Source organism: Phoxinus phoxinus, assembly GCF_949152265.1.
Source record: "Phoxinus phoxinus genome assembly, chromosome: 22".
Classification (NCBI taxonomy): Eukaryota; Metazoa; Chordata; class Actinopteri; order Cypriniformes; family Leuciscidae; genus Phoxinus; species Phoxinus phoxinus.
In genome coordinates, this window is record NC_136897.1 from 21695872 (window position 1) to 21984229 (window position 288358).

General features: G+C 38.2%; 11 protein-coding genes and 2 long non-coding RNA genes across 34 annotated transcripts in view; 9 read left to right on the forward strand and 4 right to left on the reverse strand.

The window, feature by feature from the left end:
• Window positions 1–3549: 3549 nt before the first annotated feature.
• Window positions 3550–4693, reverse strand: ier2b (immediate early response 2b). The gene has a single exon (XM_079597353.1). It carries the CDS (start codon window positions 4588–4590, stop codon window positions 4087–4089), a length of 504 nt encoding a protein of 167 aa, XP_079453479.1. The 5' UTR covers window positions 4591–4693; the 3' UTR covers window positions 3550–4086.
• Window positions 4694–8778: 4085 nt separating this feature from the next.
• On the forward strand, window positions 8779–13672 carry stx10 (syntaxin 10). Of its 2 annotated transcripts, XR_013796023.1 has the most exons (9): window positions 8797–8928; window positions 9430–9599; window positions 9830–9924; window positions 10027–10089; window positions 10183–10284; window positions 10966–11072; window positions 11166–11260; window positions 11853–12019; window positions 12104–13672. XR_013796023.1 is itself a non-coding variant. In XM_079598525.1 (8 exons), the coding sequence occupies exons 1-8, from the start codon at window positions 8894–8896 to the stop codon at window positions 11927–11929; spliced, it is 744 nt and encodes a 247-aa protein (XP_079454651.1). In that variant the 5' UTR covers window positions 8779–8893; the 3' UTR covers window positions 11930–13672. The 2 variants fall into 2 exon arrangements, 1 of the variants encoding a protein (XP_079454651.1); XM_079598525.1 differs by having other exon boundaries at window positions 8779–8928; window positions 11853–13672.
• A 6933-nt stretch (window positions 13673–20605) lies between these two features.
• On the reverse strand, window positions 20606–29755 carry nacc1b (nucleus accumbens associated 1, BEN and BTB (POZ) domain containing b). 3 transcript variants are annotated; one of them, XM_079597749.1, is made up of 6 exons: window positions 29353–29755; window positions 24703–25721; window positions 23833–24118; window positions 23269–23366; window positions 22087–22390; window positions 20606–21870 (listed from the first exon to the last, which is right to left on the reverse strand). In XM_079597749.1, coding segments are annotated over exons 2-6 (1683 nt in total). In that variant the 5' UTR covers window positions 25697–25721; window positions 29353–29755; the 3' UTR covers window positions 20606–21869. The 3 variants fall into 3 exon arrangements, with proteins under 3 accessions (XP_079453875.1, XP_079453876.1, XP_079453874.1); XM_079597750.1 differs by lacking the exon at window positions 29353–29755 and adding an exon at window positions 28322–28436; XM_079597748.1 differs by lacking the exons at window positions 20606–21870; window positions 29353–29755 and having other exon boundaries at window positions 21956–22390.
• Window positions 29756–30633: 878 nt separating this feature from the next.
• Window positions 30634–39074, forward strand: trmt1 (tRNA methyltransferase 1). Of its 2 annotated transcripts, none has more exons than XM_079597747.1 (16): window positions 30634–30768; window positions 31191–31593; window positions 31679–31898; window positions 32509–32696; window positions 33669–33784; window positions 33875–33987; window positions 34078–34226; window positions 34660–34743; window positions 34855–34924; window positions 36042–36176; window positions 36303–36388; window positions 37438–37546; window positions 37657–37733; window positions 37880–37999; window positions 38093–38207; window positions 38936–39074. In XM_079597747.1, exons 2-16 carry the CDS (start codon window positions 31214–31216, stop codon window positions 39011–39013), a joined length of 2040 nt encoding a protein of 679 aa, XP_079453873.1. In that variant the 5' UTR covers window positions 30634–30768; window positions 31191–31213; the 3' UTR covers window positions 39014–39074. The 2 variants fall into 2 exon arrangements, with proteins under 2 accessions (XP_079453873.1, XP_079453872.1); XM_079597746.1 differs by having other exon boundaries at window positions 30734–30853.
• Window positions 38533–50952, reverse strand: man2b1 (mannosidase, alpha, class 2B, member 1). The gene is made up of 22 exons (XM_079597745.1): window positions 50837–50952; window positions 50258–50360; window positions 49821–49994; window positions 48457–48650; window positions 48231–48363; window positions 46343–46488; window positions 46038–46237; window positions 45827–45947; window positions 45667–45745; window positions 45485–45594; window positions 45116–45223; window positions 44901–45017; window positions 44626–44808; window positions 43570–43667; window positions 43032–43274; window positions 42823–42924; window positions 42499–42586; window positions 42194–42274; window positions 41245–41466; window positions 40983–41132; window positions 39952–40048; window positions 38533–39857 (listed from the first exon to the last, which is right to left on the reverse strand). The coding sequence occupies exons 1-22, from the start codon at window positions 50927–50929 to the stop codon at window positions 39748–39750; spliced, it is 2952 nt and encodes a 983-aa protein (XP_079453871.1). The 5' UTR covers window positions 50930–50952; the 3' UTR covers window positions 38533–39747.
• Window positions 50953–53950: 2998 nt separating this feature from the next.
• On the forward strand, window positions 53951–71202 carry LOC306990839 (uncharacterized protein). Its single transcript, XM_079598130.1, has 18 exons — window positions 53951–54607; window positions 56378–56545; window positions 56640–56740; window positions 56823–56937; window positions 57035–57106; window positions 57361–57476; window positions 62086–62242; window positions 63482–63609; window positions 63753–63849; window positions 63944–64222; window positions 64379–64510; window positions 64878–65030; window positions 65520–65737; window positions 65883–66051; window positions 66184–66315; window positions 66981–67733; window positions 68159–69437; window positions 70506–71202. Exons 1-18 carry the CDS (start codon window positions 54179–54181, stop codon window positions 70556–70558), a joined length of 4551 nt encoding a protein of 1516 aa, XP_079454256.1. The 5' UTR covers window positions 53951–54178; the 3' UTR covers window positions 70559–71202.
• A 1220-nt stretch (window positions 71203–72422) lies between these two features.
• On the forward strand, window positions 72423–138729 carry sipa1l2 (signal-induced proliferation-associated 1 like 2). The gene is given in 22 exon segments (XM_079598017.1): window positions 72423–72573; window positions 103121–104845; window positions 105009–105136; window positions 106012–106200; window positions 109433–109607; window positions 109924–110027; window positions 111523–111680; window positions 112558–112619; window positions 112622–113142; window positions 114898–115172; window positions 118146–118370; window positions 119685–119822; window positions 120505–120587; window positions 120811–120917; window positions 122294–122715; window positions 123066–123290; window positions 124930–125059; window positions 126812–127031; window positions 132297–132428; window positions 136139–136259; window positions 137061–137142; window positions 137278–138729. Coding segments are annotated over 21 exon segments (5016 nt in total). The 5' UTR covers window positions 72423–72573; window positions 103121–103473; the 3' UTR covers window positions 137425–138729.
• LOC306990769 lies at window positions 124949–167191 on the reverse strand. Of its 4 annotated transcripts, none has more exons than XR_013795927.1 (3): window positions 135845–136117; window positions 134402–134851; window positions 124949–125078 (listed from the first exon to the last, which is right to left on the reverse strand). It is a non-coding gene; the product is annotated as an uncharacterized lncRNA (long non-coding RNA). The 4 variants fall into 4 exon arrangements; XR_013795928.1 differs by lacking the exon at window positions 124949–125078 and adding an exon at window positions 167150–167191 and having other exon boundaries at window positions 133911–134851; window positions 135872–135966; XR_013795929.1 differs by lacking the exon at window positions 124949–125078 and adding an exon at window positions 167150–167191 and having other exon boundaries at window positions 133911–134851; window positions 135845–135966.
• On the forward strand, window positions 148143–151134 carry LOC306990770. The gene is made up of 3 exons (XR_013795931.1): window positions 148143–148242; window positions 150769–150925; window positions 151011–151134. It is a non-coding gene; the product is annotated as an uncharacterized lncRNA (long non-coding RNA).
• A 13171-nt stretch (window positions 167192–180362) lies between the features above and the next one.
• Window positions 180363–200166, forward strand: egln1b (egl-9 family hypoxia-inducible factor 1b). 2 transcript variants are annotated; one of them, XM_079597031.1, is made up of 5 exons: window positions 180383–181393; window positions 193036–193155; window positions 197632–197768; window positions 197850–197917; window positions 198969–200166. In XM_079597031.1, the coding sequence occupies exons 1-5, from the start codon at window positions 180671–180673 to the stop codon at window positions 199022–199024; spliced, it is 1104 nt and encodes a 367-aa protein (XP_079453157.1). In that variant the 5' UTR covers window positions 180383–180670; the 3' UTR covers window positions 199025–200166. The 2 variants fall into 2 exon arrangements, with proteins under 2 accessions (XP_079453158.1, XP_079453157.1); XM_079597032.1 differs by lacking the exon at window positions 197850–197917 and having other exon boundaries at window positions 180363–181393; window positions 198969–199744.
• Window positions 200167–200896: 730 nt separating this feature from the next.
• LOC306990317 (D-serine dehydratase) lies at window positions 200897–207490 on the forward strand. Its single transcript, XM_079597030.1, has 8 exons — window positions 200897–201287; window positions 201556–201714; window positions 202896–203176; window positions 203270–203450; window positions 204457–204578; window positions 204658–204847; window positions 205826–205931; window positions 206680–207490. Exons 2-8 carry the CDS (start codon window positions 201566–201568, stop codon window positions 206767–206769), a joined length of 1119 nt encoding a protein of 372 aa, XP_079453156.1. The 5' UTR covers window positions 200897–201287; window positions 201556–201565; the 3' UTR covers window positions 206770–207490.
• A 765-nt stretch (window positions 207491–208255) lies between these two features.
• LOC306990353 (hyccin 2) lies at window positions 208256–224379 on the forward strand. 12 transcript variants are annotated; one of them, XM_079597110.1, is made up of 14 exons: window positions 208256–208354; window positions 208538–208638; window positions 212398–212539; window positions 215863–215917; window positions 216140–216244; window positions 217019–217198; window positions 217293–217373; window positions 217808–217923; window positions 218301–218396; window positions 218657–218773; window positions 219158–219245; window positions 220254–220404; window positions 220636–220770; window positions 222965–224288. In XM_079597110.1, exons 4-14 carry the CDS (start codon window positions 215870–215872, stop codon window positions 223555–223557), a joined length of 1710 nt encoding a protein of 569 aa, XP_079453236.1. In that variant the 5' UTR covers window positions 208256–208354; window positions 208538–208638; window positions 212398–212539; window positions 215863–215869; the 3' UTR covers window positions 223558–224288. The 12 variants fall into 12 exon arrangements, with proteins under 12 accessions (XP_079453236.1, XP_079453242.1, XP_079453241.1 ...); XM_079597109.1 differs by lacking the exon at window positions 208256–208354 and adding an exon at window positions 208373–208436; XM_079597116.1 differs by lacking the exon at window positions 220636–220770 and having other exon boundaries at window positions 208314–208354; window positions 222965–224368.
• A 2298-nt stretch (window positions 224380–226677) lies between these two features.
• Window positions 226678–288358, forward strand: part of diaph3 (diaphanous-related formin 3) — a 284319-nt gene continuing 222638 nt past the window's right edge. For all 3 annotated transcript variants that reach the window (XM_079598020.1, XM_079598019.1, XM_079598018.1), the window contains exons 1-3: window positions 226678–227315; window positions 253854–254027; window positions 259089–259193. In XM_079598020.1, the coding sequence (XP_079454146.1) occupies window positions 227175–227315; window positions 253854–254027; window positions 259089–259193 (420 nt within the window). In that variant the 5' untranslated portion in view covers window positions 226678–227174. The remainder of the gene's footprint in view (window positions 227316–253853; window positions 254028–259088; window positions 259194–288358) is intronic.

A 288358-nucleotide genomic window follows, 5' to 3' on the forward strand; every position in this document is an offset into this window, starting at 1 on the left:
CTTATTACACGTTTAAAAGGACAGCACCCAAAAGTGAAAAATGTCAACATTTACTTATTAAATTTAGTTCCAAATCTGTATGATTTTGTTTCTTCTGCGGAGCACAAAAGAAGATAATGAAAGTCAACGGGGTCCAATGTTATTTTGTGTTTCTTCGAAATGTCGTCTTTTGTGTTCCACAGAAGAAACATTGTATTGGTAAAATATGACAGAATTTTCATTTTTGGCTGAACGATCCCTTTAAGTGCACTAGTTGTTCTGCCTAAGACAGAATAGATGCTAAAAAACATGTAGCAGATAAACGAACAGATTTCACTTAAAAGAGAAACGAATGTGGAGGTTCTCTAAAAGGAAGCGGCTCACAAGACAGGAAGTGTGTTTTAACCACCGTCAGCCGGAGTGTGCTTCTTCACAGCGCTCGTGTGTGTGTGTGTGTCGAAAAGGGAAATAACCGTGTGGTGTGAATGTGCGAGTGTGTGAGGAGTTCCTGCGAGCGCGCAGCCACTGTCACCGTGACACCCGCAAACCCGTCCCATCTCTCCTTAATCACCCATATCCCACCCGCCATCCATATTACTATTGACCTGAACCATTTAAAAGCAAAAGAGAAAAAAAGGCCATGATAAAGAGAGGTATTTAATTACTGATTTGCATGTGCAATGTGCATGCCACTATGTGGGTTAAAAAGTCAACTTCAGGAATTCTAAAATATAAAAAGAAATATAAAGAAAAAGAGTATATATATGTATAAATATATAAATATAGTTAGATGTTTTTATGAGCAATGTGTTCCTTTTTTCTTCTATTTTTAAAAATGAAAAAGACAAAAAAGAGCACCAAGAGGGGAAAAAAATATTACAAGAGACGATAAATGATAAATACTCATAGAATGTTTGTTTGTTTCTATTGCCAACTGTTCTCTGAGAATCGTGGGTGAGGTGAGCACACTACATGCTGTGGAAATGTATTACAGAATAAAAAAATAAAAATAAATAAAAAAAGGTTAAAAGATATCCAGTAACTCTCAGTGTGAGGGACTGCACACCACTCTGATTTAAGAAGAACTCCAAAACCCTTTTTGCTGATGTTGAGCTGTGAAAGAGGCTGCCTGAACCTGGTGATGTTACACATTTATTCTGGCTATGAAAAATCACCCTTTTTTTCTCTCTCTTCCTCTGTCTCTGTATCTCTCTGCTATTTCTACCAGTGCATTTTGTAATTCCGAACAGACCTCTTCCTAAAGAACCTGAATAAAAACCAGAGAGAATGCATTCTAAACCCATCTCTTGTCTTCAGATGCACGACTGTAGTTTGTGTGTGAACGTGTGTCTAATTTCTGTCTTTGTACACAGCAATTGATGAATGTTTGTGGAAGGCAAAAGCCTCTCTTTGACACGTGCGTTCACACCTACACGACAATCTGAAGAGGATTCAATCAGGTTTCTGGTGGGGGAAATGATGCCACACACTGACAGCTGTTCAGGAAGTGTTGATAGCCGGATTATTAAGGATCTGGGCTGTTAACCCAATGACTCTACGTTAAATACCAAATACGAGTGTGTCCCAGGAAGCGAAGAATTAGTGACTGTGCATCGAAACACCCTCATACTTCCTCTTTAATTTAACTGTTAGTCACCATGAAGCAGAGAAGGGCAAATATTTTTCCTATATAAATATGAACACATACATATGTATATTTAAAAAAAAGATTTGTCCTTCTCTGCTTCAATTAGTAATACTTTACAATAATGTCTATTTTTTTACCATTAGTTAATACATAAACTAACAATGAGCATTACAGCATTTATAACTTTGTTAATGTTAGTTATTAAAATGTTCATGTTAGTTCACAGTTCATTAACAGATACAACTCTTGATTGTTATATATATATGCACAGTATAGTGTTATAAGTAATAAATGTGCAAGTCTTGTAAAAAAAAAATAATGTTAGAAATATGTATAATAAAATAGAGTATTTATAATTTCTTAATCAGGGTTAAACGTTTGATCTTGAGAAAAGCTCGAGTAATTGTTTCTCTTTCTACAATGCTCTATTTTTTAATGTTTATTGAAAAAGTTAACAGTATCAGTTCATCATTGTGACACTGCTTTATGATTTTTAATATAATTTCGACAGACCAAAATCACCATTTCCATAATTTCCCCCTCCCCTCATTTGTCCGGTCAGAGACCCACATCAAGACCACCCTGGCGGAAACTACATCAGAAACCAGTTTGAGGTATCCACATGACCACATCAAACATTCATTTAGGTTTCACACAATCCGAGTTGAACTAGGTTTCAGTGATTAATCTTCAAATGACTTTCAGTTATTAATCATCCTGAGCAATCATCTCACTGGCAGTTTCCCAGAAGAGGATTCAGCCATTTAAAATGATCTCCACCTGAAAATGTCACTTCCTGTCTGCTCATCACGCTCCTGGTGCCAAAACTTCCTTCCTACCTGAAATGACATGCACACCTATTCAGATCCACCCCCACAACCCACGTATACATCCAGAATGATTCATACTTACTCATTTGAATTTAGAGCCTTATCACATGCTTTTGTGTCACGCTAAATCTGAGAAAATCCCCTTTAAAAAATTACGTTTGAAACATTTTATTTTAGGTAGCCTATGAAACCACCCAGAGCTTAAGACACAACAGTGTGAACACATAACAAAGTGATTAAAATTCATGCTCTGAGGCCTGTGGACTCTAGTTTCACTCTCTTGCATTAATTATTTCTCATTGTGCTGCTCTACTGATGTCAGTTTCGGATGTTGTAATGCCAGTTGAACTGGGACTTCAAGCTCAACAATTATATAATCTGACACTGGCCACTAGCCCAAAATGTTTATCTGTGTGTTCAAGGGAAAAGTGAATTTAATGACTCATGGACATGTTCGGACAGATCTTGCTGACTAATGAAGGGAAATTACACTTTACCGTAGTGTTTCCAGCTGTTGCCTTTTATATCGCCCACACAAGAGTGACAGATGATGAGCTGTATGTTTTATCAAAAGATTGGATTCAGGATCGGTGAGATGAGCATTACACCTCACGATGAATGGCTGAGTGAGTTATAGTCACATATTTCAGAGATGATCTGCTTGAAAAACCTTAACTAATTCTTAACCGTAGGACTTGGAAAATATCAAGAAAATTGTGTTTAAAAGTTGTGATTTCCAAGCCTGGAAAAGTCTAATTAATCTATAAATATAGATCAAATAAATTCATAAAAATATATTTTAAAATAATTCTTTAATCAGTTTTTTTCTAGTTATGGTCAACTCTGAGATATTTCATTGGCTTGCTTTTTTTGTGGGTGTAATCTCAAATATTTGTGTGTGTGTGTGTGTGTGTGTGTTAATCCTTAAGTAAAAAGCTGGAGAATCATGGTTCTTCATTGGTTAAAAGGTGTGGGGGAAAATATAACTTCTCAATTTAATCCACAAATATTAGCCCAAACTTTAGCCATCAAGACATTTTGCATGTTCAGATGTTTCTGTGAGCTCCTCATAATGAAATCTGTACAACGTGATGATTTTTAAACATTTGCATGTTTATTGCAAACAGTAAACACTGAAATCAACATCATATGCAATCAGTCCATCATGCCCTTCTTATATTAGTATAATCACATATTCTTCTGTGCAATTGATCAGTGCAACAGTGACATTTAACACGTTTTGGCATTTTCAAGACATTTTCAAGTATCAAACTCGGATAAACATCAGGTGTTATGTGTCAAACACCGTCAGAGTTCTTCTTATTTGAGGTTGTAAAGTTCATAGGCTGGATCGAAGACATCAGAGCCCAGTTCATACGTGATTCAACAGAGTCATCTGACTCCTCTCACTGAACAATGAAGCAGCTCGGGTGATTCCAATGCGATTGGGATCATATCCACCACCTGTCCTGTATTCTGGCGGATCCTGGCCTCTCTCGGCGCTCTTATGGCGAGCTGAGCCGACTGCACAGGTGTCAGGCTGTATAACCAGTCCGTTCTGAACCAGTTTGTCCAGGAAATTCCCATCAAGGGAGATCGATCCTCGGAATGAACCAAAGTGCGTCTTGCTCAACACGCCCCGATGGCTCGATTTGTTGTGAACGCTGTCAGGGTTTCAGCCTGGCGACAGCTGTTTCCATTATTAGTCCTCAAAACCTCGCTTTGGAGATGTTGCTTCTCCTCATCCGTGTCCATTCTCGCCTTCTTCAGAGGTAGAAAGTCAGGCTCGAGCGCCGTCTTACCGCGGCGCTTCCTGGAGTGCCGTTCAGTAGCGCACAGGTTCTCTTTGTCCTCTACCAGAGTGTCTTTAGGTTCCTGAGGCTTCATTTCGACCTCATTAGGAGTCTGAGGAGAGTCTTTGGTAATCTCCATGGGTTCCTCCGGGGCGCACGGGACGACCTGCTCCTCCTCCGCGTCTCTGAGCTGCTGCGCGGTGTGGTAGATGTCCCGTGCGGCTCTCATGGTCATGGAGAGCAGGAGACTCCGGTGAAGTCTCAATCCCCCGCGCTGGGTTCTCAATGAATACAGTTTGCTGATAGAAAGAGCCATGATCCTCTTTGCCTCGACGTCCATTGTGTTTACAGTGTATCAGGATCTTTCAGTTGTTTTCTATTTTTAAACGTCTGCGCTTTAAGGTCTTCGCGGTGGATTGTAAAACTAAAAGTTTTCTCTTCTCAGGGCGGTGTTTTATGTGCGCTCAGGTGACGTAAAGAGTTTCCATTCCCCTGGGTGTATACACACGCCCCTCCCGTCTTGTCAACTTACGTCATATTGGCACAGCACTGAGGTATCAAGTCAACATATGCTTTGTGTTGCCATGTCCACTTATTATATGCAATTTTAAGCTTGGAAGAGTGAGGTAGGCTAATACATGCATTAAATTGTGGCATCATTGTTTTTTTAGTATTTTTAATATATTTAATTTTTATGTAATAATTAAACAAATGTAGGGTTTTTTTACATGTTTTTTTTTATATTTATCTTAGTTTTTTATTTATTTCCCCCTTCAATTTAAACTTATTACAATTATTTGCCAATGCAACATTTAGAACTGTCATTTAATATACACATTTGTATTTTATTTCAGGTTCATTTCAATTAATAATAATTCATAAAATGTTTTAGTTTTTAATATAATAACCCTGGTGTGGGTGTGAGGGAAAAATACATTTGTTAAGTATTTTAATTATTTTGCAAATATATTGTCTTTGCAGCAAAATGTAATTGTGCAGCAATAAATCAGAATGATACGTTTTCATTGATAAACACAGCCTGCACCAGAAGCACAAAACAAACTTGTTTTATTGAATGAACATTAACATTATAATACATTTACTTTCATTCAAATGCAAATATTGAACAATATAGAATTTTACTAGCAACCATAAAACAGAAAAAAAGAACATAAAAATAAAGTAAAGAAAATCCTTAGGGGGGTGGGTTGTTGTGTAATATTAAAATCATAATAAGGGTGTTTGTGTTTAGAAATATAAAATATATATATATTTGTAAAGTCTTTAGCTTTCTTAAAGAGTTTGTAATAGCTACTGTCTACATTACAGCCTTACTGTAATAAACGTAAAGTAAACGTTTTTCATTAGTAAAAAAACAAAAACAAAAAAAACATTTATGAATGTGATTCATGATTTTTGAAAGTTTTGTCTTGTAGCCAAAAGCTGGAAACAATATGGTTGCTTATTTTGGGCTTGTTTTGTAAAAAGAAATTGATGGGTTATTATTTTATTTTTTTCTGATGAAATCTGGCAACATGGGTCTTAATAGCACTGCTCTAAAAAAAATTAATAACAAACAGCATATGTCATTATTGCACTGTATCAGATGTCTGCCAGTACAGTAAAAATAAAAAAATTAAAACTGCTTCATGACCTCAGGTGATCTGTTTCTCAAATAATCATTACTTATTGATCTCATGTAATTATACTAATGACATGTGAATGAATACATAAAATATTTATTAAGTGTAGGGGAAATGATAACTAAGTGCATAATTTCCCTGATTAACTGGCTTTTGTTTTGTTTTTGATTATTCTTTTTATAGTGTATTATCTAGGCTATTTGTAGCCTATCTGGTATTTTCAATTTGAAATTGCCTAACTTTCTCGTTGAAACATTCATGTTGAGAGTTTTATCAATCTGCCCCTAGTGTTTACAGTTCACTTTTTATCCTGTTTGCTCGACGTCACGTTCTATCGCCATATTTGGCGGATCCGTCGTGTCTCCGGGGAGCGCGCGCTCGCAGTGGAAAAGCCGTGACGTGCCGCAGCTTCCCGCGGGCTCAGCAGAGGCAGCGATGATGTCACCGCGCACCATATTTGGACTTGTCACCGGTCCAACAGCCCCTCCCCTTCGGCTCACATGAGCGTAACTAGGAAGCAAAGCGATTGAGGTCAGAATGCAGCTGTTATCCACAGCAAATGCGTGTTCTATTTATAGAAAATGGGCTACCTGCTGGGCCTGGCTGTGTCGAAAATTAAATCAAAAGATTTTGTTGGTGTGCAGCTTTTTTGTACAGAGAATTGCTGTTAAATTATGAGCGTGAAAAAACATTTGTCAAGTTGAATGTTGTAGCTACTGTAGCTATATTCCTTGTGCGTGTAAGCATTTTTGGCAATAAATCTCATTCAGATTATTTTTATTTATTGCTCAGCATGAGTAGAGTAGTCTTATTTGTGAATGTGTTTACAGAAACAGAAGAGGGAGGAAATACTATTTTTATTAAACCTCTAGGGTATCACATTACAAACCAGTTTTGTAAACAGTGACTAATCATGAGGACCTTCAAGCTACCGCTTGTAAAAATAGCTCCCTTATTACAGTTCTCTGACAAACTGCATTCCATGTGATCCAGCCTCCATTTAGGTCCACCCTTGCTTTCTTTGCACCTGAGATCACACTGTTTTCATTACATGAATGAGGCCACCACAATCTTGTCAACAGGTTTATTTGAGGGTTAGGGTTGAGGTTTAGCAAATATCATAATTTCCACATGAAAACCATTGGGTCTATGTGAACCACATTGACCCAATGGTTTTAATATAATGATATTTGCTAAACCCCAACCCTGAAATAAACAGGTTGACATTTAAGGCAAAACATCTTTTTAACCTAATCTGTCTTTCAAATAGTCAAAACAATTTTAGATGTCCTCTAAAGTCAGTTTTCACCTTGTCTCACTGCTCACAAATGTGTCCCTGACAAATACAACCAACCTTTATGCTTTTCACAGGAGGTGGAGTGTGTGTGTGAAACAGGAAACAGTGTGTGGAGAGAGAGGAAGGCAGGATACAGGAAGGAAAGGGTGACTGTTTATAAGAGGTGGGGGAGGAATTGAAGGTGAATAGTGTTGCTAAAAGGAAAGGGAGGGGAGGAGAGGGGACTAGACGCCAGGGATTTAACCCTATAGCTGGCATTAAAAACCATATGTGAATGCTTCAACACACCTCTTGCAAAAATGTATGTCACCCACCACCCGTCTTTAGCCTAGCATATTTACTGCCTTGAGCGTCAAGCACATCCAGGACAGTTACATAACCAAATGAATTATGAATCAGCTCAGGACTGCAACATAGGTGTGCTAACAGCCCTGTTTTGGAAATGAGTGACAAACAATGCTAAAAATATGCCGTTTCTGCTTAGCCACAGATGAGGTAATGCATCATGCAACTGATCCAAAGAGGAAATGTATTGTTTTCTCAATCAAGTAGGCTATTCAAAGACATTAGTGCATTCATTATCTGCAAAATCACAGATTGTTATTACTTATTATTATTGTTAGAATGGACTGATAACATACTCAAAACAATTGCATTCATTTTATTACATACAAATGAGGAAAATGTGTATTTTGGTAACTTGTGCTTATGCATTAATGACTTGAGCTTTTGATGTTTTCTTTAACATACAAATAGGACCATTGGAGTTTAACTAATGAATATTTTTGGTCAGAACCAGTGTGTGCTTTAGTCTAAATTTATCATATATCATGAAATATAAAGCATCATTATTTGCTGGTTAATGAATGACTACTTACAATGAATGCAATTTAATTATTTTGCATGATTAGATAACTGTAATTTGTGCATAATTACAAGCAACTAACCCTAAATCAAACCCAATGTATAGGCTACATGTTAATTCATATTATATAATCAGTACTTTTTACACTAACAATGACAACTTAAAATAAAGAGTAATCACATTTTTGTGTGCTTAAAATTTTGTATCAAATAAAGAGAATATCAAATGAAATTGTATATTTTTAATAAGGACATCTGAATAATGGACCTTTTTCACATTCCCCGGTTTCTCGGAAGTGGAAGTCATCATAATTTGGTAAACTTCTATAGCGGTGAATGAGAGACTACATTAAATATTTACATTGCAGATTTTTTGTGTTCCCATTTGCTCAAATAACAAAAGAAAAACTCCACCATGTTTTCACATCTTTCAAAAAGAGGGAAAAATAGATAGAGATTGATAACGCTGTCAGAGATGTCAATTTAAGATCACAGCAGCGTTAACTAAGTTATTGTAATGTGATGTAAAGGTAATATAATAGCCTATAAAGTTTAGTGTAATAAATGTACCATTTTTTAGAATGGAAATATTAAAAACTTTGCATGATTTATTTTACGATGCTGATGAACGTTAAAACGCGTCATCACAGTCTGTGAAAAAGGTCAAAGTGCTAATATTGGAACATGTTTGCATAGATATACATAATAAAGGCCTTTATTATATGATATCTATGCATGTTTGTTTAGAGTTTAGGAGCTTTTATTTTGAAAACTCGTGCGTGCGTATACAATCCATCTTGCAGTTGACTTCACGCAGCTCCTAAACCAGAGGGGCTAATATGTCGATGGAGGATCCTTTTTTCGTGGTTAAAGGGTAAGAAAAGTTATCTTCCTCTTCCCTGCCTTAATGTCTGTCTTCCGTCTTTGTCTAAATGACACGAGTTTGATATTGACAGGTTAATTTAAGTGTTAATGAAGCATCTTCATCACTACCTGGAGCTCCAGTTATTGTCACATTATTAATGTTTCCATGTGATTTTAACGTTACTTATAAACGTCCCTAAGAAACAAAATATAGGTGTGTTTTTAGTTGAGATTTAAAGAAGTCTAAAGAAGCCAGAGACATTTTATAGTAATGGCTTGTGTTGACTGGAGTGTAAACACACACTGATTTATGTTGCATGTGTTTGTGTGGCTCTGTCATTCATTTAATGTACAGATACAAACCACAAATTAATCTTATACATCACCCCAACATGACAGTAGCCTAACTACCACTGGCGTAGTGCTTATGTAAAAGTTGTTTGCTTCTGATAAACACCTTTCATTCATTTGAAGTAGAAAGGATTTGACAGTTTGCTCCTCTATCTGGCAGGGAGGTGCAGAAGGCCCTGTCTAAAGCACAGGGGCTGTTTGAGCGCTGGGAGGAACTGCTGCAGGAAGAAACACCCGTCAGTCGCGATGAGCTGGACTGGAGCACCAATGAACTCCGAAACTGCCTGAGGGCCATCGACTGGGACCTAGAGGACCTGCATGAAACCATCAGTATCCTGCCATGAACCAAAGCCCAATGATGCCTTTAAATATCAGAATGACGACACCTTAGTAGACGGAATGTTACACAAATACTGTGAGCCTTGATACCTCGTTTAGCAAAAGAGAGATTAAGGTGTTAAAAGACTATAGTTTTCAAAAAGAAAATACTTTTCTACTGATCTTAAACTTTTGAACGGTAATGTATATGCAGAACTTGTTATAATCCTTGACAGTATCAGGTATTGTGGAGGCAAACCCTGGAAAGTTCCGTTTAGGGGAACATGAACTCCAGGAGAGGCAGGACTTTGTGGAGCGAACACGGAATTCTGTGCAGGTGTCAATCACTCTCCTATTCTATATATATTTTTTTATATATATTAATTATATGGTGTAGTCTTAGTTTTTGTCATGTACATGAGTGTGTTTCTGTGTGTAGCTTATGAAGGAGCAGCTCTCTAGTCCTTCAGCTGTGGCCCAAGCAGAGAAGAAAAACAGACAGGTGAGTGATTCATTCAGGAGTGATTCATTCACTAGTTCACTAAAATGACTCTGAATGGATTTATATGGTCATGTTTGCGTCCGTGTCTGACAGGCTCTGCTGGGGGCCACAGCAAAGGATCGTTACGCCGGTCTGGAGCCTCACCTGGTGTCTGCAAACTCCAGATACATTCAGGAGCAACAGGAACAGCAGCAGGTAAAATACATGAGGTCAAAAAAATAGTTTGTTATCGCTGAAAATATTATTTTCTTATCCAGCATTACTTGACAATATTCCAAAGAGCATCTTATAAGCTTCACAGAAAACAAGGAAATGTGACCTTTTATTGCCAAGTAGTTCAGATACTTAAAGGAATAGTTCACCCAAAAATTAAAATGATCCCATAGATTACTCAGCCTCAAGCCATCCTAGATGTATATGACTTTCTTCTTTCAGAGTTATTAAAAAAAAATAAAAAATCTTTTCAGCTTTGTAATGGCATAAATTGGAAGTTGTGATAGTATGTTCTTCTCTTTTGTGATGTATTATCAGAGTGAAACGGCTTGATTTTGTCAATCGGGAATTGATTGGATAGTTGGATCGTTGTGGTTTGCTATTGGTTGATCTCATGTGAGTGACAGGTTGCCCCGCCCTCGCACCAGTAAACATGTCATCAGAGAAGAGATGTCGCTGCAAGAGTTATTTTTTATTAAAGTTCACTAGGGCACATGAATAAAAAGATTTAGAAAACTGCAGTTTTCCATTAAAAAAACAAGAATTGTCCATTTTGATTTCATGGCAACTTTAATAGCACACTTTTCAATTGGCATAAAATGGTAAATATTTCTTCTTTGTTCGTTTTACGTCATAACTTTCCCAACTTGTCTTTCTGTGCAGCTGATCATGCAGGACCAGGATGAGCACTTGGAGCTGGTCACGGGCAGTATCCGTGTCCTAAAGGACATGTCCAGCAGGATAGGAGACGAGCTGGATGAACAGGCAGTGTAGGATATTGAAGAATAAACAGAAACACTGGCATGTGGATTTTTCTTACACTCGATGTCTATTTTTATTGCCATGTGTGCTTTTTGTCCTAGTATGCTCGGGGAGTTTACTGAGGAGATGGACCAGACCGGTTCTAGAATGGACTCAGTGTTGAAGAAAGTGGAGAAGGTTTCACACATGACCAGCAGTGAGTGCTTTTACTCATTATTGTGTGTTCTTCTACTTTGTTCACGTTTTTACATCACAGCAAATGTTTGTAATTTCAGCCTAAAATGTTATGTTATTATATTTATCATTCAAAAGTTTTTCTGAAATGTTTTTGAAAGATGTTGCGCTCACCAAGATTGTTATTTGTTCAAAAATACAGTAAAAACAGGAATATTGTTAATTTATTCCTGTTGAGCATCATTACTCCAGTGTTCAGTGTAATGTTTCTAATTATTATCAATGTTGAAAATATTTGTGCTGCTTAATATTTTTGTGAAAACTGACATTTTTTTTTATGAATAAAAATGTTCAAAAGAGCAGCATTTATTTAAAATAGATTTTTTTGTAACAGTGCAAAAGTGTTGTCATTTTTTTTATACTATATATATCTTTTCTGAACGAAAAAATCTTATTGACCTAAAAGGAAGCATTTAATTTTTTCTCAAAACAGGTTCTCATTCTTTGTTTTCACAAGCTTTATATCTTTAATTATCTTCATTTTGCTTGGCTTAAGAAACGAGCATGAGATTGGTATGAGATTTTGACTTGGTCATATGTTTTGTGTGTTGCAGGTCGGAGACAGTGGTGTGTTATCGGTGTTCTTGTAATCATACTGATCGTGGTGCTCATTTTGTTCTTCGCCATTTAAACCAGACTCTTCTTCGGTTTGGCCCTCCATCATGCCAAAATACAGAAGAATTTTACCATGATTCTTCCACCTCAGCTTCCATGATCCTTTGTGAGAAAGAGATCCCAGTTATTTTTTTATAGTCCTTTCTCGTCTTTTTGCCTTCATCTAATCCATATGTCTTCTGACTCTCAGCATTTCACTCTCTCCCGCTGCTTTTGGATTGGACTCATTGTCGACTGGAAGGTCTATTTCAGAATTTCACTAGAGCTGAGATGGAAGTTAACAGTTATTATATTTCTTATGTTTTATTGTGGTACAGAGTATAAAGTGGGGGATGAGGAATTTGATATTGCCTTATTATATTTTTATATGTTTGATTCTTACAGCAGCATAGTAATTGTGTACATTATAAATGCCCGTGAAAGAGGTTGACCATAAATATGTTCACCAATTATGTAACAATTTAAATGTTGTTGTTATTGGTTTGATTGAGATTTCAAGCACAATGAGTAATGCAGGCTCATAGCGCCCTCTAGATCTGTAACGTCATGATAGAAACAAATAACCTATGATGGTGTGCATTGGAAATTGTTTGTAAATTGGAAAAGGAAATTATAGCGAGAAATGTGGGGTTATTTAAATAGTTTTAAAGCAAAGCCACACCTTTAACGTTTGTATTTTACATATTTGCTTTTCCTTTATGGATAAATCTGACACTTTATTGCATTATTTGAGTGAGCTTATCTAATTTGCCTGCACTTTTCATGACTCTTCATGGATGTGCTGCTTTTATGGGTTTTCCCATGTTTTAGACTATGATTTGGTTATTCTTGTAATTGTTTCCCCATATTTTAAAATATAATTGTATGCATTGTTTTTGAGATTACTGTACATTGGACAGTGACGTCTCATATTACTGTGGAGATGTGTATAGAATCATTTGGACATATACATTCTTTGTCTCGGTTGATGGTGTGGGTTAAGCCTTCACTGCATGCCAAAGTGATATTCCAGACCTATTACTCTAATAATAATAATATAAATATTTGTCATTTGACTATTTTTCAAAGGAAAATGCTATTAACTGCTCTTTTAATTGCAGCGAGATGCATGTACTGAAAGTCAGCTATATTAACTGACAACATCCCATAAAGAGCTGATCGGACCCCACAGTTAGGATCATCACTTGATATTTCTATTCCTGAACTTGAGCTCAGAGTGTGCCCATCTGTGGGTGTGTTAATGAACATTTTGTACCTCCGTGCCAATGAGTTGTTTCCAGTGTGCCCTCTGATCTGAGACACTACGTGCCTGCCTGTGGGTGAATGTATTATGTTCAGTGTAAATGCTTTCCTCTCTGAATATGACACATTTCAGTATTCTCTTGTTTCTTGTAATATGATTAAGTAAATAAACCCTTAACTGAAAATCAGATCCAACTTCACACGTAAGATTTTTTTGAAAATTCTTAGCCTTAACATATTTTAGTATTCACTGCTATTAAAAATGTGGAACAATGAACTAAAACTTATTACCTCTTACATGCCCTTTTAGGGAGATTTGGTACGCATTTGATTGTCTTTTATTTGCAAAGTAATGTCTTTCAGTGCTGCCTGCATATAAATAATTGCATTTCAAAAGTCTAATGCCCTTGTCACTTGTTTTTGTAAGCATTTGTATTGTATACAAATTTTGGCTTTATTTTGGCATCTTGATAAATTCAAATGGTCCCTGAATAAAGTTTATGACTTTGACATGCCATTCATTTTTCTGGGTCATTTTTCAAATTACATGCACTACATTATGGAATATCTTTATAGCAGGGAAATATACCACGGCATGTTATTTTCTTTCACAATAAAGATACACATCAAACAGTATGAAATCCAATGGACCCCTTTCACAAGACTGTGATGATGACGCGTTTGCACTTTTATCAATGTCGTAAATTCAAAAGTTTTTAATATTTTCATTAAAAAAAAGATTATACACATTTATAACGCTATACGTTTTGGGTTTTTTACCTTTGTAGTAAATGAAAAAAATAATGAATGCAGCTACAGGGTTTCTTACAGAACGGCTGAGAGAGTGACACAAATTGACACCTTTCTCTCTTCTGACTGCTGGTAATAATCTATTTTTCCTCTCTTTTGGAAGGTCAGGCTGTTGTCTGCGTTTACACGACAACGATGCTTAAAAGCAGAAAAGTTTTTCCTTTGCCTTTTTTTGCGTACAATGTTAAAAACGTCAAAACTTCCACGGTTCACACGGATTCGCGAAAATTATTAAAAACTCTGTAGTATGAAGTTGGCCATGTTATGAAAAATTATGCGCCTGCTTATGCATGACGTCACAGTTTTCACAAATTCGCATATTTTTTAGTTTACATGGAGACAGACAATAACGGTATATATATATATATATATATAAAAAAACTTTGAAACCCGATTTTTAAAGTTTACTTTTCAGGCGCCCAAAACGCCGTTGTCGTGTAAATGAACGGCCAAAAACGTACAAGTAGAAAACGGTGTCGTGAAAACCAAAACGGGCCCTCATACGACTTCCGCTTCTGAGAACCGGAAATGTGAATGTCCATCTGTAACTGCTTTAAAATGAAGTCACACATTAAAACAAAAGCCAAACACAATTTTCTTTGTTACAAACCTTTTTAATTAAGATGTATTTTCTTGTTTATCTTTTTTTTACAGTAGTTAATGTGCAATTTTCTTTCTCATTGGGTCACAGTTAAGGAATACACAAATTGATTGGCACTTGGAACACAGAGGAAACACTGGCATGTACTCAGGGTGGGGTGAAGGGTATTTTGACATCAGTAGACGCTACTGCATTTGTTTCCAAAAAGGTTTCTGGGGAATAACATCTCATGCTGTGAGTGCACAACTAACAATCAAACTTCATTAGTGTTTCTATGTATAATGTACAGTATATATAGATTTGTATTTATATATGTATATTCATATATCTACTGGAAAATAAAAAAAGCTGCAGGATCCCTGCGGCCACACCAGAGACATGCTCTCCAGAGCCATGCTGACGGTCGGCGCTCCCGGCCCCTGGTGAGGTATGAATCTACCATTTACATCTAGTTCCTGTAACACCGTTCAGACAAATCTGAACAGCAGCGCGTCGAGGGGTCTCCTGCATCACATGACCTGTTTTAGGGCACAGGGGCCAGGGAGGTATGGCTGAAGGTGTCGGGAGGTAGATCCACGCACATGTATTGGTCTCTGGTGGGCAGGGACATACAAAGAGCAATATATGTTTGAAATCTGTAAAAAGTCTTTGAGGTTGCCGGCAGCGCAGAAGCGCACAGAAGGGTGAATGTACATGGAGCAGAGGGACAGAGGCATGTTTATACTGGGGGAGAGAACACTGGAAATGTGAAACGAGATTAACAGTTTGATAGACATCTAAGGATAAAATGTATAAGAAAAGTTTAGGAGAGGTATGTCTTCATCTGAGGCTTTTGATTGCATCTTTCATTGTTTTTCCTGTGTACATGCCTCTACTTTTTCCACATAACTGAGGTGGAGTGTGTGTACTAATATATATATATATATACACACACACACACACTGTATAGGTTAAGTCATTCACACAGAACGCGTTCTTGCACCTAAAAACACATTGAGACGTGTTTTTAAGTTAAGATACTACAGGGTACTAAATCCGTTGTTTTTTTCATGCACTGGTCAATTTTGACATGTTGGGCTTCCATAACATCTTTTGGACTAGTAAAAAAGAAAACATCCAAAATACACATTTTATTACTCTTTATCTAGCCGTGTTTGTAGATTTCTATTACAGTACATAACCTGTAAGGGCTATTTTCTTAAAATGATTTCCCCCCTTTCTTAACTTGGCTTTATCCAATGTTCAGATTTCTAAGCTGGAAATTTAAGCAAATTAGTGCATATTTAATTAGATAATGCCTCATTTGCATATATACACAACATTTCAGAAAATGTGTAATACAAAATATTTGTCTTAATGTATTATGATTAATCATCTGGAAAAGTATGATAATATCCATATATATATTATATATATATATATATATAGGCCTATATGCACACTTTTTTTACCATATAAACCTGTGGTGTCTTGCCTTAAAAGTCTAAATGTTACTTTTTTTTCCAACCACAATAAACAGACATCCACCTAGCACAAGGTTTACATATAAAAACAATAAAAAAACAGCAAAGTTAAACGCAAAAATGTGTTCTGTGTGAAACAGCCCTAAGACTCAGAATTTAAAAAAAAAATTGATTCAAAACGTAAAAAGTTGAACTCCCCATTGCTCAGTCAAATCAGAGTCAGAGAGAGGGAACTGAAGGTGCGAAAGTAGGGGTCTTCAACTTATTTTCAGGCCAAGAACCCCTTGCTGTTCATAAAGACGGAGAATGGATACTCTTCAACATATTGTATAAAACCGAGTGTTGCACTTTAAGCCTGGCCATGCATATATATTACCATATTAATGTATTTACATACAACGCTTATATTGCAACGACATTAAAATAAGAAATAACTATTAATTATTGTATTAAAAATAAAAGATAAATTTTATTTAAATTTAATGTGGGAGGACAAATACAATTTTAGCTGAACATCTTTAGCTTTTTATTTTGTAGTCAATCAACACTACAAAATAAAAATAGGGTTGCAGACCCTCCATTGAAGACCCCTAAGACAAACTATGAACACTCCCTCTCTCTTGGAAAATAAATACAACTGAACTTAATATCTTCAGAAAATTATCAATTTGTAGCGCTCTAAGCTCCATTTAAACATTTTACAATGCTTAATTTCATTCTGCAGAGTCCCACAGGGGAAAAAAAACTGGATTTTAACAGGAATTTAATAATAAAGTAAAGTTTCACATAAAATTTGCAGTGTCAAATACTTATTTTGTGATAGCTGTTCGCAATTCCCCATTTGTTAATAAAGTGTCATATTAAGTATTGATTGTTTTGATCGTCACATTGGTAAAAATTCAGCTGAAACTATTTATTTTAGTTTGGAATAAACGCAATAACATTTCCTTGTATTTGGCAGTTCAGAAACATTTGAAACACAGCTGTGTACATGTTCTCCTGTTCATGGGTTATTAAATAAAACATCAAACATGAGAAATAAAAATCAAGTCAAATGACAAGTTTCTTTCTAAATCCTTTGCTGTCCCTTATTGGCCAGGAGAAGTAACTGCATTGCAGTTCTCTTTTCTACCTGCAGCATTTCTGAAGTCTGACACCAGGTGGCGCTCATTCAACATCCTTCAAAGATCCTCTTTACCAGCAAACTAATTCAGTAACGAATGATTTCTTTCAGCCAGAAAAAAAATACATATATAAAGCTTGCAGTGCATGAAGACCCTAACTCCTTGCATCTACGCTCCTTCAAACTCATCCATCCTTAAAAATGACATTTCAATAACAGTAAAAACGCTTTCAGCTTTTTTCAGCTGCCCTCATCCTCTCCCAGCACTTCTCTTGCTATTGTACATTTCACAATGTTGCTTTACAACTCTACGGTCTATGTTAAAAATTAGTAGCAACTCAATGGCCAAGCACTATTCTAAAGCAGAACAAAACATAAAAACAAAGATACATTGTTCGCCTCACATTTTATCCCTAATTTTTTTTTTTTTTTTTTTTTTTTTTTTTTTACAAGTCTCAATTCGAAGCTTGACCTCAGTTGTTCTGACTGACCTGCATGATTCTTACTCAGAATACATGTGGTTTAATTGAAGAACTAAAAGGATCGTGGACAAAAGACCGTGAACCCAGGGTGCGGGTCAGGGGTTAAACTTCTACACTGGGTAATTCCACTCAAGTTCATCGGGTTCAGAGTTCAGCGCACGCGGTGTACCCAATCTCACCAATGCACCACTGACCAGAACATGTTAAGAAGGGAGTCGAAAACATCACAAAATCCAGCCCCCCCGTGGACACACATGCTGTCTGCTTCCTAAAAAAAACTCCTGGTCCTGTCCAACATTATATAAAAAAAATATATATTTAAAAAAAAAAAAGAGGATTCACCTTCTTATATGTACATTCCAAAAGAATATGGAAATGTCGACAGCTGTTATCTTTTTCTCTCTCGTTGTGTTTCAAAAGGTGCAATAAGGAACAGTCCAACACAAAGCCATATTTTTGCAGTCACCTATCTATCATCTATCAAATATTTTTCACTTTTTTGGACAGTGGAATAGTACTTGTGCACAAACGCACACGCACACACACACACAAAATGGTGTTCACATGTTGCTGTGTTTACTTGACATTTAAAGGGATATTTCACCAAAATCTCATTTACTTCCCTTTACGTGTTCCTAAATTTAATTTTTTCTGCTAAACACAGAAGACAATATTTTGAAGAATGTGGGTAACTGTACCCATTGACTTCCATAGTATTTTTTCCCCATACCATGGAAGCCAATGGCTACAGTCAACTGTCTGGTTACCGGCATTCTTCAATACATCTTGTGTGTTTAGCAGAAGAAAGAAATTCATATAGGTTTGGAACAACTTGAGGATGAGTCAATGATGAAAGAATTTATTTTGGTTGGTCTTAAAGTCAACATAAAAATGGCATTCGCAATCCCTTTTAATGCCACAATATGTTTGAATTGGAATATTTAATAAGAAACTAAAATGTTGGGCAGGATTTGATTTGAACAACTTGAATATGGTTGGATCAAAAGTGGTTGTTCTACACCCAAATTTGAGCCAAATGTCCAATTCAAACCTGAAGTCGACTGTAGAGAGCTGCATTAGCATTAAATGACTGGTTTTACAAACAAAGCAAGTTATTTCAAAGCAATTTTTTTCATTCTATTGAAAAAATCATTTGTCATTTTGGAATAACATGCACAGAAATTATTCACAATAACAGCAGGGGCCTCATGAATAAATGTTTCATAAGCACAAAATAGGCATTGAAATATGATATGCATGATATGTTTTCCATGCTAACATGTATGAATCATTCACAAAAAGATCCATTATATGCATTTAGAAAATAGGGTAAATTGTCATTTTATGGCGACTTTAAATGCAGTAGGAAGATATTATCTGTATAATGCATGTGTAAATTGCATGCAAATTAGGCTATGCATAATAAAAAGCTTTGTGCATTCCATACATGGTTATTTCAAGGAGAAGATGAGGTGGAAAAGTTCTGGCAAACGTATGGTTTTATAAATCTGACACCTTTTGATTAAACTCAAAAACTGGCATGTGTGGGTATGGATTTTTTGTGTGTGCGTGTATAAAGTTTAATACATGAGACCCCAGAAATGTGCATTAAAAAGAATCAATTTAGATTTCATTTTAACAAAACAAAACCAATGGAGCCAAACCAGATTGGATTCAATGCGAGCTGATGTTTGTTTAAATCAAAGCGTACCCGTTTGATGCCTCCATTTGGGAAATGGCTCACTGCACCAGTTGTGTATTTAAGTGTGTGTGTGTGTGTGTGTGTGCGTGCGCGCATCCATCTCCTCACCATACCCTCCCCTCTCTGCTTGCGTCTGCACTGTATGTCTCCCTCTCCGAGTCAGACAAAAACAAACAGAGCTCTCTGATCTCTGCATACACACATACCAACCACCCACCCATCCATCAACCCACACACACAATGCACATATTCCACAGTCAAACACCAACACCACCCACGCACACTCTCTCAGACATGCATTTGGCACACAAAAACCAGACGTACACACATTTGAGCACGTTCACATAAACAAATGAGCGCGCATAAAGAGCATGCCTTTGGCTCACGCTCTCGCTTTCCTGTCAGCCTCCTCGCATGAATGCAGACATTAGCACGTGTGCCTCCAAAAATGGAAATTAAAAAAAAAGAAGCTCAAACTCAGAAATAAGTAGCGGAGCACACCAACACGCATGCATACAGACTCATCCAGGCATTCTGTGCTCTCTCTTCCTAGAATTTCTTTCTGTGTCACTAGTTGTGTAAGACTCTCAGGCACCAACTTCCACTCTTTAAGGCAGTGCTGACCAATCCAGCTCAGATTTCTGTGCAAATATCTCATTCGTATCCTATCGTACTGTGATTAAGACTTGGTGCAGTCTCTTAGGATCGTACCACGTGGCCGAGAGGTAAAATTCTTCTGTGCCCTGGACCAGCGCTAAAAAACAACAACAACTTGCCTTTGTCCTTTTCTTCCATGAAATGTCTAAGTAAACGGCTTTAAAAATGTCATTTAAAGAGATGGCTCACCCAAAATTATGATGATTATATTTTGAGCAATATCCAAGTCAATGGTCACTAAAAACCATTTGGAGCAATATCAGCATTCTTTAAAATATCTTCTTTTGGATTTCACAGAATAAAGGTGCGGTCACAAATTTCAGCAAAACAAATAAAAATAGTAATAGCGTAGAGAAGTATGAAACTCCCAATAGCGCTTATTCCTATTGGAATGACATCATTCAGCCCTATTTTGTTTAACAACGGTAAATCTGACTGCATCTTAAAGAAAATCATACAGGTTTAGAACGACATAATTGGGCGAATAGATGACAGAATTTTTGGGTGAACTATCTTTTTAAAAGAAAAGGTAAAAATGAAAAAAAAAAATGTAAACATTAAAAACCCACAAATAACAGGGGTAAATGTGCGAATGTTTTTTTTTTTTTTTTTAGTTAAAACTTTTTATCAGAATTTTGGACTGGGATGATCTTGACCAATCACAGCCTTTCTTAAGCCATAATCAAAAATTCAAACAATATAGCCAACCATTACAAGAAATAAGTGTGCTTTAAACACCTGAAGATGCAGGTCATACTTTGGGAATCTAATTTTAACATAGTGGTGCAACTACACTTTTAAATCACATTTCTTTCATCTCCGAACCGGGGGTTACAACGGTTTCTTTATTGTGATTACAGACTTCAAGAACTTCTCTTTCTGAATCCCGAAACGCTTAAAAACTGACTTTTCAAATCCACATAATAAGACTACAAAAGAGCTTTCGATCTCAGAGCGGTCTTTACTGATTTGGAGCCACCATAGCCGTGGCACTGATGCCCGTCTCTAATACTGCACTCGGCCCACTTCATCAGAGCGTTTAGTGCATCTCTGTCAGAGGCGCTGAGGCGTAGCATGTCAGAATGCGCCATGCGGCAACATGCACCGCACTTGTGTGATAGGTGCATGAAGCAGTCAGCTGTGAGACATGGTCTGCGGCCGCCATACACACTCATTTACGCACCACACAGACGCCACGTGCCATCTATACAAAACTACATAAAGAGAAATGTTAAATGATTTTTAAGCTTGTGGGAGTGTTTTGGGATTTGCTTTGCGGATATTTGACAGTAAAAACTTGTCGATTTGATTAAACATACCAAAGTAACAATATTAAGCCTTGGTAATATACCAAAAATAAAATGATTCAAATAGATTTTGGATTTCGCTAATGCAAAAACATGTGGACAACAATTCACCATTCATTGATTCAAAAGGTGAGAATCTTGCACAGACCCTCTCTATCGACAATCAAACCGACACAGTAGTTTCACACATAGCAAAACAGATTCATCTGCCTCTTACAAATTCATATCACAAATCATGACAAAATGCTTCTCTTGGAATACTTGGCAAGACAAATAGTGGAAAAGTTGGCAAAAAAAAAAGACAAATGTTGTTCAAATAAGAATATTTAAAAGAAAAAAGGTGCCTAAGGGTGTTGGTGCAAGAAGAGGAAATGGGGTCCAACAAGCAGATATACAGCTACTAAATATTAACAGATGAATACAATCTTACGTCCAGCGAAATTAACTTTCTGGATTCTCCAAAAAGATACATTCAGAATCATGCCAGTGTTCTCAGACTGGATAGGAGCTTCCAGACACCATTTCCCCTTCAGATCACCCCAAATGTCCCTCCTCTTCAGGAATGTGTTTCTGCAGAATGGAGAGGAGGGATAACAATGTACAATCCAAAAAAAAAAAAAAAAAAAAACTATAGGGAAATAAAAATAACCAGATTTTGAAGTGGGATTTAACAACAGTCTTCATAAAGATACACTTCTCGACTCCGTGATGACGCCCAAGGTGAGACTGAGATACGATGGAGGAGTGGAAGGGAAAGAAGAACTGAACCATGGTATTGTTACTCACTAAAACAGGCTGCTACCATCCCCGCTCACACCTTGCAGGGCATCAGTAGATGAATGGCCTGAATCAGAGGCTGTGCCACCTTCCAGGGATCCCGTTTCAAAAGCATGCTCCACCCCCAAGCCGTCAGACTCCATTTTGGCAGCGTCCGGAAGGAAGTTGGCATAAGCGTCGCTTTCTGCCATCAGAAGCTTCAGTTTCGGAATCCAGCTCTTGCGTACCACGCGCCGCGCGTTAGTGCACATGTCTGCAGCGATCGCGTTCATTTCGCTCTCTTTGAAACTAGGAGCAAAGTTCTGGCAGTAAACTGGAGATAAAAAATAAATAAAAAATACTATAGTTAGTTTTTCATGCACTTTTTACACAAAAGAGATTTAATGCTTCAAGTCACAATAGCAACAGATATTTCCTTCCAATATCTTCGTCCAATAAGTTGGGCGTACATCACCAGTCTGTTGTTTTCACTGGAAGATCGAATTATGACATTTTGAGGCAAAAATATATGAATACGCAGATTAATCATTCACAATAGCATCTATAAAATGCATTTACAAAATAGATGGGGTGAATTTCCATTTCATGCCGACTTTAAAAATTCAACTGTACTGGTTTAAAGGAACACTCCACTTTTTTTGGAAATAGGCTCTTTTTCCAACTACCTTAGAGTTAAACAGTTGAGTTTTACCATTTTCGAATCCATTCAGCCGATCTCCGGATCTGGCGGTAGCACTTTTAGCATAGCTTAGCATAGATCATTGAATCTGATTAGACCAGTAGCATCTCTCTCAAAAAAATGACCAAAGAGTTTCGATATTTTTCCTAATTAAAACTTGACTCTTCTGTAGTTACATCGTGTACTAAGACCGACAGAAAATGAAAAGTTGCGATTTTCTAGGCCAATATGACTAGGAACTATACTATTCCTGCGTAATAATCAAGAAACTGTGCTGCCGTACCAGCAGCGCAATGATATTACGCAGCGCCTGAAAATATTCCCCAGCTAGGTAACTTCCAACGTGACCGGCACTAAGTTTGTAATATCATTGCGCTGCTGGTATGGCAGCACAGTGGAAATTCCAAAAAGTGGAGTGTTCCTTTAATATAGATAAAGCTGCTGGGTTCATATTAGAATAAGCAATAACAAAATATTAAACCACAACATATCAGCATCAATACAGCACTTACACTTAACAGCATGGAGAACCCGACTGTCGAGTGGCTTGCGGTTGGGGTCATTTGTGGAGGACCGGATGCCTGTTCCACAGCTGTTTGCAAGAGTGCTTCTACGGGAAAAAAAGAAAAGGACACTTTTAAAGTAACACACAGAATCTGACCTGTAGATTGCAAGGGCAAATGGGATCAACAAAGTACTGTTCACACAAACTCTTTGTGGACCGTTTTCTTCTACCAACTGAAACTGTATTAAAAAGTCACTTTCTAAATCCCTAAAACAATTGGTTAAATTTCCATTAATAACATGTTAATCTATTATTTACTATTAAAGAGCTGGTTCACTCAAAAATAAAAATCTTGGCATCATTTTCTCACCCTTGTGTAATTCCAAACCCATATGACCATCAACTTTCATTACTACAAATAGGACATTATGCTAAAACATCTCTTTTTTTGTGAAAGAAATTCATACGGGTGAGTAAATGATGACAGAATTTTTATATTTGGGTGACCAATTCCTTTAAATACTAAATTTATTTAAGTTTATTTTCTGCAGAATACATTAAAATCACTCACCGGTCAAAAAAGGCAGCGAGTAGCCGCCTGAGCAACACTTTGTGGCGTGTGCCCGCACTAACGTGGCAGTTCATCAGCTGAGCACGTGAAATAAAAACACTGGTGCCGGTTACTAGCTCCAGTTTCTCAGCAGGGTCACCTTCTTCATAGAGTTTAGGATGACAGCGGTTTCCGATCTGTGCAATGAGCTCAGTGGGAAGAGAGGCCAGATCTTGCCTCACTCGAACTCCTCTTCCCCTTGATTCAACTGTGAGGTGGTCGGGTAGTGATTCCACTCGTTCATTGGCTGAACCAAGATTGCAAAGCGGAAAAGACGTAAAAAAAAAAAAACATTACAAAAGCTTACATTGACTACCAAACTGAAGACAAATTAATTTTACTGGAACTGGTAAAGATGTTGAATATATCTCTCCCCACTGATTTACATTCTCTGTCTGTTTAATAAAAAATATAATTCATGTACATGTAAAATAATAGACACATAAAATTAATTTCTCCCCATTTTGTTTCTTTTTTTTCTTTTTAGTAAACGTTTTCTTGCTTTTTATATGTTGCTTAGATTCTTTTTGGGGGAACCGTGAATCGAAAAACAGGACAGTTTCCTCTACTGTTTATTGTTTATCTGTAATTTTGAGTTTTCTGAAAACAACAAAAAAAATGTTTTACTTTTTAAAAATATAATTTTAATTAATTGTCTACATTACAATAATCCTATTGATGGAGTTCCTCAGGGCTGGATGCGTGGCCCAATTCATTTCCCACAACTACACTACATAGTGAAGTCTACTATCACAATGCAGGGTTCAGCAGTGTCAGTCAATAAATTCAACTGATAAGTATTAGAATTAAATTCTAGTCAACTTTTCTTACCTGTTGCCCCTACATTTAGCATGCTGTACATAGTGTACATATTACAGATCTGTCTGTACTGTTCTTCTGTCGTTTCGTCTGTGATTTCCTCTTCTTCTTCATCATCGTGGTAAGAGATTGGTGAGTCACTGGTGTACATGCTGGGGGTGCCTGGGCTGGTGCCGTCCGGCGTGCTACTGCTGTTGTTGTTGTTATTGTTGTTGCTGTTGCTATTAGTAGTACCGCTTCCACCCAATAAAGCTGCACTTTGAGGTGGGGCACCGCCCATGCCCCGTGCTGCCTCCTGCGAATAACGGGCTGCTTTTCTCATACCTCCTCCTCCACCTGCCCCTGATCCTCCACCTCCTTCACGGCTACCTCCTTCCCAAAGACGCTTTGCAACTGGAGTGCAAACCACTGAATATGATGATGCTTCTTGTTGGGGCTGATGGGCCTGCGGTTGCTGCTCTGTCTTCACCCTTGACATCAATGGAAGAGGTGTGAGACAAGAAGCAGGTCGAGCCGTTGCCGTGGTGACCGCACCCCCTCCAATATTGCTACTCCCAGTTTGAGTAACGGGGCTCTGGGGTTCTGAGGGCGTTTCTTCTGTGTGAAGACCCTGTGAGTCACAACTTGGTGAGCTGACCTTTAGGAAGAATTCTGTACCTTTTTCCATAATCTGCTGAATCTGCAGGAATCCTGCTGTGTACATTAAGAGAAACTGATCACCCAAGTTCATGCTAAGTCGACCGGTGTAACAGAAGGAAAGGATCTGCTGGAAGCTCTGAGGCTGAACCGCTGGTGGTAACTCCACTACAGAGCTCTTACTTCCAGAGTTGAACAAATCACGAAAGTAGGAGCTGCTGGCAGCCAGCACTGCCCGGTGGGCTTTAAATGTGTGACCCTTCACCACCACTGACAAATCACAGTACAGACCCTGAAGCCTCTGCTCATTAAGGCACTCCAGGACATTGTTGCCAAAGTTGGGAATCGCCATCTGCAGCATCTGAGCCATATCGTAAAGCCCAGCACCACAGGGTCTGTGAAAACAGAAAACACTTGGTATTTTATTTTTCACCTCAATTATAAAATTATCATATAATAATAATGACCAGTGGGTAGGCCTGTACAGAATCCACATCAACGCAAGTATTATATCAGCAGCTTCCCAAAATATATTTAGCCTGTCATTCAAATTTATACACATTCCCACCCCTTGCGTGTTCGTTTTTTGTTCGCGTTTCATTTAATGTTAACAGTTATCAGTGTTGTTTAATACATTTTACCATATCAATTACACAGAATTCCAGACATTTTCTCACCAAATCAGGGTGGAAAATGAGAAAAGGTGGGATTACCAATGGGATATGATGACAGGTACAGTTATATTCATAAAATAATCATAAATAATTTTAAATTGTTTGTAAGAAAGTTTGAATATCACCCAATTTCAAATTGTCAAATTTAAAATCTTGTTCTGTGTTTTAAAGACTCAACAGCTGTAAAAATGTTTAGGCAATATGACACAATAGGTGTTATAGAAACATGTTCAAAGGTTGAGTCAGTAAGATTTTCTAAATGTTTTTTGAAAGAAATATCTTTTGCTCATCAAGTCTGCATTTATTTGATAAAATATACAGTAAAAACAATAACATTGTGAAATAGTATTACAATTTAAAATAACAGTTTTCTATTTTAATATTTTTTTTAAATGTCACTTATTCCTGTGAAGGCAAAGCTCAATTTTTGGAGCTGAATCACTCCAGTGTCACATGAGCTTTCAAAACTCATAATATGCTGATTTGGTGTTCAAGTAACATTTCTTATTATCATCATCAATGCTGAAAAAGGTTGCTTAATATTTTTGTGTGAAAGAAACAGTGATACATTTTTTTCCAGGAAGAATTGGATGACTAAAATTCAAAAGAAAAATCTCTTGTAACATTAAAGAGATTTTTGCTGTCACTTTTGATCAACTTAAAAGCATCCTTGCTAAATAAATTAACCTTACTGACCCACAAACTTTAAATGATAGTGTAGATAGCCTAACTTCTGATTTTAAAAAAAGTCACAAAAGTAGTCTCACACATATAATTTAAACTGTGTCCCTTAAATAAAGCTTCAAAGATCTTTTGAATCTCGCCACACACACACACAAACATACTAATATATCATCTATTCTTATGAAACCATGGAGACAGTGCTACTCTCTGTTCTAACTCCAAGGTCAGGGCATGCAGTCCCACAAACAACATCCCATGACTAAGTCTATAACATAGAAATGATACACATTCTTAATATAACTGAAGATTAGAGCTCATGCCTAGGGTTATTCAGAGGTTTTCTGTGGGTCATAAACAATTTATCCTACGGTCTATTCTTTTTAGGATCATACATATTTTAGAATCTGCTCTAACTAACCCAAAGGTCAGCAGTTACTTAAACAAAATCCTTTTAGGAACAGAAGATGAATGCATGATAAACAAGAAGTGGTTCAGTGAATATTCTTTAACATAATTAGAGCACATGCCTAATGCAATGACACTCTATCCATCCTGTAATATGAAATCCAACATGCTTCAGAGGAAGAACTTGTATTTATTTGAGGTTTCTATTTGCACATTGAAATCATACCGGTGTACTAAATGACCAACAACTCTTCAAAATTAAGTGCAGTTATTGTTATGAGCATACATTTTTTACTTATGTTTATTCAGTCTGCTCAACACTTTCTTGTATCTCAAGAGTCTGTTAACAAAATAAAAAATGATATTGTTCATCATCACAGGATCTTTTGGAGTAGCAAAAAACACAACTACTGAAAAGTACCTTACAGTTTGATCAAAAATCCCCCAGTAAGGTTGTACTGAGTAATCTCACACCAACTTATAGCTTTGTGTCTCTGTGCAAAGGTTGATCAGATCGTATGCAAATATAAAGCAGATCAAAGAGTCGTCTGGCTGATCAGTGGGGTCATGCAAAGTTACAAACCCAAATTTTGCTGCTAAAAGAAACTTCCGTTTGCACTCTTTAACATATGTATGTGTGTGTGTATTATATTTTATATACATATATATATATATATATATATATATATATATATATATATATATATTATAAACACATACACACACACACACACAATCATACATTAAATGATCAAATAGTGTATATTTTCTATTTCCCAGTTACTGCAGTTATTCTTACTACTGTATAAACGCTGATAGTAGCCACCCCTCCACAAAAAAAAATTACAGATAGAATCTTATGCCCGTTATTGATAATAATAAGCAAAATATTATGACCAGCATATAGTAATTATGGTATTTTGAAAAAAAGTAAAGTAGCCATAGTTCATTTTTCGGATTATGCCATCCTACTTTAAATGGATGAAGCTAGTCCTTTAGCTACTAGCAATAACATTTTAAGAAATTCTCATAAACTTAGTCTGAGTTAACGTTAACTAGTTTAGATGGTCGATTAATGTCTGCCAGTAGTTCAGGAGCTATTTTCGAAATGCGGTTTAGATCCACACACTATTTGTTCACTCGCACAACACTATTTCCCAAAGGAGTAATAATAACAACAGTTTTAATTACAAGCATAAATGTAATAAATTAGCGATAGTTTGTAATCTCACTGTGAGAGTCAGGCGCCGGTGTTTCTGTGATGTGTGCGGCCGCGGAAGGGCTGCGGTTCCCGGTGAGAGTGTGTGCCCGCACCGCTGCCCAGCTGGACACGAGCTCCGGGTTGGCACGGGCCCAGGGGGGGCTAAAAATACAAGAAACAATGCCCCAATTTCCTGGTTTCCTCACTTGATGCTGTGAGCAAAGAGCTAAAATCTGCTCAGCCCTCAAAAATCCTGTCACCAAAATAGTCTGATAGATGAATTATTGAGAAGCCCACATCCGTTTCTCTCGCCCCCTCGGTGCCAGTGCAATGCTATGCAATGTCGGGCTGAATTACAGTCCTGTGCACACCAGAATATCAATACCCAAAACGCTTTGATTCGACCAGCATCCATATGCATGCATTTTTATTATTGTCCTACCGCTAACGTTACTTGCAATTTGGCTTTCTTAAGAAGTAGGCTAGTCCTAATTGTATGCACGCCGCGCGATCATTGTATTTCACATAAAATATTCTGTGGTTAAATTCTACTCCATTTTGGAGGAAAGGGAAGGGGGCTCGGCTTCATCTTTTCCCGACATCAACAGGTCATCCCGGGACAAATGCAGCAACTGGGGGGCGAGTCACACTGATCCGCGAGACAAGACACCATTAACCACTTGAAGTCTGAAAGCGATGCACATAATGCCCTCATCCACCATAAATCCTCAAATCCTCCAGAAACAAGCGTTAACATTGCAAGCGATGTTGTGTGGGCTCAAAAAAGTTGAAAAATATAAATTGATGTATTGATGCACCATAAATCAAGCTCTCGGCAGCAAGTCATTGAAGTGGTTAAAGTTTTGCAAGCCCATCCCCCATCTAAAGCAATCGCACACCTTCACAAAACAATACCCCTATCCTAAAAAAAAACCTCAACATTTTCTGTTACCCCGTGCCACAACAATAACTAATGCGACCCCTTTTTCAACCCACGTGATTGCCCCTTGACCCCACTAAAAGTGGCATGACCCTCTCTCGTGCATGCATTAAAATACTCACCCCCTCGATTGCAATCTGCTGAAAAGTGGTTCAGTGGTGGAGGAGTCAAGACTCTTTCTCTCTACGGGCAGCCATTCATCGTGAATGCACAGGCAAGACACCCGAGCGCAGAATAATCGAGGGGTGCATCATTTTGTCACCCCGGTTAGAGCACAGAGTTACCGATCAATCATGCACAGACCACCAAGAAAAAGAACGCTAGCCATGCAACCGTGCCGCGCGCTCTCCGCTGGATCCGTCTGTGCGCAGAAAGCGAGCCGTATGGTATGGAGCGTCTAGACTCAGGTGAAGCCCTGGGGTCTGGGGTCTGGAGTCTGGGTGCTACGCGCTCTGCATGCCAACGGAGCTCTGCATGGCGCACTGGAGAAGAGCTTGTACTAAACGCCTCCCAAATATGTCCATCACGTCGCTCTAATGGGGTCACATTATATGGCGTATAGACAATTAGTGTTTATAGAGCGTGACTGGATTAGATTATTAGTTCGAATGTGACATTTGCACAGAAGGAGCTACTGTAGTGGCATATAAATATCAAGAATGTTTAATGCTGCACAGAGAAGACATACTTTACGCAGAAAATGTATTTATGGAATTTATGTTCAATATAAAATTATGAATATAGAAATTTGAACTATAAAATAGCTAAATACGTACTGTCATGACAGCTGCTAATTTTAAAGGGTTTTACGTTTTAAAATGAAAATGATCGCATAATTTACTCACCCTCAAACCATCCTAGGTGAATATGACTTTCATAATTATAACTTTATAAACTAATCACACTGGCTATTGTTTATAAAGCTTACAAATATGTTGTGGTCTACCCCCACCCAAAAAAAACTTAGACATTTTTTGTTTATAAACATTTTTCACATCACACTATATGCATAACACTACTATTGGTAAAAATAATGGTAATTCATTAAAATATAAAGGAGCAGATAAAATACCCAGTACTGTTAGAGAAATTTAACACTTTTTTTTTCTTAATTGTGAATTTACTGCTCATTTACTGGCGTTCAGTTTTAAAGATTTTTTGCATGCAATATTGCCAAATCATAGACAAGCACAAACTAAAAAAGTGTCAGGAATGTCAATAAAAAAGCAATATAATATAAAATAAAATATTATATTCAGCTGCTATGTGTATATATAAAAGGTAGTAGTATATTATATTAAAAAGACATTATAAAAAAAACTAAATGCGTTTAAACTAGTTCCTAAATGACCCTTCTTTGTCCTCGGTCTCCTTATTTTACAATGTAGCACTTTCTATAGGTTGCTGTGCGCGTGCGCAGTGTCTGTCGTCTCAGTCAGGCGTTTAGTACTACAAGGCTTCCGTAGTTCACATACAGCGGTGAGCTGCACGTGAATTCTCCCTGAAAACACACGAGCTAACAGTTGACAGTGTCTATGGTAGTGTACATTTAGCTATCTGGTTTGTTTTTGTTCGTGACTGATTTTCTATGACATTACTAAAGTTTTGGAAGGATAATTAGCGGTTAGTAGGAAGGCTAGATAAATTGTAATGCTAGCTTGGCTAGTTACATTGTGAATGTAAAGATGCCCAGGTTTAGAAACATTTGTCTAGTCTATATATAATCTTAGGAGGTTGAAATTGTATGTGAGTTGTATATGTATATAAATGTATATGAAATGGTTTTAAAACATTTGACTGAAAAAATTGTAAACTTATGGAAATCCATCAGTCAAATGGTGTGGAAAGTTGGGAGCTGTTGTATTTATATATATGTTTTTTGTTTTTTTTTAAAGTAAGTTGACATATCATGTGGGAGTTTGTAAGCACTTATTAACTCAAATCTATTTTGTATTGACAGGTCACAGGGTTTTTCTTTTGTAGATGTTCGCAAGGAGTACACTTCAGGTATCCTACAAGTGTCTTGGTTTGTCATTTGCATTTCCTAAGAAGAGAGCATCCTTCCTTCAGATCCTCCCAACAAGGCAACGTTGTGTCTTGAAATTTTTCAAAACAATGGACAGCCGGAAAGGACCCGAAGAATCCCAGGACACCATCAGTGCATGTGCAGACAGTACTACCAAAGCAGTACCAAAGGAAGACACCACTCCCTCCAGCTCTACAGAAATAAATCAGACCTCATCTACAGAACCTGGGCTTTTGCCTGGGGAGACAGTTGTCAGGGAAGGAAAGGCTGCCATTTTATTCCCAAGTGCTAATGAGGTGTTCTACAACCCCGTGCAGGAGTTCAACCGAGATTTAACGTGAGTATGCCATCTAGTGTGACATCTCGTGATATTTTGTTTTCTAACCTCGCTTTTAAACTTCCCATATACCTTCTTTAATCAGGTGTGCGGTGATCACAGAGTTTGCCAGGGATCAGCTGGCTCAAAGGGGCGTCCGGATCCTGGTCCCGGGGGAGAAAGACAGAGTCGTGGTCCGACTCTCAGAGGAGGAGAATGGGACAGTGGATCAGGAAGCATCAGAACAGCCTGAAAATGAGCAACTAAAGGAAGAAGAGGCTGATGGGAAGGAATACATCACTGCATCTGTAGGGGAAAGATGTGAGGTCTGTGTGTGCTACAGTGACATTTTAGTATTATTTAGATACTATTATAGGATTTATTAATATTTAGAGTTAGCTTTTGTTTTCTTTTTAATTTTACTTTAAGTTTTTGTTATTTTCAAATGGGATTTTGACATTTTTATTAGGTTTTTGCTTTATTTCTATTTCTTTCTAGTACAGTTTTAGTAATTGTATTACTTTAACTTAAACTCATTTCTTTTCGGTTAGATGCCAAGGCAACTTTTTTTCTTTTCTTTTTTTAAATAAAGGTTTTCATCTAATATTTTATTTAATTTTATTTCAGCTTTATTTTAATTGATGAAAATGATTTTTAATTAAAAAAAAAAATGTTAACAATAACAACACTTCTTTAAATAAATTATTTTGCTAAAAGTAATGATTAAAATGTATGTAAAATGTCTTTTAGAATTAAAAAAAATGTAGATGTAAAAATGTAGATGTAGATTGCACTCCGTCTTGTTTTTTCCAGTAGTTTCCTTATGACTCACATAAGTTCTTATGAGGGTTTTTTTCCTCATTTGTGAATCACTTTGGCTAAGAGTGTCTGCCAATAAGTAAATGTATTGTGATTTATCTCTCTCTTTTGCTCTAGCAAGGTCTGTGTGTGCTGGAGGGTCTGGCAGCGTCAGGCCTGCGTTCAGTACGTTTTGCTCTGGAGGTTCCTGGCCTGAAGAGCATCACTGCTAATGATTACTCTGCTAAAGCTGCAGCCCTGATCGCCCGCAATGCACAACACAACAACGTGTCCCACATACTGCAAGCCAGCCAAAAAGATGCCAGGTCCTCTTTATATATTCAAGTATTTGCTTATACACTCACAAACATCTATTGACAGCTGAAGTATGTTTTGGCTTAGTCTGTTAATGTAATTGTAGTGTTATTAAAATACTGTTATAGTATTTATCAATATTTATCAATAAACTTATTTTTTTAAGTTTCAGTTTTAGACACATTTCTTTTGTACACATTTTTGTATATATATATATATATATATATATATATTATATACTGTATATATATATATCTTTAATTCATTTTAGTAGTATATTTTATATGTTTTTTTAACACTTTACAAAAAGGTTTCATTTATTGACTTTAGTTAATGCAGTTATTAACATAAACTTAAAATGAACAATATATTCTTATATCATTTATCAACTTTTGTTAATTTTAGTTCATGGTGCATACAACTTTTTTATCTTAAAGTTATTACTATTTGTTGAGATTAACATTAACTAAGATTAATAAATGCTGTAGAAATTGTGTTCATTGTTAGTTCTTAAATAAATAAAACCTTATTGTAAAGGTTTACCATTTTTTAAAAATGCATTTCTATATAGCTTTAATACATTTTTATTTTAGTTTGATATTTTAGCACTTCAACAATTTGTTTTGAATGTAATATTAATAATAATATTAAATAATATTTAACTTAATACAGGTGAAACTCAAAAAATTAGAAAATCGTGCAAAAGTCCATTTATTTCAGTAATTCAACTTAAAATGTGAAACTAATATATTATATAGACTCATTACATGCAAAGTGAGATATTTCAAGCCTTTATTTGTTATAATTTTGATGATTATGGCTTACAGCTTATGAAAACCCCAAATATTGTGAAAAGGTTTTCATAAGCTTTAAGTAAATATATGTGAAATATATTATATTTTATATTTGCAGCTTTATTTCACTAACCAGATTTTTTTCTATAGTTTTAGTTAATAGCACTGATTCTGTGTATATCTTTCCAGTATGGTGATGTATGAGGCAAGAGGGAGGAAGGAACGCTACGATGTCATTGATCTTGACCCCTACGGCAGCCCATCACTGTTTCTGGATGCGGCTGTGCAGGCTGTGAGTGAGGGAGGTGAGTCAGTCGCTGTAGCTTTTCTCTCACATGCATATTTTGAATTTATCAAGCACATATTCATGAGTAATCTCGCTCTCTTGTTGTCAGGGTTGCTTTGCGTCACGTGTACGGACATGGCTGTAATGGCTGGAAACAGCGGGGAGACCTGCTACAGCAAGTATGGCTCTATGTCCATCAAGTCCAAATACTGTCATGAGATGGTAAGATGGACTCACTGGCGTTGTGATGAATGGATGGAATGAAGGCAACACTTCATCATGGCTGTCTTTCTCACGCTCTCTGTATTCTAGGCCCTGCGTATAATCCTGCACAGTTTAGATCAGAGAGCAGCCGTGCATCAGCGCTACATTGAACCTCTCTTGAGCGTGAGTGTGGATTTCTACATCCGTGTGTTCGTCAGAGTCAAAACCGGCCAGGCTGTAGTCAAAAACTCTGCAAGGTAAACATACACGGTTTACTCTGACTGTCTATATAGAGAGAAAATAGCCGAATAATAATAATCATACATGGAAAAATGCTATATGCATACATGAAAAATGCTATATGCATACATGAAAAATGCTATATGCATTATGATTATTATTATTCGACTATTACCGTTTACCGGCACTACCGTTCAAAAGTTTGGGGTAAATTTTAAAGTTAATACTTTTATTCAGCAAGGATGCATTAAATTGATCCAAAATGACAGTACTAACGACATTTATAGTTTTGCAGAAGATTTCTATTTCAAATGCTGTTCTTTTGAACTTTCTATACATCAGAAAATCCTGAAAATGAAATATATTTTTCCACATAAATATAAAGCAGCACAACTGTTTTTAACATGTTTGTAATGTGTGTGTGTGTGTGTGTGTGTGTGTGTGTTGCAGTAAGCAGGCGCTGCTGTATAACTGTGTCGGCTGTGGTGCGTTCCATCTGCAGAGGATGGGGAAAAGGATAAGCCAAGGCAAACAGTGAGTATTTCTACCTCCAGGGTTGATCTTTTATCTCCCGTTTCACATTTTTCTCAATGCTTTTGTTTTTGTACTGGAAGTATCTTGTGTAAATGTATGTGTTTGTTACAGTATGAAGTATTCAGCAGCCACTGGACCACCTGTAGGGCCTAACTGTGAACACTGTGGGCAGAGACACCAGGTCTGGACCAGCAGTATCTCCTCTTATGTTTATTACAACAAATAAAATATCACTTGGTTTAAATTAGTTTGTACTTATATATCATGCATTCCTACTTATAAACCATGTTGGTTATCTGCCGAAATTAGAGATGTTTTAATGTCAGTATCAGTCGATATTGGATGTATATCAGCAAATATTAGATATTTAATTGTTCCATTTAATTTCCCCTATTTTTATGTTTAATATGTCTCAAAAATACAAATAATTGAATAACGCTGTTATGTGTCATCTTTATAAAATCAAAATGAACTAATATTAATTTCCATTAATATTAATCTAAATGAACATACATTTTTCATACTGTACATCAGGGATTCCCAAAATGTTTTTATCAGCTGTAACGCTTTGACCTAAAATATTTACTTGAAGCACCACCTCAGATTTTAAGTTTCATGTTTTAACGAAGCATTAAAGCAAATGCACTCTTTATGTAGGTGCAAGTTAGGGGGAAAATGTAACTGCACACTCACAATTTGATTTTTGGCAATCAGTCTTTATCAAGGACAGGTGATGAAGGCTTGTTGCTGAAACATTGGAAAAAAATACTTTGTGTAGTTTGTGTGCAGTTATATTTTTCAATAATTTAACAACACATGGTTCTCTGAGGTTGGTTCATCCTCACATGACATGCAGGTAAACAAATACAATGTTATCTTTTTAGTAAGTGTTTTATTTGGATTGCTTTTATTTCAAAATTATTTGTTTATTTATTTTACAGTTTTATGATTTAATTAATTTGTTTTCATCTGCTCACAAACCCCCTGCAGTTCCCTCACGAAGCCAGCTTGGGAAATACTCCTGTAAAATATAATGTTGTAGTGTTTAAAATGATTGGTTTTAGTTTTTAGTATTCTCTCTTTTATATATTATATTTAGACAAGATAGTATATCATTTTAATACAGCCATTTATCAGTTATCTTCCATAACATAAAAAAAAAAAAGATCAACTTGTCGTATTGGCCAGAATTGTGATATCGGTGCATCAAAAAACCAACTGACATGCTATAGTATATTTCAACCATGAAGTTTTGAGTTCTTCCTTGTTTTGATTTCTTTGTTCCTCTGTGTTTGTAGTTGGGTGGGCCGGTCTGGGCGGAGCCTCTTCATGACATTACATTTGTTCAGAAGATTCTGGGTGCCGTTTCAGGGAACCCCACTCGCTTCAGAACGTCCAAGCGGATCGAAGGGGTGCTTAGCATGGTGACTGAGGTCAGTCATTACTAAACTTAGTATTAATAATCAACAACAATTCTAACATCTTTAACGTCTCCAGGCAGTAACAGATTTGGTTCACTGAATAGAGAATGAGTGCTGAGAGAAAGATGTGTGTTTCAGGAGCTGCAGGATGTTCCTCTGTACTATGCTTTAGATCATCTGAGCAGCACAGTTCACTGCAACACGCCGCCCATGCTGCAATTCAGGTAAACGCAATACAACATTTTCAACCTGCGTATAATATACTACTGTTCAGAAGTTTAAATATTGACTTCTATTCAGCAAATACACATTTAATTGATCAAAAGTTATGGTAAACATTTTTATAATGTTACAATTCTGTTCTTTAAAGAATCCTGAAAAAAGTATCACAATTTCCACCAAAATATTAAGCAGCAGAACTGTTTTTTGAGCAGCAAGTCAGCATATTAGAATGATTTCTGAAGGATCATGTGACTGAACCCTGGAGTAATGATGCTGAAAATTCAATTAGATAACTGTTATTTTCAATGATAATAATATTACACAATATTACTGTTTTTACACACAAAAAAAATGTATATATATATATATACACACATATACCCTACTGCACTGTAACAGATATGTAGACAGGACTTGACAATGACATTAACACCCACCAACCTGCCAAATGGAGGTGGATTTCATCAGTGCATGTAACGCAGACACTCCTACAAGCCACTTTGGTTAAATTGTCATTCGCAATTGTAGTCTTTTAAAACGGCATCTGAATTAAAAAACTAAGTGCAATGTAGTGTTGTCAAAAATATAGATTTTTCGATACATACTGTATCAATACTGAAATATCTGAAACGCTTCCAATACTCATTTTCCTTAGATACACGATACCAGCTGCACTTTCTCGCTCTCTCATCTCTACGACAGCAATTTGACACAAACCCGCCTCCCCTCACTCGCTCGTTTCATTTCCTCCAGATGAATATTTTTGGTGTTACAGGGCTAGAATTTTGGCATGGGATTGCGGGTATTGCGCATAATTTTACTAATTTCTGCAGATTTTGTGCTCACAGACACCCAAAGTGTGGCACATAAATAATTATGTAATCATTAATGGCACTATTTTCCCCATAGTATTGATGTCAAAATTGTGGCCAGGGAAAATGCTGAGTGGCTTGTAACTTTGGAGAACCACTTGCCATAGTGGCTGCTGAGCAAAAAAGTGTCAAGCCCTGTATGTAGATAGCAGTGTCCTCACTTTTGATCTATTGTGTAGGTCAGCTCTCCTGTACGCTGGGTACAGAGTATCTTTTTCTCATGCCTGTAAGAATGCTGTGAAGACCGACGCTCCCGCTGGGGTGTTATGGGATATCATGCGCTGCTGGGTGAGTGATCCCCATTCACTCATAAGATCCTCCCCAACAGTTCTTAAGACAATGCCTTGTTTTTTAATATAGTTGTTTCTAATGTAGTTGCATTATCCCTTATCCCTCAGGAAAAGTCAAACCCTGTGAAGAGAGAGCGGTTATCAGAAACCAGTCCTGCCCACCGCATTCTCTCCACAGAGCCAACGTAAGGATCAAACGCCTTACATTTATTCATCTAGCGGCTATTTTACATTTAATATTAAAATCCCTGTCATATCTCTTGCTGTGCCTTTTAGTTTAGTTTAAAAAACACAACTTTATTACCCTTAATCTTCGCATTCACTCATTTAGTCTTCAGGCCTGCTTTGAGATCAGAGAGGACGCAAACCCTCAGTCACGGAAACGTCACCTCACCCGTTTCCAGGAGAACCCAGAGGCCAACTGGGGACCCAAAGCACGTGCCAGGGCTGGGTTGGTCATGCTACTACTGTTCTTTAGTCAATCAGTCAAAATCTTTCAGTTGATCTTAAGTTTTAATCATCTCTTTTTCCCTCTTGTATTTAGTGGAGGAATCTCATCTGAGCTGGAGGACAAAAGAAAACACTTTCAGGGTAAAAGAAAGAAACCGATCACAGACTCTTCTCAACTCAAGAGCCTCCCATGTAAAAAGTTTCGAAAGGTACGTTCACCTGAATTCAGTGTATGATAGGGATTTTAGAGACATTGATTTTAAAATGTAAAGAGGACCTATTATGCTTTTTTTACATTTTCAACTTTCTTTAGTGCGTAACGTTGCTGTTTGAGCATGAAAAAGATCTGCAAAGTTACAAAGTCCACTCCAAAGGGAGTTGTTCTCTATATCAGTAAACACTGTTTCTGAACTCCCTGAAACATCTCGATTGTAGTTTTAAGTTTTCTTCTTGGAACGTACACGTCACAATATTCCTCATTTAAATAATTCCCACCCAAAGCATACGCAAAAAAAAAAAGCAGACGAGGCCTGGTTGAGTTGCGTTAGTTTTGTTGAAACTTGCGTTTATGGTATGGGATGTGACATTTCCGAAACACGCGCAAAGCAGTTGACCAATCACAACACACTAATCCAGCTGACCAATCAGAGCACATTGCATTTTCAGAGGGAGGTGCTGCAACAATGTAAAAATGTGTTTTTTGAACATTCAATCATGAAAACCTATTTTAGTAGACCCCAAAAACAAAATCAAGACATTGTAAAAGGGGCCTGTTTGTGTGATAAATTATTTAACGTATAAGAGAGATTTTTTTAGATTAAGTAATTAAGATTTAGTAGTCAAGAGTTAAAAATAAACCACTCGTATAACCAATAATTCATACATATTAAATCACAGAGGCTCTCTTTACCTAAAAATGCTATTCTTTCTTTTTTAGGGAACATGTACACATGGAGACAAATGCTGCTATTCACATGAGCTTGAGCAAGAAACCAACGAGGACAAGATGGACTAATTGGTTTTCTCACTACGGGATGTACATCAGGTGTGACAGCTGGTTAAAGACTGAGACTTTGACTTGTAAATTAATTTTCCCTTAGCTGTCTGAATGTCTGCACTTCTGTTCACAAGGTCGGTACAGATTTGGACCTAAAGCTTGTTTTATGTTAATTGGATGTGTGCAAGACAAGTTTAATTTACCTGGCAGCCCACGAATAAGGGAGTAAGTGGGACACATTTTATTATTGGAAATAGTTTTATTTTCACCTGGCAAATAAATATTAAGTGAATGTGTGTTTTTGTATTCAGCATGAGCAGTACGCATCATGTATCAATTAAAAACATTTTTACTTTTATTTCTGGTCATTACATTTATGCCACAGTTCATTCATTAAAAATGTAATTTTTGTATGAAAGGCACAGTAGAAAAATACAATCACAATTATTGCACAAATTAATTTAAGGAGATGTCAACAACACAGGAGAAATACAAGATGCCGATTTGGCCAGTTGCTCACTAAAACAGCTCATGAGAATAATGCAGAAAAACTTGAATTTCAAGCTTAAAACTTCAATACTTAAAGTTCTTATAGATCATATACATCTTTATGAACATGGCATTCTTTGAACAATCACAGTAAAATTTTGTTTCCTGGATTATGCAACTGAAGTACACGTGTAGTTCAGCTCTGAATCAGTGGCAGGCAGAGTTTAGATACTCTGATTGGCTCTTACAGTGATCTGTCAGTTCTACAGCAGTCGTACCCGTAACAGGAAGGTGCGGATCTCCATTGGGTTTAGTGTCACTTCCCATGGTGAGGGGTCTCTGACACTCAGAGGAAGGGGCTTCGATTTCTTTTCTGAAAGATAAACACATCAACCATTTATGTTTTTAACAATTGAGCATTCAGATATAATTAGAGTAAATAACAATTGTTCCCAGAAAATTGTAACCTGTGTTCCACTGCAGGCGGTTCATGTCATCTTTCCATTGATTTGCCCCTAGACTCATCTCAGACGCTCCGAGCACCTCGAGAGTAGAAAACAGCTTCTGCAGCACAGACGAAAAGAGAAACATTATCAGTATTAAAATGATTACTTTTTATTTTTATTATGGCCCTCAAGATTGAACTGACTATACTTACAATAGGTATAGCACCTCTTCAAGTGCCTTACTGCTAATTATAAAATGATTAATAAATATAAAAATATTAACACCAGAAATTTTCATTAAATCTATTACCGTAATTCCATGAACCCTTTTCATCGACTAATGGCACATACAGTTATGAACATCATACATCTAGCAAAGATGTATATATATTTATTTATTTTTAAAGAAAAAAATTGTGTGTATATACACACACCCTTTTTTCCTTTTTTTAATGTACATTTATAAGACAATACTTTGTGTTTTATTACCTTGGCATTAAATAACAGAAAACGTGTTAATGCTGCTTGAGTGTTTATGAAACAGTGATGGCAAATATGACATCTTTCTCTCTTCTGACCAACTGGGCAAATGGGAATGCAAAATTATTTGTTGTTGTTTCTGTTCACCACTATAGATTCCATTGGATAATTATTTTTTTCTTTTTAAATTTAAATGCCAATTCTTAATAATGAAAATTATGTTTTCTGTGAAACACAATCAGTGTTTGACTACAGTGGGATTTACTGGAAGTGTGTAGGTAAGGGAACAAAATGTCTCATTCCCAGCGCTTGCATTATGTCTTTTAAAGCACTTGCATTGCATTACTGAAGATAAAAGCTTTCAGTTCTTTGAAGAGCCCAAGATAAAAGATTAGTCAACCAGTTTAGTGCAGTGCTAAATGCATAAGAAAGATCATTTAAATAGTTAGAACATCTTGCATGGCACCAGAACTATTTTGGATGTTTGTTGTCTATAAAAATCACAATCAGTGTTTAACTACAGCGGGATTAACTGGAAATGGGTTGCTGTAAATTAAAAATTAGATTGTTACCTGTAAGTTGACCGTAACGGGCTGTGAGTGTGTTTTACTCTCTTTGGCCTGGTACTGATGTTCCAGCCTAATCAGAACTGAGTCTTTATCCCACTGAGACAGTGTCAGCAGGTGAACAGCAGGGGGCAGAGCAGCCTGAAGCCCAGAGAACTATGGGACAGAGAATGATAAGTCATTGCAAAGAGTTCAAGCTTCATTGCAAAGAGTTCAAGCTCATAATAAGGAACCAGTTCAGTTCATCCATCCACGATCCTCTACAAACCTCCAGTTTAGTGTTGGCGGGAGGTGTGCCGTCCTGGAAGGAGAGCAGGGGTTGGAGCACCATGCCCTGTGCGAGGGGTCTGTGGACATCTGCGGCCGTGTCTGGGGGAGTGAGGGTCAGCAGAAGACGCCCTCGGGCAACTAAACCATGAGAAAACTCTCCTGGTTCAGAGAGAGGCTCTCCCACCCCCCTAAAATCATCATACAGCAGTCTTCTGTGCAGCTGAGAGAGAGTTTGATTAGCTGTTAGCATATAGAGACTATGGAAGCTTGTTTCCGTAAAGGAAAAGTGCGATTTTATCTCAAAATTCTGACTTTACTTTCTAACTTTATAAATGGGATTCTGAGAAAAAAATCTGAATTGTGGGATAAAGTGTCACAGTTAGCTTTTTTTTATGTTCTATTCAGTGTCGGAAACTAGCAATAAGAGACCATCTCATAAATAATAATAATAAACTATTTGTATATAGTGCCATAAAGGAAGATTTGAGGCACTTTACATACAAAGAGAATAATTTATTATATAAATGCATATTCTTATATATATTAGGAATATGCAGTTATATTATAAATAATATTTAATTCATATAATTTATATGAATATAATAAAAAAGCATGTATATCAAACCAAAAATAATAAAAGAGAATGCAAAAACTAAACCTTTCCTAAAATAAAATACATTTGTAAAGTCTTGTTTATAAACATTTACTTGAAAGTATGTGATAGGTGAAGAGAGAAATATTGAAGGGGGGGGAAAAGTAATACTAATTTTAAATTACACTAATTTATGTTTATTCATTTTTAATTTATTTTAGATTTTGTTCTCCTCGTTCAAGTTTTATTTTCTAAAAATACACTGTACCTTCTGTATTAAAGCCAGAAAGCATTTTTTAAATAGAAGTGAACAGAGAGATTTTGACAGAGAGAAGGAAAGATCATTCCATTTTACCATGATTTCCAGCGAGCCGTTATAGATGCTGCTGGCCCCTTGAGAGCGATCAGTCACAACTGTTAGCTGACGCTTGTCATCCTAAATACACACACACACACACATACATATTAAATTTCTTGACATATCAGGGCAGCTCAAGGCTGTTTATGAGAATCTGAGTGACAACAAAGCTAGGATGAAGACAGGGAAATATGTTAATGAGATTGAAATTGAAAAAAGCCTACATTATACAAACAATAAAATTATACAAAGGATTCAAAAGAAGACTAGGAAGCTGACATGATTGGCTGCACGACACTTGCCTTGATGTAAGCGCGCGAGTTGATTGGATAGTAGTTTCCGGCAACTGGCTCTGTCTGCTTCAAATCCCAAGTGGGCCGATAATCTTTCCTACAATGACAAATCAACTCCTAAGATTATTTTAAAAACCAACACTACTGTTCAAAAGTTGGTGGTCAGAATGTTTTTAAAAAATAAGTCTCTTGTGCTCAACAAGGATGCATTAATTTGCAAAAATAAACTTTCTACAGCAATTTAAGCAAATTGTGATATTCTACTAGTGCCATTTATCTTTTCTTTCTTCAGTTTTCCATTTCAATCCTTTCTTTAAACTTTAACCTCCTCACCGTCGCTCTAAAACCTCTCTGCCATTAGAATCAGTGTAGAAATATCCAGAGGACTCGATATCGGTGTCCAAACGAGTGATCACTTCTTTCCCTAAACCATCCCTGTAAAGAGAAAGAGAGCTGATATTCAGAGAAAATGCCTTAACTTTCATTTCGCAGCAAATCCTTGATCTCGAGAACTGTGCGTATGCGCGTGTATGTTGACTCACGCGACAGGCACGGGTCCCACGGTCCACTCCAGCTCCAGTTCCCTGCGGTCCTTGTACAAACGGACAACCTGAGACACCCACGGGCTGAACCACTGCGTCACCTCTTGAACTGCGCTGGACACCGTAACTATCTGTATGTCAGCAGTCTTGTTAATGATGAAGGGGTCTGATGAATTTGGTCTGAAGATGTAAGCCCCCGACGGCTGACTGCTCTCCTTGTTATTCCCAGCGCTTGCATTATACCTGTAAGTGCCGAGAAGCACCAAAATGTGGCGATTCACTTTTTTATACTATCAAACATGACAAGGAAAGGGACAATTCAATGCAGATTCACAAGCAAAATGTACAGTGCTGAATCCTTATTCCTTACCATACTCACTTTTCATTGTATTTGCTTGTACTCCCAAGGTAATTAAAAAAATAATATAGTATTAGAATGGTACATATCCAAAAATCATATAAACAAATCCAAAGGTAATACTAAATTGTAGATTGAAACTGGAAGGGAGAGACTGATTCGGAATCAGCCTAAACTGACCAGTAGAAGTTCTGAGTGAGTCGAATGGTTTGCTGCGTTTCCAGGTTTGTCAGGCTGCTTAACAGACCTGTGGTGTCGTCAAAGGTCACCTTTAAGAACTAAAACACATACAGAAGAATAGATTTATTACTTATGCTAACTGAAACATGAACTAGTACATATATGCAGTTTTAGTGTAATTTAACACTGGTCAGCCCCACAAGTTTTCTGCGATTCTGCCAGTGAAAAACAACAAAAAAGCTTCCTGCATGTGTAAAAGTTGTGTCAGAATTTAGTACTCCAAAACAAAAGATTTCTGCATATTTTTTTTTTTGCAGGGAAATGTGGAATCCTAATGATAAAAAACAATAAATGCATCACCACAAGTCATTTTGATTGCGATAAAAAAAAATTTGTGAAATCCTGGTGGGACTGACTAGTAGATTTTAAGTTGTTTGTTGCATCAGAAACAGTCATTACTATTTACACCCTCTCTTTCACCCTAAAAAGTTAAATATATTTTGCTACTGTACCTTTAAGTCGTGTAAAAATCTTTTTACTGTACTTTCGAATCTATGAAAACATCCAAATTACATTTGCTTTCATTTAGCTAACCTTTGCATGTGAAAACCACCAGTCAAGTTCATGTAAGGTCATTTATCATGGCGTAGAAGTTTATAAATAAAAAACATATGTTCTAGATAAAGATACAGTATTTAGATGATACATACAGTTTCGTATACTATTGTTCAAAAGTTTTGGGTCAGTAAATCTTTTTTGAAAGAAATTAATACAAATGAACTAAATGTATCAAAAGTGACACAAAAAAGACAAAAAAAATCCACCAAAATATTAAGCAGCACAACTGTTTTCCACATTGGTATAATAATAAATGTTTCTTGAGCAGCAAATAATCATATTAGAATGATTTCTGAAGGATCATGTGACACTGAAGACTGGAGTAATGATGCTGAAAATGCAGCTTTGCTGTCACATTTAAATATATATTCAAATAGGAAAGTTATTTTAAATTGATATAATAGTAAAGATTTTAAATGGATGGTTTCAACTTTTTACCTTGTTCTGAATGGAGCGAGGGGCTGTCGGTTTGGAACTGGATGCTGGAGGCTCACCCTGAACCATGGAAATTATGTACGTAGTGTAGCCAAGAGGAGGAGCTTCAACCTGGAAAACCAGCTCACCTTTAGCATAACCCCTGTTCCGTCTCACTTCCTGTGTGGACTTGGACAGTGGAACCACCTGACCGATAGCAAGAGAAGTGGAAATATTATTGGTTTCATTTCATAAATATAACACATACAGAAGTAATTCATGCAAACACAGTTTCCAACCTGACTGTCCACTGCTTTCCCGTTTGCATCAGTAACACTGTACGTTGAACCATTGACAGGCAACCGAACAGGCCAGCTTACAGTCCTGCCCAGAGGATTGTACACATTCATAGAGAACTGAGAGAGATTAAGAAAAAAGAATGATCAGAATTCAAGAGAATGTGCTTTTTATTGTATGAATTTATGTACTGAAATCTGTGTGATGTGTATCGTACCTTATGGCTGCTTTCTGTGAGGGGACACACACTTATGTTGAGATTCTCACAGAACACACGCGGAGCTTCAGAGCCACTGAGAACAGCCAGAGAATTAAAAACCAGCACCTACAACAAGAACGGACATTCGTTCTGCAATATCGTTGTTTTATTTGTATGCAAATATAAAATATGTCATGTGTCAGGCACACTAAAAAATGGACATTAAGAAAAATAGACAGAGGGGAAACAGATGTAGAAATTTGAATGGTAACAGCACACCTCTCCATAATAAGCCGTATTATATATAAGCACCACTAATAATGGATGATGCTTAGTTAGGTTGAGCCTGAAACAATCTGACAGAAAGACACAGAATTAAAATTGTACCTCACAATGTGCCCAGCCTGTAGCCAGTCTCCTGGCGTAGTCGTTTGCCACATGCTGTTTCTCTGTCCCGGACACAGCATCATGATGTTGGGCCACACCCATCGCCCTCTCTGATCAAACAGAGAACATTTCAAACAGACCAAGTGACAAAAGTGATTCATTTACAACAGATGTAGACTTACTCATAGTATCACTGTCCCCTTCACCAAAAGGACCCGATGTGGACTTGGGCCCGCCGAGCACCTCCAACTGGTTGCATGTCTAGAAGGGCAAAACCAGACATTACATTACAGACATAAAAAAAAAAAAATGTATTTCAGAGAGGAAGGTTGTGGGTATCACCTGTAGTCTGCTGTTGCTCTGTCTCTCATATAACTTCAGTGCTGGGCGGCTGGTGAAATAACCGGTCCAGAAATCATGAGCATCATCAGCATAGGGGAAAAAGTCATCGGTCTTCAGGGGCCTATGATAAACAGCCAAGACAGGAAAATGTCACAGGGAACATTTGAGAGATATCCTCTTCTGAATGTATTATCTGTATATGCACACTAACCAGGTGAGGTTGGCTAGGTTGAGTTCCTGCAGGTAGCAGGACGGTGTAGAATAAAGCACATTCACCATGCTCCCTTTAGCTTGCAGGGCATTTACATACTTGATCAGCTTATCCATGTTCTTGTACCAAAGATTGGCGTTCTCGTACTGGAAGTCTGAACCCATGGTCATGATGATGTGGTTTGTCTTATAAAAGGCAGCCTGGGAAATGAAAAAAGCTTGATGGCACATCCACGCTAACCACAGACACGTGAGCCTTACATATGATTGACTGGATTGAGCATTGCTGCAATGCTGTTTACTTACCTGCTTATAGGATGCATTGAGAAACTTCTGTACGATCTCATCCACATTGTAGTCCTCAAGGTCTGGGTCGTCTCTTATGGGAGCATCATCACAAGACTGGTCCCAGCAGAAGCCCTCAGGAGGGTTATAGCCATTGGGGAGAACGCCTTTAGAGATGAAACTTGTCTAGTCATTTGAGAGAACTAATCTTCACACTTCCACATACTGAACACTGTGAAGTTATTTAGGATATATATATATATATATAATGTATACAGGGCTTGACTAACTTTTTTGGTCACCAGCCACTGTGGCTAGTGGTTTTTCATAGTTACAAGCCACTCAGCATTTCCACTGGCCACAATTTTGACATCAATACCATGGGGAAAAACTGCCATATGGGTGTCGGAAGCAAAAAAAATGTGGGTGGGTCCTCCCCCAGAAAAATGTTACTGGAGTAAATGTCATTTCATGTATTCTGGTGCTTTTTAATTAAACAAGTAAACTAAACTCCGCTCACGTGCATTAAATGCACATCTATCCGTTGGATTATCCCGCTGATACCATGGTCATTTGCCAGCATTGACAACTTAAAGGGTTAGTTCGCCCAAAAATGAAAATAATGTCATTAATGACTCACCCTCGTGTCGTTCTAAGCCCGTAAGACCTCCGTTCATCTTCGGAACACAGTTTAAGATATTTTAGATTTAGTCCGAGAGCTTTCTGTCCCTCCATTGAAACTGTATATACGGTATACTGTCCATGTCCAGAAAGGTAATAAAAACATCATCAAAGTAGTCCATGTGACATCAGTGGGTTAGTTAGAAGTTTTTGAAGCATCGAAAATACTTTTTGGTCCAAAAATAACACAAAATAAGACTTTATTCAGCATTGTATTCTCTCCCGGGTCTGTTGTCAATCTGCGTTCAGGACTCCGCAGTGACGCTGCTGACGTAAGACGCTGATGACGTGTTATCTGGTGCGCCCGAGCTTCGTTTACAGTCTGAGGGAGACGCACGCTATATTCAAGCTATTCTACATTGTTTGCGTGGATATCATTTTTTTTAATGGTGCGTAAATGTGCATGTCGCGGATGAGACACTTTTACAGCGTGCGTTTCCCTCAGTCTATAAATGAAGCTCGGGCGCACCAGATAACACGTCATCAGCGTAACTGTGAAGGATTGACAACAGACCCGGGAGAGAATACAATGCTGAATAAAGTCTTATTTTGTGTTATTTTTGGACCAAAAAGTATTTTCGATGCTTCAAAAACTTCTAACTAACCCACTGATGTCACATGGACTACTTTGATGATGTTTGTATTACCTTTATGGACATGGACAGTATACTGTATACAGTTTCAATGGAGGGACAGAAAGCTCTCGGACTAAATCTAAAATATCTTAAACTGTGTTCCGAAGATGAACGGAGGTCTTACGGGCTTAGAACGACATGAGGGTGAGTCATTAATGACATTATTTTCATTTTTGGGTGAACTAACCCTTTAAAGCTGTTATTGATGTTTGCAACGCAATATTTGACTAAAAGGGTACAACGGTCGGTTATTTGCGTAAGTTGCGGCTCGTTGAGAAATATAATGTAGCAATTCAGCGGAAATGGAGTTTAATTTATTAGGGCATTCCTCAAGTGGAATGGATTTGACTGACAGCGCTCTGAAAAGCGAATAGACATATGCGCTGAATTAGAGATGGTAAAAGTGAGTGGGTCCAATATCATTGGTCTTAAAAAGTGGGTGGGCCCATATATAATGCGCCCATGGCATCACATATAGATATTTTTAATATATATATATAATATAAAGATCTATATCATGCACTATGGGAGCATTTAAAAAACTGAATTTGGATTATTAGACAGTATAAAACAGCATGTTCACAGATTAGTACCTGTGAAGAGATCAGCGAGCGGTGGCGTCAGGCTTTCACTGGCCCTCCAGAGCATTTCCATCTCTTTGGTCTTCATCCTGCGAGCCTTGTCCTGGTAGTCCAAACGGCCAAAGAAGAAACCGTCATAGCCCATCTGTTAAAAAAAAAAAAGACAAGGGAAGAGCCATCAGCACCACCATGCCACACCGACCATTCATAGTCTCATATAATGTGCTAATATGATTACCTGAGCAAAGATGGAGGCGTGTTCTCTGGCGTGTCCGAACGGGTCGATGTGCCAGGCCACCCGGGGACGCCCGCACTCGCCGAAGGTGTCATTCAGGAAACGCAACCCCAAAGTCATCTGATCTATGACAGCGCTGTAGTGTGTGGTGGCCTCATCGCTCATGCACCAGCCGCCGTTTATGAACTCAAGACGACCTATGAAAGAAAGAAAAAAATGTATATAATTCATGACATTTGTGAAAAATATTTTTTGCTTTGAATCAAATATTTTTTGGTATAAGATTCAGGGTGTGAGGAAAGTATTTTAGTGCTTTATACATAATTTTACATTTTAGCATCTTTATATGCAATGTTTTTGTAAAAATGTGTTTTATTAATCTTTTTTTAATTATTTGTATATTTTTTATCATCTCAGACATCCTAAAATATGGAAAATAATTATAAAGATTCAGGGTGTAATGAAACTGTTTTAGTACTTTTAATACCATTAACTTCACATTTTTAGCATAATAAAAAAATATATATTGTAACGTAAATGACTCGGACTCTGGGTCCATGCGAATTAGCTCAATAGGGAATTTTGGAAATATTAATAATCATAACTGATGGTCATAATTAATAAATCGCACATACATTTACTTTATCAATTTTCGGTATTTACCCATTAACTGATCTGGTCTCGTTTTTAAAATCAGTCACTTGTCCACCAAGTGTAGGCCTACCTATGTAAGATAGCTTATCACAGATCAGCAAAAATTTCAGTTTTCAGAGTCCATGAGTGTGTGTGTGTGTGTGTGTGTGTGTAATATAGTCAATGTCTTTAAGGCATCACGTGATCTTGGTGTTGAGTCATTCAAAGTTCGGACCCCGTGACGATAATCATATCAGTAGACAATGTCAGTTTGTGTCCTGAATAGCGCTTTTGTGGGTCACTTTTGACGTAAAACAGGGTACTCTTTGAAACTTAAAGAACAGGGCTGTGTTCTGGGTGTTATTCATTAACTTAATCAAGTGGTCAATATCCTGTGCTTAAAGTCCCAGGGGTCTTCTTAGTCTCTGGCAAGAATGTGTACATTGTTCAGATAAACGAATCATGCATTCGGCTCCCATACGCTACAATATATATATATATATATATATATATATTTTATCAGACATCGTTTGTGCAAAAATTATGGAAAATAACTATAAAGATGTGGTGAAAAAAGTACTTTGGTACTTTTTACATCACTTCAGATTTTTTGTTATTCTTTTTCTTTTTATATATATATATATATATATATATATATAATTAATTCTTATCCTTTTTACGGTATTCTCAGGAATATCCACAGTCACTGACACCAAAACAAATACCCTCCTCACCGTCATTGACAAGCTGAGTTACAATTCGGCGTGTGTCCTGGCTCTGTTGCCTCCACCAGCGGTAAAAGAAGGCCGTCTCTACATAAATGAAACGTCGGGCTGGGTCCTTCTGTAGCTGGTCTATCACAGAGTCCAGAATGTACTGAACGCCTGCATGCTGGATGTTGTTTCGGTCTGAAGAATTACAATGATTAGAATAAAAACACAGAGGTTTGTGGTTTATTTGCATGCACTGAATAAGCCTGGCACCAACAAAACTTTATTGTGTTTTATGGTGTGAGGTTAAACATTACCACTCCAATGCGTTGCCATATCATATGACAAGCAGCACACAAGTCATATGCAGACACATATGGACAGTCACATGAAGAATGTTATCTACCATTTCAATGTTATCTACCATATCAATGTTTGCGAACAACAAAACAACACTTCACCTCCATAGTAGTATTGATCCACAGTCTTTAGCCAACCAACATCATCATGTGTGTGAGGAACCAGGTGGACGTTCAGCATGGAAGGCTTTGTGGCAAGACATGACTGAAAAGATCCAAAAAGGTCATCAACAGTGGAAAGATACAACAACAGTTCACATAAAAAGATTAACTTCCTCATTCTACAACCGTTTCCTTTTTACTTTACTGGGAAATAAAGCTCCTATATTCATAATTGATCTGCCAAAATTGCAACAAACTGGGTCAACTCATATTTTAAACTAGAAATTTAAAATTAAATTTAAAAATTAGTCCAAAAAACAGGTATTGTGGTGGTACCATGCCTGGTACATGTTCCACAACATGGTATATTCAACATGACCCAAACACCATGCATTATCGTATTCATGTGAAAAAAAAAGAAAAAGAAAAAAAAAAACTCTAATGTCCAAATTAATTACTATAGGTAGCCTACTTTTTGTTCTTTTTGTATATTTCCCTCAGTGGCAACTTAAGTTTTTAGATTTACTCGAATCTCTTTAAGGATCATACAAGGAAAAACTTACTTTAGAAAAAACTTACCTTATAACCGCAGATGGAGTTTCGCCCCGTGGGTAAAGAAAACACAAGACAGAAAAACAGCTGGAGCAAAAAACTGATGTGCAGCGCAGCCATGTTGAAAATGAAACTACTATCATATGACCACAGCCGAATTTGTGTTGTTATGTCACGTGACTTCTGCTTCCATTGCTGACAAATAAACAAAATAAAAGTCATTAAATAGAAGTCTTTGGTCAGATCATCTACAAAAATACAGTACTACCGAAATTATTGGAATTAAAATAATAATATAATATAATATAATATAATATATGAATTATTATGAAATAGAGTATATGACAATCCAACATAAAAAAAATAAAACTTGATGAATTAAAAAAAAAACATAAACCATTTGAGTAGTTATTGTGTGAAAACAATTCATACATATTTCAAAATATATTACTATCCATATATATATATATATATATATATATATATATATATATATATATTACTATATATATGATATATTACTATATATATGATAGTAATATATTAAAAATGTTTATACATTTGAAATTTTTAAAAGTACTTAAGTATCAGAAGTAAAAAGTAAATGTCAATGCATTGTTTTATTATTGTTGCATTGTTTTATGTAATACTTACAGTACCTTAAGCATCTGAATCTATGCCTACCTACCCTCATATCAATATCAAATGTATTTCTAGAACACAGTTCCAGTAGTGGGATTGAATGTGAGATTGAATAAGTGCACTCAATAACGTTTCGGACACCCAAATGGCTGTTCCCTCAAATAGTGCCTTATTTAAAGTTTTTGGGCTTTTAGTATGAATATGTTAGCTTTACTGTTATCTATAAGCTAATGTGCTCCAAAACTGACAAAATCCGCTTTTAGAAGACCAAACCCAACGTTGAAAATGAAAATCAGGTTGATGTCAGAATCCAACATCAGATTGACGTTAATATCCAACGTTGGACAGACGTTGTATTGCAGTTAAAAGTTAAAATCGTGTTCAATTTCAATTTCAATTTCAATTTCAATTTCAATTTATTTATAAAGCACAGATAAACACAACTTCCGTTGACCAAAATGCTGTACAGGGAATAAAATAGAGTAAAAATAAAACAGCAACAGGACAATTGTTTCAACATTTCAATGTACATATGACAGATCAAATAAAAATGTATTTAACCTCACTTTAAAGATGCACAGGGTTGGTGCAGCTCTGATATAGTAATATGTTGATGTCAGAAACCAACATCAGTCAGGTTCTGACGTCAATCTTACTTTAATTTCCAACCAAAATGCAACCCCTGCAACCAAAATCATCCCCTGACTGACGTTACTACTTTCTAGTCAAGGACCTTGACAGAAAGGTAGTGGAGTAAAAAGTATGATATTTGTCTTCCAAATTAAGTGAAGTTAAAGTAAAAAAGTTTCCAGAAAAAATAATACTCAAGTAAAGTTCAGATACTCAAAAAGTGTACTTAAGTACAGTACATACTTTGTTGTCCACCTCTTACTCTTAAGGAGGAAGTTTTTACAGCTGTGGTTTACTGCCTCATCTGTCTGCGGCTGGGAGCATGATGTTGACCTCACTTTTATCTACTTACCTCTCCCTGAATCTTTATTTCCTCCCCCCTCCTTTCAAGAGTCACATACCCCTATCTATCTACTGCCTGACTCCCATTACAAATAGCTAACATTCCCCTGACCTGAAGAACTACGGTTATAATCTTACAAAATTCAGTCAATCAACAGCAGATAGGTTTTTTAAAACATTATCAAAATATTCAATTTCATATCCCCCACAGAATGACTCCCTAGCTCTGTGGTTATGCCTCCATAATTGTTCACGAAACTTTGACGTTATTGTAGGAAAACCCAAGAAAATAGTACAAGGCAGTTCAGCATGAGTCCAAGAAAAAAGATCTGCAGGGAGCCTCTGTGACTAAAGTCTTTGTTCACACTTTAGTCTCTTCATGAAAAGACAAGCTAATGGATGAGCCACATCGAAAGGAATCCGAGATCATGTTGCTGCATATATTTTCACTCAGAGTCTCAAACTGCGGCTGTCGTATCTCTGTGAGATATCTCTGTTCTTTGTACAACGATGTAGAATTGGTACAATTAATTTTTAAGTCTAGACAAGCAGTGACATTAACCAGCCCTATTATACTGTGTTTAAGTCTGGTATGTTATTATGTTTCCTTTTATCCTGAAGAAGGTAATGCAATTTTTTTGACATGTTGGTAATTTCCTTTAGTATAGTGCTTTATTTTACAGCCGTCCCCTTTGTAGCTAGCAATATACTTATTATAGTAATTACAATAACTGGGTAATAAGGTAATAACCCTCATACACCCACACCTAACCTTAACCCATGAGGTTGTTGTTATTATTAGAGAATTTTCTTACGAATACACTGTGTGCATACTGTAAAATAAAGTGCAGCATAAGTACATTTTAGTAAACATCTAAGTAATCTTCATACAAAAAAATCACACAAAATAAAGTGTCAGGACTATCAGCGTTTTGAGATAAGACTAATCCTCACAGTCAAGTGCTATACAGTAGCTTGTTCCAACACACTGCACCAAACACCTGGTTTGAATCAGAGGAGGGCCACAGCCAGAATGTGCAATGTTTTCCCCTGTTGCTGCTCTGTAAACATTTAGATAATAGTATGAGACTACCACCGTCTAAACCACTTACAGCCTCCTGCATCTGCACACCTATGTGTCTGTTTATTAGTTGCAGGAAGTATCCAAGCATATCTTTAGATGAACAAGATGGTGTGTATTTTGTAACATAAAGGAACATGGTCTTTTTTTGTGTGCTGCATTAAATCTGACAAAAGGACTGCATGAAAAAAAAGAAAGAAAGTGAAAGGGAACAGCTGAGGAAAAATAAATGACATCATTGTCGAGAAGCAAGGCCTCGGAGAGGGCTCGACTGTGTGTTTCTGACTCTTATCTTCCCACAACTTCTTATTTTGGGAGGAAGCTTTTACAGCTTGGGTTTACAGCCCTCTCTCCCTCCAAATGGGGCCGTGACTGAGTGTGATGACCTCACCCTGTTTCTACTAACTCTCTTCTCCTCCCTCAACCCCCCCTCTCGCTTTCTCATAGTCTGTGCAGAAGTGAGGCTTTGCAAGAGTCACGTTCTCCACAGTTCCTGCAGTCTGCATCTCAAAAGTCTCTCTAGTGTCTCAGAACAATTCTGGACCATTTTAGCTTAAAACTGTTAACTTGGTTGACTTCAGGCTTGTAATTTTATCAGATGTTGCAGAAGAAGGATTCGTTTAAACAATGAGAATGATGTTTTATTGTTTTATGATCATTTGCTCCTCATTCTGATGATTAAAGCAAGAAGAGCAATGAAGAGGATCCAACCTTTTACTATCGGGACTAAGTTATCTGTCCCCTCCGAGACAAAATGTTTGGATTATGTGGGAATCATCCTTCCCGTACCGGGTCTGGACTGCTGTGAACTGAGAAACGACTCAAGCGATGACAATTCTTCCTTCCATCAGGAGAGAGTGTCCGCATCTACACCAGTGGAGGGACTTTCAGACGATATTAAAGAGGAAGATGAGAGGGATTCTGTGTCCCCATCAACTTCCTCCAGATCTATCAAGAAGATTGCTATGTGTGCAAACGCTGAAAGCTGCAATGTTGCTGACTTTAACGTGACAGACTATGAGACGAACGAGCCAAGTACTTCTACTGAAAAGCTGTTTCTAGTTGAGGAAACACTGAGTGACAAGTCTGGTGAACAGCTAGAGGTGAGGAAGAATGCATTGTTTTCATGTGTTGGACATTATGTTTCTATAGCTGGAAATTATATACACATATAGCCTACATACGTGTTAAAAAAAAAATATATATATATATGTGTATATACTATTTTTTAAAATTTGTATACAATATTTTAATTGATAATAATACATATTATAATATATTATATTATATTATAATATCTATCTATCTATCTACTATCATATATTTTTATATATAATCTTTATACAATATTTTAATTTATAAAAATACATATTATAATAGGTCCTATAAATATCCCACTTTAAGATTTTCTCCTCACTGAATGCAATTTTACAATCACAAACAAAAATAAAATAAATTAAACAAACTTCTGCATTTTTTTTTTAACAGGCATCACAACATATTTTTCACAGGCGTCACAGCTCCTCATATTTGTTTTTCTCAGTTTCAGTCTCTCGCTGTTTTTTATGAGCTATTTGTTAAATTGTTACAGTTACCGCCTGCCCCATGCACTCACTCCACAGTTTCCCACTGCAAAACTAGAAATGCAGCTTCTCATAGCATGCACAAATGAGTACAACAAGAACACATTGTCTTATTGTAAGAGGAAGAAAAAACAAGAAAAGAAAAAAAACGGTGTGGATTATTACAGTTTTGCACACTGTGCTCATTGAGATGAGGTCATAGCCAGGCCTCTCATTACACAAGCCCACAGCCGAGATGAACTGGTAATTTCCACAAAAAAAAATGGGAAGTAGTTCTAAACTGGAACGCAGAGGGAAGGATCTGAGATTAAACTGATGATAAAACATGGCACAACTACACTATTGATGCCAAATAATATTTAAACTATTGGTCGTGATGCACTTTGTGGCTAAATAAATGGCAAATGATGTTACAGTATTCCTTAACTTTAACTCGATTTCTGTTTATATGTAAGTGGTAAAGCCATAAAGCCATAATATAAATGTTAGAGGGCAAAAGGTGTGGTTTTACAGAATTTTAACACCATGTGCCGATGCAGTCATCGCTGTGGTGCAGAAGACAAGTTAAGAAATGCAAGATCTGCAACATAAAGCACCACCGCTAATGGATGAGATCATTATTTGGAAGTATTGCTGCAGGCTCATGTATAGTTGGTGGGCCAACAGACTCTGATCCTGCTATTAATGTGATTTAAATCTAAAATACATCATACAAATCCCCCCAGGTGTCCCAAACACAGGTGCATATATGAGGTGTTTGCTGTGGAGATATTTGATACCTCTGAAGAAAATGTCTTGGCATATCATCTAGTAAGCAATCTTTTCGAATCAATTTGGCCTTTGATCTGTACTTCATGTACCCAAACAAACAACAGGATTTGATTTCCTAACAGCCGAGAAACTGCAGAAGAACCAGAACTCGGTGTGCAAGACGAATTAGTTGGAGCAACATAGAATGATGTAAGATATTTTGGGAGATTTACGAAATGAGAAATAGTCTGTCGGTCAATAGCGTGAGGTCACTGGTGAAGAGCATACACTGAAAAATAATTGGTCTATAAACAACTTTCACTCAGAAATTGCTATTTCACAATAATATAAATATATTTACACTGCAGATGAAACCCATAACTGGTTTGACAATATTACTATAAAAAACGTTTTGAGTATCTGTACTTTACTTGAGTAGGCTATTATAATAAAAATATTGGAAATTTTGTTTCAGATGTTTCTTTTTTTTTAAAGAATGCACGCTATATATCTTTAGACTGTGAATATATCTCATTACAGACTGATTCATGGACTAAAGGAAGGAAGATAAGGAGCCTTCATTACGATAACAGCATGCCAGCTTTCCCATGTGATCAACCAGAGGACGCGGCTCACAGCCAAAGGAGAGACCTCAAGGACATTGAGAACTCTCTCATCCAACTGACAACAAGTCTGGACTTGATGCAGGTTTAAATTCATTGTAAAGATGTCTGTGTTTTGTTTATTAACGTGTCTTGTTGAACTATTACCTCATGATTGCTTAATGCATCTCCTGTGCCAGGAGGAACAAGAAAGACCTCTTCAGAACACGTCAGATGGTGTAGATTTAGGATTGGAAATGTTTAGAACAAGACAAAGCTCGGGGGACCACGTTGACAAATCGTAAGATTTCCTGGCACTATGGAGCGTGGAGAATTATTGCACTTTTGTTAGTGATACAAACTAACAGTTAGTTTCTCTGCAGGTGGCTGAAGTTGAGGTCACTCCTTAGGGACTATCATCAAGATCTCATGTTGGCACTAGACGTTTCATCGTTTTACCAACAGGCGGACAGCATCATCGGCAGCATTAATTGGAAGGTTGAGAAAACAAGCGTTGATTTGATTTGGCATTTAGAAAAGACCTCAAACTGTCTTAAATAATACAAGTACTGATCCAGGATGAATTTCGTTGCAGAGGAACCTTGTATTGGCGGGAGAGATCCAAAAAAGCGACAAAGAGAAGAGAGAAATTGCCTGTCAGATCAACGTAAGTCTATCCATGATCTCATTAGAGGAAATAATGTCTTCTTGTGTAAACCTGAATTTGAGAACAAGAAAACATATGAACCTGACACAGTCAATTTGCTTTTTTTATGTATGATTTCTCACTGCACCAAATACTAGTCCGTTATATTAGTCTCACGCACAAGTTTTTTCTCTGGACTGTAGCATATGAACTCCAAATGAATGATGTCATTTCCTTCCACGACCCCACCCCTCTCTGGACAACTCTCTTTCCAGATGCTGAATGAGTCTGCGTCTCGCCTGTCAACTCTCCACCCAACCCTGGCCAGAAGAGTTACATGCAAACAGGCCGAGGTGAAGGAGAACTGGGCACTTCTCCAGGAGTTTCTCCGGTAAACGAGAGTCTCCTTACTGCCATTGTCCTCCTGTGAACAAAAAACAATAGTAAATAAAGTTCTCGAGAGCAGTGAAGTCATATTTAAGGCTTGGAATAGTCCATGACATTGTGCTAAATGGAATCCATAATTGTCAACAACCAGGAGTTGAGCTGACATGTGGTTTAGTGATGTAATGTTATGGTCTTTTATTTCGATATTGACCAATTGCAGAGTCTTAGATCATGAATAGTAGATGTTTTTTTGATCCAATTGCTATGTATTTAGTTTCTATCTTGATTACATGTTGGTCCTGAGTTTAAGCGTTTGGCAGTTTATGCAATCTTTTTAATGTGTGATTCTGTTATAAGTATCGAGCAGGACAAATCACTTAGAGCTTATAAAAATATTATTTCGCTTACTGAACGATTTTTAGATCATTATATCAAACCACGCATGTCTGGTTTAAAACGTTGCCAGTACCATTAAAGGAAGCTGTAATTAGTGGCTGAGCTCACGTCACTCTTATAATTTACAAAATATCCCATTGGATCATGGCTGTTATCACAGAACAGTCAACAGCTTTAGACACAGAATTCCACAAATACTCGCACCATTATGGAAACTCAGTCAGATTGGAGTGTGACCTCTGTGACCTCAATAGTATGCCTTCTGAAAGTGTTAGAGAGGAGATACAGAGGAACTCAATGACAGACAGGAAGAGAACGAAAAGGTGGTAGATGAACAAAGGCTACAATCGCAGTAGATTTAGTCTCAGTACTGGTGCAGATGTGAGGAATAGCTCATATGTATGGTATGAAGATATGATGAGAGACAGGTACTCTGTTAACCCTTCAAAGTCTAAGGGGTTTTAAGTCCGCCTGGCACTATGTTGACATTTTGGCTTCTGGAATGGTCAATATTCATAGCAGAGTGAAGAGAGACATATTTCTGGATTCTATAGATTCTCAGCTACAATGTGGATGCATTGACAACACACTTCTTGAGATACTTGTATGTGTTCTAATGTGATATATCATCACGAAATACAAAAACAGAAGTTAAATATTTTTGTTTTTATTATATAAAAATATAAAAAATAAATTAATAAAGGATTTTACAACAAATATTTATTCCTCAAAGGCTTTAGAACACCTGCAAAAAAAATTGGGTGAAAAAAAATATTGGTATAAAAATATAGGCCTAAGCGGTGCTGGGTGGAAAAGGGCGAGCGGTCGGGGTCCTGGGTTCAGCAGATGTACTCGGCTGCTCTGTGGTTTCCGGATTTAGACTAAAACACACAGATTTTGTCATTAGTTTAGATTACCACATATCAAAAGTTGTACAGCCTTTCTTATAATGAAATAAAGATTAGCTAGTCATCATCATGTGTGCATTTTTTACATCCAAGTCATAGGACTTCTAACTACAAAATTATTACTGGAGCCTTCATCATAGTATTATATGCACAGAGTAAATACAATGTCTAAACCAACCAAACCCCCTCCCATGTAGACACATAGTACAGGCCTTAGATAAGGCTTACTGCACCATTATTTCTAAAAAGCTACAATAAAATTTTACCTAAAAAACATTACAATAAAATGCACAGAGTAAATACAATGTCTAAACCAACCAAACCCCCTCCCATGTAGACAAATAGTACAGGCCTTAGATAAGGCTTACTGCACCATTATTTCTGAAAAACTACAATAAAATTTCCCTAAAAAACATTACAATAAAATAGACAAGCAAAGTAAACGAAATAGCTTATAAATGAAGATGGACTAACGTTACATGCGGCCAAAACGCACACATTATTTGATGGCACTCATTATTTGATTACTGCTCCGTTATTTCTGAAAAGCTAAAATAAAATAATTCTACTAAAAAAACGATACAATATATAGGCTATTAGACAATATATTATCAGCAATATAGCATTCATAATACTTACTCCTCAAATGGATCGATTCCGTCCAAGATTTGATCCTCTTCCTCCGAATCAAACCGATCTGGATCAGATCCATTCTCACTCTCATCGCTGTCGGCAAAAAGCATTTCAGCAACTTGCTCGGCAGAGAATCTTCGTTGTGCCATGTTTTCTTTGAAAATAATCTTGCCAAGTACAAATAAGCGTATCTGATATATCTCCAAATGTGCGCGTCCAAAGACCGTGTATAAAAAAGTTGCGTCAGCAAACAATCCGGCTATCACAGGTGGAATTGATTTCAAACCCCTCCCCTTTTTTACGTTCCTGGCCCATCTGACAACGTCATTTTTTTGTTTTTGGTCTGTGATTGGTTCACACACAGATCTGTGATTGGTTCACACACACCAACAGCATTTTATATCATTAGATAGAATAAAGTACAATTTCCTTGTTTTGCGGTAAAATGCTATAGATTTGCACTAAAATACGGAAGGCTTATCATTCGCGAAAGTCAACACTGTCTATGCAGACGAATGTCAGCTTTTTCATAAAAAAAAAAGTAAGTTAATACCTTAATCCATTCCAAAGTTATTAATAGATATGTCAGGGGTGCGCACTTTGACGCTCTAGAGCGTCAGTCGACTTTGAAGGGTTAAAACGCATCTGGAGGAATGTGCACTGAGGAAGGAACTGATAAACTGTCTGAATATTTGTCATAAATCTCACTATTAAAGCAACTAATTCAGATAAACACAGAAAGTTTAAAACAACTAAGCAGAATAAAATAAACTATACATATGAAATCAAAATTAGAGTTATGTGGAGCTTAGTTTGTGTCTGTAAGGCTTTTGAAAATTCACTTTTAGCAGATTATAACATTTCTTAAAGATTAAAGATCTTAAAAGTCTTTCTATTCAAGGAAATGGAACAAAACTATTGATTGATTATTCTAAATTTACACTAACTGAAAACACACATACACAAAAATCACATATATGGTACTTCCCGTGGCCTTAGAAACTAGTAATTTGTGAAATACAAAATTCTGTCATGAAACTCTAGATGGCGCAGGCTGATATGTCCTCAATCTGCTTGCTGTCACATCGTTCTCTATAGGGCACAGCTGATTGGTTCCTGCTGTATCAGCAGCCAATGAGCTTGCTGCTCAACTTTCAAATACCTGGTCAGCGTCTGCATAGCAGTTTGCAGCAGTCTTTCAGAAACCCATCACCTTCCCCAGCTCCACCTGTCTATCTGCCTAGGGTAATTCATGTATGGTATATTGTGCAGCCTGTCTTACTTGCTCACAGCAGTGTGTTGTCTATTGGCAGTAGCAAGTCCTGTACTTGCTCTGCAACAGCGGCAGCGTATCAGATCTATTCCGCCAAGACCAATCCATTACCATGTCAAACACTCTGAGAGTTGTCATGACAGAAATATATATGCGAAAATCCATAACTTTGGAAAAATTAGGAAATAAGGGAGGATTGGACGTTAGTCAGGTTAGACGCCATATTGAATTGATGAAAATGAAAATGAGATTTTGATGGATAGACATACAGTCTTTAAAATGGCATGCACTGTATAAAGGTCCTACACTCTACAAAATGCTGGGTTGTTTTAACCCAATTTTGTGTCAAATATGGACAAACCCAGCCATTGAGTTACATTTTTAAATTGCATTTTTGATCCAACGGTTGGGTTTGTCTATATTTGACCCAAAATTGGGTTAAAACAACCCAGCATAGATGATGTAATTTTCACAACTCACAACTTTTAAAACTGTTGGTTACTGAAAGTTTTCTTTCTGAAAGATGTTTCGTCAGCAACAAAGGTACAATCCATTGACCACACATTCTATCCCTCACAGCCTCATTGTCATTCATGTGCAAAAAATAATAATATGGTGCTATACACTCTAAAAAATGCTGGGTTGTTTCAACCCAATTTTGGGTAAAATATGGACAAACCCAGCCGTTGGGTTAAAAATGTAATGTAAAAATTTAACCCAACGGCTGGGTTTGTCCATATTTTACCCAAAATTGGGTTGAAACAACCCAGCATTTTTTAGAGTGTAGGTTACATTTGAATACATATTCTTACTTTTTTTTTGTAAGTGATAATAATAAAAGTTTTGATAATGGGAGAGTAAACCCACAGCAGCCAAGACCTCTATATACATAAATATTGACATGTTAATTGCACTAATTACTGTTGGTGGCGCTATACACCAATTGTTAGTTATTCGCCATTAAATGAATTAGCCATTTTTTAAAAATGCAGCAAACAAGCCATGTTGGCTTTGTCGACAGAGATGGTTACATTCCTTTTTGGCTCTTTCAACAAGTCCTCTATCACTAGCTCTGCAAACACACCTTTCCTGAAACTATGAGCTAACCAGACAAGAAGGAGGTGACATCATTGCTTGCATATCCTGCCAACAGTAATATCTACCCAAACCAAAACAATTGCTGCAAAATTTCATCCAGGATTACATAAGCAGCAGAGATATGATGTTAGTGATCTGTGGATATTTTTATATTTTCAATCTGCAAGTTGTTAGCATTAAAGATTTACAGTCTACTGACTTGTATGGTCTAAAATGATGATGAAATATCATATGTTTGAAATGTTTGAAGAGTAATGATGCCTCGGTGGTGCCATTAGAGGTAATGTTTTGTTCCACTTCTACAGGAACCAGAAGACAGATGTGTCTTCAAAACGTCCGTCAACTTTACCCGTTGATCCTCCAACCACATGCCCTGACTCACAGAGCTTTGCTAGAAATGAGGGTCACAGCATAATGGGAAAAGACGTCAAAGAGGAGCAAAACCGTCTCAGAGGATTTGAGGTTAGTTGCACTGCCTCCAAAAAACATATGTTAGCGTGTGATTATAAATGACCAGTCATGACCACATAGAAAAGAAGATTGGTCTGAAATTTCTGTTCGGTGAGACAATCATTTACCATGAGGCTTTAAACTTGTCTCACTTGACAGACAACCTTATATCTAGACAATGATATTACTTAAGTTTTAGGTTGCAAAGATAGACAAAAGTGAGGAGTTCAAATCATGCTTGAGAATGATGGGAAAGAGAATGTACATGACCTTCAGCAAAACCACAACTGAATCCTCAAATCCAATCATATTGGGAATGCGTTGGTGATTTCTATAGGGGCCTGTTTCTGCCTCAGATTAAAAAATAATAATAATAAAAGTAATGTGAGATTTATTGTGAAGTTTAAGATAATAAGTCATATTTTAAATTAAAAGTTAAACTGTCATATATGGAGTCACAATAATTACCTTATGTAAATATAAAAACATATTGTTTTATGTTGAAATGGGCTTCTCCAGATATCACATAACAACTAAATACCATGCAAACTTTCCACCATAATAACAGGGCATTGTGAGTAGTTGCCAGGGCGTTGCTATGCTGTTGCTAAGGTGTTTTGAGTGGTTTTAAGCATGTTGCTATGCGTTTGCTGAAGTGAAGTGTTAAAAATGATTTAAAGCATGTTGCTATGTGGTTGCTAAGGTATTTCTTACCAGTCAAAAGATGTCACCCCATGTGTCTGTGATATTATAGTGTGAATTATCCATGATTATACTATTGGGCGGTTGAATGCTTGAATCTGATTAGTTGAAGAACGTTCTCGGCTAAAGTAGTTCCAGGCAGGTCTTGACCGAATTAGCTTCATGCCCATATCACTTCGCCATTTTTTCATTTCAGTTATTTCAAAGGTCTTTACAGTCTACAACAGCAAAATAATCAAAACTTAAGTAAATAAATATAGTAAACAATAGGATTAAAACGACAAATGATTTAGATGTTTTCTCCCACTCAAACGCACACACACACACACACACAACAAACGGGGACCAAATATTAACGTTGGGAGAACGTTCTGTGTTTGCTGGGTTAAAAGCTACATGACTATTCTCTCTAGCAAGGTAATAACGCCGCTGTTCTTGAATCAGATAAAACTGATTCATAAAAGTGAATCAGATATCTTGAATCAGATAAAACGGCCCAACATCAATTATTATTAAACATATTATATGCCTAAACATGTATTTCTGCAGTGCTCTCAAGGGCTGTGGGCCCATATGTGGAGTCCAGTTGAGGAATGTTCTGTAGGGAGTCGAGGCTCACTGTCGGAGAGCAGCTGCTCCAAGCTGGACAACATCTCGGAAAAAGAGGACAGGAAGAGGTGCAATTAGTTTTTTATTTCACAATGAATATGTGGATGACTGATGAAGCAAATGATCGGTAATTGTGTGATACCATTTCATACAATGGATTTCAAGATGCAGTTGTTGAGTAAAGTTTGATTAACAGTTAATGCTTTCCCAGCTGTATCGCCCAGATGGCTCAAACATCCCCCGTGTCCGATCAAGATTGTTTCATACCCAATAAGCTGGTGAAAGAGTCGAAGACATCCACTGGAATGGTAATACGATTTCAAGATTTTTTCATAACAATGCACTAAACTGATAAATGATCTCACTTCTCTCTTTTCATCTCCTTTTGGAAATTGAATAAAGAATGAAGAGCATGACTGCTCAAAGCAAAGACAAGACCACAAAATAGAGGAGCTCCTAAACCAGGTGGAGGTCCTTTGGGATGCTCTGCAGACGAAATATGGAGAGAACAATCAGACTGAACCTGTGGGGAAAAAAAAACCTGGAGATAAAGCTGCACAGATGGTATCAGAATTCACACTTTCAAGCCATCTCCCGGAAAATGTAGAAGGCGGCAGTTCAGGAATGCTTGAAAAGTTCCTTGAACTTCTGGATCCCACCGGATATAACAAAAAGAGCCAGGTAAACCAAACATCATATACAATTTTTTATGCGGTAATTATTAGAAAACATGAACATAAAAAGAAAAATGTAGCATACTGATGTTTCTGTGTATGATTTTAGAAAATGTAATGAATACAGGTCAGGACCACTTACACCATTGTGAATCTGCTTTAGGATGTTCCTGGACCACTGCATAGGCAAGAAATGGCTGAGGATGCAGAAATGTCACTGGATCTACTGAGTCATCAAACTGATCAAGAAAGATCCCAGCAACAGGACCAGACCACTGATGAACTACAAAGCTCGGTAAAATATGAGCTTGTTTCACAAAGCGATGTCCAACATCAACCAGATATCAGATATATACATATAAATAAATGGCATGCACAATATTTCACCAATTTGTATCGCACTGCTAATATTTTTTTCCAAAACATATTTGATTAAAATACTAATATATAATGATAATAATAATGGATAAGAAAAGTAAAGTTAATTCAGTGAAAATGTCTAGCATCATTAGTTTAAAGATGCCAATTGGTTGATATTTTATGAATTGCCATTATGACATTCTGACATTAAAAGGCATAGTGTCCAGACACTTTTTGTGGCTATTGCATGTTTTTTCATCGTCAATCACATAGTAGTTAAGAGGAGACGTATCTTTCCTCAGCTATCTAATCTAACACTGCGGATAAACCAGCACCTCTGCCGCTGTGCTGAGCTCAGTATGGACCTCCTGGATATAGAAGCAGATATGGCTGTGCTTTGTGACTCTGACCTCAGTGGTCCGGAAGGGCTACAGGAGCAGCAGGATGACCTAGAGGTCAGATCATACAAAAATACATTTACTAATGTATACTAGAAGTTCATAACTATTTGAATGACCCCAGAGAAGTAATTAAAAGGATAGTCCACCCAAAAATGAAATTTCTGTCATTACTTGTTGTTCCAAACCTGTATGAGTTTCTTTGTTGCAGAACCAAAAAGAAGATATTTTGAAGAATGTTATAACAAAATAGTGGACGGTAGCCATTAACTTCCATAGTATTTTTCCTACTATGGAAGTCGATGGCTATCGTCAACTTTCTGATTACCAACATTCATCAAAATGTCTTCTTGCTGCAGTTTTTTAAGTATTAAAAGGTTGCTAAGATTAAACAGTAAATTCATTATAGGTTAGGTTACATAAGGGATTTGTTGGTTTGCATTTTTCCCACTGCACCCTGAAATGGATTGAATGAGCTTTAAGTCCTAAATGTCACACTTTTAATCAGGTTGTCATTCTAATGAATACAATTTTTGTTTCACAAAGGCTCATTCAAATATCATTGAGTCAGAGGTGAGAGAGATGGAGAGACTAGCCAGAGAGCTACAGGTTCCTTCCCCAGAGGAGAGAGACCCTCTCAGGGAAGAAGTTCAGGCGATCCTGCAGGCTTGGGAGGAAGTAGGCCGCAACATGACTGAGAACAGAGGCCGGCTGGAGAAGTTTCACCAGATTCAGGACTACTTTGAAAACTATCTTGCCATGATGTAAGAGAGAACGTCTGACTAATTTTGATAATTATACAATGTGAATATTTAATGTTTAATGTCAACAACTTATGCAGGAAATACTTATATGTGGTATTGTTATATTATATTAGTTTAGCAGGGTCTCTCTTTTTGTGTCCTTTAGTACGTGGACAGAGAACACCAGATCCTGTATCCTTGCTGGCAGCTCTGCTTGCAGAGAGAGTGAAATTGCAGAGATTGATCACTGCATTGAAACAAAGATGGATGAGTTTAGAAAACTGGCTGCAGCTGGTCAAATGCTCATGCAAGATGAGAGTCCGTTTAAAGACATTGTGAGTGTGTGATTGATTTACTCACTGTTACCATATGGTCATCTAAAAGCGATGTCAACATGTCTTGCGGCGTCCATCTGCAGAATGTTCGTTATGATGATGTTTTCTTGATTAACATCTTCCTGTTTCTAGATCAAGGAGAGAACAGATGAGTTGCAAAGCATGCTGGGATGGATCCAGGTGAACTGGCACGCTCAAAGAGAGCAGCTTAAAGGAAACAAGGATGGGAGATCAGTATCAACAAATGATCCTGCTCAACAGCAGGTTTCTATCATTTTTTCCCGACATCTTTCACAAATTATGTAATTTAAAACATGTAAGGGATAATATACAGTCATGTGATCATTATGGCTAAATTAACCCCATCAGGATATTGTATCACCCTGAAGGAGTCTATTTTGCAATAATGGCCATCTGACTGCACATTATCCTGCTTAATACACAGATGTTTATTAAATAATCAAAAAAAGCTTGAATTACTATATTATTTGAGAGGGAAAAGTGATACAAGATATATAAAACACAATGTTGAAATCCTTATAACATTCTCTTAATTAGTTTAGTTATTATTTTAAAGAATCACAGCAGAATTCTGCGACTGACATATCAGAATCATGCATGTTAGATAATCTCATAGTTTTAAATAATGCAGTGTGCGTTAATCCCTCATTCATAAATTATTTATCTTACTCTAAAAAATGCTGGGTTGTTTCAACCCAATTTTGGTCAAATATGGACAACCCCAAACGTTGGGTTAAAAATGTAATTGAAAAATTTAACGCAATGGCTGGGTTTGTCCATATTTTACCCAAAATTGTGTTGAAACAACCCAGTATTTTTTAGAGTGAAATACACATTTATTTTATTTTTAAATAAATACAAATAAAGACTTATAATACATGCTATTTTTGTACTTCTTTTTTTTTTAGGCTATGCCTTTCAAAAATCTTTCTGATAGTCTGTGCAGTACAAATGGAAAGGTCAAAGAAGGTGCTACTGAAACACAGTCATCTCAAAACAACTTCGAGCAACAGAGTGGGAGACATGATGTGTCCAGTGTTGTCAGTCAGGAGTCCTGCCTTTCAAAGACATCGCTAGGCTCTAGCATCTGTCTCATTTTGACCTTTGATGAACAGTCTTCAGGCATCAACCAAGTGACAAAGCAATGGTCACCCAACAATAATGACATACACGAAGAGTCCACAAGCAGCATTCAGGCGGACAGACATCAATCACAAGACAAAAACTCAATGCAAATCCAACAGCCACAAGAAATGCTTCTGGTGAAATGGCCGAATGAATCCGTTATGAGTAAAGAGACCCAACAAAGTTCATCTTTTTGGAATCTTGGACAATTGCAAAACAAAAACCATGGAGATCCCGTCCAGTCACTAAGCAAACCGGAAATATCCAGCCTTTTGTCCCTATGTGACACTGAATCATCTTTTTGCAACCACTTAACGGAGAATCTGCAGTCCATCAACAACCAACCTAATCTGCGATTATCACCAGACACTGATCAGGTGCAAAAACTATCAGTCATGCATCAAGCGCAAAACCCTCAGTCACCAAACTACAAACCAGACTTGATGCGAAATGCAACACACACCAATCTAGAAACAAACCAAAACCAAAGCGACGACCACCTGCGGCATGAAGTGGCAGCTGAAGTCACTCATAGAGTAAGTAAGACTTCAAAAACTGCGTTAACTTCAGACACATTCCAAACTGAGCTCAAAGCTCGCACACAAACCAGACATGCATGTGCTTATTATTCTCCCGGCTCTGTACATCCTGTCCCATGTGGTAAAACAATGACCTCATGATTGAGTTTCCATGGCATGGCTGTGAAAAGCCTCCTGGTGGTGTGTATTGTAATAATGCGCTGTGAAGCCGCCGTATAGGATTTATTAACTTGGCATGCAATCATATTAGTCATGCATCAGCCATCGCCATCACAGCTGTGTGTGTATGCATTCAAGAGCCATATAATTTTCAGTTTACAGAACGCCTTTGGGCCATTACAACTGACCGTGGGTTTGTTTTTATGAGATTGTAAGTTGCATCTCAGCTTATCTAAAGTGTTGCATTCATTTTTCCATGGCAGGTGTTCACGTATTTACACGTCTCGGATAGTTACAGATCTGCAGGACGAGTCTTGGAGGTCCTATCCCCACCACATGCAGAAGGGCAGGACATGACAACCTCTGAGTTGGGTTCCTCCTCAGTTCAATCGCCCTCCTCTTTCTCGCAAAAGGTCACAGCTGAAGAAGGGATGGTCTACAATCACAACAGATTCAAGGCAAGCTCTTTGTTCAAGATTAAAGAGCCAATCAGAAGTAAGGAGGATGAGCAGAGAAGAAACTCTACGCTTGGCGATGTAAGATTGGAAAGGTCTGGCAAATCCTTAAGCATTTTCAGGCGGAGGTGTAATACTTGGCCAGAAGGAGAACGGAAAGCAAAAGAAAGTAATTCAAACTCCAATCTTCAGGTTTTCATTAAAAAAAACATGTTACCGATGGATTCTGTCATTGATAACAAATCCAACCCTTTTCCAGAAGACAGTTTGCCCAATGCTGTCAAGACAAGTGGAGCAGTTAAAAACATCTGCTCTTATTTGTCTCTAGGATCCACTCTTAGCTTCAGTCTTCCCAAGAGCATTCAATACAGTGTCTCGGACATGGAAAATAAAGAGGAGATTGAACCTGTACAGATTAATGATGACTCAAACAACCAAACATTACCATCAACTCGAACTCCACAATCAGAACTAGAGGTGGAACCAATGATTCATATGACACAAACAGAAATAAACCCAATAGATATGGAAGATTCTGAAGATACAGAAGAACCTGAGGTCAAGACCCAACAATTGAACCAAGTTTATGAAAGCAAAGAACCTGCCTTGAGGGTTGAATATGAAGGACCTGATAATGATTCCTCGAGCTGTCACAAAGCCTCTCCTCCAGTGGTCAATAATTCCCCATCAGTCAGTCAATGCACGCCTCTATGTCCTTCATTCTGTGGTCACAATTGCTTTAGTGTTAATACCAAAATAAAAGACCTGAATGGCCACGTATACAACACGTCCGAACATGGGAAGATAAACGCCTCAGAAAACGTATTCCCTAATGGCCAGGGCTCCCGTAAGAGAGGCCGTATCATAAACTGTGGTGTGAGAGACTGTGCAGTGTGTTTCAGTGATACAGTGAAAGATACCAGAGTAGACTGTGCAGAGAAATCAGACATCAGCACGGAGGAGCTTCTTCAGCCAGGGCACTGGCTGTTTCAGCAGGAGGAAGAGGAACTGGAAGATATCTGGAGAGGAAGAGTGGGTAATCTCACTTCAAACTGTGCTGTGGAAAAAAATACAGATGAAGAAACAGGTAGGAGAGTATTCTTACAATAAAGGTTAATGACTGATATTGAATTTGTCATATTTTGTTGTTTTCTTATTATTTTTCAACTGAAATTTGCACCAATATAATCCCTATAGCCTATACACTATAGTTCAAACGTTTTTTACAGAAATTAATACTTTTATTTAGCAACGGCTTAATAAATTGACCAAAAAATGACATCTACAATGTAGGCTACAGTTTTCACTAAAATATAAGCAGCACAACTGTTTTCAACATCGATAATATCTTGACGCCAATTTCTGAAGGATCATGTGACACTGAAGACTGGAGTAATGGCTGCTGAAAATTCAGGTTTGCGTCCAATCGTCCAATTAATTGGTCATCACTAAAAATTATTTGATAGAATATTAGACAATAGAGTAGTGCCGTTCTTTGGAGACACTGACATGTCGTCATATGGTTAACTCGTGCCATATTCATATTAGTGGCCAGACTATGTGAACTGCCAAAGTGTGATGCGATTAGCAAATAGCTCCATCTGTTGGGCATGTGCACAGTTCAGATGATTCTTCAATACGCCATTGAGCAACATTTTATGTTTTACTTTTAATTGAGCAATTGTTAAGAATGATAACACATCTAATATAATGTGAATGTTGCATTGGAGAAGTACAGGCTATGAATAAAGAGCTACAGGAATTGTATACATTTTATTGGTGGGACACCTGCAATTCTGGACGAAGAGAATGAAAAAGACAGTGTCTGTATAATTGAATTAGATATTTTTATGCTCCAGTTATTAATCATGAAATGATATAGCCTTTATTACACTGACAAATACTCCAGGCTGCAATAATGACAATATCTCATGGGGATAACAGGGAAATTGATCGCCATGTTTGACAGCTGTGTTGGGCCCTAAACACAGCTTTCAGAATTAGGCCAGTATTTCCCTTTAGACTTAAAATTTGCTTAAAATTGAGAACATAAATGAGTATATGATATGACACATGCAGATTAATAATGAAAAACAAATCAACAATTACATTTCCTCTTTTAATGGCAGGTTAATTGCTTTTTTATTTATTTCAGGGTTATCAATCAAGACCAGCAGGGGACAGCTAGCACACCCACTCCATGGATGAGATGGTTATTTTGCCCATGTAACCCCGTCTCATCATGGGCAAGATGGGTTATTTCATGGATGGGATCTCATCATTTATCTGCTGTGCATTTACTATGCTGTACATGTATTATTGTATTTCAGTTGTATTCTTCTCTATATCAACATGGTAAATTTAATGCAAAACTGTCATTCTGAAGGTTGATCCAAGACCCACTGTATAGACTACAGTGCAGATACACAATAGAAGTTTGAAATTACCATTGCCCAACTCCAGATGGAGCCCTTGTCCTGCCTATAGCATTGGGTAAGCACAGCGGAAGGTTTAACCCATGTACAATAAAAAGGCACCTCTGTACACACCCATTTTGAGCTAACAACAGAATCATATGACCCATGAGACATCATCCTGCTGATTCGCGGAGGAAATAATAACAAGACTGTCATGAGAAAAAACTTGCAAATATGGCAGTCCCCTTTATAACCTCTATTGTACTCTAACGTAATACATCTCAGAAAACAGTTTGTAAATCACTATCATGGAGCATATATGCCATTGAAGGGATTATTAATGTGTTTGTGTGGCCATAAAGTGCTGTCTTGTTATTCTCACACTTACATCGTTCACTATTTTGCACAAAATAAAACTGAAACCACACGAGTGTCAGTGTGACTTGTATGCTTCAAGCCAATGTAAAGAAAACATGTAATACATTTAGGTCACTGTGAAAGCACTTTACAGTCCTGGAAACACAACCCTACATGTATAAGATGACACACATATCACAGGGTAGCTCCCATCAGATCTAAAAATAACTTGACATTTTACTAGAGCGTGTAAGATTATTCATACCAATAATATGAGGCTTACATGATCAAAATTCAATTTATGACAAATTAACCCTGTATTAGCCTACAAAAGCTGTTAATGTTTGATTCAGTTAAATTTGGAAAAATTTGGGAGTATCTTTTTAGGAATGCTGCCAATTAAATGCAAGGAAATTCATCATAGACAGGTTTTTGTGTATTGTGAAATTGAGTTACACAATCTGTTGATGTCATAATAGAAAAAAAAATCTAACAATTTCATTATACGAAACACCAGGCTTTACACTAATTGTTACATGACTACTTTTTTTTTTTTTTTTTTACTTTTCTTTATTACTTCACTGGCTATTTACTTTAACTTAGATGTCAATAAGTAAACTGTTTAATAATGAATAGCACAAAATTAATTAATTCTGTCCATATCCACTGTGTTCACATACATTCCACTGTTGCAAAATGTTGCTTCAAGGCAAAAAATAAAACACATTAAGCAAATCCTCATTAAAACTATTTATAACACTCGCTGTGATTTTGAAGGGTGAAAAAAAGCTTGAAGGGGAAAAAATGTCTCCCCCACAACAGAAAAGTTTTTAAAATGACCACCAGGATGTAGTGTGACCAAGTCAAAGCATTGTGCTTGTTTATTCAACGTCATCCCATCACTATTATTAATTGCCATTTAGAATGCACAGTGTGCTTGTAAATAGGTTGGGTTTGTTACCCTGAGGCAATTTTATGAATTAAATGATTGTTTGTTTACAAATGCATACATTAAAATGTAATCTAAAAAGTGGACGTTTATAGAACTTTATTTATCATCCCTATAAAACATTATTTAATAGGCTTATTTACATGGTAGATATAATTTACTCACGAGAGACTACATAAATGAGTCTCTCACAACATCGTTCCAAACAGCCCCTTTAAAGTCAAAGGGCGAGATTGACAGGTCAGATAGCAAATTATAATCCTCTATCAAAGAAGGAGGAGTTCTGTGTACGCCACGGCGAATCAGCGCGTAGTGGAGGCGGGCTTTGTGCTGGTGGGACTGTCAGTCAGCCGCTCGCTGTGTCCTGAGATCTGTTGAGTTGTTGCGCTTCTATTGTGGAAGGCGCGTCTCTTTGGGAAATAACGCGTGTATTGACACAAGGAATCGTTCGTTGTATAATTTTCCACATACAATGGGATTGTCTTCTCGTTCTTGGCGAGGTAAGATGACTAACAATTGAATATAACTCTTGTATTTAAACTTGTTCCGAAAGAAACTTTTTCTAATAGGCGAACTCCACGGAGTGGGTTTTGTCCATCCACCCGACTCCACAGCGCGTGTGTGTTTTTGGTTTTAACAATAGGCTAGATGCTTTTTAGGAAAGCAGCGGGACATATTTTGCTTTGGTATAGATAAGGACAATTCAATTGGGTTCATATGTGCCGTTGCTGATGCCAGCGGGCAGTTTCGTAGCATTATTCAGTGTTTGGGATAGCCTATAGGGGGAATAATAACAAAACATCCTACAATACATTGACAACACATTTGTTTGCACTCCAGCTATATCTGCGATTTGCTTATAAAAGTTTAATATTTATTCGCTTTGTCGTTGTCTTTGCACTTTTAAACTTATTAGGCTGTAGCCTATCGTTAGTTCACTCAAAATTAAAATTGTCATAATTTACTCAATTAATTTCCTTTCAAACCCTTTTGACATTCTTCCGTGAAACATAATAGCCTAATCTACACGAGTCGTTATATATTCCAAGTCTTGTGACGCCATGTGATAGCTTTGTGTGAGGAACAGGCCGAAATTTAAATCGCTATCCACTCTCCATTCACTTCAGTTAAACGCTGCTACGGAATTGTTCAGAATCGGATTTGTCTGATTCGTGAACATCATTCCGCGCGTCCGAATATGCGTAGCCTACTTCCCTACTATAAAGTAAGAAAGCTGTACGTCACATCAGTAGGATGGCAGAATACTCAGTTTCATGAAACAGTAAGCGAACTGTATTTGGTTCAAAGTGTGGAACCAGCCATATCCTTGTTATTCCATAAGGCGAGCCTTTAGATTCAAAAAGTTGAAAAATAAAAAAATCCAACATGAGGAACGTTAGTAGGCCTATGGCTGGGATTGGATTTATAACCTATTGAGCACTTGCTCAAATTCTGCAAATTCAAAATATTTAAACGAATCGGTCATTCACAAATTGGACATGGCTTCACCCACAAACTCGCCAAGAAGTGCTAGGGCAGATGTCCCAAATCTTCAGTGAATAATGACTTTTAGAATAATTCTTTAGCTTTTTGCTTGCACAAAGGTACCGTAGGGCTTCTAACGGCTTGGAAAATAGTGCACAACTAATGCAGACTATTTTTATGCTAATTTTATGGTGATTTTGAACTCTTTATAAAGGCTGTCATTGATTGTCATTATAAAAAAGACATTCTTCAAAATATCTCCTTTTGCTGCCCATAGAAGAAAGTAGCCTAAGTCAAGTTTGGAATGGGATGAGGCTTGATCTTTTTTTTTTTTAGAACTATTCTTTCAAAGCCTCACAGTCTCAAAGATCTTTTATAATTTTTGCAAAATGACTACAACTGATCATATACATTTTCATTTTGAAACAAATGAGTTTTGTGTTTGTCAATAGTAAATCAGTCTGTTCCATTTTGATTATCTCCAATCTAATAGCATTAATGCTCATTCTGTCATTGGTCTTCATCCTATAAGAGAGATCATCCGAAAGTACTCATTATTCAATGGTGTTGAAAGCCCTGCAACGGTCTGAAATGGATTAGTCTCGCTTAATTTGTAACGCTTTAAAGAGAAATAGTTTTTTTTGTTGTTCCTTCAGCAGTAACCTTGGCAGCCAGCTGTTGCTCCGAACATCTTGGCAGTCTACCCAGTAAATCTGCGGTTTTATTCTCTCTCCTGGGTTTGGAGTTTTTGATGCCCAAATTGGAGGGGTTTGTGTGCTTTGCAGGCTGAAACCCTTTGTAGCTCCGCTGTCTTTGTTTTAGGTGCATCCATTATTCAAATTCAGGCAAATACTTTGTTCTCATCTGTTAGAAACTGAGTGGCATGTAAATGAAATGTCTTCATCAAATGGAGACTACAGATATCCGCCCAAATGTCTTGTTGCATGTCAAATGAGGTGCAGATGGCTGTGAATGCTCATCTCATGAGCTGCCATATATTTTATTGTTAAATTAATTATCAAAACTCCAATGTAATTATGTTCAGCCTAGCTAATTTTAGTCAGAAACACTTCTCTTGAGAGCAGGGCTTGGAGCCAACCAAGAAACACATCTGTGTCCTGTTGGTTTCAGCTATAAGAATGTTGTGCTGTTTCTGTGAAATGTTCATATTCTCACTTAAATGGTGATATACTGCTGAATGAATAGTCATGCTGCTTTGTGTGGTTATTTGAAACCCCCTCAGGGTGGATTAGAAGTCAAACACCCCGAATGTCTGACAGCAGGGAACCCGTCAAAAACACTTTCTGCGTGCTCAGAGAGTTCAAATCAATGGTCTTTGTGTCGCTACCCTTGACAGAAAACAGGCCTTAGGGCGATTTGTTTGTGTTAGCGGATTAATTTCCCCGCTCTCGGTGTCATGGTGGGCACCTGTCAGCACTGAGGGACTCTTCATGCGAACCCTGTGGGACTTTTTTGGCTATCTCGACATAGTGCGGTCAGGCTAATTAAGTGTGCAGTCTTTTCTTCAACTCTCTGGTCTCGTCCCTCGGGCCTTTGACCAACCTCACGATCTTAGAGAAGGATCAGCAGATGTTTTTCCAATGGTTTTGTGCAATGCGATTTAGGGAAATTATAGCTATTAGATGCAGCTGAGTTTGAGCTAGCCCTTGATTGATTGTTGATTGAGTTATCTAATTCTTGTGAGACCCATTTGACCCTAGCAAGCAAATCAAGACTCCTCCCCTTTTTCATTGTTCATAGGCGACTGTCCAGTGTGGGTGGTTGTGTATGTTTGTGTGTCTGGCTCCATGGGAAGACTCCTCAGTATTAGTTGTTTCCTCCGTGCATTTCTGGTTCCCTAGGGATGGTAAACAATCAGAGCATATTTGAGCGCCCAGATCCTGCACGGTGGGGCAGATTATGTGCATAGTTTGCATAATTCACAGATAATGGAAAGGAAATAAGTACGGATGTGTTTCAAGTTTACCAAATCAAGGTCAGGAGTTGAGAACACCTCAGGGAACAAGATCCAAATGGCTTAATTCGAAGACTAAACAGCCCCTGCCCTAAGTGTGACCTCTTTCTGAAAGAGTTTGTCTTTTGCCTCTCTCAGAAAGGAAGTATTTTATTATCTCGAGACTCAGATCGGATGCTCTAGTTCCTAATCTGTTTGCCTGTCTGTAAACTCCCAAAATAGTTACTCGCATCTATGCAAGACTATTTGTCTAGACTATGGCATCTATGCAAGTCAAATCTATTTGTTGATTGGTTGTTTTTGTAAGATTATGTTCTACGAAGGAAAAAAATGATTGGGTACATGTACATCAGCTGAAGACCATGAAAAGCATTTGAAATGTCGGCTGGCAGTGAAATCTATTCTCTTGAAGTGGCATCTCAGAAGATGATTACAAAGGATACATTGTTAATTTGCTGCTAGTAATGTACTGAGTGAATTATTATTATTATTATTATTTAACCGATGGATAGCATCAGGAGAATGCATGGACACAGACAGGGATTAGCTATGGCCATCTGTTGCCCGAGGAATCAATAGCCAGACCTTTCTCAGCTTCCCTGCATGGGTACAGGAAAGGATCACTGCACCACTCCATCAACGGTACTTCAGTTTGGCCGAAAGTGACCTTGGATACTCCATTTTTAATGTGCACCTTTGTGAAGCAAGAGAATTACGTCTTAAATGGGACCACCAACTCCCACCTTCCATCCACTCCTCCAGTACCCTACATAGCCCGCAATCCTCTTGTTAAGATGAACAATATAATTGGTTTAATATAGCGGGCTGTATTCAGCAGCTGTTTCCAACTGCTAATGTCAATTTTAACACTTTCCAAATGTGCTTTCTACCAAAGCTACCATATCATGAGGACATTTAGGGCGACATTTGTTAGTGTTTTACTGATTTTTTTTTTGTTTGTTTTGTTTGTAGGTAAAGCTTTGTCAATTCTTTCTGACGTATATAGTTTTACTTTTCTTGTCCCAATGGAAGCTTTTGTTACAAGAAAAGGTTTCCTTTTAGTCGGCCATTGAGTTCACAGCTATTTTCTTCCTCCTCCCATTCTCTTTCATGGCTCTTTTTGAAGGTGGAGACACAATGGAGTGTCTTCCTATGACGCTTCCGCAGCCTGGAGGTTTGGGGATTCGGTTTTCAGGTCGATATAGAGTAAACCATTTCATCCTTATTGTGCTAGACAACCCTAAAGAGCTGATGCCAACTTAGACTTCCCTTCTCACTTCTGCTTGAGTGACTTTCCTGACATTCCTGGCAGAATCACCTGGCCTTAGCACCCTGGAAGTCTGAATCCAAGACATTGTATGGCTAATAGACTAGAAAAACAAGCTCATGATCATTGGTTGGTTTTGCTTCTGTTGTTTCATTTCAGGGTTTGCTATGAAGCATGTGTTATCTCAGAACTTAAAGGTCAGGCTATAGGTGTTGTATTGCAGTCATGTGACTTTAGCAGAACTGTTTAAAATCACTGACATAGAGACAGAGGGAACGGCCTGCAATACGAGTGCTGGCAATTTGAAGGAAGGCCAAGGCTTGTACTGGAAACCTTAATGGTTCTGTAATTATATTACCAAATTACTTCTGCTTCGTTTTACATCTATATATTGCTATTCATTGTTCTATCTGCCTAATCTAACAGTCTCTCCATCTTAAAGGGATAGGTTGAGTAAAAAATAAATCTTAAACTCATGTCATTATAAACCTCAATGACTTTCTTTCTTCTGTGGAACACAGAACAACACATGTTGTTTTGGACCAGGTATAACTCTCATTGTGTAGACCAAACATTCTTCAAAATATCTTCTTTTGTGTTTCATAAAATAAAGAAAATAATGCAGGTTTGTTATGACAGAAGGGTGAGTAAATGATTTATATTCATGCAAGCCAAGTGTTCCTTTATATTTTATCGGCTGCTTTATATTTAACATATTTATATCATATTTAATAACTTGCAGCCCCAGCCTCATAATAACCCATCCATCTTGGAACGTTCCCTCTTTTCTGCCTAATGCAAAGGCCCATGGGAAAGAGAGCAAGGCTGTTGGCAGACCCTATCAGATGCACAGAGCCATCTGCCTCTACACCTGACACTGTAACACTCACTTCCATTCATCCAGTTGGGTCTCAACCCCACCAAATGCCTTTTCCTGATTTACAATAGTTTAATTTCAAACCCTTTCACTCAGGCTCGTACGTTTCTGCCATCCTTTGGGATCTTCCCTCTTCCTTTCCACCTTCTTCATGAGCTTAACCTTGGATGACAAGCTGCTCAATATTTAAAATGGCAAATGCTATGAAAAACTAGAGCACTGGAGCGCTGGAATCTGCATTGGGTTCTACGTTGTTTGTTTCTGTGCGGGGCTTTGTTTCGAGTTGGAGACGAGGATTGAAATATCAGAAGATAGATTTCCACAGTTCTCCTTTGGCTGAACCAAATCTCATTCAAGCATCTACGCTCATTGTGAGAGGGGGGAGATTTTAGAAGGCTGGCTGATGCACACAGGGCCGTCTCCTTTTGGCTTCGCTCTCTCTCTGTCTTTGAACCAGATCTCTGTTCTCAGCGGGACTAATATGACTCTCTCGCGCTTGCTAAGTGGACTCTTTGGAGGTTTCTACCACAAAGAGGGACTTCAAATTGGGACAGGGAATCTACGTGAAGTGTTCAAAGACATAAATTTCCCCATCTCTCTGTCTGTTGGATGAGTGGAAATGCCAAACCTTGAGCATTTCATTAACACAAGCAGATTGAGCAAAACACTTTCACAATTAGATATTTTTAATTTCATAAAGTAGAGGGAATTGCCACACAAGCCTTCAGGGTGAAAATTTGAGGAATGTCACCTCTTAACAAGCCTATAATTGGTTCTCTGCTTTCTTCGCTTCCACCTGGAGAAACATGGTATGACTAATCAGGTGACTGACGGGGAGCTGAAAAAATGAATTATGTGCACAATAAGGCCTTGCATAAGGTTAACAGCTCCTGCCAAGTGTTGAGAGAACAGTGGCTGTGTTGTACCTGTGTCGGTTTTCGTGGAGGTGTGTCCCTAAGCGAAGAAAGCGATAAAGACTGATCAGTATCTGTGAAGTCTTTGTTTTGCAATGTTTACCCTTCAACAGCCGTGAATCACCACGTCACTAGCTTGTCTTGACTGCTCCATGCAGTTGCGTTCATTTGGATTCCGCTCAATGTTATAGTTGTCTTTTTGACTGACAGTAGTTCATTTGTGAGGCAAAGGATGGCGCATAACCGTCGTCTTTATTTTGCATCATTGTTTTTGCTCACTAGCCCATTAGCTTCTTAAAGCATATTTGCGCAATGATTAAGTGCATTGTATGCTAGACAGCGCCACCTCCGCAATGCAAGTCGAGTGGAAAGCTTATTATTTTTGCCCTACATTTGCTCCTTGCCTGGGCTGGATGTGTAATTCCCATGTTAGTGGGGTTGTTTGTTAGTCAAGCGTGTACAAGGACGATTAAATGCATGTAATCCTCAGGACTCCTCATGTTAGAGTCCATTTTGCTCTAATTGCTCTCAAATATACATATTTTAGGTCTTTGTCTGTGGCTGCATTGTTGTGGCTGATATCCTTTAGTTCACTGTTACTGTTTCAGGCAGTCCTATGCTATGGCTACAGTCTGCCCCTGCTATGTCTCGCATCTGACTACTAAATATATACCATAGAGATTTAGTAGGACATTGCTAGATGTAATTTACATATGTTGGTCATAATCAGCAAGGCTATTTGTAGCAGAAACAGCTGTTGTTTGTTGCGGCGGAGGTGGTGGTGCTGCCATTCTGCATGCACAGCAAACCCTCACGACCCTTTAATAAATCATAACCATTTAGTCTAAGAAGGTAATAACTCAATTCAATCCAGTCTATTCACATTTATCCATGGTTTTTCAGACTTAAAGGCAAAGTCTGTTTTTTACTATGTATACTTTTATATGGCAGTTTAATGTGGGACACATTTTTGCAGGATTTGTTGACTTAAACGGGCCTGAAAACCAATGGCATGAGTTTAGTGTGGGACTACTTGTAGAAAGCTGTTTTTGCAGTTTTGTTTGGTGCTACTTGTAGTTCATAATTTACATATTTCATCTTTTAAAGTAACAATCGAAGCAATCCCTCATTTAATGAAGGTAAGATTGGTCCAATATGTCCTTTGACCTCCTATCGGCTGCTTCAGGAGAGACAGATGGGCAGGTTTATACTTAAGGTCAAGGTGCCCCGGCTCCCAGGGTTTCCTATTGTTCTGTCTTATTGATCTCATCCCATCAACGGACAGTTCCACATTGGTTTGGAATGTGGACTGTTGCATATGCTTTAGTCAACAAGCTGAATGTCAGCAAGGTCACCTTTAAATCCTTCTTGTTTGTTTGGGTGGCACAAAGGTTTAACCTTTAAAGGTCTCAGAAGAGACCTCTTAGTATTATATGTATAGCAAATGTATCAATATATTAGTTCTGTAACTATATTAGTATTCTGACAGTTTGATTGAATGAGCTATGTTTTAGTCATTCTTTTTAAAACATTCAACAACAAACAGCTTAAGATAGTGGATTTACCTTGTTATAGATTGTCAAACTGGTCTCTGTCTGACCAAGCTGATCTTAAGTTCATCTAGCTGGCATTCCACTTAATGAGTGCCCAAAACCATTCTAAATCCAGCATGTTAGGACCAGCAAATCATAGGCTATTTTGTTATTATTAAAAATACATTTTTATTTTTTTTGTCCGAAATAGTAGTAGTATTATAAAATAGTAAATCATTGGTTTAATTATATAGGGTCTTTTAATAATTGTTTTAATATTGGGTTCTTTTATCAGGCTGCTTTTTGTTAAAGCAATAAACCATTTGAGGCTGTAGTTTGTAGTGGATTACCAAGGTTAAGGGTGTTTAGGCACATCATATCTCACATGCTTCTCGGGGCTTATTGCTTTATTGTACATGCTCCATTATGCACACACCATTGACCCATGTAGCATAAGGCAATGGCAGATTATTCATCCGATTGTGTGAATTAATCTGTAGCACCATTTAGATGAACATGGAGAGACAAGGATTAACTTTGGCTTGATGGTTCACAATCTGATGACCTGTGCTTGCTTTTGGGAAGACCCCAGAGCCATAGGCCAGACCCCAGACAATGTGTTGTTTCCATGCAGTGTTTTGGTTTTTGGTGGGGGTCAGATGGTTGACCTGTTGTCCTCTAGAGCCGAAGGCCAGATAAGAGGAGCGGATTAGTGTCTCTCCCAGCATTCCTTCTTCCCACTGTAGCGAAAATGATGTCTCAATAGGTAGCCTAGGGGAATTTCGACTGGTGACACTGTAGACTGTTTCTTTTCCACTGGTTCTCTCTCTTCTTTTTTTTAATCTCACCCAATCTTCACCACTGAAATAAGATGTTTGGCTTTATCATTTTCTGTAAGCCCCTATGACCTGGAAAATTAGAGACATTTGTGCAGGAAATTATGGGTGTGATTATGGTGGCAGGAAATGGCTGTCGGCAATTAAAAAAGATGAGACACGTGTTGCCTTGAGACGCAGGTGCAGCCTCCAGACTTTTCCATCAGCTCTCCTCACGTTAAATAAACATAACAGCTCTGTGTTTGTCGGAAAGGGTTGCGGGTGATCAAAGACCTCACCGGATCCATTTTTGGACACCTAAATGGTGTCATAATGCACTAGATTAGTAGTTTCAGTTTGTGGAGCGTTCTGGCTGAGCGGTGTAAACGGGGACAGATGTTCAATAAAGTGTTGATTTGCCATGCTTTGTCTGCCTAAAAACAAGAGAAGCAATCTTTATAATCTGTAAACAAAATCCACATATATTTCCGAGAGATTTACTGTTGTTATTTTCTCATTTTAGGATGTAATAAATGCAGATCTGGTCATGTTGTCCTGGAATTGCGGGATTAAGTTCGTGGAATTTGAGGCCTTTTCTCTGTTACTGACAACATATTCTATTAATCGAAAATCTAGTATGGTACATGACTCTGATCTTAAAACATGAGCTCATGGCCAACTCAAGTGAAGCAAGCTGTATTTCTAGAAAATATTTCAGTAGATGTGATTTTTAATGCTTTTTAATCAACTTTCCTCTTGGATGTCTTTGTTTTGTGTCACATCGCAGGACCAATCTCACATTGGCGTGAAAGGGCAGCTGTTGTCTTTGACCTTTTACGTGTTTGACATTCTTCACAGTCTTATTGACTTCTATTAGTTAAATTGACTGTTTCAATAACGTAATTATCACTATAAAATCTTTCGTCACGGCCTTGATGAGATTTTTATGAGCCAGACGTGGCGCATGTGTACAGATGAGTGTGTATTTGCCTGTGTGTGTCCTATCTTTGGGATTGATTAGCTGGTAAGTGACCTGCTCAGTTCAAGGTTAATTGGTTTATTGTAGCAGATCATGTTGTGAGATGGAGATTGAGAGGAGAAGAGTTCGATACGGCTATAATGTGCAGCTTTCAGGCTCTAATGAGCTGCTGAGCTTGCAGCCAATCAGGCGCTGCTGTTCAGCCAGTTCGGCCTGTTTTATGTAGTTAATGAGTTTTTTTAGGGATGTTTAAGACAAGCATGTATTGTTTCTTGTATTTGGAAGGAGGAGGTTATTGTTAGATTAAGAACACGGTTAGACGTTTCGCTTCAGGGCGCTGCTGTGTTGTGAGTTTTGGTGTGAATGTGTGTTTACTTGAGTTTAATGCCTTTCCCTGACTCAGCTTGAAGAGTGCTGCTTCAGCTCACTGGAGCCTATAGATGTGCATGCACACAGTCTTAGCATTCTTCCCGGTCTGACTTCATACATCCCATTCTAGCACCAGACATTACTTTATCAGTGATTCCCAGCCAGAGTAATCTAATTTTGCTTTAAGCTTGTTAGAAAATAACATTGTTTTATAATTTACCTTGTTTTTAATAACAAATATAAATGATATAATTTAATTTTTTGTTTTATTTTATTATAAAATAAAATAATGCTGTGCCGTTCAGTTAAAGGTAGGGTAGGCAATTTTCAGAGAGGCTATAGCAATAGCGAGCTAGCTTTGAATGCGTAAGTTGCCATTTTTGCCTAACATTTTTTTTGTTATGGAGGAACTGTAAAAGGTAGCTAGTCTAACTCCGAATAGCATGAAACGGAGGTGTGCCAAATACATTGTAAGGCAGGTAGGACATCGTATCACTGGACCGAATGCAATGATTGGGCGAACATTTTATGGTCCCTACACCTTCCACAGATGATATACATACGTTTAGACCACTTAACTTAGTGATTGCTATCAGGATGTTAAGAGACTTTCCACCTGCATAAAAAAAAATTCTGGGACAAATCACCCTGCCTTTAAGTATTGAAGTTGCTTCTTCCTTCTGGAGCATTTGTCTTCCCATGCGGTTTATAACTAAATGCAAATGTGAGGGGCTTTTCTAAAATAAATAGTAAAATATTCATCGCTCACACTTCCTGCATGATTTACTCATAGGAATTCCTGTGGACTCCAGTGCAAGTGATGATTTCAGACAAGACCTTGTCTTCAATTATGATAAATCTTGAATCAAATATAGGTTTTAGATATAGGTTACATGACGGAATATCAGATCATATTTAAAATGGCATTCAAAATGTGCATACAGCTGCTATTTAATTGCCTCTCACCGTGTCTGTTGCATTTTTAAGATGATGTGGCAAGTTAAAAGTGGTTCAGCTTTTAAAAATGTGTCTCAGGACCCCTGTGATCTATCCTGTTACATTTCATCAATTGCGCTTCATCTAACTGTTTTTAAATGCAAGAATGCGGACTAAACCATGTACAGTGCCTGTATAATTTCTTTCCTGAGTCTAACCAATCAGAACTCAATGTATTAGCCAATATGCCACTATAACCAAAACTTGTATTGAGAATGAAATGTTTTCATATTGAAAATAATCAGTCACACTTCTAGTCATTCAAGTAGTTCACACTTTATCCAAGCTGCGTGTGATGCTTTCAACTTCAGACAACCCTTTAAATTGCATAACATTAATGCCCAATTCCAGTATTAAAATATGAATTGAATTTACACTACCATTCAAAAGTTTAGGGTCTGGTAAGATTTTTAAAATGATTTTCTTTTGCACACCAACGCTGCATTTATAGAACAGATGAAATTGGATGCAGAAAAGTCTGATATTGTATGTTTTTGTTTACATGCAACAACATCCGACCTGATATTAGTGAACAAACTGGCTGGCAAAATAAATGCAGGCACTCAGTAAGATTCAATTCCTGCCTCTCCTCCTCCTCTTCTTCTTCTTCTCCGTTCTGCCTTTCATCTGTACCGGGGCTCATGAGATCGTTAGCGGATCCCAGTCTCAGTGGATTTCAGCAGTCAGAGGTCAGCTGTCTTCAGAGACGTCACTCACTGGGCCTGGAGGTTTTGTTCCCATATGGAAGGAAAGACCTTATTCAGGCTGTCTTTATTCCCTGAATACCAAGGAGCACCAGGAGTGAGGAATGGATGGAGGGAGAGAAGGAGAGAGAAAATGGGACAGGCAAGCACAGCTGGGCAGCCAAGATGGGACAGTTTTATTTCAGAGAGTCAGTGTGCTTTGTAATGTGAAGAACAGAGCCTAGGGAATACTTCACAACACCCTCTCTTTTTTTATCCTCTCTTCATCTCTTCTGTTTTCATCTCCCTCTCATTTTTGTCTTTTAAAGGGATAGTTCACCCCAAAAATGTCATTTACTCACTCTCATGTAGATCCAAACCTTCATGACTGACTTTCTTTTCTTTTCTGTGGAACATTGAAGATATTTTGATAAATGTATGTTGTTTTTGGCAATAAAAGACAATTAGGTCCAATGTTGTTTGGACCCCATTGCATTTACATTTAAATTAATTTATTTAGCAGATGTCATTCTTCCTCAAAAGTTTTTTTGTGCGTGTTCTTTGTCATCAAGCTCCAAAATGACAAAATCACTATAAAAGTGGTCTATATGATTATTGCACTGTATAGCATGTGTGTAGAGGGGAAGATTTTTAATGAATAACAAAAATATATTTTTCACTTTATTTAACGTATTACTTCAAAATGGACTTTTACTATTTTTTTATGGTGTTTTTTTTTTTTAGCTTGACAGCCCCAGTACTCATTCCCTTTCTTTCGTTTATTTTTTAAAATTCACCTTGTATTTAAAGGAAGTAAAAGGAGTAAAACCAGTTTAGAACAATGAGGGTGAATAAATATTGACAGAATATTGATTTTGGGTGAACTTGGGTGTACCTTTGTAATTTCTCTTACGTGATACTAAAAATGCAGTTTTTTTTAAATTAATTTCCATTTAACAGTGGACGGATTACACTTAAGTTGCTTACCTAAGTAAAAATAGCAGGACTTCTTTATTCAGTCTTTCTATTTTTCTCAAACACTTAATTTCTTAGTCGGCAGCGCAACGGAATAAAGAGGGAATGTGTTTGAGTCTGACTGACGTGCAGTGGTGGAATGTAACGAAGTATTTGTACTTCGTTACTGTACTTAAGTAAATTTTTACGTATCTATACTTTACTTAAGTAAAAAAAATAATGCATACTTTTACTTTTACTCAAGTAGATTTTTCAGCAATTATCTGTACTTTGTACTCCACTACATTATTAAAATGCGTGTCGTTACATCCTTCCGAATCTCTTGCATAAAATGTTTTTGGTCGACTGACGTTTTGGCGTTGCTGGCCAATGCACGTTGAAACAGATCGGAGATCTGATTGGTCAAAGAACTCACGCGCTCAGCGCGCGTTTTGAAACAACACAACACATTGCTTGCATGTTTTAAGAGAAGCACTCACCTCACCCTTGTCAAATTTAGTTTGGTGCTTATTTTTGTCTCATTCTAATGTGTTATACATTAGGGGTGTAACGGTATGTATTCGTACCGGACCGTTTCGGTACAGGACTTTCGGTGCGGTGCACATGAATGCAATCTTTCACGTGAATTAGGCTAGTTGTGTGCGGAACATATTCCGAGTTTCCACACGAACATTAAGTGTCGGAAGTCTCCGCGTTGCACTTGAGCGCGCACTGTACAACTGTACGGGCCGGGTTCGGACAGATATTTAGATATGTTCAGCTTCGGCTCGTGCTCGGTCACATCAGCGCGATAAGGCATTGAACATTTTACACTTAAAACAGCTTATTATGTAGGTAGCCAATGTGCCTGATGCTTTCACTTGATGCAAACGTTCGTTTTTGTGATTAAAATACATGCAAAATATGACCATAACATCTGTCTTCCTGTGTGCGGAAATTTGTTTATGTTGCTGTGACAACGAAACGCGCCTGTGTTTAAAGCGCTTGTTGCTCCGTGCGCGCTGATGCGATCATCTGTTGACATTTCCAAATGCCTTTCAGTTGCTTAATAAAAGCAGGCTTTCCACACAAACAAACGTACGCGTGTCATTAGTATGAGGAACAAAAATGGGATTTTAACTCTCGGTTTCGGGTCGGGCTCGGACATAAATATCTTTATGCCTGTCGGGCATTTTTTTCTCTCTCTCCTCTCGCTAGCTAGTGTCATGGCCAATATTGGTTTGAGAGTATTTTATTTAGTGGAGAACTTTGCAGCAGTATTTTATTTATTATTATTTTTTATTTATTATATTTAATTAAAAAGTGTGTTTAAAAAAATTTAAACAAATTGTTAAAAAAAAAAGTTTATAGTAAACAACCAGCAGTTTAATGTTTTGCATTTCTTTCCCTTACTGTACCGAAAATGAACCGAACCGTGACTTTAAAACCGAGGTACGTACCGAACCGTGATTTTTGCGTACCGTTACACCCCTATTATACATTATTAGCCTAATGCTTTTGGATTTTCTGTAATCAATGGAGTATAAGCCTCAAATGCAGTTTTAGCTACATTTTCCCCATGCAGGCCAAGGTAAAGGACTAAAGCAACTGTTGTTGAGCAGAATAAACTGGTCATACAAATTTGATTAAAGTGTTCAGAATAACACTCACCTGTGTGCTTTTGAGTTTTTTTTTTTACTGCTCTTAATAGTATAGTAAAAATAAAATAAATTGTATGTCATAATTGGCTTAGCTTAATTAATATTTAATGAGTAATAAGTAAATAACCAGATTTTTACAGTGTTTCAGTATTGCAGAGAGCTTGCACAACAACCCTTTCCAGTACACAATAGAAATTGTTTGTGATTATTACAATTGAACAGCCCAGACATCGAGACAACTGATTGTACTTTTACTTAAAAAAAATACTTTAAAGTAAATTTAAAAGTATGTACTTATGACTTTTACTTAAGTAAGATGTTGATGTAGTAATTGTACTTTTACTTAAGTATATATTTTGCAGGGTAATTGTACTTTTACTTAAGTACTAAACTTGAGTACTTCCTCCACCACTGCTGACGTGTGATTGCGAATGAGAAACAGCTGTTTCCATCCCCCTCCGTGTCTCTCGGAGTGCTCGTCCCACAGCAGGAGCGAGCCAAGTGGAAAGCAGCACCCAACAGCTGCACACAGGCTCAGCAAGGAGTCAAGACAGGTTTTTTTATGTCTTTGTTTGGGAGGAAGGAACAACAGGAAGGAAACCAAGTGTCAGAAGGTTTCTGGCCTAGCTGGGCAGCGTAAACAGGGCAAAGCGATAGAGCCGTAAACGACGGATGGGCCTACGTCAGTACAAACGACACAAGTGTTTCAAGATCTGAATGTGACCCAGAGTGCCGGGGCAAAGGGGCGGTCTGCCATTAAGAATTCGCACCTCTACCTCAGGAGCAGCTGTTGCCCATCTCTCTCCTCCTCAATGAGGGGGAAGGGAGGAATGCTAGGAATATTCCGGGTTTATTGCGACCTGACGTCTGCGTGCCGCATTTGTGGCGTGCTGACGATTACCTCAGATAATAATTGTGTGCTTACTGTAAACGCGTGTCTTGTGTGTTTATAAACAGAGAGGGATGTGTTGAAATTATTGGCTGAGGTAGTCGACAGCATGCTAACAGGATCTAGAAAAAACCGGAATATTCCTTTAAAGGTGAACTGTCATTTTTCTAATGCCAGTTTAGTGCACATAGACATCAATAAGTAAGCAATTTGTCGGTTGACTTCCTGAAATGTTCTCAAGATGTTAGCTGCATCCCTCATGATGTATTATACAGTGCATTGTGCACTCTGCTATGTAGTTTATGAATTTTTGAAGAGTTGTCATCTCAAATGTAATACCGTTTAATGTTGTTGTTTTTTACTACACTTAAGCAGTCGACGTGTTCCATTTGAAGTGTTAGCTTTAGCATGTTTAGCCCAGTGTAATTTTAGTATTATTTATATAATATTAGTATTTTTACTGTTATTTTTATTTTTATATTTTCATTTCAATTTAATTTTAAGTTTGTAGTTTTGTTGTGTGCTTTTTTTCATTTTTTTCATTTTTATTAGTTTTTGTTTTTCCTCAATATTTTTATTTAGTCTCTTTTTATTTTAGTTTTAGTAACTGTAGTACTTAACTTATTTATATATGACTTACCGTATTGCTCCGAATATGGGTTTTCTTTTCTCGGAAATGGATCTGAAAAAATGGGGTTGTCTTATATTCAGGGTGTAGACTTTTACATGTCAATAATACACCCACAATTAGGGAGCACCAAATACGTGTAAAACGAGTGAAGCGACCCGCACCTGTAAACTACTAGTTTTTTACAGTGCCGGGTGACCTCATGATAGTCAGTGAATGACCGTCCAGAACAGAACTGTCGTACAAGTGAACTAGCAACTGAGGAGATGTTATGATGCAAACTTTAAGCTCATGGTGATAAACGCAGCAGAGTCATCAAACCAAGAAATGAGTCATCATGTAATGTTAGAAGATTGCGAGGCCTAAATGACAGTCTTAAAAATGCAAACTGTCAAAGAAAAGCTTACCGCGGTCCTAAAAATGTCCACTTCGAAGAAATTGAAAGGCCAGCACGCAGCCAAAAAAAGAAATGAGGGGCGTCCAATTATAACCAGAGCCATCATCCAGTTGAAGGCACTGGATATCACCAAAAGAGCTGAACATACCCACCAGTGAGACCCCTCATTTATTACTTCGGCTACGTACTGACACACTTGCCTGTCAATTTCTTCGAAGCGGTTGCTTTGATGCCGCTAAGAATGATGAGGAGTAATGGATTAGCATTACGCTGCAGATTCCCAGAACAAGTCTTGCCTAGCACTTGCCCTCCGACTTCAGGGAGAAACTGCTGTCCTTTCAGCGCTATGTGGTCGGCCTAAGGAAAAACATTTACCGGTATATCCCCTGGATCAGATCGGTAGTGTGGATCAAACACCTGTGTTTTTTTTGTGTGTCTGTCACTACATAAAAAGGTGAGAGTCGTGGAATCTGCTGGAAATGAGATTTCCTAAAGATTCTACATTGATCTGAAATGGCATGTAGAAACCTTTTATGGAAATGGTTATTATTTTTCTGATTGGTACTGCTAGTGTTGGAGAAATTTCACATGAAAGTTATAGCTGGTCTCCGTTGTTTATTCGTCTATGTGGAGCAAGGGAGATTTCTTACCCTTCCAAGGCTTAAATGTGTTACCTGATACAGAATGGTACAATTCCAAACTAAATTTAAACAGTGCTTCCTAATAAACTTGACAGCAAAGATAAAGAAACAAAGGCCCATTAGAGCGAGCGAGCGAGAGAGAGAGAGAGAAGGAATGAGAATAATTCACTGCCTCTCCCTCCTGCGCTCCATCACTGGGGCTTTATGAGGCCACAGGCAGCTATAAACTTTTCCTTTTTAATAAAAGCAGCTATTCGCACATTTCTCATTCTCATTATCTGTGTACGAGAGAGAAAAAGAGATTCGCCTTCCCACACCGTTTCCCCACTCACATTTAAACACGTATGCAATGTATACAGTTCACACTATATAAACACGCAATCACTTCAGCGGTTTTTCCTCAGGGTGAATGAGTTTTATCCTGTCTGCTGCCGATCCAGAAGGCCTTTGGGCTCCTATCAACACAGTTAATAACTCGCAATAGTTCAAAACACGCACAAACACACCTCAGAGAGTTATAGAGAGTCCCAGTGTTTGTGTACATACTCTTGTCAAGAGCAGGTCAAGTAAAAGATGCATCCGTTGACTGTCATTGAGGATCTGAATTGTGTGTTGAACGGCTGGACAGTTAAAGTCAACATGAAATTATGCATTTATTTGAAATGCACATCTTTTTAATGTCTTTATTGTCAATTTAAAATGTCCTTGCTGAATAAAATTATAAATTTCTTTTTTTAAAAGTAATATTGACCCCAAACTTTTGAACAGTAGTGTGAGATTAAAGTTAACTTGCATGTTATAAAAGCACTGTACATTGTTATTTCATGTTAGCTAATGTATTCATTAATCTTAACATAGCACATTGTACAGTATTCCCATTATTCCTTATGGATGAAATTATTTATTTTTTCTCCTTACAAATCCTGTTTTGCTCTGAAATATGTTACACAGTCAAATAGACTTTGAATGCCATTTCATGCTGAATATAAGATCCATACACATACTGTGGCCATATGCTTTGTGGTTGTGCCACATCCTGGTATGCATCATTGGAAAGTGATAGCCCAGAAAATCAGACCCAGAGAAATTGATAGTAGGAAGTAGTCCATCAATATGTGGTGCTGTCTTTACATGCTCTCTCTCTCTCTCTCTCTCCCTCTCTCTCTCTCTCTCCCATCTCTAGCTATCTCTGTCTTTTATCTTTTCTCTTTGGTTTGACATATGGAAAACCTGCTTTCTCTAACATAGTAACCCAGCTGAGTGGAAATATGCTGTCAATCAAAGAGGCATGAGATCAGAGGTTGCTTGGTAACTGGGTAAAACAGACCCTCAAACCACCAACTAACAACAACAAACTGTGCAAGTGCACATTTGAGAAAACAGCTAATAACATGTTCGGGAAGCCGTTGCGCTTGGCACCTCGCTGGCGTGCGTCCACAGTATCCCACAGCAGCTGAGTTTTAACACTAAACACTGATACTTCCAAGCCTTGACTCGTACCGACTGACCTTTACCCTTATGGGGAGTGTTGTTTGTTTTTTCATTGGAAGATTTTTTTCACTGGCAGATTTTTTTCACTTGTTTTTAAAAAGATAGTTTACCTAAAAATTAAAATTTGACATTTTGTCACCCTCATGTTGCTCCAAACCTGTATGATTTTCCTACTTCTGGTGAACACAAAAGAAGATATTTGTAAGAATATGGGTGACCAAACAGGCCCCACTGAATTTCATAGTATTTTTTCCCATACTATGGAAGTCAATGGGGTCCATCAACTGTTTGGTCACCCATATTCTTAAACATATCTTCTTTTGTGTTCAGCAGAAGAAAGACAGGTTTGGAGAATGAGGGTGAGTAAACTATGTATTTGGTTAACTATGTATTTATTTATTTAGTTTTTTCCCCACGAAAAATACATTCTCTGAAAACTTCTTAATATAATTATTGTAGATAAATATAAGTATGTTTTAGATATTTTAACTAGGAACTTAAAAATACTTGTTAAGAATAGAATTTCTGGCAGTGTTCATTCATTTGGATCCTTGCCAAATTATATTTAAGGGTTTCAGTGCTATTGGAGTCTTGAAACGCCTCTTGTTCAATCAAATTAGAGCGCCGGAACTAAGAATAAGTTTTGAAGCGCACTCACATATCCAGTAGCTCCAGTTCACTTAGTCTAACTTGCTCTGGGCTTGTCTGTTGGAAACTTTGCATTGGAGCATGCACACAGGCGGTTGCAGTGATCCATGAGCACATTAGCCAGACTGCAGGGAGAATGAAGATGGGTGAGTTAGGGAGAGAGAAAGAAAGAGCCTTGACAGAACAGTGCATCCTGGAAGAGAGAGAGAGAGAGAGAGAGAGAGAGAGAGAGAAAGACATGGACCCTAACAAGCAGTAAGGCCCTGGAGACCTACAGACCACCACAGTGCACAGAAGCAGCTTCAAATGTGCCATTGATTCAGTTGACAGCAGTGAGAGAAGGAGAGGGAGAAGGACGCTCGGACTGTGTCCTTTCCTTACATTTAGACTTGTATAAACAGATTGGGTTAGTCCGACAGAGCGATGTGTAAATATTCCCCTGGAGACTTGGCACAGCTGTAGGCAGAGCAAGGCAAGGCATCATGGGTATTTGTTGCAGTGGTTCGATCACTGCATTACTGTCCAGCTCTGTGTGCTTAGGGTTTCAGTCCAACTTGCCCCAGAGGTTTGTTCCCATCGTTGCTGTCTGTTTAGATGCATTTTTAATGACGCACAATCCGGACTGACTGGAAGTTTGAGCTGTTCAGTGTTTTACTGTGTTTTTGTGTGTGTGTGTGTGTGTACAGAGCTGACACTGCAATTTGTGTGTATGGGCCCATCGATCAAACTTTGTATAGCACATTTCCTGTAAACAGAGGAAAACAGATGCAGCATATAAATATTATTACTTAGACATTTGGCTTATGGACAACAGATCACTAAGCCGTAGCAGTCATAAGACAGGATATAATGTAATATATTTAATAATTATATACATCTATGGTTTATGTTTATAAACGGCTCTCTAAAATTTTTCCGTTTTTCCTGTATAATTCTCTTATCTTTTTTTCTTGTTGTAAATAAATGTTATTAAAAATAAATTAATAAATATTCTTATTGAAAATAAATATTTATTTATTTAGTAAGTAGGCATGTAATAAATGAGAAAGGTCAAGTGAAAGGTGTAAAGTGTGTAATTTCTTCAGTATTAATTCGAATTTGAAAACTTAAGACCGTTTCCATAGAGTTTGCAGAAACACTCCTCCCATCTGCTATTGGTTGATAAAACGGATATCCCCTCCCCCAAAATTGCACCATTGGTTGAGCCAGTGTTGCTGTGCTGAGCAGTGATGCTCAAACAAACAGTGTTATGATGTCACCACTGAGACCCATTGTTTACAATGTTTGCTGAATTCAACCTACTTAGTTTACTCCTAGTTGTCTCTGAATGTTAGTATTAAAAATACACACATCAGCTTTAAATCAGAGTGTGTGAGGTGAGCATTTCTGTTGTGTTCTGTTAGTATCAGGTCTCGTCTCACTGCCGTTGCCCTCCATTCGCCCTCGGCGCCACAGGAAGTCTGAGTTTACAGCGCCACAGCATATGGCTTGTACATGGGAATATTCCACCTCTGTCCTCTCTGTCACTCTCAAAACTTCTCTCTTTCACCCCTCTATAACCTCAAAAACTGAATTGAGGAGTAAAAAAGCATGTAGAACCCCTCAGATGTGGTCTCTCTATGCCCCTTTGAGGGTCTTTTGCATCAATGCAGGTGGACTGAATAGGTTTGGGGGGTGGGTTGAGTTCAAGAGAAGCGGGGGTGGGGGGTGCTTTATCTGTCGGTCCGATAACTGGAGTTCCATGGTACCGCCTCTTTTTATAGAAATGCTAATCTGAGCCAGCAGCACCAGTCGTTAGGGGCTTTTGTTCGGGGGGCAAAGGGGTCTGGAGAGATGTTGGGGGTTGAGGAAATGAGGTTTGGCTTTCTTTTAATTGTTCTCTCGCTCTCTATATACACAAGTACTTTTTTATCTTCTCGGTTTTCTCTTTATCTTAACAGTGTTTTCACCGCACACATCTGTCTTAATCGGTAACCAGCATCAGTCCTCCATATCAGCGAGGCTTGTGGCCTACACAGGGAATGTATTGATTGGTTGAGGTAAAGTAAATGTTGTTTGTGAGAAAAGAAGACACATCGCCAGGTACACTTTGGGTGTGGTTTCCAGGTGTTGGCAGGGTTCTGAATATCGGTTTGTTAAGCCAAGGCCTTGGGGACTTTTCTGCCGACATGGGTGAATTTACAGCTGTTTTTCTGGGGTGAGGATGTGGCGGAGGGCAACCGGTTTAAACCCACTGATTGAGCTGATCGGTCCTGACACGACTGCCAAAGTGCGCTTGATTCGTATCTGAGGGCTGGGAAGAGAATGTGGGTTTGTTTGGTGAGTTGCTCTTGTTTGTTTTTGACATTTGTAACATGCTGGATCGCTCTCAGCAGGCTTTTCTGAGGGTAGATGAAGAGCTCTGTAATGCTGAGAATGTCTGCAGTATAATTACATTTAACTGTCAGTGGGATAGATGTCCTTCAGCAGTGAGAGTGATTTTACACTCTCTTTTTCTCTCGTTCTCTGCCTTTTTATTGTGCTTTTAGTTTTACTGAAAGCATCGAGTGATGGTAGGGATGGTGGGGAGTTTGACACTTGCTTAGAAATGCCTCACAATGGTCGATGAATCGTCCAACAACTAACTAGTCCATTGTTATCTAGTTTATGCATCAAATAAAAATTTGTTCTAAGATAATTGATTTAAAACGCATTCAAAAATACAGTCTCTAAAGTAAATAAATGTCAGGGTGGTACAACTGTTCCGATATCATAAATAAGAAAAAAGTAGTAGTAATTTAACAATCTTTTTTTTTTTTTTTTTTTTTTTTTTTTGACAACTTCTTCACTGCTTATTAATAGTACTTGATTAAAGAGAAATCATGTGGCCTTTTATTCATCATGGACACCAGTCTAGTTTTTTTTTCAATCTGTTTAATTTTAGTGACAGTGCTTTTGTTAGCATGATGATAGCTATTGTGTTTTAGCTTGTTGCCAGTTTGCATGTTAAAAGTCTTTAGAAAAGTGTCTTTAAATCCCTTTGTATGTTTTAGGGCAAAGTATGGTCTAAAGCAAAGGTTCTGGTGGGTTGTGACTCAGAAATTGATCGCTCTAGACTAAAATAGAAATTGCTTGTAAATGTTTTCCAATAATCTTTGTTTTATTTACAACTTCAAGAAATCTTTTTTAAATTTTTTGACGGTGTTTAATTACTATAAAATATTACCGGTATAATGAATAAATTGTTACATTTCACTTTGAAAAAAAGAAATTTTTTGTTATTATTACTTGATGTCAAAAGTAACAAAAGTAAATCTGGGTCTGTAAAACCTGTTGAGAAGCACAGTTCTATGGGATGCTAGTTAAAGGTCATATTTTTACTAAGTCTGAGGAGTCCAGGTCTTTTTATTCAGCCGTGAGTGTGTGTGTGCTGGTTTAAGATATTTGGCGGGGATGTTGCAGCAGGGTGTCGGGGTGTGTGTGTGTGTGTGTGTTCGGCTGCTGTGAGGAGCTCAGAATGCCAGATGGTGCTTGTTAAACTCAAAAAGCTCTCCCACTCTCGACTGGAGCTCCGCGGTGTGGACCACATGCTGTCTGGAATGACCAGCCTCAATTCAGACAGGCGGAATTCTCCAACACCCAAAGCTACCTGCTGCTTCGGTTTTCTCACAGGCCCTTTCAGCCTCTCTTTCAAGTGCAGCATGTCGTCAGAAACTCGCGGTGAATGAAGGTTACCGCTCGAGCGCGAGAAGAAATTAGTTCAGCTCAGGGGCACAATGCAGTGCTGCTTCCACAAAGATGCCTGCTGCTGTCCAAACCCATAAAGGAACGACTTGAATGAGAGAAACAAGGAGGCAGTGTGTTTCCACCACGTAGACAGGTTTGTGAAAGACCCTCGGTCTGTTTGCTCCCACTGAACTTAAAGAAACAGAGACAGATATAGAGTCATGTCATCGATTGCTGTCGAAACTTGCCGTCGAGCTCCATACGTGTGCGAAACAACCAGTCCCCACATGTTTATCTGTGTCTGGTCCTGTCCTGTAAATGTGTTTTTGTGTTTCTACCCATTAGTGTTGTCAGCAGGTGATCCACAGAAATCGAAACTCCTGTCAAACTTTGTCAAACATGTTTGTCATTCGCCCTGCAGCTGTACGCAGATCCGAACAACTTTATTTTATTCCGATTTTAATTAAACAAGGCACTAGGCCGAATCGCCCTTTATGCTCTTCCTAAAACCTCATTCATGTGCATGAAAAGGAGGATTTGTGTCTGTACAAAAGGCTTACATAAACTCTTAACCCTTTTTTTTAGCTGCTAGCTGATGAGCATTGTTCATATAAGCCCTTTTGGGCCCTGGCCAAGACTTATGGTGTTTAAAGGACTGAAGGGTTGGAGGTTAATTTACCTCATGGCCTTGTTTAAGACGCCTCCGTATAAGGTTCCATTACGCATAAGATTGGTGGTGTTTGTGGTTGATGTGTCATATGGAAGACATTAAATGGGTTGAAATTAGGATAACTTACCCTTAACACAGCTCATTAGCCAAAATAGTTGGGTTCCTTGTAAAACAGTGAATGTGTGTGCCAGAAGCTTACTTACTACGCATGTGTGCAAATGCTTGAGCAATACATTGCAAGTGGGCGGCCTATTGTATATAATGAAATGAGACAATTTTTGTTGTTGTTTTGAGATAATTGGCAGTGGTAATCATGTCCACTTGGTTGATAAAGCCCAAAGTATACTTCAGTTTTTGCGCAAATGCTTACCATTCAGTCAAATGTGTAGCTTTTCAGTGTATTCTCCATTTGATAGCACCACTAGTGGTGCCAAACAGGTTGCAATTCCATTTGGTGCCACTAGTGCAATACACACTTAATTTGATTACGTCTAGTCGACCACTACTTAAAGTGGAAACTGCGTCTTTTCTTCCTACTGTGACGAATATTCGAATGAAACGGCTTCTCGGATGAGCAAAAAAATGCAGAGCGGGACTTGATTTTGTTAATGTTAATGTTTTTTTATTAAAATTTCCAAGAAAAAAATGTATATGCATGGATAAATCATTTATAATTAACACTGCAATATTACATAAAAGCATGCATTTTATTATTCAGGTTATTCATGATAGTTTAATTAACTTTTACCGACGCAGCAAGATTTTCTTCAACTGTTGCTGTAAGAAAACGCTTTATGCAAGCGGCCCTGTAGCATAGTTGAGAAAGTGTATTTGGTTGCGTTATGAATTGCTGACACAATTTAGCTAGAAGCGTTTGTGTTTGCTTGTTTCATAGAGTATGTTTATGAACTAGACTGAGTGAGAAAAATGAGATTTGGAGGAGGGGGTGGGCGTCCCTCATGTTTAACTCCAACTGGCTGCGAGGCGAAATATCTCAATGATAATGCCTGCCTGTCTCCTCCACTTCAGTCCCAGTTGAGAATGAGGGAATATCTGTCAAAGGCGATTCCAGCTGTTATTGATAAGATCGACAGTGTGTACATGAAATGGTGCTCACAGATTGTCATTAACGGGACTTTATCTCTCATTGGGCCGGATGCCATAAACTCCATCACGGACAGTCATGTCTAGTCTAGCAGATGCTGACTGGCTGTCTGCGTTTGCGCATGTCTGACTCATTTTAACAGCTGATACACGTTATCCAGGTCAGTCAAAGCCAAAAGCTGAGTCTGAAGTCATAAAAGCGAGTGGGGGGAAAAAAGAGCTTCCTCACACTTTGACTTATCAAGGGCCTTTTCCCAAATTGGTGAAGAAGCAGTCAAGCTGTGAGCTTTTAGCATGAAATTACGGGTCTTCCTCCTTGGTAAAGTTCCGGCAGTGAAAATGACAAGATCTTGACATGTTCTGGCACACAAGCCTGCATTCCTGCATAAAACTTGCCAACTAGAGGTCATTTTGCTTTGGAAAATACTTAGGAAGTAGTCATATCTGGGTTGTATCATACTGTAAATGAAGGAAATGTGGGTTATTGTGTTTAAGACAGAACACTGACCTAGTTCTAAACCACAGCCCTTTCTCACGGGCCGTTCCCTGTCTGTTTGCTCTTTGTTGGAGGGCCATGTTTGTTTGGTAAACACCTGGAAATTATATTAACCCAAATGGTAAAGGTCAGTGGCTGTATTCCCTTCAGAAAGCCCCCTCAGTGCACCCCCTGCGGTCCAACCTTTCAACTCGTGCCCAGACTGCCTATGAGGGTGTGAGACCTGCCTTTTGTTTGTTTATTGTTCTCTCGTTGGATCTGTTCCTTTTCCTCTCTTTCCCAACATTCACATCCTCATAGTTTGCAGTAGAGTTAACCTTTAGTTTTTTTATTAGCTATGTTTCCATCCAAAGTTGCGAATATAACTTATGCGCAAAATGGGAGTAGGCTATCGCATGAAACATTTGTGAATACCGTTTCCATCCAGTGAGCCGAAGAAAACCAAATCATCACTTCCTGATAAACTGGCGCTACATATCATTAAGAAAAGTGGAAGTTGCTTTACCGAACCACTTTGACGACAGACTTTGTTCAGGCTTTTCGCAATGACCAAAACAGCATTTCTGATGCTTTGCAACAAGATTGGTCCGCTGGTTAGTCCAGTTATGCCGTCCAATCGTGCAAAGTCACATTACTTTTTTGATGCATTTGATACATTTATTCAGTACATCTGTTTCCATTGTAGTTTATGAGCATGTTTTCTTATCGGATAAAATTTTTTATCCGACTCAATTGAGCTCATACGTTTTTTTTATGCAGACTTATAGAATTTATGCGCATCTTGGCATTTCCATCCAGCGTATTTTTTTTTAATGCGATATCCCAAAATGTGCATAAAAATAGGTGGATGGAAACAAAGGGGACATTTTGGTTTTGGTTAAATGAGAAATGACTATCAATGTCTGGATATACAGTAAAATGGCACTAAATGTACTTGGGATCTACTTTCTTTTTATATTTTATTTTATTTGTAATAAAATAATATGCATTTATTTGTAATAAAATACTATGCATTTATTTGTAATAAAATACTATGCATTTATTTGTAATAAAATACTATGCATTTATTTATAATCAAAACAATTTTTTTTTTAATTTAATTATTTTATTTTGATTGATAGATATTAGCCTACTAATGTAGCCATCTTTCTGTTTGCCAATGAGCATATTTTATTTTTTAGCAATGTACATTTGCTGGACAGAAATATATGCATGTGTATGTGAAGTTAATAGAATTTTAAATTTATATTAATAATAATATTTTTTTCTCTCAATCATTTTTTCTTTTAAAAAAGAAACTTGGCAACAATATGTAAATATGTCATGTAACTCATAAACGCTTTTATCAATCGATCTATGTTTGTCTTATGGATTTTAGATGCTAGTGAACTGCTGAAATGTCCGTGAGAAACAGTCTTGTGGGTTTCCTGCATGCCGTCGCTTGGAATAAATCCAGAAGTGTTCATGGCATGCGAGGCATTAGGGCACACCGCCTCCTGGCTCTTGTTATAGTGCCTGTAGCACTGGAATGCATAAGCGCCAAAGAGACTCCATCCTTACTCCTAACAAGGAAAGGGAAACGAGAACACCAGACCTCCCAGCAGCATCTCAGGAATTAGAAATGTAGGTGAGCTCAGGGCCGAAGCGGAAAGAGCCTTGAACGCTTTGACAGCATCTGACAGGGTGTGCCCATGTAGGGTGTTCACTGGGGCTGATGTCAAACCTTTCTGGTTCTACTAGGTGTCTGCTCACCCCAGTTACCTTGTCGAAACTGCAGGGCTCAATTTACTCAATCCTTCTGTCAAAGTCATCCTTTTGTTTTTTCAATAAAACCCAGGAGCAAACAAAAGTGGACAGGACAGGAAGCAATAATCAATTCGGTGTAACCTTGTAGCATCGATTTGGACTGAGTTAACAGCATGGAGATAAATTATTCAGTATTTTTAGTGGGGACCAAAAGTAATTAAACGTATGTCTATTTTAAATGTATTATTCAAATAGATTTGATTTTTTTTTTTAAATTAAAGTGAATGAGACTTTCTGATTATTTAATATATTTACCTCATTTGATTTAATGACCGCAGTCCTCAAGCTGCATGAACTCCACAAGTTTGTGCACAATTTAATGTTCCTGTTATCTTGCATGATTTGAGATCCATCCATTTTTTTCTTTTTCTTTTTACTTCTGGTCCGTTTCACAGATTTAGTGCAGAAACTAAAACATTTCTTTATCCGTGTAAAATCCTTCAACTTTATTTGGAGGTTTAAATTAGATTTTGAATTCCAGATTTTCAGGCATGGGCTTTTTGACCTTTCTCTATGTGGGTTGGACAGACGGGGACTGTCTGTGAGTGAGCTGACCTCCTTTCCGGCATTGTTTTGATCTGTTTCGCAGCACATTTCAAAGACCATGTCTCAAAAAAGACTGCTGTGCTGTGCCCGTCAATCATCCAGGAAAGAGTGACGTAGTTTAACTTTAAGTAACATCCGACTAACTAAATTTGTTTTCCGAGAAAACAATCAAAATGTTGTGGATTTATCAAACAATGTATATGTAAGCTGCTTATTCTGATTGTGGGGGAAAACATCCTCTTCTTGATTCATGCCTGTCAGGAAGTGGACATTTCCACACAAAAAAAAAACTTTAGTTCAAATATTCTATCATATCTTCTGCCCTATCAAACCCTGGGCAGACAGGGACTCCTTTTAACTTCTGTGGCTGTTGGAAATGATAGACAGGCCAATGTGGTCACAGTCCCCGCTATAGATCCAGCTGTCTAAATAGATTGGGTCAGGGTGTCTTTGCGGTGGGCGATGATAGTGATGATGAGCTCTGTTGTTTGGGCGGCACGGTGCATGTGAGCAAGCGTTTGAAAGCAGGGGACCGGCTCATAATGGTAATCAATGACCTGTACAGGGCCTGCAGCTGGACGGAGGGCGTCGGAGAGGACAGGGTTGGCCATTTGCCTGACTCTGAAGCCCAGCGGGAGGTGGTGGGAGGGAGCCTTTCAGATGTGCAATTTGTTGTCCTCTCAAGCCTTTGCTATTGTGCTTGATGTGCTATATCTCTTTCTTTTCTTGTTTTGGATAAGGCTGATTAATTGGGATCAAATGTGGTAATGCTTTTAAAGACAGTGAACAAATTTTTCCATTCATTTTTAACGTAAATGGTCCCAAAACAGATATTTGTTGTATCCCGGGGATCACAGTGATGTTGTTTGTCTTGGAGGACAAACAGACCTCCTTCTGACATATGAATTTTTAAAATCACTGAGGATTGACAGTCAGAAAATGAATAATTAATTTTAGTTACTTTTGATGTTCTTTCAATGATTAAGATGTGAGTTTAGACATACCAGACTTAAGTGTTACTGAATACAGCTATAAGTTGGTGGTGTAGATATTAGATGATGACACTCCTGAAGTTCTAAACATTTGTTTTTCTTGTGAACCTCATGAAGAAACATCCTGATCATATTTTACCCCAAAATCAAAATAAGATCGTATTTTGCATAGTGGAAACTAGGCAAATTTTGGGACCATTTAAAATTACGTTATTTTCTTGACTATTATTAATAAAAATGAATCACATTTTCCTCTCACATTTTGTAAAGTAGAAAACAATTCTCATTTCAGTTATGTATTTGTTGTATTATTATTATTAAATAATAACAAATAATATCATGGAAAAACTATCAAAAAACATGATATTATCATGGATAATATCATGAACTGACGTGGTACATGGCTGAACATGGTATGTCAGTTATGTCACTATGCAAAAAAATTGTGTTCTCTGAAATGCTACTAAAAATAGTCTTTATGCGTCTAAAAAAATTAGCAAAATATAATTTCTTAGTTTTTACTTAGTTTTTTTTGAGTGGAGAAAGAATTCTAGATCTGCATTCTTGGCAGTTTTCGAGAGATTCACCCTATCAATTGCCAGGTTATCAAGGCTTTTTGTTGTTTTGTGAAAGAGAGCCTCCTTACATGTTGCTTCTTCCTCCTTTTTAATATTTAACAGCATTCTTTAATAATGAAACAGCTTGTCATTTGTGCACTTTTTTTCTTCTTCTGAAGCCTATATGCTAAGTTTAGCCTGACCAGCCCTCTCTGTTCACCCCATGTTCAATTTAACCCGATGTTCATTGCTGCAGGGAATGTTTCTGATCATGGAACTTTTGCATTTTAAATGTTTGATTACACCCACATTTTAAAAGCAATAATACCCTGCATCTCCTCTGGGGATGAACATCGCTTTGTGCCTTTGTCTAAATGTCAATAGCGTATCTTTTGATGAATTTTTTACAGAGATTTCCCCCTTTGCTAGACGAAAAGGAAAGTAATTTCAGAGGAGGAGCAGGCTAATATGTTATGATTAAAGATTTCTAAAACAATTTTCTTTGGAATAACTTTGCACCCATGACTTGTGCACAATAGGACATGTGTATAAAGTATATAAAGTCAATTTTGTTTTCATGTTGACATTAAAACACAGCTCTGAATTTCCAGACTCTAGACGGATGCCGTTTGAAAAAGAAAAACATCAATATGGTACACAGCTGGTGTCGACGCTGACACAAAGATGTGTTTATTTCAAAAGGAGGGTTAAAAGTATTGGGGTCAGTTTGTATGTAAGAGACAGACAGGACTGTGCTTCCTAAACACATTATTAATAAACGGTAGTTTAATCAGCTTGCCTTTCGAAGGATTATTTTTAGGTTGGCGAATTTCACAGCATGTCTGTGGCGGCGGCTGTCAGTAATGTAATTTTATACTCTTTTCCGCTCTCACTAGTATTTATTTTTGGATGATATGATATTGGAAAGCTCTTTCACTGAAAGGCAGTCTCCGTCAGTTCACTGCACTAAGCCAGTAATTCTCAACGTTTTATTTATTTCTTTTTGCTGCAAGACCTAGATTTTACATTGGATATCGAGTGATGACCCAACATAATACTAAAATCAAACGGAAATGTTCTTAAAATAAAATATTAAAATGTATTGAAATTAACATGAAGTTCTTAAGCCAAGTGCAATTGACCGATTTAAGTGACAAAGTTTAATTTAATTTCTGGATGGAGTTGTACGACGTTTAATGTCGTCAACAACAAGAGAAGTTGGAGTGTTTTCTCCCTCTCTTTCAAAGGTTCATTTTTCAAAGGTATTGTTCAGTCCTAGCAAAATATGATTTGATGAATTGCATTTTACTAATTACAATTAGCATAGTTTCTTTTCCGTTTGAGAACCACTGAACCCAATGATTTGAAAAATAATTAGGATAACATATTGATAAATAATTGTAATAATTTGTCATTTTAATTGTAAGTTTTTAGGCAATTAATTCTGAATACACCAGCTTGCATCTTGTTTTGTATTTGTGAAAAAGGACATAAAAAGATGGCCATCTGTCAAGTACTTTCAAATGCAAAATAGGTAAATGAAACAACAAATGCGTTATTCTTTTTTCAAAGTTTTGTTAACACCTTGAAATAATAACGTTGAATATCATAACGACTTAATGCTGTGAGAAAGTGGTTTGAATCTGTTCTGCAATTTATTACAGGTAGTAGCGTGCATAGATCAGTAATGCTTTTTTATTTAGATGTTTATCTCCAATTAGTCTCTAAGGTCAAAAGTGGTACATTTGTTATATAGATGAATGGCATGCATTCAGGTGAAAAAGAAATGCGCTTTCTGAATAGACATTCAAACCCTTATTAAATTAATTGGCCTTTTTGCTGATGCTTTGTTCATTTGAGGATTTTGAGTGCTTTGCATTCTTTCAAGGTCACATTGGTATCTCTACCTCCCAAATGGATTCTCTAATGATCTCTTTCTCTCTCTCCCTCTCTTTCTCGTTCCTTTCCAGAGCATCAGAGAGATCCCACCTGGCTTTGTTAAGCTTACATGCCTGTGAAATGACCGTATCTTCTGCTTGCCCTCCTGTGGAGTGAGCAGTTGTCCTTGACAGTGAAACTGAGATAAAGAGACTCATTCTCCTCCTATGGATTACAGACCCATAGGTCTGAACACCCTGACGTGGGTCAGTCATCATTCACAGACTTCTCCCAGTGCCGTCAAGCTCCTTCGCTATTGCATAAAATGCTGGAGTTGGAATTTATGTTCTGGACAATTTAACGTCAGGTATGAATATCCCTAACTTTAGGACCAGAGATACAGCAGACGAGGTCGTAGAAGCTTGAGAAGCGCCTCACCTCAGAGATGCAGACTGATGATCTTTTTGCCAAAAAGCTTCAAGCCTTGAATGGGAATATGGGACCTCCTGGCCCGAATACACAAGGAACACCAGCAGTGCCCAAGATGGGCATACGCGCAAGAGTGTCAGATTGGCCACAGAAGAAGGATGGCCACGGTCCACCACCCAGGTATGAGAGCCTAATGACATCCTTCCAGAATGGACAACCCAGTCAATCGGCAGAAGATGTGGTCAAACAAAGCCCGGGTTCTCCTCCCAATCCTAGCTTTCTGGAGACAAAATATGGTCTTGGTAACCTTCTGAGCCACTCTCCTGGTAAAGTTCAACACGCTCTCCAGAAGAGGAGCAACAGTGACGTCACCATCAGTGATATAGGGGCGGAGGACATGGATCAGACAACAATCAACCCCAATACAGGTGCCACTTTGCACAGAGAATATGGAAGCACATCCTCCATCAATCGCCAGGGTTTGCCCAATGAAGGGTTTTTGGGCAATTTGAAGGGTTTCCAGTCGGAACACTCAGAGCAACCGAGCGCACCACCTCCACATGGCTTTCCGGAGTTTCGTCGGTTTCCGGAGACCGCCGTTTCTCCAAGTCTCCAGACTGCTGCGCAGATTGCACGGGGGGACATTCTCTGCATTCCGAACTACTCAGACTATGTGGATAGTTCGCTCTTCTACAGTCGGGAAAGGGAGAAGTCCTTCCTACAGCGGCAGAAATCTGAAAAGGGCGAGACATCCATATTCCGCAGGCTGAAGACCATGAAAAGCGAGCAGCGGCAACTTGGCGAACACGACGATTGCAGCAGACATGGTCGTCCATTGAGTTTCCAGAGATGCTTCGCCCACTATGATGTCCAGAGCGTGCTTTTTAATATTAGCGAGGCTGTTACTAATCGTGCAAACTTAGCACGTCGGAAGAATATTACAACGGGGGCTTCTGCAGCGTCCCAACACCAAATTGGTGGGGGATTGGACAGTTCTGACCCCTTACCTATTTGTGAGTCCCCTTTGGACAGCTGTGAGGAACTTGGGCAAAAAGCTTGCACCGATCCTGACGAAGGGGATGGGAAGAGCAATGGTTTGGTGCTGACATGCCCGTACTTCCGTAACGAGATTGGTGGTGAAGGGGAAAGGAAATTGAGTGCCACCAAACCAAACAGTGGATCCCACAACAATGTGGGTGACAATTATACTATTGAGTCATCTTTAAGCTCACACTGCACCAACGCGGGGGTTTCTGTCTTGGAAATGTCCCGTGAGAATTATGCCTCTCGTGAAAATTATGCTGTTCCACGGGATTGCATCAAACGCTACATCATTGAGCACATTGACATGGGTGCTTACTACTATCACAAATTCTTCTTCAATAAAGGTATGTTTTTTTTTTTTACAAACTAAACCTTGAATTCATGGGTCTACAGAATAGCAATAGTGCTCTATAGTGATTGATGATCTCACTTAGTAACCAATATAACTGTAATGTGTATCTCTCACTTGTATAATGTTGACACCTTCTTATTCTCTTTTCTTGAAAGAGCACCAGAACTATTTTGGTGTTGATGAGAACTTGGGTCCGGTGGCAGTTAGCATTCGGAGAGAAAAGCTGGAGGAGGGGAAGGAGGGCCCACAGTATAATTATAGGGTCATCTTCAGGACCAGTGAGGTAGGACGGCACCTATTAAACACTGTTTTACCACATTATTTAACAGACCTCTGTATATCCATTGGTCTTTGAGCTAGTCAAGTTCAGGGGTTTAAGTTACGGGAAGGGCATGTCCAAACTTAATATTATTATTGTTATTATTTTTTAAATTTATTCAATTAGTTTTGCATAAGTGCAATAAAATCTTAAATAAGCTGAGAACGTTTACTGCATGTTTTTAACAGATTATGAGTGGACTTCTCATTCATTTATAATTTATTTCCACCTTCCCATTAAGTACATTTCCCAATGCTTTTACATCATCTCCTCTGAATACAAATCCGAGCTACCTCAATAATAGCATTGATTGTTTTGGAAATCAGCTCAAGATGGATGATGTCTGTGGTGTACTATTGATTTTTCCATGTATGGTGATATAAATTACCTCACTGTACTACATGAGTCTCACCACTGATGCTATAACAGTCCCAACCAGTAAGGCTTTCAAATGGCAAGAGATCTTTCATATGCGGCCTGCCAGGGGTTTTCCTAAGGGTGACTGGATAGTTTGCTGAATTGGCGGTTGAGCGTACAATGGCCCTCTTGCTAAAAGCCAAAGCGTTACTTCAGCATTCGCCACAGTTAGTTGAACTCAATTATTCATCGAAAAGGTTGGCAGGGCATGTCGCTGGATTCAGCACCATAGACGAGGCACTCTTAAAGAGTGCTTTGCCATTTGAGAGACCAGAATGGTTTATCCATCTGTTCAGTAATAGGATTCGTGCGTGCCGTGTATTTCATTTAATGGATACATTTGCTCAGTTCCACCAACAATATGAACTATTTCCTTCTTTTCTATGAATATAAACTTCTGTCTTCACTCTGTCCATTTTCAGCTCACCACTTTGAGAGGCTCAATCATGGAGGATGCCGTCCCCTCCACGGTAAAGCATGGGACGTCACGTGGTCTCCCTCTTAAAGAGGTGCTGGAGTACGTAGTTCCCGAGGTCAACATTCAGTGCCTCAGACTGGCCACCAGCTCACCTAAAGTCCCAGAACAACTGCTGAAGCTAGATCAGCAGGGGGTACGTACAGTACTAAAATGTCTACAGATAGTTTTACACATAGAAAGTGTGTTGCTCATTTATTTGATTTTACCTTTTTAAATACCATATTTATATATTTTTTTTTTTAGTTATCATGCTAGAAGAACGTACTTGAGCTAACATAGCATGTAATTACGAGCACAATGCTTTTTACAAGTTTAAATCACGTAATTGCAGTAATTATGTCATGGCGTGAACGCACCTACACTTACTTAAACCAAAAAAACTGATTTGCCACATAGCTTGTCATCAATTAGTTAAGATATGCTGTGATTTGAAAATTCAACATGGATTTTTATTCTTATTTTACATGTAGGCCTATACACAGATGTTTCATGGAACTTTAGGTCATGAATATTTGCCTCAAAAGTCATGGAAATGTATTGGTAGAAATGTGTATGAACCCTGCTGTATTGTTCAGTCAACATACAAGACCAGAACTATTATTATTAACTATTATTTTATGATGTGCTCATATTAAAAGAGAGACTGCATAGAATATTTCTTTCTTAATTTATTTGTTTTATGTTTGTTATGCCATATGACCATTTAAAAAAAAAAAAAAAAAATGTTTAAGTCGACAGTTTATTAATTAATTTAATTTAATCTTGTAAACTAAATGTAGCAGTTACAGGACCTAAGGTATACTGTTTCCCTTATGCAGATATGACTATTTTAATGACAAATGTTGATGTTAAATATAATACTTCCATTAACTTTTTTTGTTAACTACCCAAATATATGCTTCTTTTGTAAGTGCAACCATAAGCATTTCCCACAATACAGACAGGCTGTAAAGTAATCGTACCACCGTTTGGACAGTAAGAGACAGTTTGGCTAACACAAAGTGACAGGAGGGAAGAAACCTTCATTCTCCGTGATGATTCATTGCAAACAATGTACAATGTTGTGAACCGTACATGTCCGCAAGGCCTGTAATTACTAAGACATAATCAAGTGGGGGTTTAAGAAACCATCAGTTATATCCTTCATGTCCCATTCGCTTAGTTTTATTGCATACTGATAAAACCAGAAACAGATGTTTTAACCTCTGCTGATGATGTGACATCCTTAAAAGCTGTTGTTCATTTGATAACTTAAGCAAGATTGAGCTTGTAAAGTAGTTCCTTTGGGCAAGGCGCCTATCAGGTGCTGCTGATGGCCTTACAACATTTCCGTTTGAGGGTTCAAATTACAGGTGTGTCTGGATAAGACAGTGTTTTACTAAAGGAACCTTTTATAGAAAACAAAGATCCAATTACTTATTGACGGACTTCTTAGACTGAGAGTTGAACAGAGAGATGAGCAGTTTTGTCAGTAAATTGACTGAATGGAATCTGAGAAGCAGTAAAAGTCTTGATCGATATTGCAGCCACACGACGGGCCAGAGTGGAAACCCTGAACAGTAACCCTGTAGATTCAGAACAATGAATGCATTGAGTGCAGATAGTTGTTAAATTAATGATGGTAATTATTTCAAATGGTATTTAGTCATCTCAAATCAATCAAGTTCAACGAATACCTTATTGAGGACCTCATTGTAAAATGATGATTCAACTATTGTCCGCCCTTCCAGCATTCAGACAGGAGGTAACTAGTTTTCAAGGCAAATTATTCAGCAAAACCACAGAAAACATCACCATGGCAACCACCTAGCTACACATAACGGGCCACTTGACCCATCTGAGACGCTACCAACTGTGACCAGCAACACTTAGGGTGAAAATGAAAGAAAATCATTGCTTGTCTTATGCTTTCTTGAGTCCCCGTCTTTGTCGGGGTTTTTTTTTTTTTTTCTTCATCGCGCCTTCATACTCTCTCCCTGTTCTACCCCCTCTTTGATAATGGCTTTTTTGGGTGGTTTTGCTATTCCCCTCTAGACTGTTGGTGGCATTTTTATGGGACAAAAGCCAAAGCAATTGTAAGAATAGCACTAAAATTGCTTTTACCATTTTTAAAAAATTGGTACGGGGTGGGAATTATGGGTGATTTTGGACAATTATTGTAGACCTCTTCAAAATTCCTATGTCATTGTAAACCAGCTTTCTTCAGATTGTCCCCCTTTCAGCATTTCATATTATTTTTGTTAAGTATCATATCTTTTAAATTATCTTTTAATAATTGTCCAAATAAATGCTTGTTTGGCTGTCTGGTTCCATAGCCTCTTCCTTTAGTTTCTGGCTGGTATGTGTCTCTCATACATTATGCAAAAGTGGCATCTGAGACCAGTCTGCATGTCATTATGTGTCAGGCTTTTGCATTGATTGATAGCACTTAACATGACTATATCACCACTTGTGGTAGACAATGTATATTACCAGAACATAATGTGCTTTAAAAGTGTGTTAAATGTTTTCCTGTAGACTATGTTGAAGATTGGATAAATGTATATCTTTTATTTTTATTTTTAACTGTGCTCTCTTGTGAGGTCGTTATTTTTTTTTTAGAAGTGCTTCTAAATTGATTCTGTTATGTAATAAATCCTGCCATGTAATATGTAAGGGACAGTGTTGTTATTTTTAACTGAAATATATTTTTCGCTAATTGAAATAGCAGAAAAGCAGAAATAAAATAAAGATATACATATAAAATGTGTATTAAATAATAAAAACGTTCACAAATATTAGAGATATTGGCAACTAATTGAAATATATAAGTGACTAAAGCACATAACAAAATGACTACAACCTAAACTAAAATTAAAAAGAAAACATAAAATTAAAGCTAATTCAAAATATTAATACTATATTATTAAAATACTATAATGGTATATAGATAATACTAAAATAGCACTGGTAACACAGGTAAAGGGTTAATATACAGTCAGGGTGGTCATTATTGCAGAATAAACGCAGAAAGGATGATCAAGACCCTGAGCCAAGTGTTTTTTTATTAAACAGTATGAGTTTAAATCATTTTATTATATGTAAATAAAGAGACCACAGAATGATACAATACATGAAAGGACTACAGTCTAGAAGATCAGTGTCCCGGAACGAGTAAAATGTACTGTACAGTGTAAAAAATACATAAAAAAATGACCACAGAATGCAGTGATTGGCCAGTAGGCTATTTCAGAGAGCCATGTAATTAGGGTTGAGGGAAGGATGTAATAGCTGGCGCAAACTTGTAGGGAGATGTACAGAAAAACTTGTCAAATATCATTACGATGATTGAAACTGATTGTGTTTTTACTCTTTGAAATTTGTAGCTGAGTTACCAGCACAAAGTGGGCATCCTGCACTGCCAGGCCGGGCAGAGCACAGAGGAGGAGATGTACAATAACGAGAGTGGTAGTCCCGCACTGGATGAGTTCCTGGATTTACTTGGTCAGAGAGTCCGACTGAAGGGGTTCAGCAAGTACAGGGCACAGCTGGACAACAAAAGTGAGTGCTCTTCTCACGATGATATCTTCAAAATATTTGAATGTTTGATCCGCGTTCACCGCTGTGATTCTTTGACAAGCTGCTTGGCAGCTTCGGGTTCATTTCTGAAATGGGTTTTGTTAATACCATATTTGTTCTCAGTCAGTGCAAATAGGGCAATGGACAGTTTCTCATAATCTCTTAGTCTGTGCAGATGAGCCATTTGCAAATTAATATTGAACTGCAAGAGACTAATTTTGTATTTCATCATGTGTATGTGTCTTTAATATACTGCTTTTATACTCGTATGTGTGATATAATCACATGTTCTCTGCAGCGGACTCCACTGGCACTCACTCTCTCTACACCACCTATAAAGACTTTGAGCTGATGTTTCACGTCTCTACAATGCTGCCCTACACGCCCAACAACAGGCAACAAGTGAGTCAGACTTTCAGTGATCACATGACCTCAAAAATATTAAGCAGCACTATTGTTTTCAACATTGATAATAAGAAATGTTTCCTGAGCCGCAAATCAGCATTTTATAATGATTTCTGAAGGATCATGTGACACTGAAGACTGGAGTAATGATGCTGAATATTCAGCTTTACCATCACAGGAATAAACTACTTTTTACTTTCAAATGGTAGTAAATGATCACGTTTTCATATAAAATGTAGATATTTAACACATGTGCTTTGGTCCCATTATTATTTTAGTATTACAAACAAAAAAGCAGATAGTCCAAGATAGAGCAGCCTTCCTGCTGATTTATGCACACTTGAATAAGCACCTGGTCAAATGAGATTCAGGTCTGATCACTTACTCGGTCGTGTCTACACAAAACTCTTTCAGCCGTCGTCAGCTCTCTCTTCAAGTGCCGGGTCTTGATCTGTGATCTGTGCATCTACAGACCTCACAGAGCCCAGACCAATTGTCCTGCATCCTGCTAATTGTAAACACTTCAGCGGGCAGGCCACGTTGTCATGGCAACCGTCTGAATGCCCCCGTCTTAAAAAAAAATACAAAATGAAAAAAAAGAGCTCCCTTTTCAGTTGCACAGTGAAAAGCAAGACGTATCAAGGATGATTATTAAGAATGTCATTTTTTTGATGCATTTATTTGGTGGAACAAATTTTAAAAGATTTATTTCCTTCATCCGCTGTACTTTTTAATGGGCGGAACAATCCTAATAGAGTCGTAGATTAATTTAACACCATAACAGCTTTCCGTCAATGACTTCCTGAAATCCCCATGGATAGACTGAGCTCAGTCGGATAATGAAATTGTGATTTGTGCTTTTAAAAGAAAGCTGTTTTTACAGAATGATTAGAAAGAGAAGTAAAGGAGCCCTTGAAAGTGTCTTTATTTGGCTGATTTGTGGGATTTGTGGTTTTCTGTCCATAGGATCATGGACCAATAGGGATAATCTTAGAATATAAGCTGGTGAAGATCTCCACAGCTTTGAGTTTTAGTTCACTACACCTCTGATCTCTCTCTCTCTCTCTCTCTCTCTCTCTCTCTCTCTCTCTCTCTCTCTCTCTCTCTCTCTCTCTCTCTCTCTCTCTCTCTCTCTCTCTCTCTCTCTCTCTCTCTCTCTCTCTCTCTCTCTCTCTCTCTCTCTCTCTCTCTCTCTCTCTCTCTCTCTCTCTCTCTCTCTCTCACTCTCACTCTCACTCTCTCACTCTCTCTCTGCTGACAAAGAGATTAGTCCAAGGGATCTACAGTAGACTACAGCTAAACCTTTATATTTACACGTTACCTAAGCTTTATTACAAACAGTTATTTGTCCAGTGTGCAGTACATGTTACAATTATGTTTCGTCAAGTACAATGTCCATGAGCTTGATGCGTTCACTTTATTTTGTGTTTTTATGTTTTTATTTTATGTGCTCTGTGTTGACTTTCTTCCTATGATCTGTTCCCCTATTCAGCTACTGAGGAAGAGGCACATTGGAAATGACATCGTTACCATAATTTTCCAGGAACCAGGAGCTTTTCCATTCACACCCCAAAACATACGCTCTCACTTTCAACATGTCTTCATCATCGTCAAAGTCCACAATCCTTGTACAGAGCATGTGTGTTACAGGTAAGATGTACAATGTCAATTAATTATCATTTTCAGCCTAGCCTGTTCAATACATGCTTCTGTTTTCCAATACGGATGGTGGTTTGGTTTATACATGTGTCTTTGCTGAACTAAATACTGTTTTTAAAGTCATGCCTAACCCATCCTGAATAAATCCAATTTTGTAAATTAGAGATTTCATCTTAGTGGGACAGGGGGTGGAGGCAGATGAAGATGCTTTCCAAACAGCTTGGTGACAGTCAGATTTGACCTCTCAGAACGATAGGGAGGATTAAAGGATAAGATCGAAGGGAATTCAATTTCCAGTCTTATTTACTCAGTGTGTACCTCTTAAGCTTGTTCAGCGTAACATTGCAGAGAGCTGAAGGAGGCTGGAACCTGTCTCAAAGCAAAATTGCCTGTCTCATCTTCTGAACAGATCTGTGAGAGACTTCTGCGGCATGATTTCAGAATTGATGTCAATGATGAAGTCAAACGGAAAAACCTCTCTATGCATTTTTTTCTCACAGGAACAATGTGCTTCCCGCCTTTGTGCATATGACATATTAATGTTGAATGTGGAAATGATATCTCCTATCCTATCTTAATATTATATATGCAAGTATTTAAATAAATGATATATATGTATATATATATATATATATATATATATATATATATACATGCATACATACATGCATACATGCATACATGATCTAACATTCTAATCTATATTATGTTATATTATATTACATTATTAGATGTTGTTCAAAAGTTTGGGGTCGCAAGGGTCTTTTATGTTTTGAAAGAAGTCTCTTGTGATAGATTTTTTAGGATTCTTTGATGCTTATAACAGCATTTATTTGAAGTGACTAAACTCTTTTCATCATATTTCTAGTGTTGCGGTTGCCAGATCCAAAGATGTGCCTCCGTTTGGACCTCCCATACCCAAGGGAGTGATGTCCCAAAGTCTGCCGTTTTCCGGGACTTCCTTCTAGCCAAGGTGATCAACAGCGAAAACGCAGCCCACAAGTCTGAGAAGTTCCGCGCCATGGCGTCGCGTACCCGCCAGGAATACCTTAAAGACCTAGTGTTAAACTTCACCGGTGCAACGCCTGTGGACGCATCAGGTGCAAAATTCAGCTTCATCACCCTAGGCGCCAAAAGGAAGGAACGCAGCCGCCCAAGGAACAATGCTCATCTGCAAAGTACGGGAGCCATCACATGGTCGGTGGTAGCCCGGGACAGCTGCCAGTCCACCGATATCGGTTGTTTGCTGTCCATCTCCCGCGAGTTTGTGGCGCTCATTGAGGAAGCAACTCGGGAAGTGGTTTTCAACTGTTACTGCAAGGACGTCATTGGTTGGAGCTCGTCCTCCACGGTTGGCAGGGTGAAGCTCTTTTACGAGCGTGGCGACTGTGTGGTGTTTTCCGTGCAGGACGGATGCCCAGAGGAAGTTCGAGAGGTCGTACAGCGATTAGAGGTATGAGTAGCCAATCCAAGAGGAAAGATCAATTTTAATCTAAGCTGAAGCTCAGACCAAGCTTGCCCTTTTACTGTGAATAAGCGAGCAGTGTTGGTCTACAGGATCAAGTTTCTCTCGCAATCAGGGGCCAAGGGTTAATGAATTAGCATTATAAAGGTAGAAAGACCATGTTAGAGCAGATCACAGTACCTTAGTTTACCTTAAGCTTACCAGAACCATTCACTTTATTCACTTTGGGATAAGTACATACATCAACACACGCCTTAATAAAACAATATTAGTTCCACTTCTTTCTTTATTGCCACCCATTCATGCTCAGTTGGGCCAGACCTGCAGGCTACAGTGCAATGGAGGCTTAAATGGGTATACATGCTGTTTATTGTGATCGACCCAGGCAGCATGTGTGGTCCATTCTCTTTGTGAGATTTGACAGCTTGTAAAATTCTGTGCTTTAACTTTTCACAAGCTCTTAAATGTGTTTTTTACATTGGGTGGTTTGCTGTCATTATCATAGCATTTGTGCAGCAGACCATCAGCACTAAATTAAAACTCAGTCATCATTTACTCACCCTCGTGTCATTCTGTATTGCTGACTTTTCTTACGTGGAACACAAGACGTATTTTAGTTAAAAGTATTGTAGTTTATTTGTTTTGGTCCATAAAATAAAAGTCAGTGACTTTTTTTGTACCCCATTGGCTTGCATTGATTAAGAACATCCTTTTCTCTTGTGCAGAAGAAAGTGAGTGAATACAGGTTAAGAACGACTTGAGGGTTTACACTTTTGGGTGAATTGTCCCTTTAATTTATGATTTATGATTATATTGTATGTTTTAAGCATTTCAATTAAAATCTAGGTGTTGGGGGGGGGGGGGGGGGGGGGTGTAAAAGCCAATCTAGGTGTAAAAGCCAATCTGCGTCTAATTAAACCCTTTCAGTAACACTTTAGGGTCCAATTCTAGGGTTTAGGGTCCAATGCTCACTAACTAGCTCACTAACTAGTAACTAGTTGCTTATTAGCATACATATTACTTGGATATTGGCTGTTTATTAGTACTTGTAAAGCACATATTAATGCCTTATTCTGCATGACCATATTCTACATTTCTTAATCCTACCCAATACCTAAACATAACTACCTTACTAACTCTTAACAAGCAGTAATTAAGAGTTTATTGAGGCCAAAGTCGTAGTTAATAGTGAGGTAATAGTGAGAATTGGACCCTAATCTAAACTGTGACCATCCTTTCTAACTTAAAAAAGGAAAGCTTATACAGTATTGTTTTAAGCACCATAATCTCATCAAAGTGCTTTTGTTGTTTTTGTGGGTGCTTATAAAGATGCCTTTGGGCTCTTAGTAGCTTTGCAGAGTCTGAGTAAGATCAGAAACGGTTTGCTTAAAACTGTGTTTTTGGATAAAGTGCATTCAAAAGGTTTAAGCTGCTATATCACACATACGTTTGTTTTAGGTGTCAGATTCTCAGTTCGGGTTGTAGGAATGTGTTATTCATGAGACAATCAGCATGTTGTGCTCTCCCATGTTGGTTTGACATCGGTTAATTTCATCCTTCAGAGATCTGGCTTCAGTCATCATCTATATCTCTGCATACCTGCCAACCCATCTGCATGCTTACCTGTGCAGGACCTTCTGCCCATGATCACAGCACAGATTTTATCTTTAAAAGTCGCTGAGGTGACAAAAAGCCTCGTTTCAGATGGCTAAAGTAATTACGTCTGCTCTGTCTTCTCCGCAGATGGTCACCAGGGGTTGTGAGACGCTAGAGATGACCCTGCGCAGAAATGCCCTGGGACAGCTGGGCTTCCACGTCAACTTTGAGGGTGTGGTAGCCGATGTGGAGCCGTTCGGGTTCGCCTGGCAGGCAGGACTTCGCCCCGGATGCCGTTTGGTGGAGATCTGCAAGGTCGCTGTTGGGACTCTAACTCACGAGCAGATGATTGACTATCTGCGGACATCCACACCGGTTACTGTGGTGGTCATACACCCACACGAGGACGGCACCCCCAGAAGGTACAGTTGGTCCTCCATCTTCCATTGGTGGCTTTTCGTTTCCTCCTTACTTATTAAAATGTAAAAAAAAAATCTTTAAATTGTTCAAAATGCTGAAAATGTGTGTATTACTCAAAGATGCAGCATTTGTTATAAACCTGGTATTTTCTTTGTCATGGCCACATTTTCAAAAACAACCATTAAAACTGAACCTTTAATGCGGACAGATGGGCACACATGGGTAAACAGAGGTCATCTCCTAAAGAGAAGATTAATCCTCTTGGGATAATCTGTGAATGATATGATTATAGTCTGCTTTTTTTTTTTTTTGAGCCTTTACATGAAAGAAACCAACTGTCCTGAAATAGAAAGCGACCCAGAACCCTGTTGAACTTTGTTGAACACGTGCCTCATGTTCTGTTTGCTCATTTCAGAAGAGCTGAGGGCTTACCAAGAACATCTGAAGGCTGAGATTAAAGTGACCCTCTAGACTGTCAATAACTGGATTGACTTTTATCGCCCCCCCCTGCAAGGCATGAAAGCCACAGATATCAAGCGCTCTGTGCTCTTTGTAAACACGAATTTATAGAAGATTGCTTGCATTTCTGGTTGACTTTAACTGCTCTAAATAGCTGTATCTTGGGCAAGTCGTTTCCAGAGAACTATAGTTAAAGCATGCCAGGACAAGTCAGGGTTATATTTGGCTACAGATCAGAGAGATGAGCAATAATATTGTGATTGGATGTCATTGGATTTTCAATTGGATCTAAAAAATACTTTAGTTCTGCAGTCTGTAGAGATGTCTCGAACTTTATAGTTAATGAACGTGCATGTTTTTTATTCGCAAGCCTTTGTTTGTAAGACATTTCTCAATTCCAAGAATTTGTGTGCGAGAGTCTAAGAGTGCATTGTTCTTCATAGAAGTACTTTTTGAAGTACTGTGTTTCATTGTAGAGGCTGTGAGAATCTGTCTTGAGAGCCCTCGCCTGTTCCAGCTCTTGGCTCAAGAAGATCACCAGAGATTCTTGTTTCGGAAGTATTTCAGTGCGTGTGGTTGGAACAGAGTGGATTAGTTCGGAAACGTATCATGAACCATCAATGAATCCCGCTGATGTGGGGTGGACTTGTGTTAATTTTCTGTTTGTTCTTTTGGTTTCTCCCTCTCTAATAACACCCGCCACAGATAATCACAGCAAAATACAGTACATCATTTATCTGATACCATTTGTCATCTCATTTGCGGATGTGTCTTTTCTCTTGCCAAACAGCCCTGCAGTGATTATCTTTTAATATTTTCTGCCAATTTCCCTAACAAAATCATCCCTTGATGCTGAATTTTGCATTTCACTTGCAATGACGGACTAGAAAAATACAATAGATTGATAAATTGGAATGGATTCATAGAAATAGCCTGGCTCTAAACACGGCTAACAATTATTTACAGTGGTGGGGTCCAAAAACCTGAGACCACTAGTAAAAAAATGCCTCTATTTTGCTTTTTTTCTCATTTAATTCACGTTTTTTGTTTTTAATTACAAATTATATTTTAGAATAACAATTGAGTGATAATTTGAAATGGAAAAATGAATTCTGAATGTGTTTGGTTAGATCTGTTGAAAGGAGTCACATGTCACTTTATATTATTCCAAATCGTGTGTGTGTGTGTGAGAGAGAGTGAGAGAACGTCAACAGCCGGAAGTTATCCAGTCAGCTCAGGGGCGTGAAGGAGGTTCTCCTGCTTTTGCGGGGCTCTGACCTGTAACTCAACTGCCATGATAATCCTCATTCCTTTGGAAGGATAGGTCTGCCCCCACAATGCTAATTTCAACCTCTCAGCAATTTCAAGGCTAATTAACTTTGGGTGGGGGGGGACGTGATCTATCCAAAAAAACAGGTTAATCCATAGTATGAATGTGATTAATCCCTGCTGGCTTTTCTATAATTAAATATGTTGTCAGGTACATGTCGTGCTGTTGATATAATGCAAGTTGTTTCTAAGTGGAGATAATCACTGGGTTCGCTGATGTAGGCGCCCCATGAACATGAAACGCACAATATGCTCGCTATCACAAAGCATGTATATCCTATATATCTTAGAAATCAGGTAATGATGCAAATGATGCTAGCTGGATGGTAAGCTGCAATTGTCCCTGTTTAAAGGATCAAGAATTTCTGCTTGCTAAACTGTAGAGGAAAGTAACTCGACCTGAAAACACAAATCAGTTTACTATTGTTCACCATGCTCAAAATGAGTCACTAAATAACATAGGTGGTCATCTGAGTCATCAAAAATAAAATGTGCGGCTATTTTGAGTGATGTGCGCCGATTTTAACTTATAAGCCCCTCTAATGTATCAAATAGATACAGTGGTAAATTGTCATACTATTTTACTCAATGATTATCATATGGACGGTGTAAGGTATTTACATGCTATGTAAAGTTAAAATGTTTGAGGTATGTTTTTTTTAAATAAATTAATACTTTTATTCTGCAAGGACATTAAATTGATCACATGACAGTAAAAACATTTAGAATGTTACCAAAGATTTCTATTTAAAATAAATACTGTTCTTTTGAACTTTCTCTTCATTAAAGAATCCTGGTTTCCACAAAAGCGGCACTACTTTTTTCAACATTGATCATAAGAAATGTTTCCCTGAGCAGCAATTCAGCATATTAGAATGATTTCTGAAGGATCATGTGACACTGAAGACTGGAGTAATGATGCTGAAAATTCAGCTTTGCCATCACAGTAATAAATTACATTTTATAATATATTAAAATGGAAAATAGTTAGTATTTCACAATATTGCTGCCTTTATTGTATTTAATAAATGCAGCAATGATAAGCATATGAGACATCTTTCAAAAAAATGAAAACATTTTAACAACCGCCTTAGTGACTTTATGAATATACAATGGTATTACTATGATATTATGTTCAAAATTCAACATTGTAACGTGTAAAACCCATGGTAATTTGTGTTTTTCAGAGGTGCCTCAGAGCTGTATCGTGTCCCCGTCATGGAGTACAAGACTCTTGGTGCCGGCCCTGGTTGGCACAGGATGACTCACGTTCCCCAAGGGCTGCCGCTGTCTCGAGTTTCTCCCACTCAGGGTCCAGATCAACCCTCCCCGGGCCAACAGATGTTCCAGTACGCTCAAGCTGCCATCTCACGCAGCACTTCTTTCGATAAGAAGTACCAGGATGGATCCAGGTAAGGAAATATGTGATAATCTCCTTCCAAACACATAATCTGCTCTTTCATTCAAATATTTACCTGTAATTTCACTAGTGTATATTATCATGATCCAAATCTCATATAAATGTGAGGAAAAAAATATAGGGAAGAGATGGAGATGCAGAGTGGATTGGTTTGGTTTGTGTAATTGATCTCAGCAAATACAGCACGTGGGTCATCCAGAATTCAGCTGTTTATTTGTGCACGTGCATTGATTTCTTCATGTCAATACAGTCTCTAGGCCTTTTCTGTTCTAGGCTGTCTCCTTTCACGGTTGATATTCAGAATAGATAACACCCATTTTTTATATAATGCTGATTGATCTGAACATTAGTTTTACATGGACCGCTAAAGCAAAAACATGCCTGAAGTCAGAAACAAGGACAAACTATTTTTTGGCTCATTATACACACTGAAAATGTATTTAATCGTCTTATATTATCTCTCTAAATAGTGCACTGCTTTTGCCAACTTCTCTTATTGTCATTACTGTAATGATGTCTGAATCCTGTTTTTTTTTTTTTTAAATCAACGTAAAAATATTACACTTTTAAAAAATCATTATACTATTAATTATATAGTATATAGTTGGTCGCCACTGTGAATGTGCCAACAAAGGTAGCAAACAGCTACACCTGGTTTTCATCGGGCTCGGCAACAGGAACTTTAAGGAACAATGATTCATAACTGTGATGTCTGATCATTCAGACATATCTCTGCTGACATATCCACTGGGAAACCCCGAAAGGGAGCATATAGAGGCTATTAAGGATGATACGTGCCACCCTGTGCATTCAAGGAAGCAAAAAAGTATGCAAAAAAGTCTGATGTGGCTTTGGCATTTTTCAGGAGACGCCTTTCAGGCTGAGCTAATTGGGAACTTGATTTTCCGGTGCTGTAGACTTGGGATCCCTTCATAATGCGTGTCTTCTTGTACAATTGAGTGACTGTGTGTTGCATGCGTGTGTCTTCACCTTGTCTGAAATGCACACACCTTTGTGGCCTCTTCACCCAGGCTGTCATCCCATCCTCAGCTGGGATCTGCGTTGCACATGGCATGTCATTCCTTCCTGGAGTATGTTTCTCTTATTTCCCCCTCTGGAATGCACAGACGTTCCCAGCCCTGGAGACACGGGGTCCTGCTATTAATAGAATCTGCTCCACCACTTTTTTTGACAGTGTTTCCTCCCTCCGGTCCAGAATATGAATGAGTCTTGTTGCAGTGCTCTCATTGCTTGTGCTACCAGAGTTTTGATTAATGAGCTCCTGCCCTGTGTTTGCTCATTGCAGGGTGTTGCAGGACTTTGAGATGGTTCAGAGTCCGTCTGGAAATCCCGGCCAGCACTACTGCAGTTCTCCCAGTAACCAATCAACCTCCAGTGACCCCGGTCCCTGCGGCACATGGGCCCAGAAAGCCGGTTATGATGGGTAATGAGATTCTGTTCGCCTCAGCCTTGTAACTCGGAAATAAAAGAGCCTAGCAGGTTTAGGGGTTATCACAAAAGTCTAATCATATGAGATTTGGTGCAAATCTTTGGTGCAAACAGAATCAGAGTAGGATGTCTAGTATGAGCTAATATTTCATGACTAGCTTAGTAAATATCAGCTGTTCTTTCACAGACAGACACAAAACACCAGAGGGTCTTGAAACCTCCCTGCCCCACCAATGCTAGGATAGTTAACAATGACCTCTACATCACCTTGCTAAACCACTCAACTCACTTTAAACAAACGTTTCATGTCATACATTTCTCATTATATTTTGTCCCTTGAGGTCTGCATAAAGTGTTAGTAAGGTTGTTGTTTTTTGTCCCAAATTTTGGACAGATTCACAATCTTAATAGTGTTGGAAAAATATAATCAGGGATTTGGCAAAGACAAATCACAGGCACTTTTCTGAACATTAAAGAAGATTCTAAAATGTAGAAAGATCAAGTAACATTTTATTTTTATAATATGCCCCCCCCCCACCACCATATTTACCCTCCATATGAAATGTATTAATCAGTCTGATATAACATGCTTGGGTAGTAAAAACAAAATATCATTAATGTCTATGAATAATGCCAGTGGACCTTTACAATACAATGATATTCTGCTTATCCCATAGATCACAATCACCTGCACTTCATGATCAGCCAGAAGAAAAAGAAGGAGATAGAGAGCACAAACTGGAGAGGACGCGGTCTGCCGGTATAAAAGCATTGTTTTTCTCAAGCACCAATGCAGATTAAACTTCATTAGTTGCAAGTGACTTGTATCATTTATTTACCTACTTTAATTGACCGATTTACTTGTTTTATGAACTTAACAATCTCTATTAAATAACCTGAGACATTTTCTGTTAGTCATTTGGTTAAGAATTGATCAGATTTAAATGCACACAATGTCATGTAACTACATCCATTATTTCCAGGATCACCTTGTGTACCAGAGGCCAAGTGGCACATCCCATCCACCAAGATCCTGAACCGAGGTATACAGAGACAAGGGGCGAAAGACTCACCTGGTAAATTTCCTTGTGTAAGTAATCAATCATTTGAATATATAAAACAGTTTTTTTTATTAATAGCACAGGGACTTGTTTCCTTCTGCTAGTCTACATTTGTAGCATTCCAGCCAGCGGTTTCCTGGTTTACATATGAACTTCTGGTTATTGGAGTGTAAACATCTTTATAATACAGTAAATTGTCTTGTACTGTACAGCAACAGGACCATATGCTACGCGAATGCAGTGCGATGTCGGTGCAAGTGTTTGTGTGTTTATATGTGGGTGATGGGTGCAGTGACCTCATTAGTCAGGAACGTGTAGTTGGCAGCATTGCAAATGCACCACATTTCTCTGTGTGGGTGGGTAGTTGTGAAGGGGAGGTCATTGGTTTGGAGGAAAGGGGGGTTGACATCTATGGCAGATGGCTCATAGTGTCACATCCAGTCATGCAATCCCTGTGGGAATTGACGTAAGAAACTGGACGCCAGCGCAGTTACAGGACACCACACTGTACATTCTGACTTGCGTTGTGCGCTGGGTAGCTCCAACGTCAGGAGCCTGTGCATCAGGTTAAGTACAAATACATCGGATTTATCAAGCACGAAAAGGTCACCTTACCCTTGCTTTTTGCAGCCGATGTTGATGCTAACGGCAAGAAGTAACTTCATGGGTCATGTTTATCTCATATTACTTATGCAAAGCCCTGCATTCCTCCATTACTTGATTCACAGAACTGACAGCTTTTTGCAATAGTGTATTGACCACATTGGCTTTAGCCAAAAGGGACATTTGGAAATGGTGCACCATAGTAGATCTTCCAAAGCAAACCCATGCATTAAAGTTTAAAAACCATCCGATTTCCATTCATTTGAAAGGGCTTAAATTTAGAGGATGCAATTTAACCGAATAATCAATTATTCATTTTCCATGAGATTGGTTACAGTAGGTAGTAATGGTGTAGAGCTGGTTCTTCTGTCTGTTGCTGTTATTGCTCTGCTAAATGCACTTCAGCTGACCGGGGGTCTTCCTTCATCCATTTTTGTTGGATTGGATTGTGTCCATGAAGTAAACAAATGTTGCATTTCGATGAAATGGTTTGCCTGCCTCAATTTTCACTCAGAAATTGCTAGTAAATTTCACAAATAATTACAAAGAAATTATAAATAACATTGAATTAAACATGACATTTTTAAGTAGAAAGACTGAAATGGTATTTTCTTGTAAAACACTCCAATAGTCTTTGTTTTTCTCTTACAACTTTGACAAAACAGTTTTTACAGTGTATTTCTGTTCTGATTTTGATCATATAAATGCAGCCTTGATAAAAATAAGAGACTTCTTTCAAAATAAGAGACTTCTTTCAAAATCATTCAAAAGTCATAATAATTGGTCAACTTTAATCTTCCAGACCCGTGAGAAGAGCTGCCACAGTCATTGCTCCAGCCACTCCAGTAACAACACCCTCTCCAGCAATACTTCCAGCGGCAGCGACGAGAAACATTTCGGTTCTGGAGACCCGATGGATCCAGAGTCCCTGGGTCTCACCTACATAAAGGGGGCGTCCACCGACAGTGGCATAGATACAGCACCCTGCATGCCCCCTCCACCCCCTTCCCTGCCCCTGACTGGGGTGGGACCCTCACGGATGGTCTTGAGGGATGGGAGGGTTGAGACGGGACTTCCGTGGCCTCTGGAATACCACGAGGACTGCGAGACAGAAGAAGGAAGGGCAAAGATGTTCTTGTCTCAAGGATACGTTCCCGTTACACCTACCGGTCACACGACAGATGGCAGCACAGGAGATCTAAGCGAGATCTCCTCTCTTTCCAGGTGAGATGTTGTTAAGTTTATAGCTTTGGTTTTCAATTATGAAACTTGCCTGTAACATTAAGAGTGGTGGTTATCAGTTAAATATTAGTTCTTATTCTTGCTGATTCAACTAAGAAAGACTTAAAGTAAAAATACTAAATGATACTAAAATAACACTGAGGAAGCTCCTTCTAAGTTCTAACCCTAACACTTGCTGCTTCATTAGTCATTTTTGCTTCCTCCCATGTTCTTGCCTTGATAAGAATCCTTTTAAAACCTGATAATGAATGGTTCTGGCTAAGGCATGCATCCCTATTTCATGATAAATCAGTTATTCAAACAGCTGTTGGTTTCATTTTTTTCCCCCTCAGTGGTTCTCGTCATTCTGGAAGCCCCTCTGAACGCTGTTTGAAGAACTCCAGCTCCATTGACCCCTCAAAAATCTACATCATCTCTCCTACGGATGCGACTTCAATGGGAGGGCGGGAAAAGCACTCGCTTAGCTGCCAGTCACAAGGCGAGAAGTATTTGACTGGCTGGAAGAAAGGAGAAAATGACCACTTACTGGAGGAGCAAGGGCAAGATAGAGACTTTAGGTAAGTAGCGCCTAATGTTTTATGGATCTTATGTAACGTTGAAGCTAGAGAAGAGTTCATAGTGAGATTAAATCACTTCAATCATGTTGCTTTTTTTGTTTAACAAATGCATTAAGTCAGTGTCTGACCAGTACCTCTGCATATCAGTGACATTCGGAAAACCTTTTAGGTCAGTAACACATCACCGGCTAGCAGCATCTCAGAGATGATCGATGTCAACAGAAATATTATGTAACCTCCATCATACAGAATCCAGACAGAATCTATTTGACACCTGCCACTTCACATTATAAGACTGAAGACCTGGTAAATGTTCTCTGATTATTAAAGCAGAGGCTGGATTTGATTGACAAGCTCACTAGGGGATGCTGACGTTTTCCTGATGCAGACAATATTTGATGGAAATTCATATTTCTGTTGTATCCGGTTTAAAAGCAAAAAGGACACTGAATCGATTCAAAGCTCTGTGTAATAATTTTTTTTTCTTCTTTGTTGCTGCCTCAGTCGGTCAGAGGCTTTGTTGTCTTTACTTCTAAAGACACTTTTGAGGAAATCAAGGTAGTTGGATCATTACCTGGCCCTGAATTATTCACTGTGTTTTTCCTTCCCTCTTGTCTTGTAACAATGGCACTTCCTACACCCTTAAAGGGACAGTTCACGCACAAAATAAAAATTGTCATCATTTACTCGCCCTCATGTCACTCCGAACCCATTTGACCTTTTTCTTCGGTAAAACAAAAAAGGAGACGTTCTTAATAATGTGCTGGTTGTTCTTTTCCTTGCAATTACAAAGATTGGGACTGGAGCTTTCAAGCTTAAAATATAAGTCATGTGATGAACAATCTTCCTCTTTAGTGAGCTGCAACCACTTCATTTAGTCAGTGTTCTAAACTGTTGTTCAGTTCAGTGTTCTAAACTGTTGTTCAGTAAACAGTTGTTCAGTTCACCTGTTTGGTGAACTACAAGTGATTCATTAAAAAGATCTGAATTTATTGATGAATAAATATTCATAGCTACTCTGGCATCACTGATATCAAAATATTCAGTGACTATTGACTTAAATGTTGGTCTGTTTCTCACATAAAGCTATTTTATGGCATCAGAAGACTTGGAAAATAGTGCGTCTGAACAATTTTTATGATTCTTCATTGTGCTTTTTTGTCATTTTGGAGCTTTACAGCTCTAGTCCTCATTCACTTGTATTATTAAAAAGGGCCCGGCCAATATGTTTTTTAAAAAATGCATCAAATGGGTTTGAAACAACGCGAGTGTGAGTAAACGATGACAAATTTTAATTTTTGGGTAAACTATTCCTTTCAGATCACAGGAGTCAATAATCTGTTTTGATTTGTTCCAATGAGTCATGTCATGACTGTGTGAAGACTGTTCCTTACTCAATCGCCCATAATCCTGTGTTTTGTCACTACCGTAGCCTTGTAGTCCTTTGAATATTTTGTCTGTAGCACCTTTACAAGAAGAAACCCAAATGTACAGCACCACATACAGAGGCACTTCACAATTCACTTTAGATTGATACTACAGCAAAACTGGCTGCTAATGTCTGTTTTATTGTCTAATTTGTTTCACTTTTTTACCCTTCCTCTCCCTTTGTCTCCATGTCTCTCTCTCTCTCTCTCAGGGGGCTCTATTTGAGAGACCCATCCCAGTTGGTTAATAGTGCAGGTGAGAAGCTTCAGACGCTCACTAAGGAGGCCTTCCTCAGGATGCTTCTACCCGACAGTCCCCCGGGGCAGGCAGGTCGCGGCAAGGTGAGTGTAGAGCTGAGCCCTGGAGGATGAGTAATGCAGTGAGCAAGTGCTGCTGTAGTTAGGACATGTTAAAACAACACTGAAAAACGAAGAAATTGTTTTGAATATGTTTTGTGCTAAACACATTATTCAGTGGTGTGTGTTACACTGACAAGCAAATCAACTAACCAGTCAGCACACTGCTGTGTAACAACCATTTGGTTGACTAATGGAAGCGTCTAGAGGAAATGAGGTCACAACAATCAGTCATTCTCCTCACCTGCTTTGCTCACAGCAGTGTGGATTATAAAAGCTGCACATGCCCACACTCTCTACATGTGTGTTCGTCTCACTGTAAGCTTTACTTTGATTCATTTGCATAGCGCTTTTCACAATACATAATTTCACAATACATCCCAAAGCAGCTTTACAAAGACTAATGACTCACAAACCCCCAGTGAGAGAGGCAAAGGCACAATGCATACAGTACATATACAAGTGTTCATTTGAAATGTACAGTAATTCAGCCACATACTATATAGTGTGTATCAAAATAATAGGTAACACTTTACAATAAAGTTCAATTCTTTAGCATACGTTAATGCATTATGTATCATGAACTAAAAACGAACAGCCATTTTATACATAATGTATTTTTTTAATTCATAATACATTACTCTTAATTTATACAGCTTGAATGTATTAATATATTTATAAATCGCAAAAAAGCTTGAGAAATGCTGTACAAGTCATGTTACCTAATGCATTAACTCATGGTAACTAAAGTTATCTTATTGTAAAGTGTTACCAAATTATAATATTGACTAAATTGTTGGTTAATTAAATATTGTTATTGTTTTTTAGGAATAATAATAATCATATGTATTAATATTAATAGTGGTGGTATTGTTGTTGTGGTTAATATTATAATAATATAATAGTAATTATTGTTGTTTTTATTTCAGTTAACTGGAAAATATATTATTATTATAATTTAAAAAATGTTTTTTTATTGCTGGTAATAATAATAATAAAATGTATAATAATGTTTTTTCCAATTAACTTAGATAATAATAATGATAATGATAATAATAATTGTTATTTTATATGATTATTTTTGTTGTTCTTATTAAAGTCACTGGAGATTACTTTTTTTATTACTTCTAATTAAATATGAATTCATATTTCATTGTTTCAACTAGTCTCACTCTGCACAAACATTAATGTGGGATTTTTTTTTTGTCAGACTGCGCATTATTCACCATTCTTTTTTTTTCTAATTCCTGAAGACTATAATAAGCATCCTATCTCTGTTAGTCCTCTGTCACGTTCATGTCTCTAATTGTCAGCTTGCGCCCCTCCTCCCGCCAGTAGACCCCCCGTGAGGACCGTGTCCATCTCGCCTGCATTATTGATGAGAGCGCTATGACTCTAATAGATCTGACTCACAGACCCGCAGTCACTCACTCTGACTGCTGATTGGTCCCCAGCTGAGTCTCATGTTCCCTTAGCTCACCCTCCTCCTGCTCTCCACCCCCCACCTCTCTCCCACAATTCAATTAAGTGATATGTGCTTTATTGCCATGGCTGTTTTATTAACAATATTGCAGAGCCTTTCACATAATCATATTCTGATGAATAATATCTTTGCTTTGCTCTTTCCCTCTCTCTCTCTTTCTGCTTTCTCTTTGTCTTCCTGTTACCCGTCGTCTTCTATTTACATCCCATCCATCACTTTCCTTCTCCTCAATCTCTATTTTTGTGTTATTTCAGATACCGCTTGTCGGTCAGTCTCCACGCCGCTCCCTGTACCGGACTCTCTCAGACGAGAGCTTGTGCAGCAGCCACCGGAGGGCGCTGTCCTTAGCTAGCTCACGTAGCTCAATGCTGGACCAGGCCGTGCCCAACGACATCCTGTTCAGCAGCGCCCTGCCCTACCACAGCACCCTACCACCTCGCATGGGTCTAAACCACGCCGCCGCTCAGCTCAAAAGTGAGTTTTCGCAACATTTACCAATGTTGTTACCATATCAGTGATACTAACATTGTTGTAAGAGTCCCACGGTTACCTAGAATGCATCACAGTACCAGCTGTACATAAAATGTAAACGCTTGGATTGCCAGCACTAAGACATGGTTGATGATAATGGAATAAATTAGCTTTTTTTGGCTCATATTGGATTTTTCCATCTCCTCTGTAAGCTCACCACATTCCTTCCTGTTACAGTAATTTTATCCTCTGCAGACTTTAATGTTGTACTTAGTAATGAAGCAAGTAATGATACTATAAATCTGCTGCTAATGCATGAGAGACTTGGTGCTAATCATACTATTATACGTGTTCTGAAATATTCTAGCGGGATGAAAAGTGTGCTGTAATAGGAAAATCATTATCATGGCACAATTTTTGCGTAACTATGGTCTATGGACTGGTCCCTGGAAGCGAGATGTGTTCATGCGCTAAACAGCTGGAGCGCGATGCATTTGAACAGAACGCACGTTCTCGTGAAGTTAAGCTTCTATGTACACAATTGTACGGAGCCTCCAACATGGTGGTGGGGAAAAAAAAAGAGATATGTCAATGCGTACTTTGAAACGTTCGCTCGCAAAATGTTTGCGTTCCCCCGAGAAACTTTGTGTTCGCTCGCAAAACCTTAGCGTTCCCTCGCAAAACGAAAAGTTTGTAAAGTTGAACGTAAAGTTTCTCTGGAGAACGCAAACATTTTGCAAGCGAGCGCAAAGTTTCTCGGGGGAATGCAAAACCTTTGCGAGAGAAAGCAAAAGCATTGGCAAATTATTGTTCCTCCCATCAAATTTTTTTCTTTTTCACCACGTCCCTTTAGGGGCTCCATACAATTTCTATGTGTCCATCTTAGCGGAAAACAAATTAATATTGCAAAAACTTTGTTAATAAAGCAATGTTTCCATCCCATGTGTTTAAAATTAGAAATTGTCATTTATACGGTAAATTTTTCCATTTCCAAAACTGAAATGATAGAAAAAAAAATGTATGCGCATTTTGTACATTTTATTTTTGTAAAAATATTAATGTAAGATCATTTTAAAATAGAGGAATTATTAAATAATTCATACATTTTTGGAAATATTGTAAATTTGTAACAATATTGTAAAAAAAAAAAACATGTATGGTGTGTTCCCGAAATAGTGAAACTATTATCCTCTATTTAAATTTAGATACATAAAAAAAAAAGATTTATGTGTATTTTGGAAACTGTATTTTTTTTTTTTTTTTTTTTTTTTTTTTTTTTTGGTAAGAATATTCCCAAATCAACAGTTCTAACTTCACTTGTTTATCCAAAAAAAAAAAAAAAAAAAATTAGCAAGACACATCATAACAGCCAAATACGCCCATGTAATGCATGTTTATGTAGAACTACAAGTAAAACAGCAAAAAATAACACCAATAGAATGTAAGAACACGTCCTGTGTGAACAGCCCTAATGCCTCTTGGCGCGTTTCGCATACAGACACTTGATCTGTTCTCCAGCTGTCTGAAATGCACAGTTCCTCTCTCATTATAGAAGAACTCTAAGCCAGCCAACTTCATTAAGTTGGCTTGTGAAAGCCAATTTACTGAAATCCTATTTAAACTTATTATTAATGGTGCTTGCCTATAGGCAAAGCAACATTAGTGTTATCTTGCATACTTATTATTCTTCCACACAAAAGTTCGGCGCGTAACTCGCCCCGCACCGTTTGTCACAGACCCCTGAGTGAGGTGTCAAAACGACCGGCTCATTGAGGAGAGGTGTGCTATATCTTTTCTAAGCGATCGGGTGTACGATGTTCGCACAGCGGACGAAAAAGCGGCCCAAAAAGTCCCATTGACTTAACATTGCGGAATTTTCAGAAATTCAAATCCCAACTGTCATTTTTCACACACACAGACACAAAGGGCCTGACACCCCTGCATGTCTCCCCCTCTCTCTCCCTCAGAGGATTTATATTATCCAGCAGCCAATAAGTAATGGCCTAAAATCTTCATAGCCACACCATAGCAACCAGTTACAGCACCCTAGCAACCATAGGCTATAGGCACGAGGCCGCAGGCCTCGTGCACTCATTATAATGCACTCGTTTAATAGAGATTTTAAATACTCTATAAAAACTCACTCATAGGCACGAGGCCGCAGGCCGAGTGCCTAACCTTAGCCCTAAGCCCATAGTAACCATCTGTGGTGCCCTAGCAACCACCCAGAACACCCTAGCAACTGCCTAGCAATCTCTGGATAGAAGTGTCATAGAAACACGAGGGTGGGCTCGTTTGACTCGGGGCAGAAAACAGCCAATCCTGAATAGCCTCAACACTTCCTAGCCCCTCCCTAGCAACCATTGTTGAGCCCCTTAGCAACCAAAATTCACAGACTCATAGCTCAGAGCAAGGATGTCGCAGAAACGTGTAATTTGGCACATTTAAAGAGACTGGCAGGCTCTGTAAGAACATACCACACAATGGGGTAAAAGTTGCACCCCTGGGGGGCAGGAGGGGCCCAAAGTTGCCCCAATGAAGTACTATGGTGTAGGACAGCCCATGAAATGGGCTGTCCTACACCATAGAAACCGCATTTGTATTGAATATAACTCTGGATCACATTTGAAGAGGCTGGTAGGCTCTGTAACAAAATACCACACAATGGGGTAAAAGTTGCACCCCTGGTTGGCAGGCCTGGCCCAAAGTTGCCCCATTCACATACTATGGTGTAGGACAGCCCATGAAATGGGCTGTCCTACACCATAGAAACCGCATTTGTATTGAATATAACTCTGGATCACAGTGTCATAGAGACAAGGGGGCGGGCTCATTTTACTCAGACGACCAATCCGTCTCTCAGGATCATTGTGAAGCTTTCAAGCCACGCCCTAGCAACCATTTAGAGCAACTTAGCAACAAGCTCCATAGACTTCTATTGAAAGACATCAAAGGGATATCTCAGGAGATAAGTGTCATAGAAACATGAGGGTGGGCTCGTTTGACTCGGGGCAGCAAACAGCCAATCCTCAATCACCTCAACACATCCTAGCCCCTCCCTAGCAACCATTGTCGAGCACCTTAGCAACCAAAATCCAAAGAGGGATATCTTCCATTCTGAATGTCACAGAGACGTGGCAGTTGGTTTATATCATTCATACTGACAAGCAGCCTTTGGAGTTTCATTATTGACAGCTGCCAAGCCACTCCCTAGCAACAAAATAGAGTACCCTAGCAACCATTTTGCAAGACCTATATCTCTGCATCAAAACATCGTATAGAGATGGGGGTTGGTTTATACATTCACACTGACTTTGGAGCTTCATGATTGGCAGCTGCCAAGCCACTCCCTAGCAACCAAACAGATTACCCTAGCAACCGTTTTGCAAGGCGTATATCTCTGCATCAGAACATCGTATAGAGATGGGGGTTGGCTCTTTTGACTCATGCTAGCAAACAGGACTTGCTACATGCTACACATGCTAGCAGTGAATAGCTACATGCTAATATTGATTAGCTAAGTGCTAAATCATGCCAATAAAATGCTACAAACTCCATAGTAACCGTCTGTGACAACTACCAAACACCTAGTAACACCATAGCAACGACCCAGAATACCCTAGCAACTGCCTAGCAACGCCCTAGCAACCACCCAGAATACCCTAGCAACCGCCTAGGAACGCCCATAACACCCTAGCAACCGCCTAGCAACCACCCAGAACACCCTAGCAACTGCCTAGTAACCGCCTAGCAACCACCCAGAACACCCTAGCAACCACCTAGTAACCACACAGAACACCCTAGCAACCGCCTAGCAACCACCCAGAACACCCTAGCAACCAACCGAACAACACGAATAAGCCATATCTCAGCAGCAGAACATCGTACAGACATGGTTGTTGGCTCGTATGCAATCATGTACCACACTCTAGCAACCGAGTGTCGAGTTTTGCCACTGCAAGCACCATTCACATTTTCTTCTGGAAATGTACGTTCTAGTTATTATTCTTTTTATGAGACTAAAATTTCTATATCTAACTCCTCCTAGAGCTTTAACTCTACATACTCCAAACTCGGCCCAGACACTCAAACTGTTCTGACTCGCGTTGCTATATCTTTTTAGACTGATCGGACTTACGGTTTTCCTATAAATGACGATCAAACTCGGAAAAAATCCCATTGACTTAACATTGCGGAATGTTCAACTAATTTAAACTTTAATCTAATTTAAACTATTTTTAACTGTAAACTACTTTAAACTTTAAACTACTTTAAACTAATTTAAACTTCAAACTACTTTAAACTTCAAACTAATTTAAACTTCAAACTATTTTAAACTTTAAACTTTTTCAAACTATCTGGTCCAAACTTTCACAAGCCAACTTAAAGTTTGTTCAACGAACTTTTTAATCTAGTTCATTATTCAAATCACTCTCACCTCTCCGCTCTCAGGCGAGGCCTGTCTGTCTGCCTGCATGAGCAGACTTTGTGTGAATTAGCGAGTTTGCTCTCTAGGTCACCTAGAGCTAATTTTACTTCGCTTCTGTGAGTTGCCACGTTTGATTCTTTCTCCATAAGTACATCAAATTGTGGGTAAAGATGCCCTTTGGCCCTTGACTGTTGATCAGCAGCGGCGACTGCTTTTCTATCAAGTTGAAATCTCTGCCAGTGAATGAATGTTTAATGTAGTTTACGCCGCGGTCAGGGCTGTTCAGTTGTGTCCTCAGTGACCATCTCAGTTTCCTTTTAATCGAACTGATCATTATATCCATGATGCGTATGGATGTTCAAGTGTAATTGTAGTCTCTCTTGAGTTCATTTATTTAAAGGCACATTTAGACCGTCAGAGCATGTTCTGTTCGAATAGTGTTTTAAAATCATCATGGAATTAAAATGGAACTTTTTTTTAACTTTCCTAATGATTGTTCCTGCACTTATTGTTAATGATTCGGTGGTGCACATTATTCCAACTTAAAATGTCTTCATAAATTTGAAGACATTTGGGCGTGGGTTGTTACATGTTTACCAATATCCAAATTAGTGTTTTTTTATTATGAATATCATAATAATAAACCATTATTATTAAGGTAACTAATTATTATTACGTCAAATAGAACAATAATTGTTGCAACTAGTCTTCATCTGAGCACATTTCTCTAAATGAAAATGTCTTCATAAATTTTAATCACCATAGAGACGGCATTTTATGGGTCCCATCTAAACATGCACTCTAACTGTCCTCTAATGAACTGTGTGCTGTCTCCGCAGATGAGCTCTGGTTCTCTGACAGCTCACTGGCAGACAAGGCCAAGCTGGCGGACACTGGTATGATGCCCCTGCCAGACCCCGCTTCTGGTCTCGACTGGTCACATCTTGTGAACGCCGCACGGGCTTTTGAAGGTACAAGCTTCCGTCACACACACACACACACACACTAAATATGCTGGTTTCTCACTGAGAAACACCATATTCATCACAGCTGTGTACGGTCTTGACCCATTTAACATGCGTTGTGATCTTAAACTCGCTGCTCACTGTTATGGAATGAACAGCAAGGGCACTTGGTATTTTTTTCCACGAGGACTGCACTGACCCTTTGACTCGATGGATATTTTTGTACCAGACAAATGGAGTCAAATGTCTTTGTTTGTCAAAGACTATGGGGCAGATTCATTCAACACCATGTGGTATTAACTAATACAGCATTACCAGGCACTGGCTTAAAAAACTGTGCTGGAAAATATTTAAATGAAGTCATTGGCATTCTTTTGAGCTCAAACATGCCTTTTTTATGCAAATGAGGCTCATTATAAAATGTGCCTTATTGACAAAGGTCAGTATTGTTAGCTCAGTGCAATTAATGTTGCCTTGTTCACTTTTTTATAGAATAAATGCAAATAATGTTGCTATATATATATATAGGCAACATTAATTGCACTGAGGTCAATTAAAAAAAATCTGGGGTCTTTAAGATTATTTTAATGTTTTTGAAAGAAGTCCCTTATGCTCACCAAGGCTGCGTTTATTTGATTAAAAATATAGTAAAAACAGTAATATTGTGAAATATTATTACAAATAAGTGTTCTGATTTTAAAATGTAATTTTCCTCAGAATTTTCCGCATCATTACTCCAGTCTTCAGTGTCACATGATCTTTCAGAAATCAGTCTAATGTGCTGATTTGCTGCTCAAGAAACATTTTATTATTATTATCAATGTTCAAAACTACAGAGCCCCGCACATGACATGTGGCATAAAATATGTATATCGTGGCCACGAATGAACAATTCGTTCCCACGATTTACTAATATGTCAGCATGTTTTACTAATTCGTTCCCTCATTTTAAGTAAATCGTTCACACAATATAATAATTACTTCCCTCGTTTTACTAAATCGTGCGCGCAATATAATAATTTGTTCCTTCGTTTTACTAAATCGTGTACACCATCTAATAATTTGTTCCCTCGTTTTCTTAATTTGGGGCCATGTACAAATTAAAATTAAAATTAAAATGAGAACAGATTGTTAATTCGTGGCCACGATATGTATATAAACTTTTGTCCCCATGTCGTGCAGGACATCGTACAAAATGGTTGTGCTACTTAATGTTTTTGTGTAAACTATGATAAAAAAAATTCAGGATTCTTTTATGATTAAAAAGTTCAAAAGAACAGTAATTATTTGAATGATCTTTTGTAACTTATGATCAATGTAATGCAACCTTACTAAATAAAAGTATAAATTTAGTTTGAAAAAATAAATCATACTGGCTCCAAACTTTTGAATTGTAATGTATTTATTTCTATTTTCTGTCCCAGGAAAATAAGTCAATTTTTTGGGTGTGCATTTGTGCCTTTACCTGATTGACATAAGTGAATTTGGAGCTAAAACAACGCAGGCCGCATGTGCAAATAAAAAAATGTATTCATCCATTACATTTTTTGGAGCTCATTGTATGAGAATTGAAAAGAACAGAAAATGCCTTTTTGTCCTATTATGGGAATTGTGTTTTGACGAAGGTTTCCCCTCACCACAAAGCTTTAGCCGCTCTCACACACCGTTAACAAAGTTAACTGAAGGTTGCAGAAAACAGCACCCGTCTACTCTCCAACGCTGCTCTTGACCATGTCGAAATCACCACGTCTCTATTTTCCTCCCATTCATTTCCTGTGACTGCCTGAAGGCGCATTGTTCCGCAAGGTGCTAATTAGGAGCGGAGACCGTATTTCGAGCATTGAGAAATTAAGCCATTATCACAATGTGAGCCCAGCAAGACACCACTTAGGGAAATGACTCAAGCCATCGCTTGCTGTAATTACACATTTTGGGTTTTGGACGCTTTTACTCGTGTGCAATTACAGCTGTTCCCTCACCTTCAACCGGTCGCTGTGGAGACCATGGCCAATGCTGGCAAGGACAGCTCTTCTTGAACTGAGAATTTCCTTCGGATCTGCACGTGGAACGGGGGGAATACATGGTGGATGGCTTTAATTGGCTGGAGGGGTTCTCCCTGCTAGCGTTGTTTTTTTTTCTTCCTCCCAAGCCCTTAGAGACGTGCTCTTGGGACCTGACGGATATGAAAAATGGAATGAGTGTGCGGCTCCGTCCTGAAATGCTAACAAATATGAGGCCATCGTTTCATGGCGAGAGAAATGATTAAGTTAGCTTTTGCCTCAGGGTGGAGTGCTAACTAGAAGGGTTTGGGGAGGAGGTGAGCTTACATTGTGGATTTCCATGTGCCGCTTTGTGCGTGTTTTTGTTCGGAGTGCTGATAATTATCCGTCCATTCAACTCCAGCTCCGACGACACCCCTCACTGTGAGACTGTTAATGAAATGAAATGAGAGAGGGGGGTGGAGGAAGCGCTGAAAGGTGTTAGAAGAGGTGAGAGCTCTTAAAAGAGCCTCATGAACGCTTTTAGCTCGCCGTTTGACGAAACAATGGCCGGTCAACATCTTGTGAGATTGCTCATTGTATATTGAATATATAAAGGGTCGTGACTTGCATTCTTGTTAACAAAGAGCTTGTAGGTCTTTATAAAGAAACAAAAGAAACTCTCCACTACTAAGACCACACCCACGTTTCTACTGCTTTTCCAAGTGCAAAACACACATTTAAGTCCGTTTTGTGGCATGAATTCAAATTAAAGCTCAGTAAACACATTTATTATCTTTTGGTCCATGTTGTTCTGCAAATGAGTAGAAGTTGGCATTTTAAAAATGATCCTAGATAATAGCCTTAGATGCTGACATGGCATTAAATAAAACTATATCTATCTATCTATCTATCTACAGTAAACTAACTAACTAACAGTTACTAAACAGTAAAAACAATTTTTTTATTAACTTTTGGTCCATAATTTGCTATAAATTATTAGGAATTGGTATTTAAAAATTGACATAGACTAGATCACTTTTTAAATATGGTAAATAAAAACAATAGAACAATTATATGTATTATCTTGTGGTATCAATGATTAGAAATTGGTATTTTAAAGTGTTTCTAGATTTTGTTTTATTCCCAATGGAAAAAGCAGCACATTTGTACTGCTTTTGTACTGCCCGTTGCGCTCTCAGCTGAGGTAAAGGCACTATATCGGTGCGTTCTTGGTCTTGAATGTTTAATGATATGCTAAACTCACCTGAAAGCGTGTGAGCCCCCCTCCCGTCTCGCCATTAACCCTTCTGCCGTGTTATCTCCGTTCCCCACTTAATTAACACCTTGCTCTGCTGAAGCTGGTTAACAGTTAGATTTAACACCTTGGAAAGAGCTGAAAAGGAAGAAAGCTTTTCTCTGGGTGTTGCTTGAAGCTCCTACCTGGAACATCAGCCTACAGTAAATCACCTCAGGTGAAGCCGTGTGAAGTTCCATGTTTCACCGGTTTCCTGCGTGCCCCGGGGGATATCCTCCTCGTCTTGTTTTTTTGGTCCTGTGCAGTGCTGATGAGTGATAAACAGTTGTTTTATAGTAGATTTACAGTGTGCAGCTGCTTATATTAAATGACAAACACGTACACAGCACACCGCACAGTCCCTTGCTAATATTGCCCTGTATAGATAATGGATGTTTCAGCCTGGATTTCTAACAGAATACATCTTTCCTCTCTTTTAGATCAGACTGGAACCTCTCTGAGCTCGCTGACCGAGGAAGAGCAGGCTAAGCAGGTTCTGGAGCTCTCCGAGGAGCTGAGCAGAAGAGTGGGATGTGTGGCTGTCTCAACCCTACCGGCAGGGTAAGTGCTGAAGGAGAACATCTGAAGAACATCCATCCATCATCTGTCTGTTTTGTGATTTATCTATCCGTCATCTGTCTGCCTTTTTGTCTTTGTCTCAAACTCTATCTATCTATCCATCCATCTATCTGTCTGTCTCAGGCCATCCATCAATCTATCATCTTTACATCTATCCGTCTATCTGTCTCTGTCTATCAGTCTGTATCAGACTCTATCAGTCTGTATCAGACTCTATCTATCTATCTATCTATCTATCTATCTATCTATCTATCTATCTATCTATCTATCTATCTTCTTTATATCTATCCATCTATCTATCTTCTTTATATCTATCCATCTATCTATCTTCTTTACATCTATCCATCTATCATCTTTACATCTATCCATCTGTCTGTCTGTCTGAATCAGACTCTATCTATCTATCTATCTATCTATCTATCTATCTATCTATCTATCTATCTATCATCTTTACATCTATCCATCTATTGTCTTTACATCTACCCATCTGTCTGTCTAAGACTTTGTCTGTCTGTCTCTGTCTGTCTGTCTATCTGAATCAGACTCTATCTATCTATCTATCTATCTATCTATCTATCTATCTATCTATCTATCTATCTATCTGTCTGTCTCAGACTCTAACTGTCTGTCTATATGTCATCTTTCTGTCCATCTATCTCTGTCTGTCAATCTGTCTGTCTATTTGTCGGTGTCTGTCTGCATCTATCCATCCGTCTGTCTGTACATCTGTTTATCTGAGTGCCTTTCTGTCTAATTGATCCTGTCTGTCTCTCATCTAACCAGGGAAGGTTCTCCTGCTCTGCTAACTGGGAAGGTTAACCAGTTGGAGCTCATTCTCCGACAGCTGCAGTATGACCTAAGAAAGGTAAGAGCCTCGAACATAATAACAGGCAAACATAATGCTTAAACAAATCCGCAACATAGCCAAACAAGCACTGTTAGCAGCATTCACCTCAAGGCAGTTATTTGTAACGACATGCTTTGTTATTATCCTTCAAAGGAGCAAGAAGACAAGGCTATGCTCCAGGAACAGGTGCAACACCTTCGTCAAGACAACCTTCGACTGCACGAAGAGAGCCAGACAGCAGCCGCGCAACTGAGGAGATTTACTGAATTGTTTCTGAACACGATGGACAAGAAACCTTGAGCTGAAGTAGTCTATAATTCCCCTTCTTGTGCTTCGCAAACTACATAACCCAAGGAAAATTAGTCCAGCATACTGTAAAAAAAAAGATGTTAGAAGAGAAATTTCAGCATTTGAATGTGAATGTGTGCAGAGCTAATATGCTAACACACTAAAAACTAAGTCAAGGTTGGTGGCAGGACATGAGAATGTGAATGAGAAAAGGGAGAGTAAGAAAATAAATATGTGATAAGGGCTGGAAGGGAAAAATTAAATAGTTTATGATATGACCAGTCGAAGGGTACGAACACGTCGTGATCGTGAAAGTGAATGTAATGCAATAAGTCGTGATTTCTTTCTAAAAAATCTTTGGTTCCTTGGGCATAACATCTTCAAAGCTACTGTCGTAACTCGAGTTCAATCCTGGCTTTGTGGCTGTCCACCCCCATCGTTTGTCGAAATGTAGACCAGCCAGATGCAACGTTCCTTCGTGTCCAAAGCTCCCCAAGACTTGGTGTGCTGTATACCTGTTTTGAAATGCGTTTTTGTAAGTAACCCATTGAAACAAATGTTGTAGCAATAATTTTGCTGATGTCGTAATCACAGAATTGTTCGATAAGAGTAGCACTGAGTGTGATTTGGTTGTATTCAAAAACTTTTATGTAGAAAAAAAAAAAGTCTTTCGTGTGCCTGATGTTATTGGTGGTAAAAGGATTGTTCCTCCCAGTTGTTTTCGTTAAACCATTTAACTGTCCAAGTCCGTACAAAATCCATGCCCACTGCTCTTGATCCTTAGGCTGTCAACTGGCTTTGTTTTACCCCCCCACCACCCCCCACCACAAAAACAAAACAAAAAACAGACGTTAAACGGTTAACCTTGTGTGGATGGGCCAGTACACGCAGACTAGCACCTGTAAACCACTTCAAATAAAAGCCAAATTCTGCTTGTTGGTGTAAAGTACCTCAGAAAAAGTGTCTTGTACCTTCGCCCTCTTATTTAAGCTTATTTAACCTAAGATTATTTTAATGAGAGTATTTTCCTTTTCTGCACTAAAAAGAGTAATGGCTCCATGTGGCAGTACTTTGTATACTTGTGTACCATGTCAGCAGTACGGTGTATAGCTTGGCTGAGAGATAACTGTAATCATAAAATGGTTTATTTCTGGGAAGTTCAGATGTTTGGATGCTGCTAGAGGACAGGATGTTGTTTTTTTATGGCCTTTTAAAGATGTTTTAATTTCTTTGTAAATTTCTTTCGTTGAGGTTGGGATGAAAAGCTTACCTTTGTAAAATAAAGTTTAGGATGTCAATAAAGTACGACTTGTGTCCTTTTAATATGGTGTTTGTTCTGAATTTCTTCAACATTGCAAAATACGGCAGAAAAAGGCAAATGATAAAATGCCAATTTTATATGCGTAGTTAGAATTGCAAAATGAATAGGATCATCGTATTTAGCTTGTTTGTTTGTTGTTGATGGTTGTGTCCAATCAAACGGCAGATTATAATAGTTATTTTAAAGTTTATATGAATATTAAAACATTTTTTTGATTGTTTAAGTTCAGGAACACTATTAATTTTGGTACTGTGTTGGGCGTTGTCCAATGTAAAATCTGCAAATGTTAATTGTAAAATATTAAATCATTATTTATTTATTTTTATGAACTTGTGAACTCGGTGTACACATCTTTGCTTCTTTTAAAAGCCTGAGGATCGAGATCAATACTGGCTTGTGTTATTGATCAGACACTTTGGAAGCTGGGTGTGTGTGTTTGGGTGCGTGAGCAGCACCTCTGAATGACAAAGTGTGACCATCTCTGGAGTTCTCCACAATCTCACTGGTAAGAAACACGGCCAAGATGAAACCAACCTATCCGACGCACTTCAGGAGTTGTGACGTTTCAAATCTATGGCTGCAGTGATGTTTTTGATAGATTGAGATGGATAAAAAGCTGAGAAGATGGAGGAACACACGCACAGGGAGCTGAAATGTGCAATAGTCAATGACCCATTTCAGGAGAGTGTTATTTGTGAAAACTCAAAAAATCAATACATTTCTCCTTTCGCTGGTTGTGATTGAGGATAACGGAAATGGCAGCACTGCCCTACATCGGTGAGGAACCAGTGGAAAAAATGTCAACCTTCTTAGGTGACCTAGCTGTGATGGATGGCATGGACCAAGGTGCCTTTGCTCCTGTGGGAACTGACAAGGTGAAAGTGTAGTGTACAATTGATGGTCATTCCAAGATCCAGCTGCACTTTATTTTACAGTACGTGCACTTTCATTGTACTTACAGTGTACTTACCATGAAAGTACTGAATCATTTAAGGTAACTACATGGGTTAAGATTAGGTTTAGGGATAGGTTCAGGACTAGTACCTAGTTATTACCCACAGTTATTGTAATTACTATAAGTATATAGTAGGTACATGCAAAACTGGACTGTAAATTAAAGTGCTACCCAAGATCCTTTGAACAAGATTGGTCTCTGTATCTTTGCATGAGCAAAGAACAATAACTAAACATTAAACTGGGATTTTGGAGGTGGGGAAACTCTAAAAACTGAACGTGATTCTGATTAATTAAATCAAAGGTGCTGGAAGGCCAAACTTAACCCCTGCTGATAACAGGAAAAGAGACATGTAATAACCCAGAGGAAAATCTCCGTAAAATAGTTTTTTTATTATTAGTTATTTAAAATGTTGTTGTTTTTTAAGATTTGGTAATCCTCATTTACATAAAACACTGAAATTATGCAATACTAAGTCATAATTATGAGATCCAATTATGCAAATTACCTAATTTTAAGAAAAAGTTTCAAGATATGACAAAACATTCAGTTCTGCTGACACAAAATAAATCATAATTATTTCAATTTCGACTTATTGACATAATTATGACTTAACTCATAATTATGACGTAGTGTTATGTTTTTTACATCTGTCATAATTGTCACTCATTTTCTTTTAAATTACGACTTGTCATAAATAAATATCACTTTTTATCTCATATATATGATTTTTTACAATATGTCATGATTTTGAATTTTCATCTCATAAATTACTTGGTATGTCATAATTTCGACTTTGTCATAATCATGATTTACCAAAGCATGATTTTTTATTATTATGTGGCAGAAATACACTACCATATTAAGGAGCCACCAAGAGAGGAAAGTTATTAACTTTTTTGTGTATATTTTTCCGTGTATATTGCAGCTACCTAAAGAGGTGGAAGTTTTTATTGGAATTTGATTGGAGATACAAGTCAGAATCGTTTTCTGAAACTTTTGCATTGCATTATGTTTTCTCATGCATATGAATTACTGTTTTAACCATGCGGTTGAGCACACATACATGCATGTTACATTATTAACATCATTAAAAAGCCATGGTTCAGGTCTTGCCGCAGGGTTCAAGTGAAGGTCAGTGAATGTCAGCTGATGCACACCATTTATGTGTCATCGTTTTAATTTATTAGTGATGTCAGGCAAACCATGATGTTCTTGTTGTGAAGATCTGGGGGAAATTGGAGTCGCAATTATTTAAGCATGCCTGCAAATCATAGATTACTCCACAAATTGAAAAGATAAAAGCACAATAATCACACATTATTCTCAGACCACAAACATGTGGTTTTACTCACAATCATTTTGTTTTACACTGAGCGTTTTGTAGTGTGGAGCTTTATAGTCCAGTACTTCTGTGGTATTCTTCACATAACAGTGCCACCAAGAAGGCTCAGCAAAAATGTTCAGGTCCAACCACAACTTTGAGGAAAACTGCTGAGTGAGTCAATCGCACTGCCTTTGGGAAAGAAATCAAACACTCCTGTGATTAGAAAGCTTGACTGCTTGGCATCAAGATAAATGACGGATGTGAATTCACAGATTGCAGTTATCCGCATGTGCCATAAGAAATTTATGCTTTAGCTATAAATTTGATTCTAGTGCAAATAGCAAAGCCAAACCTTGTGTTACATATCATAGAACAACCACAACACTTGATTAGAGACTGGAAAACCACATTAAGCTGGAGAATCAGTGTCAAGCCTAATCATATACTGAATTGAATCCTTTGTTTGGTACTGTAAACGTAACTGAAGTGCCCTAAATAGGTGCATATGCTTCTTTAGCCCCCTTGATGCTTGTTATTTCTCTTTTAGGTTCAGTATGATGTACCTAGACTGTCAAATGTAACAGATATATGAATAGGCTACACAGCCACACTTTACCCGAATCTGGAGTGCCTCTGGGCTCTGCTTTAGGTCCGCCCTACATTTGTCTCTAACAAGTAGCAATAATGAACTAGGCTAGGGCATCAAAGGCTACTTGTAAGCCTTAATACATTCTTTTGATCTATCTCCATTTGCTGTTCAATAATGAATACATGCTTTTTAAGCTAATCCTAGATGGTTTTAGGGGGAGCCAGAGGGGCTGAAATTGTAAAATAGGAAATAAAGTGACACACTACATTTCCAGAAGCCTTTAGGATTGGCAATTGCAGCTACACGCATTGCTAACATACATTAATAAAATTAAGCCATGCTATCTTCTTAGACAAACTTTGTAGTAAAATGCAAGCCCAGAGTGTCAGAACCTGACAAATATCCAAAGTCATGTTCCAGCATCTAGCAGAAAGCCTGCTCATTAGAATAAAAGCTGTTATATACATTCATATTAGTCTCCATGATTTTGAAATTAAACATTTAAAAAGCACAAATGGATTGAGGTGTCCGCATAGTTTGGCATAGTATATGATTGTCTGGTTTAAATAGAAGCCAGAATGACAAAACGTTGCACTACTGAACTGCATCTTCTCTATCGGCATCTGTGGTTGAAACATAAAATTGCAAGTTACCTGCAAAATTGTTGTTTTTACATCAGTTGTACAAGGACGAATTACATACACATATACATACACACATATTTATATCATGAGTCATCAGAACTAAGAAACTAAAACTTTAGACACCTGGCTCTGACTATAATGGCAAATCTCTTTCTCTTTCTGGGGCACAGGCGCACGTAGGGAGAATTCAAATCTTGCCCAAGGCAGCTGAAGGTAACTTTGTTTGTCGTCTCCCGAGGGTGACCTGGTTGCCTTGCCAACAAAGCATGTAATTGGAAATGAAGCGGCCGCACTGCCAAGCCGTCTTTGCTGATCAACCATTGTGTGATGCCTCACACACACGCACACACATTTCGTTCAAATCACAGAGACTGATGTGCAAAAGCTGGCTGTTTGTAATGTACCAATAACCCCCCCCCCCCCCCCCCCTTTGCTTCCTCCATCTTGACATCATGAATATTTAAAATCTTCCCAAAAGCACTTTATTTTGTATGTGGCCTAAGTGCACACCTATCTGTTAGAGTGGAGGATAAAACATGTCCGACAGGAAGTACAACACTGATTTCAGTTTTCAGAGTACAAAAGTGTGTTAAGGGTTACTCTGTAAAAGAAGCTGACTTGGTGACTTTTTTCCCATGAGGCAGCGCATGAGAAGCACTGATGCTGAAGCCCACAAACTTCTAGAACTCAGAAATGGCACTAACCAGACAGTTCCAAGAACTTTTCTATAGTTTTTTCCCTTCATAGCTCAAGTTATAAATCATGAAAATCCATTCACTACAAGAAAATCCTTTTTATAGTTTTTTTCTGCTTGGTTAAAGCTTCTGAAACTCAAAAGTCCAAGTAAATATACTGCAGTTTAGCGCAGCGTCACGATATACCTGCCTCATCCTTCAAGAGTTTGTTCTGTAGCATTGTTGACTGAACTTTATATGTCAGTTTGAATATATCTGCAAATCAGAGCACACAGCAGCAAAGGTCATGGATGAACAAGATGAATCTTCCTCTAAGCTGTCTTGCTTTCTGCCATCAGTCTATCATGCACACTGAAAATTAATATTTTTGAAACAGTCTTATTGAAGTAAAAGTCCTCACTCACATATTCCTGTCTTCAATGCATGCCAAAAGGCCAACAAAAAAATGAAAGAAAAGAAAAGAAAAGGTATTTTTCATCTAAGGCATTGTTCTGAATGAGTGCGTCTTTGCTTGGGGCAAGGTGATCTTCAATATAGTTGGAAAAATTTGAATGAAAGATACATGAACGCTTTTAACCAAGGTTGCTCAAGGAAAACACCATGTCCTACAGTACCTGAGGATATTGGATTCAGTTATGTGTGTGTGTGTGTGTGTGTGTGTGTGTGTGTGTGTGTGTGTGTGTGTGTGTGTGTGTGTGTGTGTGTGTGTGTGTGTGTGTGTGTGTGTGTGTGTGTGTGTGTGTGTGTGTGTGTGTGCATGTGAGGGCCTTCAGGGAACGTAACTGCATTTATGATTTGATTTTGCATAATCCCATATTGGGAATGGACAGTATGTGGACCAAGTATACAAATCCTGCTACTTGAGTTGAAGAAAGATTGGTGAAATTACAGATTATTTGCGTATGAATGCACGCAAATATAGAACTATCGTTCATTGATTTATTTTTTATTCATAGCTAATTGCTATTCTACATTCTCTTGCTCAAAATAACTGTCATTATAATGAATTAATAATCAGTGCAATCGAGCTTAAGGATCACATTACTCCCGGTTCAGTGATTCGTTAAAGAGACACGCTCCAAGCGGATCGTTGAATCAGTGAGTTGTTAACTGCAGCAATTGCATCAGTGCAATGAACCGGTTCACTGAAAAGAATCGGCTCAAAAGAATGATAAGTTCAACTGGATGGATGTTGCTATCCGGACTCGGAGCGTGTCTAGATTTCTTCACTTGAAAATTACATTTTTGATTCAGTCTAGACATATGGGGTGCTTGTCATGTCTTATTTTGTTTGTGAATTTAGTTCACCCACGGATTTCCATTGTACATTGATAAGTCATCAACTGTTGGTTACCCATATTCTTCTAAATATCTTCTTTAGTGTTCCACATAAGAAAGAAATTCATACAGGTTTGGTACAACTTGAGGGTGAGTAAATGATAATAGAATTAAAAATTTTAGGTGAATATCCTTTTAAGAAATTGTCAACCTTTCTAGCTCGTTGTGACAACTAACGTATGCCACTTTCGCTCTATACACGTGTCAAAGAAGCCAGAGCAACTTGTATATTTATGGATATGACAAGACCTGTTAGGTCTAAAATATAAGTACTCAAAATAGGCCATTACAATGATGATGTATTGAACAAATTTTTGTAATTTTGAACAAAAAAAATGCCTTACCACATTACTGTTATGATGTTAAAATATAACAGAAGCGAGAGTACATTCCAATTGAATCTTTACAGATCTCAGTCAGACTGCCTGTCTCGGAATGCCATCCATTTAGGGAAACATTGCGTCGCTCCTGCTCGAGGTTGCCATGGCATTTACATTTAGTGGTATCTTCTCTCTTCATTCCCTGTCTCTTTATTGTAAAGGGCGACTTTCCATCCGCCCAGCGGGACACAGGATTTAATTGCTTCCTACTTGGATGCTCCAGTCCTGTATTCTGTTTTGTGTGGTTGTCACAGGCCGGTTTCGCCAGTGGTGAGAACATTTATCAAGAGCATTTATTTATATTGTTTACACAGGGCGGCCCACTGTGCACATTCTGAGGCACATTTGGACTCTCCAGCTGAGACCCATGAAAAATTTGCATTTGTGTTTTGTTAATGCCTCACACAGAGTTTTGTGAAAAGCTTTAGGCAGTTCCTCCCCCCTTCAATAGGGAGCTCTCCCTTGGCCAGCTTTGTGATAAGGCAAACGGCAGACATTTGCATAAAGGGGAATTTACATAGGCAAACTGTACTGTCTGACTCGGGGAACCTTAACCAAACGGAGGCACAATATTACTTTCTTCACGCGAATGGAGCGATGACATCACACTATAGTCTGTTTCCATTTCACAACAACAGGAAAAACAAGAGGAACGAGCCACAAAAGGAAAACCGTTGGCAGCGCGAGGGTGGCCACTGTAGCTGTGGGGCCTATCCGAGCATGACTATTCCAGATAAGAGGCAAATACAACAGTGTTAAGGTGGACAGAGACATATAGACTGATATGGATGTTCCCATTACTGATGTCATGTCGGCGCGCGGCGGCAGTCACTTGGATCCCACTGATTTACAGGTTCAGGCACAAACAGAAGCCACAGCTTTACACGAGAGCGATGAGTCTGACAGCCGCTAACACAGACACAGCGTGGTGTTGCCGGAGGGTGAATAACAGTCGCTCATTGGGTCTCAGTATGGGAACAAAATTCAGCAGAGGAGCAGCACAGATAGAGATGTTGACAGGCTTGAAGACACGTCTTATCAAAATGGCCCGTGAAGAACCATAATATGTCCCACGGGTACGGAGAAACCCTATAGCATTCAATTAGCATTGCCGGCTTCCACTATGCAGAACATTTTACCCCCGCCATCAATATAGTAGGCCTAGAATCACATTTTTTTAATATTGACTTATTTTCATTTATCACAATTAACATTGCGTGGATTTGAAATAATTTCAGAACTTTGGTTTGAGAGGTTGTTGCCATTTTTGCCACATTTCTTTACCTTTAACATGAAAAAAATATATTTTCCCCTCCTTTCTCTAAAGAAAACGTTCCAAACTTTTAAGTTGTATTTGGTAATCAGTTTATCAAATTTTTTATTCATGCAGTATTTGGCGATGAAAATAACAACAGAAACTTCAGCAAGTGTTAGTAATGAATTCGATGAATTCTGTGATATTTTGATGTTTAGTTGATTGATTTGTCACTCTTACTACATCATTTTCGATAAAATGACATTAATGAACCATGATCAAAAAAACATGATCAATAATACCTTCACTTTGATGCAAGCTAACTCTCGATACTTCACTGAGCAATGACTTTAGCTATTTGTTTCCATCCTTTTATGATCCTTGATAATTCTCTTATCATTGTGTAAATAATAAAGTTCCTTTTTGGAAATGTGTAGATAAATCATAACATGGGCATATTTATCTAAAAAAGCTACCGCATGGAATGTCCCACTTCCAATATCTGTTCCAATAATGCACAGAATCTGCATACTTTTCCCCACATTTTCCTTTCTGGTGAAGGATGAGCAAATATGCAAGAGGGATGTGTAGAACTTTGATGATTGAATTCTATTTGAAATCTGCTGAGCTTTTTGCGGGCTCTGGTTTCGTGAAGATCTGCTCATCAGTCCATGGTTTCACAGCACATAAAAATCAGGTCATGAAGTACTGTACATCTTAAGGTGGCTCAATGCGTTTCCTTCTCTAAATGCAGTGACTCATATATATATATATATATATAGGCATGCTGAATTCGGTGCAATTCTACACTTCCCCAATGAAGTGAGTCAGGAGAGGCAGGTGGTGAATCTACATAGTGACATTAATGTTTCATGAACTGGGCCTGGGGAAAGGGCAAAGATATATTTCCATAAGCTTTCCAGAAGTATCATCTCAGCGTGTTGTTCCTCTGAGACTGTTTTCGTTTTTTTCACAAGTTACTATTCATCTGCTGAGACAAACTCCTTTGAAAGTCAGTTCATTTCATTTATGTTTCATTCAGATACACAGGCATAGAATTCCATCTGCGTTATCGCCTGCATGCCATCCCATTACAGAAGAGGGACAGACATTTTTTTTGGAGATAGATACAGGCAAACATGTGGTTACCCGAAGCGAAGAATGAAGTGTTCAAAATGCAAATTGCCGTCCAGCAGGTTCCAAAGGCGCTAGCTGCCTTAAACAGCAGATTCAGGATAAAGAGAGCGAGATGGGGTAACAATTCGGCTAGTAAAGACATCTCAGAACAGGTTATTGATAGTGTCAGAGTGACCCCTTCTGGCATGGAGGCTATTAGTTGAACATGAAGTCCCCGGGGGAAACGTTCCACCTAGGGAGCTTAGCTCAGCATGAGGCTGGGCACACACACAAACATGCATTATATGTGCTTTTACTGCTCTAATCCATTTCACTGTATGTTACAGCAGCATGGGAACCGAAGGTTGCTGATCATTAGCAGATGGTGCTAATTCAGCTCTCTCGGGCATGTGGGTCATACATGGAGGAGGCGGCTGGGTGATCTTGCAACGCAGGCTGTTTTCCGGAAGATATATTCATTATCCGAGACAGGTTTATTTTTTTTATTCCACTTTTTAAACGGGATACTTGGGGCAACTAAAATAGAAAAAAAAATTGTATTTTGATATCATCGATTGTATTGTGTATATATATTGCTTTAAATGTGTTAGATATATTTATATATTAAACAATATTCTCATAAAATATATTGTGGTAACACTTTATTTTACAGTGTCCTTGTTACATGTTACTTGAACTTACAATAGTAATTACATAAAAACAATATGCATAATTACATGTAACTAACCCTCAACCAAATTCTAATCCTACCCTAACCCTATAGTAAGTACATGTAGTTAATTCATATTACTCAGTACTTACATCTATAATTACACTGTAACACAGACACCTTAAAATAAAGTGTGACCAATATTGTTTATATCAACCTAATTCATATATATTTATATTTTAATTATTTCACACATTTTAACTATATAAAAAGTATATACAGTATATTATGGGGAAAATATGTAGATACTATTCTATATATATATTATATTATTTTATATTTTATATACATCTTGCAAGTAACACATGCATTTCATGGCAAATTAATTAAGAATATGTTTTTCCTAAATAAATAACTTTTCCTAGCTCTTCTTCATAATCATCTTCCTCATCAATGCTCCATGAAGTGGACCCCAGATCTCATGTAACAAGGGAAAGAGCCGTCTCTGTGTATGTGCACACATCTCTTCCATCCTTCTCTGTAAGTAGGTCAGGAGCGTTTCTCCAGTTCTCAGACAGCCTCTGACACACTTTTCTTGGGCATTTAGTTCATATCTTTTCTTAAGTGCTTTTGTGTGGTGATGGTCTCCGGAGATTTGTTCTCCTCCTGTTTCCTTCCCAGCCACAGACGGCTATAGGTTGCCCTCGGTCTACTTGTTAAACACCCACATCTGTGTCCATTAAGGCATGTTTCATTGCCACAATGACACTATATCCTTTGACTTTTCTTTGCAGATAGCAATATCTAGCAATATCAAGCCATAATTAAGTATTTCTGAGAGCCATGTGATGAATATCCTATATTTGATCCACCTTCAAAACAAATTTATTTGACATGGTCCTGCACTGTGAAAACTGAATTTATACAAAACAAATATGCATATGCAGTCTCAATTATTATGCATAACATTTAATTATAAAATAATAATAAAAATGCTTTTACATGCAGTATCACTCTGCAGGACATATCAACTTCCCGAGAGTATTTCATGTCCCATAAACACCATATGGCAAGAAAAAAATTCTTTGCAGGTCCTTTGGGGCTGGTTTTACATGCACCGTATTATAATAAATCTATGAATCAATTTGAAACGCAATACACAGAAATCAATCCACAGTTTCCCGCTTCTAATACATAATGCAGTCAGGTCAAAAAAACATGTTTTATATTTCATATGAAGATTGCGACTAGAGCACGCGATTATAAAATTTATAAAGAGACTGAACATCCTCCGAAATTATGTTTATTTGATGTACTTATCTTTTTATATTTACATGTATAATAAACAAGCCTGCCAGCCGAATCATCCGGTCACACAGATGCCCCCCACACCTGATCTGTGGCTGTAACGACACAATCATGAGAGAGACGCTGATGCCCTTGATGATATTCACAAAGCCTTCCATGTGTGTGGCTCACTTCTAGTTTTGAAAAGTGTTTTCTGAAGTGTTGGAAAACTACTCATCTTAAATTCCTCATCCCAGCGGGCCTCGAAACCATCTGTGATTTCAGGCTCTTCCTGTCCCTCTTTCTTCTCCTCCCTCTCTCCCACTCATTTACTCTGTCCGTATCTCTGTCCCTTTGAGAGCGCGAGACATCTGGAGTTGTGCTCCTGTCTTGTTGTGTTCTAATAGAACAGGCTGTTTAGGACTCTGTTCTCCTGCCTGAGTTTCATTCTCATGAATGCGATTAATAGATCTCGCTGAAGAGCCGTGTTCAAACAGCTCTTTACATGGCTCCTTCTGTTTCAGTCTTCTTCATAATAACATCTGTGCATTTTACACAGTGTTTATAAATATTTCATATAGAGATGCACTGGTCGACGGAACGTATATCGTGTTTTTTTTTCTATTCTGGACTTGCACACAAACTGCATTGCAATAATTTCCTAAAATGTAATTTGTGTCAAGCCAGAAACAGGACATGCAAAATAATCCGGACAAAATGGACAGAAAAGAAGTGCATCATTATTTTATTTAGGTCCAAAAACTGATAAATATCCATTATAGAAAAAAGAAAGAAAAAAATAATTGTCTAAAAGAATGAAAACATTTTTTTTTTTAAAATACTACAAGTGAATTTAGGCATCACAATAATATAATGTACTATATGGAAAATATATATTATTTTTTACAGGTTATAAAGATTATATTTAACTTTTAATTATTATTACTATTATTGTTGCTAATAAATTATTAGTAATTTGCTGGCAAAGATAATCCAAATGTATAGGAAACTAAAAATGAGCGTGCGCAATTAAACATCCAATATAGTTTGATATCAATATATTTTAGAATCTCTCATCAATATGCATCCTTAGAAAACCCCTCAAATAAAGATAATTCAAAGACATTATATTTTTGTGGCGGATAAAAGCATTGAAAAAACTTAGAAGTGGCTTTAAATATCAATAGTATTGTTTGTTTTATTGTTTGAGACATTTTGCTCAGTCCCATATGAATGAATTTTTAGTGTATTATTTGTGATAACATCTTCCATATCTTAAGTGCTATACACTTAGTACACATTAATGCGTTTGAATTTCACATGAATGGCCTTCAACATTTCACAATGATGGGCTTTTAACTATCTTCTTAAATCCCTGAGTCTCGGCCATGTGCATAAACTGACATGTGAAGCCGTTTTAAATTATATTTCATCTTTGTGTATTGGCAAGTTGTTTTTCCCCCAACATCAAGTGTCATCAGCCGTCATCTGTTAGTTTGAGCCGGGGGTAAAGGCCATCTGGTAATTTCCCTCTCGGTTCAAGGGTCATCTGCATTTGTTTCCTCTGAACATTTTGTGATCTTAATGAACTCATTCTTCTCGTTTTTCACTACCTCAGCTTTCTTTGAGTTCAATAAATCCGTTGTGCAGAGAGTCAGTGAAATGCACTATGGTAATGATCTCCGTTTGAAAATCACATCTGCATGTGTATGTGTGTGTGTGTGTGTGCGTGTGTGTGTGTGTGTGTGTGTGTGCACACTTGAGCCGAGGCTGTTCCAGAAATTCATTTATCCCCATCACCATGAGAGTGCGGATAAGGTGATGGTGGCCAGTTTGAAGAAGACTCCCTTGAAAATCTTTAAGCCCCTTTTCAAAGGATTACCCACGGTGGCATCGAACACTCGACAATGCATGTGGAGGAACTGAGGGACTAGCCGTAAGTTTAATTAGGAACATAGAGGGAGGTCGCTGGGCTATCTGCCGGAAAAAATGAACACATTTTAGTCCCGGTCCTCGCACAGGCACTCTACTGTCAGGATGCAGGGACTTCAAAGCGAAGAGCTGTGCGGGTGGTTTCAGGAGAGCCGTTTACTGACAGAACATGCTGGAAGCTCGGACCGACCTTTCTGTGGGCCCTGTGCACCAAATATAAATCAATGTCACAGGGAACATAATTGGTAAGATGCACACTAAAACATTTTTTTTGGATAAAACAAACGCATTTAAACGCTGGAGTAAATCCCCCGAATCAAGGCTTCCCCTGGGGGATATACATTTTTATAAAGAAAATTACAATGTATTTCATAAAAAAGATTGTTTAGCAAAAGATTACATTCTTTAGTGTTGTTAAATTTTTCAGTGTTTTTTTTAAAAAGATTACCTGAAAAACTGCTTTGATTTGCACCTCCCCTGACAGGCGTTCCCACAGTGGGTGTAAGCCTATCATATCATATATTTTTTTCCCGAGAAACTTGAAAACGCAACGTTTCTTTGGAAAAACATCTACATAATTTTCATAAAAGTTTCTCGGGAGAAACATTGACATCATTTTCATTTAAGTTTCTCGGTAGAAACACTGACATCATTTTCATAAAATTTTCTCGGGAGAAACATTGACATCGTTTTTCATATAAGTTTCTCGGGAGAAACATTGGCATAAATTTTCCTCCCATCAAATTTTTCTTCCCCCATCATCATGTTCCTTTAGGGGCACCAAAATCAGAGAACTATGAACATGCGACTGTGTTGTTAAATGATTGAAATATTACTTACAATCTCAGGGGGTATATGAAGTAAATAATTTAGGTTAAAGGGGTTCGACAGACAAAAAAAAAGTTTGAAATTATGTGTGTGTACGGACGGGCGCACGAGTTGCGATAATTGACAGTGGCAACCATAGCAAAAAGTTCACACTTTTGGTATCCGCTAATTTTGGACAACATAAAATTAGTGACCAAAAATGCATTATGTTTGGCGGTTTTAAATAAAACACAATTGACAGGCATATTGTTTAGTTTATGCTTGCAAAGCTTTTACTTAAAGTTCATTCTCTTTGAGGGTTGCCATGTCTGTTTATTATAAGCATCTTTGGGCTTGTTCATAAAGTCGCTTATAAATAGGTTGCCATTTTTTTGTAGTCATTTACAGAGTAAAGTCACATATTTCGGTTGTTTAGACTTTTTGTTAGGCGAGTTTTATTTTGGGCTTGTTTTGTCAAACCAAGTTATGTAATATTAGGGAGCAAAAGTGCATTATGTCTTGCAATTTTAAATAAACCACAATTGACAGACAGCATTGATTTGCTTATGCTTGCAAAGCTGCTTATAAATAAATCGCGCTCTCTTTGAGGGTTGCTCTTATGTCTGTATTATAAGCGTCTTCACTTAGGCTATAAATAATTTGCTATTTTTTTTTTCTTTGTAGGTGTAACCGGTCCTACTCGACCCGCGATTTAAACCAGCTTCTCCGGCGTGGGAGGCGTGTGCGCTAACAAGGACGCCGAAATCCGCAGCTGCTGGCGCACCTCTTGAGGCCAGTGGAGTGAGGTTTACACGCACAGCTTTTACTGGCTTATGTCTGTTACACTCGCCCCCCACTAAACCTCATTCCCATCCGGGTCACGGCACCAAATGTAACTGGTCCAACTAGACCCGCTCCGTGCAGGATTTGAACCAGGGTCTCTGCTCTTACTGGCCTACATCCGTTACATAGGCACCAGGGCTGGTTAGCACAATTAAAAGGTTAAATGACAAATTTAGATAGCTAGACAAATTTAGCAGTAGTGTAATGTACACGTGACCAATAATTCTTAGCATTAGTGGGATTAATCGTATTAGCTGATAATCAGAGTAAGGTACAAGGAACAATTTGGTCATTTCAACAAACAAAATTGAAGTCCTTTGATATTTAGAATCTAGTAGGCAAGCTTTATGGCAATAACGTTTGATCAAGTTTCACAAATTTCTCCTTAAGGGGTTTATTCAAATTTTCTAGTCACTGTAATTTTGCTTCTTTTAAAACCCAAGAAGCTTGGCTTTATAGCATCATTTGCAGTGGGTTAATCTCCTGAGGTGCCAAACAGAATGTTTAATAATTACCTATGAAATCTTGTCCCTGGTGCTCTAGGAAAAATAGACTGATTGTTTTTGGATAAAAAAAAAAAACCCTGGGGCATCAATATCAACAGGAAGTAGAAATTGGTTATTACATTCTAAGCTCTCATAATTTGAATGTCAGGCAGTCTTGTATAAACAAACACACATACACACACAAACTACATCAACAACAACTTTTTATACACTTGTCACTATTGATTCCTCTTCTATGAAACCATTAATGTCAGAGAGAAAATAGACCTTGCACGCTCACATCTATTCATCTCAGTGATTACCGGTCTGAATACTGGCTTATATTTGGATTGGTTGGAAATTGACATTTATTATTTTTGATGACAAAATGCACAGGCGGCAGACTCCATCATTGTCATCTTCCTTTACCGCTGAGAGTAACAGGCATTTCAGACTCTGAGGAATCTCTGCCTCTCAAATCAGGGTTTATTATTGAGCGCTTTTCTGTGAATTGCAGTCCACCGTCTCTCAGGATGAATGTGCTGAGGTAGAGCGCTGGAGTAATTTGTAGATGTGCTGAATTCAAGGTCATGTTTTTGATTCCAGATATGCTGAACAATCACGGATTTTGCACCGCTAGTGAAACGGGAGCCTGGGGCCTTTACAGATCTACTGTAAGAAACATCATTCCTACAATAAATAATGCTAATGATGATTACGTTTGTTGGTTTACTTTCCTTTCTGGAATTCTAACAACTTATACCTTTCAGGAACACACTCAAAATCTGAATTTTATGGCCTGCTTAATTTACATAAAATAATAATGCACAACTATTGATATGTTGTGCAATCCATTTGAATTTGCAAAATCCATCTGTGTTGGTGTTAGCATAGAATTGCTAAAACTGGTCTGGGAATTTCTAATTCCCAGCATGCTTTGGCCTGGATTTAGAGAGTAAGTGTTTTTAAGCACGATGATCTTAGTGTTTAATGTTCTGTTATTTGGGGATTTACAAGACTTTTTGTGACTTTTGTGGTGAAGAGTGCTGCTTGTGCTTGGGTTGAGGATGCCTAATTTACATAAATAATAGATATTTCCATTTAAAAGGCATATGTATTACCAATGTCTTACAATTACTGGCTTCTTCCTGCTGACTTCATTTATTATATATGCATGGTAAAAAAAATGTTTAGCATGTTTTAACTAGTTAGTGTGCAACTACAAGAGATTCAGTTCAGTTGGTTATTGCAATAACCTAAGTAGTTTAGTTAAGCTTCAGCCATACATGGTTTATTGGAATACATTTTACAAAATGCATTTTATAGAATGTGCAGGTGGGTTATAATGATGGTAGGTTATCAATCATAATGCGTACACCAGCCCAAAGGACAATAGCCTCGTTCAGACTGTCAGTCCAAATCCGATTTTTCTGCATATCCGATTGGAATCTGATTAAGTGTGAACGGCACAACAACAACAAAATACATGGAATGTGATTTTTACAAATCCGTTTTGTACTACATTAACGTGTGGTTTGAAATCCTATTCAAATCGCATTTCTGGAAATCCGTTTCTAATCGGATTTCACATGGTTTAACTTGCTCATGTAAGCAAGTTTTTATTTGTAAAACGTAAACATGTCAAACGTTGTTATAGGAAACATGTTGAAAGTCACTGCAGAAAAAAGGTTGTGTTGTGTTGAGCAGAAAATTACAATATAATGGAGATTGTCATTTGTTTTTCAAACCCCTCCATGTTGCTTTTTTTTTTTTTTTTTTGGTGTGTGCCTACTTATGAAAAATAAAAAAAATGAAAATTAAATTTGTGTGTTCCAGATTCCAATTCAGATACACAAATAATCGGATTTGGACTTCACATAGCCAATAAAGCCTCAACTCCAGCAACTCCAATTAGCAAACAACAACAATACCAACCAGTTCATGATTGACAAAATCAAGTCTGTGTTTTACTCAGATATACCGTATGTCACAATATAGGGAAGAAAAATGATCACAATTTCCATTGCATGTCAACTTTAAGCACAAACCCACCTCTTTCAAAACATTCAAACGCCAACCTGCTAAAAATATCTGACCCCTTTATCAGAAATGCTGAAGAGTACTCCGCAAATGGCTCTCCATTGGACATCATAAATGATGCAGGCAGTGGATTTATAGCTTATAATCGGCAGCTCTTAGTTCATGGGAAATATTGCCCATGGAAATCTAAGACCTAAGACGGTGGGAAACCGTTTTTTCGTTAGCTTGTTTGTTTGACCAAGACTGTAAAATTTATGTTTAAAGAAAATATTTATCTTTAGTGCCTGGGAGCTTGACATATATTTTAACATTACAGATTCAGTACACCTCATCAAACACCCAAAACACCACAGCAGTGAGTTTTTAAAAGACAAGCATATTTTGTTCAGAAAATTGAAAAAAAAAATTAGTTCTTGTTATTGCAATTGCAATTATTTTACCCTGATCTCATGAGGAAAAACGTGGCTATGAATAAGTTTTCCCAAAATACTGCCCTGCAGGTACAAATCCACATTTTCTCATGAGATCAGGCAAAATTAATTATGCCAATCCATGCTGTTGCAGTCCATTTTAGATGTTAAAACAGATTTACAGATAAGGGCATATCAATGTTTTAGTCTGCAACTTCATGATATCCTCCAGATGTCACAAATTGTGACTTGTTGGTTCATATGCGTAAATTGACACTAAATGTCAAATGTTGCATTTTTAGAATATAAAGTTGACATGTAACATCTTACAATAGCGAACACTCCCTCCATAAAACTCCTAACTGACCCTGGTCCAGTCACACACTATAGACATCAGGCACTGTTAAATTAAGTAAACAAATTCATGAGCAAATATGATTCATGCAGCCCAACTGTCAGACAGAGAAGGACACAATTCCCACTGGGAGCTTAACTAACCTTAGCTGTTTGCCAGGTCATTCCTGCAGGGCTTGGGAGGCCAAACTAAAGCCAACCCAAAATACTATGTTCCACAGCCCGTTCCCATGCAGCTCATTCTAGATGTGACAGAATTAGACCTTTCGTCTCCAACACTTCAGAACGAGACCAGCCTCCATTGGAAAATTAGCCTTATAAAGAGAACATAGACTGAAAGTGTGTGCGGTTAACTTTGGGAGATGTCAGGGTTAGGAGTGCAATAACAGCTCTGGGTGAATATGTTTGGATGTCTTTGAGACATTGTTGATGATTCAGTCGGTCATCTGTTGAAAATATCCAGACCTCCCCTGCAGTGTCGTTGTTCTGGCCGCAAACCAAGAGAAGCAATTCACAAGAGCGTGAACTGACCACACATGAATTGATGCATTAAATCTGCTGATCTGTTAAAGAAATATTGAAATGAAAGATGTCAACTAAAACACATCCTAGACTATTTGTGTGAAACAGAATATTCAAATAGCACAGTAAATAAAACAAGCGCTTCCACATGCTACTACAGAAGGAGCGCTGTAGTGTTTGTGGTCTACAGATCTGACTGATCAAAGGGTCTAGAACCTCGGGATGAAACCGACACTACAGAGAGAGCCGGGAAGTTTGTGAACGAATATTATTTATTCATTCATTTAAAGTCGCCATGAGAAGTTGCGATAGTCTTTTATTCCGAATTGTGACATATATCTGAGTGAAATGGCTTCTCGAACGAGAAAAATATAGGACAGGACTTGATTTAGTCCATTGGGAACTGATTGGATCGTTGGATCACTGTCGTTTACTATTGCTGTGATCTCATGTGAGTGACGGGATCTTCAGCCCCAACATCATCAGAGACCCAAATGCACCGTCTTATGCCTGCTACAGACTGCGATTTCGGCAATCCTATAAGATAATTACAAATCACACTGTACGACATGGATCTTATAAACTTGGGTACGACATGTATGTAGACTGTACGATGATCGCATCTATTGAATCGTAGGCTACGACGCAAGTTAGTATACAGTAGAAGATAGTATACAGTAGAAGATTAAAATGTCATCAGCATGCGCTAGTGGTAAACGAATACAGCAAGATGAATCGTATTTTGGCAATTGTGGTTTTTATGTGCGCTGAAAAAAAAGAGGAAGCGAAAGAGGCGAGTATGGACACAGTCATGGCTAGGGAAAAGTTGCAAATGGAGCTTGAGGTAAATAGTTTTAAGTTTTAGCGCCATGTGTTGATTAATACGCCATTTCATGTTACATTTTTATTGGCTAGTCAGTAGACTGCTAGGTCATAGCAGCAAACACACTGTGAGATGATCATCCTAAATTTCTGACACTGTCAGTAAATTATTGCAGGCTATCTTTGGTGGCAAGACCGTGAAAACGGCCTTCTTTGAAAATCTCTTACTGTACGACAACCACCATCTAGGACGACTACAGAAATCGCCACGACTGGTCATCTGGGACAAGCCAAAATCGTTCAATGTGTACGTATTAAAAGAGCAAGTCTCCCTCCACCCATCCTCACCAGTGTGCTGACCAGCTGCATCACTGTCTGGAATGGGAACTGCAGTGCTTCAGACCACAAGATCCTACAGTGAACAGTGACCACAGCTGAAAAGGTCATCGGTGTCCCTTTCCCCTCCATCCGGACATTTTCCTTGCACGATGCTATAGCAAAGCCACCAGCATTGTAAAGGACCACACACCATCAGGAAGACGGTACCGGAGCATTAGAGCCCGCTCTGCCAGACTGCTCAACAGCTTCTTCCCCCAGTGCTGTGAAAGCCCTAAAGTCAGAACCCTGTTCAAACCCCTATCCTGAACCAGAAACATTTCAACACTCACCCTACCACACACTTTACCTCTTGCTGCTATTGCCCCCCAAGGACTGTTACAATTCTTTTGTGCAATACTATGTGAGCGAGTAGGCTACTCTTAAGTTGAGTGGGCCTTAACCATCCATTTGGTATTACTCTTGTCTCTCACTGTTGAGCACTGGACTCTTTAATTACTTTTCTCTCATCTTGCACTGACCCTGTTTGCACTGTTTTTTTTTTTGCCCTGAATGTCTCTTTTTGCAGTGTCTTCTGTACCACTGCACTACGTGATGTTTTATTAACAAAGTTCGGGAGGAGCACGTTCAGATAATTAACGTGAGTGGAGAGCACTCAGCAATCAACGATAAGAGGTGTATATATATTCAGCAGTCTCACCTCAATCCATTGACAGTTTAGCAGCATCCCTCCACCACCCCTTCTCCACACTTCTAGTCCTAACCGTTTACATACGGGGGGAGTACTCTGGGTTGGGGCCCTCCCCCCGGACAGCACACCAAATACGCATTAAACTTTACGCCCTCTAATTGCATGTCAGTGTGAAATCGTGAAGTGTTGTTTCCTGTAAATTCAAGTTTCTATAAAGTTTTATGTTATGTATAGGCAGATTACTCTTTAAGTTAGCTATGTGTAGGTTTAATATGCTTAAAGGCTATATAGGTATATTTAGATTTACAGTATATAGGTTATATGTTTATATATTTCTTTATGTTTTATATGTAGCACTGTGGTCCTGTGAGGGACTACATTTTGTTCCCTTGTATGTCTCCACATACAGTACAGCAAAATGACAATAAAGCTCACTTGAACTTGAGAAGAGATGCCATTGCAAGAGGGAGGGGATGTTATTTTGATTAAAGTTTAGGAGTGCACATTAATTTTTTTTAAATGAGGTGCACGGATAATATATAATAGATATTCCATAAAAATAAGAATTGTCAATTTTGATATCATGGTCCCTAAAAGGACTAACTCAATTTTAATAAGTTAATATTTAATAGGCTAACTTACATTTTTGACATAGTATTTAAAATTTCTTGGTATATGCCTGGTCAGCCAACAAAAATAGTTTCAAACAAAGCCACAGTAGAATTTACCATTAAGGTGTGTGGTCACATTTACCGTTGTTCGGCGAATTTTCAGACAATAGATGTACCTTTTTTGATGAAATTTCTCTAATGTAAATGTTACGCATCTCATGCAACACAAAGTAGTGCTTTTTTGTTCCTGAATGAATCAGTGTTTTTAACTAATCGAATGAATGAATGTTTCAGTGACTCACTCATAAAGTCAGGCGTTTTTTATTTCCTGAAATACGCATTGACTGAGTGAATCAGTGACTCACTTGTTTAGTTCCTGGACAAATTTTGATTCAGTGACTCACTCAAAAAGATAATCGCTTGTCACCACCTTATGGTGACAGTGAAAGATGTGCTCATTTTTGTCATTTGTCTTAAAAAGTTAGAATAGCTTTTATTGGTTAATGATTGAAATCAATGGATATGACGATTTAACACATTGATCACAATTGTCTGTTTTAGAGAATCAGGGTCCTCTGTTTTATTAGCACAGCATTTTACTGACATTTTTAGAATGAATAAGATATCTGAGAGAGTAGAAGAGAAAAAGGTTGTATTAAAAAGTTCAGCCATGTTGAAACATTACCCTTGTAACCAGTAGCTAAGGTTTCCTGCAAAGTTGACATAGAAAGTTAAGGCTAAATTTGATGAATGCCATGAGACATGATGTGATTTGTATGCATGCACAAAAATATTTTTGTTGCATAAAATAGGCCTATCAGCCTTGAAATCCTCATTAAACATGTAGTGGTCTCTAGTGGGCCGGATCTAATAGGATCGCACTTAAATGTCTCAGATTGGCCAAATTAAAAATTAATCTTTCAGATGCTAATCCATAAATGGACTCCAGTGCCACTGTAGAGATAGAATAAAACATGCTTTACCAGTAAATGTGAAGTCAGGTCAACATTTTCTGTGTCCAAAAAAGTGAAAATGCCATTATTCAGACGACATTATTGTTCAAAGATCATATCTCTGTATTATACAGTCAGAGAGAGAGCACTGAAAAAGACACGGCATGAGGTGTGGTTGTGAACATCCTTTAATTTAATGCAAAACACTCTCCGTTTCTGTCTGCCTTTTTCTCTGTTCATCTTTTTTATAAGCAGACATGTGCTAATGAAGTGAAAAAATTGCGCAATGCTTGCAATATCACACCCATGAAGTCATATTTCACCTCGGACAGACTTTTCAGACATGAAAGTTATTTCATGTCTGAATGAATATGTACTCAAGGATATATTCATCTATCCATCTAATACCATATGAAATGTAATCCTTCTCCCAGGAGTGGATGAAGAGATAATTAGTACTTCTCTCACTCCCTACTGCTGTCTCTCCATCCATTGACGATGCTCTGTGTCTTTCTCTCTCTTTTTTCATCACTACACTTATGTGAAATCTTATATTTGATTTGGTTTCCATGGCAGCTCCTGGTGGGGTGTCAATACAGCAAGAGATGGATATGAGCGAACATCATGTTTACGTGTGAACGAAGAGTGTGTGTGTGTTGTGAGTGTGTGCATGCGGGCGAGAGAGACAGACAGCGTGCTTGTGGGGATAGACGGAAAGGTGTGAGCGTGATCAAATTAGCACACTGGCACTTCTTCCAGTCCTCTGGAGAAAGAAGAGAACAGGTGTAGCTAAATCTAGCTTTAGCTTTGCGGTAACAAAAGAAAGAGAGTCAATTGTCTGATAATTCAGATGTTTTTGAGTTGTGTTCGAGTTGAGTTGTGCTTAGCGCTTTATTTAAGCAATAACATGTGAGGCTGTGATATATTGTGTGAATAAATCTCATAAAAAGTGTCACAAAATGTCAGGGTAAAAATCAAAAGAAATATATCTTTTAAAAAGGATCACTTAGGAAAATAAGACCTATTTTATTTTGTGACATTTACCCCCATACAATATCCTTATTCTACTTTTAATGCAAATTATAATAATATATTTAAATTAACATGATAGTGTGGGTTTTACCCAATTTAAGCTTGCTTTAATAATTAATTACATATTTGTGTGGACAGGATTATTTTCATTACTGTATTAAAGTAATCAGAATTATATTTATGATTACAGGAATGAGAACTTGGGGGGGGGGGGGGATGTTGTCATGAAAATAATAGTGCTAAGAAATCTTATAATAATAATAATAATAGTTTTTTGGATCACAGTAATAAGAATTTGATAGGAAAAGTCATGCAAAGAAATCTTAACAATAATAATAATTATTAATAATAATTAAGTATATAAGTTTATGTACATTTCTGTAAGTTCAATCATGGTATAGTGTGTGTTGTATAATTATTATTTTTTATTTTTTTAATGTTTTCCATGCAGGGTGATTTTCATTACTGCAATGATGAGTAATTAATGAGTAATAGATTCTACAAAACGGGCCTTTTTCCCTGAACATTTCACAGGTGCTGCACTCATATAAACATTATCTAGATGAAGTTTCAAACATCAATGTTTTAAGGCAGTGTCATTATCATGCGTCAACCAGCAGCCTATGGGAGTTCTATCATTCTGTGCGTGTTGGGAAGGATTTATTTCATGTGTGATTGTGTTTGTTGGCTGCCACTCCTCATATAGTCAGAGTGCAATTCATTTGTTCAGATGAGAAGAAAGTGGAGGAATGAACCTGACAGAGAAGATTTTTTTTATGCACGTGAACATGTTGGATGGTGGTTGCACTGCCGATGGACGAATGGGCGAACAGACCAACTCATGCAGTTTCACAGAATGTTAAAGACTAAAGCATGAAATCTACATTACCAACTCAGAGGCTGACAAAGTATAATGTTTCTGTTCACTATAGGTTAGCTCAAAAACCCATCTCCATTAGATTTTACAGTACCGAATGACTACCCGCTAAAGTCTTCATCTTAAATTATGCATGACCATATAGGATTCAAAATGCAAGTATTATATAAAAAATGCAGTGTACATGTAAGAATACTTTCAGTAAAGCTATACATTAACTGCCTGTGCTTAGATCGCCTTGCACCAGAAAGTGCATAAAATGAGTCATAGACAAATGCAGAGAGAGAGAGAACGTCATTGGAAGTTAGGTTCAGCATCCAGTTCACAGTTTGGGCATGTGGATGATACAGTAAGATGACTTGCAGTGCAGAAGGCAGTGCAGCTGTGAACCATGTCAGCATTTAAGCCTCTGCTAAGGAGATATCACATGACGTTCAGTGGACACGCTGAAACTTTTCTCACGTAGGCGTAGGCTGTAGGCGATCCCTGACCCTCACTGAACCAGTCAGTCGTTATTCAGACTTTAATGTGCACTGTTGTGATTGTGAATATGTTATGGTGAGATGTATGTGACATGTATGTGATAACTGCGTCTGTAGCTCTACCTCCACACCACTAGATGTCCCCATCCCATGAGTGATAGTTGGATCAGCCTGCTGTCTTTACTTGATTATATGCCATTTGATAGTATTGGAAGTCATGCTTCTTTTCCTCTACAGAAAATAAAATTTAACCAAGTAACTAAATGTATATGACATGGAACACTGTTTTTTTATACTTATGGCTGTCTGCGCGTCACAAAAAGCTAAATTTAAGGTATAGCAATCTCTGTGGGTATACTTACCGTTTTTCATATAATTTTACTTTACTTATATAACGCACTGAAACTACAAACTAAACCCTTAGTTTCTTACTTCTTATTATATATTATATACACACTCAGAAAGACTCATGAGACTCAGTTATCCTTTATTGATCCCTGAGAGGAAATTAAGGTATCACAGCAGCAACAGAAAGAACAAGACAAAACTAAATTAAACAATAAAATCAATAATCACAATAACTAAAAATATATATATTAGGCCTACATAGTTTGTTAATTAGATCAATTATAGTTATAAAATGATACTGTATATGACTGTGTATATATACATATATAAAATATAAATGATTTATTAAATTATATATGATAATTATTATATAAGCCTTCTTTAATTGTCTTAATTAATTTCTCAACAATCCCACTTTATTAATATTTCATGCAAACATCATAAAACATCAGTGATTCAGGATCAAATTTAAAATCCATTATTAAGCAGAATGCGAGTCTGAGTGTTTCTTTGTTCTCTTGACACCAGATAATGGATAGTTTCTGTTTTAGTGATCGCCAGGTGTTTTTCCATTCAACTGAAGCAAAGACCTGTAAATCTAGGCTAATCAAAATACTTGTCTGATTTACTTTTTTCATCCAATATAGAGACTGGAAGGAAGGAAGGATTTGGGCCTGTCTTTGTTCTTATAATGCCATCAGCCAATCAGTGTTGTCATGATGTCACCCATCAGCAAAGATGGCATGGCAGATTCAAACTATGTACTTCCGATCAGCCAAGCAAGTGAAAATTGAGATGAAGGCAAGGGAATGCTAACGGATATGCTAATGCTTAATGCTAAAGGATAACATTCTCTTCCTGGTCTTATGGACCTTGTATTGTTTCACAGAGACAGGGCATGTATGAAACATGTCACATTGTGATCGCCGTACGTGTCTATCTCTGTATTTTATTCATAGTGAAATTCAAAGATGTCTTCCTCTCTCACACCATCTCTGCTACTTTCCAATTCAGAAAGCACAAACTGCAGCTCAAGGAAGGAGAGCTAATGACTAGCCTGAACAGAGAAGCACATGGTGGGGGAGCTGTCAGTCAAAATCTGTCATCTGCTGTATGTGGCAACAATTAACGCCTACAAGATAAGGTACACACGCCTTAGACTTCTCCTTCTGCCTCATTTAATAGACAATGCCTGTGTTTATTCCATCTGGGTGCACAAAGTGATGCGAAACACAAGGAAATGTAGAAAAAGTGTCGGTCAGGGGAATGAAAGTTTATTGCATCCTCTGGAGGAAGTGCCTGAATTACAGCTTAGAGTTTGAATGAGACAGAGTTTGCTCTATTCGCTCTGTTTTAAGGGAAACGCAGTGACATGGCCATTTATGCTGGCTGAAATCTTTTATTCAAGTCAGAAAGACAAGCTGGAGAAAGTCATTTGGGATGTTTAACCGTTTTTTTTTTTGTCCAATTTAAGATCACGCTCCAGAAACGATATGCAAAGCCGTGAGAAGGAGCAGGAGGCGAAGCAAAGCGATAATTTTTTTTAGCGTGCTGTCTATTTTTGCTTTTAAGGGTGGCCATAGGTGCTGAGTTGCCCCGTGGGTAATCTGAATATGTGTGTTTGTGTGAACGCATTCAACAAAGCAGAAAATTGCAGACTCAGACCCAAATGTTGTTCAAAGCTGTACTCATATTTTAGCATACTAGGTCATTCTAGTCCACTGCATCTCCATGTAGGGTTGTTTGGCTTTTTTTTTTTTGTTAAATATTCTGCTAAATAATTTCTAAAAATTATTATGCCAGTCAATCGATCTATCTTCAATGATGCTTTTATTTGGTTAGAATTACAGTAAAACAGTAATGTTGTGAAATAGTATTTAAATAGCATTTAAAATGTAATTTATTCCTGTGATGGCAAATCAGAATTTTCAGCATCATTACTCCAGTCTTCAGTGTCACATGATCTTTCAGAAATCATTCTAATTTGCTGATTTGGTGCTCAGTATACATATATTATTATTATTATCATCAATGTTGAACTTGTTGTTAATATTTTTGTGGAAACCGTGATTCTTTGATCACACAACCCTATATATGTATATATTACATGTAGATATAAGTAATAAAATATGCGTTGAATGATTCATTCCTCTTATATTATAGTCTATTCTATGTGCCAACCAACCCCAAAGCCAGTGTGCCAAGCATCTTAACTCACACTCTTTTTCTAAAGACTTTAGGCAGGCAACATGATTTATCATGTGCTTCCAAGTATTATTCCACTGTCTCTGCCAATTTACACTTCCTCCATCATACTATACACATACAGTACACTGACACACACGCAGCAATGGGACCTTGTGTGAGAGGGAGACATGTAATACGCATTTTTGACCTCCTGTCTGCTGAGTTACTGAAGCAATGATGCTGCGTAAACTAGCACAACTGACAAACACATGCACAAACAAACATATGCCGCTTAACAAACTACCTGATGATTAGGGAACTGTTCACTGTTCCCACAACGGCTGGCCAACAATCTCCATGCTGACAAGCGATTCACACATGCGAGTTTGCCAAACCAAGTTCTGACAGGTGTTAAAATGCACCCGTGGACGTGCACGATCGCACAGAGCTGTCCAGGCCGCTGGCAGAGAAGAAATGACTGATTGCATATGTGTGTCTGCTTTGCACTTTTCTGGCTGCAAGAGAATTTAGCGCCAACGCCGTCTTCCGCCCAATAAAGTGCTGTCACTTCTCTACAGTCATCAGGCTCTGCGGCTTCCTGGTAAGGGATTCACGTTCACACGCTCAGCTGTCACATCACCATCAGAAATGTCAAGTGGAAAGAAAGAAATCTTGTGACAGGCCACGCAAACGGTCTCGACTGAAATCTGCGATCACACATGCAAACTCCCTGCGAGAAGGTTACAACCATGTAAACATCTGATTACTCACAGTTCAGGAGATCCAAAGGTCATGGATGTGTCAAAGTTTGTGCGTGTGTCAGAGAAAAAGAGAAATAAAGGGCCCTATCATAAGCCCGGCGCAAAAAAAACGACTGTTTTTTGCTAGTTTCAGCCTGACGCAGTTATCATTTTCACGTCCTGCGTTGTTTGAATATCAAATGCATTTGCGCCCATTTTAGCACCCATGGCTGATCTGGTCTTAAGTCAATGGTGCAATATTTTTTTATTATTTAAAGAGCGCGTTATTAATATGCGCCTATAGGCGGGTCCACAGCGCATGTACACTTTGTCCTGTAGATGGTCTTCTCGCGCACTTTAATCTCGTGCACGAGCAGATCTGTTTCCTCACTTGAGAAGCATTTTTTCCGCTTACAAATTCAGCCACTTAAATAGCGCATCTGCCATGGCGCAAGCGCAACTGGCTTTTAAAGGAAATGGGAAATGAGACTCTGATTGGTTTATTGGATGCCCAAAACACACCCATTACTCATTAAGAGAATAGGGACAGCCCTTTTAGACCATCCATTTTTCCCATCGTTAAACTAGCAAAAGTTGATTCGGACAAGTGCACTTGCGCCATGCACTTTAGACCAGTGGTTCCCAAACCTGTCCTGAAGCATCCCCAACACTGCACGTTTTCTTTGTCTCCCTAATCAAAATAATGTGCTCATTAATGTATATTTACTTCGTTCAAGTAATAAAGTATTCTCGTGAGTGTATAATATGCCATTGAAAGTACATACGGGTGAGGGGTTCAAATGTCGGTCGCCATGTTGCCCCTCCATCTTGAAAGTACATTAGCCAAAGAGGGACATACCGGTTAATTCAAGCTTCGCCTTTCGCGTCTCCGCAATTCACTGGCACCGGCCCTGTTTTTATTTTTTCCTTTCCCTCTACCTCTACCTCGCACCTCTGTCACATCAACTGATCTCTGCTCACGGAGAAAATGATAATAGCCTACAATGTAAACTTTGCCTTACGCTAGTGATGTCGTACAATATACAGAATAACGATAGCACTGATAAAAGTTACTTTACTAAGATTAGCTTGCATTCGTCTGGGAACCTGATAGCTGATGTTAGCACTGAAATGGTAAAAAAATAAGGAAAACATAAAACTATTATTCATTTTACATAGATGTCAACCTATATGTTAACTGACAAATTAAATTACTGCAAATTATAATAGTTTTCTAAAGTAACCTCATCACTTGAAGGAATACTCATGGACGAGGTCGAACTGGAAGCCATGTTAATCTTGGACTACATTGGCCACCGTAGGAGTTAAAACGAAAATCGGAATTGAGAGGAACAGAAACTAATATTCACTGGATGGTCACATACCTTTTCACCGCTAGATGGGGACAGTGTAGCTTTAAAATAGAGCCCAAAGACTGCCTTAGACCCGTAGACTGTGACCCAGCGTCCCGTGAACTTTAGCGAAACAAAAGCAGAGGATGAATTTTTATGGGTGAATCTCATCTCACAGAACATCTGCTGGTCACAGTTCACCCACAACAATTTTTGCCAGGCATATATAATTATTTTTCATTCTCAAAGTAAATGCATATTTATATACAAGTAAAATATTTTTTAATAAATTGCTTATTATACATAGTTAATATATAAGAAGTAATATACACTCACTTTATTAGGTACACCTTGCTAGTACTGGGCTGGACTCCCTTTATTCTTCATGGCAAAGATTCAAAAAGTGCGGGAAACATTCCTCAGAGATTTTGGTCCATATTGACATGATAGCATCATGCAGTTGCTATCTTGTCTGGCTTTAGACCATCAGCTTCTGTATGTGACAACACAGTGATTAGCATTTTACTTAAGGCACAAAACTGAAAATAGCCATATTCCTTTAAATACTTCTCCTCTTTAATGAGTAAATAATCAAATTGCTCATCTAGCTTGAAGATCAACTTAACCCATAAAACGCAGATGCTCTATAGGCAGCGAGAGAGCTGGAAATGTGTCATATTGTAAGGCCCGAGGTACAGAAACCTTCTTTGACAGGAACGGGCATGAATATTCACAGCTGCCAAGAAAAACATTCAATATACCGGTAAGCCTTTTTGTCTTTGTCAATGTGCAATATAGTGAAATATATTTGTGCGCAAAAACAACGATTTAAAAAGCAATGTGTAGATGTGGTGGGTAAATAGCCTCTAAAAAGCTTTTTTTATCAAAAACCTATGAGATCAGGGAAGTGGCATCACGATTGGGGTCAGCGTGAGTGAAATTACAATAAAATCCTGCCATTTTATTTGTTAGCGCTGTTGTGCCACAAGGACAGTTCAAATCCCAGATGCCGTGAAAAGATCTCATCTAGTATAAAAACTAACTGCCAAGGCCAAGTGTACAAGTGCAACCAGGCAAAAAGTGACACATCATGAATCAGGTGATGGGTGATAATCTGCACACACATTACAGGGGAGGAAAACATCCACAAGCTATTAAGTGGGGTGGCGGGGGTCTTACAGCGGTCTAGTCGTGGCCTGGGGAGCTACAATATGTTTGGGATGGAGGGTGACTTTCTGTTCATGATGACATGCTGTTCTATGTAGGAGTGACAGATGTAGGCTGTGCTGCTGCGCCTCAGGAGGAGTGCTGGCACAGTCACAACACAAGAGGTCAAGAGGTCGTATCAGTGACAGAATATCCAGCAGGTGGCGGTACAAGTCTGTCATTATTTACTGACCCTCGTGTTGTTCAAAATCCATTTCTTTATTCAGTACAACAAAAAAGGCGATATTTTGGGTGAACTATCCCTTAAAAACTGTGAAAACGTGTTTAAACTTTTCTTTAAAAAATTATAGATTTATTCAGCAAGGATTAAAGACTTTAACATTGTTACATTGTTAATCATAAATCCTGTAAATATGCATCACCGTTTCCACAAAATATTAAGAAGCTGTTTTCAACATTGAGGATAATAATAGTAGTAGTAATAATAGAAAACAGTTGTTTCAAATCGTAATATTTCACAATATTACTGTTTTCACCATATTTTGTCAAATAAATGCAGCCAAGGTGATCAATTAAAAATGATGTATGGTTTTCAGAGGTGGACAGTAACAAAGTACTACACTTTTTGAGTATCTGTACTTTACTTGAGTAATAACTTCACTACAAATTGAAAGACAAATATCATCATTTTTACTTCACTACATTTCTGTCAAGGTCCTTAGAAAGTAGTAACGTCAGTCAGGGGATGATTTTGGTTGCAGGTGTTGCATTTTGGTTGGAAATGAAAGTCAGATTGACATCAGAACCTGACTGATGTTGGTTTCTGACGTCAACACGATTTAAATTTTCAACCATAATACGTCTGTCCAATGTTGGATATTAATGTCAATCTGATGTTGGTTTCTGATATCAACCTGATTTTCATTTTCAACGTTGGGTTTGGTGACTTTGGTCTTCCAAAAGCGAATTTTGTCATTGTTTTGGAGCACACTAGCTTATAGATAACAGTAAGGCTAACATATTATACTAAAAGCCAAAAAACTTTAAATAAGGCACTATTTGAGGGAACAGCCATTTGGGTGTCCGAAACCATTGTGGACGTTATTGAGTGCACTTATTCAATCTCACATTCAATCCCACTACTGGAACTGTGTTCTAGAAATACATTTGATATTGATATGAAGGTAGGTAGGCAGGCATAGATTCAGAATACTGTAAGTATTACATACAACAATAATAAAACAATGCATTGACATTTACTTTCAGACGTGTAAAATCCTCCAATCAGTGTAAAGTTGTTCCAATCACCTGGATTTGCTAATTAGCACAGTTTTTCAGCCAGGAGATAGAACTCATTAGTAAAATCAGCGGAGTTCATGGCTGGCATAAACATATGGCAATACTTTTACTTTCTTACCCCTGGACTTTACACCTCTGCTTACTTTTGATACTTAAGTACTTTTAAAAACAAGTACTTCTGTACTTTTACTCAAGTAAAAATCAGCCTTTACAAAGTAAGGAAGTTTTGTACTTTGTCCACCTCTGGTTTTAGCACGTATTCATTACTAAAGAACCTTGAACCTGCAACATTAACATTGTTAAGCTCAACTCAGTTACTCCACCATCAACTGTACCGTCCACTACTGTAGAAATGGAGCTGTTCTGCTGTTAATACCCGGGGTGTTAATGACATCCACAATCGCAGGTCTATACTTGTAAAGTGCAGCGGCCCCTGTAATAACATTTGAATCGTTGGGTGTGAATAAACAGCAAATTTTCTCAGGCATGAACTTAATTTACTGATTCCATATTAAATGGTCAGAGCGGTTAGGCTGCTGTTTGAAAGTTCTTTTACAGCGGTGAACTGAAGCATTAACTGTTTACACTGCTGTAGATTAAGAGGTGTGTTTTTGTTTATTTCACTCTTTTTTTCCTAGTGGTTTTAGAGTTTATACTAACAGCTACTGGTGTGGAAGGATGAAGTTGTATTAATGTTATCGTGTGTGTTCATGTCTGTCGCTTGAGGTCCTGATGTTTGTTTGATCCCTTCAGCTAGGGGTGGGCGATTGTAATGAGCAGGAGAAAGCAGGCCAAGGCGAGGATCTAAATGCAGGGTTTTTAATCAAGTAACACAATGGACCGATTAAAAAACTCAAGGAACAAAACCATGAGGATAACAGAACCAGAAGCAACCATTACATGTGCAACAACTGCCAAAGTAACAAGTGAAACAAAAGGGCTCTAAATACACAGGGGAAAACAAGCTTAACAGTGTAATGAGGAAACAAGATACACCTGGGGAGACTAATCAACATTAAAAACTACAAAGAACTACAAAACAGGGCACAAGACAGGAAATAACAAAAGTCATCAGTCCTCTGAGATAGTGACAGCGATATGACCAAAATCGTGAGTCGTTTTATTTCACAATAACAATATATATCCCAATGTTGTTATTTTTGCTTTAAATAAGGTTTTCATGATATAATTTTCATACCAATGTGAAATTTCACAATACTTTTCACCATTTTCAATATAACAAAAAACTATAGCCTAAGAAAACTAGAGCCTATGTATAAAAAAAACACTGCATAGTCTTCACTTGGTTAAATAAATATACAATAAATAAATAATTCTCATCACAGTTACAAATGTTATTTAGTGAAGAGCAGTGAGATATTTTCTCTTTTTTATTATCATTAAAGTCGGCATGAAATCAAAATTGACCCTATTTACTTTGTTAGCGGATATTACTAGTCTTGTGGTGAACAATTAATCCGTGCAAGTTAATACACGGAAAAAAATTGTTTGCCGAAGTTATCTTTAATCAAAGTCTGAAAAGTTACTTCCGGGTCTGGAATGGGTCTTTTTCTGATGACATAGGCTTGACAACTTGGGTTGGTTAATCGCTTAACCACTCCCCTCAACCCGTTAGTCTGCTATGGGCGAGAGATGGAGAGGAGGAGCGCTGAAGTAAAACCCTGCCCTCTGTTCAATATTCCGTTTCACTCGGAAATGCCTCACAACACTTGAGAAAAGTCGTTTGCAACTTCCGGTTCACGCGGACTTTAATTACAACGGCAGGTACATTTGGATGCTGTCACTTTAAGACCAACTGCACGGATCCAATCTACTCGTGCGTTTTCTTTCTCAACTGTTTATGTTCACTTAAAGGAGAACTTGGCAACTTTTTTAACTTAATAAAACTGTCTAGAAATCATTTGGATGGTTAAACAACCTGTTCTGGTGATATTGGTGACTTTCCCTGCTCCCCCCAGCGTTATACCAGGCGGAAAACGTACTCGGTTACTAACGTAACCTCGGTTCTCTCTAGGAGAGGGAACGAGTACTGCGTCGAAGAACGCTACGGGAAAGATATTTCTTTGTCGAGATTGAAGCCAAAAATTAATCCTTAATTTTGTAATATTGTAAAACGCTTTTCTGAAGCATACAACCTAGGCGGAGCAATACAGCTCACCCATTGGCTGCTCTGCCAGAAAAGCACAGCCTATGCGAGGCCAGGACGCTGACCAATGAGGACGCTTCGCGCCCTTCTGCGTCACCTCCCGCCCAAACAGGCGTGGCCTAGGCCTATAAATACGAGCATAGCTGTCTAACACGCCGATTTTCGTCAATGAAGCGACGCAGCGTGGACACGCACGGCATGAGACGCAGTACTCGTTCCCTCTCCTAGAGAGAACCGAGGTTACGTTAGTAACCGAGTACGTTCTCTTACGTAGAGTTCTCTCGTACTGCGTCGAAGAACGCTACGGGAACCCTATGCAAACCGCCGTGCGTGTTCTTGGATCGACACAGACACCTAAGGGCGCACGCGCCCTGGTATACAAGCGCCTACCCCAAGAAGTATAGGGAGAGCGGCTAAATAGCATCATCCCTTATAGTAGTGCCTCTTAAGGCATAATAGCATATATATGTAAATATAGATATATATGAAGGGTAATAGCATGCTCATGGGACACATTGTCAGTGAGTGATGCTTAAACATTGAAGTGACCTGGGCCGCAGCGCGGGGCAGGAACACTTATACATATTAGGCATTGAAGTGACCTGGGCCGCAGCGCGGGGCAGGAGCACTTGTACATATTACCATTGAAGTGACCTGGGCCGCAGCGCGGGGCAGGAACACTTATACATAGTCTTCTAGACCGAGAGCAGTTTAGCCTGCAACGCAGGAACCTCTAGGTTACAGAACCTAATAAATGTAGACGGGGAGGCCCAGCCTGCCGCCATACAGATATCATGTAACGAGATTCCGCTATACCAAGCCCATGAAGAGGCCATGCCTCTCGTGGAATGTGCTCTGATGCCCAAAGGGCATTCCAAGCCTCTAGATGCGTAGGCTAGCGCAATGGCGTCCACTACCCATCGAGATAGACTCTGTTTCGTTGCGGCTCGTCCCTTGGAGCGCCCGCTGAACGAAACGAAGAGCTGCTCCGTCTGTCGAAAAACAGCGGAGCGGGACACGTAAGCTCTTAATGCCCTGACCGGGCAAAGGGAGCTATTTCCGTCCTCTGAGGCCGGCATGGCCGACAGGGAGATGACCTGAGCCCTGAACGGTGTGTTGAGGGACTTAGGCACGTACCCATGCTTCGGTTTCAATACGACTATAGAGTCGTTTGGCCCGAACTCCATACAAGAAGCTCTCACTGAGAGCGCTTGCAAGTCTCCCACACGCTTCACTGAAGCGAGAGCCAAAAGAAACACGGTCTTGAGAGACAGGTGTTTCATGTCAACTGAGTGAATAGGCTCGAAAGGGGCCCCTTTCATAGCGTTCAACACTGTAGAAAGGTCCCAAACGGGGACTGAAGGAGGCCTTGGAGGGTTTAACCTCCTGGCGCCTCTCAGGAAGCGGACCACCAGGTCGTTCCTGCCTAGTGAATGGCCAAGCGTTGGATTAACGAACGCTGATATGGCAGCCACATAGACTTTGAGCGTGGATGGGGTTCTTCCCTTATCCAATAGCTCTTGCAAGAAGGAGAGAATCTCCGGTTCTCCACACTGAAGTGGTGACAGACCTTGATCTGAACACCATCCAGAGAACACCGACCATTTGGAAGCGTAGAGCCGTCTAGTAGACGGAGCCCTAGCTTGTTCGATCGTGTCTAACACTCCTCTTGGGAGGTTAGCGGGTACCCGTTTATGGCCCATACGTGTAGGGACCAAAGCTCGGGGTGAGGATGCAGAATCGAGCCCTTGGCCTGTGAGAGGAGGTCTCTCCTCACTGGAATCGGCCACGGGGCAGTACTTTTCAGTCGCATCAAAGCTGGGAACCAGGTCTGATTCGTCCAGAATGGAGCAACTAGCAGTACTGAGCATCCGCTCTCCTTGATACGCTCCAGCACTTGAGGCAGGAGTGAGACAGGAGGAAAAGCATAGAGCGGGCGGCGGGGCCAGACTCTGGCCAGCGCGTTCGCGCTCTTCGAAAAGAATTCTGGGCAATGAGCGTTTTCCTGGTTTGCAAACAGGTCTATTTCCGCTCTGCCGAACGTTTTCCACAGCAGACGCACTGTCTGTGTGTGTAGGGACCACTCTCCCGTAGGAACGTTGTTCCGTGAGAGTCTGTCCGGGCCTACGTTCAAGTGGCCTGGCACGTGCATTGCTCTTAACGAGCGCAGGTTGTGCTGGGCCCACACCAGTATGCGTTCCGCTAACCTGAATAGGTTCCGGGATCTCACGCCACCCTGGCGGTTTATGTAGGCTACTACCGACATGTTGTCCGAGCGGACCAGGACGTGGTGTCCTTTTATCCGGGGACAGAAGCGCCTCAGCGCAAAGTCCACTGCCATCATTTCCAGGCAGTTTATGTGCGGTAGTTCGGCTCGCTCTGACCACTGGCCAAAGAGCGGACTGCCGTCGAGCAGTGCTCCCCAGCCTGAAGGTGGACGCGTCCGTGGACACCACCTTCAGGCTCGAGGAAGTCCCCAGGCTTACACCTGACCGGTACCAGTCTGACGCTCTCCATGGTGTCAGGGCTGAAATGCATTCCTGAGTGACCTTGAGGCGATAACGACCGTGTAACCATGCTCGGCGCGGTACGCGCGCTCTCAACCAGAACTGTAGTGGGCGCATGCGCAGCAGGCCCAACTGCAGCACTGTTGAGGCTGAGGCCATGAGGCCCAGCATTTTCTGAAATCTCCTGAGTGGCACTATGTGGCCGCTGAGGAAGGATTTCGCCATTGCAGGGTATTTTGCCTGCGCTGTGATGACAGCTGTGCTGTCATAGACAGTGAGTTCAGATCCAGTCCTAAAAAGGAGATCCTTTGACTGGGAAACAGTGAACTTTTCTCCCAATTGACTCTCAGACCTAAGCACTCGAGGTGATCGAGAATTAGGGTCTTGTGGCGGATGCGTTCTGAAGGTGATTGAGCTAGAATCAGCCAATCGTCCAAATAATTCAGAATTCGAATGCCGCGGAGTCTCAGGGGTGCCAGCGCCGCGTCCATGCACACTGTAAATGTACGAGGTGCTAGAGACAGGCCGAATGGCAGGACTGTGTACTGATATGCCTGGCCCCCGAAGGCGAATCTCAAAAATCGCCTGTGACGTGACGCAATTTGTATGAAAATACGCGTCTTTCAGATCTATTGCCATAAACCAGTCTCCTCGGCGAATCTGCGCGAGGATAGCTCTGGTCGTGAGCATTCTGAACTTTCGCTTTGTCAGCGCTTTGTTCAGATGCCTGAGATCTAAAATGGGTCTGAGACCCCCGTCTTTTTTCGGTTCCAGAAAATATCTGCTGTACAGACCCCCTTCGCTCTGAGCTTGAGATAAAGGCTCTATGGCCCCTTTGCTCAATAGCTTCGCTATTTCGGCTCGAAGTAGATGTGCTACTTCTGTTTTCACCGTAGTTTCGACTTTCTCCGTGAAACGGGGAGGGCGTCGATGAAACTGTAGCGAATAGCCTCTTTTTATAGTCTCTAGCACCCATTCTGAGACCCCGGGAAGTCATTCCCATGCATCTGCACGTGTGACTAGGGGTTGAATGTAATCTGGGCCCTGGTCGCGAAATGGCGGCGACACGAGAGCAACCGTGTGCTGTGACATGGACGCCGTGGCGTGTGAGGCGGGGGGCATGTTTAACACAGTATGCATCCCGCGCGCGCTCAGCTCTCTGTGTCGAGAGAGAGCGCGCGGGACGAGTCCCGTAGGGCTCGTGATGTTTGTGAATAAACGTGGGCGCTTGGTGGCGGGCACATTTATAACACCGGGAACACTGTTTTTGTGTACTGACTGACCGTTCGTTAGTTTCGTTTTTACAGAAAACCGCGGAACGTGCAGTGTGTAGTGGTTGTGGGCACTTGGCAGTGGGTCACGCTCACTACATGTAAAACACAATCGGCATGAGCCGATTTTATGTGTGCAGACCCTGTGCTGTTCAGGGCTGTGCTTGCACGGGTTGAAAAACCGGGCTCTGGTCGCGAAATGGCGGCGACACGAGAGCAGTCGTGTGCTGTAACATGGGCGCCATTGCAGCGTGATGCGGGGGCGCGCTTAATCGAGCGGGCAGCCCGCGCGCGCTCTCAGCTCTCTCAGCTGAAAGAGGGAGCGCGCGGTGCGAGCCCCGTACGGCTCGGCATGTTTGAGAATAAATGTGGGTGCGTGAACGCGGGTACATTTATAGCACTGGGAAGTACTGTCTATTAGAACTGACTGACCGTGCATAGGTTTCGTTTCATAGAAACCGTGTGACATGTAGCTTGTAGTGATTGTGGGCGCTTGAAAACGGGCACGCTCACTACATATAATGCACAATCGAAATGAGTCGATTTATGTGTGCAAGCCCTGTATTGTGCGGGGCTGTGCTTGTGTGTACAGATGGGCACTGGGTCGTGGGCATACAGTTACACACATTACATCATCGGCCATGGCCGGGACACCGTGTAGCACAGAGAGTACTGTCTATCAGAACCGACTGACCGTGCATTCGTTTCGTTTTTACAGAAACCACGGGACATGCAGTGTGTAGTGATTGTGGGCACTGAAAAGCGGGCACGTTCACTAGCTTACATGTGAAGCACAACCGACACGAGTCGATTTTATGTGTGCAAGCCCTGTATTGTGTAGGGCTGTGCTTGTGTGTACGAATGGGCACTAGGTCGTGGGCATTACGGATACACACATTACACCATCGGCCGTGGCCGGGACACCAGTAAATACATTTTCAGATTTACCTGGGGCGTCGTGAAAACGGCGTCTGTGTGCAGGCAAACGGGCATTGATGCCGATTTGGTGACTGCAAAATACACTGGCACGGTCGCGAATGTTGGGACTGTGCGAGCGAGACATTTTAGTGAAATCCGGCCGCGGCGGGATTTTAACACTGTAGCTTTCCTCGAAGCAGAAATGCGCATCCTGGCTGAAAACGGGGCTTTCCGGGACTCCGCGATTTCTTCGTGAATTCAGGAAGAAAAAGGCGCGGGTCGTGAGGACGGTAACGTACGTTCCTCTGCAGAAAAGCAGCCATCCAGCCGGTAAGCGCATCGATGCTGGTCTTTCTCCGTCGACGCTCACGAGCGGCGGGGGAGGGGAGATCCTCGGAGCTCGCCCATCCCTCGCTACCCGAAGCGAGGAGAGAACAGCAGTCGTCCTTCACAGACACGGCTTCATCTTCCTCATCCATGACGGACGCGGCGGCACGCAGCGGCCCTTGTCCGTCGGTCAGAGAGTCCAGCGAAGCGGGCGGAGGAGCTAGCGGCAGCAGCGGCGAGCACCTCGTGGTGAAGGGAGGTTCCGGGCTCCGCTGAGCACGGCGCTTTTCACGGCGCGGCACTACAGCGGGCGGAAAAGGGTGCAGCTTCAGTAAATGAACGCCAGGCGAGTCCGCAGAGTCACCGTAGGCATCAAATTACAGCGATGGCAGCCGCCATCGACGAGAGCTGAAGCTGCGTGATACTCACAGGCAGGAAAACAGCACGTGGTCCCTGTCGCTGAGCGGGGCTCTACACGAGCCACAGGAGGTGCGAGACATCTTGAAAAAGACGCTCGGCTCTTTTAGTGTGGAAAAACTGTGTGACGCGACGGCGAACACACACACAAAACACACACACATAATGTAAAGGATATTCCACGCCGGAGAAGCGCAGCAGGGAACGGCGGCTGAAGGCGGCGATGACCAGCGGCTTCAGGTAAGAGGCGCGTCCTGCTGAGGTGCTTGTATCCAAACGGCTGTGGTGGCTCGAATCCAATCCAACGATGCGTGCAGCTTCGTGAATTTAAGAAAATCGGCGTGTTAGACAGCTATGCTCGTATTTATAGGCCTAGGCCACGCCTGTTTGGGCGGGAGGTGACGCAGAAGGGCGCGAAGCGTCCTCATTGGTCAGCGTCCTGGCCTCGCATAGGCTGTGCTTTTCTGGCAGAGCAGCCAATGGGTGAGCTGTATTGCTCCGCCTAGGTTGTATGCTTCAGAAAAGCGTTTTACAATATTACAAAATTAAGGATTAATTTTTGGCTTCAATCTCGACAAAGAAATATCTTTCCCGTAGCGTTCTTCGACGCAGTACGAGAGAACTCTACGTAAGAGAACCAACCTTGCAACTTGGACGAGCGAGAAACACGAACTGATGACAGCAGAATACAAAATGTACATGTCAATTTTTTATGATAATGTGTAGGCTATGATGTATTACCCACCTCGGTAGACATAGCTCCACAGGATAAAGTTGGCTTGCTCCGATCATAACAAATGCACATGAAAGCGGGAGGAGGGTGCCGCCAGTGTTCCCAATTTAGCAATTTTGTTGCTAGATTTAGCAACTTTTCAGACTACACTAGCAACTTTTTTTTCAAAAAGCACCTAGCAACAAATTTAGCCATTTTTAACATTTATTTGGCAACTTTTAGCAACTTATGGAAAGTGGCTCTAATCAAAACAGCACACTTACAAGCTAGCTAAATAGACTGATGGGATGATTCATAATTCCTTAAGATCGCTGTGGAAATTGCTGCAAAAACCGGAAGACAAAAGACAACGAGTGGGGGCGGGGCTACACAAGGTCTATTAAAGCCAGGCACGCACCAGCAGTAGCCAATTGTAATACTGATATAGCTATAGCAACTTCCGTTGGAATACTTCAGTCATATAGAGCTCAGGGTGGGCCCACATCCAGGACCAGTCCTCATCGCTGTCCCCATGGAGGGCTATCCCAAGCCTGAGGCCATCGCCCCCTCCTTCATCTTCCCTACATCTCTCTCTTGCCCTATACCTCAGGAGGATGTTCTATTTTTGACAGGACTGTGTGTTCATCTGTGGCCTAGCAAAGGAAAAAAGCAGTACTTTTTATCATACTGTAGTGTAAGTGCATATATATAACTGTGCATAAACATAAATGTGCATCATTTTCTGACATGCAAAGGCAGAGAGTGAATAACACTTGCAGAGCTGCTTATGGCTGAATCAAACTCATTTTTTAATTCAACATTGATAATATTATTAATAAGAAGAAGAAATGTTTCATGAGCAGAAAATCAGCATAATGATTTCTGAAGGATCATGTGACACTGAAGACTGGAGTAATGCTGAAAATTCAGCTTTGCCATCACAGTAATAAATTCCATTTTAAAATGGAAAACAGTTACTGTAAAACAGTTAAAGGATAATTCCGGTATTTAACACCTTGAGTCTATATTGTAGTTTGTTTTGGATGAACAAGAGTGGTGGACAACATTTTTTTGACAATGGTTCCTAACTTTAGTTTTTGACTAGAATTGGCCATGGACCCATTTAACATTGGAGTCAATGGGCATGTCCGAAAATGTCATTAAAACAACCTTTAACATTAGTTTTCAAAACTGTTCAAATCACCTAGTGATTAGTGGTGTTCGTTGATGTTCCAGAAACAAAAAGTGTTGTGAAATACAGTTTCTGTCGTGTTTTATTCGTCATTGAGTGGAAGTTACACGGATGTGAAGTGTCTGAAAAAATAGTTCCACTATAGCAAAATAAACGGATTGGAATCATATATTACGACGATATATTGTTTATAATCATCAACGAACACCACTAACAACTCGGTGAGTTTAACAGTTTTGTAAAGGAACATTATTGGCTGTTTTAATGACATTTTCGGACATGACCATTGACTCCAATGTTAAATGGGTCCATGGCCAATTCTTTTATTATCAAAAACTCGAGAGAGGAACCATTGTCAAAAAAATGTTGCATAAGAGAGAGATAAACACAAACATGCACACTGAGACTGTAAATAAACATGTCCTGTGTGCGAAACGGAGCTCGGTGGGGCAGTTAGGCCAACAATGCCCTCTGTGAGAAATTGTACTCCAAACATCAGCCATGCCAAAACTAGACTTACAAAGTCATGGCCGTCGCGTCACCCTTGAACCCAGCGAGGACAAAAGAATCTCAGTCATGAAAGGCTTGAGTGTTATCCAAATACTCCACACAAAAAAAATTGTGACGACACTTACAAAGTGTTTTTCCGCCTGTAATTGAGGTAAGGGAACTGTCATCATGACTTTCACAAGTTTCCCATTACATAAGCAGCATATTTTGGCATTCATGTAACTGTTACATAAAATCATAAGCAAAATAAATGCTGTGCGCTGAATCTACATCTGCATAAACCAACCCAAGATTTGAAGGAGGATTTTATTTAGGCTACAACAATAATACTGTTATTTGAGTATGTCAACATCGGTGAGGAAGCAGAGGATCAATTTAGTTTTATCTTACAGTGGAAAGCTAATCTTTATTGCTCCCATGAGAATAAGATTAATTGGGTAATGGAAATAACTTTGCATACTTATGCTACACGATTGGAATGCAAACCAAGATTTCATTTGGACTTTGCTTTATGATATGACATCAGTGAGTAAAGAAACTGAGTGATAGGCTTTTATGGCTGCATTGTAGAGATTTTGACTTGAAGGAAACCATGTAGCAAATGCAGTTTCATAAAGATTTAAAGGTATAAAGTTTAATTAAAGGTAAGTCCTTGAAAAGCAGTTCTGGTAGTTTACTTTTATTTTCAATATTTTATTATGTTCCTCATTTATTTTAAAATAGACTTTCCTTCTTTTGTTTTGGTATTTTTACCACTTTGAATTGCCATTATGTTGTGCTAGGCCTATATATACATTTGAATAAAATATAAAATACTTGCTTGTCTTCCTACAACCAGAACTACATTCTTAGTTCTCCTAATAAACGTTTGATTGAAGTCTTGTTAGTTTATTTGTGTTTATTTACTTTTTGGCCTTTTCTATTATGCAAATTGGGAGTTTATTTATTCGTATGTATTTATTGTTTTCTTCTAACACGCAGATGCAGTATTTCTTGACATTAAATGTTTTTGGGCGATTTTATATTTATTTGTGTTAATTTTCATTCTGCCCACATGAAGTTGTGAGAAGCACATGTGAATCATGCCCACAGTGTTGTCTATCCTGTCTCTAGTGCGCATGCTCACATGGTTGACGTGCGCTGAGCGCTGAAGAAAAGGAACAGCAGGCGCCATGCGCTTCCATCAAACTCACGGCTCGCGCTGAGACTTCACAAGTGTCAAACCATAGATGTCGCGGGAATGTGAGAGCGTCACGTTGCCCTCCGTCAAATGGAATGAAATTGGCAGCGGGGGCGCAGGGACAATTTCGCTTGTGGATACTTGTAGTGAAGTTGCAGGCTGATACTGTAATACAGCACAGCGCTGAAACATGGAGGGAAACTCAAAGGAAAGCGACAGTCTGGAGCGAGAGCGCCAGTACTGCGAGCTGTGTGGGAAAATGGAGAACCTGATGAAGTGCGGACGGTGTCGTAGCTCCTTCTACTGCAGCAAAGAGCACCAGAAACAGGACTGGAAGAAGCACAAGCGGGTGTGTAAGGAGGCCGAGAAGCAGCAGCAGCAGCAGCAGCCGCCGGCTGAAGAGCCCAGCGCCGAACAGTCGAACACTTCAGAACAGTCGAACACTTCAGAACAGTCGAACTCTTCTCAGAGTGACTCTGCTCTTACGTCACCCGGCGAAAGAATGTCAGATTTTATCAAGTCCGCCACGGGCTCTGACGGCAAACCGACCGCGGACTGCTCGAAACCCAACGGACAGACGCGGTCGCCACCTCAGAAACTGGCCACGGACTATATCGTGCCCTGCATGAACAAGCACGGAATCTGTGTGGTTGACAACTTCCTAGGTGACGAGGTCGGACGCAGTATTCTGGAGGACGTGCGGGCGCTTTACCTGACCGGCGGATTTACGGACGGACAGCTGGTCAGTCAGAGGAGCGACTCGTCTAAGGACATTCGGGGGGATAAGATCACCTGGGTGGAGGGGAAGGAGGCCGGCTGTGAGAGGATAGCGTTTCTTATGAGCCGCATGGACGATCTGATCAGACACTGTAACGGGAAACTGGACAACTACAGGATCAATGGCAGAACGAAAGTAAGTAGAGCTGTCATTAGAGGAGAACTGTGATGTCTGACACGTAAAGGTGCGCTCAGTAATTTTGTGCTAATTAAAAAAGTTTTGATGCAATACAAATGAGAGATTTGAGAAATATCTTTAAAATGACAAAGAGGTCATATATCTAGATACGGCTGTTTTTATTATACAATTTCCAAAAAGCAGAGCCTGCTATATCAGGCCTAGCTGGGGTTGCCATTTTAACCGACCAATCAGATTTATGCCTTCCTCATGTCACATGACCAGCCACACAACCGCTGCAGGTAACCAGATGCGCACCATTAACATGCAAAAAAAGAAAGAAAAGAAAACCGATAATAAAAAATATCAATATGGGCTATGGGGAAAACCATATATACCTCCATACATATAATTTGTTATCTTATATACTCTTTATATCTCTTTAAGACTTTATATCATGCAATTCTCTGACTTTATAACTCACAATTGCAAGTTTATATCCCGCAATTCTGACTTTATAACTCGCAATTGCAAGATTATATCTCGAAATTCTTATAAAAAAAAAAAGATGTAAACTCGCAATTATGAGAAGAAAAGTCAGAAAGAACTCAAAAAATTATTTTTTCAGGTTTTATATTTTCAAGTTTTTACAGGTAGATCTAACAGTAGTTAGATATAGATTAGGTACAGACATTTAATTTAATAAAGTAGCCAAATGTAAAATAAATAACTGCATAGTCTTCACTGTATAAATTAAATATAGATGGATCCTTATTAAATTTACAAAAGTTATTCAGTCAAAAGTCTTTTGCTTTTCGATTATCATTAATAACACAGACAGCAGGTGTATTTGGCTACTGTTACTTTAATTGATACTGTTACACATGCGTTTTCTTCCTCCAATGTTTACATTCACTTTAGACATAACCGACTGTTTACTTCGTGTTGTGTCAATTCGCAATTAGATGGAAGAAAGAGTGAGAACGTGCAGTTGGTATCTGTGAATTCAATACTGCAGAAAAGGAATATTGAAACCGTTTTCAATATTTCAGTGTCGAGAAATATCGATATTTTGGACAACACTATTATTCAGATTTGTGTTGGATGAGATACACAGGAAAGAAACAATACAAAAACGAAACAGCTTTGGTGTGAATTAACTAGTTTATTAGTAAACAAAGTCATGCTGATAGGTGTCAGTATAGAGTCCAAAACTACTATTGCTTCTGTGACGAAGAGGAGGCTTAACACAAACATAAGCATACTGAACCTTTACATTTTCAAGACGTTATCTGGGAAAGGGAAAGCTGACAATATCAGGTCATTTTAAAGGCCTAGAATTTCATAGGCAATTTCTTTATACAGTAGTTGCGCTCATATTTGCTTTATGTCAAGTCTAATAGCTATGAAATTATTATTTTCTTATCTAGTAATGTCATGGAAATTCATTAGTCAAAATGTGAGGGAGCATATGGTTGGGGGATCAAGTGAAAGCCCCAGTTAACACAATAGCACATCTTTTATGGATTTGGTTAAAACTCTGATCAGATTTGTAGCAAACATGAAAATCTCCTACAATTAAAATTCTGGACTAAACACATTAAAGACTCTGAATATATGCACCATCAGGTCTCTCCCTCAGATTCAATTGTTCTTGAATTTTCTATCCCCGCGCAAAAATGTCAGGCTGACCGTTTTTTTTAAACAGGAGCTTCCTTTGGGGCCACAGACTGTTACTGATAGTGCCTTTGTGAGTTATCCACGACCAGCATGGCTCTCATATTTCCCCAGGTCAGGGGAACGCCTGCGACCACCAGCTGCTATCAGGCGTACCCAACGCATGCACAATGTTTGGACAAACCTCCAACCTCTCAGGGTTTAGGGAAGCCATCACCTTTTCCATCTTGCTGTAAACACACGCACACTTATTGTGACTTACAGGAAATTTGTAACACAGTCAGCTTATGGTTTTGCAAGAGTTGGTACGATTATGTAAGATTATGTATGTCTCGTTTTATATCGCACACTATAGTGAATCTTTTGGATTTCTAGGTCTTCAGGTCTTTTGGCTCATTGAAGTTTGAAGGGTCTCTTATTCAATGACAAAGACCGCAGTACTTCACTGACTGCGCCTGGGGGAGTATGCGTTCCCCTTTTTTATTTTTTAGATTCACTCCCTGTACGCCACAGCAAGCCGTCACAGGCACGCTTTCTGATCAGTCGCATACACCATTATCAGTCGGTCAATATGTGGTGAGTAATTTGTGCTTAAAGCAAAGGCATATGCTGTGCACAGGATGTTGTAGTGTGAATATCAGAAGGCTTGATGGGAGGTGACAGCACTTCCTGCGACTGCATAGTTTTTTTAATGTCATTGTGAGTGTCACAGATGTACAGCTGGACAATTCAGGATGCTCAGCACAGCAGGCTTATGAAAGAATCAGCCGAAGGGAAAGAGTCTGTTACATAAAACACAATGAACGGAAAATATGTTTATGTTTTGTATTGATATTAAACTATGAACGAGCTTTGTGGTTGTTAAATGTTGGAGGATCAGAGGCAGAGTATATATATATATATATAATTATATATCTGGACTTCAGTGAGGCTGTAGATTGTGGAAGGGAAGGAGATGAGTAGAGAAAGAAGTGAGAATAGGAACAAAAGGTAATTTTTATTATGAAACAGCAGAACAACAGAGTAGTTTTCATAGATTTGGATAGTTTTGATACATTAAAATTGCATAGAATATAATTATTGTGTTTCTTCTTAAAGGCATAGTTCACCCAAAACTGGAAATTATGTCATCATGTACTCGCGTTCATCTCATCCTGAACCTCCTGTATCCCAAACGTTTTCTCTTCTGTCTGTGGAACATATAAGAAGATATTTTGAGAAATGTCTCTGTTTTTTGTTGTTGTTTTTTTACCATAAAATGAAAGGTCACCAAAACTGCTTGGTTACAGTATTCTTCAAAATATCTTATTTTGTGTTCCGCAGAAGAGAAAGTAAGTCATACAGGTTTGGATGAGTGAGTACGTGATGGTAAGTAATTTGAATTAAAAAAACAAAAACTACCCTTTTATTGATTCAAATTCTAGTTCCTTAAAGTCATTATGATATCAACATTGACCCCAGCTGACTGTGTTAGCTCACATTACCAATCTTGTGGTGAACAATGAATCCGTGCAAGTTAATAATAAGAAAAAAAATAGTTTGTTGTGGTAATCTTTAATCAAATTCTGAAAATATACTTCTGCTCTGGATTGATGTTCCTTCTCTGATGATGTCATTTTGACAGCTTAGGTCAAACCGTCCAACCGTCAGTCTGCTATGAGCGAGGGATGGAGAGAAGGTGCGCTAAAATAAAACCCTGCGCTCTATTCAATATTCCGTTTTACTTGGAAATATGTCTCAACAACTGAAGTAAAGTCGGTTGCAGCTTCTGGTTCACGAGGACTTTAACAATTTCATTGTGCAAATATTTATTGTGAGTTAAATAATTTGAATAATTTGAATTCCTCAAAAGGACTAAAAGACTCAGTGTCGACCCTGTTTGTAATATTGACCTGTTTGGTGGTAATACAATTTTTTAAAACTAAAGTTTAGTTTTTGTCATTTTTAAAATATTTTGTTTGTTTAGGCCTAATATTTTCGTAATGTACCATATCAAGTGGTTCCTTGTATCCATTCCATGGTTCTTGCATTGCCTTTCAGCAGCAACGTTCCCTCTTGAATCCTCTGTTTCATGGTAAAATAAATGATATCCGATTATACCCGAATTATAATGTGAATGTGCAGTCTGTGTTAATGCAATGAAAAAGACTGTTTAACACAAAACAGCAGCAGAAAACAAAGCACATGACGCAAAAAACAAGCATATGATGTGACCAATTAGTCCAATACACAAACCTGCAGTGACACTTATGATCTGGTTCTTTTTATTGAATCAAAACAATCAAAACCTACAGCATGACCAGTGTAGCTCGATTTCTGAAACAAATGACTCTTATGAGCCAGTTCTTTTTCTAATAAGTAAAAATTCAGTAGGATGCAGTCTGAAACCCCTGTACAATTTACAGCAGAATCAGAATCGAATCAAGAGCTTGTGAATCTGATCACAAATAGTATCAGAAAATATCGTTCTTTCCCCTCAAGCTTTTTGTGTGGTGTTTTTGGTGTATTATCGTTTATCATTGGGGTTTGTCACCTCCTGTTCAGAAACTTTCTAGGTGTCAGGGTGAAGAATGTTTGCAGCAGTAAAACACAATGAATTTCTAAGTAGTCATGTTTACATTACGTGACCAGAGATGCTGGCACTGGATCAGAATGGGCTGTTTTTGAGCATATTTGTTAGAGCATTGCATTCCCTTTGGAAAGTCCCACCTCACTAGGAAGGATGTATAATATTTCTTTGCTTCTGCATCGATGTTTAGTTACGTGATTTTTTTTGTTTTTGTACCCTTATGTCAGGAAACCTTGCGTGCAACCAACAGGAGACTTGTGAGGTTGATTTCTGAATGCGGAAAGCTGATGTGTAAAACACCTGTAGACTTCATAATGACCCATAATGAAGCATGCTTTTTATTTTTTTGGTGCATATTTTAAGTTTATATTGTACATGCATGTTTTTGTGTGTGTGCTGTGTTAGTTGCATGTTGTGCCTATTTTTCATCAGTAAAAGCTTATATGCATGACTTATCTCTTGGACATGTTGTGCGCTGTCACTGCTTTTTCCTCAACGTGTTTATTAATGGTGCAGTGTGGTGTCAGTCTGCCAGGGTGTCAGTGCTGGAACAGCAGTGCAGCTGCACGCTCTGCACGTAGCTGGACTATTAGAACTGTCTGTCTGGCTAAAGTCCAGCAGCTGAGGTTTATATCAGCTCTGCATTGCTCAGGTTTATATCAGCTCTGCATTGCTCACTAGAACAGATGCAGTATCACATAAAGGGGAAAGGACATGTTGTAAACCCAAGAGGGCCTCTTACAGGAAAATCCCTTAATCTAGGAAACCAAATCACTTATGGAGTTATGGAGATCTGTTGGAGTAAATAATGACAGGCATGATTAACATATTAAGGGAATGTTTTATAATTGGAAATCATTGAAGACTTTATGCATGCTGCAAATCAGTTTATAGGTGCAACATATACATTTTAACATAGCCTACATTTTAAATAATGTTTTACAGCAAAAATATATATGTTGAAATGTTAAGCCTGTTAGCTAAAACAGCATCGATTTGTGTCACATGATCCTTCAGAAATCATTCTAATGTGCTGATTTGGTGCTCAAAAAACATTTATTATTATTAACCTTGAAAACATTCCTGCTGCTTAATATTTTTCTGGTAACCATTGTAAAAGAAATTAGGATTTTTCAGGATTAATAATAGAAAGTTCCAACAGCATTTACGGTATTTGAAATATAAATATAATATAATATAAGAAATATAATATACATTGTGGTGAGTAAATGAATACATGTTGGGGTGTTTGTCATGTGATCTGTATATGTTTTGCACTGTAGCTCCTTTTTGATGGCAACATAAACCAAACTCAGAATTATTCTAGTAATGTTTAACAAACCAATTGCTAAATTGGTTTGTTAAACAAAAACACTAAAAAAACAAAAACACTTTCAATACTATCGGCTAATGGAATCAAAAACATTCTGCTTTTGTCATGTATATTGACAATCGAATAAATACATAGATAGAAGGCGCAGCTGTTTGTGGACAGCGTCACATCCAGGTGTGTCTGAGACGTTGAAACTGGAATACACGCACACTGAAGCTCTGATTGAAATGCTCTTTGTGTTGTGGGACTATGGCATCCCCTCAATCTCCTTTACCCTCCTTCACGGTCATGGATCTTTGCAGGTGATGATGGGAGAGTGGCGGCATGGCATCCTGACGCAAAACCTGCTGCGTGATGTTGATGCGTGCCGTCCGCACCCACCCCTCCTCACCCGGTTGTTTTCTCATGATGCTGCTTACTCTGACGCAGTTGGCTCTCACACTCACCCCCACCTGAACGATTGAAGCGCCGTTGAGCGATTTCACCCTTATCTGCTCCGGCCCATTCACGTGGGGGGCTCGCAGCAGATTGCGTCAATGCCCTCAGCTCGCTTTTTTGTCCTGGCTTGTCTTTCTTTCCTTCTTCCCCTATATCCTTCTCCCACTGGCTAAAGCACACGCTCGCTCGCCCCTCCCATCTTTATTTACGTTGTCCTTCGCTTTTGCACCTGCCACCAGGGAAAACGTTTCAGTTGAAATGTTGTCACATGTATTGTGATCTGTCGTGTATTGCGTGCCATTGCAGGCTGCGAGACTTGGCTGGAAAGGCCCCTATTAAACGAGCCGAGGTGCGAAGGTTATTGAAAACAATGGGTGTGCGAAGACCAAAATCTTTTATCATGCTATGAATAAGTTTATTTCACAATAATGATATATTCTACTACAATACAGTAATTTTTGCTTTAAATAACATTTTTATGCTAACAATTTTTGATACCATTCAATTAAATATACATTTATTCTTAATAAAGTTACAAAAGCTATTCAGTCAAGAGCAATGAGATTGTTTTGGTTAACATTAATGGCACAGATGGCAGCAAGAACATTAGGCTGCTGTCACTTTAAGACTGAATGCACGGATCTAATATACTGATAATAATTAATTTATAATAAATGTAATTTATAATGCACTATATATTTGATATATTTGATGAGCTTTCTTTCTCAACTTTGTTTACGTTCTTTAGACATAAACAACTGTGTTTACGAGGATACTCGCTAAGATGGGCATTTTGACACATAAGTGTGTTTATTTGTTCATTCATTCCCAATAAGGTGCCAAAAAGAACTCAGTTCAGTTCTCAGCACACTTTATATGCACATTTTCTGGTGTGTGCCTGATGGTGGGAGGGCGAGACAACCTGTCAATCACATCCAACGATCCAATCAATTCAATGGACCTGCTCATAGATTTTTTTCATGTTAAAAAAGACGTTTAACTTGAATATACATCTGAATAGAGAATAAAAACTATTACATCTTCTGTTTCATGCTGTCTTTAAAAAGGTCCTATTATGCCTTTTTTAATTTCAACATTCTTTAGTCTGTAATCAGAGATGCACTGATTATAATTTTCTAGGCTGATTCCGATAAAAACATTTCTAACCACTTTACAGCACGCACAAATATTTATTTTCTATATTTTTTTTATAAAACACATATACTTTTTCCCAAACTTAATAATTAAAACAAAGTTTAAATGGGTACATTTTCTATAAAGATCTTTGAGTGTTCATTTTCTTTTCTGACATAGCCTACTCTAGTTCTTGGTAAAACACTAGACATGCAAATTCTGTGCATTTTGGGCACTTTTTGTGTGAAATCATATTTATTTTGTCCATCAAAAGTGTGCTTTCACTTTAATTGAGCGTGAGCAGCGCAGCAAAAATAGACTCGGCGCCGAAACCCCTGCTTCACTGCTGCTCACGCGTGGTACTCCTGCTTGACGCTCACGCACTGCTCCTGCTCCGCGGATTTTTTCCGCCGTGAATGTTAATCAATGAGTGCATTCACAACGGAAAAAATACGCTCTGCTCACGCGGTGTGAAACGGCCGTAATTCACGAGGTTTCCTAGTGCGTTCCGTGTGCATGTGTGATGCTGATGTTGCAAGATGTTAATCATGCGGTGCCCGAGTGCATTTGACCATCATAATTTTGTCTTTTTAAAGGGGTGGTAATGTATGATTTCACTTTTCTAACTTTAATTAGTGTGAAATGTTGCTGTTTGAACATGAACAACATCTGCAACGCTCAAAGTTCAAAGCAAATGAAGATATTTGCTTTTAAAGAAAAGGACTACAACAAAAGGCTGGTAGGGACTACACGACATTCCTCCAGGGTTAGTGACATCAGCAGCAACCCTAAAATGTACCTAAACCCGCCCCCGGGAACACAGTCCATGTTGAGAAGAGGAAAAGTTGTGTATGAGTACATTTGTGAGTCAGCTCAAACTTTAGCATCCATCTTTTCACATGCAATAGAAAGTCACTCTGTGTGCATCTCACAACAGTTCCTATACGAGCGATTTATAGATAACCATGACAGAATATCCTAATTGAAGATAGTTAACTCCACATCAGCAACATAAATTCATCAACTAACCATTCAGAGACGTCCTGTTGCATTCTACATGTTGTCACTTCTTCTTGAGTCTCTCCATCTTTGTCTGACTCCGTTTTGACATTAAAGACAGAACAGTTTCTGTCATTTTAGTGTGTCAGCGTGAGGTAATCGCAGCTGCTAACACACATGAGGACTTGAAACCCCGCCCTCTGCAGCAGCTCATTTGCATTTAAAGGGCCAGGCACAAAACAGTGCGTTTTTGCAAACCCTCAAAAAGTGACAAATTTAACATGCTATATAAAAATATCTGTGGGGTATTTTGTGCTAAAACTTCACACACTGGGGACATCAGAGATTTATTTTACATCTTGTGAAAATGGCATTTTACCACCCCTTTAACAGTAAAATGATAACAATAGTCATCGTCTTTCTGACCCGCCCCTTGCTTGGCCTTTCCAGAACTCCTCCATTCGCCATCTTCCACTTGAAGTGGGTGATTTATAGTCAACCACACCCCAGCACCGCTAACGGTTATGTTGCTTGGAAAAACGGTCCTCATGTACAGTCGTTTTTAGATTTGTTCCCAGCATGTGTTGCTTTCCTCAGCTGCCGTCTTTTCTCCTGGAATGATGACGCTCGTTCACTGGAAATCTAATATCAAATTATAGGCCTCAGGAAGCTGGGGAGGAGAAATGTTAAGGGGGGACACACAGCTCTGTGTTTTTGGGTCTGACGGTTCAGATTTCCACTGTTCAGTACAGTTTGCATCACGGTTCTGTAGTCACAGTTTCAGTAAATACTTGGTGTGTTACTTTTCAGGAGGCACAATTTGGATACCGATATTTTAACCCTTTGACTGGTCGTTACCAGTCTTACCAGTCTTTTCAAATAATAACAAAATTATATATGCTGCAGAATAATGCACTGTAAATTGCTGCCAAAAATGACAGACAATATTTCGCCACCATGGTGGTCATGATATTGGTCATTTATATTATTTATCTATTTATTATTATTGGCCAATACATTTGCCATCATCAAGCACTAATAGATGACTATTTAACCGGTGCCCCAGAAGAATCTTAAGGATCGTATCGGGGCTGATTGCTGATTAAGTATTTTTTTTAAGCATCATATCGGCTATCCTATGGCCCAGTTCACACTGCCAGCAACAAAGCGACATTATCCAATTAATTTTCAATGGAGGGCTGGCGACTTCCCACGACACGAGCGACAGTGACCATTGGCGACAGAATGTAGGCGTGTCAAGCGACGGGAGTCACGTGACAAAAGTTAATTTAAAACGAGCAGCGAATTTTTGCGAGCGACAACCAACAGGAGTGAAGAATGTCAGTGCCAGTCGAGCTCACATCACCGTCTCGAATGCAGGCAAGGCGGGACTGAGTTCTGGAGTGATTTCACGGTTTAAAAAGATTGGACTGTTAACCACATACATGGATAAAATGATGCGTGGAAAAGAAGTGTTGTTAATTATATGATTCAGTGAACAGTCTAGCACTGCTGCTGTTCATTGTACAGTTTCTACTGCATTATTGATTATTACAGACAAGAGAATTTATTATTTGTCAAATTCAAATGACGTTTTAACTTTGTGAGTCGTCCTGATAATGGTAAATGTATTTTACCAATAAAAAAGGGAATACATTATTTTAAATGTATGTATAGTAACAGAGTGCAAGTTGTTAACTTTTTACCATATGTCTTAAGAGAATCACGATGATATTGTCTCGTGATTTGTATCAAATCGTAACATGGGTGTAGCGTTACACTCCTAGTGTCTGTTTACCACACAGTCGGTTTACAATGTCTACCATTGTTGTAACAGATGTTTACATCTATTTAATTAACTCTTCATTTATTTTTAATTTATTTGGGAGCTCTGGATACTTTACAATTCTTACACATTTGATGTTATACAGATTTTGTCTTTTACTATGTAAATGTGTCTTGAACATTTAAATAAATGTATTTATAATGTTTATCCCTCGTTTCATTCTATATTATGTGTATGAATTGTGTGTGTTTATTTTAAATGTTTTAATGAATATCTTTAATGTTCTTGCCATGATAATAGCCTTAAATGCTGACATGGCATAAAACAAGTAAATAAATACAAATATTGATATTTTCAAAAGTATTGTATGACATGACATGACATGACTGAACTACACTACGTACTGTATGCAAATCAAACCAGAACGTTTTTTTTTTTTTTCATGGGAACCATTTCACCTCTAGTATGTATGCAAGTAAGGCAAAGAATGTTGGAAGAGATGTTTGTTTTTCGGCCATAAAAACACCCTCCCTCCCTGCCTTCCTCAGACAGGCCTAACACACACACACATGCTGAGAGTCAGTGGAAAACATGCTGATGTCGTGTCCCTGGGGAGGACGTCTCGGTCCCTTTGACATTATGCTGTAGGGTTAGGGTTAGTGGGTTAAGTCAAGGCCTAAAAATTCCCTGCTGGGCAAGTGCTGCTTATAAATAGAGTGTTAGGTCACAAACTATCAGTGAAGTGATCAGATTCAGGAGCCTACGTGCAGAAGTGGGTGAAAAAGAAGGCGAGTTCCCGGAGGGGATCGATATCAGAGAGCTGTTCTGACTGTGCTTTTTTTTCAGTTCACAGAAACACGGCTCACAGTATGAGCCCAAAGGTTTCTGATATTTAAGTGTTTGTTGAATGCTTGTTTGAAGCATTTTGTTAATTATTTAAAGGTGACCGTCGGCATTAGTCATGGTTTTGTTTAAAGTTTGACATGTTTTTTACTTGGAGAGGAATATTCTTATTATAGAGGAACTTCTAATTATAAGGAAGTACATGTTGTTTGCTCCAGAAATGTAGTTTAACCGAGTCATATGCAGGTCACTTGGACTGATGAACTGATGATCTATTTTTATGAGTTTTTGACTCATTCTCTCCTTTGTAACACTGTCCTGTTCGCTCCTAACGGATGTGTCCATGTGCACAAATATATTTACACTGCTATTTTCTTCTTTGTGATTAATTAACACTTTCCATGTAAACCCGGAGACCAAAATAAAAGGGGCAAAGGAAGAGCAGGAAAGGAAAAACCTCAGCAAAGGAAAGACTCCAGCAATGGCTTCATTGTTCCCTCAGCCTCATAACCCAGATTCAACAAGATTAAATGATACAATCATCACAGGGCTGAGAATTTCACAGTTATCACCTTATTTTTTCCACTTTGATTTGTGTAGCTGTGCGCTCTGGTATCGTACTGTATCTAAATGGAATTCAGCGGTCTGAACTCCATTAGACAAATACGGGGTAACAGTGAGTCTCATGAAGAATATATCTTGATCATATTTCACTTCAAAAGCAAAAATGAAATGTTTTGCATAAGCCATTTTTTAGGACCCTTGATCCCCCCCTTAATGTGTGCTGTATTCAATCTTTGTGAAAGGTCTATCGTCATCACGTGTTCTTTTGATTTGGCTATTTTGTCCAATTACTAAAAACAACTCGTTTTTCCTTCCAGGCAATGGTGGCATGTTACCCTGGCGATGGGACAGGATATGTACGGCATGTGGATAACCCTAATGGAGATGGGAGATGTGTCACATGCATATATTACCTGAATAAAGACTGGGATGCCAAGGTAGGAGTCCCCCCCCCCCCCTTCCTTTCAACTTTGATCTTGTATACGTTCTGTAGCTTGTAAAACTGCTTGAGATTGTTTAAGCTCTTCTCTGTTTGTTTAGGTATCTTATCTGATGTAGACTTCTTAAACTTGCATCTGAGCTTGCATTCAATTCAATGGAAGTTCAAAACCAACCTTGTGCAGAGCAGAGAGTTTGCTGTTGGTACTTTGAATAAATAGGCCACACAAGAGACTGTTTATGTGCTGTTATTAGAGGTCTACTAGAACAGTGAAACTTTGGTTTATGTTGGGTTTGTATATAATAGAAAAATAAATTTAAGAAAATATTTAGTGTTTTAAGTTTTACGTATTTGTACATTGTACTGTCTGCAAATTAATGGAAATAAATGTATTTCTAATCAGTTGACCATGTGGGCATCACACAAAAACACAGCACAACCAATAGTCCGATTCATAGAGAAATTACTTTCTTCTTTTTTTTTGGTGAATCAGAAACACAGTGTGACCAGTGTAGCCCGACTTCTGAAACAAAATACTTCAATAACCCGATTTTCTTTGTTCTTTTTTTCTATTTCTGTAACAAATTACTCTTATGAGCTGGTTCTTTTTGGTAAATCAAAAACATACAATGTGACTAGCAGTGTTGGGGGGAACACATTACAAGTAATCTGATTATTACTATTTTTAAAGTAGTAGAGTAACACATTACTTTTAAATTTCCCCAAAAATATCTGAGTTACTTTTTCAAAAGTAACTCAAGTTACTTTGTTTTCCCTTTTTTTTTTTTCATTGACACCTCTCCCAATGTTGGAAGATATTAGGAATAAGAGCAGAGGCGAGGTGTACGCCGTGTAAACATTATGATTCTTGTAGTTCTAGACTAAATGTGAGAATGCATTTACTCATCTTACTTGCACAAAAACAGACTCTTTATTCTTCAAAATGAATAAAAGCAGTGAAATGCAAACTCAGAATATTACGCAAACCTGCAATAATTAAATATGTTAAATTACACAAATGTACTTTATGTATTATTTAATCTCACTTTATTAACCAAAGTATTTGCTGCTGACCTTCGATGATCCAATTCAACCATAGGAAAGCAAAAATGACTTTAGATAAACATTTACATTCATTTTATTTATTTTATTTTTATTGCTGAAGTAAGAGTGTTGAACTTTCCTGCGTCCTATTACTCTGCAATCCAGAATGTTAGCACAGCTGAAAGGTTTGTTTGAGCTTCGCTCTCTACTGTACAGGTGTGTTATTTGCACTTAGACTTGTTCAGTTACTTTTTAGTGTGAAATGGACAAAAATAGAACTTTTCTGTTTTTTTGTTATTAAAAAACTAGCAAGCCCAGCCGAGGAGTAACGCAACACACTACTTTCCATAAAAAGTAACTAATTAATGCACTTAGTTACATTTTTAGGAAGTAACGCAATATATATATATTGCGTTAAAAACGTGTCTGAATCGGCCTACACTAGCGAATCTTACGGATCAGTTATTTATAGTGAATCTGAAATGGACATAATGACCAGTGTAGACTGATTCCCGAAACAAATGACTGGTTCTTGAGTCCCGAAACATTACAAACTGGTTCTTTTAAAGAATAGTTAAAATAATCAACTTTATTTAATGATTTGAATCTGTCTAACACAGCCCTGTATACTGTAGTGGACACAGAATGGTTACTAAAATATACCTAATTGAGTCATAATCTAATCAAAATTGGAATTGAATTTGGAAATCTGTATAGATAACTTGTGAAATTTCTGCCTCCATTCTTATGGTTATGTTAAACATTTACTGTTGAAGTTCCATGAGCGTTCGCTGTGACCGCAGGCCTAACATTTTCCACTGCTGACTCTTCCACCTTCCAGCTGTTAAAACCAGCCCTGCGTCAGAGAGCGGTTCTGCTCTAGAACATTCCGGCCATGGAAACCATCCAGAGTTGATCAGATGTTCTTACAGTATATGAAGTGAATGTTAAAGAGAGTTGGACAGTTTCACAGCAAGATACAGGGATGGTAGAAGGATGTAGTGTTTAGTCTACATTAAACACTCAAGGGCATGTTGCTCTTTATCTAGATGCTGTTTATGGTTGAACTCGCTCTTTGCTTGAGTTTCGTAAGAATGCAGGACAGTCTGCGAACGAACAGCGTTTTCTTCGTCATCAGTTTCTGTATCAGTGCTGTGATGTAAGGATGGGTCACATCTTTACCCTGATATTTTCCATCCTTCTCAAGCTGCACAGGATGCCAGTAATACATGGTATGAATTCTAGCGCTCTCTCTCTGATATCTCGGCCTCTTCACTGAATGGAGAGGAAAATAGCCGTCTCACGCAAATCTGCTTCTTCCCTGTTGTCTTGGCTTATGTAAAAGCCACAGTTGTGTCAGATATTTTTCTTTAAGCTAAATTTAGCAACAGGTTGTCCTGGGGCAGGAAAAAAGACATTCCCTCCCACAGGTTTCCCATCTACAATGTTGGGTGTAAATGATATTTGAAATCCAAATACGTAATTGCATTTTAATGTTTTTGAAAGATGTCTCTTATTCTGACCAAGGTTTTGTTCATTTGTTCATACAACTAACATTGTAAAATATTACAATTTAAAGTTTTCTATTTGAATGTTTTAAAATATAATTATATCATTTAGGGGTGTGCATTGGCACTGCCCTCACAATTCGATTCGATTACGATTCACCAGGTAACGATTCGATTCAATTCGATTCTACGATGCATTGCGATGCATCAAAATTCTACTGCACACAACAAGGCAAATTTTTCATCAGTCATGAGGCAATACAAGCAGTCATATATTGAACAACAGATTTTATTGGCTGCTATATGTGTGTATTATCACTACCATTATCACTGCTGTATCTTTGACATAAATGTCATTAAACAAAATAAAATTGAATGGTACAGGGTATTGTATATGGCATTTTCAAACCTGAAAAAGAAAACATAAATCACTGCTTTCTAGGGCTGTAATCTCCCAATCGATTAGTCGATTGTTGGTCGATACGTTCTGGCTTGACCAAAATTCTGATTGGTCGATTTTTTGCCGCGTTCATTTCATCAGTTTTGCCGCGTTCATTTCATTCGTTTTGCCGCGTTCATTTCATTCGTTTTGCGCGTTCATTTCATCAGTTTTGCCGCGTTCATTTCATTCGTTTTGCCGCGTTCATTTCATTCGTTTTGCGCGTTCATTTCATCAGTTTTGCCGCGTTCATTTTATTCATTTTGCGCGTTCATTTCATCAGGTGGAAAGCACTAATTGCTAATGGGGGTGTTTTCAGAGCACCCCTGTTTCACAGGTAACAGTCTGTCTTCAGAACACCCCCCTTGTTTTCACTTCTTTTGGATTATCCCAACCCACTGGAGAAGAGAGACAGTCAGATTGAAGAAAATAGGCTACTAAGGTTTGCTGAATATTATTTATTTAATTGAGAGACCGTTTAATTCATAGTCAGTCCTCTTCTACCATGTCAACAAAGACATCGGCAGCATTTTTTTTTAGAAGACGGGAACATATTATTGGAGCCCAATGCGCGCACTCGCGCAGTGCCACTGTTTGTATTAGTTTTGAGCCTATGCTTTATTTTTCAGTTATTCACTTTATTTCGTTTTTGCTCTTGATCTGGTTTGTTTAATAAATATCATTTTTTATTAAAATGGACGTGCCTTTTGTGTTTAAGAGTAAAGCTTTAAGTTAATAATAGTCTATTCGTGTCTCAGCCGCGAAGCTGCGCTCCTGTGTTCAGCCTCGTCTTGTTAAGTTTCCCATTAACTTCGTAGAATCGAAATGTGCCCAGATGTCCGCTTTTCCAAGCTTTGGGTGCGTTTTTAATTACCAGTCTATCGCGGTCATCTCCCTCCGCCTCAGCCGTCTTGATTGTTGTTGTTGTTATGCCCACGGAAGTAATAAACTTCACAACTTTATTGTCCAACTCAAGGCCAGAAAATAAACAGTGACATAATCGATTATGGCACTTTGCCGCATCGATGCTGAATCGTGCATATCCCGCATTGCGATGCATCGCCGAATCGATTATTGTTGACACCACTAATATCATTCTTCTGTGTGTGTGTTTCTACACACACAGTCACACACACACACGCACAAAAGTACAATTCATGGGGTGGAACTTTTTAATGAAGAAAAGTGGACAGTGCAAGTTTAAATTGTGAAGTATTTATAACTTATGGTAATATTTAATGTGCTAAATTAAATTAAAAACAAATATAAAAATAAAATATAAAATAAAAAAATAAAATATTGCAATCTACGCAACATAATGGGAGACAAATCAGAGTTCAAAAGAGGACAAATTGTTGTTGCTGGCTCATCTGAAAGCCCTACACCATACTAATAAATGATTGTTGTCTAAAACGGTTTCAGTTTCACTGTCCAACCCCTGGAAATTGGAATATACCATAATTCTCATCTGCTCACTCTATAGGGCCACGGTGGCCTTTTGCGGATCTTTCCAGAGGGAACCTCTCAGTTTGCAGACATAGAGCCCAAGTTTGACAGACTTTTGCTGTTTTGGTCAGACAGACGGAACCCACATGAGGTCCAGCCAGCTTACGTCACAAGGTCAGTGACACATTTAATTTAGTAAAATAGTCCTGTAAACTGCTAATGCTTGTATACAATTCTGTGTGAATTCATGTGCAGGTATGCTATAACGGTGTGGTATTTTGACGCTGATGAGCGAGCTCGAGCTAAGGAGAAATATCTAACAGGTGAGGTCTGCTCAAACATGACCAGGCACTTACATTGATCCTGAACAACTTTATCTATAGATTTATGTGCTGTGTCTATGGGATTATGGCCAGACTGCTTTGTTGGAATACTATTTAAAGGAGCAGTGCAGCCAAAAATGAACATTTACTCATCTTCATGTTGTTGTTCCACACCCATATGACTCCTTTCTTTTCTGTCTAACACAAAAGTAGAAATCTAGCTGTCTTGTTCACGCCACTCTTCTATGGAGTAAAAGTAAATTGTTACTTTGGCTGTCAAGTAGCTAAAAAACAAGAGGAGCACCATAAAAGCGGCTCATATGATTCATAGGGTTTCTTGCACAAATTGTATTGTTTCAGAAGCTTTCAAAAATTTGTGGTCAGTTTTTGAAAAGTCTCTTATGCTCACCGCATTTATGTGATCAAAAATACAGTAAAAGATATCATTTTGTGAAATGTTGTTACAATTTCAAATACGTTTTTGATTTGAATATTTTTGAAATGTAATTTATTCCTGTGTTGGCAAAGCTGAATTTTCAGCATCATTGTCACATGATCCTTCAGAAATCATTCTAATTTGCTGATTTAGTGCTCAAGAAACATTTATTATTATGATCAATGTTGAAAACAGTTGTGCACTGCTGCTTAATATTTTTTGTGGGAGTTATATTGTGTGTTATTCCCGGTTATAAACCAATAAACATAAACATTCAATTTAACCATGATAAATTTTGTTTCAAGATTCTTAAAAGAACAGCATTCATTTGACATCATAAATGTCGCTTTTGATCAATTTAACGCATCCTTTCTGAATAGAAGTATTAATAGTTTAGTCATCAGTAATGGCTCATTTTCATTGTACAAACTGCTTGTATGACATGAGGGTAAATATTGACAGTATTTTAATTTCACGATTAAGTATTCTTTTAAATAATGAAATAATGATCCACAGTGGGTAATCTTCTACCTAATAACAGATATGGATTGTCAGAGAGAGCGAAGAGCATTTCTGTATTCACCTTTGTGACATTTTTCTCTTTCTGTCTTTTAGGTTCCGGTGAAAGGAGCGTAAAGGTGGAGCTAAACAAGCCGTCTGAGCCCAGCTAGTGAACGAGGGATGAATGAAGAGGAGTGCACAGGGTTGGACCTCCAGAGTGCTGCTGAGAGATGATGAGCAGAGGGCAGAAGAAAGTCCGGAAGAGACTTTCTCTCTCATTCACCTCTCCATCTGTCCTCTATAAGGGGCTTCTCATAGGGACTCAGAATGTGAAGACAGGCGTGAATTAACATGTTTGCGTTTCCTTTATGAAGAATGCTGGCTTACATGAGCATAGGATGGACGTAATGCGAAACTTGAGGGTGTATGTGTTTTCTGCACTTGTTCAACACAAGATTTTGAGCTATGACCCCCTACAGTTTCCTTCCCCGGTCCCCCTTGTCAACTTTGTTATGCACGTGTTAATAAAGGTACAGTTTTGTTTGGCAACGCATGTGCAGAAACAACACAGAAAACCCCTTTTAAGGTTACAAGCTCTGTGCAATGTCCTATACATGTTATTCTGCTCATAAGCCATTGGATTTGTGTTTTTGTATGGCTCTTAATTCCGCTTTCAAAGCTCTCCTAATTGGAGCCACAAGGAACGTGCTTTATCGTGGCTTGCACCTGTGGCTTAGTCACCGGGAGCATTGCTGGATTGTCTTTGCCAGTCATCAGCGATATGTCTGTTGTTGCAGACGTTACTGTATGTCTCCTGTCTTAAGCCAAACTTGACAGCTCATGTCTAACAGCTCTGAGTTTGAAATAAAAAAAGCAGTTTTCCTAAATACATCTTGTTTTACTGTGTGTGTACATGTTTCATCTTATGTTTTCTTATGGTATTAACCTTCTTGTCACTAAAAGTCATGTGACATTCATACACTTTTTCTGTGTTTGGAGTCCTGCAGCACCCTCTAGCTGTTTGTAGCGGCTAATACAAATCTATCATACATAAACTGGAAGAGCATGAAGAAAGGCTTCCACATGAGAATGGAGACTTGTTTACTACTATTATTTCTCTTTCATACTTTTTTCTTCTTCTCTCTTTCAAACAGAATAGTAGAAAATATTGCACAATTGTCAATGTATCACTACCAGTGAAATATGAGACCTACAGTATATTGGTTTTGCAGCACAACAGCACCGGGTCACCGACATATTTCCTGCATACCTGAAAAGTCATACAAATGAATAAAAGTCATTAAATTCTGTGGTACTGTACATCAAATTTGTTAACTTCTAAAACATTTATTCAGCCAGAAGCATGACTGGAGAAATACACACACACATATACATATATATATATACACACACGTATACATATATATATTTGTTTAAAAGTTTGGGGTCAATATGATATTTATTTTTGAAATAAGCATTTATTTCTATTTCAAACTTAACTTTCTAATTACCAGAGAATCAAAAGTAGAATAATTTACACAAAAATATTAAGAAGCACTGTCTTAAGCATGGCTAATAAGAAGAATGGCTGCTGATAATTCAGCCTTTCCTTATTATAAAATATATTAAAATAGAAAACTTACATTAAAATGTAATCATATTTTACAATATTACTGGTATTAAATCAATGCAGCCTTGATGAGCATAAGAGACTTTTTTCAAAAACATACTTCTGTATACCTTAAATAAGACTGGAATTTGATATCATATAACAAAAGCATTACCACCAACATCCAGAATTATCTGAAAGGATTGGAGGTATAGATGTCATGTAGCCTGCAGCTTAGCGCCACAGAATGTCAGCTCTATTGAAAGACATCAAGGGATAAAGTGAAAACAGGCCCAAAGGTCTTTTCCTGATACTCTGACGCGGCTCTGGTAATTGAGGATTTTATCCAACTGGGAGAGGAGGGTTTAGTGTTAATGACTACATCCCTTAATTAGCCATTTTATTAACTGGCTTCTAAATAATCCACTTTAATGAGCAACAAAAAGTTCACCTGGGACACAAGATTAGACTTTTTGATGTTCAGTCAGTGTTACCTACACATTCAGCCAAACCAGTGCTACAAAATAAATGCGATATGAGATATTTTAAAGATCTCTCACCTGCATCATGCAGTCTGAATGTGGGATTTCTTTGGATGAAGGCTAAGTGACAATATAATATAACATAAAGCACATTAAAATATAATAAGCACAAATTATAGTTTAAATATTTTATAACAACAAAGAATCTCGTCAGTAGCTTTTAGGTTGAAAATTCCAGTTTGTCGAATGTTGCGTCGCTGTGTTGATTCTGGCTTCACACTCTCGCGCTCGCTTTCATCACAGGCTTTCATTCATTGACAAGAACTCGAGTCGCGCTTTATGGTGAGTCAGAGAAAGAAAAGCTGAAATGTAAAGTTTATCATCAGTTTATCGTCACGTTTGACACGTGACACTTTGACACTTTGACCATAAACAAATCTCATGGTTGCTAGATATTGTTCTTGTTTATTTACAGCTGTAATTAAATGCTTTAAAGATTATATTATTTCAAAAGTATTACATTTATTTTATCTGCACTATCCTGCATTTTGTTACAAGTCTGTAGGTTTCCATTTAGCTTGAATGTGTTGTTGTATTTTATTTGTTTCAGTTTTTGGATAATGGCCAGTGTTGAATTCATCAAAGACCTTTGTACTCCAGCGCTGGTTATTGACCTGGATAAAGTGAAAAGAAATGCTGAAGGCATGCGTGAGCGCTTCCAGAAACTGGGGGTCCAGCTCCGACCTCACATGAAAACACACAAAACACTGTAAGATTCTCATGTCAACAACACCAGCCGCTTTATCTACTGAATGATTTCACTTGAAAATGCTTTAACATCTTGCTTGCAAAATACTTTTATAATGTTATTATATTTTATTAACTATAATTTACTGGTTTACTAGTCATTTTGGAAAAGAGTATTTGGACACTTGAGGGACTTAAAGGAATAATTCACCCAAAAATGATCCCCAAATTTACTCAACCATCCTAGATGTGTATAACTTTCTTCTTTAAGCCAAAAACAATTGGAGTTAAATCCTGACTCCTCCAAGCTTTTAATGGGAGTGAATAGAGTTTTTGAAGCTCCAAAAAGTGCGTTCATCCATCATAAAAGTAATACATACGACTCAAGTGGGTTCAAAAAGGCCTTCTGAAGTGAAGCGATGTGTTTTTTAAGAAAAATATCCATATTTAAAACTTTATAAACTATAATTACTGGCCTCTGTTCCGGCGGAAGGGTGACCTCTGACCCGGCGACTTCTCTTATATCGAAATCCTCTGAAATTTTTCTTTAAAACTTCTCTTTTTAGACTTCTAATTCATGATCTGCGTTTTGTTTTGCTCTATTTTCTAAGCACCCGCATTCATCAATTCTCACCTAAGCTTACGCTACATCATGCGTCGGGTCAGAGGTCATTCTTCCGCCAGAACTCGAGTCGCGTTCGGCCGTTGCCGGAAGCCACTGATTATATTTTAAAATATGGGTAGTTTTCTTACAAAAACCTATCGCTTCCTTCAGAAGGCCTTTATTAACCCGCTTTTTGGAGCTTCAAAAAATCGGGCACTATTCAAAGTTGGGAAGAGCCAGGATATTTTTTATATAACTTTGCTGAAAGTCATATACATCTAGGATGCTTGAGGCTGATCATTTTGGATGAAGAAAAACATTCAAATATCTTTTTATATATATATATATATATATATATATATATACAAAACTATCAAACCGAGTTGCATTTATTTGAAATATAAAAATATAACAAACACGTTTCAAACAAATCATTTCTCAAAAAGAAGTTTTGAAGGTAACACTTTACAATAAGATTCCATTTGTTAACATTAGTTGATTAATTAGTTCAATTAGTAAATACTTCTAATGCCTTTCCCCCCAATTTAATCATTAAATAATTGTTTTCTCATCTTGAATGTTACGTCTGTTGTTTTCAGGGAATGTGCGGACATCATGACGGGAGGCTCTCGTCGTTGTATCGTGGTTTCTACTCTAGCTGAGGCATCATTCTATGCTGATAATGGCTATGATGATATACTGTACGCATACCCACTGCCATTTGATAAAGTGGAGCGCTGTGCTGAGCTATCTGAGAGACTTTCTCTATTCCACATCCTAGTGGACAACCGCCTTGCCCTACAGGAACTGAAGGAGAGACCTTTGAAGCAGGGAAAAGTCTGGAAGGTGTGGATGAAACTGGATTGTGACAATGGGAGAGGTAACACTGGAAGAGGGAGTTCACCAGATGTTTGAAGTGCGGTTTTTGGGTGTACTGCTGTAAGATAAGCTTGTTTGTTTTGTGTTTCGACAGCGGGTGTTCCTCACTTTGAGCCAGCTGCGCTGAAACTTGCCCAGGAGGTCTCGGATACTGCAGGGGTGGAGCTTACAGGAATTTACGCCCACTGTGGGAACACCTACGCCTGTCAGGGGGAGGAGCGAATCAAAGCCGTTGCTCAGGAAACCACTGCCATCACGCTGCAGTTCATGGAGAAGTATATGCAGACTTCATCTATCGCTCACTCAAAGTTTATCTTTGAAAACACTGATCGTTTTGCAACACTAATAAATGTATCTCTTTGAAAAAACTAATATTCATTATTATTATACATTACACTATACATTATAATATTGTGATCCCTAAGTTTAATTGTAACATTTACAATGAATGATTTAAATTTTTAGTGTTTTATTTTTTAATTATGACAACAAAGCAAATATATGAACGGCACCTATAAATGGCATCTTTTGCAAAGAGATTAATCAAAATAAATATTTTATATTGTACGTTATAATATTTTGATGTCTAAATTCGCTTGTAGCAGTTAAAAATGACTGATTTTATGTTTTTTTTTTTTAGACAACTAAGCATATAATTTTAAGCACTGATCATTTAACAACACTAATAAATGTAATCATTTTCATATTTTTATACTATGCATTGTGATATTTTGACGCCTAAGGTCAGCATTTTAAATAATTGAGTTTCATTTTAGTGTTTAAAAAAAATAAAATAATAATTTTTAGTGTTTGGTTTTTAATTTATTTAAACAACAAAACATGCTAATTTACCAGCACTAATAAATGTAATCTTTTGCAGAAAAAATTTAAAATGTTTATATATTTTTTATATTATACATTATAATATTGTGATGCTTTTTAAAATTTAAAATAATTGATTTTAATTTGTAGTGTTTTATTTTTAATCTTTATAGATGACAAACATAATTAGAAACACTAGTAAATGTAATCTTTAACAAAAAAATTATATATTTTTTTGATATTGTACAATTTAATACTGTGATGCCTAAATTTATGTATAGCATTTAAAGTTAATAATTAAAACATTTTTAGTGTTTAATTTATTAAGAAAATAAAGCATATACATTTAATATAGGCATAAAATGAACATTATCATCAGCTTATCACAATTTCCAAAAATGTTAAATCAGTGCATCCCTTCCTAATATGCATTGATAGTATTATTTCTACTATCCACAGGCTGAAGGCTGCTGGGATACACACTCCCAAATCCAGCATTGGCTCCACCCCTTCCTGTAGCCACCCAGTTCCAGACATGGCCATGCTGAGTGAGGTGCATCCTGGCAACTACGTATTTTATGGTCCGTGTTGCCATGTTCTCCTGTTTAATCATTATAAGCAGTTTGTTTGGAATCATAATATTATCTGTTGCACATCCAGACGTGCAGCAGTCCCTCATTGGGTCCTGTAGACTTGAGGATGTTGCAGTACGGGTACTGACGCGGGTCATAGGTCACTATCCACACAGGAACCAGTTACTTGTAGACTGTGGGTGGACAGCACTGAGTCATGATGGTGGGGGGCGCTTACCCACCGGATACGCCATCATTGAAGGACACCCGGAACTCAAGTAAGAGATCATTATGTGGATTTATATGAGGACTGTTTTTTTTTCTTTTTTTCTTGGAATGCACAAATGGTACCATATCAGTTATTGGCAGATATTAGAGTTTTTTTTTTTGTGCGCTAATGTTCCATATTTTTCCATACTCTACTGTTCAAAAGTTTGTGTACTTTTATTCGGCAAGGATATAATTGATCAAAAGTGACTGCAAAGACATTGATAATGTCACATATATATATTTCAAATAAATTATGAACTTTCTATATATCAAAGAAAAAATTATCAGGGTTTACACAATGTTAAGGAGTATATTAGAATGATTTCTGAAGGATCATGTGACACTGAAGACTGGAGTAATGATACTGAAAATCACAGGAATAAATTGCATTTTAAAATATATTAAAATAGCCAAACTGTCCATTTTTAAATTGTAATAATATTTCACAATATAGGCTACAACAGAAATCTTACAGACCCAAATATTTGATCATCTCACTCAGCACTTAAAGTTAATCTTTACAAACTAAAAATTTGACTACGAATTTACTAACATTGGTAAATGTTATCTTTGCAAATGTCCAGATAAATATTCATTTTTCACACTGTAGATTATAATGTTGTGATGCTAGTGCTGTCAAATCGATTAATCACATCTAACATAAAAGTTTGTAAATATAATATATATGTGTGTGTGTGTGTGTATATATTATATATTTACTAACTTTTATGTTAGATCCAGTTAATCGTGATTAATCTATTTGGCATCTCTACTTGGTGCATGAATTTTAATCTTGGTGCATCCCTAGATTTTTCATCAAGCCACCTGTCTGCTTTGAATTAAATCCATTCTGAAATGGAGTGACATTACATAATCATTTTTTGTACACGTTTAGATGTTGTTGTTGTTGCTTCTCAACAGTGGGAGTAGGAGGTTTTGTGAGTCAGATGATATAAATAGCTTGAAGGGTGTCGTCTGTTTTGCAGACTACTGTCTATGACTCAGGAACACGGCAGGGTGGAGCCCATCTCTGGAAAACTGGACTTCAAGCAGTTCCCGCTGGGGTCACTCCTCACACTCATGCCTTACCATGTGAGTTACTCACCCTATCACTGCAACAAAGCACACAGAAACACACTGTATGAAAGGACATTCATTTGACTAAGCCATTTCTGGTGGTCTATCATTTTTATGTGCATCAAAGTGACCCTGTTATGCTTTTTCAGATATTACCCATCATGCATATAGCTTTTTGTGAATGTAAAAGTTTTAAAGATCAAAGTGAACGATAAATGGAGTCGTCGTCTCCTAAATGTAAGAACTGCCTGAAACGAGTCGTCAGTAATTCCAGTCTTACTTCTTGCACAAACCTATGTAGGTTTGTAACAAATTTGCATAATGCCCACCTGAGGTCTTCATTGGCTGCTTGTGAACAACGTCTACTTTGACCCGCCTTCAAACTCTGTAGTTGTAGTTCAGGCCTCGAATAGTTTGGTTCGCGTTGTCAAGAAGATGCTATTTTCTGCACTACTTAATATTCTTAATATTACCACAAAATGCATAATCCCAATACTATGCAAAATTATTAACATGACCAGGGCAGAATGAGAAAATATGTCCAATAATGAACTACACAAAAACATTGTTCTCAGCAGCACAAACTTAGTTTTTTTGAGAGCACGCATTTAACATAGCCAATTGCACTTATCATTGTTTTCATTCCTGCTTCTTTAATGCTAATTGAACATGGCACATCTGAATGCAATGAATGATTGATTTCCTTTTAAATTAAGAGCAGGTTGGTGGAAAGAACCTAATGACTTGTATGTTTTGTTGACAGGCTTGTGCGACGGCAATGATGCATCCGGTCTACTTTGTCCATTCTAATGGGAAGATTATAGGCACATGGAAACCGACTCGAGGCTGGTAAAAATCTCTACCAGAGAGACTGGTACAGTTTGGGACTGTTAGAAATGTTTAGTCAAGTCATCTTCATTTATATAGCGCTTTTAACAATGTAGATTGTTTCAAAGCGGCTTTACAGTGATAAATGGATAATTTAAGGTAACAGAGATTGTTTTGGCAATAGCGGTTCTTGAATAAAGATATTTTCCAGCTAAAGTTAGTTTTGATTGATTCACTTCACTTAAAAAATTGTATACAGAATTTTATCACTTCGGGGTAGTTACGCGAAACCGAAATTATCCCGACCATGCTTTATCTGTAGAGTGGTAGTTAGGACTTGGAGCAACTGTGAATTTACTGTCAAAGGCAGGTGTCTGTTTAAAACCCTTATTGAGAGCTTTTTGTTCATGAGCCAAGTGCATTATGAGTTGGAAGCAGGGCAGTTTTGTCATTTTGAGCACTCATTGTTGAAAATGTAAGATTCCAGCAAAATAGCCTTGTGTTAACTGGAAGGATTGGACTTACAATTTATTCTTCTTTGCCTAAAAGACTACAATATTCTCTGCAGACTTATGAAAGACTGTGAAAAGACTGTGATTTCCTTTGTATCTAAATGAACTTGCATGCAGTATGTTTTGTGGACTCAAATGTGAATCATCTGAAATGTCTGAATTTCAGCTTTTTACAAAATGTTAACATGCTCCTCAGTTTGTAATAAAATCCTCTACCACAGTGTCAGACGCTCTAATTGCCTTTTGTTTTTATGTTCCAAATCGAAGTATTCTCTTTAAAATACAATAAAGCAGTAGTGGGTAAGACGGTTAAAAATAAAACAAGCTTTTTGTCAATGGTTGTTCCTTCAACTTACTTTGGACACTTTTGGCCATGTTGACTTTAAGAAAGTAATCTCTATTAACACGTTTTCCAAAAGCACAAATACAGCCAATAGAGGATCATTTTGTCAATACTGTCTTTGAGAATATAGATCCAATTATTAAAAAAAATATTTTTGCATAGTTCAACAAAAAATACAGCTCTACATAGGCAATGTATTGTGTATATAATGTATATTTTTATGATTACATATGTAGAACAGATTTAATTTATCATTGTTGTTTGGGGTAAGTGTTAAAAATGTATGCATAAAAGTAATTTGAAATGATGTAACCTTCATTTATCAAAAAAGGGACTTAAAACTGCCTGACATTGACAATATTCTATTAGGCCCATTATCTCCTGCACAGTTAGTCAGATTCCTTATGGAAAATGCAGAGCAAGCAACAGCACCCAGACAGGCTTGCTATTTTTGCATGACCCCCATAAATTATACCACAAGAGAATTGCAAACATGAAAAAGGAATTTAAATTACACCCAATAGTCTCTTTGATAGTAACTGGAAGTCCAGTCAAATGACACTTCCCTGAGTGCGTTTTTACTAAGCACGGTTCACCTATTCACCTGACCAATTGAGTCGCTCTGATCAAGACCACGACACGGCTGGCCAATAACCGCGCAGTGCGATGAGCACCGATAAGCTCACAAATCACCGCACTGCGCAGCTATTGGCCAGCCGCGGCGAGGGCTCGATCAGAGCGACTCAATTGGTCAGGTAAATAGCTGCAAGTTGGCAGGAAGAGCAGAGCTAGAGAGCGGAGATACATGATGATGTCAACACGGCAGTGAACCTTTCGGTCTGGCAAACGCAAGGCCTTTTTTTTTAACCCATCGATTCCTTGATATTAACAGTAAAGGTCCGGTGGGATTGTACAAGTAATGTTCTGCTTGATCTCAGAGGTGGTCGTTGTGTCGGGTCTGTCCTTTAAGGCGCATTGCAGCTTTGCTCAAGGACTCAAGCGATCATCTGCAGCATCCGGAGGAGTCCAGATCCTACTGGTATGTAATTCACAACCACACCATTGATAAAACCTGTGTGTGAGCGTAGATGAGGCTATTTAAATACATTTGAACCCCATACGGTGGAAGATGATACCGATTCTGTTATATTGATGTTTTAGGCCGAATGTTTATTACATGTATTAAATTACATTTATGGCCACTAAAAAGTTAACAACAACATGTCATGTTTGATTGTATAACTGATTATTTCTATAACCCGTTCAGACTTGAATTATGTTCCAAGGACACACAAATATGAGAAGGATTGTTTATCTCTAAATCCAAATTTCATTGAAATGTAAATGCAAATATAAATTATTATAAATAACAATATTCATATTTTTAATATTTCAATATGTATTGCAGTAAACAGTGGGTCTGAGCAACATTTAGATAATTGTACAAATGGATTTGGTATAGGCTGTTTTGATAAAACTTTGAATTTTAGTCTTGTTAACTAAAATATTTTTACTGTAAATGCATGAATCACAGTTAGATTATTAATAACTATATGGAAAACAAAGAAATGAATAATAAACACATCAGGCTAAGCATTTACACTTATTTGTACATTTAGTCCCAGATTGACTTTTAGTGCTGTATTTTGAACCTGTAGACTAATAGTTAAAATTATGTAATATTTTTTTCAGCCTCCTGTCTCTGGCTGCCATGCTTTTAATTTCAGAGAGGGCTATTCATATTTTTCTGTTGTTGTTGACAAAAAGCAACAATCACTCATAAATTGATTTATCTGCATCCAATCTAATACTCTTTTGTGAGCTGACTGGCAAAAAAACATTACAAACAGAGAGTGATGTCCAGTGGAATCCACACTGGTTCTGAATTGGTTAATATGTTAAAAAGAACATAATTCTGCATATCATCTATTTGTATGCCTTTTAAAGAAACATGCACCCTAAACTATTAACATAATGGTTTGGCCTTCAGCTACATTTTAAAGCATTTTTCAATATGCCTTCTCTGGATACCTTTGCGCCACACACACATTGGCACTATTCCACCTGGCATAACATCTGTTTTAACTCTCATGCACAAAGTGAATTGATCAAATGCCAGTAAGGCACACCTATAAACCAGCAGCATGAAGTGTGCAATCTCAACCCCCCCCCAAAACACAGATGCACCAGTGTTGAGAGCAGGAAGCCGGCGTTCACTGAAAAACCACAGTCAAATGACACAGGAAGGATGGCGGCAATCACTGGGCCTTGATTTGCCACTGATGTAACCCTAGAGTAAATCTTTAATCAAACCAACTCGGGTCTTTAGTGCCCTAGACAAGGGGTTGTTTTCATCTCAGAGGAGCTGGATTGTGACCCTTGCCAAGGACTTGTATTCTGTGCAGCACAGAGATTTGCCCCGGCGAGATTAGACACCATCTGGCTAATTTGACAGGATTGAGAGTGATGAGACGCATCTCGCACTGTCAGAACAAAATAATGCTTGTGTTTGAACGCATGCATATGCTAGGAGTGCATATGTTCGTATATCTGTCCATATGTTTGCTTGAATGTTTGTCCTCGCTATGGGAACAGCGTGAGAGATGCGTATCCTGGTGTTCAATGAGATTTTGAGTGCAGGTAAAATTGTGTGTCTGTGACAGTTTTGGAGTGCGTTTTTCAGTCGAGTACGTCGAGTGTGTTGCGCAACCTATTTAACAATGACCTTTCTGTTGTGTCCCGCTGCAGTCGACAGGCCGATCATAGTAAACTCTTGTTAATGCTCATTGAACGTGCACTACTTTGATCTCCGTTCAGTGAAATCACCTCTCATTTTCTCTCTTCCTCTCTCTTTGCACTAAGCTCTTTTCACAATGGCTATTTTAGGCCTGGCTGTGCGTCCCTCTTCAGGGGACTGTATACACTTAATTATCTGGCGCTGAATCTTGTAAGCTTCTTACCCGTTGGCATGGGTTGGAGAGAGCATGCGCGCTAACCGTGTTGCGTCCACGCAGCAGAGGAATGTTTTGGTCAGGCAGATTGCCCCTGTCTTGAGGTAAGGAGTTAATACTGAAGGTCTACAGCTTCTGTGTAATGAGGGGCGTATTTCACTGCTATTTTGTTGCAGCCACGTTGCATTTTTCAAATATTTTAGTCATGGTTGAGTCAAAGTGTTTCGAAGCCTCAGGATAAACCTTCACTTTTGGAGAAATTGAATGGGTTGTTGACATAACATGTCCATGAACTTTTGTTACAGCATCAAGATTTTAGTTGGAAATTCATGTTTAAGGAAAACATTGTATGAATATTTAGGAATGCCCGGCCTGGCCCAGCCCCTGCTAAACAAACAAACAAACAAACACTTTCAAACAAACAATTTGTCTATTTTAGGTGAAGTAAAGCATGTTAAAAACCAGAGGACATTTCTGACATCCACTGCCCAAATTTAAAGAAAAAACAATGTAGGCCTACTGCTGAGGAGGAATGTAATAACATTTGACTAAAATTCTGATTAAAAAATGCTGAAATACATGACCCAAAACCACCAAGTTGCATTCGTTGACATGCAGCCAATTCTCACATGCATAACCGGGTCATTCTATAATTTAGGTTCAATTTCATGTCCATTGATGATGATATTTTTTTTCTAACAATTTTCTTCAGAAATATAATTTAAGTCAAATTTTATATTATATCAAAATATAAACATACCTTATAAAAGTAGAATAAGATAGCCTATTCTTAATAATATTCTTTCAAATAAGAATGCAAAAATGCTGTTACTAACCAAATACCCCCTGAAAAAAAGGTTTATCCCAAAACCATGTCACCAGCATCATGTGATGTCATTATGAGGCAAAATGGTGACATTGTCAACTATGTTACTTGCGTCAACTGTCATTGTCAACTATGTTTTGACAGCATTTTTATTAAATTTTTTACATTTTAAATGCCAGAACCTTTTGTCAATTATTTTATTTAGTTGTCTGTTCAGAATCGTGGAAGGATCGTGATCTATATTTGAAACAAACAAACAAAATGTATCCATAATCATGCAGCTCTAATAAAAATGGTCTTGTCCTTAGTGACCGTGCTGATCATTTTACATGAATATCTGCAAAAACAAATACAATTCTTAGAAGTCTTTTAAAAATTGTCATATTGTACATATGTACATAATTGCAGAATAGGCAAAAAAAGTTACAGTGTAACACATTAATCATTGTGTGTAGTGGGTGGCATACAAATAGTTGTTTTATTGAGAAAGCATATTGTTTTTACAAGTTTGCTAATGTGAAATGTCCCCCTAAATTATAGAATGACTCAACCTATATAAATGTATATATTTTTGATGTTAGTTGCAACATTCAGTGATGAACGGTGCCTGTACATATGCAAAGCTTTAAATGAAGCAGAAAACACAGTGTACAACAATACAGTAATGCAGTTAGCGCTGCTTCCTCTCGGCTATCTTAGGTCATGTCTTCACAGCACAAGCAGGATTTTGTTTAGCGTGTAAACTTAAAGCATCTGTTCTATTCACCTCAGATTCACTCCCCAACCACCAGCACAGCACTGCTTTCTAATCAGAGCAGAGCGCACTCCCCCTCACCGTCACACTGCCATATGCAGAGCCTGCCATTTTAAGAGCTGCACACAAACATGCATAAACAACACAGGCGTCCTGTATTAGGACTGAATGGGGCAACACCTGCGTGTGTTTGCACTATTAAGCTCTCAGTTTGGAACATGAGCCCACAGTTGTCGTAGTAACTGTGATGCTCTGTGTGTTGGGCAGGTGTGTGAGCTTTAATGGAGATTTTGAGCGGGATGTGTGCGTCTTCTTTTTATCTGCCGGCTGTTTGACCAGAGATCAAGAGGCATGGAGAATCTGAGCCACATCTCTCCTTGTCTACACTTGTGAGCTGGGTTTGAGTCAGGTGAGCCACAATGAACACTAAAATGGTTTTGTGGAATAAATGGAAGTACTGGTGAATTTGCACTTTTTAAGATGATAGTAATACAATAACACAAATGAAAAAATGGGAATTATGTTGAGATCAAAAGATGTTAAGCAAATCAAACCATCTTGTATTTCCAGGGATTCTTTGAAGAAACTAAACCTTGCTTAAAAAACACACACTTAAACCGGATGGTTTTCTGGTCTTAGATGGTTTACACTGGTCTACCGGCCAAGCCTAGGTCTCCTAGCCCGAGCTCCTAGTTTTGTCGAAAACCAACAAATAAAATTAGCAGCACTATGCATTTTTTTTTTTTGCATAAACATTAAAATAATAACATTAGCAATGACGTCCAGATTTTAAATGAACAAAAAAGTTCTCACATTCAGAATTGTATCCATTGAAACTCATCTTTGATCACCACGTTTTTTCCCTGTGAAACTTTTTATTAATGCCATCTTGTCACTACACCCATGCTTCATTTAGTATACGTGGATCCATGAATATACAAATGAGCCCCGCCTCCACTTACTCATACATGGCCGTCCACAACTCGATGTATCAGAATGGTAATGCGTTTTATGTATCGCTCTCTACAACGTCAGACGCATAACGGCAATTAATATAATTAGCTTTTGGCTTGACTGTTATCAATCGGCTTATAATGTGTTGCTAATGTTACACAAACCATGTTGCCGTTCGCCATCTCAGAGTCAGACAGCTGCCTTCTAAAAATCAGTGTCTTTAGAAACGCTTAGAACGTCAGTGGAGAAAGGCATATAGTTCATCATAACATTGTAATATATATCATATACACAATTCACCTGTTTAAATAGCTAAATGTTCCCTGATTTTTCATATCAACAGAAAAATATATTGGGATAACCTGGCTACTCTTGAGATTTCGCAGCTGAGTAATTATGATATACTAAAGCCCTCCGCATGTTGACGTGATTGGTTACAAGGTAGTTTGTGACGTCAGAAACACTGCCGATTTCAAATCGCGTTTTTTAAACTGTCTCTTTTTCACTGCAGTTTAAGGAGAAAATACTCTGCAATGGTGTTGACCTATGAATTTGCACATGGTTTAAATGTGTAGAATGCACATTAGCTTATTTTCCATTAACCTGTTGAGCAGCATACAGGCTCAATGAAAATGTAACTATCTGAAAATACACTCTCTGCCAGTAGGTGGCACTTATGGAACAGCAGAAATAGAGCTGTTTCCCTGGTAACCTCCGTAAACAAAGCAGCCCTGCGAACACGGAGGTAAGAGATAAGAAAATTCAAAATACCATAAAAACTTTTCTGAAGACCGCCAGTCTCCTTCAGAAATGCATTCATATAATTAGCTAATAAATTCGTACATTCATTTACCTTCAGCAATCTTGTTAAATCTCACAGCTTTCCGCCATGTTTTCACACCAAACGAAATACTGTGCCTACGTGAGACTGTTGCTTATCTTCGCTTAATGCTGGACAGTATTGTTTTACCTTGTGTTTTTTAATTCGTGGTAATTAAAGGTACAATATGTAAGAATTTTATCAAAATATCCAAAAACCACTTGCACAGTGTTATATATTTCTTTCAATTGTGTACTTCCATTCTCCTAAATGTTTCCAAGAATTTGTACATTCAGAGAAATTCACAATTTTAAAAAAGTGCCCGTCCCTGTTCACTTGTCGCCTGTCAATGACGTAATATCCACGTTGTCCCTGGTTTCCGCTTGTACTGCCATAGTAACCATGGCGACAGATGTGGACTGGACAACTGCGTAGTGCGTTACGTCTAGCGGCACACCGTTGTTGTTTCGTTCAAACATTATGGACCATGGCAAGCAGACTTTGGAACAAAAGGAGAACTAAAACGAGGATTAATATCAGCGTGGTGTTTTCGAGATGCCGAGAGCTCCATGTCCGCGACAAACTTGGACTTGACAGAGCTCTTGCATGTACTTTATTAGACAGGTGAGGTGAGCAAATGTACATAAAACTAATCAATGTTATATAAAGTTCAACATGATGAAATGTTAGAATATGATCAGTATGTTATTCTAATGTTGATCTAGCTTACTGCTAGTCTCATATAGAAAACAAACTAACACATAGAATAATATTATAACTTTCAACACACTCAAATGCTGTTTAGTGTGACAGTGTAACGTTAGTTAGACCAAATGAAACAGCACTGCGTTACCTCACAAGTTTAATTTGGCAAATAAACTGACCTGTGTGAGTAGTAATTCAGCACTTGTGGGTAGTTCGGTAGAATTAAATGTCCTTATTCCTTTATATCCGAAGCTGATATCTGTCTCTTATTAGCAATCGCGCCCTGCTTCATACCACAGTCATGTTAAAATACATTAAGGTTTTCACTCATCCATAAACATTATTAGATCCATCAACATGACAGCAAGTCCCATCATTCCGCTTATCACTGCGTCATCAACCTACGCCTTTGTTTTTGTAAGAGGTTAGCGACCCCTAGCGGCGAAAAAATGTCATATTGTAGCTTTAAATAAGATTTAAATGATAATTAAATATATGAAACGGTAATACTGACTGTCGGGTAATACTATTAAGTCCGTAACAGTTTCATCCCTACTAAAAAGTTACCAAACCCCACGAAATCCAGGAGACTGACCAGCATGACCAAGAAGGGAGACCAACTAAGACCAGCAAATCAGATTAAAAAATTTTTATTTGTACACTAGCTTCCAAAAGTTTGAAGTTGTTTAGAGCCTCTCTGAAGCAGCCATTACTCCAGTCTTCAGTGTCACATGATCCTTCAGAAACAATTCTATCAAACATTTCTTCTTATTAAAGTTGAGAACAGTTGTGCTGCTTTATATTTTTGTGGAAATCGTGATAATTTTTTTCAGGATTCTTTGGTAAATAGATAATTAAAAATAACAGCATTTATTTGAAATGGGAACTTTTACCCTTGCTTAATAAAATGATTCATTTCTTTAAAAAAAAAAACTTTTGAAAGGTAGTGTAGATATACTTTATATTTGTCTAAAAAAAACTAATTTATGGTTCATAAATTTGACCTCAACCTGTGACAGAGAAAATTTAAAACCATTAAAATTTAAAAAGTTCAAACCAACCATGAAACTGTTTTGCATTACCTAATGGAATAATGCAAAATATATTTATGGTCGATGAGGGAAAAAAATTTGCCTGGCAAATTCTCTCATTTCAGTGACCATTTTTTTGGGCTATGATTTTGCTGCAAGTGTGGTACTAATATAAATTTTCTTTACATGTTTTTTTCACATTTCCCCTATTTTCTCTGTCAGGAGGACCATGCTCAGCTCACAGCGTGTGGTGGAGGAATGGCTCTCTGAGTTCAAGGTGAGAAGTTTGACATCCTTGCAGGCTTTAATATGGTGTTTTTTATATAGCTCAGTCAAATTAAGTCCTCCTTTCCCAAGTGATCCGAGCGCAATGTCCCATTAACCACATTTGGAATCTCAGAACATAATGGGGGAATATTTCAGCCTCCAAGTTAATTAAACTCCAGGCAATTCAGGTTGAGGCTGCTTAGTCATGCCAAGCACCGTTTCTCCTCTTTAGACCTTACCTGAAGAGCAAATCCGCAGCTATTCTGGCAGCCTGCGTCTGAAGAAAGCTCTGGTACCTGCTCTCTATGCTGTTATTCAGGAGCAGCCCTGCAGTGAGGTATGATGATGAAGTGTTTGAAATTATTTGTTTTATTTATGTATGTTATTTTCTTGTCAAAAGGGTCTTGTGTTTGGTGATGATTCCTTATGAAAGCACATGTTGATACATGGTTGAGAATTATTTTGATTTGGGACTTACCTGGAATAAGTTGAAGTACTAAAATTTCTGAAACTAATACTAAATAGAAATATAAAAAACTGTCAAAAGCATATGACAAAATTACTAAAACTGAAATTAAAGTACATTAAAGCTAAATGGAAATATTGAAAAGATGATAAAAAATCTCAAAAGGATGTAACAAAATCACTGAAATGAAAATAAAAACTGAAAATAGAGAATGTATAAATGCTAATTAAAAATATTAATAAATACTTTAATAGCATATACATAACATCAAAATGATACTGATATTATATTATTGGTAAATGTTATTCCATGCCTTTGTGTTCTTAGTTATGTCAAGGCATTTCATTTTGATTTATTTAATAAAATTCATATTTTATTTTTGAAAATATTTCTGAAAATTGTGTGAATTAAAATAACTGCAAAATATAAGGAAATAAATTTTATTCTGATTGAATCAGTTTTAATTTCGTATTGTCTTTAATATCTTGATCTGTTATGTTCATTTTTTCTTTCTTAAATATGCTGCCTCCTTGTGTAAATTAATTCATGTCGCGAAGGAGTCTTCCTCTCAGTGCCTGTGTGTCCATCCCATACCGTCTCTTTCACTTTAAATCACTCTCTTTTTTTTTCTTCCTTCCTCTCTAGCTGCTGGCTCCGGTGTGTCATCAGTTGTTTGAGTTGTACCGGAGCTCAGAGGAGGGTTTGCGTCGGTTTACTCTGCAGTTCCTGCCTGAACTCATCTGGGTGTACTTGCGTCATTCAGCCAGCAGAGAGCGCTACCGCAATGGCTGCGTGGAAGCCCTGCTACTGGGGATCTATAACCTGGTGGGAGATTGGTCAATGTGCTAGCATTAGCTGTCATTTCCTAAAATTCAATATCTAAAGATGACATATGGTATGTGTACATCTTCTGTTACAGGAAATTGTGGACAGTAAAGGCAATTCCAAGCTGCTGTCATTCACCATACCAACTCTCTCTAAGCCTTCAATATACCATGAGGTATGAAGTAAAATACAAACTTTGGTTTCAATACAATTAACCAAAAATCACATTGACATTTTTAACATATACTTCTCACACATTACCAAAAAAGGAGAAAATATGTATAACAGTATTACAAGTAAAATAATAATACCTTAGCTGTTTTAAGATGGTCCCACACCCTTGCCAAGCTGGTATATATCTGCATCTGAAAAGTACCCAAACCTCCTCTAAAACTAGCCAATAGACCAGGCAAACCAGTTCAGACTGGTTTAAGATGTTTTTTCAGCAGGATACACTCCATCTGACACTTGTTTACATGCTCTGCCAATGAAAATAAAGTCATATCATATAGAATGTTTCCATTGAACTTAAGGCTGTAAAAACAGTTTTTATTTGTAGGGCTTAATCGAATAAATAATTAAAGTCGAATACTTTTATGTTTAATGCAGCCATCCAGCCTGGGGTCCATGGCGTTAACCGAGGGAGCCCTGAACCAGCACGACCTCATCCGGGTGGTGTACAGCGGCCTGCTATCTCAGAGAGAGACGTTCACCTCACAGAACAGGTGCTTTTTTCTTGCCAGACTGGGGTTTTTGTACTTATTCCTTCTTGTGGAGGAAGTAGGTTTGATGTGTGGAATATTTCTGGGCTTTTGATGAATCGCGCTATCGCCCGCTGGACCGTTTTATTGCCATGACTCAGCTGTTATTTTTCCTGCTGGCTGTAATGGTATCTCAGCATTTTATTTCATTAAACCACTGCTGGAGCATTGACAGCGAGATCTGTGCAGATGTAGTGTGATTTGTTATTACCCATTCCACTGGCTAGATACACGGCGACAGTGGCTGACTCATAATGTACCGCTGTCTGATTTGTCGATGTAAAATTATGCAGATGTCAGAGGGGGTTATGTGTGTGTGTGTGTGTTTGTCTCTCTTGCAGGTTTGAGGTGCTGTCTTTTCTAATGCTCTGCTACAACTCAGCCGTGGTCTTTATGCCTGCGTCCTCCCATCAGTCGGCTTGCAGAATGAGCACACGGTAAGGGGGCGCATGAGTTCCTTTTTCTGCTAACGATCCGGGAACATCTCGACTTGTCTCTCTCTCTCTCTCTCTCTCTCTCTCTCTCTGAAATGTCTTGCTGGAACAGGCAGAGATGGAATGATTAAATGGATTAAAGGGAATATTGATTTTGCGAGAGAGAGAGCAAAGGATTTCAGTGGCGGGTCATAGCATTAGCATAAAGACCTCCGAATAAACATGTCATTAGAAATTCTCTATGAATCTCTCTCTTTATGCAGGCTGTGTGTGAGCGGTTACCCGCGGCAGCAACAAAAGCCGTGGAAGGAGCCGTATTACCGCATGCGATTGGAGCCGGAGTTTATGGTGCAGATGCTGACTGCTGTTTACCATGCCATGTAAGTTTTCTGAGCTGCATCTCCATTATAAAATTCATTTTTTTCCGTTCCGTGCCGCTATTCTTCTCTAATAAGAGGGCTATTTGATATAGATGTTGCATAATTTCTGCTGAATGCGCACTGTTTTACTGTGGTTTTGATCAAATAAAGGCTGCCTTGGTGTGCATTAGAGACTTAATTCAAAAAACATTTAAAAGTCTTATCGACCCCAAACTTTTATATTGGTCGTGTATTTCTGAGCAGCGCTCAGATCTATTTTCTTTTTGCATTAGTAAGAGAAGGAAATGTATTATATATTTAATTCCTGTTAATTCTCAATTAACGGTTTGAGTGGTGTGCTAATGATCTCATCTGCATAATGATACTCTCTCATATCAACTCCAGTTATAATGGGCAGTGGGATCTGGGGAGGGAAGCTTTGGATGACATCCTCTACCGAGCACAGCTAGACCTCTATGCCCAGCCATTACTGGTAAGTCATCCGCTGTCTGCACACCATTGTATTATGTGAAATGCTTTTGTTACACAGTACACTTTCGGAAATACTGTATAAAGTGGGGTCTGAAAGTCTGAGAGACTGATCTTTTTTTGTCAGTAATCCAATTAGCAAATTTCAATTTCAAACCAATTTCAAATCTTGTGAACAGATGTTTTTGCTGTCATTGTTCCACAAAATGCTCTTGTATCATTATAAATTTATGCAAGATCATCATCATCATCATCATCAGAGCTGTGTTCGAAATCGCCCCCTATACCCTCATTCACTATTCCCTACATTACTCCACTAATATAGTCCACTTAAAGGAGTGAATGAAAGCGAGTTCGAAAGGTTTTGCGAAGTTTCTGTTTCTTGCGGTTTAATTCTAGTAGAAATGAAAATATTGATCTTGAACTCTGTCATGGAAACTAGCATGTTTAAACCTTAATTAAATATTTAATATTTTATACCTGTATGATATTACGCTGTACCCACATTGGACTAGCCATTTGGAAAATGGATGGATGTATCATGATTCAGCTGCGCCATCTCCTGCAATTCTCTAGCCTTTGAGTGTACATCAGTTGTACACTTGTTTTTGTGATGCATTATGGGATGGAATGAATGCACATTATAATGTCCACTATGGTTTTGGACACCACTACAAATGACTGTCCCTTTAAATAGTGCCCTATGTTAAGGGTATAGGGGGCGATTTCGGACACAGCCTAGGTTTTACCCAAACTTGTGGAGTTTATACAGCTCAAAGTGCTGCTGCAAAATGAGCAAAAACAACAAATATGTCAAGTAATTAAATTATTAAAATTCATGAAAATGTTTTATTTTAACTTGTTCTCAAATTGTTACTCTGAAAATATACTGTACTAGTGAAGTTGTGTTTTTTTTTGCCACAAGAAAATGTCTTTCAAGAGCAACATTTAAATTGTAATTCTTAATGGAAATGTAATATTTCACTGCATTTTGTTGACCCCTGATCCCCAGGTGGCAAATGCAATTAGTCGCTCACTTCCGTCCCGTCCTCCGGAGGGCTCGCGGAACCTTCTGGAGGTGGAAGTAACGCATACCGGGAGATGCATCTCACAGGCAGCTGTCACTGCCGCCTCCATTCGTCGCCTCCGCTGGAAACGAGAGGGTACGCGAAATATGCACACACTGCCTTTTATACCAATCTTTTTATTTTGGTTGCTTTCTGCTTATTGATTTCCTTCATGATCATTCAAATCATAATAAGAACATTAACATGACATCCTCATCAGTCCCTTCATTGCATCCATTCAAGCTTCAGGAAATGGAGGCCATTTTTGTGTGTGAAAATTTCCCTCTGTCGGCATCATGTTTAGTTCGCTCACTGTCTTCATCTCAGATTGTTTTGATTTCACAACCACGGCTGAATTCTACGCCTCCATCATCCCCAGCCGATACACCCCCCCGGAGAGACCGGACAATCCTGTGGCATGCGGGCGGATAAAGTGCACCATTCACCTAACCTTGCAAGGGGGTAGGCAGGGCTCAGGAACATCTCACCATTACACGGTGTCACTGTGTTAGACAGTCCTTACACAAGCCCTGCCCTTGTTCATCATAGAAAGTGTTCATTATCATTAATATTTTCAATTAATATTATTATTATCAATATTAAAGTGACCCCATTGCATGGAAACGTCCTCCTGTTTGTTACTAGTGTCTCCACATACCTTGTGATCATTTGTGTTTAATCCTCTCATTTGTGATCAATTTCGTTTTAGGAGCCCTTTACAGTGCTTGCAAGGCAAGATGATCTTCTCTACAAATTTCTGAAATTAATTTAGCTTGAGTTACTTAATGAACAGATTCATTCAAACATTGTTTTGTGGACAAATTTGTAGTGCACTACATTGTCACTACACTGTCATCTTACATTTCTTAAAAGGAAATTCCCCTGAGATTTATATTGATAAAATGTCTTGCTTTCAAAATAGTAATACTATTTGCAAACTGAATTGTGATTGGCCTTCTTTTGGTGCATTCAAATCATGAATGATCATACATTGTTTCAAAATTGAGTACCACCATCATGTCATAATTACCAGTTACATTTTTTTAAAATAACAAGTTGAAAGTTTATTTTGCCCAATAGTGGCCAAAAGTGATATCCAGAGGGGATATTTGTTTTTAATGAGCTTGCAAGTTCGATTAAACCATCAAACAATGAGAAATAATAATTTAATGATAAATCATTTAAATATGAGGGAAGAACAAAAAACTGAACTTGGTTTAGGTATTGATCAGACAAAATATTTTGGCAAAACTACAGCTACAAGTTTTATTTTCTAAAGTTTACATTTTGTATAAACAAAAAGCATACATTGGCTACAGCATAATCCGTTATTAAGGTTTTGTTATTTCTCTCTTGTTTTTGCATGTTCATAATTTCTTTATGTGACAGCCTGGCCAAACATTATGTCCGCAAAATTTGGCATGTTTCATTCGGTATCACAACAACTGATACAACAACTGCGCCATATGCTTACAAAATCTTTAACACATTTTTAATAATATTTGAATAAAGGGTGAACATGTCAATTTTCCTTGGCCGGATATTACTAGTGCCCACTACTGTAATTGTGAATGGTGGAAATATTTTGTGTAAAATTAATGAAAAATATTGATAAAAATAGCTAGAAATTACTACTTGATAACCATGTGTCAATTGCACATCACACATCTTGTGCATCCTTTGCTCTTTGTTATTTTGCATTAGTTCTAGAAAGCTTGCTGTCTTTGTCAGAAAGTGAAAAAGAGAGGGAGAATTATGATATTGGTCCAGCACCTCCACTGCATTACAATCAAACTCATTTATATTTGCGATTTCTGAACTTAGAAATAGAAAAATCTGAGGTGGGCTTGACTGCAGCATTCCTTACATCTACAGTACTGTTAAAAAAAAAAGTTTTTGAAAGTATTTTAGGAAATGCAGTAATATTATGAAACATTTTTACAATTAAAATAATCGTAATATATTTAAAATGTAGTTATTCCTGCCATGGCGAAGCTGATTCTTCAGCATCATTACTTCAGTCTTCCGATTATCCTTCAGAAATCATTATTTCTAATATCCTGATTTGCTGCTCAGGAAACATGTCTTATTATTATCAGTTTAAAACAGTTGTGCTTTTTTGTTGGAAATATATATATTTTTTATTAATCTTTGATTAATAGAAAAAAAAAAGCATTTATTTGAAATGGAAATCATTTGATCAATTTAATACATTCTTACTGAATTAGACTTAATAAGACACAAGACTGAATTTATGAACGGTAGTGACATCACGCACTGAATTGTGATTCTTGAAACATCTCGTCAGACTTCAACAACAAAATTGTCCCCCTGTGCTTGAGTTTCCCACATTCAGATGTGTATGAATACAAGTGAATGGAGCGAATGAAGGCTGGTGTAATTGCAGCTTGACGCTTCAAAGACGCTGCCATGTTGTTTTCTACCGGCTGTGAGCCTGTGTAGGAGAATTAACACAAGATGCGTGCTGAGTGTCAGATGCGGCATTTCACGGAGACCGATCCAAAAGCCAGAGCTTACCTCTAAGCTCACCTAACCCTATTCTTTTGCTGCCTTGCAAGCGCTAGTATTTCCTCCAAGATATTCAAAATCCAACATTCTGTTTTCTCTGCCTCATTTTCCCCTCGCTGTGTTTTAGATGCGGACGGTGTGAGCTGCGGAGAGGAATCTTTTGACCCAGATGAAGGGTTTTCCTCTGGGGCTTCCAGCAGCAGCCAGCCCAGCAGCGTGAAACGTGACTGGGTCATAACTGGCGTTCGACCTTCCCGAGACCCGGGAGCCAGGCTGAGGGAGAGCGCGTCGGCCGACACCAGAGCCGCGCTCCGAAGCCTCCACCAACGGCACCAGTCCCCTCCCCCCGCCGTCAGTCTCCGAACCGCAGAGAGCAGCCGCAGCCCGAGTCCCAGCGCTCCTCGGCGCTTTCTGGACCCGCATTACATCTCACCCTTTGCTGGTGCGCCAGCCAAAACCAGCAGCACGTCTTCAAGCAAGTCTCTTGACTGTACCGGCCTCAACGGCTCGTCGGGACCCACAGATAGCCTGTCGCTGGGAAGCCTCAGCGCAGACAGGGCTCACTATCTGTCAGCCATCAGTTTGCAAGAGGAACGTCTTGGGCAAGCGGCGCGGAGCCAGGATCTCCTTTCCCCCGGGAGTCCGTTCTCCTCTGGAAGCCCACTGTCCAAACAGTCTCGATCACCCAGTTTTAATATGCAGATTATTTCCCAGGTCTAGAATGATTTTGCTGGACTGTGTGTGCATGAGTGTATGTGTGTGTGTGAGAGAGAAAGAGAGAGAGAGAGAAAGTGAGAGAGAGAGAAGCAGAAATGTTAACGTGCATGCGTACAAGCATGTTGTCTTATGGTGTGCGAGTGTGAATGTGTTCGAATGAGGGTGCGCTCACACACTTTTATTTGATCACTACATTATGCACTTGGGTTCGGTGTGGAGGAAATATTTGTTTTGCACAAAGGACATATTCACGTGTACAATGATCCGAGACTGTTTTAAATGTGCCATACAAACAAACAATAACATGGTGTTAGTAGGAACAAACATTACCGTATCAGAGCAATGAACTTCAAAAACCGACAATCACGGTCAGTGCATCGAGAAAGGCCTGATAGTGCATGATCCAAAGAGTCTTATCCAGCCCAGCTGTACTGTAGGTCGTCCTGAAGAAGTCCTCTTCCATGTCACCGTTTTCGGTTTGTGCTGATTGAGCTTACTGTTGCCTGTGCTGTCCACCCATCATAGAAAATACATTGTGTGGACTGCCTCAATGAAATGCTAAAAAAATAAACAGTATATGTTGTACTTTGGAACAGGTTTATATTTTAAATTGTGTATATTTGTGTAAATGATTATTGTACTATAGAAAGAGTATATGCTAACAGAATCTATATTGCTTGTACAGAGATAGAAAGCTATCTGCTGAATGGTGAATAAATGTGCTGTTCATGGGAGTGCAGCCTTGTTTTTTTCATGACATTTTTTATATGGGGATCAATGCAATAGACTGCATGTTATTAGGTTATCATATGGTAGACATTTTTTATTATTAATTATTATAAATATGAGATGTATAGTATAATATATATATATACACACACACACTACCATTCAACAGTTTAGGGTCTGTAAGATAAAAAAAAAAAAGTATCTTATAGTTGAAATATTACAATTTAAAACGTTCTCTATTTTACATGTTTTAAGATGTATTTTTTCATATATATATATGTATGTGTGTGAGAGAGAGAATCATCCTATTGGTGCAGTAGAGGGAGACAGAGGACTGAAAACGGCACATGCATGTTCTGTTGTAATCATTGAATGTTAATACATTTGCTGTGTCTGATTAAAGGGAAAACTTTAGATAAGTTTAAATTCTTAATATGTCTACTATATACACTATATATAAAAACTTACATTTATCAGAGGAAGTACAGTGGTTAGAGACCCACAAAGGGGACCGCAAGATGACTTTTAGTTAATTTCCTCAACTTTATTTAATTCAAGAACCAGGATTCCCACAGTCTTGGAAAGCCCGAATGTATGTGAAAATTTTCTAAGTGTAGTAGGCCTACTAGTAGGCAATTTATAGCAATTTATACCCAATACAATATTTAAGGCTTGACAAAAAAATATACTAGAATTTTTTTTTTTCTAGTATGTTTTTCTGTCTAATTTGGTATAAATTGCTATTTATCAGTAAAAAAATAAGTACAACAAACTAACAAATATAATCACGAATGCCTAGAAAAATGGTGTAAATTCATTTTTTTAAAAACTGAAGAACTTTCAGTCATTGAAACTTCTAGAATAATGGAATTTGATTGAATAATTTACATTGATTTATTTAATTATTTAAATATATTGCCACCTAGTTTTAGTTTCTTTTGGGGGAAAAACGATCATAAGTATCTTGGGGGCCTTTGAATATTGTCTTTGACAGTGGGGGACTTTGGAGTTAAAAAGGTTGAGAACTGTTGGTGTAATAAACTGGGCTGGAAAGTGTCCTTTTTAATATACAGGAGAGTTTGATTTTTTTGAAAGGTGGGGTTGGTTACAGAATAGCATTTTTTCTTCCCTCTTCAGTAGATCCTGCCTATTGCATTTCAAGAATGCAGTGAAAGTTCCTTTATAGCAAAAAGCTAGACAGTCCACTCTTCACTGACACCTACTGGAACTTCATTGGGTGCTTCACATGGCTGTGTCCAACACTATAAAAAAATGCTGGGTTGTTTCAACACAATTTTGGGTCAAATATGGACAAACCCAGCCGTTGGGTTACATTTTTAAATTACATTTTTAACCCAATGTTTGGGTTTGTCCATATTTGACCCAAAATTGGGTTGAAACAACGCAGCATTTTTTAGAGTGTAGTAAGGCTGCATATCTCGTCTGCCCCGTCATCAAGGGACGCAGGACGTCTCAATTTGAAGGATCCTTGGAAGGCAGCCTTCATTTTGCATCCTTCATTTAGCTCATTTTGAAGGATACATCAAGTACATCCTTTCGCGTCCTTCAATCACCCACAATCCTTTACGGAAAACAAATCAGCACTGAGCTTATTTGAGTTCATTATGAAGCGCAAGACAAAAATAATGTTTTCGGAGATGAAGGCATACATGTTATCTTTTGTTTTGATGTAAATTAATCACTTAAAGGGATAGTTCACCCAAGATGGAAGCCCCATTGACTTCCATTTGGAAAACAAAAATACTGCAGATGTCAATGAGGCCCAACTGTTTAGTTACTGACAGTCTTCAAAACATCTTCTTTTGCTTTCAGCAGAAGAAAGAAATTCATACTTTGGAACAACGAATGATGACAGTATTTGACATGACAAAATTTTACATTTTTGGTTGATTTTTTTAAACCAAATGTATTTTAATAAAAAATAAATTCAAATAAAGTCTGAATCCTCTTACAATTTTGTAAAACATTTTTTTTTTAATAGAGATCATCTATAGCAAATTTGCTATTAAACATTTTATATTAAATATTTTTTTAATCCTAATATTCTAATAATTATTATAATAGGCTACACAGGATACATATTATAAAGAAGTATAGAATATAGAAATTCAAATTATTGGGTAAAATAGTTTTGGTTAAAACATAAGCTGGCCTACTGGTGAGTAAATTTAATTATTATTATTTTTTTTCATTTTTTTTCAAGTAAATTATATTTTAATAATTTGTTTTGTCTCTAGTACAGTAAACCCTAATGATTTCACACCGGAAACAATATTTATTTTACATAAAAATAAAAAGTTCTGGTTAGAGTAAAAAGAAAATATGCCTATGTGAAGCCCGGATGTTAACTATGCGAGTGTGACCAAATGCGGAAGCTTACATCAGCGGGAATGTTCTTTCCTAGGGAAGATTCTTTACTCGAACATCACGTGTTGCTCAATACAACGCATTTCATTGGCTGATTCTGAGGCGGGAGTTTCAGATTGCTGAGGATACTCCTTCTATGCATTTCAAACGAGCTATAGTTTTTACTAACTTGGACAACCCATAGAGTGACAACCTATACACATTTAAAAAAATTGCCTATTTTGTCGCATCGGACTGTATTTAAAACTCTTACGCAAACCTGGGTCTCTGAAACGGGGTGTTTGTGAGATCTAAAGAACTGGCAATTGGATTACCGTCGTTAGCCGCCTTATTAGAAAACAACTACTGTCAACGCGTCTCGTGCCTGTTCGCTCGCGAACTTTAAGTTAATCCGAGCTCGCGCTTGTCTCTTTCAACGGTCAACCTTGGGAATATCATGAGCCCTTAGTTTTGCATTAAACCCGGAAACTTTGTAGAAATAGTTTTTATATCGTCACCTAGATATGGATAACTACCGCCATCCACGATTTGAAGGTTTGAATCAAGGAAGGGAGAATAAAATACACCGAAAGAAAGGATTTGGAGTCGTAGTGTCATCTCAGGGCAATTCAAGTGGGGATGACGGAGAGAAGAAGCCTAAATTCGTAAGTTACGTTTTTTTTTATCATTAAACATGTTTTCTGTCCTCATATCTGGTTATTATTCTAATGGCTAACTCATCACAATATGTCCCCACCCACCCTGTTCATAACGTTACACTGCTGCTGAATTGAATCACTGGTTCTTGAGTAACGTTAACTTAGTGGGACAAAACAGCCTACAAAATATTTAGTCAAGGAATTAACTTATTTTAAATGAATCTGTTTGCGTTCAGAGGCATTACTCTGAATTTTTGTGCAATCTCATGCTTTAATTTTCTCACAATGATGTTGCCTGTCACTATAACGTTAGCTGTATTGGCCAACACTGTAAGGTAAAAAAAAAAAAAGTCTTGACAAATATTGACAAATTTTACATTGAATGAATGAGCTCAATATTCCAATATAATAAGTTTGATGTGCACTAAATTAACTTAGTCAAGTTAGCCTGTATCTGTTCTGTCAGTGCTCTTTGTGCAAATTTGACTGCATGATGACTGTGTTCTTAGATGGATTTAAGCAACAGCAACACTTTTTTGTTGTATTTTAACAGACAGCAGAGAGACATGGATAAAAACACACCCACACACATTGAACCTCTTGTTCAATGCCATTATCTTAGTTGTTGACTGCCAGTGCTAAATCAAAGGATAAAATTAGCTCAGGGATAAGACAGAATAATCCAGTCTTGGTTTAGTGCTACTGGTGTAGGAACTGTATTTTTTTCTAAAAGCCCACTCAACATGATGAGTGAGACACCATGCCACTGTTAAATATGCTTTGACTTCTGTAAATATCACCATGTTGTGTAGCCTAGGTGTTATTCAGTCTTTGTTTAGGTCAGGGGTTTTCAAACTTTTTAATGCCAAGAACAAGGACCTCCAAATACATTCTTAAAAATCAAGGCAGCTAGGCCTATATATCCTTCAAAAGTTTGGGGTCGTTAAGATTTTTGTTGAAAAAAATCACCTTATGCTCATCTAGGCTACATTTTATTTGATCAAAAACAGTAAACCGTAATATTGTGAAATATTACAATTCATAATGACTTTTCTATTTGAATACATTTTAATGTATAATTTATTCCTGTGTTGTCAAAGCTGAATTGTAAGCATAATTCAGTGTCACATGATCTTTCAGAAATCATTCTAATATGCTAATTTGGTACTTTAAGAAACACGTCTTTTTGTTATCAATATTGAAAATGGTTGTACTGCTTAGTATTTTTAATGAGCAGAATGATCAAAAGAACAGCATTTATTTGAAATGACTTTACATTTCTTTACTCTCAATTTTAAACAATTTAATGTGTCCATGTTAAAATAAAATTATAATTGTCTTTAGAAAAATCGTACCTCAAACTTTGGTATACTTTTTGTATAAAGACAACATATTTTTTAAATGAAAAGTTGTCAGTTCTAAATTGTTGTATTCTTTGTTGGAATATGTTGTAGATTGTCAGTTGTTATGGCTAAATGCAGTAATTCTTGTTTGCACATTCTTGCAGTCACATTTTTCTTGGCTGTTCAACAGAGAAGAGGTCTTCTCTGTTGAAGAATGTACAAAACACGGTATTTTAGTTGCTTTCCACATAAACTGCTCATCTGTTTGAAAATAGGGGCTTTGTTTTATTCTAAGCGCATGTGTGGTATTTGTCTAAAGGGCTTTTCACACTTGAAATAGTTAACCCTGGGTCATTCTAAACCCTGGGTAAACTGAATCCTGGGTTATCTTGCTTCACTTTTCACACTGCTCATAATTTACCTGGGGTTAACAATTAATCCTGGGTATTCATAAGCTGAAGTTTCACATTGTACATTCTCATAATTTACCTGGGGTTAACAATTAATCCTGGGTATTCATAAGCTGAAGTTTCACATTGTACATTCCTAAACCCTGGGTTAATGTTCTTATTTGCATATTTGCGGGGTCAGTGTCATTGATTGGATTGGATGAACGCAGCACGCGACCTGTTTACAAAAAAAAAACTATAGCATTGCACATCCTCGTATGGCCGACTGTACTGTCGAGTTTATACTGAATGGATTCTTCAGACTATAAAGGTAAGAATGATACGGTCTCTTCTTCACTTAAATTGTTGCGTTTTCTGTCAGCATTTTATATTTTTCCTCTCAAACGCTGAATTTACTGTTTACAATGTGCAGTGTTTCCGTGACTGTACAATGTGTACGCGATTGTTTGTCCGTTGCTAAGCGTCTAGTTTTAACATTCTAACACCACATCGTTTCTCACTGTACAAGTTTGGCACCGCAATGCGGGGTTAACACTTCTAAAGTGGTGATAACCCTCCGGAGCAGGGTTTCATAACCCGGGGTAAAAAGTGGTGCTAACCCCACTTCTAAATTACAAGTGTAAAATGTTCCTTTCACAGGGGTTAAAGTGATGTTAAGAACGACGATAACCCGGGGTTAAGCGCGGTGTGAAAAGCCCTTAACGGTCCTGAGATGTTTCCATCAACACACCCTTGCTGAGTCGGAGAGTGCAAGGCATAAGTGCACTTTCATCAGAATGAGGTCTATTGTCAGAATCTGTGGAATGCTATGACTGTTCGAGTCCATTCTGTAGCTTTTCCCCCATTGGTTTTTTTTTTTACAGCTGAACTTGTAATGAACAGTTCAGACTGCAGGTGGTCCACAGGCTGACTTTTAACTCCAGCAGTGGATTGTCTTGAAACTCAATTGGCCTTTGACTGGTCACAGGCTGTGCTCGATCTGCTCTTGTCATCTCCCCATGTCTCCTGTGTTCCCGGAAGAGACTGTGTTGTCCTTCTCCTGTGGTTTCTGACCCTTTTAATGTAATTAGTGGGATTTAGTCTGCTGAAAGTTTTAGTGACTGTTGTCTGTGAAGAATGGAAGTTTGACTACAGCATATACTTCACAAACCTTTATTATCATGCATAGCTTGGACTTCGTCAAACTAATTTTTTTACTTTTGTAAGAAGTTCATAATTACTTCCTCTTCCCTGTGAGAGCATCTTTTTGAGTAGGCCTACTGTTCAAAAATTTCACAAATAGTGTGGAGTGGACACTTAATTCAATATTAGGGGGTTGGCCAAAGTTTATGTAACATCATGAGTTGGGTTTATTGTAATTTTTACCCTGCGTAACACTGAATGAAACATGTATATCTATCCAGAGACCATTATTTATGGCTGGTTTTGTAATGGAAAGGGATAATGTATTGTCAATAGTATTATTGTTTATCAATCTGATAACAACTAACTTGAATGAGATTTAAGACTTAATTACTGTCTTTTTACTTGTTTAAAAGAAATGCGTCCACAGGGTGCATTTTAAGTTCAAAATCACATTCCTTTATCGTCTCAACAGTTATTTGGCAGCTATTAGCCTATGTGTTTGGAAAAGAGCTGTCCTTATTATTATTTTTTACATTTTATATTTTTCTTTTGGAAAAAATACTGTGTAAAGTCAAGTATCTGTATTAACCAGTAGGTGTCACAATAACACCACAAAAAAGGGCATTGAGGCAGGTATCATTTCCAAGAACATTTGAACATGTTTTCATAACCAGTTTATTTTTGTGCCAGCGTTTAAGATAAGCTGCATGTACCCGATAAAGAAAACTGAGGTGAGAGGAAGAAAGGAAGTGGAGGTTATACTTTTAAATCCAGCTTTTTTCTGTACACTTCCCAGCTTCTCCTGTTTCAGTATTTTTTTTTTTAACCTAATTTTTTGTAACATTACATTTTAAATTTAAGTAGTCAGATTAATGGCTTAGAATCTCTCGCTCTTCTTTTCTCAAGACTGACAAATGGTTAACTTTTCCCATGCCATCATGGCAGAATGTATAGAGGAAGGAAGACTATGGAGGTGATAAACATCAGTTTGCCTTGGCAGACCCCTAGATGTTATAAATATAAAGGTCAATAGGCCAACTTAGGAAGAGGCTAGTTAACTTTGCTGGCTAAGTAGAATAGAGACCTGTATCTTCAGTAATGTTCTTATTTGTCTCTTTTGTGTAAAACTTGAACTACATCATAAAGTGCATCACAATCTTCAGAGTTGCTTTGTAATGTTCCTTGAACCAAAATCAATTGTTTTCTTGAAAGCTCAGCTGTCCTAGAGAGTGACAAATGAGTCATTGTATGGTAATTGTGCCATGTGTATGTACACAGCAAGCTCAATCTCATGTTACTGAAATTTTTTTTTTTTTAATGCAGCTTATGCAAGTTGCTTTAGTTGAGTCATAGACCTCTCAATTCAGCAGAGTAGGTGCAGTTGCCAGAGCAGGTGTTCAAATGTGTTGGGTGACATTCTGGGCATTGTCCTGGGCTAAACGTTCAGCTCCTCCATCTGTCTCCAGTAAGGGAGGGAGACCGAGCAAGGGACCATGTGAGTGGGAGAGAGAAATATTTCGGCACAGCCTTAATAATGCATCAACAAGGGAACATATCATGGTGAGGGTCAACCAAATGGCTCTCATTACCCGCAATTATGATGCCAGATTGATTTCTCTGTTGTGGACTTTCAAGAATGCATTTCTTGGGAGGACAAAAAAAAAGGATATTTAAGTGTGGAAAGATGGAATATATGCCCAAATAAATTCAGCTTTTATAGTTGCCGTTATACATCCAGAGCCAAAGCAACTAGATGGATTTTACAGGGAGCTTTCATTCTCATGCTGTTCTGACAGACCACCGACTTCTCTCTTCCTCACTTCATTTGGATTGGAGGAGTTTGAGCAGCTTAACGTGAAATGTTCCCACAGTGATGGGTAGACAGTACCGCTGTGGTACTGCAAGACTTGTTGATTGAGATTTACTGGTATTCCTGTCTGAATGTCACAGGATGACTTCGACATCCACTCATACAGTAAGTGTCTCTAAAATTAGTAACGTAGGGAAAGGAACAAGGATAAAAGTCAGAGAGTATGAGGTTGTATGGCGAGGGGTCGAAATGGAGGCTGTTCTGACTTCATTGAAAGGCCAAATGGCAGCATTGGACTTACTGAATAGAATGATGTGGAAGAAGCAATTACAGAAGCTGCCAGTGATGCACTTCTTTTATCACAACATGTTCTGCTGCCTTAATGGTGCAGTTAACTTTTGACTGACCTAAATGGAAAAAGGATCTGACTTTTCAAATGCAGGAAACAACAATGCCAGGGAAAGTAGCTGCAACTATCAAGGCCAGAGTAATTATATCCAATTTTCTTCATCCTTTTTTACCCTTTTTGTTGTCTTTGATTTAAATTTTGGGTGGGTATTTGTAATTCGTAATGAAAGGTAATTTTCTTATTCAGCCTCTGTCACTCAGGTCTCAAATATACTACACCCGGAGCTAAGTAAGTGGCGATGGCTTGTTCCCCTTGGTAGCTGTACTTATTACCTGGTGCGATAAAAAGCTCACTGGAAACTAAGCTGTTGTCAAGGCCAGCAGGACGTTGTCTCTTCCAACTGCCTGAAATGTGGGATGTATGATTTTTCTTGCATTCTCTACAAAAGCCTTTGTGATAAGTGTTTTAGTAGTTTGTTCTAATACACAGTGTGACTTTAAAAGGTACAGCATGAGTCAAACATGATCTTTGACCATATTTTTTGAGGCATTTTGATTTTTTTACAAGGAGATTGATTTTGATAGTAATCCTACGCTGTAAAAAATGTACCTGCAAATTTTTCAGTAAAATACTGGCAGCTGCACTGAAATAAATAATTTGACTAAGCTACATCATCATGACAGGTTGAAGGATTCTGATTGGTTAAGGCACAGATAAACTTAGAAAATGCACACATATGGGCGGTTAGCCAGAAAAATATCTCAATTGATTACCAGGAGGTCAGTCAACTCCCAGTTTAGGGACAAAGTGACCCACTGAGATCACTGAGTTTTTAGGCTCCAGTTGTCGTCAGATGATCATCTCACCTCCCCTGCGTGCCAGTTGTTCACGTCAGGTCCTGGACAAAAGAGTATCAGAAACACACACACACATCAAGCTTCTTCAATGTTGGATTTGGGCAAGCTCTAGCTCTGACCAGGAAACTTTACCAAAACATACTAATAACAAGGTCCAGACAATATTTGGCATTATTCTCAAGTGATTGAAGATGAAAAGTAAAGTAAATTGAAAAAGAATTGTTACGTAGATGTTTCATTTGCCGCTTGATATTTCTCAGTTGCAACAGAAATGGCACCTCTTATCAGTTGGGCAACGTAATGGTGGCACCAGTCCTATAATAATGGAAACATTTGTCACTGTATTATTTACAGTGAAATTATGGAAACCAACTTTTTTTGTTAGCACAATCTCTGGGTAGTGGTGGGTACAGATGTGTGAAATAAGAAAAAAAGTCACAGAAAAATAAATCTTGTAACAGTAGAAGCCATCTAAATCAGTGACCGTGACCTAAAGTCAAAAAGTTATTTCAGCAAACATTGAAAAAAAACTTCTTTGAAGCCATATCAGTAATGAATGTTGGTGATGTGGACTTTACACACTTCGCACCATGCTTGTTTTGCTGTGTAGACTAAAAGGCAATGTTTTTAAATGAATATTAGGAAAATAGGAAAGGTTATTGAATTTACATCAGTGTGAAAATAAGTACCCTTATTTGAAAGAATACAACTGATCACAATAAGCAAGAAGCAGACTATTGATGATAGTACAGTTTAAATGTTTTCTTACCCTGTAGGAAAGTAAGTCCATTAATATTGGAAGGCAAAAATGGCCCCTGTAGATCTAGACAGTGATATTCTGTAGGGGTGACAGTGCTCAGTGTCTGAGAACACTCTAAGCCACTGCAGTAGGAGTGTCTGTATTGAACAGAGAGAGAGAGAGCATAGACTCCAGCAGCTACCGCATGAGCGTTCATGACTGGCATGATGAAAACCACTTTCTCTGACACACACACACACACACACAGTGAAAGATTGTTTTTTTTTTGTATCCATGGCAACAGTGTGCCATAGAAGCAGAACCAGAGTGGTGCAGTTGAACCTGAACCTGCTGAGATATTTGTGGTGATGGTAATGGTGGGACGCTCCTGATGTTCTTTAGTGATGCCTTCAATTTGGGCTAGTCGACAGGGCTCCTGTTATGCATGCACTGCATGCCGAAATGACTGTTGCATGCGACTGTGAGATTATCACCCTGATGTCTCTAATGCTGTTTGAGAACGTGGTCTGAAGAAAGTGTGATGTGGTTTGGGGATGGTGTCTTTCTCCCTCGTTCCTAACCTCTTGGCCCTGTCTGTCACTCCCCTGATGCGCTGATTGCTATGCAGCTCTGAACTTGCCTTTGGCTCTTTATCCCGACCCCAGCTGTATCCGTGGAGACCAGCTGTCAGCCCAGTCAATTCCCCTCCTCTTCCTGACAGCCCGCATCGCCCTTCGGACGCAAACCTGGAGATTGGAGGAAGGCCAGAGATCTGCACCCAGACTGAGGCAGAGATGGATACAAATGAAGACAGATGGATAAGCAGACATGCACATGCAGAAGGATGTGTCCTAGCGGAGGTGATATGTTACCCAAACAGAACAGACGTAAACTCGCTTTGGCTCAGTCACCTTATTTCTGCTGAATTTAATATTTCTATTGCGCCTGACAGAGTAAAGTTTATACATTTTGTAGGATCTTAAGAAGAGACAACTTCAATCTTCTTGAATTTCAGAAGTCAACCACTGCTGTGTAGCTACAGTAGTAGATCAAGTCAAGTCACCTTTATTTAGGCTATACAATACATTGTTTCAAAGCAGCTTTACAGAGATAACAGGAAAATAATGCAACCCAGTTTGTTTCCAGAAGAAAATGGTATCACAGTCCAGCTTAAGTAAGTTCAGTGATGTTTAATTTTTGTTGTATAAAGTTTAGTTAATTTATATAGCCGCTCTGGAGAAAACCGTGATGTCATCATCCAGCTCCAGTTCAGTTCTCATATAATGGTGTCAATCCAGGCAGATCAATAATATTGTTGAATATTAAATTAAATGTCCACAACTAAGCAGGCCAAAAGGCAAAAAAAAAAGCCGACAGTGGCAAGGAACCAAAACTCAATCAGGTGACACAATGGAGAAACCAGGCTCAGTCGGGGGGCCAGTTCTCCTCTGGCCAACGAACGAATGAACAGTGTATGATTATGATTCAGGCAGCATTATAGGTCAGAAGTCAGATTGGATTGGAACATTCAGAATATTATCCAGTTCCATCTGGTCGGAGTCATCACGCCGGTACGGAGACGGGCTTGTTGAGGATTAGTGCCGATGGCTGTCGTGCCGATGAGACCTTTACGGGAGAGTCTAGTTGACACAATCTCTGCTGTCACTTCAGGGATGCATTGTAGTCGTGTCCAGGTGCAGGTCCACCATCTGATCTGGATACGGCCCGGGTCCGGCTGATTACAGTAAACCTCGGAATAAACAGAAATACTAACATTAGCGTAGATGCCATTATTCTTATGATGCATTTTATTCTTTATAGATCTATTTTAACTTACTTTTATGATAACTGATACTCTCTTGTTATTGAGCATACTTTTTCTGCTTATTTCTGCAAGGAAAAATCATATTTGGACTTTAACCAGAGTGATGCAATTCGCCTTTGGCTAAGCCACGCCCTAGAATGTATATTGACCAATCACAGCGCAGCCAAGAACGAGCTCCCACAGAGGGTCCGACACTTTTTCACGGCGCTCCATTGACTTCAACGCAGGCGGCTCATATTTTTGGTCTCGGCAGGCTATTACGTCGTCGTTTTATAAAAAATATGGTTAAACGTTGTGCCTGGGGCATTTGTAACACAGATACGCGTTTCCCAGAGAGGTTGGAGGGGGGTGTCCGTTTTTTCCCCTTCCCAAAACAGAAGTTACTGACAAAATAATAAAATACTGACAAGTGTCGTCTTTGGATTAACGTTAACGTTAAACTGTGTGGACGTCCTCACAGTCAGCGAAACCCCTCAAGGATCAACAAGCACACTTTTGTGCTCTAAGATACATTTAGCTTTTAACCTTACTGTGAAGTTATAGTTAGACAGTTTTATGCTGGTTTAGATTTATGATTTCGGTTCTCTGCCCTAATTGTTGATACGTAGCTAGCACACGCTGCTAATAAATACAACTTTATACTCGCGTAGTCCGTTTGCTTAGTAAATAATAACGATTATAGAAGTGAATAGAGACCTACCCAGCTTTGCATGAACAGTGTTTCTCCTGATATTGTGAGTCACAGCCTCCGTCTCGATTAGGATATGCTGTGTTCATTTTTTGACTGTGACCGTTATGCTTTTGCCTGTATTTGGATGCCTTGTTGTTGCTCGCGTTTCACCGTATGTCTTGAATAAAGCCTTCAAACGCACACTGCAGACACTTTTGCCTACTTCTATCGGACACTTTATTTGCTGCTTTATAAAAGTTTGATAAAATTTCAGCAGGAAGAGCCGTCACAGCATAAGCCATGTTGATACCAAACCAGAGCGCAGATGAAGTTGTCGGAGGTAGCAACAGTAACTAAGGGGGGCGGGGCTTAGCCAAAGGTGAATTGGCTTTGAAGTTTTTCAGAAGCTGAATAAAATCACATGGAAACACACTGGGTGCCACACGTTGGGATGTTCTTCAAATAGGGGAAATTATGACTGCTTGAAATGTCCATGAGAAATTAAACTTCAGAATATCTGTTGAATTACTGTTTTCCCCCTTTGTCCTGCTAGACAACATAGCTCTTGTCATAATGTCTCTCAGCAAACCACATCCCTTTCATCCTTATATTACAGCACATCAGCACTCTTAAATATCTGCTTCAGTCTATCACGTGCACTTGCGACATGTATTCCTGTCACTCCACTCCTGCAATGTGTCGAGACCAGGGTAGTTATCTGACAGATGTCAATGGCAAATGTGCACTGAAGCCCGATTGCCACATTGCCTCTTTGGTCTTGACGTCCAAGGTTAAGACAATCACCGGCAGGTGGGTGTGATTGAGCCTAATGGACTGCAATTGACATGATTAGCGTCTCTCACCTCTGCTGAGGTGCTACTGGATTGATTTTAATAGCCTCTCCTGGCAAAGTGTCGATGACGAAATCTGTTTGGCATTCATGCATGTTCCGTTAAAGCTTCTTCAGCTTGACCTTCATGCTGATAGACCCTCTGCCACATATTCACTTATTACTCCTTCCCTGTTTTTTTTTACATCCAAAAATGTTTTATGTGATGTTCACGTGACCGGCCATGACCTGGCGACCGGCCGGTCAGTCTGACATGCCGATTTTATGCCAGTCAAATGCACTCGGCCGCCGCATTAATATCGCGCAACATCAGCATCACACGATCACATTGAACGCACATGTAGGAAACCTCGTGAATTACGACTGTTTACACCGCAAGCGTGAGCAGCACATATTTTTTCCGCCGTGCATGTTAATCAATGAGTGCATTCACATGAGCAACAAGAACTGGAGTAGGCTATGTCAGAAAAGAAAATGAAACTGAAGACTCAAAAATATTTATAGAAAATTTGTCAATTTAAACTTCAGTTTGGGTAAAATGTATATGGTGTTTTTATTTTAAAAATTATATATTTTTGTGTGTGCTGTAAAGTGAAAAAAAATCTGCATCGGCCTAGAAAATTGTAATCGGTGCATCTCTGAATTTTGTTTAAAAATATAGCCTATATATTTTTATATTTAATGTGCATACTCTTCTATTTACTCTGCCATTTTTGTGCTGGTGTACAACTTGTGTTTTCAGAGCCGTTAACAATCAAATGAATACCGCACATTTATGCCATACCATGTTTACAATTTACTGTTGATGATTTATGACAATATTGTAAATATGGTTGTTAGAGGGTATATTTAATCTTCCTCATCTTTTTGAATGAGCAGCTAGCAGTAGTGTAGTATTGACATTTCAAAATAAGAGTCCCTGTGTATTTTGTTTATAATTAAAAGTCCTACAATTTTATGCGCTCCTACACATCTTCAAGTGCTGTTTTTTCAGATCTCACCTATGTCAGTTATCCACTCCAATCTACTATGTTTGTTATTCCCCTCATCTCATTGAGTCTAGCTGAAAGGAGAGGGGGGTTTCCTAGCAACTGTTACTGGGTGAAACCCATAACCTTGATCTGTTTTTGGGTAAACTTTTTGTTCTTTTTCACAATGACCTTCCTACTCCATTACTGTGCTATCTAGAAACAAAAATGTTGATTTGAAGAAAATCAAGGCAATTGTTCTTCTGATCATTTTGGATCTTATTTTACATAAATGCTTAATGAGTGTGCACACAATTGTGACTTTCTTTGGATGTTTTGTAGATGAGGGCATGTCGCAGGATAAAAACACAGCTATCATTGACATTGACAGAGATGACCTTTCATCCAAGGCTGATATGATGGATGGCCGATTGCAGTGACCTAATAAACTGTTATTTATAATTCAAGCAGGTGAAATGGCTAATGTTGTTAATTATGGCAATAATTCTTTTTAATTAGACCGGTGCAGTGAGGGAGTAGAAAACACTAGAAAATTGAGTAGAGGGGGTGCAGCACAGCACGTCCATTAATGATATTTTGTTACATTTTCAAAATGATTGATTTATTTATGACTTGAATAAGGATGTTTCTGAGTCCAGCTTGTTTTTAGTCAGAAGGCCTGGCGGTACCGTTTTGTGCAACCTGATTTGTATGAATGGGTCTTCTCTGCTATGAAGGTGATTCAGAGCAGTCTGCCTCGAATGACAATCCAGTCTTCTCAAGGCTCTCTTGCTTTCTCTGCCAATTGTTGCTCTAGCCTTGAAATAGCAACAGAGGACTTTTCAATAACTTTGATGCTCATACAAATGATGCCATTCATTCCAAGGGGGGCGTGATTACTAATGCATAAAGAATATTAGTCATGTCAAACTTTGGGTGCACAAGCTAGGCTATATCCCTTTTTTCTTTTATAATAATTCTCTAGAAACATTACCCGCACACTGTTTCTCTGCTCTGTGATATCTCTATCTGATATCTGTGATATTTCCCCATATGAGAACACACGCAGGGCATGTAAGCACTTAGTACTGCTTTGTATGAATAAACTCCCATTTAACCTAGTTGCCATTGTAACCAAGTTTTTGCAAAGTTTCTATCTGTTTGACTGAGAGTTTTGTTAGGGGGATGTTTGTGTTTGCATTTGGCTCGAAAACCCAGTCCCCTGCCAGTTCTTGAATTGGTGACATCTATCATGCTGGTTGGCTTCATGTAATGTGCAATGTCTGTGGCCAACACATCTTGGTGTTTTATTTATCGGTGGGACTAGGATGGAATGGTTAGATTATAAGCATTTCAATGAGAATTTATCAATCTGTGTGCTTTTCTCCCTTATTGATTGTACTTATTACAAGAAGCAGCAAATAATAACAATAATCATTGCATTGTTTACACTAAACGATCAGTTCACATTTAATGTGATAAACATTATTGCTTGATCCTTTAGAATTCATTCTAATATGCCGATTTGGTGCTCATTGATAACATTTTTTTATTATCAATGTTAAAAACAGTTATACTACTGCTTAATATATTTGTGAAAACAATGATACATTTTCTTTGAGGATTCTTTGATATAGTTTAAAAAAACAGGATTTATTTGAAATAGATTTATAAATGTCAATGATTAATTACTATATATTATTCATTGTCAATAAATATCTTTTTTTGAATTACATTCCAAATTTTTTGTTGGTTTCATTTCTAGTGAAATGTCTGCCAAATGAAAATGCTTTATATAGGCTTCAAATGATTCAGTGGACATTGATTTGAAGCACTTCTGCTTTACTGTGGTTGTTTTAATGAGTCCTGTCATTTGTGTGAGCTTGAGTGTTAAAGAAACCTCAGTGATAATTTTGCTCTGCCATTGTACCCAAAGTGTTGTGGTCACTGTCAAAATGCACTAGAACATCCAGACACACAACTGCACATGCAAGACACCTTGAGATTTTGTTCTTCATATTTTGTCCGTTTTGTAAATTCTATTCAATGTGAAGTTCTGGAAAGGAAAACATAACTTTTTGGGGAGAAACTTCTGATGGTGACCTGACTTTTCCAATTTAGTAAAAGTTAGAAGCAGCACTGGTGTTGTCTTCAATAAAAACAGACTTCTGACTTTAACATTACTGTCAAACCTGCAAAGTGGCAAGCAACAGTTTTATTTATTCGCCAAAAATATTTTTATATGCATTAAGTGCATAGTTGTTTTGCACCCTGGTTATAGGTCTTTTAACCTTTTCATATTGTCTTCCATATGATTTGCTGCAACTGCATTTATATACTTCACAAGTATATACAGATTGACCTCAATAACTCATAATCATCTTTCTTCTGGTCTTCATCTTGACTGTAGGCGGTTAGCCCACCATCCGTTGGCTGAGGTGAAGCAGACCTCTGGCTGGCCAGGCGGTGGATGGGTGTGTTGATCTCATTAGTACACCTGAACTCAATCCTTGCAGTTCGCCTCAGCTCTAATGAGGATCTCCCACTGCTTGCCCTTCTTGACACACAGACTGTTTTTGTTTGGGTTTGTCTGGTCCCCACTCTCCAGTCAGAATAGTTTAACCTTTCATAGAGCTGTTTTTCCAACCAATGTACAGTATAACATTTCTATGTTTGCTTTGTGATTATACTTTTTCTTTTCTCTCCAGCAAAGGGTTTTAGCCGATCAGGTTGTAACTCTTCTTGTGAACGATTAGCAGGAAGTTTGCTCCACTATTTGCTGAGATAAGTCAACTCGAATGAAGACAGATGTTTGTCTGCACAGAATGAATTGAGCGTGTATGTGCTTAGAGAACATGATAATTATCTTGCCGCTTATTCGTTAGTATTAGTCTGTATAGGGGCAAAGTTACATTTGAATACGAATATGCAGATGGTGGTTTGGCTGAAGGCTCTGAGAACGTCGGTGAGTTGAATAACGAAGCTGCAGCAGTCTAGACACGCCCCGGTGGCTGTGAGAGTCTTCTTCCATTGTGTGAAGTTATTTAATTTCTGAAACATGACTCTTATGTTCTTAAGTGCTTCACAGAGGGACCATTGAACCTGCTGTTTCCTTTCAGCCATTAATGGAGGTAGATTTTGTTTTCACCCAGAAGAAGTGCTTTACCACACTTTCCTGTGAAAACTGATGTTTTGTGATTTATATTATATGAAGGAGTTGGAGTTGTGGTTTAGGCTCAGGGTAGGTTCCATAATCGCTGGGCCCTGGCATCTCCAGGGTTATTTTTGCGGCGTAAATGACTGGTCATATTCGAGCATACGGCAGCACTCGCATTGAAGAAAGTGTAGTGTAGAAGAAAGAGTGACGTTTAAAAAAAAAAAAAAAAATTTTTATCATCATCGTAGTTTTAATGTACTGGGAAGCCAGAATGTGTATCCATCAACAGAAACATGCAAACAGTGTCTGTTTTATACCTATAATCGCACACTTACTGCGCTTAAACAGTCAAATACACACAAAATTGTCAAAATGCCCGTCTTGGCGAGTATTCAGTTAAACCCAGTTAGTTTTGGAATATAAACAGTATATCAGTATATTGGATAAGCTCTTAAAGTGACAGCAGTCTAATATTCCTGCTTCTGTCTGTCATGTTAAAGAACAAAAGACAAAAATCACTCTGCTCTTGACTGAATAGGCTATCTTTTGCAACTTTAATTTAATTTAAAGCATTAGTCTGTATTTAATTTTTACAGTGAAGCCTATCCAGTGTTATTTTACATTTAATTACATACGTTTTCGTAGTCTTTCTTCCTTTATTATAGGCTACACTGTTAAACCCACCTGAAAAACTTAAAGCTGTGTTTTTAGATCTCTCTTTATTCTATTGCATTTATTTCTTATTTTATTACTGACTTTTTACTTGTTTTTTATGAAAATAATATTTTGCATTGAAGTTGATTTTTATATATGCTGCCAATTATAGTTCTTAGAAAGAAAATCAGTATTGGCATGGCAGATCATACTTACAAAAAAATAAAATCGGAATTTGCCAAGAGAATTGCAGTCGGTGCATCTCTAATATTTATAAACGTTAGTTTAAACTTTATGGACTTTTTTACAGACAGTCATGCTATTTCATTGCTTTATAAACAATTTAATGCAGTGCTATAATATTTTGCTTATTGCGCCCTCATGTGGCTTCAGGAGATAGACAAACTTTTTTTTTTAATTTCTTTTAAATTAGAATATAATTAGAATATTAGTAATATTTAAGTAAAAATTTAAATTTAGTTTCTGAATTGATCTCGGAGTAAGGCAGGGGTGCTTTCCCTGATAGCAGTTCCTGAAATCAGTTGAATTGAAGCTAAACCTGTTGGCTGAGCTGCCATATGCTGGTCCCCAGCAGAGATCGGGAGTTTGAGGTTCGGTATAAACTGCAATTACCTCCCTGCTTCCAAGGTGTAACTTCTCTATGGCAACAAAAAGTTAAGAGGGAATAAAGGCACCATATTCAGGCCCTGGGATTTAGCTAAATTTTTACCTAAATTGAAAAATATTTATCTTGCAAATGAATTAGTTGTGAAATTTGGTTGTTTTTAGCAACTGTGAATAATTTCAAGAGCTTTTAAAAATGTTAGTTGCCTTGCTATACAGACTACAGGGGAGGGAGGACCACCTGATATTTAGATAATTATAAAGCAAATATAATTACAGCCAAGTAGCACAAGATGTATTTGCTGTCTCTGCTAAATTGAGTATGACAACGGCTTCTTTTTAATTGCATGTTTGTGATGTGTTTTAAATATTTTCTTTTTCTTTTTTTGATTTAGAAAACAAACACTGTCTGAGTGACTGACAAGTAGAAGGAAGGTTCTACAATTAGGCTAATGAATATTTGTTTCCTTTTGATGTTCATGAATTTTATTTCATCTAATTACTTTTCACATTTCTTTAGTGTGTTTGTATTTGAATCTACTTTTATATCTACAGGTACATTTATAATTTTGTGCAATAGGCACATTAGGGGTGTAATTGATGTAAATTTTTTTTACTTAAAGTGCTGAATTTTAAATGAATGTTGGCTTACTGAGTGCACTGTGAAGTTGAAGGCACTTCTAATGCTTAAATATTTGGTATAGTAAGGTTCTAAATATGTAGGTGAGTTTTTATTTGATAAATGTAGAAAAGCAATAAGAAACTTGCGTATTGCCTCCAAATTGACATGTTTTATTCATTATTTGAGTTTTTTTTTTTTTGGCATAAAGGTTCTCTCAAAAGTCTTTCAGAAGGTCACTTGTCTTGTTCCTGGTATTTCATGCTAAGTTCAGTAATTGAGAGGTTTCTGTGATTGAGAGGTTTTGTGTTTTTGGAGGTCTGTGTTTCTTTAATGAAGGTCATTTCCCATGCACAGACTTTCTGATTGATCACCAGCACAGCATGTTTACACCAAAGTATGTGAATTTGTTTTGACTCCATTAATGAAGTAAGACTGATGGCTGTGATGCTTGGCCAAGCCACCAATAACTCTGTGTGTGTGTTTGACTATTGTGTGTACCACTAGCTGAATTAATAGTGCATGTGAATGTTTAGAGGGAGGTTGTGAAAATGTAGATTTGGAGTTTGACAGATTATAATGCCTGCCATCTGGGATTGAGTCGAACTGTTTGCTTGAGCTGTGCTGGGTTACTGCTAAATAACCCAATTCTCTCCTCTAATGGAGGACTGGCAAGAACCTAGACTAAGAATACAGGCAAAATGTGCCGTTGTTTGTTTGCTTTGTTTCTCCTTATGAGATTTGGCAAACCATTCCTCTAAAGAATTTCCAAAATTAAATACCGCAACAGCATTAGCAAACATGCTTTTCCTGAGCACCACGAAAGCCGTTTTTCCTCAGCGCACGGGCGCGATCCAAAGCAACAGATGGGTCTAATTTTGTCCTTAATCCAACATGCAGACATTCCAACTGCATATTAGCACGTTCATATGTCACCAAGGAACATTTTCTCATTTACAATCGCCTATGAAACTTTTGTCTTCTAAACCGATGGCAGCATGCAATGGTGAGCTTGTAACCGTAGAAAGCAGTAACTAAATTGCATCAATTCTCTGTCTTGAATTTTACATGTCATCTTTTTGCCACTCTTACTCTGAATTGGTCTTTAATGTGCATGAAGCACTGTGCTCAGGTCCCTTTGTAATTGTCAAGGGATGGCGGTGTAGAATTAAATTGGAAGGCTTCTACTCTCTCGTCTTGATAATTGCATTTCCAATTATTTCTTCATACATGATGTAGGCTATATGCAGGCAATTCTTCACTTGGACTAATCAACAGATTTGATCTGAGAAAGATTTTACAGTTGAGAAATTCAGAACACACGCACGCACACGCACACACACACACACACACGCACACGCACACACACACACGCACACGCACACGCACACACACACACACACACACACACACACACACACACACACACGTCTGTTCTCATAGACGTTACAGGGAACTACACTGCGACCAAAATGGTCGCATATGCGACCTTTTGAAATGCCATTGCGACCCTAATTTTTAATGGGTCGCAAATGTATCACTGATTATTTTTGTACCTACCTTATGTTTTAGGCAATAAATGCTATGATTTACTATGAGCATTTATTAAAACAGAAATGTGTATTTTAAGAACACGTTTTATAACGTGCTCTGAGCATTCAACACAAAGTTGGCTTCAGTCTCGCGACTTATAAAGTAATTGGGTTGATGAGCGCGTTTATGTACACGTTTCCCGCTGTTCGCGCATAACTATTCTGTATTGGTTCTTTATTTGTTTTAAACAGCAGACGTAATATTAATCCGTCTCTGGTCATGATTTGGAGACAATGAGCATTGAACCGTTTTGCCGTGCTGCTTATATTTATCACGCAGTAAAAATGCCCTTCCCCGCGGCCAAAACCAGTCGTCTGTGGATGAGAATCCAAAACAATTAGTGGGACGCTGTCCTGCTTCACTTCACAGGCGCCGAGTGAAATGAGAATTTTAGAATGACGGGACATTCATTTTTATGACACTTTATTCAACAGGAAGAACAGCTCGTTCCGCGCGTCATACGTCATTGTACATGCGCAGTCCTTTCAGTTTCGGTTTTCAATCCGATCAAGTGTTTACATGTTCTCTCGATCGCATTACAAAAGGAATAAGCAAACCCTTTCAATCCGATCGAAATTGCATTCGGATCGAGCTCAATCCGATCGATTAAGGTGTTTACATGAAGATCTTTTTAGTCCGATTATAAGTGTCCATGTAAATTGAAGCTTCACAATGACAGTATGAAGCACGCGAAATGTATAGACCGGTACATATCCCGTGACGCAGCAGCACTCCGCACTGCATTTCGGCGTCAAGCAAACAGAGCAAGTGAGGAATCTGAATTGATAGTTAAGTTCAATGTAACGTTAGCTTATAATATAGCCTTATTTGTGGCTTATTATATTTCACTTAATTGTGAAGTGGACATGCATTGTTTTGTTTTTTTTGTATCTCTAATACCGAATAGTCAATACTGAAAATCTATTATTATATTATTTTATGGATTATATTTATTTTATTTTATTTTAAGAGTTCAGGAGTCTGCCCATCCGTGCCAACCATAGCATGTTGAAATCCAAAAGAAATTAATTTTGCACATTATTGTGTACTGTATTTTCTATTGCAGTAAATCTATCCCAACCAATGTTAAAGAAAACAAGGCGGCATGTGGTTTAAAAGATGGAAAGTAAAATAAAAAGCACATCTGTATGCAATACAGTTCCATTATTGTTCATTATTACCCAGAGCGGCTTACTATAAATAATTTTTGCGACCAAATCATGTTTTGCGCCAGTAACTGAAAAAGTTAGTAGCGCAAGTGCCACCAGTGGAAAAGGTTAGTGTAGTTCCCTGCGTTATGGTATGAAAATGTAAATTCTTGAAGCTCATTTGCGGGCTCAATTGGTTGATGCATTTTATGCTTTGTCTTGTGGATTTCATGTTAATGAAAGACTGAAGTATTAATTGATTGTTGGTGGGTTTTTGTAGTGAGAGTTTGGATCCTAAGCTTTATTTGTCAATATTTTCACCACTTACACATCAGCTTAATTAAATTATCTGGAAAGTTTGGCATACGGGCTTAAGAGATTCCATAAGCGGCACATTTTTGGCAAGATCGCTTTAAACTTTGGAAGTCTTACAAAAGATGCTAGCCATTTAATCTAATATTAACTAATATCTTGGCAACTATGTGGTGACACACTAGACCAGTTTATTTTTTTGGTGTTACTTTTTTCTTCTTCTTCTTTTGTCTGCTCACATTTGGTTTGTGAGCCTTACAACTGTTTTGAATGGATCTGGACTCTGGAGGCTGTTACCTGGTTAATGCATGATTTTTATTTTTTTGCATACGTGCACTTTCGCGTTTCTCTCATAAGTCTTTGACGAGATCAATAAATAACCTATTACTGGATTACTCATGTTCTCACCACGTTTCAGGTTTTTGGGTGTATTTCAAGTCAAAGTGCTTTTAAATGAGTTGTTTAATGTGTCTTGCTACATTTGAGAGTTTTTGTAGAATGCCTTCTTAAACAGAACTATATTTCACAGTAATTTTATGTGAATGTATTTTGAATTCTTAGATATTTTTTTGAAATTATTTTTTTAACTTGAAGTCACCTGTCATGTGGACTGCAATTTCATCTTCAGTGCCACTGTAAAATTATTCTAATCACCCCCACCTCTCTCTCTCACTCTCTCTCACTGTTTATAGCATTTAAACATCAGAACACTTACAGATGATGTGGTAAGAGTCCTTTATTCAGGTTTCTCGCCTTCACTCTGTCAAATATCCACTCTTGCATTCTCTGTCTTGTTCATTAACAACAAGCTTAAATTTAGAAATTTGATTCCTCCTCTCTGATATGATTAACCCTATATCACAGACTATTAAAGGACCCATGCTTAACACAGAGTTGGTCTCATACTAACCACAGCATTTCATTCACAGTCAGCTCAGGTAAAAAAAAAAACAAAAAAACCTTTTACTAATCTATCTGGCACTACTAAAAAAAATATACTGTGAATTTATCCCCATTTTTGATTTTCTAAAGCATTCCTTGAGACAATTGCTTTCTTGTGCGTCTAACACTTGAGAACGCCCTTTTATCAAGCATGTTTCATACTTTATACTTCCCTAATGAGGCTGCATGTATCTGTAAAACTTATACAACTTGTTGTGAAGCTGTTCAACTCATGGTAAGTGTCTGTCTGCCTATCAACAGGGAATACATTACAATAATTGATTTTCTATAAATTCATGGTAATTTTATTAGACCTAACAAAAACAAAATCCAGAATTTACTCAGGAAACTTGACAATCAGGATGTAAGAATTTATCATAATAAATAACCAGAAGAAACCTTGTTTTCAACATAAAATTAGGGCTGGGTGATTAAAACGTTAATAATTATTGCGATATAATTGTCCTTGATAAAACGATAACTATAGTTCGATAAATGGTCGATACAATGTTTTAGCGCTACTCATTTGAACCGTGCCGCCACGGACCATTTATCCACTCGGCAGCTCAGCATGAGCTTAGTATAGCACATGCGCTTACTTGCTAAACATCTCGGTTAGGCTACGCGACCCCTAAACAGTGCTGTGGAATCCAGTGTCCAGAGAAGCACTTGAATTCAGCAAAGAACACAAATTGTCTAGATTTAAACTAGTTTAAAGCCATATGGATGGAACAGCACTGACAAACAGGAGAAACACGGTGCGAAACAATAGTTAATAAGGTTTTTCCATCTACAAATCACTAGGGCTGGGTATCGATTCAGATGTTCCGATTCGATTTCGATTCGCACGCTCTGAATTCGATTCAATTTCGATTCTAAATTCGATTTCGATTCCTGATTTGACTCAATGAATATAGATTTAATACAAATCCTATATTTATTTATTTTTAAACGGTGAACAGAAGTTTACGAGTGGTTAATTAATAAAAAGAAATAGAGCCACAAACCTGTATATTAAACTGTTTTTTTTTTTTTTTAGGTACTCTTGGGTACATTAAAACCAAACTTCAAATGCATACAATGATGAATAGACAGGAATTTGATGCAAGATGAAAAATTGATGCTGAAAATTAGACAAGTCAGAACAGTCGCATACCTTGATCAAACCGGATCAGGTTATTTTATGTTTAAGATAAAACTAACATAAAATCTCACAGCATTATCTGTAACATGGAGGCTGCAAGCCTATGAACACTGTAGGAAAACTAATACTGGCTTTTGGGTGATAGGTATAAATAAAGATATAAAGATTTTTTGCCTTTGAGAATCGATTTTGAATCGACCACATTTTAAAAATCGATTAATCGAAAAATTTATTTTTTTGCCCAGCCCTACAAATCACCATTTACCATGAATACAATCATATCGAATTGTTTTATATTATTTGACGTGATATAAGGGATCGTTAGATTTAATCTGCGAGATTTACTACAATGCTTTTTTCCCCCTTAAGTTAGTTGGTCAGAACAAAAGTGGATGTTAGTTACTTGTTCAGATGACATTTTCCGGTGAAAATTCTTGATGGTCACACTTCCAAAAAGTAGAATCTGTGATTCCGAATGGACTGGCGTGGTGACTGACAGCCGCACATTCTCCTCAAAACAATTGGATTCGTCCACGCTGTGCCGTGCCGAGGCACAACCCACGTCAAGTTGATAATTCCGTGAATAACTGCAATTGCAGATTTCAAACAGAGATGGCGACAGAGGAAAAACTACAGACTGAAGCTTTAAGTGACTGAAAATGTATAAAGAATTCAAAAACATCAAGTGTTTGTCGTGTTCTGACAATAAAGTGTAGCTTATAGGGCTGGACAATATGGCCAAAATTTATATCACAATATATTTCTTAATTTCGGTCGATACGATATAATTCCAATAACGATATGAACAATATAAAAGCCTCAGAAAAAATCGTAATATTTTTTTGACATGCCCACACTGCACAAATATACGGTTTCCTGCTGTTTGCGGATAACCATTTTCCTACATTGGTTCTTTATTTATTTTAAACAGCAACTTCATATTTATCCATTTCTGGTCATAATTTGGAGACTATGACCATATGAACCGTTGTGCCACGCTGCTTATGTGGTCTGGTGTTAACATTTTAAAATTTGCTTTTGTATCAAGAGAGTCCTGAGGATAGACCAAAGCGCGTGATTTAGATCGAAAAGACTAAGTAAACCTTGAAAAGTGGAAAAAGTAACCTGTCAGAAAATCTTTTAGCGAATTCAAAATCAAGCTAATTACTTATTGTTTAATTTAATTCATTATTTTTGAATTATTATATTCGCAATGATTGCTGGAATTGTTTTTGTATGATTTTCTCAATTTCTGTTGTAAGTATGATCAATCAAAGATTGCAGTGAGCTGAATTCTGAAGCATGTTAGAATTTCATGTACTGGAATGAATTTCATCAAACATTTGTTGTATCAAGCCTGTGCAGCTGGACCCGTTTCCTCTAGCAGCAGCAGAAGGTAATGAAATATTTTGGATGGAGGACTTTAGGTCATGGAGTGGAGCAGTCAGTTAATTTAAACTCACCTAGACCATCTTATCGATGGCACTCAGTGGCCATTTTTCACCCTCATGGTGAATAGCACCAACTTTGGCATTTAGCACTGCAATCACCTCCATCCTTCCTTCTATCTCATATCTTCCTTCTCGCCTCCCTTCTGCCATGCTTACTCACTAATCATCTCTTCACCAGGTTTCCTCTTTCCTCAATACATTTCAATCTTCTCTTCTTTAATTCTTCGCCTCTTGGGCCATTTAATCCCCCCCCACACACACACACACACACACACACACACACACACACACACACACACACACACACACACACACACACACACACACACACACACACACACACACACACACACACACACACACACACACACACACACACACACACACACACACACACACACACACACACACACACACACACACACACACACAGAGTTTAGTTTCTTTTGCATTATTGATTGTCATCAAAATGTGTTTTTGTTTGTGTTGGTTTGGTATCGATTGTCGGTCTCTCGTTGCCAGAGGGAAGGTAGACCCAGGAACAGGGTAATCAGGATTATGATGAGGTAGACACCGCTGGGACACTCCTTTTCTCTCTCTCTATCACGCACCCTAAAGTCAGGTGCAATCTGAAATGAACACATGACTAGATTGATTCATGAATGAAATGAATAAAAAAAAGAGACAAAAGTAATGACAAATGGAGAATAAATTAAATGAGCAGATGCAATCTTGGTAGTGGTTGACTGATATGTTGCCAAGGCCGATATTTTTTTAATTACTGACATCAGCTGATACTTTTTTCTGATAAATTATCAGAAAATAAACTGTTAAACAAAATAAATCTAATGTAAATAAGTATTATAGCATTTGCTTTTTTATTATTAGTAATAGAACTGCATAACAAAAGCGTGTACTCTGCATAACGATCAGTCTTTGTGAATTGGATACGGACAGGAAGAGAATTACGCTGTCATTGGACATTCCCGATTGACAATTAAAATTCTCTTTGATTTCAAACTATGCTACACTATATCCAGCTGCTATGCCATATGCAGGTCATATACTGTATAGCCTTGTCTTTATGTAAAAAAAATATATATATATTCCCAGCGCTGCACACAGACTTGCCAGATTGCTGAGTGCACTGTTGTTCACAGTGTTTGTGAAACATACTGTAATAGGATAACAGAATCAAGAAGTTACCATCTAAAGTATAAATCTGTTTATTTTACAGATTGATCAAGTTTAACAACAATTGTTTTCATATTTAATTATTCAAACGATTTATTAATAGTTATTTCTTATAAATAAATATATATTTCTTCAATTGTTATGTATTTGTTTTTACTATCTTTAAATTATGTAGTGTACACCCTACATATCAGCCACCCTGCTCTCTATGATATCGGTATCAGGCATAAAAAAAAAAAAAAAAACTGTTGAACAATAATTCTTTGGAGAAAATTTGTAGGGTGGCAGAATAGTGTAGGACATGTTTTCGATGAGTGAATCATGTCCTTAGATAATGGAGGGCTTTTGTGAGGGCCGATGTTTGGTCATGGTAGAAATGTGTTTTGGTGCTGAGAGGCTGAATTACCAAAGAGGGGTCTGGTGGAGTGATCAGAAGAGGAATGAAGGGGATGGAGCCATTAGTAACATCAAAGTGTATGTCGGCGTAAAAGGGAGAGAGATTGTATGAAAGTAAGCCGCAGACTCGCTCATAAACACCTAAACAGCCCTGAAAAGCACTTCATCATCTAGATCAGCTCGCGTCGGCTGAGGTATGATGCCTGTTGTTGTTATCAAGGTAGCGGCTGCACATATTTATTTATCTATTCACCGGTAACGAGTGTGGAATAGCAAAGCGCTTCTTCCCTCCGCTGGGGATGAATCTCTGTGATTAAACTGATCAGTGCCATCACTCAATGTAGCGAAGAGGCGCTTTAGGGCAGTGGCAAACAAAATTAGACAGATGATGGTGTCGTTTGGTATCAGACACCACACATTTGCTCCCTGCATCGGCTCTGTGCACTGTAGTCGCTAGCTACACTCTGATCTACTGCTTGTGTTTAATTAATTTTACATCAGTGTCATTGCTGATTATCTCAGCGTGTTCCTCTCTTTCTCGCCAAGATAATGCGCAATGGGTGGCGTTGGCAAAAAAAAAAAAAAAACTCAAAGATAACTGCTGCTAATTCACCCACCCCTTGAAAGAAAGGGGGCAAGGCCTCTGAAAATAAACCACCTACCTTTTCAGCCAACGTTGACATCTCAATCTCCCATCATCTCCCTGTTGCGCCCACAGGCCCAGGGAGAGAAAACAGCTCTCTGACAAATCTAATCCAATTAGGAAATCATTATCTGTGTGATGCGGGGGCCCACCACCTCGATATAAATCGACGGCAAGTTACACTGTCTCTGCGGACGCTCTGTTCGTTAGGCATGCTGAATGTCTATCTGACTGACTTCTAATGAACGTCTGCTTACAATAAGGAAGCTATAACTGATCATAAACAATGTTCACAGGGTTAAAGCGGGTATTTGATAAAGATCTGAAAGCTTTTGAACTTCAGTTCAGGCTCGTTTTTTTTGAGGCCATTAGTAGATATTTACAAGACACCTGTGCCTTATAGATTTGTTGCCTTGTTACAAAGATTTAACCTCTCAGTCTGTTGAATCAATTCAACACAGATTAAGCCACTCGCTTTTGTCAGTCACAATTTTAATCACATTTGAGCTTTTCTATAGTAAAAAAAATATTTTTTACTGTAGAAAATATTTACATTCACACTCCGTGTAACTCCATATAATAATATTGAAGTTATTTTACTATGACTACAGAAAGCAGCATGCATGTGAAGTCATGGTTGTCATGGCAACCAAATACATAGCACGCAAATTTCTTGTAAAGGGCAGGCAGTTTTGCCACGCTAAACTTAGCTTAATAAATGGATTGAAAAAGCACTAAAAACTATATTTTAAAGTAGGCTTTTAATAAGCAAATAAAGTACCGTAGTGAAAAAATTACCAATTTAAAAAAAAAAAAGACATCTGTAGGGCTGTATTCCGCAAAAATGCAGATTCATCACTTGACCGCTCAAGCAAATGATTGGAGGAGATATTAGAGTTTGATGGGCTTTGTGTTGCTTGGCGATATACCAGTTCATACCAAATCCAAGTGTTTATTTTTGTTACGATATGAATTTTTAGTATACCGAAATAACGGTGTATGTCGCTTAAACAACGTTCGGAACGCGGCGCGACACTGTTTGAGCGGGTCCCTTTTCACTGTTGCACAGCTGTATGGGTTACTAAGCGTGACGGAGAAGATGGATAGGTTAAACTATGATAGCTGTCAAATTATATTACAGTGTTTCCCATACATTGGTTCACAATATCAACACTGCCCGCCACAAATAGGTTTTCCAAAAGTTTTTATCTCATTCGAAATCAAGTCGAAATAATTTTGTTACATAGTTGCATAATACATATTACTACAATGATATTTAACCCGTCCGTTATTTCTGTGGAAAGACTCGCGCTTTTGGGGTTATTTGGTATGTTGAAAGTAGCCTACCTTGTTGATGCTTTTACACTTATAAATTTCCTTAATGTTCAATGGTTGAAGGGTGAGTAGATTAATGTCATCTCATTGTGACACTTTTTTTAACGTATTGCGCTCATGGAGCGAGCCTTTTCACTGATTTTCACCCATAATTCGCGCAAAGCGTCATGGGGCGTAGGAATAATGTGGATAGAAAGTTCAAAAGAACAGTATTTATTTTAACTAAAAATCGTTTGTAACATTGTGAATTACTGACCCCAATGTTGTATATTTGCACTTTCAACTAAATGGAGAAAAAAAATCAACATAATTTATTATTATATAATTTATTATTATTATTATATAGTCTCACTCATACTCGCTCAAATGTCATTTTTTTCTCTTAGTTGGACAGATTTTCCAGTATCCGGATCCCTGGCAGTAAAAAGGAACGGCCACACCTCTCCCACATGTCCAAGCATTCCTCTTCTGCTGACTGCTCCACTTCCTCGGAATTTGAGGAGCTTTCTTCAAAGATCACATCGGAGAAGGAAATCCTTGCCCTCTTTGAAAAAATGATGGTAAGATGTATTTAGATATAGACAAATGTATTCTGTAATTCTGAAATGCATAAATACATAAACAGAAACAAACATTTGACCTCATTCACTAATAATTGCGAGGATTATTGGTATCTATACGCACAGGAGAACTTCTCATCAAAATTGTTCCTCCTAATTCCCAAAACGTGCGTACGCACATTTTCTTTACCTTGTTTGCATGGTAATGAGTGTAGTATTGTAAGTGAGTGACCAAGGTTAGTAATTTGCAAAAAACACACCCATGTCCATATTGGGGCTTTCCGCACACCTTTCCTTTTTGTCGCTCTCAGCTAAAATTGTCAAGCTGAGAGATCCTCAAGTCTGCCATCCTCAAAACAAGTTCATACACAAAAATACCTAATACAGACCCAGATGATAGACCTTTGACTCTCTCTCTCTCTCTCTCTCTCTCTCTCTCTCTCTCTCTCTCTCTCTCTCTCTCTCTCTCACTCTCTCACTCTCTCACTCTCTCACTCTCTCACTCTCTCACTCTCTCACTCTCTCACTCTCTCACTCTCTCACTCTCAAATGCCATGTCGATGTCCTCACATATGTTGATGAAAGATGTAGGCGATTTCTGACAGTAAAGGATTTGTTGATATACATTCACGCTATTGTACACGTCTGCTTACTGTGGACATAAAACCAGTTAATTATCACTCCTACACAATGACCTTCATCAACCTTTCAAACACAATAATCACTAGGGGTTTATTTGCTATTATGTTTTAAGAAACGCAACCTTTTCATAATGAAATGGATTGTAATGGGTCACTGACCTCAATCAGCTTGTATTCAGAGAAGGACAAGGGCCTCATGTCTATAAATGCACATACTCACTCGCATCATACAGTCTTGGACAAATGTTTGCAAGCACCTTCGTTTATTGTTGTAAATAAACAAAAATACTCAGAAATAAAATAAAAAAGAATACACACAGAAATAAATTGTATTTATTGTACTAATATTTTTGTCAATATAAATGTAAAAGGTTTAGGCCTGTACAAGATTTATTTTTCACTTTTTGAAAATGTTGACCTTTCATCTCTAAGTTTTCTTATGTGAAGTAAAAAAATCTTCAATTTAAAAACTTTTGTTTAGACTTCTAGATATATACAATACAATATACTTTATTGTCCCCTCAGGGAAATTTGTCTTGAGCACAGTGTATATGCTGCATTTTTAAATCACACAGACCAACAATCAACAAACAGTATAAAAACAAAAACACTCATTGCTAGCTAGGGACGATCGAGTCTTTAAACCTGTCATTCAGGATTCTAATGGAGGTAGGCACGAAAGAGTATTTAAATCGGTTAAGTCTACATTTGGGCACTCTATATCTTCTGCCCGAAGGTAGAAGGGCAAACTCCGAATAAAGAATGTAGGAGGGATCCACCAGTATTCTGTGTGCCCCTCTGTACACAGACTGCTCGTACAGTGTTTGAAGCGATGGATGGTCTTTCCACTCCACAATTTTCATGGCAGTTTTGATCATGTAAGAGAGTCTGTTTTTTAACTGTACAGAGAGGTTACCGTACCAGGCTTGGATCCCGTACCTGATTAGGCTCTCCAGACCAGCCTGATAAAATACAAATATACAATATACACTTATGCAGCTGTCGAAAGCTAACTGATTGCACCTTTGTCATACAGTACATTTAACTCTCATCTTTCCATTTCCACCAATTTCTCTCAAGTATCATTTTAAAATATTGCACAGTCCCCCATTGCCTGAGCGCTATCGTACGGAGATCCCTGTCTCTGCCCTTTCTAAGAGTGGAGGTAGTGTTAGCGGTTGAGCAGCGTCTCCAAGCGCAGGATTGAGTGACAGGAGCAGCCACTGCTGGGTAGAGAAGGAAGAGTGTGGATAACGTGGGCAGAGACGCAGTCATTAGTCATGGCAAGTACGGGTTTGGATACATGAGCATGCCAGCAGAGGTGACAGGGCCAACAGTGGTAATGGATGCCTTTCCGCTCTGCACCCTATCCGCACCTATCCCAGCATCCTCCTCTCTTTCTCTCGCTCTGACACACGAGGACTGCATCATGCCTGCGAACCCATGAGTGAAATCTTAAACGGCTCTGCTGGTCTATCCTCTCCGGAAAGGGATGAAAGGGAGAGACGCTGTGGGGAAAGGGAAATAAGATTGGAGGACACTAGGAACGTTGCACTCAACATTGTATGCAGCTGTTATTGTTTTTCTCTCTCATCTACCTCGTCATCTCTTTCTTTCCTTCTCTCCCTTATCGATTTTATTGTTCTGTTTTTTTTCCCTTGAGATTTCCACGCCCTTTCTATCTTTTGATGGTAGTTGTAAACTGTCCACGGATACACGCTAGTACTTTTCTCTTTCTCCTTCTCTGTCAGAGATGGTGAGTTTGAGAAGTGCAGTGCACTAGTTTTCTTTGGCACAGGACGTGTTGCTTCAGTAATAAATCTTGCAAGTAAAATTGCCAAGTATATCTGCCAATGTCTGTCTTAGCAGTACAACAGGTTCAGATTTATGAACATGCTCATTTCTGTTTCACTGTTAATTTCTAATCTTTTCAGAAATTGGCCCATTAAATTTGTCTAATACATAATTCATGACTTCATCAATCAGGCTTGTGCTAGGTACTAATCTTTAAAAGGTCTCACAAAGTTGCACACAGAAATGTGTCCACATAGACAACAGATGTTTATAATACCAGTTTAGCAAAAATTGGCTTTTATTAATCAGTTATTAAAATTTTAAAGTGTTTAATCAAAACCACTTGATGACTTCCTTTAAAAACCAGGGCATATTTTTAGATTCAGTTTTAGCTCTCAGAGACCCAGCGTAGCAAACTTGCTTGTTCGTTTAAACCAATTAAATTATACAGAACTTTCACTAAATGTAAAAACTACACATACCTATCTGATGCTCTGAAATTATCATCACAACCGTTTTGGTTGGGGAAAAAAATGCAGCCACACAAAATAGCGATAGCCATCTGACATAGTTCTTAACACTTTTAGAACAAATTAACCTATTTAATTACAAGTAGTATGTATTTTACATCTACATATTGTCAGTACATGTATATTTATTTACACATTCATTTTTTATTTTTTTTTCATATGCGTCTAGTGATTGGAAAAGGCTTATGTGGCCCGAAAATTTTAACGGACATAAATTTGTATAGTGACAATCCAACGCTGTCCATTAGGGCTGGAAAGATGCGTTGACAACAATTGATTACATTGATTACCTAAATTAATCTATTTGCATTGAATGCGTCGATTGTTGCGCTTTTTATGAAATGGTGCTCTGCACACTCTGTAAAACTGGAATATGGTTGTCAGTCTCATATTTTGTGCTTAATATGGCTGCGTTCATACAGCATTCTGCTTTTTATGTACTGCAGTGGCTGAAACGTACTCTCTGCAACTGGTTACCAAGCTTATAACGCTGTTGTTGGTTATTTAAAATATCTAATGGATTAACTTGCGCCTCGATTGGACAAATGCTGTCGATCGTGGTAAAACTTCATGGTTTTATGGAATCTGCCATGTTTGACACGGTCGCTATGGTTACCGCTATGGTTAGTTAGAATGCGGTTGTGACTTCAGCGGTTTCATCATAAACCTGAATGAACACAAAGAGTATAGAAGAACACAGCCATAGTAAACACTAGGGGTGTAACGGTTCAAATTACTCAGGGTTTGGTTTGTATTACGGTTGTTGGGTCACGGTTTCTGTGGGATTCAGTATGTGCTATGTTCGGGGAAAAAAGGTCTACTTTCAAATAAAAATAAACAAAATGAGAACAAATAATCTAACTACAAGCAACAGCACAAATTAATACAATAGAGCAAAGATACAAATAAAATAAACAGTGCTTTTCAGGTTTTTCAGGTAGGTCTAACACTAGTTTTCAGGTGCAGAAATTGAATAAAGTAATCAAATGTAAAATAACATTGCATATTTGACTGTATGAATTAAAGATGAATCCTTATTAAAGTTACAAAACTATTCAATCAAGAGCAGTGAGTGATGTCCTTGTCTTTTGTTGTTTGATTAACATTACACATGCAGCAATATTAGGTTGCTGTCACTTTGATATAATGCACTGATCCAAATCACTCTATGCACATGCCTCGACTATTTAATTCACTTAAGACATAACCGACTAGTCTGCTAGGATACTCCCCAAGACAGCCTTGTTGATGACATTTTTGTGTGAATTTGTCCAAACAGCGCAAGTGTAAAGACAGACTTGAAAGAGAACACTATTTGTGCGCTGTCTGAAACGAACCTTCCCACAGCGTGTGCAAGTTCTCTTTCGTGTCCTTTTCTCTTGAATGTTTAAATTTGCAAAGCTTAAATTAGTTGTTTAAATACAACCTGTGCTGTTAGTGCCCGTGTGCTATCAATACCTGCTAGCAACACCCTAAAAATTAGGCTGCTATCTCAGACTGACTACAGGAGCGAAATGAAATTAGCGGAAGTAGGAAGTCTGACGTAGTCAGGCTACCTAAAAATACCCAGCATGGCAATTTTGCAACATTTATCCAAATTATATGTAGATGCAAATTTTGTCTAAATAAAATGGCTTTAATAATTCTTTTATCTAGCTTTTTCCTTTGATACATTTAAGACATTCAAGTATTATCAGTCTTTCTTTGTTTTTGTCATTTTCGTCTCCTTTTTCTTAATGTCGTATTTGCCTGATGGATTCACGAGTAAAGGGTTGACATCCTGCGGTTTCATTTATTTGCAGTTCTAAAAAGAACAGGTGTTAGGCATGGTTTGATTCATGTGAGCATTGAAAGATGTGAGAGCTCTATGCTCTTCTCTGCTAAGTTAACAATCAGCATCTCCAGTACTATTTTTCTTTTGAGCAGAAATCTGTAGATATCAGTATTTGATTCATTAGTCTCTTTTGTTTGGATCAAATGTTTTGTCGCTTGTAATGATGGAGATTCTCATAAAGCAGGTCACAATACTGAAGGACTTGATGTTTTTTCTTGTAACATGATATTTTCCTTCTCTTATATGTGGTTCGTATTTTCAGGAGGATATGAATCTTAATGAAGAGAAGAAAGCACCACTCAGAGAGAAGGACTTGGGCACAAAAAGGGAGATGGTCCTTCAGTACATCATCACAGCTGCAAAAACCGTAAGTCAAAGAATAATTGCAGCCACACAGACTAACATTTAAACCTGAAAGCATGAGCAGTAAATACATTTGATTGATTTAGTTTCATATTGCTTCATAATGAATTTCCATAATTAACCCTGATACTGAATAAGACAGACTTGTTTGACCTAAAGGCCGTAGTAGGTCACGTCACAGACTGCTCCAATCATTTACTCGATTCCATGTCAGATGTGTCAGTGTCTTTGTAAAACAACAAAATAATAAGCTAAGGTGCAGGACCACCACAGAGACACCATGTGCATGCATGTCTGTGTTAATTTGTTGTTGTGTGCCTGTGCTGACTGTGTGTGAGTTTATTGTACTGGTGGGTTTGCCCTGATGAAAATATCTGTAACTGCAGGCCTCTTATGATGACATTGACAGGCTAAAGACTGTATTTATCGGAGATGATTGCCCTCATTTTAGTTTGTCTCTTTTGTTCTCTTGTCCTGAGGTGAGAGGGAGGTGTTGTCTCCTCATGTATACTTATGAACTCATTTTTCTGTGGTAAAGGATGGCAAGATGTGATTTTACAGCATTTCCCAATGTGTAATTCTCCATTTCACTTTTCTACAAATAGTCTGGAGTTTTTATGCTAGAATACTGGAGGAAGAAGAAATGCTGTTAAGAAATAAAAACAGACATTAATATAAATCCTCCTCCTGTGTTTTAATATGAAAGTTTGGCTTCTCAGTGATGCCAAAACAATACATCTGTAATGGCTTTAAAAGGAGTGAGAAGGTTTTTTTAATAGTCCTTCTTTATAGGTGACATTATGCCCCTTTTACAAGATGTAATATAAATCTGTAGTGTCCCCAGAATGTGTCTGTGAAATTTCAGCTCAAAATACCCCCCAGATAATTTATTATAGCTTGACAAATTGCCCCCTTTTTGGACGTGTGAACAAAACGTGCCGTTTTTGTGTGTGCCTTTAAATGAGCTGCTGCTCCCCGCCCCCGTTCAGAAGGGGGCCGATTCTTTACACAAACTTTGGATACAATTACAAAACACGCAAATGTCAGAGGTTGCAACTTTTAGATGCACTTGGACGTTTCTGAATGTGGATACATTTGTGTAGTTGTTGTGGAGTTACATTGATTCATCTAATCGACTTGCATGTACCATCATGTTTAACTTTTACACAAGTTGACACAGTTTCCTGAGGTCTTTATAAGACGGCTGTGACATTTTTTTTGGTCAAATCGTGTTCTGTGCCCGTCTGTGAAGCCAACGAACTATAGAACACTTTTCATGCTATGCTTGAACTTTTGCCATTGCGTTAGACATGGTTACACTGTTGTCGCTTGCGAAACCAAATGGCGCCGCAGTGGATGGAAACGTGCAGATTAAGGGGCGGAAATATTATAAGAAGATCCCCTTCCTACGTCAGAAGGAGAGCGTAATCTGATCGGCTTATTTTTTTACATGCTTGCAGAGAAAGGCTTACCAAAACAAAGTTACTGGGTTGTCACTTTTCACATTTTCTGTGTTGGTAGATGCACCAGGGACCCGATTATAGCACTTCAGATTTTCACGATATGTCCCCTTTAACATTTATTAACATTGGATACCTAATTCGGCTTGTATGTTAATCAACTTGCTGATTGATTAATTAATTAGAGTTTGCTAGATTAGCTTTGGAAACAAAAAAGCATCAGGTGCTCATCAAAAACTACAGGTGGGGGTTATTTCCCCCAAGCATTCTTCCCTATACATGCTGATTGGAGCTCTCTGCATTAGATTAGTTTCTGAGTTTTAAGCCATGCTGCTTAGAGGATTGTTTGTCTGTTTTTAAGTCCCGATGTGTTGGTGAGACTGACTGACAAGTGTACACGTCTTAGAATTGAGCGTGTTCAACAAATCCTCCAGTTCTTCCACTGCACGATATAGCTACACACAAGTGGAAACACTATATGCAGGATTCAGGCTAGATGGATATAAAAAATGCATGTTTTTCTGCCGAAATTAATTCCCCAATCTAATCCTCCTGTCGGTTAGCTTTGTGTTCGTTTACAGGGCCTACGAACGTTGGAAGAGAGACAAGAACAAGGGAGTTTAATTATAATGCTGCTCCCCTCTTTCCACTGAGAATTTAATTATTTTGGAGTGCTTGGAGATTTCAGGATGATTCAATTTGAATTGTATTTGCTATCTGGAGTGGCTGGTCAGGACTTGTGGTTTTTCTCCAATCAGCTTTCTTTTTCTACATTTAGAGTGCTGAAACTCATTGACCTTGGACAATCATGATAAAACTCCCAATGTATTGGAATCTTTAGAATTTTCTCAGATAAAATTACCTAAATAAATGACCCAACATTTTAATTCTACCAACATGACGCTGATCCATGTTGATTTACACTACACTCGTAAAAATAAAGGTTCTTTATTGGCATTGATGGTTCCATGAAGAACCTTTAACATCTATGTAACCTTTCAATTGCAAAAAAATGATCTCTATAGTGGTAAAAAGATTCTTTAGATTGTTCTTCACTAAGAAAATAGTTATTTTAAGAACTGTTCATTGAAAGTTTCTTTAAGGAATCAAAAATGGGTCTTCTATGGCATCGCTGTGAAAACCCCGTTTGAACCTTTATTTTTAGTGTATGCTGGTGGACAAACCTTTTGAAGGCAATAAAGGTGTTTGACAGAAATCAAGGCTTTTGAAAAGTAATACTATTAAACATTTATAGGAATGTTTCTTACCCTGCATTCCCAGACTTAATATTCCCAGACTTAAAAAAAAAAAAAAATAGTAGACTTAACGATCTACAACCTTATCTACAAGGTTAAAATGAAGGTTAAAAAACCACTAGCAAATTCAAACCATTTAATCAAGTAATTTGTTTTTAGGAACACCTTGGGGTCAGGTGAACCTGAAAACCAGCCTTATTATCCTGGGCTTCAGTTTATACTGCCTGTTCGCTCAAGGAACCCACCAACTACTTGATTTTGAAAATGTATAGGGTTTTGCACATCCTTTCTTCTTAGGTTATACATAAAATGTATTGAAAATCCTTTATAAAAATTGAATCTGTTGGACAGAACAGACAGTGATGTATTGGTGTTTTCGAAATTTCCCTTTTCATACTCAAATAAGCTTCTTCTCACACTACCTTGACTAGTTTGATGGATGGACATTACTTTAAATGTGGAAAACGTCCTGGAGTTTCTTTCTCTCTCTATCATGCACCCGCATGCTCCTGCCCTCCTTCATCTCTCACTCTCTCCATCTCTTGTCTTTTGACATTCAGGCCTGGTTGTTTACCCCCTGTCCGTGTTCTTGACGAATAATTGCCTTTCAGTGAAGCCTTTCCTGTTGGCTCTGCTCCTTCGTCTCGCTTGGTAATTGAAACTATAGATTCTGGCATAGGCTCCTCTCCCTCTCTGTTAACAACATTCACCTTTTAAAACATTCACCTTGCCATTGCCAGCATAGTGTGGGTATAATTACCATTCGCTGTACCTTGAATGAATGTTCATACTCAAAGCTTTTGCTCTTTTGGAAATTGATGCATTGTCATTATGTCTTGATTAGTGCTCATTAAGTAATATTAAAAGAGCTGGAAACAACAAATCCCTGATGCTCAAATGCAAGTAGCATATCGGTGTGATGGACCATTTAAAATGCAAACAGTGATGTCATCATCCTGCTCAATTGTTTTCATACAATAGTGTCAGTGCAGTCAAATTAAACAACAGTCATTGAAAGTCAACTAAAATTAATTCATGAATTTGTTATTGGTGGATGGGTAGGTACTAAGTGTTACTCAAAAAGATACACTTCAGAATCGATCATCCGTTTTTATTCGTCCGCACCAAAACATACCATCACTTCACTCATGCGCTAACAACAACAACCGCACTTCCGGGCACTTCATAATATAAGTCCCCTTTTTCTTTCGGTAAACAGTCATGTGAAATCTTAAACAATATTTAGCACAGAGGTATAATGTGCATGAACACATTTTTAAATGTCTTAAACTTAACAAACTCCCACTCTTCAAAGAAAATAAATATTTCCTTTTTTTTTAGTTCAACAAACTAACAGGACATATTGAACAACAACATCCTTAAACAAAAATACGACCTAGTATATTTCAACAGGCTCTTGAGTACAACTCAAAGACAGACTTTGTTTTAATTCAGTTTCCAGTGTCCTTCACTCAGTGCCTTGAGTAACTGACAAGCTGATGCCCCCTTTTTGGTAAGGCAGTCCGCAAGTTGTTCTTTTGTGTTGTACCACAGTACTCGCTCAACTCTCTGTGTTTGGACAAGTTCTTTGATACTACTTATCTCCAGTCGGAGTCTTTTCTCAGAAACTGACTTTGTAGACTTAAGTGCATCAGCAAGCGAATGATTGTCTGTGACACAGATTATTGGTGGAGCATGGTCAGCGTCACCAGTAGTTAGTTCTGAGAACAGTGTGGACAGAAAAATTGAATTGTCAATTCCATCAGACATTGCCAATGTTTCACCAGCAAGTGTGCTCCGCACAATCCTCTTGACTCTCTTTGATTGCCAAGAAAGTGGTGAGAATTTTCCGTTTTCTCCCATTAGAAGAATCAGGTGCCCTCCTTGGGTGCCTCCATCTGAAAGATTTCCAAACGAAGCATCGCTGAACACAATCATCTTAAGAGCACTGTCTCTGCCCAAGTGTTGGAAGTTTAGAGTTACCTTCTTGGACTTAAGTTTGCACACTATCCGGTTTGCTTCATGGATTGTCTGCACAGTTGCATTTTTTATGTTAGATGTCAAATTGCTAGCATCAAATATAACATCTGGCCTGCTCTGCCTTGCCACCCAAAGAATTTGGCCTATTTTGGACCTGAGCTGATCCTTTTCCTCCTCGCAGAGAGATGAATCTTGTTCCACAGCTCGCGAAGGATCCATATGTATGGGCTGCATATGTTGAATGTAGTTTTCCTGGTGTATTTGTACTTTTCTGTCCACAGTCACAAAATCTATTCCCACATAACAGAAGTGATCATGTTCCTCACGTCCAACTTGGAAAACAGATCTGAGGTGTGGTATAACGGTTGTGGAGAAACTTTGCGTGCCCCCCCATATGAAATCATCCACATGACAGGCAAGCACCCCAGTTACAGTGCAGTCCTGATCTAGCCAATAAAAAACAGCTGGATCAACCTTGGACATTTTTCCTCCTGCTTTCAGAACTATGTCTTTCACTCTATTGTACCAGTATAACGAAGCATCTGCCAGACCATATACACACTTTTTGAGCTTCCATAATGTTCCCTCACAGATAGCCTCAGGGGGAGGCCTGATGTAGATGTCACGTGACAGTTCTATTCCCTGTAGAAATGCAGATTTTATATCCATGGAATGAAGTGTCCACTGTTTTTGACAAATAACTGCCACCAGCAGTCGGAGAGACTCTGAAGCACATGTGGGTGAATCCTTTTGTAGCTCTAACACATTTAACTCCTCAAAACCTCTGGCCACCAAACGTGCTTTTGGTACTATTCCAGTTAGTGTTTCCTTGAGAGTGCACACCCATCTGGTAGAGACGCACTTTTGTCCCTCATCCTGAACTTCCTCAAACACACTGTTATCTCTCCAACTCTTCATCTCTTCTTGTTTGGCTAGGTCAAAGGATAGATCTTTTGTTACCAATACATCCTCACTGACATTAGTGGCACTAACATCAGTAACGCCGGGTTCTATTTGAAGACACTCTAAACATGATATGTCAACTGAATCTTTACTGCCTGCAATATTAGTGGGTTCAATGAGCAGAAGGTTGTACCAGTTTTTGTATTTGCCAGTAGCTTTGCCTGCACGCCCTAGTACTTTTGCTGTGTGCAAAGCTCCACTCTCTCTGTCTCTGTATTTTAGAACTTGCCCTGTTTTTAGACGGACATCAGTTCCCTGCTCTGCATCACTTTGTGTCCCTATGTCGTCACTTGTGTGTTGTGCTGCTACATTCTGTCCCATAGTGGATGCCCCTGTGTGCTCAATTTGCACCGGACTCTGCTGTTTTTCGGTTACAGTTTCTGTTCCCTCCGTGTTGTTGACAGCAGCTGTCATCATCTCCTGTCTTTGCACATTGTTTGTGTCAATTTCAGCATCATCCTTATTGACATGTTGATCTCTGCTGTCTGCGTTTACTTTTCTTAGTCTGAGGTAGTGTACCCTAATACAGGTTCCTCCATGTCTGACAAACACCACTGCACCATCCTGGCCAATGACAACTCCTGGTCCTTTCCACTCTGGACAATCAACTCTCTTGTAGTACACTTTGTCACCCATTTTATATTTCTCATCTGTGTGACGCAGTTGTTTACGCAGTGCTCTCCGTATTCTTTCAGAGCATTCTGCTTCTGTGAACGCCTTTCTTGATGCATGTAAAGCAGAGATGTGTTTTGCCACCCACTCACTTTTTGTGGTGCCCTCTAAAGCGGGGGGCTTGTCGGTTAATATAGAGGGCAGGTTGGGATTCTGTCCAAATACCAACTGATGAGGACTGTAGCCATGAACGTTTTGCATGGTGTTCTTTGCCATAAGAGCCCAGTCCAATGCAGTGTCCCAGTCACAGCCGTTACTTGTCTTCACTTTCATTATGATCTCTGTAAGTGTTTGGTTGTGTCGCTCTGTAAGTCCATTGCTCCACGGGCTGTATGCTGCTGTTGTCTTTATTTCTATGTTGAAGTTTTCTGCCATGTCTCTAACCTCATCATTATTAAATTCTCCCCCATTGTCACTAAACAGTTTCTGAGGTGGACCATGTACACTTATCCAGACATGGACAAAGTGTTTTACTATTTCAGAAGACTTCTTCGTTGTCAGTATGCTGCCTGCACTAAACCTAGTGAACTGGTCAATAATGTGGAGATACCACACACCTGGTTGAAGTTCATGCAGATCTACTGCAACAGTTTCATTGTACTGAGATGCCAGCGGTAGGCCAACAACAGGCTTTGGTTTGGTCTTGCTGTATCTTTGACACGTTTCACATTCACTTACAATTTTTTCCAGAATGACACTACATTCTGCATCTTTATTGCCTGAGCTAGTAAGAAGTCTTTGCAGTCTGTCAGCAGAAGCATGACCAAATTGTCTGTGAAGCTTCATCAGGATTTTGTGTTTTTCTGCTGAGCTAATTTTTTCTGAGATTGTCAGTATTTCCTCGTCAAACTGACTTTGTACATCTTCATTCTTTTGTTTCGTTAGAGTGACATCTTCAACAGCTACCAAGACACAGTCATCACCTTGAATTTTTTTCTTGTCATTGTCCATAATGTTTACACAGTAATGACCAGAGCTTGTAAAGTCAAGTTTTACAGGTTGACTGAACATCACCGCACTGTCATTCTCCATATCCAGCACTGTCCCAGCTCTTTTCATGGATGCCTTGCTCAAGAGTAGTGGAATCTTCGCTGGCACGACTTCAGTTTCAATATGACACTTAGTTTGTCCAATCTTTGCAGGAATTTTTAACTTTCTGTTGGAATAGACCACTTTTCCATCACCAAACTTAAAGGGTCTGTGACTGTGTGTTTCTGTCTTCTTCAGGTCTTTTATCTCGTTTTGGCTTAGTTCAGCGATGTAGCTATTTATCCATTCCTGTCCACACACAGTCCGTGTGCATGCAGTGTCTATTATTGCTGAGCCGAAACACTCTGTCATAAATATTTCTGCTTCAGTGGGCGACTCTTTTGTATACAGAGTAATGTTGCACTCCTCTATATCATCTGTTTTACAATCTTCAGTCAGTTTGACTTGCTCACCTCTGTGTGGACAGTCTTTGGCCCAGTGGAACGTGCTTTGACAAACAGCACATTTTGATCTGCGTCCATACCTGTCCAGAGGGTTAGTGCCAGGCAGTGTTGTCTTTTGCTGAACATTTTGCGACCATGGCTTGCTCCTTTGTCGCCTTTGTTCTGTTACATACGCTGTTTCCTGATTAATCCCCACTGTAGAAGTAGACTTTCCTCCGAAAATCCTCTTTAGTGCTGACTTCATTGACGCAAAACTCAAATCTGTACATGCTGTCAGAGCTAACTGTCGATCTTTCACTTCTAAGCACGCAGTGTCCAGCAGTTTGAATGCTAATACTGCATCGGGAAGCTCCATCTTATATTTACGCATCCGCGAGTACCGCTGTTCAAAATCAATGATATAGTCTGTCATGGAAACACTGCTATCTTTCATAATTCGGTCAAAGCTCGAGTACGCCTCATAAACTTGGTCCTTTTCTTCTTTGAGAAACAAATCATCGAGTTTTACAAGTAATGTGTCCATGCCAGTGTCTTTATTCAAATCATCCACCGGTATTTCCATCGCCGTTTCCCTCGCTCTTCCCGAGAGCGCCAAAGCCACAGCAAGCGCCTGTTTCTTTTTTTCGAGTTCAGTAACCCTGGTCCAGATTGCGACTTCATTTTTCCAACTTTCATATGGTTTTCCTTCATCAAAGGTTGGCGGTACTCTGTAGTTGCTAACCATCCTCTGCTACCAATGTTACTCAAAAAGATACACTTCAGAATCGATCATCCGTTTTTATTCGTCCGCACCAAAACATACCATCACTTCACTCATGCGCTAACAACAACAACCGCACTTCCGGGCACTTCATAATATAAGTCCCCTTTTTCTTTCGGTAAACAGTCATGTGAAATCTTAAACAATATTTAGCACAGAGGTATAATGTGCATGAACACATTTTTAAATGTCTTAAACTTAACACTAAGTAGAAGGAATACAGTATACAGTAGATAGGAGGATACTATAGATAGGGTTGGGCATCGTTTTGATTTGAACGATTCCGATTCCGATTCTTCCTTTCGATTTCGGTTCTTTTCGATTCCGATTCTTTGAGGGGCGGAGTCATTTTATTTTGATCCGAATGTTCCAATACATATAAATAAAACATCTCCAGTTAACTAGCAGAGCATTCATGTCGTTCGTTTGATAAATAAGAGACGATCTAGCACTGAAATGTGCGATCATTGGCGCGGATACAGTGTTTTCTCTTCTGGCTTGCGCACACCGCACTGTCTTCACTCGGACGCGCGCTTCAATTCGTTGAGGAGACTCTCTATTCGTTCCGGTCAAATCACAAAATATAATGCACACAAACGTGTCCCTGCTTGATATACAACCACTGATGACGAGCATAATCGGTTTTGATGAGAAAAAAATAACTATACGAGTGCGGTTTAGAACCCAGAACATCTGAGACGCTTGACGAAAGTTCTACCACTGGACCATTAAGGTACACGTTAAATAAGTGCAGCGGATTTATGCATTTATTCATACAATAATTATTGGCACTGACAACATGTATTACATCTCATTAAACGACAACTTAAACCCCATGTACTATTTAAATCGATTGTTGGACTTAATGTTATTGTACATATATGTGATTTAGCATTGTATTACCAACCCCCACCCCACCTGTCCCACCCACTTTTTAAAACAAAGTTACGCCACTGGACACTCCTTGTTAATTTGTACACCATGCAGTTTGTCAAGTGTTGCACTGTGGAGTGCCGACTCAGGCTTTTTTTAAGTGAAATAAAGCCACACTTTTGAGCGCCGCTTACCGTGCTCCAAGGCTGCAACAGAACAAGCGGGCGCGGCAAGCACTTTCGAAAAATCCGGTGGCCACTATGGAAACCAAAACTTGCGCGGAACCGATGATCGGAATTGAATTTTTTTCATTCCAATGGCATCGTTATTTTTTAAACGGTTCCAAGTTGGAACCGGTTCTCGATGCCCAACCCTAACTATAGATAGATTGGGTGGATAGATTAGGTGGATGGATTGGATGATAGGTAGGTACAGTAGATGGATGGCTGGATGGATGAATAAAACTGGGTGTAATGGTTCGGTTTTGGTACGGTTTGATGTGCGATGTTCAGGAAAAATAAGGACTACTTTCAAATTAAAATAAAGAAAATAAGAACAAATAATCAAACTACAAGCGATGGCACAAATAAATACAATAGAGCTGCGGTCGGGAGCCTATGGCTCGCAACAAGCCACACCTGGCATATATGGCTCCAGGTCTCACACCCTTTACCAATAAATGATCGATTAAAAAAGGACACATAAATAGAGATCAGCTTTCTGTAGAAAAAGCAACCAATTACAATTAATTTGTTGTATCTACCTAAGTTAATGAAAAGAAAAGTTTAGAATAGTAATATATTTCAAGTTGTACAGGCCAAAGTGCGGTTTCACACGACAGAAATCCTTGAGCTCCTGCACTCAGATTCAAGCAGCTACGTAGCTTATTAGTGGTAATGGTGAAAACTATTTTTTAGAACAGCAGTGAAAATATAAAAGTAAGGCTATATAAAAAAAGTGATTATCATTTTATTGAATCTGGTGCTTTGCTTTGCCAAGAGACGCATCAAAACATTTCACCGGGTTCTTTTGCTTTTGCTGCAGAGACCTTTATCCCCTATACATGTGTAGTATTTATGATAATCCATGCAGTTTTCAGTGGATGATGCTGTTTGAAATTATTAATAATGAAACATTGGATAAATGAGATAAAGAGTGGAATGTGGTTGATATTAAAAAGAAATATTAAAAGCACAATAAGCCATGAAAACGGGACTGAATCTGCTACTGACAGGATGCTTTGTGTGCACGGAACACGGATAGGTATAGACCGTATAGTGAGTAGCCTATTCATGTCAATTGTCAACACATTCGACGTATGACGTAAAACAGTGGCTCTTTTAAAAAAATGCATTAACCTAATTTGAAAAATGGGCTCTTTGGTAAAACAATGGAGCAAAGATACAAATTAAATAAACGGTGCTTTTCAGGTTTTTCAGGTAGGTTAACAGAAGTTTTGAGGTACAGAAATTGATTAAAGTAATCAAATGTAAAAATAATACTGCATATGAGATTCACTGAATAAATTAAATAAAGGTGGGTGGATCGGCCCCATAGTCGAAAATCTCAAATTAATGTAAACAGTTGAGAACAACGCATGTGTACAGTAGCCTACATTTTACAATGAAACGATCCAAGATTATTTTCCATTTAATTACTTTATTCAGTGTCTGTTGTATTTCTTACATGAATAGCCGTACTACTGTTAGACCTACATAAAAAAACTTGGTCCCACTTTATATTAAGTGGCTTTAAGTACTATGTACTTACATCGAAAAATAAGTACAATGTACTTATTGTGTTCATGTTTTATTGTCAAACACTTTTGCTGCTATTGCGGTGTGATACGGGTAAGGTTAGGGACAGGTGTGGTGGTATGGGTAGGTATAAGGGAAGGGTCAACAGTGTAATTACAAATGTAATTACATACATTAATTACAGCTGTAATTACATGCAGGTATTTTTAAAATATAAGTACAATGTAAAAACATGTATGTACACTAAGTCCATTGTATCAAATTATTAATTTCAATGTAAGTACATAGTACTTAAAGCCACTTAATATAAAGTGGGACCAAAAACTTAAAGCAATTTATTTCAGTTGTATCCTTATTCCATTTTATTAAATTTTTTCTACCATTAATAATTTATTTGTTCTTATTTTATAGTTGTCTGTTTACTTGTCTTTTTAAAAATTCAATTCAAAGTTTGAAATCAAGCTATCTTGTTCTTCTGCAACAAAATGACCCCATTGTAAAAACACTATACATTGAGTTAGCAAACATTTAGGTGAGAGAGTTATAATGATAATTGAGCAATGTCTGTATATGAATAAAATGCTAAATTAAAATCTGTCATCATATAAATTGATCTCTTCAGAAGAAATGATTGATTGCCTAGACTTTCAATGGATGGACAAAATTATTGATGATAATAAAATATATGACAGTAGCCTATTTATGGCGGTTCTTCCCTGTATCGAATATTGATACTTTTCAAGTTATCTTATCGAAGTTAAATACCATTATCGTGACAACACTAATGTACCTCTAAACATGTTTGAATCACCACCGCCATCATAATCCCTTCCTCCATTATTTATGATCTGTTGTTCATGTGAGTGTCACATATTTAGAGAAATGCTAGTGAAAGTAACGAATCAACAGAATCAAAGCTATTCTTACGTCCCCGTCTTCCTCGTGGGATAATACCTTGGTTGGTAATTACAAAGATTAACCTCTCCATTCCGCTTTTGTGTCCTCCTCAAAATATCGCAAAATTGTTGGTCATGAAATAATTATTGGGTTTTAATATATGGGATGATGATGGGACTAATAAATATATCCCACATTCGCAGGGTTGGCCTTTTGTTCTGCTCCAGATATGTGCTCTGGAATTCAACCGTTTCATTGTAGCAAGGAACAAAAGAGTTGGCAAATGTTACATGCAGGAAACAATCCACCATCCAAAATCTAGCTCTGGGTGAGTCTGATATTTAGGCATGGAATCAGGGAACAAACTTTCCATCAGTCTTGTCCGATGAATTAAAGTACTTGGTTTGTCACGCATGTTGGATCTTCGTTGTATGATACCAATTGTTGAACATTGAGCACAAAGCATGATGGTCTGGGGCTCTTTTGCTGAACTTGGAAAGACTTTTAACAGTCAGACTACATTTCATTTGTCAAAGATATATTATGGTCTATACAGGGCTCTATGCTTACATTTTATTTTTAGGAGCCCCTTCTGATCAATGACAGAAAGTAACCTTCCCATTATGAGGCGATATTTGACTTTTTTCCCTTTTTTTTCTTTTTCTAATTTTATTAAATGTCCTCTTATGTCAAATTCTTAAATTTATTTTTATAAATTGAGTTAGAATAACAAGTCACAATCTGGAAGAATACGTTACCAATCAAATTAAATCAACAAAATTCATCTTCATGCAGAGGTGGCATAGAAGAACATTTAGGTATATTTACCGACTGTTTAATGAGGCTCAGAAGTGGCATGAATGCATTTAAATTCATGATAACAATGTTATGAGATTGTTTTAAATCTGTTTTGAATATAGAAATACTAAATGATTGAAATAATTAAAAAATGTAACTAAAACAACCAGTAGGGGGTGCCATGTCACTGTCTATGTTCCTGAATGAATCGGCTGTTTGGACGAATCAATTGAATGAATGATTCAGTGACCAAGCAAGCGACTGCCTTTATGAATGGGTCATTGAATCATTGACTCACTAGATTTGTTTGAAAACCCAGATTAATTGATTAACGAAACACCCATGTTTGCTAGGAGATGCGCAGTGGTTCAGCTGTGATTTTGTTTTGATCTATTTTCGTTGACGAAATAGAGCAAAAACCACAGTGTTCCTAAATTGTAAGTCACTTAATATTAACTTGTTGTTCACGTTATTCATGTTATAATCATTATAGATATCACTCGTCTCAGTTCATTGTGTTTCATCTCAGTTGGTCGCACTGTCGAGCCCTACATAGATATTGTGTGTATCTTTTATTATATGTTTGCCATAAAAATAGCCATGGAAAATGGCATGGCATTAAAACACAGATCAGTGTAAACAGTCTCCTGGCTCCAAAAAGCTTTTGTGTCTGTGTATGTGTGCGCTTGCAAATAAGGCTGCAATGATTGACAACGCTAATAAACCACACAGAGCGTTTGTATCTGTACCATTGTTGATGTTTTGTGTAAGTCAAAGTAATTGGGAGACATAGTTACTGAATAATAAGGGTTTAAGCAGCATCTAGTGTCTTGTGTTGTGTTTCTCTCCTTGTTAGCATGTCTAATACTGTTGCATCAAGCTACGCATCCTTACCTGCACTCTACCAACGTCTGACCCGGTGCACACCAAATAAACTCTCAGAATGAGCTCCTGCCAAGCTGTCAGTGGTGGCTGCATACAAACCATGTATCAAAACCATGTAACAAAGACATAGCTGTTGAGTTCACTAAAAGTGTTCTTAAAGTACATTGTTTTCTTTCAGCTAAACATACCAAGAATTAGAGGCTTAAAACAGACCTTAGAGTTAACATTGTTGGGGATGTTGTCGCAGTACTACTGAAAGACTTTGTGCGGTTGTTCCAGGTTTGGAAACAGAGTATTTCAAAGACATCCATGGCTGAAGGTCAGATTTTCAATGTTTATTTTCCATTTATTTGAAGATCTGAAGGTGAATGTGTGACATTGGTCATAATTCGATTTGGAATAAAATGTGTGCCTCTAAAAAGATCGTGGCTATTGAAAAAAAAAAAACATTGTGCTTTGACCTTATCACACCATCCAGTGCATAACTGTGGGCAGCCTTTTACTGAGAACTTTGCAAAATAATACTGCAATGTTTTGTCAAACACAGGTTGTTAGTTGAATGTTCCCAAAAAGAATGCAGTTTTTCACCCTGTTGCTTTTGTATAAGTTGTACAATGTTGCTTTCTGTATACTGTGAGGAGAGTAAGGCAGACAGTCAATTAAAAGCTTTGTTCATTTATAGGGACGACTCATCGACACTAGAGTGCGGATCGGGCCGACTTTTTCAGTCCGAGCCCGGCCCGCGTCCGACAGAGCAGTACCGAACCCGACCCGAGCCCGACAGGCACAAAGATATTTATGTTCGAGCCCGACCCGAGCCCGACAGTTAAAATCCCATTTTTTTCTCATACTAATGACAATTGTACGTTTGTTTGTGTGGAAAGCCCGCTTTTATTAAGCAACTGTAGGAAGGCAATCGGAAATGTCAACAGGACAAGCGCATCAGCGCGCGGAGCAACAAGCGCTCTTAACACCTGGCGCGCGCACATTATGCACGCGTTTCGTTGTCACGGCTACATAAACAAATGTCCGCACACAGGAAGACGGATGGTAATATTTTACATGTATTTTAATCACAAAAACGAACGTTTGCATCAAGTGAAAGCATCAGGCACATCGGCTACCTACATAAGCTGTTTTAAATTTAAAATGTTCAATGCCTTATCGCGCTGATGTGACCGAGCCCGACCCGAACCCGAACATCATTTCTAAATATCTGTCCGAACCCGGCCCGGCCCGTCGGGTACCGGCGGGTCCCGTCGGGCTCGGGTCGGGTATCCATCCTCTAATCGACACCTCGACAGTGCCATTAAATGTGTACCGAAACAGTCAGTGCTCTTTGATGAAAAATACAAAAAGGAACTGTGAACAACTAAATCATGCAGTCTTTGTTACTGGGTTGACTAGCCTTTCTAGGTGTTAATGTGATGCTTTAGGTGATGTTCAGCTAGGGGTGTACGATATGATGATTTTTGATCGTGGACGATTAAAATGTCTCTCTCCACGATCTGCTTTTGAAGAAATATTGTAGTATTATTGTGCTACAGTGTATTCTAGCAGTTGCAGTTCTGGCGTCTCCATCTGAACATACTGTACAACGCGACATACATTCACATCACGTTAACGCAGAGGTAGAGTTACACTCAATGGACACTGCAATTCACGAAAGCATGTGCATGTGCTTTAAAGCCTTGCCAGTTAAACATTTCATTAGCGTGCTGATGCGCTGTTCTAACATTCGCTTTTCTGAGCGCATACACCTGAAGCACACTCGCACTAAAAGCCTGTCAAACAGCGCCTGATTACCGGACTAAATTATCTTTCGAATCGTATTGCGCTAATACTGTCAAATTACACAATGTTTATATAAACACAGTTGGTTATGTCTAAAGTGAAGGTAATCAGTTAAGAGAAGATCTGATGTATTTTAGATGCATGTAGGTCTTAAAGTGACAGCTGCCTAACAGTAAACATGCTGCCGCTTGTCCTTAAAGGGATAGTTCACCCACAAATGAAAATTGCCATTTACTCACTCAGTTGTTACAAATCTTTCTTTCTTTCTTTCTTTCTTTCTTTCTTTCTTTCTTTCTTTCTTTCTTTCTTTCTTTCTTTCTTTCTTTCTTTCTTTCTTTCTTTCTTTCTTTCTTTCTTTCTTTCTTTCTTTCTTTCTTTCTTTCTTTCTTTCTTTCTTTCTTTCTTGCTTTCTCGCTTTCTTTCTTGCTTTCTTGCTTTCTTGCTTTCTTTCTTGCTTTCTTGCTTTCTTTCTTTCTTTCTTTCTTTCTTTCTTTCTTTCTTTCTTTCTTGCTTTCTTGCTTTCTTTCTTTCTTTCTTGCTTTCTTGCTTTCTTGCTTTCTTTCTTGCTTTCTTGCTTTCTTTCTTTCTTTCTTTCTTTCTTTCTTTCTTGCTTTCTTTCTTTCTTTCTTGCTTTCTTTCTTTCTTTCTTGCTTTCTTTCTTGCTTGCTTGCTTTGTTTGTTTGTGCTGGACACAAAATGTGGGTAACCAAAGTCCCCATTGGCTACCATAATAGGAAAAACACACCACGTTTTTGCTGCATAAAGAATTACGAGGCGGCTGACTCCTCTGGGTGTCGACAAAAATTTCAACTACAAATTACACATTAAATTGACTGGGTGGGTCGTGGCCCGGGTCGATGAGATGTATATAAATCATTAATGTAAGACGCGTAACTCATTTCGCGTTAAAACGCAACAAATCTGCGTCACTTTTACTTAACTTTTTCAACAATGTATTTCTCTTCAGGGAAAAGCAATCAAGGAAACCATGACTAGACCTTCTAGTGGTCATTATATAAAACACAAAGGAACAACCCTACATAAGATTGCTTTATAACTTAACAGCTTTAACTAAAAATATACACAAGTTTAACAGATTTATTCTGTTAATAATTCTGTTAATAGTGTTTTCCAACAACGATGTAATGAAACTGTGATAATTTAAGTTTGAAGGGAGTAAAGCCTGTTTAGGCTACCAAAGAAATGTCCTTTTACCAAAGAACTTTAATTTTAAACAAATGTTCATTTAAAAGCAGCCTACTTCCGTATGTTGCCATATCAACCTGCTTAACACTGATCGTTTGAATAATTGTAATGTGATGATCAGATGCAGATATCTAAATCAGAGAATATCAGATTTGAGCAGTTGGCGGGTGGATGTCTTTTTAACAGCGGATTCAGGTGACGTTAGGGCTGATCCGCACATCTCTAGCACACGAGCCCTAGAGTCCCCTTTAAAGTTCAGGTACAAGTCAATGCACAGACTTTTTCTTTGTTCAATTTGCACAATGACCATGGGTTGGGGCTCTTAATTTTGAACTCTCAAAGTTCACCAGATTAATGAATTTATCTATACAGAATTCTCTTATGGAGAAGCATGTCCTCGGACCCCCCTAACAGGACCAAGGTCCAGCCACCACAGTTTCACAAAATCCTGTGGGAAAGAAACAGAATATGACAGATATGTCCTCAAAATAACAATCTATTTATCTTATTATTAAAATACCTAGAATATGTGCTTGTAAAAAGTGTTTTCTTCAGCCATGATCATGATTTTACCACCTCCGCCTTGTTTGGAGCCAGGAAAAACCCTGATATATAGTCACTTGAGAAAGAAACAACTAACTTGTTTAAAACAACTTGAGAGCGTAAATTAAGACATGATTTTCATTTTTGGGGGAATTATCGCTTTAATGTTATAAAACAACAAAAGAGAAAATCACTCACTGCTTGACTAAAGAACTTTATACAGTAGCATTAATAAGAATCAATGTATAATTTATATAGTAAAGTCTATGTAGTGTTTTTTAATTTTTTTATTGAAATTGTATACATTCAATTTCTTATTTGAATGCTATACACCGACTGTAGCTGAAGAAATAAGTCACTGTATATTTAATTTGTATATTGTTGTGTATATGTAATGTGTATATTTTGTTCTTATTTGTTAATAACAAAGATACAATGACAAATATTTTTATCTTCGCCACTTGGGCCCAAATGTCTGCCATTCTTTTTATTTTATTTTGAATTTAGTTACCTTGTAAGGCTTTTTAAAATTAGGAAATTAGTTTGGCTTTAATGCTCAGTCACTTGCAAAATAGTAAAACATAAAAAAATATATTTTCAACCCTTCCTTTCAACCCTTATGTTCAGCATTGATAAAAGAGAAAATTAAAACAGAAAAACAATTAAGGCTTGAGGAGGTAATGAATAGGGTTAGTTTTAAGATGCACACAGGTTGTGTTTGTGTGTTATAGTCTGGACGTTTCCCCAGATTCATTAAAATACAGGGACAGGCTTTCTGAGCTGATCTCGGTTCCAAGGACAGTGCTACCATTAGGCAGTCACAACATTCATCAGTCAAATTAGGAATGTTTTATTCAGCATAGAGAGAAATGGAAATTCACAGACTACTCTAAAGGTTATGTAAATAGCCAACAGTGTGCTCTCAGCACTGACAGAAATGCCCACTCATTTATTAACTGGTTAATTAGTATTTTTTCCCCTTTTGCTTTTAATGGTCTTACAGCTGTGCAGCATAGGGGGTATCCCTGGAAGATCTCTTAAAGTAACAGGCAAAGAAGAAACACTGTGTAGTGTGTACCATTAAAAAAACATATAAGGCCAAGGCACTCAGGAGGAGGCCGTACTGTGTTGTGAATACAACCGTGACTTATTCACAATACAGCACTCCATCAAGTTCCTTATTAGTTTTATAAAACTGTTACCACACAGTACAATTATTAAAACCCAAAATTAATGTATTAATGTTACTTTTTTTAATTAAGTGCCGGTAAAAATAGTTCCTGACTGTAAATGGCAAGAGAATGTTCTAGTGTAACATGGCGCATCGTGTGGAGCTCAAATAAAAACAGAGAATAGCAACTGTTCTCCTCCACTGTCTCATTTATTTTTTTATCACCATATATCTGCTTATTTCTCTGCATAAAAAACATCTGTTTTCCATCTTTTAGTTAAAGACAAACCAATTTGCGGCACAACATGAGTTTGTAAGCGTCACTACAGTGCAAATCACTAACGTCCCTAACATGCTGGACCAAGTTTGATATGACTGACATTTAACATCATTGATTCTTGTGTGTCAGTATTGTCATCAAACTTGGCATTACTTGACTTAATTAAACTTCAACATATTTTTAAGCTTTGGTGGAGGGGAAGACTTTCCGTGAATTACACTGCTGAATGTAGTCATAGTTGTTTAGAATGTGTGCGTGAATGATGACAGATTTTCTTTTTGGGGAACTGTTCCTTTCAATTTATTGGATTACAAAATTTAAATCAGTATGATCTCTTCCATACAAAATTTTGTGTGCGCATGCAGATCTGGTATAAAGTCAGGTTAATTTCCTGAATGTCTTTCTACTGTATATCTCCATTTGGTTATGCAGATGAGATGGTTGAATGGCTGTCATATGGTACCTTCAGCAATAATGAGTTTCCCCAAGGTCTATATAAAAAGACCACCTATGATTATTCCCATAGAGTTGTACTCATCAAAACAAACCAAAGCATATGTTCCTCTGTGAGTATTGTTTCTCTCAGTAGCATTTGTTTTGCTCTTGCTATTGTAGTCCCCGACCACAAACGCACAACATCCCACATCTCATCCCAACCTATAGTGATCCAGTGCTTCAGTAGGAGCTGACAGTGGTGATGAAGATGAATACAGTAAGCTGTAGGAACACAGGTGTGAGTGATTGTCTACACAGATCTAGCATAGCTTGGTACTCTGTAGAAAACGACCACTTCCAGAGAAGCCAGTCTGATGCAGGGTGAAAGGACCTTGCATCCTCATGTTATTTTTCTTGTAAACTGCAGCTCCACATATTTTAGATGAAAAACACTGTACTGTAGGTGTGTTGATGATAAAAACCCCCCCTAAAACAATTCACATTAGAATGGTATAGCTTTGGACTGTATGTACGATGTGTTGAATATTTACAATGAGGTTTGCTGATGAAGTATGCAAAATATCTCTGTCTTTTTAATAGGCTTTTTATTTATTTGTAATGGTTTTTTCATAATAGTTTTTTATTCATAGTATTTAAAAAAGATCTACTTTAAGTTTAAGTATGAGCACCATATGTTTTAACACCATATTTTTAATGACGTCACAGCAAATATGTAAAATATTTGTGTGCATATCGAATGTTGTCAAAAGAAATAAAACATATTGGGGTTTATTTATTTTTATTTATTAATGTAGGCTATTCAGTTTCACCTTTGTTTTCCAAAGTTATTTTAGGATAGTTTGTACTTTTTGTGTTGAGGAAAACCTTTTACATTTCCTCTCTACTGCAGTTTTAAAGCATTATTGTTGCCAGTGAATTGCAAAAAGTTTTATATTTATTCACAACCTTACAAATTTTCCACTGAAGTATTTCTTTATTTCGAAAAACAAAAACAAAACAAAAATTCACATCACTGCATGGTTCAAGCTTTAATTTAATCAGTTCTTTTGTCTGTGCTTTACTTACATTACATTACAATAGGTCTCATGCCTCTAACCCATTTCTTACTCTTGAAAACACCCAATTAGCTTCCTTACTGTAAAATGCTTCATAGGCGTTCAGTTCTCTAACAGTGACAGGAATTAATTGGAAGTGATTTTTAATGTGCTATAGCTGACAAAGCACATTGCCTTCTCATCTACTCAACTGACCCCCTCCTCATTTTACTCGGGTGACTCTCTTTGCTTGAAACTTACCATTTTTCTTGGAAGTGTGATTTGTACGATTCTGAGGCCATAGAAGTCTATATAGGTCTATATAGTTCTTTTTAACATTTTGTACCTCATCCTGTGTACTGTGTTGAGGGGTCATTTAATCTTTTTTGAAATATCCAGACCCAAAATTTTCCAGACCTTCATCAGCTCTATGAATCCTAAACACACATATTGTGTCAGATTGTCAGCTGCATACGTTTTCTATTCATACATCTTTGTTAAGGTTTTTAGGCAAGTACTTTAATAGGATATCAGAAATGACGTTAAAGTCTTATATAAAAATACAGCCACGTCTTTAATGCGCACACACACAATCTTATTACCATGCGACTGCCTCGTCATTGTAGACACAACGCCATCCTCTCTTCTGGAGTAAATGTCAGTGGAGTCTTGGGTTCTTAAACAGTGGTCACAGCAAGTGTTTCTCATCGCTGAGGATAGAGAAATGAAAAGCTCAGCGGTTGCCAGATTGGCAAGCTTTATTAGTACCTTCTTGGGTCTTTTACTGTGGGCTTGGTGGGGGGAAGCAGTGTCATTCTATTCGCCTCTTAATTCTCTTGACCAGCGGGATGCAGAGAGGTCACTGCTGGACACAGGCAAGCAATCAAAACTGCATTTACTTGTCTAAACCCTGAAACACATCAACACCAGAGGGTGTCCCTAAAACTAATTTGCTTTGGGAGGCAAAGGGTAAGCTCAGGCGACTGGCGATGTGAAGTGACCAGTGAAGAACATTCTAGAGTTCAGCAGGGCTTTTCGGCTGTGTTATTGAGACTTTGTGAGCTGATCCGTCTCTGCTGCCTTGCCTGTAACTCAGTTCCTCAGTAGACTGCCTACTAGATGTGGAAATTTGTGTGCTTCTATTGGCATCTTTACTTGCATGTGTTTTCTGGGTGTTAATTGTTGATTAATTATATTAATGGTCATATTTTCAAATTGCCACCCGGCACGATTGAATAGCCCTAAGTTTGTAAATAAAATAAATAATCCTTGGCTTTATATTATTTTATTGGTATTTGTTTATATTGGATGTTTCATTGTGCATGCTCATTTTCTCTCTTTTTACATTTAGATATTCATCTCAATTTATATCCATCATACTGTAAAAAAAAATTTCCCCCATTTATTTAGACAAAATGTTATAGAAATTTAATATCAGCCATTTATCTGTTATCGACCACACGATGAAAATCACTTTCTCTGTCTTCTCTCAGACTTAGAGAACACCTTCTTCACCTTTTTGCGTCTTTCAAGGGTGTGTGTGTGTGCTGAAACATCTTTCATTGCCCTCAGGATAGTCCATTTTATAATGTCTTTATGCAGCTAATCATATGTTACAGCTAATTATCTCTTGCCATTGACCTGCCTTTGAAAGGGTTGCAGCCGGGACATGTGCAGCACTCATAGAAGCCCTAGGAGAGGTTGAAGGGGAGCTATCCACTCCAATTTTTTCTTACCTTAAGTTAATTCCTGTCCTTGACTGATCCTCACTTATGAACTTCTGGTTTATCGTATTCGGGACAGCTTTCCTTTTGTGTTTCACAGAGAAATGGTCATTATTATCAGGGAGAGGCTGATGGTAAATGTCAGCCCTATTACAGATCCTCTGCCAATAACCCGCAAATTCCACTTCTCCATTTGTCGACGGTTGACCCCAACGGATTGCAGACAGGAATTAGGCGCTATCTGCTGTGAGCCCGCCATAAAAGTGATGGTGAGATTTCGCTATAATCTCTTAATTCCCGCAGATAGACACATCTGTGCCACGGGTATATGTGACACAAGATTCATATTCTTTATTTTATCACTTTTATTTATGGCTGTATTAAAGCACTTGACATTTACACACCTTTTAAGTGTAGCTCACACCTTACCTCTTAAATTATGGCTTAAACTAAATTTCTTGAAGTTCACAGAGCTTGCACAGAGCTCTTAGAAAGGAGAGGAACCTGAGAGGGTGTATTGAGTTAAACAGATATGATTCTATATTTTGGATTAAATATCAGGCATAAGAACATTTGTATAAGAATCATGCCCTGTTAATTTCCCCCTTAGTGTTATAAAAAGTACTTAGAGAGCCTCAATTACCCAACCTGAAACAGATAATGTGGATATTACTAATGGTAAAAGTTTAACAAGTTAAAAAGAACATCTAATGTTTTGACAGTTTTACACAATTACATTTAATACAGTGATGATATACTTCCGATAAAAAAACTTTCTTAAAAAGGATTAATTCGGAGGTTTAAAGGTTATGAAAGATGCGTGAACTCATTTTAGTCTAGCACTGATTGAAAGTCAGATTATGCAGAACGATTTTTTTGTTGTGGTTTATAACGAATAAAAAAAAAGTACGAAGATGAGCATTTATTTATTGTATTATTGATATTTTTTATATAGTTTGTCTAATCCGTTTTTTTTAAATAACATAAACATTTAGCTCATTGGGTCTCACTAAGGGAGTTTTTTATTGTTTAAGCACCTGTTTTAATGCTGCCATTAATGTGTTAATGAGAAGTCTGCATATTACAAACCCCTTTTCCCCTATTCCCTCTTCAAGGTCTCTTCATAGTTATTTTAATACTTAAATAAGTACTGTTGAAACAAGATAAAGCGATACATGAATATTTATGTCTCTAGTTTTTAGTCTTGAAAGGCTGCACCTGATTGATTAAAAAATGTGTGTTTTTCAGTTTCTTCAGTAAATAACGCAAGCCTTTAAACCAAGTCAATTCTTTTCAGTGGTTAAGCTGCTGCAAAAGGTGCCGACTTCACCTTTGAACACTTTCAGCTATTTTGGTTCTGAAAGACGTCTAAAACAGTTTTTAGTTGTGCACCTGTTTACCGCATCATGTTGCTGAAAAATCATTTCCGTTCTTACTGACTAATTGCGCATCTTGTGGTTGTCTGCCTTTTCGAGGAACAATTTCTAAAGAAAGGTATTATAATAGCTCAATTTTTACTGTGATGTACCTCCTGTGGCGTTCAGGAGATAATTGCAGAATAAACGTGAATTCTATTGACGACAAAAGCTTTTTTGAAAATTGCAGGTGCACAATGAAATAAGACAGGCATGATATTAAACCAGATCAGACCCTTTTCTCCCTCGCCTTCACCCTAACTCTTCCAAAATGTAGTGTGTTTCTCTTCAACTCTGACCAAAGAGAGAAAAAAGGGTGCCAAAGGTTTTTTTTTTCACTTGTCGTATCTTTTGTCTGTTTTTCCAGGCTTTCTTCCTCTTCATCTCCTGATGCTTTACCTCCCATAAGCACAGTCCTGTAATTCCCTCCAAGGTTTAACAAGGCCAGGATAGCCTTTCCACAATCTATTCTCAATTGAGTTTTTGCCATTGCTGAAAGGCTGTGTTTGCAAACCAATTACTTTAATGGAGAGAGAAAGAACACCTTTTTGATTTGCATTTCGGTGCATGTGATAAATTCTTTATCTAATAATTACACTGTAGGTTTGGTAATGGAGTGCATTTTAATGAATCAGGCTTTTGCATGACAATGAGCTGTGATGGTGACAATGAGGTATAGCAGTCAAATGGAGAGAGAGAGGGCACAAGCAATTAAAGACACAATCGTGAGGCCCATTTTAACTGACCACACACTTCTTTAGAATAAGCATGTGTAGCTCTGTGACCTGATCTTTTTTTTTTTTATTCATTATTTCTATTCTGTGCTACAGGCAATGAGAATACTCTCTTGGTATACCATCACCTCTTTCATTTTTGATTGTAGTTATTATTTTCCTGCATTCATTATAAGAATGTAATAGCATCATCCACAATGATAATAAAATATCACCACCATAAGGAACATTATATTTAAAGGGGCTATATCATGAAAATGTTTCTTTTTCCATTTTTAAGCTTTATAATCGGGTCCTCTGTGCATCTACCAACCCAGAAAACGTGAAAAGTTATTAGTATGCATTATAACATGCATTATTAGTATGGTGTTTACTGAGTTTGGTCTTGATAATATCCTTTATTTATTTATTTTAATAATAGTCTAATCATAATGCATTAGGCCATGTTAGCGTTTTTAGAGGTTTCGTGACATCGCGTACAATATAAGTCCCATTTCATTGGCTAGGCGCCAACCAATGCTCCCGCCTCCCTTTCTCTCTCGCCGCCATTGAGTTGCAAGTGCAAGTCAGTTTTGCACCTAATCTATCGCGAAAAGAGTAGCAAAAGTCAAGGCGCGAAATTTAAAATAGCTAGGGCCTGCGAATGTGAATGTAAGATTAAATGCAAATATATATTACAAGTTTGTGTCTGTCATTGTATTTCTCTGAATGGCATTTTACACATTTGTGACTAGTCTGCAGCTTCAAATTCAAATACAGGTTTGTGACTATTGTCTGCGAGTGCAAATTTCAACATTCAACTTCAGATTTTTATTTTACAGGTTTTCACATTGGTGCTGTGAGTGTAAATGTTCACGTACAAGTACGAATATTTATTGTACAAGTTCTCAAATTCACATCTACGTGCTCTCGAGTTTTGCTACTTATTCACCTTCATAAAATTGGAGCTCGCAGACAATAAATACAAACCTGTATTCTGAATTTGAAGCTGCAGACAAGTAGTCACAAATGTGTAAAATGCCGTTCACAGAAATACAATGAGACACAAGTTTGTTATATATATTTGTACTTATTCTTACATTCACAGTACAACCTCAATTAGGCGCTTGCAACTTCTCAAATCTGTCACTGCAATTTCAAATTTCGCGCTTTGACATTTGCTACTATTTTCGCGATATATTAGATGTAAAACTAACTTGTGCACTTGCAACTAAGTGGCGGTGAGAGAGAAAGGGGGGCGTAAGCAGGGGTGTTCAAAGAGCTGTTTTATTGGTTGGCTCCTAGCCAATGAAATAAGACTTCTATTGTACGTGATGATGTCACGAAACCCACGTCCTCAGGAAACGCTAACATGGCTTAATGCATTAGATGGTGATATTAAAATAAATAAGTGATATTATCAAACTCCGTAAACACCATTTGGTACTACTCCACAAATGCAATGTTGAACACACAGAGACACAGACCGCACAGGTGTGAATGCAACAGACAGCATTTTATAAATTTTGGTGAATAAAATCAACAAAAGCAGAATACAGATATTGAGACGTTGCACTGACATGTATGCAAACACGTGCACACACACAGACTAAGTCTTGTCTTTTTAGTGGCGACTTACTGTATGTGGCATTTGGTGCAAATGTAATATGCAACATTACTGCAAAAAAGAATGTATTTCACACACTCATTTTAATGTATTTTATAGTTTAAATATACTGTGTATAGCTGCAATTCCTACTTTTTTTTTTCTTCTCTAACCTGCGCATGGCAGGATTCTGTCTCAAACACCTAGATCAATATCCAAAAACAATTTATATTTCGTTTAGATCATCATTGAAGTTTTTTTTTTTTTGCAAGGTAATGGTGTAGAGTAATTATGTGGTAAATATGTAAAAAAGTACCACACATCCCCAAACCACAGCATAAAGGTATAGTTGAGAAGTAAACAAAAAATCATTTGTATGTTTTAAAATATTTTTTTTTATACAATAGCTCTCCAATGGACCCCAAAACATTGTGTAAACTGGAAATTAGGAGAATATGACTTAAGAATATTGTTGTTCATTCAGCGTTTCTGTAAAAAACATTAGATAATGGTAATGATTAAGATAATACTACCACTAATTCTACTACTAACAATATACAACGTAGTAAGGATTGATGAGCTGCTGGGCTCATGAATATTAAACACGTTGTCAGCGTTCGCTCTAACTATTTTGCTGAAATCAAAACAGGGACGATAATAGGTGAGCGCTGAGATTGCTGTTTGCACATTAGTTCCCGCCACTACCGGTGAATGTGGTATATCTTCTGCTTGTTCTTAAAGCCTGAATAATTCCAAATGAACGCCGTTATTTTGACAGGAAAATACAATGCATGTCGTTTACATGTAGCGCGTTGATTTTGCATGGTATGTAAGACTCACACTCTCTGCGTGTGTGCGAGAAACACAGCGCTCTCAGCAAAGCGAGAGAGTTTATGGTACAGTACGTCAAATACAGGTACACTGCGCGCATCCATTGAGCTGAATTTAAATAGTATAGATCGATTGATGGAGAGCCAGAATTGTTAATTTCTTTAGCATTTTTTTATACGTAGTTATGCTACGTGATTTGAAGTCTACAGGTTCTACAGCATGTGTCTACTTCACACCTCAAAACCAGCAGAGGTCTCTCACAAAATACAAAGAGGATCAGGTTTGCTTGACATGGACGTCACATTCTCGTTTCGTTGTTTCTTCTTTGTGCTTCTTACTAGAGTGAGCATAAAGAGAAGCCAAATTATCTCTGTGTGTTTCAGAGATGCTCCCCACTCCCGCTTGGGCGCTATAATGAGAGGTAATAGGTTGAAAAATGGCACGCTGTAGGGCCTTGTGTGATGAAAGGTACATGCAGTTCTGGTGCTGGGGCGCGATACAATGCCCACACTTTTCCTCTCTCGATCCCGGTGAGGTGGCCTACAGATTTACTGAGGCAGAGGGCTCTTGTCAGCACAGTGGTGGAAGATGAGCAAGGGCTTTCCGTATATATGTCGGAGAAGATCTCAGCCTGTCAGGCTTTTTAGAAGCGTACATCTGTGTATGTACTGGGAAACTGTCAGGCTTTTTTGAGGGGTAGGGGAGTGTTTTTTGTTTGTCAGTTTTGATGCCCCTGTATAGATGTACTGCAGACTCTGAGAAGCATCAAGCCTGACTTTCCTACGCTCACTTTATAAATTGGATTTTGACGGATGTAGGCGTAGATTGGAAAGTGGTTCCTTCGTCTGGTTTGAATAAGTACAGCATTCTTGAGAGCTGTGTAATTATCAGCATCTGGATAAGACAAAATTCACATTCACTTTAGTAACATGCATTAAAACAGGAGTATTTCCATAAAGATGGGTGCTTGCTATATTTTGCCCTCACTTTCAGGTCATCAGTTCGGTGGTGGGGTGGAGTGCCATGCCTGCAACCCTCCATCGATCAAACCTTTTTTCTAATGGTGTCTCAACAGTTTCCAGGTTTCAGGCGCTGCTGAAACCACAATTAAAATGATTGATTGATTGTTAAACAAATCGATTATTAGCAGAGTAAAACAAATGCCTGCCCGTCAACGAGTGTACACAGCAAACAAAGAATGCTAAACGCCTCCTAATTGCTCTCAACTGTAGACTACTTTTATCCGTTTACAATAAAGGCTATAAAACATCACGCTGGTCTCAGCATCACATCGGTAAGTAGATGGAGTGAAACGGTTACTTTTATTAAAAGAACAGTGCACCCTAAAATAAAAATTGTAATTGTTTTTTTTTTTCACACTCATGTCATTCCATATTTGTTTGACTTGATTTTTTCTGTGAAAGACAAAAAGAGATATTGTGAAAATTTGTACTTGTCACTCTTTTTCATGTTATTGCAATAAATGTGAACTGAGGCAATTAATTAAAAAAGGGCACAGATGCATTATAAAAGTAGTAACTTTTCTAAAGTTAGTTTTAGTAACTTTTCTTAACAGTCTTAATGCAAACAGTTAAAGAAAAGCTTACGGTCCTAAAAGTGAACGCGTTGAAGAAATCGACAGGCAAGTACGCCAGCACACCCGAAAAAAACAAACAAACGAGGAGCTGCCCATAACCAGAGCCATCATCCATCTAAAGGCACTGGATATTGCCAAAGAGCTGAACATACCCACCAGCGAGGCCACACCCCGAGACACCTGCATGCCAACCTCCCCGGGGCGGAACAATTCTTATATTCGGAACAATACGGTATTGGTTTAGGTTCGGTTCTTGTGATATTGCTTGTAGTTCATTGTATGTTGATTGATTGTGGGCTTATTGCTTGATCTGGCTTTTTCGATGACCACTGAGGGGCAGTATAGCTTATCATTTATTTGCAAAACCTCTGTATGGAAACAGATGATTATTGGTGTCTGAACATTTTCCAGGATTCAGTGAGAGTGGATACTTGTGAAAAGTTTTATTTGAATACTAGTCAGGCTAAATGGACATTTGGAGAAAGATCAGTATAAACTTTGTGCAATAGACTCCTGTGACTGTGAGTAGACCATTTTAGCAACCTGTTGTTGCATCAGCCAAATATATATATCTCTTATTACTTGCTATACATCCATTAAACCCATGAAAGCTAAAGATAAAAATACTTATATTTCAGCATGCCTGTTTCTAAATTCCATAATTTTTTTAATACATTTTCCTTGCGATTTTTTTGACATAGTAAAGTACTCCCAAAACCACTTAAGTCAGTCTGTGGTATATGAATGCTATTTAAGTGAATGTGTCAGATAAAGTAAACTTTTTGCTACAGGCTGCTAACCATCTCCTTTTAGTTTTGATATCCTACTCATCAGCAGTATTTCCCTCTTACCTTTTTTGTAACCCCAAGATGGCACTGGAGAGCTGCACAACAAGCCCAGCCTGAGTGTATGTTTGCAGTTCCTTCAGTCAGAAAACGCATGCACAGTCTCCACCTTGCACGTTATAGGCTTTCTGCTGCTGTCACTGTGTTTAACTCTGTTTTATCAACTTTGGATGGAGGCAAGCTTCTCTCCCGTAGTGTGCTTTGAGTCAGGGCTGATACG

Bases quoted from the DNA above. Each gene is read 5' to 3' on its own strand.
- ier2b (XM_079597353.1), bottom strand. From the start codon at position 4,590: ATGGACGTCGAGGCAAAGAGGATCATGGCTCTTTCTATCAGCAAACTG.
- stx10 (XM_079598525.1), top strand. From the start codon at position 8,894: ATGTCGATGGAGGATCCTTTTTTCGTGGTTAAAGG. The intron at 10,090-10,182 runs GTGAGTGATTCA...CGTGTCTGACAG, and splicing joins CAGAGAAGAAAAACAGACAG to GCTCTGCTGGGGGCCACAGC. The intron at 11,073-11,165 runs GTAGGATATTGA...TTTTTGTCCTAG, and splicing joins GAGCTGGATGAACAGGCAGT to TATGCTCGGGGAGTTTACTG.
- nacc1b (XM_079597749.1), bottom strand. From the start codon at position 25,696: ATGGCTCAGATGCTGCAGATGGCGATTCCCAACTTTGGCAACAATGTC. The intron at 24,119-24,702 runs GTAAGAAAAGTT...ATCTTGGTTCAG, and splicing joins GCTAAATGTAGGGGCAACAG to CCAATGAACGAGTGGAATCA. The intron at 22,391-23,268 runs GTAAGTGCTGTA...TTTTATCTCCAG, and splicing joins GGTTCTCCATGCTGTTAAGT to TTTACTGCCAGAACTTTGCT.
- trmt1 (XM_079597747.1), top strand. From the start codon at position 31,214: ATGTTCGCAAGGAGTACACTTCAGGTATCCTACAAGTGTCTTGGTTTG. The intron at 33,988-34,077 runs GTAAGATGGACT...TCTGTATTCTAG, and splicing joins CCAAATACTGTCATGAGATG to GCCCTGCGTATAATCCTGCA. The intron at 38,208-38,935 runs GTACGTTCACCT...TTTCTTTTTTAG, and splicing joins CATGTAAAAAGTTTCGAAAG to GGAACATGTACACATGGAGA.
- man2b1 (XM_079597745.1), bottom strand. From the start codon at position 50,929: ATGGCTGCGCTGCACATCAGTTTTTTGCTCCAGCTGTTTTTCTGTCTT. The intron at 41,467-42,193 runs GTAAAATGGAAT...ACTCTCTCTCAG, and splicing joins ACGGCTCGCTGGAAATCATG to CTGCACAGAAGACTGCTGTA. The intron at 39,858-39,951 runs GTTACAATTTTC...TTTATCTTTCAG, and splicing joins CCGCCTGCAGTGGAACACAG to AAAAGAAATCGAAGCCCCTT.
- LOC306990839 (XM_079598130.1), top strand. From the start codon at position 54,179: ATGATTAAAGCAAGAAGAGCAATGAAGAGGATCCAACCTTTTACTATC. The intron at 56,546-56,639 runs GTTTAAATTCAT...CTCCTGTGCCAG, and splicing joins CAAGTCTGGACTTGATGCAG to GAGGAACAAGAAAGACCTCT. The intron at 64,223-64,378 runs GTAAACCAAACA...AATCTGCTTTAG, and splicing joins GATATAACAAAAAGAGCCAG to GATGTTCCTGGACCACTGCA.
- egln1b (XM_079597031.1), top strand. From the start codon at position 180,671: ATGGAGGGAAACTCAAAGGAAAGCGACAGTCTGGAGCGAGAGCGCCAG. The intron at 193,156-197,631 runs GTAGGAGTCCCC...CTCACTCTATAG, and splicing joins ATAAAGACTGGGATGCCAAG to GGCCACGGTGGCCTTTTGCG. The intron at 197,918-198,968 runs GTGAGGTCTGCT...TCTGTCTTTTAG, and splicing joins TAAGGAGAAATATCTAACAG to GTTCCGGTGAAAGGAGCGTA.
- LOC306990317 (XM_079597030.1), top strand. From the start codon at position 201,566: ATGGCCAGTGTTGAATTCATCAAAGACCTTTGTACTCCAGCGCTGGTT. The intron at 201,715-202,895 runs GTAAGATTCTCA...TGTTGTTTTCAG, and splicing joins ATGAAAACACACAAAACACT to GGAATGTGCGGACATCATGA. The intron at 203,451-204,456 runs GTATATGCAGAC...TACTATCCACAG, and splicing joins ACGCTGCAGTTCATGGAGAA to GCTGAAGGCTGCTGGGATAC.
- LOC306990353 (XM_079597110.1), top strand. From the start codon at position 215,870: ATGCTCAGCTCACAGCGTGTGGTGGAGGAATGGCTCTCTGAGTTCAAG. The intron at 215,918-216,139 runs GTGAGAAGTTTG...TCTCCTCTTTAG, and splicing joins AATGGCTCTCTGAGTTCAAG to ACCTTACCTGAAGAGCAAAT. The intron at 218,397-218,656 runs GTAAGGGGGCGC...CTCTTTATGCAG, and splicing joins GCTTGCAGAATGAGCACACG to GCTGTGTGTGAGCGGTTACC.